The sequence below is a fragment of the Lithobates pipiens genome, unplaced genomic scaffold (assembly GCF_037356315.1).
Source record: "Lithobates pipiens isolate NorthernLeopardFrog02 unplaced genomic scaffold, aLitPip1_a1.2 Scaffold_22, whole genome shotgun sequence".
Taxonomy (NCBI): domain Eukaryota; kingdom Metazoa; phylum Chordata; class Amphibia; order Anura; family Ranidae; genus Lithobates; species Lithobates pipiens.
The window spans coordinates 323,853,399-324,141,756 of record NW_027507784.1 but is presented as its reverse complement, the minus strand read 5'-3'; the positions used below and the strand labels follow the sequence as shown (position 1 = coordinate 324,141,756).

The 288,358-nt window shown below is 45.1% G+C and overlaps 5 protein-coding genes across 9 annotated transcripts in view; 1 reads left to right on the top strand and 4 right to left on the bottom strand.

Moving 5' to 3' along the window:
* The window catches only part of CFAP70 (cilia and flagella associated protein 70), a 77,924-nt gene extending 49,664 nt beyond the window's left edge, over positions 1-28,260 (bottom strand). For 3 of the 4 annotated variants that reach the window (XM_077449534.1, XM_077449537.1, XM_077449535.1), the window contains exons 1-9: positions 28,175-28,260; positions 19,546-19,621; positions 14,314-14,500; positions 12,273-12,371; positions 9,487-9,566; positions 7,108-7,284; positions 4,130-4,312; positions 1,213-1,307; positions 326-425 (exon numbers count right to left, since the gene is read on the bottom strand). In XM_077449534.1, the coding sequence (XP_077305660.1) occupies positions 326-425; positions 1,213-1,307; positions 4,130-4,312; positions 7,108-7,284; positions 9,487-9,566; positions 12,273-12,371; positions 14,314-14,500; positions 19,546-19,611 (987 nt within the window). In that variant the 5' untranslated portion in view covers positions 19,612-19,621; positions 28,175-28,260. Of the gene's footprint in view, positions 1-325; positions 426-1,212; positions 1,308-4,129; positions 4,313-7,107; positions 7,285-9,486; positions 9,567-12,272; positions 12,372-14,313; positions 14,501-19,074; positions 19,489-19,545; positions 19,622-28,174 lie in introns of those variants that run through there. The other variant, XM_077449536.1, reaches the window with a different exon arrangement.
* A 9,175-nt stretch (positions 28,261-37,435) lies between these two features.
* On the bottom strand, positions 37,436-44,920 carry LOC143925537 (E3 ubiquitin/ISG15 ligase TRIM25-like). The gene is made up of 2 exons (XM_077450016.1): positions 44,799-44,920; positions 37,436-39,876 (listed from the first exon to the last, which is right to left on the bottom strand). Exon 2 carries the CDS (start codon positions 39,873-39,875, stop codon positions 38,298-38,300), a length of 1,578 nt encoding a protein of 525 aa, XP_077306142.1. The 5' UTR covers position 39,876; positions 44,799-44,920; the 3' UTR covers positions 37,436-38,297.
* Positions 44,921-74,817: 29,897 nt separating this feature from the next.
* On the top strand, positions 74,818-103,225 carry MSS51 (MSS51 mitochondrial translational activator). 2 transcript variants are annotated; one of them, XM_077449533.1, is made up of 8 exons: positions 74,846-74,922; positions 90,667-90,821; positions 91,283-91,483; positions 91,623-91,778; positions 93,396-93,520; positions 97,200-97,763; positions 100,469-100,562; positions 102,237-103,225. In XM_077449533.1, the coding sequence occupies exons 3-8, from the start codon at positions 91,302-91,304 to the stop codon at positions 102,448-102,450; spliced, it is 1,335 nt and encodes a 444-aa protein (XP_077305659.1). In that variant the 5' UTR covers positions 74,846-74,922; positions 90,667-90,821; positions 91,283-91,301; the 3' UTR covers positions 102,451-103,225. The 2 variants fall into 2 exon arrangements, with proteins under 2 accessions (XP_077305658.1, XP_077305659.1); XM_077449532.1 differs by lacking the exon at positions 90,667-90,821 and having other exon boundaries at positions 74,818-74,922.
* A 27,719-nt stretch (positions 103,226-130,944) lies between these two features.
* LOC143924974 (cytoplasmic phosphatidylinositol transfer protein 1-like) lies at positions 130,945-262,560 on the bottom strand. The gene is made up of 10 exons (XM_077449531.1): positions 262,069-262,560; positions 219,626-219,711; positions 180,111-180,259; positions 153,559-153,647; positions 152,287-152,294; positions 151,809-151,880; positions 149,793-149,888; positions 147,290-147,445; positions 146,095-146,158; positions 130,945-133,760 (listed from the first exon to the last, which is right to left on the bottom strand). Exons 2-10 carry the CDS (start codon positions 219,671-219,673, stop codon positions 133,474-133,476), a joined length of 969 nt encoding a protein of 322 aa, XP_077305657.1. The 5' UTR covers positions 219,674-219,711; positions 262,069-262,560; the 3' UTR covers positions 130,945-133,473.
* A 25,345-nt stretch (positions 262,561-287,905) lies between these two features.
* The window catches only part of LOC143924973 (myeloid-associated differentiation marker-like), a 21,573-nt gene continuing 21,120 nt past the window's right edge, over positions 287,906-288,358 (bottom strand). Inside the window, exon 2 of the mRNA XM_077449530.1 lies at positions 287,906-288,358. This exon is cut by the window's right edge and continues 3,021 nt beyond it. The gene's annotated coding sequence lies outside the window, so the exon portion shown is untranslated.

Here is a 288,358-nt window from a genome sequence, read left to right as displayed (position 1 = left end):
TGCCCCAATCTCTATTGTAGGGGTTTGCCACACAGGCGTTAACTCACCGCACAGAACAGATCTCAGACTCCCCAGTCTATACACACAAAACTGGTTCCAGGATGGAGCATCTCCCTATGCATGCTGGGGTTTTTTGTAGAGGTCTTAATGAGCCCACTTACTACAGCTGGGCTCATTAACTCTTCCCCTCTAATTGTAAAAGTCTGCATAAAGCCTGAATCTAGGACACACATATTTCCCATCCTGAATACAACCAGGTGATTTTACCTGCGTGCTGCCACAATATATATATATATATATATAGTCTTAGATTCAGTGTACTCACCTTTTCTGCCTTGCCTGCTTTAGATTTGCTGGCGGTCGATATTGGTGTTCTCATTATCTCTACAGGCCAGTAACGGCACTCCGCTATCCGCTTCTGTAAGCTATGAACACACCAATGTCATTCATATGAGTTATAATGCATGTGAAGGAGATGGAGTCACATTTAAATCTTGAAGCAATGCCAGAACTTTGGTAAAATCCACAAACAGATAGCCTTTATTTAAGTAGAACAACACATAAAATCCACACAGGGGGCCAATGTGTTTCGGCGCTTAGGCCTTAATCATGGATAGAGATGGTGTCACATTTGAATCTTGAAGAAATTCCACCACTTCCGTAAAATCCACAAACAGAAAGGCTTTAGTTATGTAAAACAACACATAAAACCACACAGGGGGCCAACGCGTTTCGGCGCTTAGGCCTTAATCATGGATGGAGATGGAGTCACATTGGCTTGCACCACATTTAAAAAATATCTATACGTTTTTAAATCCAAGTAACCTAAAATAATACATATGAATATTTTGTCTTTTCTATCTCTTGGCTCCCTTTTTTCACATACTCTAGGTTTTGCCTTTGCTTACAGAGTTCAGTATCTCAAACTGGATGGGTCATAACAATGACTCCTCCCTATTCCTTCCTACCTACTCTGTTCAGACAGAGTTTCAATCACAGAGAGGCAGTCAAAAGCAAGCTAGAAAAACCATAGTGAATCGAGTGTTATGGGTGTGCCCTAAATGAAATGTTTGTATGTATAATAATAATAAAAAAAAACATACATTTTATATTATAGAGCTATAATATCAGTTTATAAAATGCATAAACATGAATAAATAATGAAAAATCATTATAATTCTCAATTATAGAAGACAGGAGTCTACACATTACCTGGTCAGGGCAGGCTTATCGAGGTAGCACCTCCTCTCTGTGTCCCACATCACTCTCTTACGTTGGGTTTCGGCTTCCATGCGGAACTCTTTGTCCTGCAGATGGTGCACAGGAACATTTTTATATCACTTATATTCCCTGATATAGATCACTGATATGTGAACATGTCTGAAGGAAGAACTGAACTTGTCATTAGCAACAAATCAGATTCTACCTTCTATTATCCCAGTGCAGTGTGATTTGATATAGGGTCATGCTTGTTTTTCAAGAACTGAAATGAGTACAGAATATGCAGTCATTTTCAGGGAGGATCCCATAAATTGCGAAGAGTTATGTGGGTGAGAATATTAAAATTAATTGGGATCAGATTCAGCCCACCTGTCTTCTCCCTGTATTGCCTAACTCTGCCCATTGCACACAAAGCTCATCTGGTGACCATGATTACAGTGCTGAGGAATCACAGGACATGTAAATCCACAAAATGCTAGGAAATTATGTGCAGCGTCTGCTCTAGGCATCCTAGTATAGCTGAATATACAAAGGCTCTTTGATGACACCGCAGGCAGGGCTGCTAATAAGGCAGTACAGCCAGCCCTCCTGTACTGGGCCCGGGCCCCATCAGTTCAAAAGGGGGGCCCAGGCACATGTTGAGCAGGAGGGTTGGCTGTACTGCCTTATTGCTGACACTTGGGGCTCTTGTGAATCCCCCTGCAGTGCTGCTGGCTTCTACTCTTCTTTCTCTCTCCACTTCAGGGGGATCGGTTCTAGGATCTGCACCCCCTTCCGCCTGATGTTGGACCTCCCTACATTCTCCCCTTTCCCTGCAGCACTGTCAGCTTCCCTTCTCTCCTGCCAGCTGCTGTGGGCACATAACATGTTGTTTCAGGATGGAGAGCAGGGAGAGTAAATATGTAATATTTATTGTCCCCTTCCTTTCCTGAACGAACACAGTAAGCGTTTAGTATTGATTGCTCCTGTGTTCAATCATTGAAGCATAGTGTTTACTATGTTTCAGTTTGTCATTAAACAAGAAGCCTCAGAGCGCCTACCATTCATTCACTGTAAATTAGGATTCAATTCAAATGTGTTTTGCTCTCTGAAGAGCAGTTAACATTTGGAGCGCTCTTCACAAAACATTTGATAGGTGGTGAGGAGCCATATTACCTCCTTCCTGCCTGCTTTAACCCAGCACTAGTGACCCATAACTGCGTGCTTGGGGCACATGCAGGGCAGAACTTTTCAATTAAATGAGCCTTGATCGATGATGGTGATGTAGCACCCTGGTGTTTAGGTATGGTTGCTCCTAAATTTACCTGCCAGGTATCTTGGCTAATTGATGATCAATTGATTTCACTCTAAGTCTGTAATTGCTGCACTTCTCTCTTTTGGCACTAGGGGGCCGGGTACCTGGTGGCATTAGATATGAGAAGGGCAATGCAAGGTCAGATTATGGGTACAGCAGGTATCAAGTCAGGGACCCAGCCAACAGAGGTGATGCTTACAGAGCAGCTGTGTGTTTTAAGCCAGGGACTGAGCAGGCCAGTGGGGTGAAGCTTGCAAAGTATCTTGAGTGCCAAGCTCGGGATCCAGAAGAGAGGCGGGGGTGACACTTGAGGAAGATACCACCCTGAAGATTGGAGGAGCTCAAGGGATTCAATGTCAGTGAATCAGTGGGTCTAGAGAGAGACCGGAAGCTTAGTGGGCTGAAGAACTACAAGGAGTGATTGTAGTGGAAGTGAAAGAACTGTTAAGCTGTGCGTTAGGAAATGTTAAAGACTGTTGCCATAGGAGACAGCTTCCTGCACATGCAGATGTGGCATCTCGCTGGATGCCTTTCCCTGCATGGCTGTCCTCCTGTTGAAGTCTCAGAATCTGACAATTAAACTTGCAAATGCAAGGGTGTCCTGGCCATAACCATCTCTCCCCTAAAAAGTTTATTAAGAGAAATAAACTCACTTTTTCATTAAGAAGTGTCTGGCGCCCAATAACTTTAACCACCTTGCACCCACTATGCTTCACAACCCACTATATACAGAAGCATGTCAGCTATCTCTGGCCCTGGAGGTTCTCATTAGACCGAAGGAGGCCTGGGACCTTGCCACACACACACATATTATATTATATTATATATATATATATATATATATATATATATATATATATATATGATACAACCATCTTTCACCCCTGGGGCCTGTGGGAACTTAGGAACACCTCAGGTTTCACAAAGCTTACCCCTCTGTCATCCTTCTCCTTGGGCCTTTCTCCATGCGGCTGGGTGCCAGCTTCACATGTGACCATGCCTCACAACCCACCATATACAGAAGGATGTCAGCTATCTCTGGCCCTGGAGATTCTCATTAGATCGAAAGAGGCCTGGGACCTTGCTACAGTATGATTTCTACCATTGATGCAAAGCATAGCATTGGGGCTGTGGCCTTTTAGCAAAAAATATCACTTGATATTTTTTTGGGGGGGTGGGGCCTTGTCAGGTAGGCTGTATGGGGCCCTGTGATTTCTAACAGCAGCCCTGGTCACAGGTACTAATATATTGAATTTATCCTTTCTGCAGCTCATAAACTGAAAATGTTAAATGCATTGGATTTGTGTATAGGTAGAGGAACAATAGTAGGTGAGAAGGCAGGAATCCCGAGATGAGCTATAAAGTGAACCTGTTTCTTTAACTTGAGTTCCCCTGAAAAAATGTATGTATTCGGTTCCATTCATAAAGCTAACATGCCAATAAAGGATACCCTTTTTTCAAAAAAGTGACAGTTCTTTTTAGAGGAATCAGATAAGATTTGAAAATGATTCATCTGGCAAAACTTTGTTAATTGAGCCTATTGTGTTTTCTTTTTCTTAGTTGAACATGATGAATAGGAATCTTTTTTTTATCCCAACTCTGTAACCATCTAACCTCTTTGCGATTCATCTCTCCGTCTTCCTCTTCATATGCTCCCCCTAAAATTAACGATTCTGGGATATGCTGGGCTCCTGGCGCCATGATACCGCTCATTGGCCATCTCTTCTGCCTGGACACAGGCTCACTCTCCCCGCCTGCCTTCAGGGTTCCATTTGAGAAGATCAAATTGAGGTCCTTCTGTGTCAGGAGAAAAACAAGAAGGACCAAGAAAAGTTGAACAACTGGGTTTCCTATTTTATTTTTCTGGGAAAAAAAAGCAAATATGCTTATTGGGTGGTTCAATTTTTTTCCAAATCACCCCTGCCACCAACAAACTTTCTGCTTGCAATAAAACCCAAGCTCGAAGTGATATTAAGGGCTAGTTTTTAAAAAAAATAGCAAACATGGTATACCTTACCTGCTCTGTGTAATGGTTTTGCACAGAGTAGCCCCGATTGTCCTCTTCTCGGGTTTCCTGCCTTAGCTCCTTGCCCCTACCTCCTGCCTAGTGCCCCCATATTAAAGCGGGGTTCCACCCTAAAGTGGAACTTCCGCTGATCGGAACCCTCCCCCCCTCCGGTGTCACAATTGGCACCTTTCAGGGGGGAGGGGGGTGGAGATACCTGTCAAAGACAGGTATTTACACCCACTTCCGGGCATAGACTCCCGTGGGAGTCTATGCCTCTTCCTGTCCTGCCGAGCTGTCTGCTGGGACACACACGGGGCCCAGAGACAGCGTGGACAATTCCTATTGCGCTGCGCGACTCGCGCATCGATGGATTGAGATAGAGCTCAGGTAGGTATTGGGGGGGGGGGCTCGGGGGGCTGCTGCACACAGCTTGAACCTTGAGCCTTTAAAACCACTTTAAAGTGCAGGTAAACACTAAAGCCGGCCATAGATAATGCAGTTTTCTTTCCTGCAACCCGTGCAAATTGTCGGTGCTGATGGGGAATCCCTCCCGTGGTGCTATTGTGTTCTCCCAGCGGGGGCGGGGGGGGGGGGTTGGGGTTGTTTGAGGGAGCATAGTGATTGTTGCTAGAGGCTATAGCCACTGGCAATAATCACATGCCGAGAATCTAACATGCAAAACATATAGAGTTAGCACAAAACAAAGTCATTTAATTATTTTATGCCAAAGCCCATATGAAAAAAAGTTTGCAATAAAAGGATTCCATGTGCTATGGGGTCAACCAGATGGAAACCATAACAATGGAGGGGATAATGGTCCACAGTTCAGGGCCAGCCTTGTGTGGGGGAGCAGAATCCGTCTCCAATCATACAAAGAGAGAATAGTACAGGCAACTCTTAGTGTAGACTGTAAATATGTTATATGATGTCTTCCACAACCCCAGCAATCTCATTCACCCAACCACCGAGGTGAGTGAGAAACTCATGCTATCATCCTTTAGGCACTTGTGTGTATACTCCAGTCTTCACACATGAGCTTTGTCCATACAGATAGCAGGCCCTTGCTGATCTCTCTGGCTAACACTTCTCTCTAGGTGGAGCCTTCCTGACTCCTGGACAGAGAACTCCTTCCACCCTAGTCTTTAGGAAACCTCCAGGCCATCAATCATTAGATGTGGTTGCTGCATTTGTTTCCTTTGTTCAGGCTTTTCCCCTGGTGATCTGCCCAGTAACACACCTTCTGTTTTAGGGTGCCCCCACTCTGGATGAAGAAGCAACAGAGATACCTTTGGACAGCAGCATTGTGAACTTGACTTTTCCTGGGCTCAGTTCATGCTGTGTATGTTCCGCCCACTTCCCCGGTAGTCAGCTGACCAGGTCAGATCAATAATTTATATAAATCTGAATGCAACTCTTTTGTATCCTATGTGCCCATGCATACCAGTTTATATTGGTCCACAGTGTTTAGCTGTGTAGACACAGAGTAGAAAAATCTGCGTCCAGTGTAGGCGTTTGGTCATAATTTTACATTGTATGCATGTAAACAGTAGTGTTAATATTTACATGGGTACAGGGTATTGGACCTTGCTGCTGCTGCTGTTAAAGCACAGCTCCCAACTGTCCCTGATTTGGAGGGCCTGTCCCTAATTTGGAGCAATGTCCCCCTGTCCCTCATTAATCCTCATTTGTCCCTCACTTTGGTCTGATCCATATAGTTGTATATAAAATGCACTTTTTATCTTTTAAAAAGTGTTTCCCAGCACTAAACCTTTCATCCAAATTCTAAATTGCTGCATTTGTAAATTTTAGAAGCCAATATAAACAAAATAGTAGTGGTAAAAAAATAAAGTCCTTGTGGATTTAATTAACCTTTTTTTGGTTAATTCACCTTTAAGGGGGTGTGACAGGGGGCGTGTCCTATGCCTACATACATTTGCCAGTAGGTGTCCCTCATTCCCATCTCAAAATGTTGAGCAGTATGGTTAAAATATGACCTTTAATGAATATTGTGTAATCAGTGGGTACTAATTACAATATTTGCATGTTGGTAGGAATGAGTAATTCCTGCGGCGTTAGTGAGGAAATGTCACTTGCACACCAAGGATTCCTCAAAATGGATTCAAAGCTTTATTTTCATGGTGACGTCACTTGTCAGGCGAAGGGGCCCTGCGCGGCTCTGAAACGTTGCCTTATGTTTACCATGTGACCACGAAAATAAAGCTTTGGACTCATTTTGAGGATTCCTCGGTGTGCTGGTGACATTTCCTCTCTTGGATTGTCTGCGGTCATTATAGCTCCCAGTAATACCGAACAGCCATTATCGGGAATGTGTGTGTAGACAATATTGCATTTAATTCCTGCGGTGTTGTTGGTGCATGTACAGTATAACCTCAACCCTCACTGACTAAAGGACAAGGCATTTTGTCCTTCATGAATGGCTCATTTAGGGTCAAAAAGATATTTCACAAGTGACAGGTCCTCTTTAAACTATGAAGAGACTCACATTCTAGAAATGATCTTTATTTCATTTCCCACCTTTTACATTGATCCTTGTTTGGGTTACCTTGGATGGTTTATTTCTCACCTCTCCCAAAGATGGTAGCTGAAGGCTGGTGACATAGTTGTACTGTGGCCCTTGTGGGTTCCAGGACTCGGGGACACAATAAGCAGCTTCCATGGTCACTCGAATCAGATTCCCATTATTAATTTGTGACTCGGTAAATAAAGGCTCCGGGACAGAAACCGCCACCTCCAGACTCGGCTTAAAAAGAAAACAAAAACAGTGTATGCATATGAAAAAGGAGGATTGAACTTAGTTCCACTAATACCCCGAGTAGAAACTTAAGGATCTCATTTGAATATCTATCAGCTTCGAAGGTCATTTGGTTCAGGTCACGGTTTGTCATTTTGGAGATTTGGGAAGTAAAGGCTCCAGAACAGAAAGCACTATTGCCAGCCTTGGCTAAAACAGAGCACACTGCATGCATAGGAAAAATTAAATCTAAACTCAGCTTCCCCATTACCCTGGATGGAATCGCAAAGCCCTCATTTTAGTTTCTAGCAACTTCCACTTGGATCATATTTATTCTGCAAATTTCTTATTCACTGGCCCAGAACCAGAATGCAGTGAATAAAAGTCTTTATACTTTTTTTCAACAAAACAAACAAAAATTAATGGTGTGTACACACGACCGGACTTTTCAACAGCAACGGATCCGTCTGACAATTCGATTGTGTGTGGGCTGCATAGGACCTTTGGTGTCTAAAAATCAGACAAACTTTAGATTTAAAACATGTTTCAAATCTTTCCGACGGACTCGAGTCCAGTCGAAAAATCCATTTGTCTGTATGCTAGTCCGACGGATGAAAACCGACGCGAGGGCAGCTTTTGGCTACTGGCTATGAACTTCCTTATTCTAGTCCGGTTGTACGTCATCACGTTCGAATCCGTCTGACTTTTGTGTGCTTGTGTGTGGCCAAGTCTGTGCGTTCGGAAAGTCCGTCGGGAAGACCGTTGGACCTAGTCCGTAGAAAAAGTCCGGTGGTGTGTACGTGGCATAAGAGGTTCAAAGGATCTGCCAGACAGCCAAGCAACTCTAATTTTCAAAAATAAGGGTCAACATTCATCCTGCATATTTTGTCATAGCAGGTTTTCTAGTATGCCCAAATACTACAAGTGTCTCTAGATCAGTGGTCTCCAAACTGCAGTTGAGGGCTGGATGTGGCCCTTTGCTTGCTTTTATTCAGCCCTTGGGGCAATATTTCACCCTCTTGAAATATTGAGGGAGCTGGACTGTGGCCTGTGTGAGTAGAAAATGCCCTAAGAGTAAACAATGCCCCATCATTGGTGTCAGTGAGAGAAATAGTGCCCCATCATTGGTGCCAGTGAGAGAAATAGTTTTCCAGCATTGGTATTAGTATTAGGAATAGAGCCCCGGAGGAATAGGGCCTTATCATTGGTATCAGTGGGAGGAATACTGCCCCATTATTGGTATCAGTGGGAGGAATAGGGCCTCATCATTGGTATCAGTGAGAGGAATACCGCCCCATTATTGGTATCAGTGGGAGTAATAGTGTCCCATCATTGGATTTAGTGGGAGGAGTAGTGTCCCATCATTGGTATCAGTGGAAGGATTAGTACCCCATCATTGGATTCAGTGGGAGGAATAGTGCCCCATTATTGGTATCAGTGGAAGTAATAGTGTCCCATCATTAGATTCAGTGGGAGGCATACTGCCCCATTATTGGTATCAGTGGGAGGAATTCTGCCCCATTATTGCTATCAGTGGGAGTAATAGTGTTCCATCATTGGATTCAGTGGGAGGAATAGTGTCCCATCATTGGTATCAGTGGAAGGATTAGTACCCCATCATTGGATTCAGTGGGAGGAAAAGTGCCCCATTATTGGTATCAGTGTCAGGAATTGTATCCCATAGCTGGTGTCAGGAGTGGTGTCCCATCACTGGTGTCAGTGGGAGGAATAGTGCCCTATTGTTGGTGTCATTGGGGGGGATAGTGCCTTGTATCAGTGGCGACAGTGGCTCAAGTAGTGCCTTAATGGATGGATATAAGGAAGCAAAGGGCTACATCCGGGCCCCTGGACCACAGTTTAAATACCACTGCTGTAGATCATGGGCATAAAACCTGCAAGCATTGACTTGTATAAGGGTATTAGCAGGATCTCTACTAACTTCGAGGTACATGTCCTCAGTCTCCCACTGTCTTCTGCAGTATCAAAACTCCAACAAAACCTGTAGCAAGTCCAGAGTCTCTGACAATAATTTCTTTTAGTATGTCTGTAGTCATATTACATACAATATACTGTGCAGCATTATGGGTGATGTCAGGGGCCATAGTTGAGGTCATGAAAGGCCTCAACCAAGGGAAATTAAAATGAAAAGCATTAAAATGAATTCAATGAACACAAAGTACGCCAGTTGAACCTTCAGTGTGGTATAAATACCTTGGCATCTGGGTGAATGTTTTCCAGCGGAGAGCCAGTTGCTGGATGCAGCGGCACCGTCATCTTAAAATTACATTCACCTAAACAAACGGGTTTATGCAATCAAGATTTACAATATAGAAAGATAGGAACGTATCTCTTTTTCTCTTTCGTGTTTCTCTCTCCCTTCATCTATATATTGTAGTTATTTCTCTCTAAAGCTCAGCACGTTACATTTGGAATGTACCATCTCCTTTCGATCTGCAATAACTATATAGTGTGACTGGAAATTAAATTAATACATTTAGTGAATAGTTTAGGACGTTCTTGTTAAAATATACAATATTATAGATTAGACTAAGAGGTCAGATTGTAATATGTGTGTAGGCAGGTGCAGTCTACTTTCTCCACTGCAATCGGTGCTTAACCGCAGCGGCATTGCAGAGAGAGAGAAGGTCGAGAGAAACATTGTTTCTCTATGGCTTCCTGGGTCACTGTGGAAGCTATCTGATTGGATGCTGCCACCCCATGTGACTATGGTGGCCATCTTGGGTCAGGCAGAGTCTATTTAAGACCCTGGCTCCCAGGCTAGCAACGTATTTTATGGGTGGGTAGTGTGCGGTCAGGTCACCCATTTGATAGGGACAGTATTAGCGCTAGGGAGAGGTTACAGATGAGTACAGAAAGAGTAGGGACACTCTAACCTTCCTGGAAGCTTTGCCATTTGGGTACAGACCAGCCAGGCCGCATTCTATCCCTCGAGACAGACGCCATCGGAGCATCCGAGACTTTCTATACACAGTCTTTTGCAACATTCTGTGAATGCGCTAGATTGGGTTGTCTTATCTCAGGGTAATTGTGCTCATTTGGACAATACAATTCTGTTGCTGAATCTGGACTTTGAGTGTTTACTGCCGCTACACCATGCTGCACCTCCCCAAGTGTGTGTATGGCCAATTGGTGCAAATTGTCATGTTAGCCCACTCTCCAGTCATGTAGTGCAGTGGCCATCAACCCTGTCCTCAGGGCCCACTAACAGGCCAGGTTTTATGTATTACCTTGGAGATATGCAGACAAGAATACTGCAATCACTGAGCAGCAAATGATATCACCTGTGATGTATTTCAGTTATCTTGCAAACCTGGCCTGTTAGTGGGCCCCGAGGACAGGGTTGATGACCACTGATGTAGTGCACTTAATCAGCCATACTCCCTTGCCCTCCCTAATAAAATAGGTACTCCGGGTATTAGGGAGCATGTGACCTCCCCTTTTTTCTCAGTACTCAGGTGTGATTGGCCAATTAGCAGGCCTAAACACAGTCACATGCCATGGATAAGTAGCACTGGACCCTAAAATTGTACAAATAGTGTTGCTATCCAATAGTGTTGCAGTGGTGTAGGAACAGGATTTCTGAATTCCGGGCTGGCAGCTTCTACACACCAAGGGATATTTCAGAGTTTTTTTGCTTTGTAATGTAACTAAAAACGATCTAAGACGTGCCAAACCAGGAATTATTAGTTCCAAACATATACAACAATATACAACAAACATATAGAAACAATGCGTTTCAGGCAGAAGTCAATCCTTTACGAAGGCTAAAAAATGCAACAAAAGAATATACACATAATTCAATATAATTTGTGCCATGATGCCATCCCCTGTCTAAGTTGGGGTTGGTCCATAAATATAAAAGTCTGAGGAGGCGGACTATCAGCAGACACTAATTTTTTCGGCAAGTGACAATGTATTTTTTTACTTTTTTTTACTTTAGCCAACCATACATGTATCAAAATTCAACCGGTTCAGCAGGGACTGGCTAAATTTCGATTCATGTATGGGCGGGCTGATTGTACTCAAGTTGATCCATCAATGGACTTGGGAACAGCAATAGCCACCAGCGGTAAACATTGCATTCTGTCAAACAGGAATGCTTCCACGCCCCCTGCTGGCAGAATACAATAGCGCAGTGGGAGGCATTCCCCATCCACCCCCGGTCAGGGCCATCTTTAATATTGATTGGACCCTGGACAAAACTTTCCTTTGGGCCCCCCCCCCATGCAGTTTTGCTCTCCGCCTGCTCTGAGATCTACAATAAATAGCAGTTAGACTCAAAATTAGTTTACGGAATCAGATCAGGCAGCTATTGCGATTGGTTGCCAGAGGTTACAGTGTATCATTACCGCTCACTGACTGGTTGCTAGAGGTTACAGCACATGATTTCTGCTTGTTGATTGGTTGCTAGAGATTACGGTGGATATGACCTCAGAGGGGCATGATATACATATCATGGCCCCCTGAGGGGGGTATGATATCTCCTATTTACATATGAATGCCACCTTTATTTACATATGAATGCCTGTAATTTACATGTAAACACAGGGTCTGCAGGTAAGTCATCTTTACTAAAAAATAGGGCAGAGCTAGGCAGCATTAGTTGCAACACTTCACACTGAGATATTGGGACACAGCACAGGACTAAAACCTCAAGGGATGAGGGAATTTAAACCAGGATAGTTGGCAAGTATGAGGCAGCTGCTTTGAGCCCCACAACAATGACAGCTGCCCCTTTTGCCCTGCCTTAAAAACGGCCATGCCCCCGATGGAAGGAAAGAAAACCATATCATCTATGGCCTCCTTTTTTTCTTTTTGCTCTTTATCGCATTCTCTCTCCTTTTTAATTTTTTCTCTTTCACTTTTTTCAGCAATGTCACTTCAATTTTTATCTTACTGTGGCTAGGTGGAGCTTGTAAGTAATATAAAAAGTCAATAAGAGCCAATTAAAAGGAAGAAGCGTAAACATTCCTCACCTTGTAGCAGAGGAAGCAGATCCACAGCTGCCTGCCCCAGAACAACGGTCTTCTCCTCTTTCTGCTTCTTCTCCTTGGGCAGTATTTCAATGACAGTGACTGCAAGTAGAGGAGGTGAGTATTACCAATCCGAAAGAATTATGTATCAATTGGGCTTGAGCTTTCATCACCTGCCGGTTTTTAGTCAACACTGCAGTTTAAGCATTTGCTGTGCACACCTGTCTTAATCAAGGAAGTCTTTAAGTAGAGTGCTGGACATTCAGCAAGTGCCTGATCTGCTCACCTCCTCGAATCAGGCCTGTCTGACTTCAGCCTATTCAGACCCTGGATAACTACAGTGAAAAGTTTTTTCTCAATAAGTCTGTGCTTATTCAGATCATTGGCCTTTTTTAGTTTGCAATAGGCTAGGGAAGATTTAAAACATTTGCCATTTTATATATTGCTACCAGTGACCACCTGATTACATTTTTGTTTGCTTCCTGTCCTGGAGACACAACAGCAAACGAAAGATAGCTTTCCAACAGAATGGAATTCTGAGAGTTTGCACACAAAAAGTGTTTTAATTGGCAGATTTGAATTTCTTCTAACTTTTTGTCTCTGTTGCAATGCTCACCAGAACAAATGGAGATGGCAAATCTCCCCAGTGTGGACATAAATGGCAATAAGGACCTAGAGGTAGTGGTCGAGGGGTCCTGGACACAAATTTTTACAAGTCATCAAAACCCCATTATTCAGTAGCTCACCCCAAAGACAAGGCTTCCCCAGGAGAGGACATTCATCCAAGTTGAGAAATCCAAGTGTAATAATGTTAAATGGACTCAAAAGTATTTCTAAGCAGACTGATCTGCAGGCAGAGGATGTTATATACAAAAGTCAGTGCTGTTGGTCATAGTAGAAGTAGCCGCTTCTACACTGTAATATAATTTATACTTATATAATTTACAGAGGAACCTCAGATTGCAAGTAACGCAGTTTAAGAACATTTCGCAATATGAGTCGTTTAAAAAAAAAAATCCTGACTCGCTTTGTGAGGATTCAAGTCTCTGGGGTGTGCAGTACCGCATTTAGCGACACTCGGAGCCGACGGGAGACACTTGGAGCCGCTTGAAAACACTCTGAAAAACACTCCGTTCCAGAGTGTCTCCGAGCATCTTCCAGAGTCTCTGGCGCCCTGGTACCTCTGGCCACATGCGGTACTGCATTAACAAGCAGAGGCTATGGAACTGATTATCTGTCAGGGCTGGGGCTCCACCCTTCCTTCTCTGAGCTGGCCGCTCAGCTGTCAGCTAATTGCCAGCTCCTATCTCTCCACAGTTACTCAGCTGTTGATGATATCCTGCTGGTGAGTCCTGCCTACTTAAGCCATCCAGTCCACAGGAGCTCTGCCTTCTTCTTGGTCGACATCACAGAAACTATCTCCTGCGATCCTGTTGAAGACTTGCTTTGCTGACATCCCTTCTGGCTCCAGATACTGCTTGCTGTTCCACTACATTGATCCCTGACTTCTGGCTTAACTGACTATCCGTTCCGGTTACTGAACTTTGGCTATGTTTTGACTACCTTTGTTCTTTTTACTTTATTATATACTTTTTTATTATTAAACAAGTGTGATTTAACTGTCTTGGCCTGATTTCATGGTTTCTGACATTATCTGAGTTTCCATTTTTTTCTATGCGGAAACTTGCTTTGATATTCGAGTGCTTTGGATTACAAGCATTCTTCTGGAACGAATTATGCTCTTAATCCAAGGTATTACTGGATTACATAATTTATATATATTATATAATTTATAATTATTCTGGGTAGTTGACTCAGAAATGAATGGATCCAATATGTAAGCAAGGCAGGCAAGCAACTAACATTTTATAAAGGGTCGGTAATGGTTACATACATATTTCACTCATGACAGGTTTGCTTTAAACTCACCTGTAAAGTTTAACCCTTTACAGTTGCTGAAATCTTTCACACTGGATATGAAAAATGGTTTGGCTCTGACCTCTTTTAGGTAAAATAAACATCATCTCCAAGCTGAGTTACTTACCTATGAAAGGTTTGTGGGCCACATCGTCCAGACTATGGGGGCTTTCACCGCCAAGGTCAAAACTTGTGGTGAAGTTGTACTCAGTCTGGTGGTCGGGGGTGGCTTCCAGTTTAGGGGAGTCACCCAAGAGGACGCTGTTGAACTCTGACCTCAGGTAAGTCACCGGAGAGTCACCTTTAACCCCTTTCTGTAAAAAGCATATTCAGCACATAAGCAGAAGGTGAATACAACAGATGTTTATAATAATAGCCAACAGTTAGCGTAGGACTTGTCTGAGATAGATATTTGGGCAGTCTCCATTTATATGTCAATCAGTGTCTTCAAGAAATAACAACGGACAAAAGGAGCACCAAACTGAGTGGTAAACCATAAGTCCAAATTCTTTTAATGCTTCACACATAAAAGAGGCAACGCGTTTCAAGGGCAAACTCCCCTTTTATCAGGGATTAAGGTTAAGTAAGAACTTGAAAGTACCCAGAAATGTTTCTGCCTAAATCTGTTTACATGTGAAATGACTGGATTCAAAGAGTCAATGGGGTTGATTTACTAAAACTGGAGTGTGCAAAAGCTCTGCATAGAAACCAATCAACTTCTAAGTTTTATTGTCAAAATTGAACTGAACAAGCTGGAGTTAGAAGCGGATTGGCTACCTTCCACAGCTGCATCCGATTTTGCACTCTCCAGTTTTAGTAAATCAGCCCCAATGCATCAATAAGTATCAGCATTATAGGCAATGATAGTTTAGCTGGTTTATTGGTTTGGTGCTCCTTCTGTTGTCTTCTGCTTTAAGTGACCCACTGGAGGGTAGCCATGTTTTTAAGGGAGCTACCTAGCCATAGCCAGTAAGTTGTCTGAATGATCAAATAATTGCCAGCACCTTTTGGATATGTGTTTTTAGAGTCTGTGTCTGCAAGTCTTTGTTCAGTAAAGCGGAACTCCAGGAATGAACTTCTCTGCAAACTTACATTGGGCCAGCTTGGCTCGGTGTAAGTACCCATATCAGATATCCAGAGGGCTGCTGCAAATCACTGTAGCAGCAAACACTATACACAATAAGAACTACAATGTTCTGGGTAAACAGCTTCCCTTCTGCACACTGGACACAGGGGTCACTTGCTTGGCACCGCGGCCATTAATAGGACATATTGTATTTTTTCAGTGAATACAAGACATTCTCTGATTGGACAAGATGGAGATGTCATCTGCCCCTCCTCTCCACCTCATCCAATCAGAAAATGCTTTATATTTATTGGAAAAAAAAATAGGCTTTCTGTGAATGGCAGGAATATTGAGCAAGCAACTCCCCCTTTGTTAAGTTTGCAGAGGGGAAGCTTCTGGAGCAGCACACGGAAGATCACGGATATAACTGTGTACAGTCATATGTAGCTTCCCAGCGGCCTTCCGAATGTGAAAAGTTGGGAGGTATGTATGTGATCCAGGAGGAGGGGAACAAGGAGGAGCAGGGCCGGGACAAGGGGTGGGCAGGAGGGACGGCTGCCCCTGGCGCAATGGTTTATTGCAGGGGCAGAGGGCATCCTGACCCTAACCCTAAGGGAAAGGGAGGTCCAGTTTGGCATCTTTGCCCTGGGTGCTGGATAACCTTGTCTCGGCACTGAGGAGGAGGTACTAGACATGTGCAATTCTATTTGTTATAAATTTGTTTTTGGATGAAATCGGCATATTCGTTCATTCGGGAGCATCTGAATGAACAAAAGACTCTTTTGATGAATGCGTGCAAAAACAAAAAATTGTCTGAAAGAACGAAAACCCGAAAGAACTAAAATCCGAAAATATAAAAATCCAAAAGAACGCAAAATGATTAAACCTATGAGCTTAATGAATCGATTACATTCGAATAATTTTGTTTTTCTTATTTTCGTTCTTTCCAACTATTTGTTATGACTGAATATAAAGAAATAGTTGACGAATGCATTTGTATTTCTTTTGGATAAATTTGGATTCATTTGATTTTCAGATGGGCAGTATAATGCCGCGTACAGAAGATCGGACATTCCGACAACAAAATCCATGGATTTTTGCCAACGGATGTTGGCTCAAACTTGTCTTGCATACACACGGTCGCACAAAGTTGGCCGGAAATTCTGAACATCAAGGGCGCTGTGATGTACGACGAGCCGAGGAAAATTAAGTTCAATAGCCAGTGCTGCTCTTCTGCTTGATTCCGAGCATGCGTGGCACTTTGTGTGTCCGAATTGTCTACACACGATCGGAATTTACTTGAACGGATTTTGTTGACGGAAAATTTGAGAACCAGATCTCAAATTTTGTGTGATGGAAATTTCGATGGAAACTGTCCGATGGAGTCCACACATGATCGGAATTTCTGACAACAAGCTCCGATCGCACATTTGCCGTCGGAAAGTCAGACCGCGTGTACACGGCATTAGTGTGTTATCTCTGGCCAATGAGCTTCCACTTTGTGTTTTTCTGTGTCAGACTGCATTCCATCCAGAGTCCAGAACAGGGTGTGGTGGGCCGGTTAGGAATACAACCACCAATGTCGGAATGAACAAAGGGTCCGAGCCCGAAGTAACGAATGCCGTCTCAATACAAATGGAACGGAATGAATACGAATGTATCCGAAAGTTACGAATGATCCGAAGTAACAAATGATCCAATACACAAAAAACAACTAATGAAACTTAAACAAAGCAAAACAAATTTTTTCGGTAGTGCATATGTCTAGGAGGTACCACCTGCCTACCCTATACGGATATCAGATATGAGTACTTACATTGAACCAAGCTGGACCATGTAAGTTTGCAAAAAAGTGATATTACACCCTCATTTTGTAAAGCACTTTCAGCAGCTGATTCAATCAATTACTTAGTATGTAGCTTTTTTTTTAAATCTTTTCTATGTTCCAGTTTCAGCTGGGGCCACAATTGCTTCCCCAGGATGGAATAGTGACACCATGGATGGGTCACTATTCTATCCACTGACACCATTGATGGATCAATATTCTTTCCACGGTGCAGCATCCTATGGAGCCCACCTTTGCATGCAGGTACTAAAGTTGTGTCTCAGTACACTGCGTACATCAATAGAAACACACAGCCCCATAACTTAGAATTGCAAGGCACCCCTCTTCTCCCCCCTCCTCCTCCTCCCTTCTCCAAGCTAACAGACCAGCTAGAGACTGCACTGTCCACTGTTAACTTTCCTGTGAAGGCCAGACGTTCAGGAAAGCAGCACCAGCAGTTTTGTGGTGAGAATTTTAACAAATGGTTTCATGGGGAATACTTATTTAATTGTGCTCAATGAGTTATGTTAAAAAGTGATGAGGGTTTTATACCATTTTAATTCCTGAAGTTTCGTTTTAATGTTCATCAGTCTATGTTTGTCAATGTGCCAGCCTGTGTAAGTGTTATAAATGCAACTGTCCGGAGGAGGCCCTGTGTGTCTCTATGGCCTTGACACTCTTCACTAACTATACACATTATCTCACAAAGTAAGTACACCCCTCACATTTCTGTAAATATTTTATTCTATCTTTTCATGTGACAACACTGAAGAAATTACACTTTGCTACAATGTAAAGTAGGGAGTGAACAGCTTGTATAACAGTGTAAATTTGCTGTCCCCTTAAAATAACTCAACACACAGCTATTAATGTCTAAACCGCTGGCAACAAAAGAGTGAAAATGTCCAAATTTGGCCCAATTAGCCAATTTCTCTCCCCGGTGTCATGTGACTCGTTACAAGGTCTCAGGTGTGAATGGGGAGCAGGTGTGTTAAATTTGGTGTTATCCCTCTCAGGCTGCTTTTGGTTTTCAAGTGTTTTAGCGATAGAAATAGCCTCTAACTAACGCCTAAAAACCACCTCTCCATTCATTTCAGTGTGATTTTTCACACTGGAGCGGTGTGCTTGCAGGACATTCTGAAAAGTCCTGCAAGCAGCATCTTTGGGGTGGTTTGGGAGCAGTGTATACACCGCTCCTAAAAACACCCTGTCCATTGAAATGAATGGGCCACGCTGCCGAAGCCCCTGCAAAGTGCTTCAGGAGTGCTGCAACACGGTGCTTTTAACCCTTTCTTTGGCCGAAAAGCGCCACTAAAACACTTGTAAAGTGCTGCTAAAACTAAACTGGGCTGCAGGGCAGTATTCCAACATAACGACCCCAAACACACCTTCAAGATGACCACTGCCTTGCTAACAAAGCTGAGGGTAAAGGTGATGGACTGGCCAAGCATATCGCCAGACCTAAACCCTATTGAACATCTGTGGAGCATCCTCAAATGGAAGGTGGAGGAGCGCAAGGTCTCTAACAACCATCAGCTCCGTGATGTCGTCATGGAGGAGGGGAAGAGGACTCCAGTGGCAACCTATGACGCTCTGGTGACCTCCATGTCCAAGAGGGTTAAGGCAGTGCTGGAAAATAATGGTGGCCACACAAAATATTGACACTTTGGGCCCAATTTGGACATTTTCACTTAGGGGTGTACTCACTTTTGTTGCCAGCGGTTTAGACATTAATGGCTGTGTTGAGTTATTTTGAGGGGACAGGAAATTTACACTGTTATACAAGCTGTACACTCACTACTTTACATTGTAGACAAGTGTCATTTCTTCAGTGTTGTCACAAAAGATAGAATAAAATATTTACAAAAATGTGAGGGGTGTACTCACTTTTGTGAGATCCTGTATATATATATATATATCCACATTACACACCGTATATAAACAGGTATTGTAGGCATTCAATGGACATTGGTATGGAAGTCTTTTATCTACTATACCTGCTTTTGTATTCCCCTTTTTGTGTTGAGCCCCAAAGGCATTGGCTGATACTATCCACTGCAGTGATTCTCAACCAGGGATCCATGGAACCCTAGAGTTCCTCCAGAGGTTGCTAGGGGTTCCTTCAGCATTGGGCAATTTCTGCCTCTCAAATAAGTTCCCACCGACACCATTGATCTTTTTAGCCATCTGTAAGGAGGTAATTCTTCCCAATGACCACAACTGTAAGGACCATTCTTCCCACTGACCATCACAATAATGTCTCATGAGTTGCAGATTTCTAATTTTTAGCAGGGGTTCCCCGAGACCGGAGAATTATTTCAAGGGTTCCTCTGTGTTGAAAAGGTTGAGAAAGGCTGATCTACTGAATCTATCAATCAATCATAGAGAAAACCTGTGGTGTGTCAGTGAAGGGTTAACCCAGTTGGTAGCCCCTCCCCCTGCTAAGTGCTATTTATGAAAAGTGTTACCAGATCATGTGCTCGAAGGACCGTGATGTGTACCGGCACAGGGGGGCGAACCAGTGGTGTCTCCATAGCGACAGGTCTGAACGGAGACAAGAAAGCATGAGATTAGGGATGTAGGTCCCATTACAAGTGTCACTTATTAACACACTCCATCTTAGGGGGTCGGGGGGGGGTGACTGCAGAGCCAACATAGCCGCTGACCACCTTTGAGAAACACATAAAATCCGCAACATACAAACTTGACTTAAAGGGATTGTCCATTAGGAGATTTAAAGTGGAACTTTATGTTAAAAATTAAAAATGGCCGAACCGGCTGGATTTTTTAATACATGTTTTGTCTCTTCTGCAGTAAAGTTACTTACCTGCCTGCCCTCCCCTGTACAGCGATCTGCACATGTGTAGCTCAATGCTCAAGTTCGGCAATGCCCAACTCACTGAACTGAGCATGTGTGGGAGTGACCCCACCTCCGCCTGACCAATGAGAGCGGCAGGGATTGATACCTGGAAGCTGGAGACCCGTCAGCAGCTGGCGGGTAGATCAAGGACATTGCATCACTGGACTGCAGGTGAGTCTAGTTCTGCTTTAACCACTTGCATAGCGGGCACTTAAACCCCCCTCCTGCCCAGACCAATTTTCAGCTTTCAGCGCTGATGCACTTTGAATAACAATTACGCGGTCATGCTACACTGTACTCAAATGACATTTTTATCATTTTTTTTCACACAAATGGAGCTTTCTTTTGTTGGTATTTAATCCCCACCTGGGTTTTTATTTTTTTGCTAAACAAACAAAAAACAAAACAAAACACAAAACATTTTTTAAAACAAAAAAACAAAAACACAAACAAGTTTCATAGTTTGTTATAAAATTTTGCAAAAGGGTAATTTTTCTCCTTCATTGATATTTACTGATGAGGCTGCACTGATGGGCACTGATAGGCACAGACAAGGCAACACTAATAGGTAGGCACTGATAAGACAGCACTGATGGGCACTGATAAGGCAGCACTGATGGGACCTGATAAGACAGCACTGATGGGACCTGATAAGGCAGCACTGATGGGACCTGATAAGGCAGCACTGATGGGACCTGATAAGACAGCACTGATGGGCACTGATGGGACCTGATAAGGCAGCACTGATGGGACCTGATAAGACAGCACTGATGGGACCTGATAAGACAGCACTGATGGGCACTGATGGGACCTGATAAGGCAGCACTGATGGGACCTGATAAGACAGCACTGATGGGACCTGATAAGGCAGCACTGATGGGACCTGATAAGACAGCACTGATGGGACCTGATAAGACAGCACTGATGGGACCTGATAAGACAGCACTGATGGGCACTGATGGGACCTGATAAGGCAGCACTGATGGGACCTGATAAGGCAGCACAGATGAGCGGCACTGATGGGCAGTGGTAGGGGGTATTGATAGGCAGCACTGGTTGGTGACATTTATAGGCGACGCTGTGGGCACTGGTAGGAGGCACTGGTGGGCACAGAAGCCTCAGCAGAGGCTCTCCACAATCGCGACTAATGTCCCTCTCACAGCCGCCGGTGATTGGTTTCTTTTTCTCCTCACGTTGCCAGTGTGAGGAGAAAAGATAGCCGATTGCCGGCTCTGTTTACGTCAAATGGTCAGCTGTCATTGGCTGACAGCTGATCACTTGGTAAGGGGTCTGTATCAACCCCTTACTCCGATCTGTGATCAGACGAGTCTCAGACTCCCTGATCACAGAGCACGCCGCGTGCGCCCTGCAGGGGGCGTGCAGGTTGCTCAAGCGCATGAGGACATCTATGGACACCCTCCCGGCAAATTGGGTCTGTGCTGCAGCCGTCTTTCGGCTATAGAGCGGACGGGAGGTGGTTAAAGAAGACCTGTACAGAAAGAAAAATAGAGGCTGGTGTTATAAAAATGCTCAGTGCCTGGCTGTCTCTAGCTTCAAACATTTCTAAGCCACGGACTTGACTGAGCAAAAGCAGCAAGTTAACCTGCGCTGACCTGCCTACTTGTTTCAGGTGCGTACTGTAACTCGGGAAGTATGAAAGCCGTTGGATAAGCATGCATAAACATGCATTTTAAAAACTATAAATAAAAGTAGAACTGGCGTAAGGAGTACTTCTCTCTTTACAAATTCATAATGAGTGGACTACCCTAACACAACGCATGTTAAAGCAAAACTAAACTCAGCTATTTTAATGGTTTCCCAAAACAGCTACTGTACATTCAAGGTGTGCTGTGAATGCTGTCACAGTTGCTTGTGCTCTCAACGCAACCATCAAATGGCTGGTGTTATAACTAAGCAGATAACTTCAGATTTTCCAAAACCATATAATATGCAGTCAAACCTTAGGAGTTTAAATGTGTATGCAATCAGGCAGGCCCTTGCACTACATGGTTTTGGTAAATCTGAAGATAAAAATCAGCAGAAAATCTGATAGTGTGTATGGGGCTTGAGTGTCACTTTTGTCTACTGCTTCTTTCCTGTGCTATCAGCATGAATTATCTCTCACGGGCTTTCCTGACACCAAGAGAAAATGGTGACAGGGGAGGGACCTCCAGCAGATTGACAGCCTCAGCTCTGTTCCTGTGCGAAGGGGGTGTGTCCCTTCCCTCCAATCAACTTCATGCCCTATGAGGATGAGCGACAATGTGAATGAGCCCTGAATAACCATTTCAATCTTTAGTAATAGAACACATTGCAAACAATAAATAAATCTCAACGCTGCTGTTATTTGGGCTCTGTAAAGGTGATGCAGTGCATGCATGTTTTTGCACGATTTTGCTTGTCTTGTTTCGGGCAGCCTATTAATTTCACTGGGTACCCTACAAATGAAAAAATTGCACGGACCTTTTTTTTAAACTGCACCAAACGCACGTCGCACATTAGCAAGGTTGCATTGGGGTGTCATTAACGATTAATGACACTGCCACAAGCCTGCAAAAGGGATGCATGTTAGGGATGTAAATGTTCCTGCAATGCACAAAATGTGACCCTAGCCTTTCCCCCTTTTGTGTCTGCCATTGGTCATACTCCTGTATTGTTTCATTGTGTATTATTATTGATTTTGCTACTTTGTACTTACCAGTAGGTGGAGGCATTGAGCTAAATTACTAATGGAGTGCAACACACAGTGTCTATGTATTCCATTCTAGATCTTATCTATCTATCTATCTATCCCTCATCCCCTTTAAAATAATCACATTTTGTTGCTTTGCAACCTGAAATGAAGACAGACACGGTTTATGTTTTATCCAGCTGTATTTACTAGTGGAACGCCAACATATCCGAAAAAAATTAAATAAAATAAAATGCAAAAATAGAATCACTGAGGGCCAGTTCACACCACAAAAAGGCATTTCATATGCGCTCCGGATGCGTTTCTGCATGCGTGTTTTTAATGTGTGTATCAAGGTCTCCTGGCCTCCTTCAGTCTGATGAGAACCACCAGGGCCAGAGATAGCCGACATCCTTCTGTGAATTCTTGAATGTAAAACAGATGTTTATTTCTCTTACAAACTTTTTGGGGGAAGGAGGGTTAGGGTCAGGACACCCTTAAGTAGTTGCAAGTTCAACTGGCAGACTCCGAGACATCAATGGGAGGATAGCCATGCAGGGAAAGGCCTCCAGTAGGGCGCCTCATATGCACGTGTAGGGATGCTTTCTCCTATGGTAATAGTCTTTAACAGTTCCTAACACAAAGCGTAACAGTTATTTTGCCTTCTCTACAACTTCTCCTTGTAGTTCTTCAGCCCTCTGAGCTCCCGCTCACTCACTAGACCCGCTGATTCACTGCCACTGAATCTCTTGAGCTCCTGCAATCTTCATGGTGGTATCTTTCTCAAGCGTCACCCCTGCCTCTCTGCTGGGTCCATAGCTTGACACTCCAGATATTTCTCAAGCTTCACCCCTGCTAATCGGCGAGGTCCCAGGTCCCTGTCTTGGCACACAAGGCTGCACTGCAAGCGTCACCTGCACTGGGTCTTTGACTTGATCACTGCTTGAAGTTTCCCGATTCTCCACCATGCCGTTCGGTGAGAATACTGCTCCAGTACTTGCTTCAGTTACTCACTGAGGTCCCCGGTAATAAGGCGGATGGTCCCTTAATGGCGACAGCTTCCCCTCTATCTTCGACCACGACAGGTTCTCTGGCCGGCAGAACCGTCATTTCTGGTTAAACTGCAAGCCGCAATCCCAACCCTGCGCTGCTCTCTTGCTTCTGGATAGGTCCTCAGGCAGCCTAGCAGTCAGATCCCCCCCCGGGATAGGCCCTATCTCCGGCCTAGCAGCGCGGGGGGGGGGGGAATACATGTGCACCCAGATAGCCGTCCCGGTGGCACAGAACATAGATCAGTGGTTACCAACCCTGTCCTCAGGGCCCACTAACAGGCCAGGTTTTATTTACACCCCACATAACCGGAACCTTGAGTTGCCCTTCTCATATCTAGTACCACCAAGTACCCAGCCACCCAGTGGTAGAAGAGAAAAGTGCAACAAGACCAAACTTAGGGAGGAATCAATAGAGCTCCAACAATCAACCAGGATAACTACTCCTGGACAGTAAAATCGTGAGGAGCAACCCTGCCTAAACTCCAGGGTGCTACATCCTCCCCCTGCCCAGAAAACTACATCTACATACTTAAAAATAATTTGAGCTCCCAAGCTTGAGAATGAATGTCCTGGCAAAAACTGGGATGGGTGGGGAAAACAGGAAAGGGTTCACAATATAACAGTATAGAAATATAAACATATATGTGTGGTGTACCTCTTGAATAAACATGGTTGTCAAATAGTTATATACAAAAACGATGGGAACCTAGGTGTAGGGCCCACATGACTGGGGGTCGCTGAGCAGGTTGCACGGACCAGTTCCTGTGTATGTCCAGGTCAAGGGGGAAGGGGGTGGCTTACACTGGAGCAATAGAAGGGTAAGGGGTGCGGCCTGGTTACTGGATTGTCCCGGGGGGGCACGGGGGTTGTAGTTTTATTAATTGGGGACAGCAGGACACAGAGATAACAGCACAGAAAGTTTTTTCTTTCTTTCTGTGCTTCTCACACTATGGAGGATCTGGACAGACTGGGGCTTTTGCGTTCTGCTGCCCTGGCTAATGGTCCACAGTGGCTGAATTCCCAGCTGTATGCTGTGCTTCAGGGGTCGGGGCAGGGATCTGCTACTCCTGCTCCCGTGTCACCATGTGCGAGGAGGTCTCGGCCTCCTGCGCGCTTTAGCCCCGATGTGACCCCCAGGGTGAGCCGTCGCACAGGGAGCCTTTCCCTGTTCGTGGTGCGAGCCGGCGTGGACGATCTGCGGGTACTGGTGCAGGCCACGCACCTAGGACGGCCGTGGCCACCGATGGGAGAAGCAAAGGTACCTCGGGTGACAGTCCTGGAGTGGTATCTGCAGGCCGGCAGAGGGCTCGTCGTGGGAGTCAGGCCGCAGGGAAGCCGCGTGGTCCTACGGGCGCCAGATGATGACACCACACCCGGGCGCCTGTTTCTTTCTTCCTCGTCAGCATCCCCTGGTGTACAGGGGGACCCACAATCAGAGGGCGAAGTGTTGGACACAGATTCGGAGGGGCCCGTGGCAGCTGTGGTCTAGCAGGGACCTCGTCAGGGATCTGGAGGTGCGGCTGGACGGTCGGTTTCCCCTGGGAAGCCTGGTAAGTATTTTTCTGTATCTTTGCCTAGGTCTGTTCCTGTGAGGGTGATGTCTGTGTCTGCGCCTGTCCAAATGCTTCAAGAAAGGAAAGAAACTGGCTGATGCTTGAAAGAAGGACGACTCTGGTGAAGGTGGAAAAAAATGGCGCTGTACCTAAGTAGGTATCCGAACAGGGTTGCGGCAAGAATGTTAAGGTTGGGTTTTAAGGAGGGTTTTCCAATTCCGAGTTTCGTTGGTCAGCATCCCTCCTGTTTCAGTGTATGCTCATCCGGATGTAGTTTCTGTTAAACTGCAGAAGGAGGTGGCGTTGGGCAGAATGTCTGGCCTGTTCTTGGTTCTGCTGGTGAGGGACCTGGTGGTTTCACCATTGGGGGTTGTCCCCAAGAGGGAACTGAACCAATACCGGCTGATTCACCACCTTTCCCACCCAAAAGGGGGAGGGGTCGGTTAATGATGCGATCGATCCCTCCCTCTGTACTTTCTCATATGCTCCATTTGATGGGCCCATCAGTGCCCAGCAGTACAGCCTATCAGTTCCCACCAGTGCCACCTATAAGTGTTGTCTTATCAGTGCAGCCTCATCAATGAAGGAGAAAAGCATAAAAAAAAATTGTGGCAGAATCGCAGTTAAAAACCTGCAAAGACACTCAAAAGCAAACTACATAGGTGTGAATGGACCCTTATATTCTTTCCCAGGTAAGCTGGCTGGAGTCGGACCTAGAAGTGGTGCCAAACACATCACTTTCTGGGTTGGCAACAAGGAGGGAAGGAAAGCGGATGCATCTCCACTCTGTTCCCTCCCCTCTACCCAGCGGCACCCGCTATGTCAGCCCCGGGCCTGCAGATGGGCAAGTGGAGCCCAGGATACATGGCAGGGGAGGCGTATGCACTGTTACCTGCAGTGTGTGTGTGTAAGCAATTGTGTGATAGCGCAGCTGCCTGAATGGTTCCAACAGCCAGGAATGTGTGTGACCCCCCCCACTGTCTGGCGGAAAAAGGGTTAAAGGCAAACTCCAACCAAAATAAGTTAAAGTGACACAAAGTCATATCCTTATTTTCCCCAAAATAATGCATCCACTAATTATTAGCCCCGTAGTCAGTTTTTTTTTTTCATTTGTTTATTCTTACTGTGCTTTTCTGCCTCCTTGCAATATCCTCTGCGAACTCCCAAACCTCTCCCTTTCCCCCTTATTTTTGTTTTTAGAACCAGCTGCGTGTATTAGTAGTGCCCTATACACCACACATCCCATGCATTCCTGGAGCAAGCAAAAGAGGATCACTACATTTCTAGATACAACAGGACTATGGAGAACGAATGTAGCCACCCTGTAACAGGAAGCAGGGTTGCCAACCGCCAGTAAATTTACTGTCAGTTTGTAAACAATCTGTGATTTTTTTTTTTTACAATTGCCAATAAATATCAGGGGCTGATAATTTCATGCTGTGTTGACTTTTTAAGTGTAAATGAAGCAAAATACTTTTTTTTTTTTTATAGGTGTTGTCAGTGTTTCCATATCATGTTTATACTGTTCAAATAGTCACTGTTACTTTTCAATTGGAGTTCTGTAATTTCTCTGGTTGCCAGTAAAAAAAATGTGCTCCGCTAGTAAATTTTCCATGTTTTGTCAGTTAAAAATGCTGTGGGAGGTTGACAACCCAGACAGGATGGCAGATCAGAGCAGCAAAAATATACAGTAAAAAGAAAGTTTGGAGGAGGCTGAGAGCAAAACTTTTGAAAAAGTTAAAGTATAACTAAAGGGAAACGTTTTTTTGTTTTGGATAGAGGGGAGATGCATTAGAACCCCTGTCAGGTTTTTATTGATGTCTGTGCACCCTGTCAGGGAAATTCAACCTACTTCTCCTGTTTACCATTATCATCTGTGAACATAAAAGAAAATTCCCAGATTTTGAGTTGACACAGAAAACAGGACTAGAGGGGACATCTTTCAATGGGGACACTAGTTCTGGTGACTACCAGGGATTTCCTCACTTCCTGTTTTGGCTATGGGACAGGAAGTGAAGGGAAATCACTGCAATGGGACACACATGGAAAGAAAATGACAGGGGTTATAATCCTCCCTTATGCAATCTCAAATGAAAAAAAAAAAGTTTTGCCTTTAGTTATACTTTAAGAATGCATACTTGGATCAATTTTTTTTTTAAACCAGGAGTTAGTGTCAGCATAGTGCACAGTGTCTGTGCATATATATTTATTTATTACACTATATATTTTACACACACACACACACACATTATATATATATATGCATGCACACACACGGTAGACGCCACAAAATATGGAACAGCAAGTTTTTAACAGTTATGATAGACATGCAAAAAAAAAGTTATGAAAAATAAATACATTAGAATATATTCATTATTGTTTTTTTAAACACCCTGGGGAGGGTTCTAATTGTCATAGCACATGTGATGACCCTCATTGGGGTTGCTTTACTAAAAGAAAAATATATAAAAAAAAAAATACTAAAAAGAAAAAAAAATATGTACTAAAGTAAAATAAAATATATATAAAAAAAAATTCTGCTTGCACATGATTAGATGATTGAAGTCAACACTACCCCCCCCCCCCCCCCCAATGCACTAAGCCAAGATTTTTATTTTTATTTTTTTAAGTCACAATGAATTTTCACTTAGTGAATCCAGTGATTCTACACTGACTCAATCATTCAATCATGTCCTGTCCAGCAAAAAAAAAAAAAAAAAAGAAGTAGTCTTTTGCTTATTTTTTTTTTATGTTATTTTCCTTGCACATGATTGGCTGTTCTGTGCCTTTTTGCAAAATGAGATTTCAGTTAGCTTAACCTTGAGCTAAGTAAAATGAAAAAAAATGAAAGATGTGTCCCCATTTGTCATAAAGAGCCCATAGTCCTATATAGTCCCCACCCCTCCGTCACCAATTGTGGATCAATCTGGGTAAGTGCTGTTGGGCCCCTGTACCCCATACCTGGACGTCTCCTGCACACAGATCTGCTGCTTCTGCTTCCCAGGCTCAGCGTCCTCGTCGCCTAGCAACAAGCATAAACAATGGAGGCCAGGCCCACAGCCATCCTGCTGGTTGCTAGGCTAAGGGAGAGCCTGTCCATCCAGCTCTGCACTGTGTGCTCTTATTTCCAGGATCAGGTCCTAGGGAATGTGTCTAAAGGATTCCAAGTCAGCTGCTTAAGAATACACCCCCCCCCCCCACTCTGCACAAAAAGATCTCATACACAATGCAGCCATAGATCCTCCAAAACCTTTATATTTTATGGCCTAATTCACATCCACCTGCATCCAGAGCGATCGCAGGTCATCCTTCCATGAGCGCCGCTGGGATCTCGCATGTAATAGTTGTCAGGCCCAGTCACAGGTGTGAGTGTGGGGATAGGGATTATTTCACCTGACTGACACCACTGATAGGAATTATTTTATCAGTGGTGTCAGTTAGATGAAATAATCCCCATAATTGGTGTCAGGGAAAAAAAAACCCTGTCAGTGGTGTCAGTTAGGGATTATTTCCTCTGACACCAATTATGGGGATTATTTCATCTGACACCACCGCTAGATAAAATAATTCCTAACCGACACCAGCGATGCATGAAATAATCCCTGACACCAATCAGTGGTGTCAGTTCGATAAAATAATCCCTATCAGTGGTGTCAGTTAAAACAATTCCCAACTGACACCACCGATGGATGAAATAATCCCTGACACCAACGATAGGCATTATGTCACCTGACACCACTGATCAGAATTATTTTATCCCTTTGGAACCCCAATGGGCCGTATAGCACTCCCACTTTCTCTTCATTGTGTGACTGTGGGCCGTAAGGTTAATTTTATTTCACTGACACAAATGATAACGATTAGTGCCCCGATAGCCCTGGAAATTTTCAACATTTTGTCATGTTACTTAAAATCAAAGACGTAAATGTATTTTATTGGGATTTTATGTGATAGACCAACACAAAGTGGCACATAATTGTAAAGTGGAAGGAAAATAAGAAATGGTTTTCAAAGTTTGTTGTTTTTTTTTTCCTACAAATAAATATGTGAAAAGTGTAGCGTACATTTGTATTCAGCCCCCTTTACTCTGATACCCCTAACTAAAATCTAGTTGAACCAACTGCCTTCAGAAGTCACCTAATTAGTAAATAGAGCCCATCTGTGTGTAATTTAATCTCAGTATAAATACAGCTGTTCTGTGAAGCCCTCAGAGGTTGGTTAGAGAACCTTAGATAAAAAACAGCATCATGAAGGCCAAGGAACACACCAGACAGGTCAGGGATAAAGTTGTGAAGTTTAAGGCTGGGTTCACACTGCTGCTGGATGCAGCTTGCAGCAGGGGGCCGGTGCATCCCTGTTCTCCGTTTCAGGGACAAATTGGGGCCAAATCTTTGCGTGAATTCCGCCCTGAAAAATGGAGCCAAAACAGTGTGAAGCTGCATTTGATGGTTTTGCCTTCCCCCAAAAATTTGGAGCACCAACCCCACTGCCAGCGAATAACTGACTCTGTTCTGTGAATGGAGGTGGTGGACCTTTCAATCATCCATCTGTCCTCCATTCATAGATCATGTTCTATCCTGTAAATTAAGTAGTGGGGTGGAAAGGGCAGGCATTGTCAGGTGCTTTTGAGGAATGCCTCTGACAGCTCTTCAGCTCTATTAATCCGTACCGCACCAGATGATTATGGCAGCGTTGGCATTAACTAGGAGCATAAGGAACACATCACATTGAGGATATACAATGTCCCTTGTGCTGATTTTGTCAGTAAGCTTGGGCTTAATAAAAATAAAAGGGGAGGAGCAGAATGGAAAATTTTCCTCAAAAAACTAAAATTCTACTCGGGTTTCAAGAGCCAGAGAGAAAAAGGGCTTGGGAGCAGAGTCATGGTCATTAGTCTCGTCAGGTTAAAGGATAAGTTCACCTTTTGTAACTAGTTACACCTTGAATATGGGTGTAACATGTTACAAATCCACTGGCCCCCACACCTCACTGACGCGGCAGGCAATCTTCTTCCCCACCTCTTTGTCATACTCTGCAAGGAATGTGGTCAGTCACGTCACTCATTCACAGAGTTGTGTGAATGTGAAAACTACAAGGTCTGGCAGCCTCTGCAGCTGACGGCTTGTAGTTCTCAATGAACTACCATGGCGCAGTCGAGGGTTGTGATAGTTGATTTCTATTCCCTGATGAAGTCACATGATTAGTGACGATACGCATAGGATTGGATGAGGAGGATACCGGAAGTGACGTCCAGGGTACGAACGTGGAGCTCGTTCGTTTCTATGCTGTATATTTACTTTTGATTGTGTGATTAAATGTGAGTACCCAGGATTATGTCCTTTTTATAATAAAGTATATTTGACAGTACATACTTCACTATTGGAGCTCCCTTTCTCTCTTTTATGGATATGATCTGTGGTGTATGGCTGAGAATCTAGAGGGGATTACCTGCAGTACCTATACCAGTTGATAACAACATTGTAACTGCTGGAATTGGGAATTATTTGCGGTTTACCTTACAGCAGGAAGGTAAGGTAGCCATTGTAAACACCCAACTCGGAGGATTCACAAGATCACCGGTGGAATTATTATTACCTTTTCTTTTCACAGAGCTAGTTTACTTCATGGCACAGTGTGGATTCACATACTGCATGTTTTGATATAGATTATCTTGATGTTATAGATAAGAGACATTCTTATTTCGAATGGACTTTTCTTCAACAGTTTTTCAAGATTTTTTTTTTTTTTTTTTCCACTGGATGCACTTTATGAATTGAGACACAGTTTATTGCAATCGTATTCACTGTATGCACCTTATGGACTGAGACACAATCTAGAATTATTATATTTTCAGTAATTTATTCTTTACTGTCTGAATTTATTTACATTTTTAGTATTAATTTATTTTCACTGCATGCACTTTATTTGGAGTATTTGATTATGCACATTGCATTTGATTGAATTTTGTTTGGTTGGCACTAATGCACTTTAGAAGGTGCAGATTTACAGTAATAAGTTTTGAATAGTCATATGTAGCTATTCTTTTGCATTATTTGTTAGTATTTATTCATTTATTTTATTTGATTGATTTATTCTTGTGGAGCGCAACACCATTTATTTACCTGATATCACATTTCTAGGGGAGGGTTTGCACCCCTGTCAGTGTTTTTGCTGCAACCATAGTTTCTTTTTTGCTGTTTGAACCATTGTGGCACGAGGATAACTATTAATCATTAATGATAGTTGATTAATGCTTCCTGCTAGTAACTGTTTGACCGTACAATGTAGAGGCAGACAGATTACAGAGAGTCTGCAAGAGCCCTGCATTGCACCCGCTATCTGCAGATGGTAGGTGCAATGCTTTCCAGGCAGGGCCAGATTAAGAACATCATGGGCCTGGTGCTGAGGATTTTGGTGGGCCCTTTTAGAAACAATAAATAAAAATGCAAACTATTTTTTGTTATAACAAATTAAATAAAAGAGAGAGAGGGAGGATGAGAGCGAGAGAGAAAGGGGATGAAAGACATGTGAGGGGTAAGGGAGGGAGGATGAGATAGAAAGGGGGGGGGATGAGTTAAAGAGGATGCACATGAGCATGTGTGGGAATGACATCAACGCAGCCTGGCCAAGGCAAGTGACCAAGGCACAGAACCCAGAAGGAAGACTGGGTGAAGATGGAAGTGCCCAGGCCCCACCGGATTGATCACAGTACTGGAGGGCTCAGTCTGACAATTTAAGTGTACCCTAATGTGCTAATATGCTGGGCATACTTGTACATTATGGCATAACCTACCCCAGGGCCTCTAAAAAGTAGTAATGTTAGAAAAGTTTACTACCACTTTAATATCACAGGAGCCTCTAATGGGGCTCCCTACTGACCCTGTGGCCCTTGGGCAGTGCCTAGTGCATAGTCAACATTTCAAAAATATTTTCAGGGATGCTTTTTTTTTTTTTTTACAAGTGCTATATTTAGAGTAGCTAACATCCCCGTGTTCCTCTATACATCACAATAGTAATTACAAAATTAAATGACTAATAATGGGGCAGAACAAATATGAGAACTGTGAGATTTCCTTTAGTTGAACTAACAAAGGTGTGCCCATTCTAGAGCTGGTAACATTGAGGATATTCAGTATAATTTTAAAGAACAGTTTTTGTGGGTTAAGAGGCATAGGGGAGGAGTATGGATGGTATAAAAGTGGGAAGCATGTGCAGGTGAGGGAGAGGAATGTGGAGGGTCTAACAGTGGGCACTATGTACATGAGAGGAGAGTGAAGGGTATGACAGTGGGCAGTATGTTTAAGAGAAGAGTGTGGAGGGTATGACAGTGAGCAATATGTACAGGAGTGCGGAGGGTATGACAGTGGGCACTATGTACAGGAGAGAAGTGTGGAGAGTAGGACAGTAGGCACTATGTATAGGAGAGAAGTTTGGAGAGTATGACAGTGGGCACTATGTATAGGAGAGGAGGATGAAGTAATCTGGGAAGGAAAAATGTAAAGGTTTGTGGAAGGATGTTTAGGGACTGCGTAGTGGTTAAGCGGGCCATACATGGATTGAAATTACACCAATTAAGCAGAGACCAGTCATAGTCGATCTATGTATGGGCTAGCTGGTTTTACACAAGTCAACCTATTAACCGACTTGAGTACAACCAGCCTGTCAAGTTTTTCCCAAAACAATCAGTGCTGTCAGCTATAGTTAGCAACACTAATCATTGTATTCACTGGCAGAACACAATAACACTGCGGGAGTGATTGCCCCATTTACAAGTCAGCAGGTGAGAGGGTGTGTGGGGACAGGCTGGGAAGAGATACTAGTCAGTCCCTGGGTAGGCACTGGTTAATATCGTGTAACATAAAAAGTTGCAAAGACCACCATTTTATTCCATCGGGTGTCTACTAAAACAATATATAATGCTTGAGGGTTCTGAGTAATTTTCTAGCATAAAAAAAAATGATGATTTTTAAATGTAGGAGAGAAGTCTCAGAATGGGCCTGGGTGGCAAGGGGTTAATTATCATAAGTAATATACAAATAATTATTATAAGCACTGCGAGTTCATCCTCTCAGTCTGCTGCAGAGTGTTCCAGCTTGTATTTAAACTGGCCGCTCTGTACGTAGCTTCTGATAGCAGCCCCATATTTAAACCAGTGCTGGAGTTGGTCTTTAGCTACCTACCCCCCAAATGTGGGGTCTCTGTGACTCCAGATTGCCGAGCTACAATCCTCGAAGTCGATCTTTTTATTTTGATTTTTTTTGGGCAAATGGGCCTATCTTGAGAAAGGGGCCTGGAGCTGCAGCTCCAATAGCCCCTATGTTAATCCGGCCCGGTTTCCAGGCTTAGGCCTCATGCACACGAGACGCAGATGAAACCTCTGTTAAAAAAAAGCTGAAACGCGCGTTTTGCCGCGTTTGCATGTCGCGTTTAGACGCATTTGCGTTTAGACGCGTTTATAAAGATAACATCATGTAGACCCTCCCCAAGCTCTCAAAGCATTTTTTTTAACTAATTCTGCTATTTTGATCAGAGTGAGTAGCAGCAGCATAGAGAGCAGTTGTACACTTGCATTTGCCGTGTCACTTGCCACGGCACCTGCCACAAGTTGTGGATTGTCCACTTGCCACGTCACTTGCCACAAGTTGGGGATTGTCCACTTGCCACGTCACCTGCCACAAATTGTGGATTGTCCACTTGCCACGCCACTTGCCACATCACCTGCCACGTCACTTGCCACGAGATGTGGATTGTCCACTTTCCACGTCATCTGCCATGCCACCTGCCACAAGCTGTGGATTGTCCACTTGCCACGTCACCAGCCACATCACCTGCCACAAGTTGTGGATTGTCTACTTGCCGCGTCACTTGCCACATCACCTGCCACGTCACTTGCCACGTCACCTGCCACAAGTTGTGGATTGTTCACTTGCCACGTCACCTGCCACGTCACCTGCCACAAGTTGTGGATTGTCCACTTGCCACGTCACTTGCCACAAGCTGTGGATTGTCCACTTGCCACATCACTTGCCACAAGTTTTGGATTGTCCACTTGCCACGTCACTTGCCACGTCAGCTGCCACGTCAGCTGCCACGAGATGTGGATTGTCCACTTTCCACGTCATCTGCCATGCCACCTGCCACAAGCTGTGGATTGTCCACTTGACACGTCACCAGCCACAAGTTGTGGATTGTCCACTTGCCACGTGACTTGCCACATCACCTGCCACGTCACTTGCCACATCACCTGCCACAAGTTGTGGATTGTCTACTTGCCGCGTCACTTGCCACTTCACCTGCCACGTCACCTGCCACGTCACCTGCCACGTCACCTGCCACGTCACCTGCCACGTCACCTGCCACAAGTTGTGGATTGTCCACTTGCCACGTCACTTGCCACAAGCTGTGGATTGTCCACTTGCCACAAGTTTTGGATTGTCCACTTGCCACGTCAGCTGCCACGTCACTTGCCACATCACTTGCCACAAGATGTGGATTGTCCACTTTCCACGTCACCTGCCATGCCATCTGCCACAAGTTGTGGATTGTCCACTTACCACGTCACCAGCCACATCACCTGCCACAAGTTGTGGATTGTCCACTTGCCACGTCCCTTGCCACGTCCCCTGCCACGTCACCTGCCACAAGTGGATTGTCCACTTCCCACATCACTTGCCACATCACCTGCCACAAGTTGTGGATTGTCCACTTGCCACGTCACCTGACACAAGTTGTGGATTGTCCACTCGCCACGTCACTTGCCACATCCCCTGCCACAAGTGGATTGTCCACTTGCCACATCACTTGCCCCATCACCTGCCACAAGTTGTGGATTGTCCACTTGCCACGTCACCTGACACAAGTTGTGGATTGTCCACTCGCCACGTCACTTGCCACATCACCTTCCACAAGTGGATTGTCCACTTGCCACGTCACTTGCCACGTCCCCTGCCACAAGTGGATTGTCCACTTGCCACGTCACTTGCCACGTCACCTGCCACAAGTTATGGATTGTCCACTTGCCACGTCACATGCCAGTCACCTGCCACAAGTTGTTGATTTTCCACTTGCCACGTCACCTGCCAAGTCACTTGCCACGTCACCTGCCAGGTCACTTGCCACGTCACCTACCACAAGTTGTCTATTGTCCACTTGCCACGTCACATGCCAGTCACCTGCCACAAGTTGTTGATTTTCCACTTGCCACGTCACCTGCCAAGTCACTTGCCGCGTCACCTGCCAGGTCACTTGCCACGTCACCTGCCACAAGTTGTCTATTGTCCACTTTCCACGTCACTTGCCACTTCACCTGCCACGTCACTTGCCACAAGTTGTGGATTGTCCACTTGCCACATCACTTGCCACCTGCCATGTCACTTGCCACAAGTTGTGGATTGTCCACTTGCCACAAGTTGTGGATTGTCCACTTGCAATTGCAATTGTTTAAAATATTTTTCTAATGGTTTTTCATCATTTGCAATCATTTTTGAGATTTTTAATGTAAAAAAAAAGGTCACCTTTAAAAAACGCATATAAACGCAAACGCGGCTAAACGCGGTAGCGGCGTTTTGCCGCGTTTTGCGTCTGAAACGCAGAAATTTTTGTTTCTGAACGCATTTTTTTGCTTCTGGAAAAACTAGATTAAACGCAACTGCATATAAACGGAAAAAAACGAGACTGTGTGCATGGACACATAGGATAACATTGAATGAGTTCAGGTGCAGTTGAAAAAACTGTCCAACTGCATCTGAACGCGCGTTTAACTGCGTCTCGTGTGCATGAGGCTTTAAACAAAAAAACAACCCCCCTCACACACACACACACACACACACACACTAAAAGTGGAGGTCCACCCACTGCTGCAAAAAAGAAATTTTTTTTTTTTTTTTTTTTAAACCAGCAGCTGCACATACTGAAGCTGCTGACTTTAAATAATCGGATACACCGGGAACCCTACTGCACATCCGCGAGGCTCCTCTCTCCTACTGGCCAGGTGGCTGGAGAAGGAGGAGGAAGCCCGGGCGGTGACAATACCTGCGACTAAGGCTCCCAGAAGTGGGAACAGGATACCTGTGAAAAACAGGTGTCCTGTCCCCCCTCCCTCTGAAAAAGGTGCCAAGTATGGCATCGGAAGGGGGGCGGGCAAATGGAAACAAAAGTGGAACCTCTGCTGGTTTTACAGGAGTTTTTCATGGAGATACATTTTTGACTATTTGGAAGAAAACCATCCCCCCCCCCCCACACCACAAACACAGCATAATGGAAATTTTATAACGGTTACTATCTGTCAAGTTATATCATGCAGGAGAGGTTTTAAAAACGTCCCGTGTACATGAAGCCCTTGGTAGGAATCTTATTTTAAACCTTACTGTATTCATCGCATTAGGTTTCAAATTCTAATTCTTTCTAATTCAGATCATTTGGTTCGAATTTATTTCAGGATTTGTTGAAATTTGTTACCATTGTGATTCAGATACATCCAAACTCTGAATTAAAAAAAAAAAAAAAAAAAAAATCACACAAGTCTAATAATTGCATTAGTGTTCCAAACAATAGTAGGCACAGGACCGCTATAATTCATCACTGTGACGTGATTGTTGTTAAAATTTGCAAAGGTTTTGCGCGAAAGAGTTGCCATTCTGTACCACCGATAATTTAATCTGGACCAGCGAGTCACTCCCCTGCAACAAATTTGCTGAGGACCAAGGACTTTTCTCATCTGTATGCTTGTTTTGAGTCAGTGACTCAAAGTATTGTAGCCAACGGGACATGATAACAGTCAGAGAAAATAGCATTTTCTAAATTAGGCCAGCAGTAGCAAGCAATTTAATTTCTCCTTACTAAATAACGTGCATTTCTACAACTCACCTGTTTTGTGGTGCTAATGGCACCCCAAATATTTATATATATATATATATATATATATATATATATATATATATATATATATATATATATATATATATATATATATATATATATATATATATATATATATATATATAAAAATACACAAATACACATATATATATATACACACATATATACACACACACACACACACACACACACACACACAGCATTATGAAAAGAGGGTCATGCACGTTTTCTAATCCATCACGATGCGTTGGCAGCCCATAATTTATAGGCTGCTTTACCATCTGTGTCCACATTGGGGATATTTCCCTTCTTGTCCCAGAGATCAAAAAGGAAAGGACTCAGATGTTAGGTGTATACATTCAAATTTTATTCATTAAAATAAAATTCCAGTATTTCAGATTTTACAATAAACCAAAAGAATTAAAAAAACATTCTGGGTTTGCTTTGGGAATGTATTGCAATTATGCAGAATGTCTGAGTTAATATATCTTCATGGTGGACCTTCATCTTGGCAAGTAGGACACTACCACCATGCAATTTACTTTCCTACAGTCCATCTCTGCCTAAAAGGTTAACCCCGCCTAAGACTGACCACTCAATTTAAGGCCGGCTCAAAAAGGGTTCAATTATTTGCCTTCATTTTTAAACCTTCAACACCCTGCCTGGGAAGTTCCTCCACCGATTGAAGGAACATATGGAGAAGCCAGTGTGGAGGCATGGGTGAATTCATAAACTCTCGTGGTAGACTGTCTATTCCACCCAGGAAGTGGAATCCACTCAAAGCCCTCCCAGCACAGTATACTCACCCTCCCTTCACTCAGCTGCTGGCAGTAAAGATAAAACCCAGTACTTCCAGGTACGGGGGAGCATGCAAGTCACTCTCCTTCCTACCATGTGATTTCACTGGTGCTTGGTGAAAAGCCATTGCTGTCACATTGGGCATTGTCAAGTAGCTCATAGGCTTCTTTCATTGCTACCAGTGGTTGAAGAGTGTAATGGGGGGGAGATAAGAGGCGATACGTAATGCTGGGTAAGGGGCATTAAAAGAGAACCTGTAAGGGCAAAGCACAGGTCTGCTTTAAGGTTGCACCCTCTTTGTTACTGTATTTTTAATGTTGAGTAAAACAATAAAATTCGACCCGTTAAAAAAAAAGGAAAGGTTGTACCCCCAAAATGAGAATGCTTAAGTGCGAAAGGCAATTAAGGTTTACTTGTGCTTGAATGTGACCCAGGCCCCATCATCCACATACACTGCAACATGCAACGGTTCAGTGAACGTGGTAGTAAAGCTGTGTATATGTCTGTATAACCCTTTAGATGGGTGGAAGAGCTCATAAAAGGACAGTCTACCAGCCTCGTAATCCAGATAGATTCCAATCACTTGAGAGCATTGTTCATGAAGCAGCGACTGAGCTTTGGAGTTGTGGGCTGCCATGTATTTTTTGGTGTATTTGCGCAGGCACCACGACTTGTTGTTATCGCCAATACCGGACTGTTTCCCATCTCGCTCAATGCTAGGATAGGCTAAGCCAATGTCCCATATACCAGCAACGCTAGCCTCTACTTCCCAGTAGTGCTGTCCTTCTTTAAAGCCATTTACACTCAGCACCTGGTTGTAAACCATAAATCTCAGGGGAGACCCCAGCCGGCCATGGTTTATATCAGAGTCAGCCATGGATTTCAAGTCCACAGATAATGCCATCTTGTTGTGAGCCGTTCTGTCGTCCATTAGCAGCGGCGACATATCACATATGTGGATATTTTTCTTGACGGCATTTGTAATATCCAACAGACCAGTGTGCAAGATATTGGAGACCAAACCTTCGTTCAGGTCACCAATGAGTTGGCTTGTTTTCTCCTCTTCAGGAAAATTTTCAAAAACACCCCTTGCCGAGTTTTGCCTTTGCAAGATGGAAAAGGGATCCTCGTCATTGCAGATGCCCTGAATACGGTTAATACTCCGAGTGAGCCGATCTGATTTTATGTCCAACTGTTTGATCAGATTGGATACTTGCGATCTAATCGCTTTGGTCTGCCTGTTGAGCTCTCCTAAAATTCTCCTCTCCAGACTGTTCAGTTGGTCTCGGATATCCTCAAGCAATCCATTGACTTTCTTGGCGATAGAATCTGCATTCCTCTGCACTTTCTCTACGTGGTTTATGGCCGTTTGAAGACCCTTTTCTGATTCTCTTTTTCCTGACATCAGAGTTTCCAAAATATTCCTCATCTCCTTTGTTTTCTTCTCGGAGACTTCATAGATTGGCTGCACCAAGTGTCCCCGATGCTCTCCCACGGCAAAGCACGATATGCAGACGCAAACTTCGTCTTCGAAACAATAATACTTCAGCATCTTCTTGTGAGTGGAGCACTGCATGTTTTCAAGAGAAGTTGTTGGGTTTATTAAGCAATGGTCAACGGACTTGTTATGGTGACTCAAGTGCTTGCCGCAAAAAGAGGTCTCACACTGAAGACACATCTTAGTAGCCGGTTCTGGAAAATCACAGTAGGTGCACGGCATCTTGGTCTTCTCTTGCTCTGGGTGGGCCAGTAAGTAACACTCCACGAGTTTACAGAGATTTCTGTTCTTCTCTGGCTGAGGGCGCTCTAAATACTCCGCCCTGCACACCGGACACGTATAAGCGGCAGACCTCTCCTGGGTATCCAGCACAGATTTGATGCAACTCTGGCAGAAGTTGTGACCACATTGCAGGGATACTGGGTCCGTGTAGCTTTCCAGACAGATGGAACAGCTCAGCTCCTCCCCCAGATCATCAGATGAAGTCATCCTAGAAGGATCAGAGTTAAAAAGGACATGTTATGTGACATTTTTTTTTTTTTTTTAAAGTGGTTGTAAATCTCAGACATGAAATATCAACAAAGCATATCCCTCTATAGTGTGTACTTGCCTCAAATAACACTTATGCCGCGTACACACGACCGGACTTTTCAACATCAAAAGGTCCGACGGAACAATTCCGGCAGACCATTCGATCGTGTGTGGGCTGCAGCGGACTTTTGATTTGCAAAAGTCTGACAGACTTTAGAAATGGAACAGGTTTCAAATTTTTCCGCTGGAACTCCGCCGGACCCAGTTCCTACCGAGAAATCCGTGTGTATGCTAGTCCGACGGACAAAAACCGACGCGAGGGCAGCTATTGGCTACTGGCTATGAACTTCCTTTTTCTAGTCCGGTCGTACGTCATCACGTTCGAATCTGTCGGACTTTGGTGTGATTGTGTGTGGCCAAGTCCGTTCATTTGGAAAGTCCGTCAGAACTCCGTCGAAAGTCTGTTGGACCTAGTCCCTCGAAAAGTCCGGTCGTGTGTACGCGGCATAAGTGTCATTTCTGTCTGCTGCTTTGTTCCTCTGTTGTCAGAAGCAATTCATGTTGATAAGTTTTCCTGACACCAAGAGAACAATGGTGACAGGGGAGGGACCTTAAGCAGATTGACAGCTTTAGCGCTATTCCTATGTGCTGTGTGGAAGGCTGTGTCTCTTCCCTCCAATCAGCTCTCATCACTGTGCTCTGCAGAGTATAATGTCAGCTTTCCACCCCATTTTTTCTGAACGCTCAGACAAACTTTATAAAATTCAGTACTTTGAACAGATGCAGGAAAAAATAAATAAATAAAAAACTTATTTACGAGGATTTGTTTCATCTCTGTATGTCACCTGAGGTCAGTTAACTGGATTTATAAACACTTAACGACTTCCCGACCATTTGCCAAATGACGGCTACAGCATGATTGCACATTTCCAGGAGGGCATCACGCTTCCCATGAGCCCACTACTGCATGCTCTGATCTCTGTATCCTTAGGACACATCTGATCACAGATCGGGGGTTGAAGGGCCAAATCACAGTGGCCATTTACTTTGTGATCAGCTGTGTCCAATCACAGCTGATCATGATGTAAACACATGCCAGCTATTTGCATTCCTTTCCTCACGCTGACAGCATGAGGAAAGGAGAGATGATAACTGGCTTGTGTAGGGACATCTACACCGATAATCAGGGCCTCCTCATCAGTGCCACCTCGGTGAAGTAGAAAAATTACCCATTTGCAAAATTCTATAATCAACTATAGAAAACTTTTTTCCCCCCAGAATTTTTGGTCTTTTTTGTTTATTTAATAAAAAAATAAAAATAAAAAAAAACAAGTGGTGAATAAAATACTATCAAAAGTTTTGTGTGGAAAAATAAAAAAATAAAAAATCTAAGTCATGTCTACAGTGTTGCACGACCTCGCAAATATCATTCAAACTGTGACAGAGCTGAAAAAATGGCCCGGGCAGGAAGGGGTTGAAAGAGGAATGGTTATAACAAATGCATTGAGGCTGCCAGCTCTGGAACCGTAATTGTCCTTAAAGCGGGAGTCCGCCGGGACTCCACGTTTTTTTATTTTTTTAAAAGCCAGCAGCTACAAATACTGCAGCGGCTGACTTTTAAAATAGTGACACTTACCTGTCCAGCGCGCCCGCGATGCCGGCACCCGAAGCCGATCTTTAGATCGTCACTCGGGTGCTGCCGCCGCCATCTTGGGTATGGGAATCAGGAAATGGAGCCTTTCGGCTTCATTTCCCGGTTCCCTACTGCGCAATAAGGACGGTCCCCGCTGCCTCTGGGATCTGTGTGTTTCCCAGCAGGCAGCGGGGCACTTGCGGAAGGGGGCGAGCACTTGCGGAAAGGGGCGTAATCTACGCCCCTTTCCGCAGAGAGCTATCCCGGAAGTGGGTGCAGTTACCTGGATTATCCAGGTAACTGCACCCCCCTCCCCCCTGAAAGGTGCCAATTGTGGCGCCGGAGGGGGGGGAGGATTCCGATGAGCGGAAGGTCCATTTTAGGGTGGACCTCCGCTTTAAAATCGCAAGGAAAAAAAAAATAATAAAAAAAACAAACACACCTGGAACAATTATGGTGGTCCTTATGCTAGTGGCTTATTCCCGAACATTGACTGACCGGGGGCCCAACTACACGTCATGGGACCCCCATAGCAACATTTTGATGGAGGAAAATTCAACAAGATTTTTAGTAGCAATAATAAGAATGACATCATTTATAATTGGACATACAGTGCATCCGGAAAGTATTTACAGCGCGTCACTTTTTTCCCACATTTTGTTATGTTACAGCCTTATTCCAAAATGGATTAAATTCATTATTTTCCTCAAAACTGTACAAACAATCCGCCATAATGACAACGTGAAAGAAGTTTGTTTGAAATCATTGAATACTTTCCAAAAGCACTGTATACCCCTGTACACAATTAGAAGCTAGGTTCAAACCTATGCAGGTCATGGTTGGTGCGTTTTTTCCAGGTGCATTTTTGAAGTGTTTTAATGCATTTTTGAGGAGGTTTCTTATGTGGGAGAAACCAGCAAAAACGCAGCCGAAATGCATCAAAAGCACAAGCACTGAATTTTTGATGCATTTAAGAAAAAAAAACAAAAAAACAAACACACAATATCACTTAGTAAAAACAGCACACAGTTAACCCCCTATGATCACCTAGATATTAACCCCTTTCCAGCCAGTGTATAAGATCACTGAATTAGTAGCACTGGTGATGTCAGTGCCAGTCAGTTCCCCCAGCCATCGTCAGATTGCCCACCACACTATCACAGTCCTGAGCACCGCCATTACTAGTATAAAAAAAAAAAAAAATAAGAAAAATTCCACTACGTATACACTCACACAATAGTTTGTAAATGGTATAACCTTCACGCAAACAATTTGATTTGCAAAAATGTTTTATGGATTCTAGTTCACACCACAAAAGCATATTCCAATATTTGTTTCGGTTGCATTTCTGCATGCGCTTTTCCAGAGGTGTTGCAGATGCTTTTTTTCTTCCACTGTGGTCCGGTGCATTTTTGATGCATGTAGGTGCTTTCTAGTGTGTGCGTTTTTTCTATGCATTCTGTGTTCCAGTACAGTCCAGGAAAATTGCAGCATGTTTTTTTTTTCCTTCCCCTGGAACAGCAAGCATTGGTGTAAACCAGAGGTGCCCAACCTTTTAAAAGAGTGAGGGCCACTTAAACGACTTAGTAACCAATCACGGGCCACAATGAGCAGATGACAGGTCCACGTCCACTCTGCGTATGCAAAGCGGACACAGACACAGCCCACTCTACTCTATGGGCCCTCTCATCTGATAAAATGGAAGGGAACGCATCCACTTCTGTTTTTTTAGCAGATCGGACTGGAAGTAGGCAGATAGGCAGGTGTAAACGGACATGGAGGTGAATGGAGGATCCAATTTGGGTCAGACAGATCATGTTAAAAAAGGGGCCTAATGCCGCGTACACACGACCAGACTTTTTGACAGCAAAGGTCAGACGGAACGAGTCCGTCGGACAATTTGATCGTGTGTGGGCTCAATTGGACCTTTGCTTGACAAAAATACGGCGGACTTTAGAAATAGAACACATTTTAAATTTTTACCACCGGACCGAGAAATCCGTTCGTGTGTGTGTGCTAGTCCGACGGACAAAAACCGACGCTAGGGCAGCTATTGGCTACTGGCTATGAACTTCCTTATTCTAGTCCGATTGTATGTCATCATGTTCGAATCCGTCGGACTTTGGTGTGATTGTGTGTGGCCAAGTCCGTTCATTTGGAAAGACCGTCGGACCTAGTCCCTTGAAAAGTCCGGTCGTGTGTACGCGGCATAAGGCTACTTTTACACTGATGGTCTGCGGTCTACCCACACTATGGATGCAGCTCAGTGCATTTGTGGCTTTCCTACGGGTTAGCTGTACTTTGCCATAGAATTCTATCATATCCTGCAGGGGCGGTGCACGTTCTGAAAGCGCACCAAACCTACAGGTAAAACCAGAAGTCTACGGCTCAGTGCAGGTAAGCCCCAGGTGCTCTGCACTACACCTGAAGATCAGTTTTAAAAGCAGCCCAGTAACCACTGCAGAACAGATATGCCCATATATACACTGTGATTTTAGTAATGAACTTGCTGTCCCAGGCAGAGTGCATTTGGCATCACTCCACCTATGACAGGAGCCGGCGCTATACAGGAAGCATTGGCTTATGTGGCTCTGCTCCGCAGCTGCTTGCTTCCTCTACCGCTGGCTTCACTCACAACACTGATGCTATGGCATGGCGGGTAGGCAACCTGCAATCTGGGCTTGCCAACCCAGAGCAGGAGGTCGCAGGCCACATCAGAGGGCTCTGCAGGCCACAGGTTGGGCACTCCTGGTGTAAATTATACCATTGGAAACAATGTAACCTACTTTCTATGCACTTTGGATGCAGAAAAAAATAAAATAAAATAATAAAAAAAAAAAGGCACTGGAATACATGTGCTGTGAACTGGCCCTTGGGGGGAACAAAACAAAAAAACTACTAAAAAAAAAAAAAAAAAAAAAAAAAAAAAAAAAAAAATCCACACACGCCATCAGAATACAATGATTATCGCTGCCGGCTAAAGCCGGTGGCACTGATTGAACAGGGAGGAAACCCAACAGGGCAGAAGGCAGTCAGTAGATCAACTTCAGTACAAGCACATATATCTGGCTTGCTCTTGCTGAACCGGTAGAATTTCAATCCATGCATTGGAAAAAGCCAGACAACTAGCACTTCCAGAAGGAAGACACCAAACTTCTCTGGACAGGTTTCTTTTACCTGCTCCCTATATAGACATTTTCTGCTCCCTGTCCATGAAATTAATAAATGACAATGGAAGTTAAATGTACCTTATAGTATACGAAATGTTTGCAAACCGATCAAAGCCCCAACCTCAGAAATTGTGAAAAGCACTCAGGGAGTGTGAGGAGAACCTTCCCTTATCACAATCCTCTGTGCTCAGCTGTGCAGAGACCTAGTTTAACCCCTTTGTGACCCAGAGGACCTGCCATACTAAAAGTGGTATTAACCCCTTGGCTACCAGACACTTTCACCCCCTTCCTGCCCAGGCCAATTTTCAGCGCTGTCACTCTTTCAATGACAATTGCACGGTCATGCAACACTGCACACTGTATCATTGTTATCACACAAATAGAGCTTTCATTTAGTGGTATTTAATCACAACTGGGTTTCTTATTTTTTGCTAAACAAAGGAAAAAAGACAGAACATTTTGAAAAAAAAAAAAATTTCATAAAATTTTGCAAACAGGTAATTTTTTCTCCTTCACTGATGTATGCTGATGGGGCTGCACTGATAAGGCGGCGCTGATAGGTTTCACTGATAAGGCAGCACTGGTGGGCACTGATAAGGTGGCGCTGATAAGTTTCACTGATAAGGCAACACTGGTGGGCACTGATAAGGTGGCGCTGATAGGTTTCACTGATAAGGCAGCACTGATGGGCACTGATGAGGAGGCACTGATGGGCACTGATTTGGCTGCACTAATGGGCACTGATAAGGTGGCACTGATGAGGCTGGACTGGTGGGCACTGATGGGTACTGGTAAGGGGGCACTGATAAGGCGACGCTGATAGGTTTCACTGATGAGGGAGCACTGGCGGGCACTGATAAGGCAGCACTGATAGGTTTCACTGATAAGGCAGCACTGATGAGGAGGCACTGATGAGGCTGCACTAATGGGCACTGCTAAGGTGGCACCGATGGGGCAGCACTGATGGGCACTGCTGCACTAATGGGCACTGATGAGGTGGCACTGATGGGGCTGCACTGAGAGCTGGCACTGATGGGCACTGATAGATGACACTGTATTATCATGCGATATTATCAAACCCATATTTTCAGTAACAAATACACTACAGTTAAAGGAGAAGTATAGCCAAAGTTTGTTTGGCTGGGCTTCTCCTATGGATCACGGGAGAGCAATTTGTTTTGCACTCCTGTGACCTGTTTTCAGCAGAGATTGGTCTACTCTCTGCTGACGTCACTGGAATTGCCAATAAAATAAACTTTGTTACCCAAAATTTACCATAGGCGACGTGGACGTGGAGTCACCCATGTATGAAGGGACTAGAGTTGTGTCTCACTACACAGTGTGCATCAATAGAAACACACAGTCCCATTGCCTATAATGGCAACAGCTTGGAGACTGCATTGGCCATTGTTCTCTCTTTCCTGTGAAGACGTTCGGGGAAGAAGCACCGAGAGAGCAGGAGCCAGCAGCATTTAAAATTGTAAACTGCAAGTGCTGGAGGAAGAATTTTAACAAATAATTTAATAGGGAATGTTTATTTTATTGTGCTCAGTTTTTTTAAGTGATACTATAGGTATTTTTTTTTTAAATAAAGATGTTATATTTACCTGCTCTGTGCATCCATATTGTACAAAACGTTCCTTTACCTCCTTTCTGGAAGTCCCTCATCACTGCTGCCTACTCCTCCTTGCAAACGGATGCTATGGGTGCATTCTCACCTCGTGGAGTTTCAATGATCATGAGAACGGTAAAGAAACAGCCCAGAACTACACCAGGGGGATCATGTCAATGATCTCAAGGCAGCTGGGACCATAGTCACCAAGAAAACAATCGGTAACACACGTGAAGGACTGAAATCCTGCAGCGCCCGCAAGGTCTTCCTGCTCAAGAAAGGACATGTACAGGACCGTCTGAAGTTTGCTAGTGAACATCTGAATGAATCAGGAGAACTGGATGAAAGTGTTGTGGTCAGATGAGACCAAAATCGAGTTCCTTGGCATCAACTCAACTCGCCTTGTTTGGAGGAGGAGGAATGCTGCCTATGACCCAAAGAACACCATCCCCACCGCCAAACATGGAGGTGGAAACGTTATGCTTTGGGGGTGTTTTTCTGCTAAGGGGACAGGAAAACTTCACTGCATCAAAAGGACGATGGACGGGGCCATGTGCCATCAAATCTTGGGTGAGAACCTCCTTCCCTCAGCCCGGGCATTGAAAATGGGTCGTGGATGGGTGTTCCAGCATGACAATGACCCAAAACACACGGCCAAGGCAACCAAAAGAAACGTCGGACCTCTGTGATTGCCAACAAGGGTTTTGCCACCAAGTACCAAGTCATGTTTTGTGAAGGGGTCAAATATTTATTTCACTCATTAAAATTCAAATCAGTTTATAACGTTTTTAGATGTATTTTTCTGGATATGTTTGTTGTTATTTTGTCTCTCACTGTTAAAATAAACCGACCATTAAAATTATAGACTGATCATTTCTTTGTCAGAGGGCAAATGTACAAAATCAGCAGGGGGTCAAATACTTTTTTTCTTCACTGTTTTAATAGCACTTTGTATTAGTTCAGGAAGATTCCCCAGAGGCGGCGCATTTTATTGCCGTTAACTGTGTGGATGTGTACTGCTCTGATCCTTGCCGGCCCTTCAAGACCCACCCACACTGTGCCCTCCTGACCCACCAACACTGCACCATCCAGACCTGCCTACACTGTGCTCTACTGATCCCTGTACTGTGCCCACCTGACCCACCCACACTATACACTACTGACCCTCCCACACTGTGCCCTCTTAACCCACCCACACTGTGCGTTACTGACCCCCGTATCGTGCCCTCCTGACCCACCCCCACTGTGCCCTCCTGACCCACCCCCACTGTGCTCTACTGACCTGTGTACTGTGTCCTCCTGACCCACCCCCACTGTGCCCTCCTAACCCACCCACACTGTGCCTTACTGACCCATGTACTGTGTCCTACTGACCCACCCACGCTATGCCTTACTGATCCCCATACTCTGCCCTCCTGACTTAACCCCCCTGTGCCCTCCTTACCCACCAACACTGTGCTCTACTGACTCCTGTACTGTTCCCTTCTGCCCTACCCACACTGTGCCCTACTGGCCCACCCACGCTGTGCCTTACTGATCCCCGTACTGCCCACCTGACCCACTCACACTGTGCCCTCCTTACCCAACCACACTGTCCTAACTGATCCCCGTACTGTGCCCTCCTGACCCACCCACACTGTGCCCTCCCTACCCAACCACACTGTGCCTTATTGATCCCTGTACTGTGCCCTTCTGACCCACCCACACTGTGCCCTACTGACCCACCCACACTGTGCCTCACCAATCCCTGTACTGGCCACCTGACCCACCCACACTGTGCCCCCCCTTTCCCAGCCACACTGTGCCTTACTGATCCGCCTACTGTGCCCATCTGACCCAGTCACACTGTGCCTTCCTTACCTAACCACACTGTGCCCTCCTGACCCACCCACACTGTGCCTTACTGTTCCCCATAATGTGCCCTCCTGACCTAACCACACCATGCCCTCCTTACCCACCCTCACTGTGCCCTACTGACTCCTGTACTGTGCCCTCCTGACCTACCCACACTGTGCCCTACTGGCCCACCCACACTGTGCCTTACTGGTCCCCATACTGTGCCCTCCTGACCCACCCACATTGTGCCCTCCTTACCCAACCACACTGTGCCTTACTGATCCCTGTACTGTGCCCTCCTGATCCACCCACACTGTGCCTCACCAATCCCCGTACTGCCCACCTGACCCACCCACACTGTGCCCTCCTTACCCAACCACACTGTGCCTTACTGATCCCCGTACTGTGCCCATCTGACCCACCCACACTGTGTCTTCCTTACCTAACCACACTGTGCCTTACTGACCCCCATACTGTGGCCTCCTTTGCTCTGCTTTATTCTATAAACTATATATACTTTAATTCTTGAGAGTAGGTGTGTAAATTGGGGCAGGCTGGTAGGGGCCCCAGTACATTACTTCACCCAGGGGCCCATGATTCTATTAAGAAGTGTGTGGAAGTGATCGGGTAACTTTACAGCCATCCTAATTATTCCACCAGAAAGCTGACAGTAGGCTTGACAGTTTTTAAACACAGAGTATATTTAAAAGCCCTTGCTATCAACCGCCATTTATATACGGCGCTGGAAGACAAAAGGCTAAGCGTTACAAATGTATTATTCTTCCATTTAATGTTACAGTTTTTCCAGCAAACGAAAGGCTCTAATTGGTCCGATGTCAGTGAGAAGATGAAGCCCAAACTTTGAGAATTCGTTTTATTCACTTTCGTCTTCTCTCAAGTTCTCGTTAGCCTCGCCGACTAACCTCACCGAAACCAAATTAGAACGCCGCTGTTTTTACAATCCCGCTAATTACCCGCATTCACAAAGACTCCGCTAGTTCCCTTCAAGATAAATCTGATCCGTATCTTCGCAGCTTGCCTGACCCCGCGCCCCTCACAGCCTCAAAAACGCACCATTGATTTCCCCGTAAGAAAAACTCAGTCTGTCGAGGCTTTTGGCAGCAAAAAATTCTTAAGTACAGCAAAGTGCTAATAGACGCGGCTAAAAATAGCTTTAATGAGATTGAAGCCACCACGCGCGCTGGTCAAGATTTTATGTCCGTTGCTAAAATTAAAAAAATTTTAAAAAAAGTGCTGGAAGCAAAATGCTATCAACTGACGCGCTTCTTGCTCTGTGACATGATTACATTTTGCACAAATCTGTAATATTTTAGGCAACTTTTTTGTTTTTCCTGGAAAAGGCGCTAATTGCCTTCCAGAAAGACTTCAAATACAGTTCTATTAATAGCATTACTGTAATAAAAATGACACTTTTTCACACAGCCTACACAGATTTAAAAAAAAAAAAAAAAAGAACTGTTTGAGTCTAATCCTGCCACTAATAATTTAAAGCGGAACTTCAGTTATTTTTTTTCATCTTTCCATCTATTAAATCTTCTGCCCTTGTTGTTTTAATTTTGGATAGTAAAACATTTTTTTTCTGCCAGTAAATCCCTTATACAGCCCACTTCCCGTTTCTTGTCTAGTCATTAGCCTAGGCTTATGATATCATTCACAGCGCTCTCTCTCACTCTCATGAGAGTTTGCCAGGAAGGGGGGGGGGAGTTATATGAGGGCCAATGAGAGCTGCAGAGCTGGAGGTATGTCTGTGTAAATCCAGGAAGTGAACAGGCAGCAGCTTCAGCTGCCCACAGTTAAAATGGCTGCAGCCAGACTCAGTGGAGAGAGATTTCTGCAGCCTATTGGGCAAGTACAGAATCACAGTATATATAAAATAATATGCAAAGTGGTTGGGGGGAAGCTTCAGAATATCAAAGATGTTTTTATTACAAATTATTGGAATAGACTGCAGTTCCATACCTCCCAACTTTTTTGAGATTGGAATGAGGGACACCTACTATCAAAAGTATGTAGGCAAAGGACACCCCCCGTCACGCCCCCTTAAAGGAGAATTAACCCAAAAATAAAAGATTAGTTAAACCCACAAGTGTTTTTTTTTTTTTACCACTTCTATTCCTTTTATTGGCTTTTGAAATTTACAAATGCAGCCATTTAGAAATCAGATGAAAGGTTTAGCTCTGGGAAACACTTTTTGATAGATAAAAAGTGCATTTTATATACAACTATATAGATCAGACCAAAATGAGGGACAAATGAGGAGGAATGAGGGACAGAGGGACATTGCTCCAAATCAGGGACAGTCCCTCGAAATCAGGGACAGTTGGGAGCTATGCAGTTCCTCTTTAAAGCTAAACTACAAGTACTTTTATTTAAATCTATTGCTTATTAAAGCGGGGTTCCACCCTAAAGTGGAACATCCGCTGATCGGAACCCTCCCCCCCTCCGGTGTCACAATTGGCACCTTACAGGGGGGAGGGGGGTGGAGATACCTGTCAAAGACAGGTATTTACACCCACTTCCGGGCATAGACTCCCGTGGGAGTCTACGCCATTTCCTGTCCTGCCGCGCTGTCTGCTGGGACACACACGGGTCTCAGAGACAGCGCGGACAATTCCTATTGCGCTGCGCGACTCGCGCATGCGCAGTAGGGAACCGGGAAGAGAAGCCGATTCGCTTCACTTCCAGATTCCCTCACCTAGAATGGTGACGGCAGCAGCCAAGAGCCGAGCGATCGATCGGCCTCGGCTGCCGGCATCGCTGGAACCCGGGACAGGTGAGTGTCCATTTATTAAAAGTCAGCAGCTGTAGTATTTATAGCTGCTGGCTTTTAATATTTTTTTTTTAGGTGGAATCCCTCTTTAACAACAAAATGATATAAGTCCACTTTGTGTGCACCAAATGCCTTCGCAATTCCAGTTATTTCTCTGTAAGGGTAGCAGCAACATCATCACTGTGCAAATGAGGGTACCTTTAGATATTTGATGAAATAAACTGATTAGTTCCCATTGCACTGAGATCAATATAACTGCATTAATGTCTTGTAACCCTATCACTACTGGCTGGTTCTGATGAAGTGGAGCTCTCTATGAAACGCGTTGCCCTTATTTTGTGAAATGGGAAAGTCAGTATAGTGCAATATATAAGTGATCTTTGTAGTGGGCCAAAAAAGAATATTGCATTGTGCATAATAATTTATTATTTTAGGTTCCGTTCACACCAATGTAGGTAGGAATGAGCATGTGCGCTTCAAATTGTCATGTGTAGGACAGCCCATTCATTTTAATGGGCTGTCCTACATGTGATAAAATGGACATAAATAGGCCCTGAACCTTTTGCCAAATCTTGCAGTGCCATGTTTTTTGGCACATGCATTAGCATATGCATAGGGGTGCCATTAAGAATTAAAGTGATACTAAACACACACTGTTTAATATACATTACCCCTTCTATTTCTGTATGGGGATGATTGCATTGTAATTATTTTAATAAAAACAAAACATATAAGCACCTTTTTCCTAATCAATATACAGCTGTCACATGACCCGGCTCTTTCCCAGCCTGTCTGCAGGGAAGTATTAGCAGGAGGAGCTTCTAGTCCTCTGCTGCTGGCCACATGTTCAGAAAATAAAACAAAAACAGCTTTTAGCCACTTGCCGCCCGCCATGTAGCAGAATGATGTTGGCAAAGTGGTTTCAATATCCTGACTGGGCGTCACATGATGTCCTCAGGATATTAAGCTGCTGCGTGCCCCCCGGGGGTGCATCCCGGCGATCGTTGTTGGGGGAGTCAGTCTGAAACACCGCAACACTGATTTTGGTAAACAGTCTCTGAAGGAGGCTCTTTACCACGTGATCAGCTGTGTCTAATCACGGTTGATCACGATGTAAACAGGAAGAGCCGGTGATCTGCTTTTCCTCACTCGCATCTGACAGCTGCGAGTAGAGGAGAGCCGATCTGCGGGGGGTCTGTGCTGACCCCCGCCTCAGATCCTGCCCAGGACCACCAGTATACCGCCCAGGACCACCAGTATACCGCTCAGGATCACCAGTATACTGCTCAGGATCACCAGGATGGCCATCCACACTGGACCACCAGGTATTCCCCCCCTAGACCCCCAGGAAAATGCACATCTGTGCCCAGGCAGCTGCTAATCAGTGCCCAATGACAATGCCTACCACTGCCAGTGCCACCAGGGATGCCCATCAGTACCTCATATCAGTGCCCATCAGTGCCACATATCAATGCCCATCAGTGCCCAGCAGTGCCACCCATAAGTACCCATCTTTTCAGCCTTTCAGTGCCCACCTGTGCCACCCATGAGTGCTCACCAGTGCTGCCTATCAATGCCCATCAGTGATGCATATCAGTTCCACCCATCAGTGCAGCCTACCAGTGCCCATCAGTGCCGCCTTATTAGTGTCGCCTTATCAGTGCCCATCAGTGAAAGAGAAAAATTACCGTATTTATTGGCGTATAACACGCTCCGGCGTATAACACGCACCCCAAGTTTAGGAGGGAAGTTTAAGGAAAAAAACTTACATTTAAATGCCCATCAATGCAGCCTTATCATTGTCCATCTGAAGCCTTGTCAGTGTCATTTGCAGCCTTGTCATGCACCCTGTCCATCATTGCAGCCTTGTCCATCATTGCAGCTTGTCTATCATTGCAGCCTGTCTATCATTGCAGCCTTGTCCATCATTGCAGCCTTGTCCATCATTGCAGCCTTGTCCATCATTGCAGCTTGTCCATCATTGCAGCTTGTCCATCATTGCAGCTTGTCCATCATTGCAGCCTTGTCCATCATTGCAGCCTGTCTATCATTGCAGCCTTGTCCATCATTGCAGCCTTGTCCATCATTGCAGCTTGTCCATCATTGCAGCCTTGTCCATCATTGCAGCCTGTCTATCATTGCAGCCTTGTCCATCATTGCAGCCTTGTCCATCATTTCAGCCTGACCATCATTGCAGCGTGTCCATCATTGCAGCCTGACCATCATTGCAGCCTTGTCCATCATTGCAGCCTTGGCCATCATTGCAGCCTTGTCCATCATTGCAGCCTTGGCCATCATTGCAGCCTTGTCCATCATTGCAGCCTTGTCCATCATTGCAGCCTTGTCCATTATTGCAGCCTTGTCCATCATTGCAGCCTTGTAATGCAGCCTTGTCCATCCTTGTCAGTGTTATTTTCAGGTTTTATTTTTAAAAATGGCGCCGCCGAGATGTCCTGTGTATCTCTGCGGCGCTCAGTAATTCTCGGCCGCCATCGGCCCTTCTCAGCGGCTTTCGGCCGCCTTCGGCCCTTCTCAGCGGCTTTCGGCTGCTCTCGCCCATTCTCTGAGGTTTTCGGCTGCCGAGAAGGGCCGAAGGCATGCGAGGTGATGAAATACCACCAAAAGAAGGCTCTATTTGTGGGAACAAAATGATAAAAGTTTTTCCAAATTTTCCATATCCTTGGTAGCCATCTTAGAAAGGCCTTTATTCTGTTGTAGTTATTTGCTGCTTTGGGATGATGGCACTCTAGGGTTTAAAGTGGATGTAAACCCTTACATATACCCAGTGAAGTGACTGGTCTCAGGTGATACACAGAGATGGAAAAAATTCCTCCTACAAAAGTTGTACCTGTTTATCTGCAGCCCTCTCTTCTCTACAGCTGTTTACTGTGCAGAATTTAGAAAGCTTGTCTGAACATTCAGAAAAAAAGAGGATGGAGAGCTAAATTTACACTCCGCAGAGCTCAGTGAGAAGAGCTCTGGAAGTTGATTGGAGGGTAGGCTTGCATACTAAATGGGATATGCTTTGCTTGTATTTTATGCCTGAGGCTTACAAGTACTTTAAGTTCAGTGTCAGCTTGCCTTTCTCTTTTCAGATTAAAAAAACATTTTTTTGGGGCTTTTGCTGAAACCTGTTAAAATTTTACCTGCAGTGCTGACAGCCATTTCTGTAAGTTTAGTAAAGTCAGGATAGCTCAGCTTCGGGGGGGGGGGGGGGGGCAAACAGTCCATCCACAGCCATCCTCCCCCTGGTCGGTAGGGTAACCTGCAACACCCCCCTCCCCCTCAGTCAGGCTTACCCCATCTATGGCAGTCAGCGCTTTCCCCTTGCGACAGTCGGTGGGCATCATGGCGGCTTCCGTCTTTCCCTCCTCCTCAGAAGCCAATCAGAACACTTCCCCTTTCGGCTAATTGGAAAACGGGTCTCAGACCCGCGTCCTGATTGGCCGGAAGGAGAATCAGTATAAAAATAGCGAATGTTCATACGCTATTGTCACACAACTGAGTGGGCTCGGTTCACAAAGTGCTCAGCGCCCCGAGCCCACCCTATTTTGAATCATGTGCTTCAAAAAAACACCCCCATCCCACTGCAATTCATGCACCCCGGCGTCCTGCATGGGACACAAAACTCTCAATACTTTTTGGTATGAAGGAACCTGTGACACACCTCTGCCTCCCTGAAATGCAATGGTCGGGGCAGCAAATTGTAAGCTTGGCTACATGAGGACAGGGGATGACCATTTCCAGTGACTTTAAGAAAGTTGATGGCGGGCATCTGACCAGCAGAGAAGCGGAATAGGAAATGAAGGGTGCCCAGCAGACTATATGGCCTGCATGGAAGTTTTAATTTCCTTACAGGTCCACTTTAAACATTGTGAATCAAACTAAAGTTAAACAAAAAGAAAGTTTAACGTTTCTTCACTTTTTTTTTTTTTTAAATATATCTATTATTGTCAGATAGACTCCGATTCTCCGTAATCTGCAGGATAATTGTCATTGTCACAGCCATCTTCCATGACATCTGTGAGTGCGCTGATTTTCAATGTCACCGACAACTCATAAAGGATGAACATTTCATAACGCTTTATTGCATGCTGCGGCATAATATACAGCCCCCAGAAAATCAACGCTGAACTTTCATAAATTAAAGAGAAACATAAAACCTATTATTCTATAATAAACTGTTCAGACTCTTTCACGTCACCACTACTTTCACATTTGTTTTTGTTTTTTTAGTACGTTAAGTGGTGCTCTTATGCTTTCCATATAGACCTATGTAAATGCAGCTTTGTGAGAAGAAAAGGCTTTAGAAAGGCTAATGCACTGAAGTGCTCAGAAATAGATTGCCATATTGTAGCATTGCATAATGGTGTTCAATGTATATCATTTTATTTCCTCTATTGACTGCTGAAAGGAGAACTATTAACCGTAATTGGCTGAATATATGGAATAATCAGGTACAACCAATAACTACGGTATGTTAAATAACAACCAGAGAACAGCAGTATATTACATCAGAGGACTTTACATCAGAGGACTGGCAAGCAACCAAAATCATATCCGTGCCATAAAGCTGGGGGCCGGAGGTAGCCAACTCTGAAGATGTAGAGATCCTGAACGACATGGAAGAGATCAAAGATTTCTGTTTTAAGATTACAGTTTTTCCAGTGCTCTTTTTTAAGAGAAAATCTAGCAGGGAATTATTATAAAGTAAGGAAGGTTTAAAGAGTTTAGGGGTCAGTAGTATGTAATGCAGAGTCCAGAGGTCAGTAGTATGTAATGCAGAGTTCAGGGTTCAGTTGTATGTAATGCAAAGTTTAGGGGTCAGCAGTATGTAATGCAGAGTTTAGGGGTCAGTTGTATGTAATGTAGAGTTCAGTGGTCAGTTGTATGTAATGCAGAGTTTAGGGGTCAGTAGTATATAACATAGAGTTTAGGGGTCAGTAGTATTTAATGCAGAGAGTTTAGGGGTCAGTAGTATGTAATGCAGAGTTCAGGGGTCAGTAGTATGTAATGCAGGGTTTAGGGGTCAGTTGTATGTAATGTAGAGTTCAGGGGTCAGTAGTATGTAATGCAGGGTTTAGGGGTCAGTTTTATGTAATGTAGAGTTCAGTGGTCAGTTGTATGTAATGCAGAGTTTAGGGGTCTGTTGTATTTAATGCAGAGTTCAGGGGTCAGTAGTATGTAACATAGAGTTTAGGGGTCAGTAGTATGTAATGCAGAGTTTAGAGGTCAGTAGTATGTAATGCATAGTTCAATGGTCAATTGTATGTAATGCATAGTTCAGTGGTCAATTGTATGTAATGCAGAGTTTAGGGGTCATTAGTATGTGTTGCAGAGCTTAGGGGGGTCAGTAGAATGGAATGCAGAGTTCAGTGATCAGTAGAATCGAGTTCAGGAGTCTAGGGGTTAATAGTATATAATGTACATTTCAGGGAACGGTTGTATGCACTGCATAGTTCAAGGGTCAGTAGTATGTATTGCAGAGTTTAGAGGTCAGTAATGCAGATATTAGTATCATGTACTAGGGGTAAGTAAAGCAGAATTGAGGGGTCTTCTTTCCTTTGTAAAATTCACTCTATGCTTCAAATATAGCAGTACCCGAAACATGGTAGCAGTGGTGGGACAAGGACATCTAGTGCCTAGGGCAAACATGCCAAACTGCCAAACATGCCTCCCCAAAAAAAGTCACCCTCCTAGAACAAATCCTCAACCCCTCAAATTTCCCCTCCGAATACACCTCCTCTCCTGCCCTCTATTTAAATCCAGCTCCTAGCACAAATCCACCCCCTAAATTTCCCCTCCTAGAACACATCCCCCAGCCCTGTCCCAAACAAAACTCTCCCCCAACACAATTCTCCTCCCCCCTTCTAGAATACACCCCCAAATCCCCCCTCCTAGCACAAATCCACTTCTCCCACCCCCCTCCATATACCCAAATACCCCTAAATCACCACTCCAGCAATTCGTACCCCCTGCCACCCCCAAATTGTCCCTCCCAACACAAATCCCCCCTCAATCTCCTTGCAGCGCCCCCCTCCTCACATGAAACTACAGTGCCCCCCTCCTGCCCACCCCTTGTCCTGGCCCTACCTGGTAGAGTGGGGGAGGTACTCCCAAGTCTCATACACCATATGACATATTAGAGCCTAAGACTTCCATTGCATTTTCCTGAAAGGCATTGGACAGGATCAGGAGCTGGGTAAATTTTTAGATATTTACCTACACTTTGACAGTGAATACTAGTACAGCCCTTTTGGCCTCTGCAAACAGTAATCTGTGGTTTCCTATTGCCCTGTAAAAGCATTGATGTCTAGCAGTTTCAGGTAATTGGTCTCCAGTCTTTGTCTCCGGAAGCATGTTCCCAGCCTCAAAGAATGAATATAGCATATTTGCAGTAATATGTTAGCAGTCTTCAAATATCCCTTATACCAAGCTTGTAGTCCCTGACCATCTCTTGTAGAAAGCCTATAGTCACTTACCATCACTGGTAGCAAGCCGGATAGTCTCTGGTCTTCTCTAGTAGAAAGCCCTGTAGTCTTTGGCTATCTCTTGTAGGACTGTAGTCTCTTACCATCCCTTGTAGCAAACCCGTAGTCTCTTACCATCTTTTGTAGCAAGCCCATAATCTCTTACCATCTCTTGTAGTTGTAGCATGCTCATAGTCTCTTACCATCTCTTGAAACAAACCCGTAGTCCATAGGCATGTGCCTAGACACACCCTAATCACATCATGTGCATTAAAATTATCCAAGGGTGGCACCAGGTGGGTGGTTGGGGGTTCTAGTGGCCAGTGTAAATGCCTCCATTATATTAAAAGCTAGGTTCAACTTTAGGAACACATTACACCCGAATTTAGGGTGTAACATAATATGCTGCCTATCAACTGTCTCCCACCATCAGAGCATCCTCTCTGTGGCAGCAGGTGGCTTGACTAGTGTAGTCTGAATGTTCCCCTTATACTATTCCTTACCTATTAGAAACGAGACCACACCATAGGTTGGAGTAAACTGGCCACAACAGCCTTTATTAAACATAACTCAAAATTCACTCCAATAACTTGTAAATATGAAAATATATAAATATATATAAATATATAAATATAAATAACTTTATTAACATTAAACCACATTAAATAACATTAACTGCCCATTCTGGTGATCTCTGACGGTGACCCCACTTAAGCCAATACCAAATCACTGCGGTACACCTGACCAACTTCCCAAAGGCCTCCACCTGTGACCGGTCGGAGACAACTTCCGCCAGTGAACATAACCGTATTCCCTCCAACGTTCAGGAATACCCAGAGGGGCCGATCGTTAGATGAGCCCCCCACACCCTCAGATCCCTTTTGAGTACCTGTCTACCGTCAGAAACCACCAGAAAACACACCGCCAACACGAGAAACTTTCAGCTGCCGTGACAACCGACGAAACCTGCAAAAGAAGAAAAGACCAGCAACAAAAGACACAAAAACAAACACATAACATTAGGACGGGAGGGTGGGAAAAACTGCCTCCTCTGTGTCACACTGGGCTCCGAATGATCCCTTAAAGCCACACCCCTCCCTTTTATGTGACCCCTCCCCTACACTGAACTTGTTTCCTGCAAACCTTTTCCTCAACTCCACCCATAAAGCTTAACCCTCTGTGTCCCTCATCCACACTGTCATGTCCAGCACTCCTTATATCATTTCATTCTTAATCCATGCTTCTCTTGACTAGTGTAGTCTGAATGTTCCCCTTATACTATTCCTTACCTATTAGAAACGAGACCACACCATAGGTTGGAGTAAACTGGCCACAACAGCCTTTATTAAACATAACTCAAAATTCACTCCAATAACTTGTAAATATGAAAATATATAAATATATATAAATATATAAATATAAATAACTTTATTAACATTAAACCACATTAAATAACATTAACTGCCCATTCTGGTGATCTCTGACGGTGACCCCACTTAAGCCAATACCAAATCACTGCGGTACACCTGACCAACTTCCCAAAGGCCTCCACCTGTGACCGGTCGGAGACAACTTCCACCAGTGAACATAACCGTATTCCCTCCAACGTTCAGGAATACCCAGAGGGGCCGATCGTTAGATGAGCCCCCCACACCCTCAGATCCCTTCTGAGTACCTGTCTACCGTCAGAAACCACCAGAAAACACACCGCCAACACGAGAAACTTTCAGCTGCCGTGACAACCGATGAAACCTGCAAAAGAAGAAAAGACCAGCAACAAAAGACACAAAAACAAACACATAACATTAGGACGGGAGGGTGGGAAAAACTGCCTCCTCTGTGTCACACTGGGCTCCGAATGATCCCTTAAAGCCACACCCCTCCCTTTTATGTGACCCCCTCCCCTACACTGAACTTGTTTCCTGCAAACCTTTTCCTCAACTCCACCCATAAAGCTTAACCCTCTGTGTCCCTCATCCACACTGTCATGTCCAGCACTCCTTATATCATTTCATTCTTAATCCATGCTTCTCTTGACTAGTGTAGTCTGAATGTTCCCCTTATATTATTCCTTACCTATTAGAAACGAGACCACACCATAGGTTGGAGTAAACTGGCCACAACAGCCTTTATTAAACATAACTCAAAATTCACTCCAATAACTTGTAAATATGAAAATATATAAATATATATAAATATATAAATATAAATAACTTTATTAACATTAAACCACATTAAATAACATTAACTGCCCATTCTGGTGATCTCTGACGGTGACCACACTTAAGCCAATACCAAATCACTGCGGTACACCTGACCAACTTCCCAAAGGCCTCCACCTGTGACCGGTCGGAGACAACTTCCACCAGTGAACATAACCGTATTCCCTCCAACGTTCAGGAATACCCAGAGGGGCCGATTGTTAGATGAGCCCCCCACACCCTCAGATCCCTTCTGAGTACCTGTCTACCGTCAGAAACCACCAGAAAACACACCGCCACAGCCCGAAAGGGTGACCCCCTCAACCTTGAGGGCCACCCCACACCCGAAGAGCTTTCTGTATCCCCTCCTGTAAACCCAAGGACCAGAGGTCAATCCCCACATCCGACAGGTGAACGCCATCCTGTCGAAGATAAAGCCCCACATTCACCTCCAACTCCCGATGTCGAACCACAATGCCCCCGTTCTGCACCACAAACCGCCCAACCACCTTATTCACCCTTATCCTAGTTTTTTCAATGCTGGCTAAAGACCTAGCCCAACGCCACACCGTCCTGGCCACAATGTCCGACCACACCAAAATGGTGCCCGGGAAAAGGACTCGCAGGCGCAACACATCCGCCTTAATATCTGCCAAAATGTCCTTCACCTTCCGAACGCCCAGGCCCCCCACCCCAGAAATCCCAACAACAAACCACAACACCCCCAGCCGCAACCATCTTACTCCAAGACCAACTGCGGCCGGACATAGGACCGGAACCTCCGGGACTCCCACCTACCAATCCGGCGAACCACCGCCTCCTCCAGCCCACATCGTGCCGCTTCCGTTGCCGCCCCAATCCGGAAAGAGTGGGACGCGTACTCCCGCTCATCCAAACCCACCGCTCTCAGGCATTGCCGGAAAACCGACACAAACTGAAACCGGGATAGAAAAGAGCCCTCCGCATGCACCAAAAAGGGGACTGCCCCCGCAGGCCGCACCGCCCGGAAGGCCCGTACCGCCGCCACCGGGCATACTGCCGAGCCCGGAAGGGCGAGCAGCGTAATCGCAACTCCCTTGCCCCGCTGATCAGTCTTGGATCTACGCAACCGTATACTCACCCGATCCGCAACCACCTGCACATCCTGATCCAACAGACCCCCAGCCACCCGTTTCGAGCGACACACCAACTCCCCTATCCTAAACGCCCCATAAAATGCCAACGAAAAAGCTGCCGTAAACAGAACGGTCTCGTAAGCAGACGAGCAAACGTCCACCAGCCGAGAACAAATTGCCACCAAATTGTCAAACGACACCGGCCGGCGCGCATCCCGACCCTTCCGATCTCTCCGGTACCCCTTCAACGTTTGCCGCACCCAAAAATCCTTCGTCCCGTCCGGCTCCCCCCACAGTTTAAACAAAAAGGCCAACCCGCCAGCTTCCGCTCAATAGACGCAGGCGACAGACCCGTCTCAATATTCCGGGCCACCCAATACAATACCACCCAGCGCCGGTCGGAGCCCCGACCAGCCACGCCAACCTCCCGCAGGAACGCCCACCATTCCGCCCACACCCTAGAATAAGCGGACCATGTAACCTCACTCAATGACCTTTTTAACCAACCTGCGGCGATTCCAAGGGCAGCTCCCACATCCACCCGGGGCAGGGCGCCCCCGACTCCTCCGCTCCCGGCGCCAGCTGCCGGAACTTGTCCCACTGAAAACGAGAGAGTGAGTCAGCCAAAGAATTCTCCACCCCAGGTATATGCACTGCATAAACGTAAACATTGAGCCGCAAACAGCGAAAAACCAGCTGTCGCAGCAGCCGGATGACAGGGGGCGAGGAAGCAGTCATCCGATTGAGGACCTGAACCACCCCCATGTTGTCGCAATTGATGCGCAACTTCAAATTACGAAACTCCTCCCCCCACAGCTCCAACGCCAACACTATCGGGAATAATTCTAGCAAAACCAAATTGCCCAACAACCCCGCAACCTCCCAGGAGCACGGCCAAGGTTCAGCACTCCACCGGCCCCGAAAAAATGCCCCATAACCCGTAGACCCAGCCGCGTCAGTAACCAACTCCACATCGAAGTTGCTCACCGGCCCCGACATCCACATGGCCCGCCCGTTATACGACCCCAAGAATTCATGCCATGCCCGCAGGTCCTCCCTGTGTTCCTTCCGCAAACGCACAAAATGATTAGGGGCGGACACCCCGGCGGTGGCCCCCGACAGCCGTCGGCAGAACACACGGCCCATAGGGATGATCCGGCAAGCGAAATTCAGCTTGCCCAACAGGGACTGCAGGGCCCGAAGCTGAACCTTCGGCCGGCCCTGCATCCCTGCCAACTCTGCCTGCAGATCCCGCAATTTATTCTCTGGCAATCGACACTCCATTGCCAGCGAATCAATCACGATCCCCAAAAAACTCAATTCCGTAACCGGGCCTTCCGTCTTATCCCCCGCCAACGGCACCCCGAACCTGCCCGCAATGTGCTGCAACGTGGACAGAAGAATCGCACACACATTGGAGGCAGGCGGGCCCACGCACAGAAAATCATCCAAATAGTGGATGACCGACTCCAGGCCCGAAACATCCCTCACCACCCATTCCAAAAATGAGCTAAAAGCTTCAAAATAGGCGCATGAAATGGAACAACCCATGGGCAGGCACAAATCTACATAAAACTTGCCCCGCCAATGGCATCCCAACAGCCGGAAGCTGTCCGGGTGGACCGGCAGAAGTCGAAACGCCGATTCCACATCCGCCTTGGCCATGAGAGCCCCACGACCATACCGCCTGACCCACCGTACCGCCGCGTCAAAAGACGTGTAGGAAACCGTACACGCCTCCGGGTCAATGAAATCATTGACCGACCCCCCTTTCGGAAAAGACAGATGATGAATCAAGCGAAACTTCCCCGGCTCCTTCTTAGGAACCACACCCAACGGGGAAACCACCAGGTCCCCCAACGGCTGTACTTCGAAAGGCCCGCCCATCCGGCCCAGCGCCACCTCCTTACCCAATTTGTCATCCACCACCCCCGGGTGATCTAAAGCCGAGCGCAAATTCCTGGCTAACGGCGGCATCCCTTCCAAAGAACAGGGAATCCTAAAACCATCCCGAAAGCCCGCAATCAACCCCCGCGCCGCCTCACCATCCGGATACCTATTTAGGAAAGGAAGCATCCTTCCCAGGTTCACCGGCGTCATCCCTTTTGTTACCGGCGTCACCGGCGCGCTTACCCTTTTTGAAACAGCGGGACAGGGGGTGGGTGCCGCCGCACCCGGAGCACTCATGCTTGAAACGGCACGCGCCCCCGAATTTACAAGCCCCTTCATTAAAGGGCCAGCACACCCCCCACTTTTTACCGGCCGGCAGTCCCGAGGACGACGCACTCCCGGCCCCCCCCTGAAGAAACGGAGTGGGCGTCCGCGGGGCAGACATAAGCCTCATCCAGAGGCTTATGTCCTTGTGATCCCAGCGCAGGTCAGCCCGCACCGCCTTCCGCTGGCGAAACTGCTCATCATAGCGCAGCCACGCCAACCCCCCATACACCCGATGAGCCTCACCAATCGCATCCAGGTAACAAAACAACGCCGAGCAATGCTCGGGGTTCTTTTCCCCTATCACGCTAGCCAAGATAGCGAACGCCTGAAGCCAATTCGCAAATGTGCGCGGGATCAGCCGATACCTACGCTTCTCCTCGTCGTCCTTCTTGGAACTGTCCGGCTTGACCCTATCCAAGTTAAACTTCTCCAGGGGGAGCAAAGAGAAAATCTCCACATACTCACCCTTGCCGATCTTGTCCCTCACCTCCTGCTTCAAATGCGCCCCCAACGGGCCCTCGAAGCAAACATAAACTTCGCACCGGGCAGCATCCGCGAGCCTAACCAGATCAGACCGCGCCCCCGGATCCGCGGGCACTGGGGGGACCCCCGAGCCCTCAGCTCCTGCATCCACGCTCCCCGCTGCCACCGCAGGCGGTGCGTCCCGCGCAGGCACAGCCTCCACCCCCCCGGCCCCCCCCCCAGTACTCAGCCAGGGGGCCACCTGAGGCGACCCCGAGCCCCCAGCAAACTTACCAACAAGGGCCTGCAGCCCCTCCAACAGCTCCTGCAGCGGACCCGAGGGCCCCCCCGGGGCTACTGGCCCCGCCCCCCCGATGAACCAGCCGAAACCCCCCCCATGTCAGCCCGGGACCCCGTGGGCCCCGCACTCCCCTGTGACACCCCCATCAGACCACGCAAAGCATCCGCCAGCAAAGTAGACTCGTGCAACTTACCCGGCCCCCCAGGGCCCCTGCGACCTGAACTGGTCCGGGCGCAGAAAAGGCCACCTCCTCCTCCTGGGACAGCTCGCTCTCGGACCCGACCACACCAGCGCGCACCGGGGACGCCGCCATCCCCCTGTGCTCCGAGCGGTCCTTCCGGTCCATGCGATCCGGGACTGCAGGCAATGTCCTCCTCCCCCCGCCGCCCCCGGCATGCCGGCGTCTGAAACCGGCCCTGCCAGGCACCTTGGCGGCCTTCTGCGACCCGCCCTCCCCCCCACCCGCATGTGTCCCCCCCGGAGCGCCCCCCGCCCCCCCGCCGCGCGGATCACCGCTCCTGAGCCAGCAGGCCGCAGATCCACCGCCATGTGCACCCCCCCTGGCACCCAGACCCCGAGCCACCCGCACTCCCCCCCTCCTCCGCCGGGCCCCTTGCAGGCCCGGCGCCATTGCCATGCTGCCGCGAAGCCCCGCCCCCTCCGGTCGGCGGCGCAACGACCGCCCGGACCGGGGAGAGCCGAGAACCGGCCGTTTCGCCAGGGGGACCGATCGGTCCTCCCCCGGGCTCCGGGAGTCACGAGGCGGCCGAGGTGTAGGCCCAGGGGAAAAACGCGCCGGAGGCCGAGACCTCCGCGCGAGCAGCTGCACCTCACCTGTCCCGCCGCTGTCCTCATCGCCGTCCGACAGGTCACCCACGCGGTCCCGCAGCCAGTCCGCTCCGTGCACCTCCGCCGCCCGTCGCAGCCGCGCGAAGAGTCCCTCAAGGTCAGCCATAGCAGAGGAGCAGCGAAAAACTGCCTCCTCTGTGTCACACTGGGCTCCGAATGATCCCTTAAAGCCACACCCCTCCCTTTTATGTGACCCCTCCCCTACACTGAACTTGTTTCCTGCAAACCTTTTCCTCAACTCCACCCATAAAGCTTAACCCTCTGTGTCCCTCATCCACATTGTCATGTCCAGCACTCCTTATATCATTTCATTCTTAATCCGTGCTTCTCTTTCATGTGTGTTTGAGCTTTGGGTTGCACACCCTAATGCAATAGGCCGTATGCCATAGTCTCTTACCATCTCTTGATACAAGCCTGTTGTCTCTGATCATCTCTTGTAGCAAGCCAATAGTCACTTACTAGTAGCAAGCTTGCAGTCTCTAGTCTTACTTGTAGAAAGCCTGTAGTCTTTGGCCATTACTTGTGGAAAGCCTATAGTTTCTTACCATTTCTTAAAGAAAGCCTTTAGTTTCCTGTCATCTCCTGGAGCAAGCCCATAATCTCTTATCGTCTCTTCTAGAAAGCCTATAGTCTCTGATCATCACTTGTACCAAGCTTATAGTCAGTTCCCAGCACTAGTACCAAACCCGTAGTCTCTGGTAATCTCTTGTAGAAAGCCTGTAGTCTCTTAGCATCGCTTGTAGTAAGCCCGTGGTCTCTGACCATCTCTTGTAGCATACTCATAGTCTCGGACCATCTCCTGTTGAATGTCTTCAATCTCTGACAGCTTTCTGTGGCATTACAGTCACTGAATATTATGTGTGGCTAGTGATGGACGAACTTCCGACGGGACGTTTCGCGAACGCGAAACGCGAACGGGCACAAACGTTCGCGAAAACGACCGTTCGCCGCGGGCTCCATTGACTTCAATGGGAGGCGAATTTCGCAAACCTTTAGGTCGAATTTGCGGCCACGGGGTAATTATTAGGGGGTAGCACGTAGTCCCACCACCTGGACAATAGCATAATACATGTATGAGGTGAATTTGGGATCGATAACTACAAGCATTTTTTTTTTATTTGGGAAATTGTTCTGACAATTCAGGACTATGGAGCTAATGAAGGCAATGGAGGAGAGGGAAGGTCAGGGACCAGGGTAGGCAAACAAGAGGGTGCAGGAGATACAGAGCACTGACAGCAGCACCGTAATACAGAGCACTGACATCAGCACCGTGACATACAGCGCTGACAGCAGCTCCGTGACATACAGCGCTGACAGCAGCTCCGTGACATACAGCGCTGACAGCAGCTCCGTGACATACAGCGCTGACAGCAGCTCCGTGACATACAGCGCTGACAGCAGCTCCGTGACATACAGCGCTGACAGCAGCACCGTGACATACAGCGCTGACAGCAGCTCCGTGACATACAGCGCTGACAGCAGCTCCGTGACATACAGCGCTGACAGCAGCTCCGTGACATACAGCGCTGACAGCAGCTCCGTGACATACAGCGCTGACAGCAGCTCCGTGACATACAGCGCTGACAGCAGCACCGTGACATACAGCGCTGACAGCAGCTCCGTGACATACAGCGCTGACAGCAGCTCCGTGACATACAGCGCTGACAGCAGCTCCGTGACATACAGCGCTGACAGCAGCTCCGTGACATACAGCGCTGACAGCAGCTCCGTGACATACAGCGCTGACAGCAGCTCCGTGACATACAGCGCTGACAGCAGCTCCGTGACATACAGCGCTGACAGCAGCTCCGTGACATACAGCGCTGACAGCAGCTCCGTGACATACAGCGCTGACAGCAGCTCCGTGACATACAGCGCTGACAGCAGCACCGTAAGCAGCCCCAGGAGGAAGTCAGCACAGCACAGGGATGGTGTGATCCCCTCATAATAAGAACCCCCAGGAGGAAGTCAGCACAGCACAGGGATGGTGGGAGCCCCTCATAATAAGAACACCCAGGAGGAAGTCAGCACAGCACAGGGATGGTGGGAACCCCTCATAATAAGCAGCCCCAGTAGAAATATGACACCGCTCAACCTCTTCAAAGAGGAGGGTAGGGGCATATAGTACGGTGTGCTTTTTTGGGTCAGGGAAGTGAGCCAAATGAATTAAGAAGGTCTGTGTGCTTGATTCCAAAAATTGTTTATAGACATATACATGGTCTACTGATCACATGTGTTGAATTCCTCCGAGATCCATGCCTCATTCATTTTTAGAAATGTGAGGTAGTTAACACTGTGGTGAGCTAGGCGAGTACGCTTATCGGTCACAATCCCCCCTGCTGCGCTGAACGTCCTTTCGGACAGGACACTGGATGAGGGGCAAGCCAACAGTTCGATTGCAAATTGGGCAAGCTCTGGCCAGAGGTCAAGCCTGCCCACCCAGTAGTCTAGGGGTTCATCACTCCTCAGAGCGTCCACATCGGCCGTTAACCCAATGTAGTCGGACACCTGACGGTCTAGGCGTTCCCTGATGCTGGATCCGGATGACACCTGTCGATGGGTCGGCTGAAAGAATGACCTCATATCCGAAGTCACCAACACATCTTCAAACCGGCCTCTTCTTGCAGGCGCTGTTGGATTGGTACCCGCAAATCCTTCTCTGGGAGTGGGAATTGCTCCTCTGCCAGCGCACGCAAAAGCAGAATGCAGCATTTCTCGAAGCAAGGCCTGGAAGTGCTGCATTCTGACAGCCCTCTGCGACGGCGGTAACATTTCCGCCATTTTGTGTTTGTACCGGGGGTCTAAGTACGTTGCCACCCAGTACTGGTCCTTGACCCTCATGCTTTTTATACGGGGGTCCCTATTAAAACACTGGAGCATGAAGGCCCCCATTTGCACTAAAGTGGAAGCGGTGTGGTGGCCTGGCTCCTGCTCATCATCCAGGATAATGTCGTCCTCTTCATTCTCCTCTCCCCATCCTCGCACAACAGGGATCCCAGAAAGGTTTAAAGCATGCTCTTCTTGCTCCTGCTCATCCGCCCCGGCACCATCCTCCTCTGACTCCTCATCAGACTCCTGTTGTTGACTTGTCTCAGATAGAGTAGCCCCCCCTGGGAATTCATCCAGCATTGCGACTTCCTCATCTTCCCGCTCCTGCTCCTCCACAGCCTGATCAATGACACGACGCAATGCACGCTCCAGAAAGAAGGCATAAGGTACCATGTCACTGATGGCGCCATGGCTGCGACTGACCAGTTTGGTGATCTCCTCAAATGGCCGCAGAAGTCTGCATGTGTCGCGCATGAGCAGCCACTGGCGCGGTGAAAAAAAACCCAGCTCCCCAGAACCGTTTCTTTCGCAGAGTTCATACAGGTAGACGTTAACTGCACGTTTCTGCTGGAGCAGCCTATCAAGCATATAGAAGGTTGAGTTCCATCGCGTCGGGCAATCGCAAATAAGACATCTGACCGGCAGATGGTGTCGCCGCTGAATGTCAGCAAGGCGAGCCATGGCCGTGTAAGATCTTCTGAAATGGGCCGAGATTTTCCTTGCCTGCCGCAAGATGTCCTGGACCCCAGGGTATTTGACAAGGAATCGCTGCACGACCAAGTTTAAGACGTGTGCCATGCACGGCACGTGCGTGATTTTGCCCTGTTTCAATGCGCTAAGCAGATTGGCACCGTTGTCACACACCACTTTACCAACTGTCAAATTGAGCGGTGTTAGCCACTCATCTGCCTGTGAACGCAAAGCTGAAAGGAGTGCCGGGCCAGTGTGGCTCTTTGCTTCCAGGCACAACAGACGCAGCACGGCATGGCAACGTCTCACCTGGCATGTGGAATAGGTTCTGGGGAGCTTGGGCGGTGCAGTGGAAGAGACGCTAGCAGCGGAAAAGGAGGAGGCAGCTGAGGAGGAGAGGGAGGAGGATGGAGTAGGAGGAGGAGAAGAAGAGTCAGGCCTGCATGCAATCCGTGGCGGTAAAACCAAATCTACACGGGTGCCACGGGTTACATGCTTGACGGCCGTCAGAAGGTTCACCCAGTGGGCAGTAAAACTGATATACCTTCCCTGCCCGTGTTTGCTAGACCACGTGTCTGTGGTCAGATGTATCTTGGCACCGACACTGTGTGCCAGAGATACATTCACTTGCCGCTGAACATGGCCATATAGCTCTGGGATGCCCTTCTCTGAGAAATACTTCCTTCCTGGGACCTTCCATTGTGGTGTTCCAATGGCCACAAATTTGCGAAAGGCCTCCGAGTCCACCAGTTTATATGGCAGTAGTTGGCGGGCTATGAGTTCTGACAAGCCAGCCGCCAACCGTTGGGCAAGAGGGTTATCCGGCGTCATCATTTTTTTACGCTCAAACATTAGGCCCACGGAAGCCTGCCTTTTTGCAGAAAAATGTGAGCTTGGCGTGATGGAAGGTGGAGTGGAGGACAATTGTGAGGAGAGAGGAGAAGGAGAAGTAGAAGACGAGGCTGGACGGTGAGAGCCTGCAGTGTGGCTTTGTGTGTTCCGTTGCTCCCACTGGGCTCGGTGATGGCTGCTCATGTGCCTTCTTAAGGCGGTCGTCCCTAGGTGAGTATTGGGCTTACCGCGACTAACGCGTTGACTGCAAAGATTGCAGATGGCAACGCTATTGTCAGCAGCGGACACGTTAAAAAAAGCCCACACTGCGGAGCCATGTGCCGGTGTCCTGGGAGCGCCAGATGTGACCGTACATGGTCGATGACTCGCTCCTGATACATTTGCAGTCTGCTTTGTCCCTGCTGTGCAATGTAAGTCATTGCTGCTTCTCCTCCCTATCTGCTGGTCCATATCTCCCTCTGAACTCCCCTCCTCTTCCTCTCTTGTGGGCACCCACGTGACATCACTAGACACGTCATCATCAACGTCACCTTCCCCACCGCTATAAGTAGAGTAGGCAGCAACACCGGGGACCAACCTCCTCCTTGGGCTGATCTGGGTACTGGCGTCAGACTGCTGAGTAGCGCTTGTTGCTACCTCCTCTTCCTGATCCAATACCAAGAGTGGCTGCGCATCAGAAATGTCCTCTTGATATGGATCGGAAAATAATTCCAGTGACTCAAGCGGAAGGTATGTGGTGGTGGTGGTGGTGGTCGTGTTGTTGGTGGTAGTGTCTTTGGGGGTGCACATAGCAGAGAGTGAAGAAGAGGGTGCAGATCGAGAGGATGAGGAGGGTGCAGAAGAGTAAGGCTGAGCGAGCCACTCAACCAAGTCTGGTGCATCCTTTAAAGTAATTGAACGCACCTTCTGCAACTTCCCACTTTGGCTCAAGCCTGTTGCTCCTGCCCTACCCCTACCACCCCTGCGGAAGGGCCTGCCTCTTCCTCTGCATGTCATTTTTTAAATGACCCTGTGACAAAACTCTTAGTCCCTATACCGCTGAAGGACTGCTGCAGTATAGGTGAGCGGTCAGCAGTGGTGCACGTCAACCCTATCTATTGTGGACCTATAGCGGTCCTTACAGAACAGCAGACTGTACCGCACTCAAGCCTATGTACCGTAGCACCCTATACCAAGTTACCAGTCCTTATAAGAACTTTTGTGGACCAAGCAGGTTGTGTATTAGTGTTTAGCAGACTGTACGTCAGTCCCTATACCGCTGAAGGACTGCTGCAGTATAGGGCAGCGGTCAGCAGTGGTGCACGTCAACCCTATCTATTGTGGACCTATAGCGGTCCTTACAGAACAGCAGACTGTACCGCACTCAAGCCTATGTACCGTAGCACCCTATACCAAGTTACCAGTCCTTATAAGAACTTTTGTGGACCAAGCAGGTTGTGTATTAGTGTTTAGCAGACTGTACGTCAGTCCCTATACCGCTGAAGGACTGCTGCAGTATAGGGCAGCGGTCAGCAGTGGTGCACGTCAACCCTATCTATTGTGGACCGATAGCGGTCCTTACAGAACAGCAGACTGTACCGCACTCAAGCCTATGTACCGTAGCACCCTATACCAAGTTACCAGTCCTTATAAGAACTTTTGTGGAACAAGCAGGTTGTGTGTTAGTGATTAGCAGACTGTACGTCAGTCCCTATACCAATGAAGGACTGCTGCAGTATAGGGCAGCGGTCAGCAGTAGTGCACGGCAACCCTATGTATTGTGGACCGATAGCGGTCCTTACAGAACAGCAGACTGTAACGCACTCAGGCCTATGTACCGTAGCACCCTATACCAAGTTACCAGTCCTTATAAGAACTTTTGTGGAACAAGCAGGTTGTGTGTTAGTGATTAGCAGACTGTACGTCAGTCCCTATACCAATGAAGGACTGCTGCAGTATAGGGCAGCGGTCAGCAGTAGTGCACGGCAACCCTATGTATTGTGGACCGATAGCGGTCCTTACAGAACAGCAGACTGTAACGCACTCAGGCCTATGTACCGTAGCACCCTATACCAAGTTACCAGTCCTTATAAGAACTTTTGTGGACCAAGCAGGTTGTGTGTTAGTGATTAGCAGACTGTACGTCAGTCCCTATACCAATGAAGGACTGCTGCAGTATAGGGCAGCGGTCAGCAGTAGTGCACGGCAACCCTATGTATTGTGGACCGATAGCGGTCCTTACAGAACAGCAGACTGTAACGCACTCAGGCCTATGTACCGTAGCACCCTATACCAAGTTACCAGTCCTTATAAGAACTTTTGTGGACCAAGCAGGTTGTGTGTTAGTGATTAGCAGACTGTACGTCAGTCCCTATACCAATGAAGGACTGCTGCAGTATAGGGCAGCGGTCAGCAGTAGTGCACGGCAACCCTATGTATTGTGGACCGATAGCGGTCCTTACAGAACAGCAGACTGTAACGCACTCAGGCCTATGTACCGTAGCACCCTATACCAAGTTACCAGTCCTTATAAGAACTTTTGTGGACCAAGCAGGTTGTGTGTTAGTGATTAGCAGACTGTACGTCAGTCCCTATACCAATGAAGGACTGCTGCAGTATAGGGCAGCGGTCAGCAGTAGTGCACGGCAACCCTATGTATTGTGGACCGATAGCGGTCCTTACAGAACAGCAGACTGTACTGCACTCAGGCCTATGTACCGTAGCACCCTATACCAAGTTACCAGTCCTTATAAAAACTTTTGTGGACCAAGCAGGTTGTGTGTTAGTGTTTAGCAGACTGTGCGTCAGTCCCTATACCGCTGAAGGACTGCTGCAGTATAGGGCAGCGGTCAGCAGTAGTGCACGGCAACCCTATGTATTGTGGACCGATAGCGGTCCTTACAGAACAGCAGACTGTAACGCACTCAGGCCTATGTACCGTAGCACCCTATACCAAGTTACCAGTCCTTATAAGAACTTTTGTGGACCAAGCAGGTTGTGTGTTAGTGATTAGCAGACTGTACGTCAGTCCCTATACCAATGAAGGACTGCTGCAGTATAGGGCAGCGGTCAGCAGTAGTGCACGGCAACCCTATGTATTGTGGACCGATAGCGGTCCTTACAGAACAGCAGACTGTAACGCACTCAGGCCTATGTACCGTAGCACCCTATACCAAGTTACCAGTCCTTATAAGAACTTTTGTGGACCAAGCAGGTTGTGTGTTAGTGATTAGCAGACTGTACGTCAGTCCCTATACCAATGAAGGACTGCTGCAGTATAGGGCAGCGGTCAGCAGTAGTGCACGGCAACCCTATGTATTGTGGACCGATAGCGGTCCTTACAGAACAGCAGACTGTAACGCACTCAGGCCTATGTACCGTAGCACCCTATACCAAGTTACCAGTCCTTATAAGAACTTTTGTGGACCAAGCAGGTTGTGTGTTAGTGATTAGCAGACTGTACGTCAGTCCCTATACCAATGAAGGACTGCTGCAGTATAGGGCAGCGGTCAGCAGTAGTGCACGGCAACCCTATGTATTGTGGACCGATAGCGGTCCTTACAGAACAGCAGACTGTAACGCACTCAGGCCTATGTACCGTAGCACCCTATACCAAGTTACCAGTCCTTATAAGAACTTTTGTGGACCAAGCAGGTTGTGTGTTAGTGATTAGCAGACTGTACGTCAGTCCCTATACCAATGAAGGACTGCTGCAGTATAGGGCAGCGGTCAGCAGTAGTGCACGGCAACCCTATGTATTGTGGACCGATAGCGGTCCTTACAGAACAGCAGACTGTACTGCACTCAGGCCTATGTACCGTAGCACCCTATACCAAGTTACCAGTCCTTATAAAAACTTTTGTGGACCAAGCAGGTTGTGTGTTAGTGTTTAGCAGACTGTGCGTCAGTCCCTATACCGCTGAAGGACTGCTGCAGTATAGGGCAGCGGTCAGCAGTAGTGCACGGCAACCCTATGTATTGTGGACCGATAGCGGTCCTTACAGAACAGCAGACTGTAACGCACTCAGGCCTATGTACCGTAGCACCCTATACCAAGTTACCAGTCCTTATAAGAACTTTTGTGGACCAAGCAGGTTGTGTGTTAGTGATTAGCAGACTGTACGTCAGTCCCTATACCAATGAAGGACTGCTGCAGTATAGGGCAGCGGTCAGCAGTAGTGCACGGCAACCCTATGTATTGTGGACCGATAGCGGTCCTTACAGAACAGCAGACTGTAACGCACTCAGGCCTATGTACCGTAGCACCCTATACCAAGTTACCAGTCCTTATAAGAACTTTTGTGGACCAAGCAGGTTGTGTGTTAGTGATTAGCAGACTGTACGTCAGTCCCTATACCAATGAAGGACTGCTGCAGTATAGGGCAGCGGTCAGCAGTAGTGCACGGCAACCCTATGTATTGTGGACCGATAGCGGTCCTTACAGAACAGCAGACTGTAACGCACTCAGGCCTATGTACCGTAGCACCCTATACCAAGTTACCAGTCCTTATAAGAACTTTTGTGGACCAAGCAGGTTGTGTGTTAGTGATTAGCAGACTGTACGTCAGTCCCTATACCAATGAAGGACTGCTGCAGTATAGGGCAGCGGTCAGCAGTAGTGCACGGCAACCCTATGTATTGTGGACCGATAGCGGTCCTTACAGAACAGCAGACTGTACCGCACCCAAGCCTATGTACCGTAGCACCCTAGACAGACCAAGTTACCAGTCCTGATAAAGAGCTTTGTGGAACAAGTGAGTTGTGAATGATTAGCAGACTGCAGCAGAAGGGCAGCAGTCAAGTATAATATTCTTTCTATATTTGGAAGAAAGAATATTATACGTGTACAAGCCTATTACCGTACCACTGATACCAGTCCTGAAAAGAACCTTTGTGGAACTAATAGTAACAGCAAGTCTTTAAAATTATCCTCACTGCCTGACACACTGCTTCCTGCCTGTCCCTATACAAATTGGCAAAAAAGAGTAGGCTGGAACGATTAGCTGGAACAGCTCTTTTGTGGACCTGATAGTAACAGCTAATGATGATGATGATGATGATGATGAAGAAAGACTAATCTGGCTGAGCTGTCCCTAAAATAGCAGCATACAGCGCTCTGTCCCTTTATCTAAACTGACAAAAGAAACTCAGGCTGCTGACCTAACACCTATACCAGTCCTGAAAAGAACTTTTGTGTACCAAATAGCTAGCGTTTTCTCTGTCCCTACTCCACACAGGATCCTTTCCCTACAGTGACAGAAGAAAGAATGTAAAATGGCCACCGGATCGGGTGTATTTATAGGTTAGGGGGAATGTCCAAGTGTCCATGAGCTGTCATGTCTCAATTGGTTGTCCTGTAACACATGATAAACGTGTCACGAAAGGTTAAAGTTCTTGTATACATTAAACACGTAAGTCCGCCGGGGCGAACGACGGAAAAAGGCGTTCGAACCCGCGGACGGCGAAAGTCGGAAATTCGCCGCGAAACGACCGCCGGGCGAACCGTTCGGCCATCACTATGTGTGGCCCTTTAGGGATAGAAGGGGCCACATCCGGGGCCCCCTATATGAAGAAAGTTGACCACCATTGCCTTATAATGTCTTCAGAGATCTTGAAATGTTAATATCTCCCCACTGATGTCAAATGAGTACATTATTTGTTAAGCTTTGAATTTTTAAAATTTCGTTTTATGTGATGTCAACATTCTGTGATTTTTTTATTGAACATTTCGGTCGGAGAACTCCTAATTTTGTTCCACAAATGTTTGCTTTTTTCCCAACCTGTCCAGACAGACATGGGGGATATTAATAGGAGACAGGTTGCTAAAACATTCTGGCAGCTGCCACCCCCCCCCAGGGGATGTATTCCTTTCCTATCAACGTGTGCTGGGGGTGGGGGGGGGGGGGCATTTGGAGCCTGCAGGTTCTCACATTCACTCCCAAGACCCAGGACTTTGCACAAGACGTACTAAGGACCGAAACAGCAATTCCACACAGAGGTAAACCTGAAAAAAAAAATTAACTATTTTTATTTTAGGATACGAGCCCCAAAGTGTTATTATGAAATGACGCACGACTCAATTTTAGTCGTTTTTTTTTTTTTTTTTTGCCTTTCTGTGCCGGATAAAAACAGAGAATACAACTCAACTCATTTATATTTATAGATTCCCAGGAGGAGTTTTATTTCTGAAGAATTTTATCTTGCATGCTGGAATGAGATTTTAACACTGAATGGTGATGAAGTTAAATGCATATTGTATATTTTGTAGGATTTTCACTTTGGGAACCAGTTGCAGCTTTTTACTATCTACAAATACTTATTAAATTTGGTTACTTTTTTGTTGGGTTTTTTTTGGTTAAAAAAAAAAAATGCTACGTATTACTGGTTACTTGTAATTAAAGGGGAAGTACAATATATTTTTCTAAAATTATTCTTAAATTCCTTAACATAAAATATTTTTAAATAGCTTTTACAGTTTTACAAACACTTTCCATGTTTTTTCATTGCATTAAATATGGGGATTTGTAGATTAAGCACTAGATGGAGTCCTCACTGGCTGAGTGATATTACTTTGTCTTTCTATTGATATCCTTTCAGATAAAATATGAGGCACAGAGAGAGAGAGCTTTTTATGAGTCCACTGACTTATTAGGCTTAATTTACAAAAGCATAACACACGTTGTAATTTCATTCTTGTGCATTATTTTCTTTTGGTTGAAAGGTAATATACCATTGATTTAATTTTTAATCATTTTTATATAACCCGTGCATGTTATTTTATCAATGGTTGTAATATTTCAACTGATAAAGCCATTCATGTGCCAATTTATGGCACAGTTTATGATTGTATAGACCAGTGGTCTCCCAACTGCAGACCGGGGGCCAGATGTGGCCCTTTGCATGCCTTTATCAGCTAATTGGGACATTCTTTCTGCTGATACAAGGCATCTTTTTCCTCTACACCAACAATAGGGCATGATTCCTGTCACTGATACCAAAATGGCACACTATTCCTGCTACTTAGACCAATGATGAGATCTCATTCCTCCTACGGGCACCAACTGCAGGGCCCTATTCTTCCAACTGACACCAATGATGGGGAACTATTCCTCCCACTGACACCAACAATGGGGCCCTATTCTTCCAACTGACACCAATGACGGGGAACTATTCCTCCCACTGACACCAACAATGGGGCCCTATTCTTCCAACTGACACCAATGATGGGGAATTATTCCTCTCACTGACACCAGCAATGGGGCACTATTCTTCACGCTGACACCAAGGATGGGACACTATTTCTCCTATAAGCACCAGCTGCATGACCCTATTCTTCCCCTGATACCAAAAATGTGGCACTATTCCTTCCAATGATTGGGCACTATTTCTTCCCTTAATACCAACAATGGGACAAAATTCTCCCCACTAATACCAATGATAGAGCATTCTTTTTTTTTTGATTGACACCAAGGCATTTTCTACTCCCACTGGCCACAGTCCTGCCCCCTTAAAGTCTGAAGGACAGTAAACTGGCCCTTTATTCAGAACGTTTGGAGACCCCTGGTATAGACAAAGCTTTTTCGTTCGTTTTGGGTAGAGTAGGAAAGAGTGAAAATCCCTGCTGGGTGCTTCTTTTGTTGTCTGTATCTCATTAGGGAGATTTCACTTCCTTTTCCTGGAAACGCAACAGGAAGTGAGAAGAAGTCTCTTCAAAGTGAGGGGAATCCTCCTCCTCCCCATTACACACAGGGCCACCAAGAAGCAGAGCCATAGAATATGATAGGCTGCCTGAAGTGGGGCTGGGCACTGCATCTGTCCCTCCCAGGAGGAATAAGACACTAGAAGGGACGCCCTGCTTCTAGACTGCAACATGTGAAAGGTGCCTTAGATCGGCCATACACTTTTTTTTTCAGCCAGCGGATTCTTCAATCCACCCAAATGAGGTTGGTGGAGGAATGTCCCCTGCTGGGACATTGTATTCTCATAGCTGTATCTGCCACTGTCAAAATACACTGATCAGTGACTGCAGCTGATTGGCCGCAGCTGAGAAATGTTTTCCAGCATGTCCCTTCAAAAGAAGCCGATCAAACAGGGACGGCCACACACTGATCGTAATTCAGCCAGTCTCTGCTGAACTTTGATCAGTGTAGCCAGCTTTGTACAACTGGTATCATCAGAGTTCTGTTGACAAGTGCAAGATTTTGGATTTCCCACCACCAATAGGAGCTGATCAAATGGTCGAACTGGGATGACCACACACTGATCGGAATTCAGCCAGTCCCTGCTGAAATGTCAGAATTTCGATCAATGAATGGCAGCTTTGGACAGTTGTCACCATTGAAGGGTGGACCCTTTGAAAGATTTGCCTTCAATTCGAGTTGTGGTGACAAGTGTAACATATGGGATGCCCTTTCTCTTCTAATAACAGTGGTCACCAGGATAATTGCAGAGGCAGGTAGACCTAGCGGGGACACAGATAGCAATAGAAACTTTGGTTTTTGCATTGAACTTTATACACAATTTATGTTTGGCATAAACTTTAGGAGTTTTGGACATCCCGGTGTGGTCCTTCAATTCCAGATTATTTTATAGCATTTAAAGCTTAACGGGGATCCAGTCCTTCTGTACTCTATATAATACAAAAAATGTTTTTTGTATTTTTAGGACAGAAATGGATAGTAAATATCTCCATTCAGTGGCTTAACAATAGCCATAACAGCCCAAGTGGCTGCTATGGGGCCTGGGGTAGGAGGAGGGCCCCATTAGGGAGGCAGTTGAGAAGAAACTAAACTGTGAAGTTTCCAGTATAGAAGGTCTGAGGTCAAACCTCAGGATTGCTACTGGTCACTAATTCCTCTTTGTGCAGTAAGAAGTATTTGCTTAGCTGTCTTAGCAGTTTACATTTATTTAGCTCTGAACTTCTGCTGCAGACTGAAAATAACCCTGTCTGCCTAATGCAGTCATAAATCCCAGAGGTTCTCCTCTGCTAAAACATTATACTAGCATTTCAACCTTTTTCAGTTGAGACACCCTTTAAAAGTATGTAAAAACTCAAACCATCTTGGCTTGAAAATTAAACAATATAAATATTACTTATCAATGGAAAACCTAAGCCTGGAGTAATGTACACAACCCCCCTAATGAAATTTAGAGGTTCAAATGCTCAAAGGCTATCAAATCAGAGGGTCCCCCATCGCATCAGAGGTTCCCCATCACATCAAAGGTTCCCCCATCTCATCAAAGGTTCCACCATCACATCAAAGGTTCCACCATCACATCAAAGGTTCCCCCATCTCATCAAAGGTCCCACCATCACATCACAGGTTCTCCCATCACATCACAGGTTCTCCCATCACACCACAGGCTCTCCCATTACATCATATGTTCCACCATTACATCAGAGGTTCCACCATTACATCAGAGGTTCCACCATCACATCAGAGGTTCTCCCATCACATCAAAAGTTCTCCCACCACATCAGAGTTTCCATCATCACATCAGAGGTTTCACCATCAGATCAGAGGTTCTCCCATCACATTAGAGGTTCTCCCATCACATTAGAGATTCTCCCATCACATTAGAGATTCTCCTATCACATCAGAGGTTCCCCGGCACATCACAGGTTCCACCTATCACATCAGAGGTTCCCCCAGCACATCATAGGTTCCCCCATCACATCCTCTTCAGCTGCCTGCCCTTGAATTAGGCATATTTTTATTTTAATATTAATAGTGATTCAGAAAGCTGGGGGGTGCCACTCCAAGCTTCTTCGCCTTTAATCCCATCCGGTGGTGCACGCTATAAGTGCTGGCTGAAGAGGGAGTGTCCCAGCTCAGTGCACTAAATCCAACAAGAAGAAAGTCCCAAGCGCCACACATCAACATGCCAGGCCATGCTCCATGCAGGCCATGCCCCTTATGAGCTTTGTCCCACCCACAGGGTTTAGTCTTGGAGGTCACGACCACGTATTGTCACAGTTGACAATGACAGCTGCTACAGAGTGCTTTAACTCATCAAAATGTTGCCCCATGATTTGTAGTTATACCCCTCGCTCCAATAGGAACACAGACAAACAGTACAGTAGCGTGGGGAATACTCAGAGCTTCTGACAATGTTCTTAAGAGTATCCTTACTTTGCTCTTCCGATGACATAAATTATTGCAGGAAACATGAAGTGAGGGAAAATCTCCCTAATAGCATACCTGCCAACTTTTTGATATGGGGAAACCTATTAGGAAAAGTAGGCATAGGACACACACCCTGCCACACCCTCTTAAAGCAGAATTATACAAAAAAATATATGTAGTGCTGGTATTTTTAATACCAATGCTAGTATTTTTGTAAATTTAAGTTTGTCTGAAGCTGCAGTTTGGCTCAGAATAATTATACTAAAGTTCTGGCTTCTGTACCAGTTTGGCTGGGTTGTGCTAATTTCCACTTGACCATGAGTGTCGCTGTCACCACCGCATTGGGTACCCCTTTTTTTGGCTGGGTTGTGCTAATTTCCACTTGACCATGAGTGTCGCTGTCACCACCGCATTGGGTACCCCTTTTACTCAGAAACAGCCCAGTGGGAGTGGTCTACGCGCTGTGCATTTTGGGTAAGGGTACTTAAGGTACAGGCTCTATATTTTTGAGTTTGTTTTTTTCCAACCTCATGGCCCTCCTGGCCTGAGGTGTTGCCATATTCAATGTCTCGGGGCCGGCTGGCCTGAGGCTCCGTAACGGAAAAGTAGGCTCAGAGGCTTTGGGGCCTACTGATCAAAAGATGATCCTGTGCTGTCTTGCCTGAGGGGAGAAGCCATGCAACTGGAGAATCCAGGGGAGGACTTTTTCGGAAGAGGACCGAGCAACAAGGCTAGTGCCTCATGGAAAAAGGGTTGTCTACCACACAGTATCGCCGGGTCGGCTGAAAGAATCAGGTACTGTGGGGAAACTCTTTAACTTTGCAACCAGAAGCTTATCGTGCCTTCCTCTGGCAGAGGATAGCATAACAAGATCGCTAAACTTATCAAGTCTGTGGCAGAGACTTTGACTGAACATATCATCGGCTGCTATGTCAGTGAGAGAGGCCTATCCAGTGGTTGTTAGATCCAGTCCGTGGAAATTGTTTGTCCTCTGGATCAAGGAAATACCTTTAACCCGCAAAACTACAAAGGTACCTGAATCCTCCCCTATCCCCTACCCCTCTATTGCAAAAGTGTGTGTTTTTGTTAAATAAGCATCCAGAAAAAGTGTCGGAGAACTATTCTTTGACCAACCCTTTTTACGGGGCCCCTAAGATGGACACAGTGGATAGGTGAGGTCAGGGCTGGACTGGGACAGAAATTTGGCCCTGGACTTCATCCAGACCAGCCCACTTACATTTTGAGTGTCCCATCAGCACTCCCTTACATCAGAGTGTCCCATCACCAACCTCCTTACAACAGAGTGTCCCATCACCAGCCTCCTTAAAACAGAGTGTCCCATCAGCACCCCTTACATCAGAGTGTCCCATCAGCACCCCTTACATCAGAGTGTCCCATTACCAGCCCCCTTACATCAGAGTGTCCCATTACCAGCCCCCTTACATCAGAGTGTCCCATTACCAGCCCCCTTACATCAGAGTGTCCCATTACCAGCCCCCTTACATCAGAGTGTCCCATTACCAGCCCCCTTACATCAGAGTGTCCCATTACCAGCCCCCTTACATCAGAGTGTCCCATTACCAGCCCCCTTACATCAGAGTGTCCCATTACCAGCCCCCTTACATCAGAGTGTCCCATCACCAGCCCCCTTACATCAGAGTGTCCCATCACCAGCCCCCTTACATCAGAGTGTCCCATCACCAGCCCCCTTACATCAGAGTGTCCCATCACCAGCCCCCTTGCATCAGAGTGTCCCATCAGCACCCCCTTGCATCAGAGTGTCCCATCAGCACCCCTTACATCAGAGTGTCCCATCAGCACCCCTTACATCAGAGTGTCCCATCAGCACCCCTTACATCAGAGTGTCCCATCAGCACCCCTTACATCAGAGTGTCCCATCAGCACCCCCTTGCATCAGAGTGTCCCATCAGCACCCCCTTACATCAGAGTGTCCCATCAGCACCCCCTTACATCAGAGTGTCCCATCAGCACCCCCTTACATCAGAGTGTCCCATCAGCACCCCCTTACATCAGAGTGTCCCATCAGCACCCCCTTGCATCAGAGTGTCCCATGAGCAGCCCCCTTACATCAGAGTGGCCCACTAAGCCATCGGCCCACCGGGAGACTCCCGGTAGTCCCAATGGCCAGTACATGCCTGGGTGAGGTAATGGTAAGCCCAACAAAAACCAGCAGCTCCTTCGGGGGTCAGTGTGACATATATATTAGTTAAATCCACATTTTTTTTCCCTTTATACTGACTTCTTTTGAAATGTACAAATGCATCAATTAAAAAATGTTAGAAACACTTTTTGAAAGATAAAAAAGTGCATTTTTGAGATGGAAAGAGGGACAGAGGGACATTGCTCCAAATCAGGGACAGTCCCTTGAAATCAGGGACAGTTGGGAGCCATGCCAATGTAGAGTCACAAAGAGAAATAAACACCTAACAGAAAATGTACACCTTTACCAACAAAAACATTGAAAAAAAACCTATATATTCCCTTTAAAGTTTTTTTTTTTTTTTCCTGAAGCTATAATAGATAGCTTGGGTAAAACCTTGCAGTGGTATTAGCATTAGCAGCCAGTACATAGCTGTGAGGCACAATTGTGCAGTGTGTTCTTGTTGGTGGTCTGACTTTGTAACCTTTGCATTTCTGCTAATAGTAACAGTGTAAGCTGTCAGCGCTTAAAGGACATTTCCTCATTGAAGTCGCGTTCACGTTGAGAAGCGGCACTCACTGAACAAAGTCTTGGGACTCCAGCTTTCGAACTTTAAAGTCCAACAGGACCTTCCTATGTTATTACTGTAGAGCAGTCAGGATGCATAAACAGTACAAAAAAATCTAACGTCTATTTTTCTTTGCCTTTTAATACTACTGTTGGTTGCAGAGAGGATTAATATAGACCCTATACTAGCAAAGAGACCCAGGGTCAGTGTTGCTAACCGCCAGAGGAGCCGAGAGGAGCCGAGCGGCGCCGATATACATACATAGCCGAGTGTACTCGGCTAGTCTCGGCTTCACTCAAAATCACGCCCAGTTCCTGTGTTATGTCCATCATAGGGCGGGACTGGGCGGGACTGTGAGAGGAGCCTCTGCTATGTATGTTTATCCGCGCCGCTTGCTCCTCCGCTCAAAATCAGTGGGGGGTCGCCGGGGATTGGCGTATAACACACACCCATGATTTTCCCCTGATTTTAAAGTGGTTGTAAACCCTTACAACCAACTTTGACCTACGGGTAAGCCTAGATTAAGGCTCACCTGTAGGTCCAAGAAATATCTCCTAAACCTACGCGGTTTAGGAGATATTTGCCGAAAGACAGGCACCGCTGTCTACGGCGCATGCGCTGTAAACAGCGGTGCGCAGGCGCACTGAGCGCGCCGCTGTCAACAGCGATATGCCGCGAGTGGCGGCTCCTGCGCGCATGTGCGGGACTGACGTCATCACGGCTTCGCCCAATGACAGCGGCAGGACAGGGAATCAAAGAGGAAGTAAACCCATCAGGGTTTACTTCCTCTTTAAGGGGAAAAAAGTGTGTGCTATACGGTCATTTCCCCTGATGGAGACTAGTATCTCTCGAGCAAGTGCCATCCGAGTTCAGGCTGTTTTGTTCTTTATCGAGCAGGAAAAGATTCAATTTTTTTTTTTTTTAATTAGGTAATTTTTTTTAATGATTTTTCCTCTGAAATTACGTTACAAACATTTTCAACAGAGGAAAAACAAAGCAGGATTAGAGGTTTTTAATTACTGTCCATGTCCCTATTAGGGAAATTCCACTTCTTGTCAGGGAAGAAAGTTAACGGAAATCAGTACATTGCAATGGCAATGGGAACAAAAACAGAAAATTGTATTAAAATACTTACCCTAATTTTCCTTTCCTGATGCCAATCCATGGCAGCACACATGTGATATAGCTCCACCCCTATACCCACCCACAGGACCTGTTTAAATATATAAAATTCTCTTTAAGAATAACAAGGGCAAAAAAGGGAGGGTTCGTATGCTTCCATTTATGACAATGGACATGGAAGCCTGGACCGTCATCCTGTCGAAGTCCATTGACATATGAGCCCCTGGATCTTCCCTCTAGCGCCTGAGACAGGTGCACTGCGGTAACCAGACTGCTTCTTTGCAGAGATGTCCATAGACATTTTGCATGTGTTGCCCCAAACGTAACCACTAGCCGACCAGCCGCCATCGTTATATGGCAAATCGCATAGCTGTACATTGGCTCAAACAGGCGCAATAGTGGGCACGCACCACTGGAGGCACACTCTTGCTCCTGCTGCATACTGCGGGAATGTTCCCGTGAGTCAGGCGGACTCGCTGTCCGTAGGCGACCCCCGATCGTCTAGTACAGAGGCAGAAGGGGGATCTGACTTTGTAAACAAGTTTCAACACTTGATCAGCTGTTGCAACACTGATTCTCCTCCTGGCCAATCAGGAAGCGGGTCTGATACCCGATTGGCAGAAAGGACAGGCGATCCTATTGGCCCGCCTAGGAGGAGGGGAGGAGATGCGAGGCGGAAGCGAGGAGGAGCTGCTGGCCGATGCCTGGATGCCCGATCCTGGCTGCTCCGCGAATGCTTGGTACCCCATCCCTGCCTTTTCTCGGAAGCCCGATCCTTGCCACTGCTTGGTGCCCCAATCCCCACCGCTCCTTGGACGCCCGATTCCCACTGCTGCTTGGTGCCCCTATCCCCACTGCTCCTCAGATGCCCGATAACCACTGCTGTTGGGGCCCCGATCCCCGCCGCTCCTCGGATGCCTGCCGATGCATACCGATGCTAGATGGGGTAAGTGTCGGTGGACCGGCTGGCAGACAGAGGGGGAAATGGGGTGGTTTGAGTTGGGATGGGGGTGGTTTGGTTGTTTGCCACCCAGTGTTCCATCTACTATCGCACGAGCCAGTTTAGGGGGACGGGACCTTGTTACAGCGCCGTCGAACACAGACACAGCTCTGCTATGTGTGACACATAAGAGGAGAGAGGAAAGTGCTGCAGCCAGCCACAGCTCAATGCCGCCCCAGGGCAGGCGGCCTACCGGAAAATTTCCCGGTATCCCGGTAGGCCAATCCAGCCCTGCCACCCCCCCTCCAAACAAAAAACCACCAGCCACCACTGCATATGGCCATTACCTATGGCAGTCTGCATGCAAATGTAGTCTGACTAAGCACACCCACTGCCTCAGACTGGCATCTACCCAACAATTCTTCCAGGAACCAGCCCACCGCTTGCATTAGGGCAAAGGGCTCTTGAGAGGAATACTAAGGCAAGATGCTGTGATGTTATCAGGAAGCTTTGTACAGCAAATAAGATATGTAATGAAAACGGAAAGATTTTATATAAAAATGCCATTTGAATGTTGATGGGGTGAAAGAGGGGAACCAAGGAAGTTAAAATCTAATTGGATTAAACGTCAGCTTTAAATGCTATCAGACAGATCTCCAATCGGGGAAGTACAGTGGTATTAGCATTGCCAGTAAGCCAGTACAGCTGTGAGGCACTATTGTGTTCTTGTTTGGGGTCTGACTTTGCAACCTTGGCATTTCTGCTAAAAGGACCAACAGTGTAAGCTGTCAGCGCTTAAAGGATGTTTCCTGATGAAAGCTGTGTTCATTCCGAGAAACTGGGATTTGGTAACGCCTGCCAGAGACTTTCCTGAATACCGACCGGCACCAAGCTGGAAATGGGCTTACTTTAAATACTTTACTGTCCAATGAATTTTCTGCAAGAAATCGGACCGGTGAAATGGCTAAAAGGCATCTTCCCAGCATGCAAAAAGCGCATGAAAAATAGACCCCTTTTAATCGTTTCTTACAATTGCAAAGTTGAAAAATCCCGCTTGCCGCATCTGTAGACCTCTTTCACACGTGTGCGCTTTTGTTTGCGGTAAAGCACACTTTTCCAGCATAACAAAAGCGCATGAAAACTTTTGATTCATGCCAATCATTGTGTACAACTGTGTTGATCTCTGTGATTGGTCACAGTGATCAAATGGTACAGACAGGGACACTCACAGCCCATCTGTACCATGTGATTAGCTGTGGCCAATCTCAGCTAATCAACAATACACACTGAATAAATCTATTTTATTCAGTAAAAATGCTTGCTTATAACAGTGAGATTCACTGCTATAAGCAATCATAATGTGTAAGAAAGAAATCCTGCTGACTTCCCCAGAGTAGTACATGTTTACTAAGGTAACATTGTATTGCTCCGGTCACAGCATGTAAAAAAGCATATAAAAAAAGAATAAATTAAATAAAAAGGAATATATTATTTTAAAAAAACTTTATTTTATTTTTTTCTACATACTGTCACCAGTCAGTATCCCTGATCACCGCTCCACCAGTTGATCATATGATGACGCTGTTCTGCACTGGTGACAGTATGTAAATTTTTTGGGGAAAAAACACATTTTTTAATTTCTTCATTTTCCAAAAATACAACTTCAGAAAACACGCCATGCCTCTTACTAAATACCTTGGACTGTCTACTTTGCAAAAAGGGCTAATTTTGGAGGGTATTTGTACTGTCCTGGCATTTTTGGGCCTCAAAAAATGAGATAGGGCGTCAGTACATCAGTTTTGATTGATTTCCAGATACAGTATATACCACAGTTTTTGAACTTTATAACTTTCCCACAGACTAAATAATATACACTGATTTGGGTTATTTTCACCAAAGAAATGTAGCAGAATAAGTTTTGGTCTAAATTTATGAAGAAAGATGATTAATTTGCAAAATTGTATAACAGAAACTAAGAAAAAAAACATTTTCAACCTTTTCGGCCTTTTTTAGTTTATTTAGCAAAATAAATAAATAAAAACCCAGCAGTGATTAAATACCACCAAAAGAAAGCTCTATTTTTATGAAAAAAAAATGATAAAAATTAAATTTGGGTACAGTGTTGCATGACTGCGTAATTTTCATTCAAAGCTGGAGACTGGCCTGGGCAGGAAGGGGGTGAAAGTGTCTGGTATTTGCCGAACTCAGCATATCTTCAGTGCTCTGATCTCAGCTCCACCTCACCGCAAACCAGCCACCGCAATGGAAATGCAGCGGCTGGTGTGAACTACCCCTAAGTCAATGAGAACGCATAAAAAGCACATGAAAAAGCACACCAAAAATGCACCTTCCATTGAGGTCTATAGAAACGCACCAAAAACGCAATACACTTTTTTTTTTTTTTTTGAGTCCATTTTTCCTAGGTAAAAAGGGATCAAAATGCATGTAAAATGCATTATGTGTTGCATTCAATTTTAACGCAATGCAATAAAAAAAAGTGATATGTGTTTTCAAAAATGCATATCACATTTTATAATGCACAGGTATGAACAGGCTCTTAGCCAAAAAAATGAGAGCTCCATTTGCCAGTCCATACTTGTATATTTGGGATAATCCCCCTAGCAGGAGTCACTAATGACCATGTCCTATGAGGCTGGTGGGGACCTCTGTGTATTTTAGGATTAGTGGTATGTGCCCAGAGTGAAAGTGTCAATAAGACTGATGTATGGAAAGTGACCCGGGCCTGACCCTTTACATTGCAGCCCCATGGTGTCACTCACACTTGTGCTATGGCTGTCCTATATGTCATTAGTCTCATAGGAGGTGACAGCTCTTTCAGAAGAGATTCCTGGCCTGTGCGGGGAAACCTCTAATTATAGGTCAGACATCTCACCCCCCCTGTCCGCTGCCATAACACGGACTGACAGCGATGAGTGTCAGGTGATGGGCCTGTGTCTGACACTCAGCCAATTTAATCAGATGATGAGCTAATATTAATATACCGGATTAAAGAAATAATGCAAAGAGACAAGCCTGTTAATTTCCTGCAGTGAGGGAAGGAAAAGGCGCACTCCCTCTATCGCGGGGAAGTCGGTGATATAGATCCAGTATAGGTAAATGATAGATAAATATAACCTCTGTTCAATCATCTACAACACGTCTTGTTGGTATTGTATAGTCTGACTGTAACATGTATAGTAAAATATAGACAACGGAGGGGGAGATTTGGGACTTTAAATGAAGTACAGTTAAGTACCTCCATCCCGGTAATTAATACGCATATAAAAGGGAAGTTTGGGACTTTAAATGAAGCACTTGGATAGTAAACGACAAAATTATTTCATTGGACCATATTAATTTATTTAATTGAATGTTCAAAGGAACTACTCATTATAAATAAGTCCAATTGAAGATATATATAAAAATAATGATACAGAAGAAACATAGTATATGACATAATGTATAGTATCCATAAATAATCATACATAACAGTAATAGATAGGTTGGTTAGGTAATATGGCAAAATGATGCCCATGACAGCATATCCGACATCAACACATGTATGCACATGATAGAAAAGCATCCCATAATTGTAAACAAAATTTGTAATAGATGGTCAAGGACTTCTAAATAAGTAATTCGAAGCTTGTAAATGTGGTTTCGTATACAAGTATAACCCGAGCATCAAAATGCAAAGCTCGACGCGTTTCGTGGGTATCTCCCCACTCATCAGGAGCAGATGCTACCACATAGTTTCTATAAAAAAATATAAAATAGAATAAAAATTATACAAATAATATACTGACCAATAAATTAAGATAGTAAGTACATAAAACTATGTTATGGATAGATATTTTGGTTAGGGCAGACTCACCAGTCCAGGCGTCAAATGCAACGCACAGCGATGGGCGCCAGGCGGGCCAGGGACAAAACCCACTATGCGGGCACTGAGGCGGCAAATAAATGGATACGATATCTGGAACAGAAGAAATGTATCAGCATGAGAGAATGTGCTGAAATGGTGTTAATACTAAGAAAAGTAAAAGTGAAAAATAAATAAATCAGTTCACAGCGAACTTCGCAAGATGATGCACACAAGGCAGAGTGAAGATGAGTAGGGGTTATACAAAAAATAGCTGACATATTGGAAACAGAAAAAGTGTGGAAAGGTTAAAAGAATGAGTATGTAGGAGTGTGTGGGAGTGTGAGTGCAGGGGATATGATAAATGTGATAATAAAAAGTAAGGTAAGTGTAGGTAATATTAACCAAAGAGGGATAATTAATAAACAATAAACACAGGATGTGTCAGTAAGGACACATGTCCCTGGCCCGCCTGGCGCCCATCGCTGTGCGTTGCATTTGACGCCTGGACTGGTGAGTCTGCCCTAACCAAAATATCTATCCATAACATAGTTTTATGTACTTACTATCTTAATTTATTGGTCAGTATATTATTTGTATAATTTTTATTCTATTTTATATTTTTTTATAGAAACTATGTGGTAGCATCTGCTCCTGATGAGTGGGGAGATACCCACGAAACGCGTCGAGCTTTGCATTTTGATGCTCGGGTTATACTTGTATACGAAACCACATTTACAAGCTTCGAATTACTTATTTAGAAGTCCTTGACCATCTATTACAAATTTTGTTTACAATTATGGGATGCTTTTCTATCATGTGCATACATGTGTTGATGTCGGATATGCTGTCATGGGCATCATTTTGCCATATTACCTAACCAACCTATCTATTACTGTTATGTATGATTATTTATGGCAGGGGTCTCAAACTGGCGGCCCTCCAGCTGTTGTGAAACTACAAGTCCCATGATGCATTGCAAGGCTGACAGTTAAAAGCAGGACTCCCACAGGCAGAGGCATGATGGGACTTGTAGTTTTGCAACAGCTGGAGGGCCGCCAGTTTGAGACCCCTGATTTATGGATACTATACATTATGTCATATACTATGTTTCTTCTGTATCATTATTTTTATATATATCTTCAATTGGACTTATTTATAATGAGTAGTTCCTTTGAACATTCAATTAAATAAATTAATATGGTCCAATGAAATAATTTTGTCGTTTACTATCCAAGTGCTTCATTTAAAGTCCCAAACTTCCCTTTTATATGCGTATGTATAGTAAACTTCAGAGGACCAACCTAATGGGACATACATTTAAAGGGTTGTAAAGTTGATTTTAAAGCCTACATTAATGCAGCTCTGCCTTCATGATTACATCATCAACCTTTTCACTGCCAAAGATGGTTTTTATTTTTAATATTTTATTTTTTTGCACACGTTTAAAAAATAATTTTAGGCCTCAAGATTATGTCTAACGCCCAAAAGATTATATATTTTCTGAAAGCAGACCCCCTAGAGCAGTGGTTTTCATACTGCAGCCCGGAGGCTGGATATGGCCCTTTGTGCTGCTTTTGTCCGGCCCTTGGGGCATTATCCCCCCCCCTCAATGAGCAACAGTGAGGCATAACCACTAACATCAATGATGGTGCACTATTCCTCAGTTTGACACCAATGATGGCGCACTATTCCTCCCATTGACACCAATGATGGCACACTATTGTTCCCATTGACACCAATGATGGTGCACTATTCCTCAGATTGACACCAATGATGGCGCACTATTATTCCCATTGACACCAATGATGGTGCACTATTCCTCCCATTGACACCAACGATGGAGCACTATTCTTCCCATTGACACCAATGATGGCACGCTATTCCTCCCATTGACATGAATAATGGTGCACTATTCCTCCCATTTACATCAATAATGGCGCGCTATTCCTCCCATTGACACCAATGATGGTGCACTATTCTTCCCATTGACACCAATGATGGCGCGCTATTCCTCCCATTGACATCAATAATGGTGCACTATTCTTCCCATTGACAACAATAATGGTGCACTATTCTTCCCATTGACACCAATGATGGCACGCTATTCCTCTCATTGACATCAATAATGGCGCGCTATTCCTCCCATTTACATCAATAATGGTGCGCTATTCCTCCCATTGACACCAATGATGGTGCACTATTCTTCCCATTGACACCAATAATGGCACGCTATTCCTCCCATTGACATCAATAATGGCGCACTATTCCTCCCATTGACACCAATGATGGGACACTATTCCTCTTATTGACACCAATGATGGGGCACTAATCCTCCCATTGACACCAGTGATGGGGCACTATTCCTCCTATTGACACCAATGATGGCACACAATACCTCCCACTGACAACAGCAATGATGACACATTATTCCTCCCATTGACACCAATAATGGCACACTATTCCTCCCATTGACACCAGTGATGGGGCACTATTCCTTCCATTGACATCAATGACGGGGCACTATTCCTCCCATTGACATCAATGATGGTGCACTATTCCTCCCCCTATTACCAATCATGGGGCATTTTTTACTACTTCAGATGTCAGGACATTTTCTACTCCAGCTGGTCACAGTGCTGCCCCAAGTTTGAAGGACAGTAAACTGGCCCTTTGTTTAGAAAGTTTGGAGACCCCTGATCTAGAGAACAAAATAGCAGTAGTTCCAGACTTCCAGTTTTTCATCACACCATATTAGCACAATGGTTTATGAAACATAATGTAACATTTCAGTAAAAAAAAAAAAACACAAAAATTTATTTTGGGCACATAAACTCAATATATTATCCAATTTTTTGTTTTTTTCTTGGGGTGCTGCAGTTCAAAAAGCATGTTGATAGGAGGGGAGGGCAAAGGGACAAAGATGAGTCCCTCGGTCTACTGCTTCTCCTTTTCTGTCCAGTCACAGGAAAAGGGGCGGGGAGGAGACCTGTAAGTGAAAATGAAACTGCAACAGAAAAAGATCAGCTTTCTTCCCCTGCCAGCCAGGACTGTGCTGTATGGCAGATAGGTGTGAATCTCAGAACTGGATGGACAGAAATACAAATCCTTTGACAGGTAAAACAGCTCCAATGTACTGTATGTATTTCATCTGTAGATTTACATATTTACCTGGAGTTCTGCCTAAAGCATGTTGCCATTTTTCGTATGATATTTTTAAAAAGAAAGGGATATGCTGGTAGAAAGAGAAAGCAAAGTGACAGAAAGACGACTCCATCAGTCTACTGCTTCTCCTTTATTGTCCAATCACAGGCAGGGGCTTGGTAAAGAAAACTGTAAGTGAAACTGAAAAAAAAATAACAGCTCCCTTCCCCAGCCAGACAGGGCTTTGCTGTATGGCAGAGCTGTGTGAATATTAGAACTGGATGGGTATAAATACAAATCCTTTGGCAGATAAAACAGTCCCAATGTATGCATGTCAGCTGTTTGCCTGAGGTTCTACCTGAAGCAAGTTACTGATATTTTGGAAAAACAATATAATACTGATAATGATGATCCACTTTTTGCCTCCAATGCAGCTCTATACCTGCAGACACCATGGCTGAGAAAAAGGTGAGATCTGCAAAGTCGAAATCGGCTGATAAGCCTAAATTGGCCCCAGGAGCCACCAGCGGCTATTATACCGACTCTCTGGGATTCATGGCCATGGATAGCAAAGTACCCGGCTTGTCCAACGTCATCCTGAAGAAACTTAACATGGGGAGCCTAGAGGAGTACAGGTGACTAGAGAGACGCCATATTGTCCCTTGTTCTCCCACATCTTAGTTTTAAGGACCAAATAACAGTAACCCAATATTTATTTTTGCTTAGCCCATCTCAGGGTCCAGTATTTCACATCTGTCTCTCTGCTCCTCACAGGTCTGCGGTGGAAGGTAACAATCTTGCTACAAATTTCGGCATCAGGTCATATTCTGAGATGTTTCAGAAGATGGAGGACACTTACAAATTCTGCGTTCAGTGCAAGAAGCTCCCGTCCAGTGCTCCCGATGCCCGTAGTATGAGGCGTTGTAAAAGGTAGAGTCCGGTGTTACGTTGTGCTACCACATCATGTCATCTTCAGGAACAGAACTTCTGCTAAGTTTAGAGTACCATTATACCATGAGAGACTAGGGATGGCCAGGGGTATGAACCCCCAGGAGAGCAACTACTTGGCTTGGCTATCCCAAATTGTACACTGCCTCAGGATCTGGTAATAAAGTAGTCCTCATAACACCAGGAGAGAGCGGCTGTGCTCTCTCTACAGCTTCCTCCAGGTGCCTTTCCAGTGAGGCTGTGCAGGCTGGATCCTTAAGTGAAGTCTCGGGAGTTAGAGATACTTTCAAGTGTAGGACCTTGTTGACCAGCAGCATGAACCAGTAGGACGTTTTGGGATAGGAGTAGCCACCGCCACATGGGCAGGTGGCATCCCTTCAATAGGAAGCCATGCTGTTCTAAAGCTCAGACTTTTTATGTGCCCAACTCCCCAGGGATGGGTTGCAGCACCATAAATATTTAGGTTGTCAATTTGCTTTGCTGCGCTCCCTATACTCTAGAAATCTCCAGAAGGCAGGGGAAAGCAATCAAACTATTTATGCTCTCCTCTGCTATCTTTAAGGCCCACCTCCCCAGGGATTGGCTGCAGCGCCATAAATATTCATGCTGTCCATTTGACTTTCCTGCACTCCCTATGTTCTAGAAATCTTCAGCAGGCAGGGGAGAGCAATCAACCAGCAGCATGTGAAGCCCAGAACAGCCAAAAGAAATCTGCAACTGCCCACTGATTACAGGACCCAAAAAGTACAAAATCATCCTATCATCCTAGCAACCCAACTAGGAGGGTACTACACAAATATATTCTTAGCTCAGAAAAGTCCCTTCTATCGCTCTCAGCCTCCTCCAAATCTCCAAATTCTTTTTTTCTGCTGCTGTGATCTGACCTCCTGTTAGAGGGTGGCTATGTTCATTCTTCATGGTCCCACTGTATGTAGGAACATAGCCACTCTCTCATGCTTGCTCCTGAGATGGGCTATGGACTGTGGGATGTGTAGAATGCACAGAGAGTGCACATGGGCCACCGAAGTCTAAACTCAATGCACCGCAATGCAATGGCAGTTCCCATACTTTTAGCCCCTGTACACACGGTTGGAGATTCTACCAACCAAATCCATCGGATTTTGTCCGTCGGATTTAGTCTGACGGATTGTGTCCGAAACTGTTGCATACACACGGTCGGACTAAGTTGTCGAAAAATCCGATCATTCAGAACATGATGACGTAATTTCGTTACGATGGGACTACGTTCAGGCTAGTAGCCAATAGCTTTGATGTAGGAATTTGATCTGAGCATGCGTGGCACTTGGTCCGATCAAAATTCGCTACACATGATCCGAGTATGTCCGATCGAACCAGTTGGTCGGGAAATATTTCCAACATGTTGGAAAATTGGGTCCGACGGATATTCGGACGGAATCAGTCCGATGCATACCACACACAGTCAGATTATCCGACGACACGGTCCGATAGGACACATTCCGACGGATTCTCCGACCGTGTGTACAACGGCTTAGACAGGTTCACTTTAAATACACCAAAAGCAAAATGTCAGTTGAAATTTTGAAATGTCGGCAGTTATACATCGGTACTTCCTTGCAGGTGTCAGAACGTTTACTATTGCAGCTCGGAGTGTCACAGGGAGAACTGGCCTATGCACAAGAAGTTCTGCAGGAAACTAAAACTGGCTGCCATTGACAGACTGATGGAGTGGCTGATCTTTACAGGTAGGTGTGAGTTCACTTGAGATTGAGGAAGTTGGGAAATGAAGTGCAGGGACAGTAAAGGAGATCAGAAATGGAAGCAGCAAAAATGGGTATGACCACATGGGCAATGTTCAAATAAGTATGGCAAATAAGTATGGCTTGAAACAGAACAAAACCGTCCTATAGTTTTCAGCCAAGAAAGCTGCCATCTTGGTCTCTGTTTGATCTTCAACTGCCATGATGCTTCACATGTGATCAGTTATGACACCAGTTATTGGATGGTTTGACAGTTTGGTTGAGAGCACAAGCAACTGTGACAGTTGCATTGTAAGTCAATGGGTTTAGTTCTGCTTTAAAGTGAAACTAAACCCATTTATTTCATAAATGTTTAAATAACACTTAAATTCCCAGAATGCAGGTGTCCGTCAGATTAGGCGATCCGTCAGATTTGGTAAAAGGAAGTGACGTACTGTCGCCACCATCTTGGTACACTCCGCACTCGTCCACAGTAAGGATACAGTGAGAAGGCGGCAAGCGGACATCTTGTTTCACCCAGCCGAGTCATGTATTTCACACTTATTTTTAACAGTAAACTGAGCTTATATAGTGAAATTCAGTATTTAAAAATCTGTCTGACTGTTTAGATGATGGATTTTAAAAGCAGCAGCAAGGCTGCTGATCTCACAGGTTTGCAAAACTGACAGAGCAGTGCTGGTTTGAAAAATCAACATCAAAACAGTCTGACGGATTTCAAAATACTGGATTTCACTATATAAGCTGAGTTTACTATTAAAAATAAGCGTGAACTGCATGACTCCAGTGGGTGTAACAAGATGTCTGCTTGCTGCCTTCTCACTGTATCCTTACTGTGGACGAGTGTGGGTGTAGCAAGATAGCGGCGACTGAGCGTCACTTCCTCTACCAAATCTGACAGGACGCCTAATCTGCAGAAACACAGGGAATGCTAACTGTCACATTGGTTGTGCTCTCAACCAAACTGTCAAACCATCAAATGGCTGATATCATAACTGATCACATGTGCAGCATCATGGCAGTTGCAGATCAAACAGAGGCCAAGATGGGAGCTTCCTCAGCTGAAAAGGAGGGTTTAGTTCCACTTTAAAGAGGAACTGCAGGCAAATTGCTAAATACGCCATTTAAATACATATCTGGGAGTTATGCTACCTGCCAAAGGATTTGTAATTCTATCTGGCCAGTCCCTAGATTTGCACAGCTTAGCCAGACAGCACAGCAATTTGGTGACCTAACCTTTCTTTGCTGCGGGTAACAGGTAAGCAATAAAGATTGGTCACCATGATTACATTGGGCTGAGCCAGAATCTTTTACAAGTTCCTTTCACATTATAGGACTACTCTACAGTTGTTACTCAACTACCAAAGACCTGTAGTTGATAGCAGTGACACACATAGACGCGAGGCAGCATCCCATAGAGTACATTCAACCAACCTGAGAGCCCACCCTCACTTCTTCCATCCTTTCATCTTCCATTCTTTACTGACCCACTCTGGAAACTGCCCTACCTGACAGGACGAACCAGAGCAGGACAGCAGTGATGTCTCTGGTGAGGTCGATTGTCTGCAACAATGGGGTAGTCTCTACTGGGTATGGGACTATATGGGTGCTGTCTGCCCAACTTTTTTTTTTATTGCAAGTTGCAACTGTCAGACAGGCATCAGAGGCACTGTAGTTCTAGTACCATAGATCCAGAAGATGAGAGTCAGACTCCAGTATTAACTCATCCTGTTATTCCGTTTTCAACAAAGTAACTGCACGAGCGATGTCTTCACCAAGAAAAAACACATTTCCTTTGGGTAGGTAGAACTTACGCTATCCTCCTAAGCAAGCCCACAGTGGTGAGGTGCCATCATGTATGCAATTGATTTCTTGACAACAGAATAAAATACCAGGATGAGCTAATACTGGAGTGCAACTCTTATCTTCTTAAATCTTTAAATGTTGAGTAGACGTGGGCTGCAGGAGCCAGCAGCCGTTCATGAATAACAGGAGGTGAGGGTCTGGATCGGTGCTGTGGATTTGGGTATGAACTTTTTATAGATTCCAGGTGCAGAAGATGATCGGGGGCACGCACATCATGGAAAGCAAAGGGGTTGGCATAGTTTTATATCGTTGTCCTGGGCACTGGATGACCTCGTCCCAGCACTGACTACAAGAAATCTCACTGCTGCAAGAAAATACGGAAACCACCAATATATACTCAAAGTTAAAATATCAGTTTTGCTGGAGCTGGCCATCAAGAAATGTCTTCCACTTGCCAACCCACTTACAATGATTTTACTGTAAGCAGAGGGCAACTACAGGCTCAGCGACATACGAGTTTGTTGCTGAGCAAATGCACACCGGCATGCCCCCTGACCAATCATAGCGATAACATGATTATATGTAAGCAAAACTGTCATGAATGGCTTCCATTCATTACTGTTTTGCATACTGTTGTGATACTGTGATTGACCCACAGCTATCACATGATACCTGGGCCAATCACACCATAATCGTACCATGAGAACAACTGTAGCCAATCAGATCAAAATAGTAAGCAAGCTGTCATGAATAAAAGCCATTCATGACAGCTAAAACGATTGATTATAACAGTGATTGCATATAACAGTGAGGCCGCGTACACACGCGGGGACTGTTCGCTCAACTTTGTCCGTCAAACAGTTTCAGCGAACAGTCCGCTCAAAATTAGCATGGACGGACTTGCCCACACACGACGAACGAACAGTTTGCTGAAACCGTGCGCGATGACGTGAACGGCACGTACGACGGGACGGAAAATACGACGTCCTATACACTGCATTACAACTTTCGGCGTGTAAATCCTTTCTGAGCATGCGCGGAACTTAGTTTGACGAACAAGCCTACACACGAGGGGACTGTTCGTTGAAACCAAGTTTCAGCGGACAGTTTTTCGGAATTTCCGAAAAACTTTGTTCAGCAGACTGTTAGCTGAAACTGTCCGCTGAAAGCCCACACACGGGCGGACTGTCCGCCGAAACACTGTTCAGCGGACAAAGTTGGGCGAACAGTCCCCGCGTGTGTACGCGGCCTCAGTGTTTAAAATAAATTTCCTGATCATCTTCCCAGAGTAGTGAGCGTATGTAAATAAAAAATCCTAAAAAGGAAAAGAAAATCTTAAAACAAATAAAAATGTTTCAAAATTGAGCAAAAAATTATATATATATTTATTTTTACATACTGTCACCAGTCAGTATCCCTGATCACCACCACACCAGACATATGATGACGCTGTACTGCACTGGTGACAGTATGTGAAAAAAAACAAGTTTTATTTAGTTTCTTCATTTTCCAAAAAATTGTGGCAAAAAATTACAACTTCAAAAAATTTGCCATGCCTCTTACTAAATACCTCAGATTGTCTGCTTTCCAAAACAAGTTTGCCTTGTCTTTTCTCTGATGTTGTCATGGTCACCAACCCAACCTAATTCTCCAAAATATTGAAAAGCACACAAAAATATTTGATATATTATTCAACACAAGTAAATCACCCTAAAAGCAAAGGTCTATTTTTTGCTGCAGTGGTCGAGGTTAGGTAGATCTCCATCCAGGGGGTGCAATGGTGACAAACCATTGGAGGGGAGGTAGTTCAAACTCTATTTGCTCTTTAATAATCCTTGGAGCATACTGTATTTTCTTGTAGGAGATATTCCTTTTACCACCTCCCCTTGGACCAAATCTATTGCTAATGTGAACACCTGGGACGACTGGTTCTCCATGCAGGAGAACCTAGAGGAGAAGATAGCAAACATCATCATGGGACGATACATGGGCATCCTCTGGTCCAACTGTGGAAAGCCAAAACCTGAGAACGCGGAACTGCGAGAGTCCATCAAACGGTTGATCACCGACTTTTTCACAAGGCCGTTGACCATTGGTTTTGCCATGAACGCCTTCCGCGTTGATCCCTACACTGGCCCGATCACTGTGCATGTGGTTGGCGCCTCTCACATTGAGACATTGAACATCCGGGAAACAGACTACGATGAGCTTGCCAAGATGTTTCCAGGGAACCAGGGTCTGGAGGTGGTTATGGTCGGCCCAGAAGTAGTCCATGGCCCGGTGATGAGACCTCCACTGACAGCTTATGGCCCAAGAGGAAAAGTCTACCTGAGTGGTTACAAAGCCCTATACCATATCTTCTGGGAGACGCTGGTGGAGAACCAACGAGCAGCGAGGCCTGATCTCGTGGTGGGCTTCCATCCAGGTATTTATCTCACTTTGCTTTCTCTGTAATCTGTGCAGCGTGATACGTGATCTACCACTAATAAGGATGTGTGGAATCTGGAATTCTCAGAACAGAACTCAGTTGAAATGCAATCCAAAGCTTCTGTAGTCATAAAACATTCTGCTAAAGCAAGTGACAAGGAGGCATCCTGAAGAGCTTTACATTAAACTGCTGACAAAAGAATATGGTCTATAACATATATATATATATATATATATATATATATATATATACTGAGATTGGAATAGCTATATACATTTTTATAGCAGAAAGTAAAAAATACTTATTTACTTTTTTTGTTTATAGCGCACAAAATAAAAAAAAACAGCAAAGGTGATCAAATACCACAAAAAAAAGCTCTATTTGTGGGGGAAAAAAGGACGTCAATGTGTACAGGGTTGCACAACTGTGCAATTTTCAGTTAAAGTAACGCAGTGCCGTATCGCATAAAAATGACCTGGCCATGAAAGGGGGAGGGGTAAAACTTCCAGTGATCAAGTGGTTAATTTGATGGCCATGATTCCGCCTTTTGTTTATATTGAGTGGTGTAGGTCTTCACTTTCCTGGCTGGACAGGTGAAGACTTGCATCATTGATATAAATAAAGCCTCACAACCACAGCCGCCAGTTGTAGTAGGTATGTATCTGTGCAGGGGGAAGGGTGGGTTATGTTGGGTCAGGAGAAGGGGGGGGAGGGGGTAAAAAGGGTAAGTGATCTTTGTTTTAAAATGCACTTATCCATTAAGCCTCGGAATACACTATGACGCGATGAGCTCAGAGGTGCCGGGTTACAGTCCAATGTTAGAAATGTTCTCCATCCATCGTTACATCTTTAGATGGAGCCAAACAATCCTGCGTATTTATGGCCCTTGTAGAGGTTTATCTGAGGATCTCCTGCGAAGCCCCTTTTATCCGACCCCTTGCCTGCCAGAATCGGTAGCCTGAAACCCCAGATCAGCGGGCGAGAGCTCTGAATAATCTCCCAACTACGCCAGAGATACACAGGGACAGCTGTGCATATACCATGGGTCTGGGCCTGGGATAAAGAGGGCCAACCAGACAGGTGGTTAAGTGAAATCAAGCCCAGGATGGATGGATGGAGAGCCAGGAACACTGGGAGAAGGTCTAGAAGCGCAGATTAAATTTAGACTTACAGCGATTTATTGGGCATTTATTGCTTGTTCTAGAGGTTTAGAGGCTAAACAATTATGTAGCATCAACGAGAAACAGAAAAATAGAGAAATGATTAAATAAAACATCTAAACCCATGATTTACCAGTATGTAATCTATTGCAGCCTACTGGTCCTTAGATGCGGTGGCTGCATTTCTTTTCATTTTTGAGGCCCTATTCACATTTGATTTGAAATCAAGGGGCAGGAATCGCACACGATTCTGCCTGCATTTCCAAATCGCTTGGCAATCACTCACATTCGGGTGCCATAAAAACTTGAGGCCCCCATTCACATTTTGCATGGCGAGAACTCGTGCTCAGCTATTTTGTGTAAGTGATTTTTACGCGGTTCTGCATGCCCCCCCCCCTCCCCCCCAGAGGACAGCCCATTCACCTCAGTGGGCTTCCCTATGCGCGTTTGTCACCCCTCAAAACTCACCTTTTAAAAGGAGCAGGGCCTTCTTTTGAGGGGTGACAAGCACGCATAGGGAAGCCCACTGAGGTGAATGGGCTGCCCTCTGGGGGGGCATGCAGAACCGTGTAAAAATCACTTACACAAAATAGCTGAGCACGAGTTCTCGCTATGTAAAGTGTGAATGGGGGCCTCAAGCTTTTATTTCCTGTATTTTAACCTGGCGATCCTGCATACTTTATATCCTAGGGTGACAAAGTTCGCTCTATCTATTAAAAAACAAAAAGCACAGTTATCAACCTTGGACTACAAACACCTCCTCATCTCCAATTCTCCATAACATAAAGGAAGTGGGTCCTATAGTCCGCAGAGAGAGCAGAGAACAATGTAACTGAGAGCAGTCAGAACAGGCAGAGTGTACAGTTATCAGCTCAAGATTTCTGGCAGAATAAACAGGTATTTTTGCATTTATGGAACAAATATAACAAAAGAAAAAAAAAACACCTATCATGGTAGATTTAAAAAGCCGAAAAGGGACCAAATAGGAAAAGCTCATTGTTAGGATTTTCACCATTTAATCATTACATAATATTGACCACTACCTATCAGTGAGAGCTCTGTGATCTTTGGCTTCTATGAGTGTCCTTCTTGATGCTGCAGATTCAGACTTTTTTCTTCTGAGAGTCCAATTATACCTCCAGGTATGTGTGTATATATATATATATATATATATATATATATATATATATATATATATATTGTGACACCTTGAGGTATAATTGGAGTCATGGAATAAATAGGATCTCACACACATTTCTGTATGCTTACTTATGTTTTTTTTATTATTATTACATAGATTTGATTTAATTTTTTTTTTTTTTTTTACTATCACATAGATTTGATTTGATTTTACTAGACTGCCTCCCATTTCTTGCCTGTAGGTGGAGCTGTGCCCATAGGCAGCTTTTTTGTGCCAGTTTTTGGAAATTTTTAGTTCTCCTCCAGTTTATACTTGTACAAATAAGTTTTTTTTTCTTAGGACCATTAGAGAATTCATGGGATAATCACAAATCTCTTCTGCCTTGTTTCTACATTTTGCAGGATTCCACGCCTCGCAGGGTCTTACAGAAGGCTGGCTTCCCACCCTGCTTCTCCTGCGGGATTATAACATCCCTTGTCTGTTTACAATGTACAGGTAAGTGTGCAGCAGCTGTGGGGTGTCATTTGCAGTGGTCCTGTTCTATTTAAATACCAACATAAAAAAGTTGCATGCATTTTAAATGCTTACTTTCAGTGTTTTTGCTTTTCACAAACTCTTTTTTTATGAACTTACATTTTGCCTCTGAATTTGCTAGAAAATTTGAATACTCCAAAAATAAATAAATAATAATAATAATTCCCTGGTGCTTTTGCTACACGTTTCCCTGTGTGTAAATCGACATACATCTAAACCCTACTATTCTGCAATAGGCCGGACTGCATGTAATCTGGAAGCTGTATTAACAAAACAGGGTGGGGTGAAACATTAGGAAAAAACTGATAAGAAATGCATACAAATCATTGTATAAAACATGCAGAAGCACAATAAAATAATCAGGCTGCAGATGGCCATAAGTCCAGTAGGGAATGTAAATTCAGTCCTCAATATGAGCTGCAGATATGATGGCTGGTTTCCCCTTTCCCTCAGTTCTGAGTCTGAGCTCCCAGGATGTACCTGTTTCCTCTTCTTAGACTGAAGGATGATGGGAGCTTTTATTAAAGCTGAACAGTCTTTGGCTCCTACTAATAAAATTTAATCTAGGTTCCATCTAGTGGCCAAAATTAATATTACAGGCTGAATTTCCATCCTGGAAGCAGAACAGGTCTTCCCTCTCTTGCATGTCTGTGCTGTGCCAACTCCTTCACCTCTCCCTTTATGACCCAAATAAACTTTTATATAGCTGCCGAGAGAAGAGAGAAGGGGAATGTCACTCCTCAGTGCAGGTTTGGCTCTAATTGGTGGTTCTGGGGCAACGCACAGACATCTACTGAGCTGTACATAGATGGAATAATTCATAGAAGGTGATGGGCAGAAAGACCTCCAGCTGTCTTCTGTGCTGCAGTGGTCAGACTCACAGCCAATCAAGGACTGACCTGTGTCCGCTCATATGGAGATGTTCAACCAGATTGGACAATCTCTCTGATGAGCGCTCCCCTGTGCCTAGGCACTTGACCATGTGATTGCTGCTGAAGGGGAGGATCAGAGTTCAGTCTGGCTTTGAGTGTGACCACTGAGAGCCTGGGCTTTTGGTCAGGTGGTCAGCTATGGAGGGAGCCAAGAGCAGCTTTTTCTCCATGAAGGTTTATCAGACCCATTACTCTTTGTTTATACATCCCAAGCTAGACCGATAAAGCCAACTAGAATCAAAACCTTTAAAAGGATATGTTTAAGCTGCTTATATCTTGCTTGCCCTGGTTTCCATCTTCCAAACCCTCATGGACATGCTAACAACCCCCCTTTTTTTATATAAAAACTTGTCCCTCTGTCCCTCATTCCTCTTCATGTGTCCCTCATTTTGGTCTGATCTATTTAGTTGTATATAAAATACACTTTTTATCTATCAAAAAATGTTTCCCAGTGCTAAACCTTTCATCTGATTTCTGAATTTCTGCATTTGTGAATTTCAAAAGCCAATATAAAGGAATAGTAGTGGTAAAGAAAGCACTCGTGGGTTTTAACCAATCTTGTTTTTTTGTACAATTCTCCTTTAAGGGGGTGTGACAAGGGGCGTGTCCTATGCCTGCATACGTTTGCTGATAGGTGTCCCTCATTCCCATCTCAAAAAGTTGGGAGGTATGCTAACGCTCGGAATCTTTTCTATGTTGACAGTGATCAAGAGCTGAAATACTCCCTACAGATCTTGGCTGAGTTGGAAACGAAGGTTATTGGAGCCGGGCCCTTCCCGTTCGCCTCTCAAAAACCAGAACAGGTCCAGTCCGACCCTAACAAGCCCCCCGTCACCAGCAACTCCCACTTCCTGATCTTCAAGGGGCCCACCTGGCAGGACGCAGAAACAGACATGGGAGAGCTGGAAGAAAGCTAGATCTGCGTTATACTAGACCTTCAGAACCGGCCATTCCTTTCATGTAATATGTGGATTACCACCAATAGAATCCTCGCAGACCTAGAGGGAACCTATAGTGCATAGTCAGTGAGAACACATTACCAATCATGAGGGCAAGTTACCTTTCTGATGTAACTTTCATAGTTTGCTTGCTTTCTGTTCCATATTTGTAATCGGTACACTATCCCTCTAGTGGCCCTTTGAATGCTAAGCAGTACAGACAGCATCCTTGCTGAACAGTGCTAAGATACAATCAACTAGTCACACAAAGTTGTGTTAGTTTTTGATTGGTGTGAGTCCATGGAAGAAGTCACTTCTGGAATCCTCAGGAGCTATAAGAAGCTGATAAGGGCCACCCAAATCCATCTACAACTGAAACACCACCCTTGCATGGACTGACTCTTCACCCTGATCACATTCAAACGAATATCTGAAAAAGCTATATAAAAAAAAAATTAGGTTCCCTTTGAAGAGAACCTGTTAATCAAGTATAACATTTAACAGTAAAAAAATAACTTTGCCTAAAACAGAAATCTGATAGCATAAGGTTGCCAATCCTAGGCCTCGCCAATTATCCTGATGTCCCAGGGCAGACACCAAAGCTCATCCACTCCCTATTAACGAAAGACTGGTTGGACACAGTCAATAATCCTATTCTTAAACCTGTCAAAAGACGAAACGCGTCAACAGGGAGACCCCCTAGGTCAGGCTTTGATGTCTGTGTCTCTAAACAATAAAGTTGTATTGGATGCTGTGTGCAGCTGGTCTGATATTGCCCTAGGTTGGGTAGACATGTTGGCCATGTTGCGCCACTAAGGGCCTGAGTTCCCGTGATGTGGGGATAAACTATTCTCGGTGGATCCGAGTCCTACCCACAACCATCCCCCTTTCCAATACAAGCACCTCAGTGGTCAAAAGGGTTCAGTCAATGGACAGGAAAATTTATGAATGGGCATTACAAAGTCAGAAAATTTAACCAAACAGAATCATAATGAGATTAGAAAGGCCTACTAAAAGAATTTCTTCTAAATAATGGAGACAGTAGTGGGAATATTGTGGGGTCTACTCATAGGTGGGACTTACTTTTAAAAATCTAAGGTGGCTGACTGGTCGATTTTAAAGCTGAACTATGGTGAGTGTAATGTTTCCATGGGATTGGTTGTTCTGGGGCAATGGGGACTGTTAGCACCTCATACATTTAGATAAGCAAGGAGCAGGTGTGCTGCTTATCAGAAGAGTCATCTAAAGTGGAACTAAACTGAAATATACAGAAACACCTCTACTGGGATTTTAAGGGCAACCAAACAATTTCACCTGCATAGTATTAAAGCGGGAGTCCGCCGGGACTCCGCGTTTTTTTTTTTTTTTTTTAAAAGCCAGCAGCTACAAATACTGCAGCTGCTGACTTTTAAAATAGTGACACTTACCTGTCCAGCGCGCCCGCGATGTCGGCACCCGAAGCCGATCTCTAGATCGTCTCTCGGGTGCTGCCGCCGCCATCTTGGGTATGGGAATCAGGAAATGGAGCCTTTCGGCTTCATTTCCCGGTTCCCTACTGCGCATGCGCGAGTCGCGCTGCGCAATAAGGACGGTCCCCGCTGCCTCTGGGATCTGTGTGTTTCCCAGCAGGCAGCGGGGCACTTGCGGAAAGGGGTGGGCACTTGCGGAAAGGGGCATAATCTACGCCCCTTTCCGCAGAGAGCTATCCCGGAAGTGGGTGCAGATACCTGTACTGTACAGGTATCTGCACCCCCCTCCCCCCTGAAAGGTGCCAATTGTGGCGCCGGAGGGGGGGAGGGTTCCGATGAGCGGAAGGTCCACTTTAGGGTGGACCTCCGCTTTAAGATAAAACATTTTCTTTACTACAAGTATTAAAATACATAAATCTTAATCGTAAGATAAGATCTATTTTTATAAGGCAATAATATCACCATATACAGTTGAGGACTACATCTGAAGTCAATATACACTCACCAGAGGCACGTTATTGGGTACACCTTGCTAGCGGGGCCGCTGTTAAAAATCATGGGGCCCCATACAGTCTACTTGGCGGGGCCCCCCACATAAGCCTGAACCTGAGCACCCCTCCCTCTAACCCGTGGACTGTGTACAATGGAGAAATGCAGGGTTTAATATACATATGCAAGAATCAGAAGTGTGTAATGTTCATGTTTTAGGGGTCAGGAGTGAGTAATGCATATAATGCAGGGGGTTTGGAATATGTAACATACAGGCATACCCCACTTTTAAGTACACAATGGGGTTTATTTACTAAAGCTAGAAAGTGCAAAATCAGGCTCACTTCTACATAGAAACCAATAAGCTTCCAGGTTTTATTACCAAAGCTTAATTGAACAAGCCGAGGTTAGAAGCTCATTGGTTTCTATGCAGAAGTGAGCCTGATTTTTCACTTTCCAGCTTTAGTAAATAAACCCCATTGTGTACTTAAAAGTGGGGTATGCCTGTACAGAATAAAGGGGTCAGGAGTTGGTATTGATTAGTTCAGGGGTCAGGATTGGGTAATACATATAATACAGAGGATCTGGAGTATGTAGCATACAGAGTGCAGGGGTCAGGAGGGGGTAACAGGCAAAGGTAGCAAATAGGGTAGGGTTGCCACCTGTCCAGGATTCACCCGGACAGTTCGGGTTTTGAATCATGTGTCCGGGTTTCAGTCCACTTGAAACCTGGACACAATATTAAGGCTGTAATGCACGCAGAACAATGAGGGTGAGGGGGCACTATGCAAGCCACATTACTATTCTCCTTGGAGCGCCCAAAGGTGTCCTAGGTCTTTTGCAATCCTTTACAGAATCCCCCAAATTTTTTTTTTGCTGTGCGCCACTAAAGTGTTTGGGTTTGGCTTGAAGAACAAGTGGCAACCCTAAAATAGGGGTATACAAGTGTTATCTCCCGTGTGGCATTTGATATCCCAAAATGACCCATACCATTAAAGGGGACCACTTGCAACTGTGTACAATGAATGTAGTTGCAGCCAGGTACAGGTTTTATTGGATTAAATCAGGAGGCAAATTATTGCTTCCCCACCACCTAGCAAAAACCCACTGAAAAGTGATCCACTGTGGATGACTCTTCAGTGGCCAACACAAGCATTCACTAATGCACAGCAATTATGCCCCTGAGATGTGTCACTCCAGCCATGTGGTTACTGTGGCAGCATTAATACTGTATATTAACGCAATAGAAAGTACAGCAGGGAAAAGACTTTCACTCTGGGCACGGTGAATACCCACAATATTTTAGATATGTGGGAGAGCAGTATGGCCAACTTTATGCTCAGAGCCCGGGCCCAGTCTCTACCTCCACCTAACATCCCCCGACTTCACAAGTACCTGGTCCTGCTGGCCTCTTTTATCTGGGGTCCTCATGCAGTGCTTCTCCTGGGGTGGGGGGCTTGGATCCTCTGGATCTGGGAGCGTGGGGACCGGCCAGAAGCTGAGCTCCTCTAAAACCTCTGCTCCTTCCACCTGGGCATGAAGTTGGACAGCCGGAAGCAGAAAGCAAAGTATTTAAACACTTTCGGGAGTAATCTGCAGCCATATGTCCAGACAATTACATTACACAAGTCCCGGCTGGCGTATTGATATAGAAGAGACTGGGACTTGTGTGATGTACTGTATGTAATAGTCTGGACATACGGCAGAAGATTACTCCCAAAAGTGTTTAAATAATTTGCTTTCTGCTTCCTCCCACGCACACTACATGGGACCCTAGCTCAAGATTAGTATAGTCCCTATAATGTGGGAGTCCCCCCTCTGCCTCTGGGCCCCCCTACAGGCAGGGCCCAGTACAGGAGGGCTGGTGGTCCCCCCCTATCAGCGGCCTGCTTGCTAGTACCGAGTTCTGCAAGATAACTGAAATACATCCCAGGTGATATCATTTGCTGCTCAGTGATTGCAGAATTCTAGTCTGCATCTCCCCCAAGGTAATACATAAAACCTGGCCTGTAAGTGGGGCTTGAGGACAGGAGAACCACTGCCCTATTGGATTGAGATGTGGTGACTGTGGAGGCCATTGGAGTACAGGGACCTCATTGTCCAGTGGTGAGATGATTGGAGCTTTGTGACATGGGGAATTATCCTGCTGGAAGGAGCCATCAGAAGATGGGGACACTGTAGTCATAAAGGGATGGACATGGTCAGCAACAATACTCAGGTAGGTGTTTTGGTGTTTAAATGATGCCCAATTGGTACGAAGGAGCCCAAAGTGTGGCAAGAAAATATCCCCCACACCATTACACCTCCACCAGCCCGAAACGTTGATACAAAGCAGGATGGATCCATGTTTTTATGTTGTTTACGCCAAATTCTGACCCCACCATCTGAATATCGCAGCTGAAATCGAGACTCATCAGACCAAGCAACATTTTTCCATCTTCTATTGTCCAATTTTGGTGAGCCTGTGCGAATTGTAGCCTCAGTTTCCTGTTCTTAGCTGACAAGAGTAGCACCCGGTGTCGTCTTCTGCTACTGCAGCCCACCTGCTTTAAGGTTCAATGCGTTGTGTGTTCAGAGAAAGTATTCTGCATACCTTGGTTGTAACAAGCGGTTATTTGAGTTACTGTTGTCTTTCTATCATCTCAAACCATTATGCCCATTCTTCTCTGACATCAACAAGGCATCCACACTGCCGCTCACTGGATATTTTCTCTTTTTCTGACCACTCTCTGTAAACCCGAGAGATGGTTGCGTGTGAAAATCCCAGTAGATCCGCAGTTTTTGAAATACTCAGACTAGCCCGTCTGACTCGAAAAACCATGCTGCGTTCAAAGTCACTTAAATGCCCTTTCTTCCCTATTCTGATGTCCGATTTGAACTTCAGCAAGTCATCTTTACCACGTCTAGATGCCTAAATGCCTTGAGTTGCTGCCATGTGATTGGCTGACTAGCAATGTGTGTTGCCAAGCAATTGAACATGTGCACCTAATAAAGTGGTATACCCAGACATGTTCCTGATGCTTAGCCAAAATTCTGCATATTTCACAGCTGGGCCTTAACACTGAAAGAATCCAACGCGTTTCAAATGAAATGTGTACAAAATTCTTCATCGGGGATAATTTACCACATTCTAGTAAGAAATAGTGATATTGTTAGATATTTGCAAATCAAATCATACAGAAATCAGAGATTTTCACCAAACTCAGTGTGTGTATAGCTTTCTTCCTTGAGGGTGGTGGAGACGCATGTGGTGGCTTATGAGGACGTTTGCTATGCAAATAGCTATACACGAGTTAATAAAGATTTGCCATTTACCAAACAACAATTGTTAAAAGACAGCTTTTATTTACTGGTTGTTGGAGGATAAGAAATCCATAAATATGACAAACAGTATCAGATCCTGTAAACTTGTGGAAGAAGAATGCACTAGATAGAGATGACAAATGATCGGATGGCCAAAAAAGTGGCACTTGATCGCTAAACTAATTGTTTGCCAATTGTGAAACATGTCCCTCTGTGCACAAATTAGTTGACTGTTGCATTTTGCCATATGTCCACTAGGTGGCCCCAGAAGTCTTTCTTTTCCCCAAGAACTCTAAGGTTTGAGCATAGAACCTTGCACCAATCTTAGCTCTTCTGAGCATTTTTGCAACCCCCAAAGACAGGATGCAGGCACCATTTCACCCCAAGGCAAGTGGCTAAAATGGGGGATTGAGTAGAACATTGGGCGCCACTCACATTTGTTTTTTAAAGTTTTATTGGAGAACAGTCAAGGAAGTGAGAGTTCGGGGTGCCGGCAGTGGCGGCCAGTAATGTAGGGCAGAAGAGCGCCGCCCCCCCTATCCATGTGTCTGGCCCTCTAATATACATGTGGGGTGCCGGGCGGATGGATTCCTGTGTTTTTTTATATTTTTTGAAGCACGTGATTAGAACCAGAGGCTCTAATAGGCTTAAAAAACTGGTGGGCTCGGGGTGCAGACCCGACGGACTGGGAAGGGGTGGTTGTTGGTGTGATGTGGGTGACCCAAATGACTGGGAAAGGGGGCTGTGGGTGCATTGATTGCTGCCCCCCACCCAAAACAATATACCACTAGCCGCCTCTGGGTCCCAGGTACCACAGCAGATCACTTACAGCATAGGTTGCCCAACCTTTTGAAGAGTGAGGGCCACTTAAGCAACTTGGTAACCAGTCGCGGCCCACCTGGATGATGGGTCCCGTGTAAGCTCTACTCTATAGGCTCTCCGATCTGCTCCTCCCAGATGGAAGGGAATTGATCGTATTTTAAGTAGGCGGTGTAAATGGACATCTGCCGCTCCATAGAGATGAATGGAGGGTTCGACTGCATTTGTCTGAAAAACCAACAGGCAGACCCGATCGGACCAATCGTGTGAAGGGGGCCTAAGACTGCTTTCACACTGATGCGCTGCAGCTTATCTGCATTGTGAGTGCAGCGCAGTGCACCTGTGGCTTTCCTGTGGGTTACCTGCACTTTTCCATAGAATTTTATTGTATCCTGTAGGCGCGATGCACTTTCTGAAAGTGCAGCAAAATTCCTGCATTCAGGAGTTTTGGTGCGCTTTTAGAAAACGCATCAAACCCACAGGTAATAACTGTAGTCTATGTCTCAGTGAAGGTAACCCCCAGGTGCACTGCTCTGCACATGCGGATCAGTTTGAAAGCAGCCAAGAGTAACCAGTGTACAGAACAGACATGCCAATTGCTTGACTTCAATCTTCACTTCTTCCTCAGGACTTCTGCAGCTATCTGTCCCAGGCTGTTGCTGTCCCAGGTGGGTATCACCAGCTGTTGCTCTCCCAGGTGGGTATCGCCGGCTGTTGCTGTCCCAAGCGGGTATTACCAGCTGTTGCTGTTCCAGGCGGGTATCACCAGCTGTTGCTGTCCCAGGCGGGTATCACCAGCTGTTGCTGTCCCAGGTGGAGTGCATTTGGTATCACTCACCTGTGACAGGAGCCAGCACTATACCGAAAGCATTGGCTCTGCGCTGTACTGCAGCCGCATGCTTCCTCTACTGCCGGCTCCTTTCTTACCACTGATGCTCTGGGATAACGGGTTGGGGACCCATGATCTGGGCTTGCTGACCCACCATCCCAGAGCAGGAGGTCGCGGGCCACATCAGAGGGCACCACGGGCCACAGGGGGCAACGATTGGGCACCCCTGACTAACAGACTCTCCAGATCCAGCTTCACAGTTCCAGAACCTTTAATCTAACCCGGCAACACTGTAAGCACATTTCCTAAACTCAGTGCATCCTCCAAGTGAGTCACCTGGCCAAGGCCATCTTTAATATTGATTGGACCCTGGGAAAACATTTTCTTGGACCCCCCTCCATGCAACTTCGCTCTCCACCTGCCGACACACCATTGACCGGGGTGGTGAGGGGACCCATCAATAGACAGAAAACTACTAGAGATCCTGAAACTCCTGGGATCAGTGGCAGTGCTGGGGGGAAGGGGGGGGGGGTGAGTGGTATCAGTGGCAATGATGATTTTTTTTTAGCAACTGCCAATATAAAGAGGAGTTTCAACACTGGCCACCAATGTAATGGGGGTTTACACTGACCACTAATGTAATAGGAGCATTCAGGCCGCGTACACACGCGGGGACTGTTCGCTCAACTTTGTCCGCTGAACAGTGTTTCGGCGGACAGTCCGCTTGTGTGTGGGCTTCAGCGGACAGTTTCAGCGGACAGTCTGCTGAACAAAGTTTTTCGGAAATTCCGAAAAACTGTCCGCTGAAACTTTGTTTCAGCGAACAGTCCCCTCGTGTGTAGGCTTGTTCGTCAAACTAAGTTCCGCGCATGCTCAGAAAGGATTTACACGCCGAAGTTTGCATTGCAGTGTATAGGACGTCGTTTTCTAGTCCCGTCGTACGTGCCGTTCACGTCATCGCGCACGGTTTCAGCGGACTGTTCGTTCGTCGTGTTTGGGCAAGTCCGTCCATGCTAATTTTGAGCGGACTGTCCGCTGAAACTGTTTGACGGACAAAGTTGAGCGAACAGTCCCCGCGTGTGTACGCGGCCTTACAGTAACCACCGATGTAAGGAGGGGGACCTGCGCACTGGCCACTAGTGTGAATAAAAGGATTTTACACCAAGCCCCAATGTAATGAGGAGATTTACACTGACCACCAATGTAATAGAAGCATTCATAGTAACCACCGATGTAAGGAGGGGGACCTTCGCACTGGCCACTAGTGTGAATAAAAGGATTTTACACCAAGCCCCAATGTAAGGAGGGATTTGCACTGACCACCAATGTAACTGAGACATTTAGCCTCCGTTCACATTAGTGTGTGTCAGGAACGCATGCAAAATCGCTTTCCTGACACCACAGAAATGTGCTGCCCTTTAGCAAATACACAGCAGTGCCATCAATTGTTAATGACACCCTCACACATCTGCTGACGTACGCTGTGCAACCATGTGATTTTTAAAAAGGATTTGGGACTTTCTTCTAGCACATAGAGCAGTCCATTGAAATAGTTGGGCTACCCTACACGTGACCTACATCTTTATCCACCCTGTCAGTACACCTTTGCATCCTAAAACTGCTAACCTCTGCACCCCAAACCTCCCCCAACCTCTCCACTAGAATCCCCCCCCCCAACTATACCTGCCTCCTCTGCACATCTTTGCACCCACCTTTCTTACCAGTCCTTGCTCACCTGTGCACCCAAACTGTAATTCCTTCTCTGCTTACCTCTGCACACACCACCAATTTGCTTACCTTTGCAGAACAGGCTGATGGTAGGCTGAATGGCCACAGTTGGCCACAGTTGCAGGCAGGACTTTCAAGCATGCCTCTTTATCTCCCCAGTGGGCAGCATTCAGTATAGGTGATGGTGGTTATGCCCACAGGGGGGGGGGGCATGAAATACATATGACTGCCGTCTCTATTTACATACAGTCTGTGGCTATTTACATATGAATGCTAGTTATTAACATGTAAACACAGGGTCTGCAGGTCAGTCATCACAACAATAGGGCAGAGCTGGGCAGCATTAGTACCAGCACTTCACACTGAGATATAGGGACACAGCACGGGACTAAAACTTCAAGGGAATTTAAACCGGGATAGTTGGCAAGCATGAGGTAGCTGCTTTGGGCCCCACAACAATGACAGGGCCCAGGGTAGCTGCCCCTTTTGCCCTGCCTTAAAGACGGCCCTGCACCTGGCCCTTCTGAGAGACCAGCCTTCTTCCTGGCTCTCTCCAGTAAGGGGCCTCCCCTGGGTCTCCTCCTTGGCACAGCTTCGTCCAGACTACGCAGGACAGTTTCAGGACCACTTCAAACCAGAGTTCCACAGAGTTTCCCTTTACATCAGGCTTCCTATTTACATCAGGGGCTGCAGAGTTCCCCCTTACATTGTATGGGGGAACCTTGCGGACTGTGATGTAAAGGGGAACTCTGATGTAAGGGAGTACTTTGCGGACTAAAATGTAAAGAAGAACTCTGTGGAGTCAGATGTAAGGGAGAACTTTGTTGACTGTGATGTGAAGAGGGAACTCTGGAGTCTGCTGTAAGGGGGAAACTATGTGGACTGTGATGAAAAGGGGAGCTCTTTGGACTTTTGTGTAAAGAGGGAGCTCTGGTGACCAGAGGCCCCCTTACATCAGCGTTTCCCTTTATGCCAGAGTCTGTTTAAAATAAAGGGGGATTCTGTGTTGGGTTATACTATATAAACCTGACCTTCATGTAAATAAAGAAATGGGTTTTGTGCCTTTTGTTATACCTTAAACACATTGCTACTAGCACTAGCTACGTGCATGTAGAGTAGCTTAAATATTTATATTTGCATGGTTTTGCACTGAAAATGGTCATTTTATATACTTTTTTTTGAAGTATCAGTAAAAATTTGGCTCTGTCAGCAAATCTCATGTGTTGTGTAAGTAAAAAAATTCTTGTCAGTAAATTTTACGTCGGGAGGTTGGCAACACTGGGAGGGAATGGGGGGCAGGGCTGAGCCCCGCTCTATGTGTCTTATAGACATACAAAGACAGCTCGGGAGCGAGCATGCGCGGTTGCCCCCAGAGCAAGCGGCTTGCTCTGGAGGTACTCAGCAAGTAGGAGGAGCCATGGGTGCTGGCAGGGGACCGAAAAGAGGAGGATCGAGGCTGCTCTGAGCAAAACCACTGCACAGAGCATGTAAGTATGGCATGTTTGTTTTGTTTTTTTAAAGCTGAACCTTTAGTACAGGAATACCCCACTTTTAAGTACATAATGGGGTTTATTTACTAAAGCTGGAAAGTGCAAAATCAGGCTTACTTCTGCATAGAAACCAATGAGCTTCTAACCCCAGCTTGTTCAATTAAGCTTGGGTAATAAAACCTGGAAGCTCATTGGTTTCTATGCAGAAGTGAGCCTGATTTTGCACTTTCTAACTTTAGTAAATAAACCCCATTGTGTACTTAAAGCGGAGGTCCACCCTAAAATGGACCTCCGCTCATCGGAATCCCCCCCCCCTCCGGCGCCACAATCGGCACCTTTCAGGGGGGAGGGGGGTGCAGTTACCTGGATAATCCAGGTAAATGCACCCACTTCCGGGCTAGCGCTCTGCGGAATGAGCGTAGGTTACGCCTCCGTTCCGCAAGTGCCCGCCCCCTTCAGCAAGTGCCCCGCTGCCTGCTGGGAAACACACAGCTCCCAGAGGCAGCGGGGACCGTCCGGATTGCGCCGCGCGGCTCGCGCATGCGCAGTAGGGAACCGGGAAATGAAGCCTAAAGGCTCCATTTCCTGATTCCCATACCCAAGATGGCGGCGGGACCCGGCAGCCGAGCGAGCGATCGGCTTCGCTTGCCGACATTGCAGGCGCGCTGGACAGGTAAGTGTCACTATTTAAAAGTCAGCAGCTGCAGTATTTGTAGCTGCTGGCTTTTAAAAAAAAAAAAAAAAAACGCGGAGTCCCGGTGGACTCCCGCTTTAAAAGTGGGGTATGCCTGTAACACTTTAAGAAAACGATACTTCATTTTGGCCAGTAGATGGAGCTAAAGGTATAGGCATTAATCTCTGTTTGCCTCCGTTGGCCTGCCATGACCTGCTTTCACCTCAAGCGCTTTAAAAAAAAAATTATTATTACCTGAAAAAAAAAAATAATTTGAGTCAGACTTTTCAATTAAACTTTGCGTCTTTGTCAGAATGGTACTGATTGTACCTTTTTCAGATGTGTTCTTGGTTGCGTCACAGTACTGATTGAGGGGTAATCCCAATGCTCCGCTGCTGAGTCAAATGCCCACACATTTAGACATAGCACCAGGTGCCAGTTTCCCAGGTGCTTTGCCCCCCTCTCCATAATCAATCACAATCAGAGGAGGGCGTAGCCACGCTCTATAAATAAGTTCATTGCGAGTGAAACGCGTCAGCCGGAGGAGCACTGATGGTCTGCTGTGCATCAGATCCATCCATAAACACAGATTACGGCTTTCTACTTCAGAGCATAACTACTCTCTTCTCTGATTGTGATTGATTGTTGGGGAGTTTAATGAAGTCTAACTGCTGGAGCATTTATCATGTCAAGTCTCTTGAATGTTTGCCATGGCACACTACACACGCCACGACTATGTCACCCTTCTACGCTTCTCGATGGATTAAAATCTCCGTAAGAGGGGGATGCGCATGAAGGGGATGATTGAGGACATTTCGATCTGTCATATATTGTGTCATTGTGGTGTAATTTGATGTTCTTAGTTAAAGAGTATGATAATAGACCGAGTATAACCCTGACAAGGGATGTACTAGGATAACCCTGCCCAAAGGCAAACAATGACTAGGACTAGCAGGTCACAATCATAGCCTATAGCATTAGGTTGTCCATCCCAAAGCTCAAACATAAATGCATGTGTGTATTCTGTATATATATATATATATATATATATATGTAATATATATATATATATATATATATATACATACACATATATATATGTGTGTATATATATATATATATATATGTGTATATATATATATATATATATGTGTGTATGTATTTATGTATATATACATATACAGTATACACACACGCATGTATGTTTGAGCTTTGGGATGGACAACCTAATGCTATAGGCTATGATTGTGACCTGCTAGTCCTAGTTATTGTTTTCCTTTGGGCAGACAATAACTGCCCAAAGGCAAACAATAAAGGGGGCCTGGGGGTCCTATATATATATATTATATTGCCATGCTGAAGTTTTTTTTTTTTTCAGACCTGCAAGGGAAGAGGCATAATGAGCTTCTATGCACCGCATACTAGCTCATTATGAAATAGGTACCTTGGAACGAGGCCCCCGACATCTCGCCTGATCCATGCCGAGGGAGTTGACATGTTCCCGGGTATCGGGTTCCCGGGTATGTCTTCCGGGTATCGCGGCTCCGGCGCTGTGAGTGGCCGGAGCTGCGATATCAGCACTCCCGCTCATGCGCGCAGGAGATTTCTTTCCGGCAAGGTCCGGTGTCTGCCGGGCTTTCAGCCGAGAATCCCCTGTGCGAATGCGCCGCTGCAGTCAGTGGCTCATTGCACGGGGAATATAGATTTTTTTTTACCTACAGGTAAGCCTTATTAGATGGCTTTCACCATAGCGTCGGCTGTAAAATGCCGCATTTTGGCTGCTAGCGGGGCGCTTTTACCCCCCTCTAGCAGCCGAGGAAGGGTTAAAAGTGCCCGCAATACGCCACAATAGCGGCGTTTTGCTGGCGGTATTGCAGCGCTGCCCCATTGATTTCAATGGGGAGCAGCGGTGGAGGAACAGTAAACACACCGCTCCTTCACCGATCCAAAGAAGCTGCTGGCAGGACTTTTCCTGACGTCCTGCCAGCGCACCGCTCTAGTGTGAAAGCCCTCGGGGCTTTCACACTGCAGACAACGGAGCAGCAGTTTAAGGGCAGATTGCAGGCGCTATTTCTAACGCTATAGCACCTGCAAAACGCCCTGGTGTGAAAGGGGTCTTATAGGCTTACCTGTAGGTAAAAGTAAAAAAAAAAAGACTATACAACCACTTTAATGGCATCCCAGTCTTATGCCCTGTACACACAGTTGGACATTCCGACTACAAAATCCGTTGGATTTTTTGCCACAGATTTTGGCCCAAACTTGTCTTGCATACACACGGTCGCACAAAGTTGTTGGAAAATCCGATCGTTCAGAACGCGGTGACGTAGAACACCTACAACGGGACTATAAAGAGGGCAGTAGCCAATACCTTTCGTCTCGTAATTTATTCTGAGCATGCGTGGCACTTTGTCCGTCGGAATTGTCTACACACGATCGGATTTTGTTGTCGGAAAATTTTAGATCCTGCTCTCAAACTTTGGGTGTTGGAAATTCCGACGGAAAAAATCCAATGGAGCCCACACACGATCGGATTTTCCGACAACAACAAGATCCGATCGCACATTTTTCGTCAGGAAGTGCGATCGTGTGTACGGGGCATTAAGTCCGTAGGGTTCAATATTGAGTTGGCTCACCCTTTGCAGCTATAACAGCTTCAACTCTTCTGGGAAGGTCGTCCACAAGGTTTAGGAGTGTGTCTATGGGAATGTTTCACCATTCTCCCAGAAGAACATTTGTGAGGTCAGGCACCGTTTGTCCCATTTTTTTGCTGTGGCTTGTATCTGTTGGACTTTTTACAATTAAAGGCTATATTCCTGGATGCGGCTGTCCAGAACTTCCTTTTTTGCCTTATGTTGATATATGCTTAGCCAGCACCTGGTGTTCCAGTTCCGAGGAGAGTTCTAGAACCCACATTTTCAACTGGAGCGGTGATCCCCTTCCCAGGATCTCGCAGACCGTCGTAACTGTACGTCGGCTCCTTTTAAGCAGGATAGCAGACATGCGCTGCATTGCGGGGGTGCCGATGCACCTGGCTGGCAGTCGCGATGACTACCGGCCACGCGCGTTTCACGGGCACAAGAGGCAGAACTGGGACGCGTCTGTGAGGAGAGGCAGATTGTGTATCCTAATAGCTAGGAATCACCATCTATCATCTCCTATAGTCAGTCCCCTCCCCCTACAGTTAGAACACACAACTAGGGAACAGTTAACCCCTTGATCGCCCCCTAGTGTCAACCCCTTCCCTGCCAGTGACATTTACACAGTAATCAGTGCATTTTGATAGCACTGATCGCTGTATAATTGTCAATGGTTTAAAAAATGTGTCAAAAGTATCCGATGTGTCCACCATAACGTCGCAGTCCCGATAAAAATCGCAGATCGCAGGCATTATAACTTTTGCGCAAACAAATCTATATACGCTCATTGTGATTTTTATTACCAAAAATATGTAGAAGAATACATATCGGCCTAAAATTAGGAAAAAAATGTATTTTTTGTAAAACAAATTGGGGATATTTATTATAGCAAAAAGTACAAAATATTGTGTTTTTTTCAAAATTGTCACTATTTTTTTTATAGCGCAACAAATAAAAACCGCAGGGGTGATCAAATACCACCAAAAGAAATCTCTATTTGTGGGGAAAAAAAGGATATCAATTAAGTTTGGGTACATCGTCGCATGACCGCGCAATTGTCAGTTAAAGCGACGCAGTGCCAAATCGCAAAAAATGTCCCGGTCATTGAGCAGCCAGAAGGGGCTGGCTGTAGGCGGGAATTACGAGCAGGTAATGATAACCAGGTGAGCCGCTGTGGAAACAATGAGTGCTGACAATTATCCACCAGCTGAGCAGCCTGAGCACAGAGAAGAGAGCTGCTAAGGGTCCTTTCACACGGGGCGGATCAGTTCTGATCCGCCCCGTGGATGTCCGTTTGCTCAGCGGGGATCACTCCGCCGATCCCCGCTGAGCAGGGAGATGACAGGTCTGTCTCTGCACACTGTGCAGGGACGGACCTGTCACAGCGCCGCTCTCCCCTATGGGAGATCGGATGACGACGGACCGCAGTGCCCGTCGTCATCCGATCCGATCCGCAGACGGATGGAAAAATAGCTTTTTCCTCCGTCACACTTTTTCGGATCGGAGCGGGTCGGATGTCAGCGGACATGTCACCGCTGACATCCGACGCTCCATAGAGCTCTATGGAGCACCCGTTCAGGTCCGCCTGAAAAACTGACAGGCGGGCCTGAACGGCACGTTGGTGTGAAAGAGGCCTTAGAGCCCAGCCCTGACAAAAAAGGGCATATTTTCTGGCCCTTTTCCCCACTCTCCATCTTCAAACATCCCTGTGTGCCTATAGCAGCAGCCGGCGGGAGAGGAGGGAAGCTGTTAGCGCTGCAGAAAGGGGGGGGGGGAGGGACACAAGAGGGGCCTGGGCAGCAGGGGGAATCTGTACTTCACAAGATGATTAGGGTGTGCCCAGGCACACCAGGCACACCTGTGCAAACCGCTGTGTTCACAATAAAAGCACAGAAAGAAAAGTCAAAAAACCCTTATCCAATGTTCAAGTGCAGTAGTCAAAGCGGAACTTCAGTAATTTTTTCATCTTTCCATCTATTAAATCTTCTGCCCTTGTTGTTTTAACTTTGGATAGTAAAACATTTTTTTTCCTGCCAGTAAATACCTTATACCAGTGTTTCTCAACTCCAGTCCTCAAGGTGCCCCAACAGGTCATGTTTTCAGGCTTTCCATTATTTTGCACAGGTGATTTGATCAGCTTCGCTGCCTTAGTAATAGCCACAGCTGTTTCATCTGTGGAAAATGCTAAAAACATGACCTGTTGCGGCGCCTTGAGGACTGGAGTTGAGAAACACTGCCTTATACAGCCCTCTTCCCGTTTCTTGTCTGGTAAAAAGCCTAGGCGTATGACATCATACACATCTCTCTCTCTCTCTCATGAGAGTTTGCCAGGAAGGGAGGGGGGGTGAGTCATAAGAGGGCCAATGACAGCTGCAGAGCTGGAGATGTGCCTCTGTGTGAGTCTATGTAAATCCAGGAAGTGAACAGGCAGCAGCTTCCTCTGCCCACAGTTAAAATGACTGCAGCCAGATTCAGTGGAGGGAGATTTCTGCAGCATATGTGGCAAGTATAGAATCACAGTATATAAAAAATAATATGCAACGTGGATGGAGGGAAGCTTCAGAATGGCAAAGATGTTTTTAATACAAATTATGTGAGCAGACTACAGTTCCTCTTTAAAGTCCATATGAATTCATGGAAGTACACGTAGGGCTTCACACTTCTTTCAGTGGCAGCAATCTATCTTCCAAATTGGATCTTAGAACTTTCCCATCAATACCATATAAAGAAAAAAAAACGCAGGAGAGCAAGCACCACTGTCTAAGTGTAGCATGTATGGAATATTGTGAAACAATGAACACAATAAGGTAATGCACTCACAAGTACTTGAACAGGGGCGTAGCTACAGGGGGCACAAGGGTCGCACTTGCGACCCAGCCCCATGCTCCATGGGGCCCCGGAGGCCCCCCTGTACAGCTGAATAGGAGGGGTGGCATATAGTGGAATTGATCACTCCCTCATACAGCAGGAGGCAGGAATCTATTCCTCTATATGTTACTGCCCCGTCGCCCCTCTGCGGCTCCCGGGCCCCTATCTTCCAGCTCCACACTGAGCTGCTCGAGAACACACCTTGACATCACGGCACGCCAAGCAACCTGCTGCTCCGAAGAGTGAGACATTGATGAGCTGCCGGGATGGGTGAGAGCTGTGAAGGTGTGATAAGCCGCCCTAGCATTCTGTCACAGTAGGGGGGCCCAGCGGGGTTGCTTGCTACAGGGCTGTGAGCTGAGAGTGTATCTTCTATACAGCTCAGAGCCTGCACTGACCCCCTCTGGCACGGACAGGACAGGAGAGAGCCAATCTGCTCTTTCTTCTCCCTCCCCTCTCCACTCGTGTGCACCGCAGGAACTGTGAATCTAAGCAGATGAGTTTAATCATTCAGCTACCTAGCTTAACACTTTCCGCAGAGCACACAGGAGGAGAAGAATGGGAGGAGAAGGAGCAGATCTGCTGTCCTGTCCATGCGAGGGAGGAAGGAGTGGGAACTGTCAGTGCAGGCTCTGAGCTGTATGAGAGAGATGCTTTCAGCTCAGAGTCCTGCTGATGGGTACTGATAGGCAGCATTGATGAGCACTGATAAGTGGTACTGATTGGCACTGATAGAGGGCATTGATGAGCACTTATAAGTGGCACTGATGACCATTGATAAGGGGCATTGGTAAAAACTGAAAAGTGGTACTGATGGGCACTGATATGTGGCACTGATAGGCAGCACTGATGGGCACTCATAGGTGGCATTGATAAGCACTGATAAGTGGCACTAATAGACAGCACTGAGGGGCATTGATTGACAGCATTGATGAACACTAATAGGTGGCACTGATGGACACTGATAGGCGGCACCAATGAGCACTGATATGCAGCACTGATGGGCACTGATAGACAGCAGAGATTGGCACTGATAAGTGGCATTGATAAGCACTGATAGGTAACTCTGATGTGATGAGCACTGATAGGCAGCAATGATAATCAGTGTAAACAATATACTGACAGTCTTGCTGGTTAACGGCTCTCCTTTCCTTAACCACTTCAGCCCCGGAGGATTTGGATGCTCAATAACCAGCCCATTTTTTGTGATTTGGCACTACGTCGCTTTAACTGACAATTGTGCGGTTGTGTGATGTTGCACCCAAATAAAATTGACGTCCTTTTTTTTACACAAATAGAGCTTTCTTTTGGTGGAATTTGATCATCTCTGCAATTTAAATTTTTTGTGCTATAAACAAAAAAGAGCGACAATTTTGAAAAAAAAGCAATATTTATTACTTTTTGCTGTAATAAATATCCATAAGGCTAGGTTCACATTGCTGCGATGCGGGAACGCCGCGAATCCGCGGCGTTTTCCCGCATTGCACACCTCCCGCCGGCAGTTCACACTGCCCTATGCGGACGGCTGGGGGTGTCAATGTTATGTTAATGACACCCCCAGATCCGTCGGCATATCGCAGTGCGATCTGCCGACTCGCACAGGAATCGGATCGCATGGTGTGAACCCCCATGCGATCCGATTCCGTTGCGGACCCAAAAAAGGGTCCCGTGCGAGTTTGCTGCGGGACCGCTGCGAGTTCAGCCATACTATCTGTATGGCTGAACTCGCAGCGCTACGGAGATCGGATGTGATTTGCTGTGCGAATCCCATCCGGTTCTCCCCCCGCAGCGGTGTGAACCCAGCCTAATAAAAATATATAAAAAGAAAATTTTTTTTCCTCAGTTTAGGCCGATATGTATTTGCAATGGAAATTTGTAGGTTCTGTATATAATTGTATTCTATTTTATATGTATTACACGATGCCCTCACTGTGCACACGGCACTAATAATGTTTTCAGTACATGTTTTGCATTCTTTCGAGTCCTGATTAGAATTAGCCTGCCTATGTAACGCCCCTTGTTACCATAAATGTACAATTGTAATATTAATGTGATACCTACGTAATCATGTGTATAAAAATCTTCACATGCGTCATAATAAAGGAGAACAGTTATTTGAAAAGATGCTGAGCGTATCTTTTGTGTCTGTTCCCTACTGCAGTAGTTATTATTAATTTGGAACCACTAATCAATATGAGGATAGGAGTTGCCTATCTACAAAATATCTATTTCAGTATTCTACATATTTTTGGTTAAAAAAATTGCAATAAGCGTATATTGATTGGCTTGCGTAAATTTTAAAGCGTCTACAAAATAGGGGATAGTTTTATGGCATGTATATTATTATTATTTTTTTTATTAGTAATGGCGGCGATCTGCAATTTTTATCGTGACTGCAACATTATAGCGGACACATCTGACATTTTTTACACTATTTTGGGACCATTGTCATTTATACAGCGATCAGTGCTATAAAAATGCATTGATTACTGTGTAAATGACACTGGCAGTGAAGGAGTTAGCCACTAGGGGGCAATGAAGGGGTTAAATGTGTCCTAGGGAGTGATTCTAACTGGGAGGGGGCTGGGCTTGAACACACAGGGCAGTGATCGCTGCTCTCGATGACAGAGAACAGTGATCTCTGTCCTGTCACTAGGCAGAATGGGAAAATACTTTGTTTACAAAAGCATCTCCCCGTTCTACCTCTCCGTGACTCGATCGCCGGGAGACCAGCAGACATCGAATCTGCGGGACCCGCATGCGCGATCACGGAGCACGTGATGGGGGTGCGCCGGCACGGTGGGAAATTCAAAGGGACGTACAGGTATGCCCATTTGCCCAGCCGTGCCATTCTGCCGACGTAAATGTACATGCGGCGGTCGGCAAGCGGTTAAACAGACACATTGTAAGAAAGAAAGGACTGCCGATAACAGCTGATCACATGGTAAAGGGCCGCTGTGGTTAGCCCTTTATCATGATCTGTGGTCAGCTGCGTCACAGAGCGTGCTGGATGCGCACCCCAGGCGGCACGTGGGAGGCAGGGTTCTGGGAGGATGTCCATGGACACCTTCCCAGAACTGGAAGCCCAGGGCTTGGATGGAAGAGGGGGGAGGCGTTAGGGGGGCCCTTCATGGTTTCTTGCACTGGGGCCCTGAAGGATCTAGTTACTCCTCTGTACTTGGATACCATGCTTCCAGAAGCACTTATCTTTTTACCCTAACTAAGATAGGGGTTTGTTAGTGGAGGCGAGGAGGATGATGGAGTTGGAAGGTGGAAGGCAATGAGGGGAGGTGGGAGCCAAGAGTTCAGCTTTATTATAAATTGAATTTGCAACCTAATATGGTTTTGCTGCATGACATAATGTACTGTCACAGTCTGATATGTTCTTGCTGGATCCTATATTTGCTGTTGCTGGTTGATGAAATTTGCTATTAGAGTGTAATATGTCTTTTACGACCATTAACATAATCTGCTGTAATGGTGGAATACACTTTCCACAGCAGCATCAACAAATGTTATTTTTACTGCTTGCAAACATTTGTTCAAACTTCTAACTACCTGGCCCTTTAAGGGCTTTTAGTCAACTCTTTCAGGACATTAGTGGTCTCTTGTTGTCTCTTTCAGCATATTGATAGTCTATTTATCCTTTAATTGGCCAGCATGAGCCTGCACCTAAGCTAAACATGAATGTTCCTTGTTAAATTAGAGGTCATTGGAAAAAAGCTCCCATACATTGGTGGTCAGTGGCAGAAGGACATATTGGTAGTCAACGGAGAAGGATTCCCTCTCATTGAGGGTCAATGGAAGAAGGGCCCTCTTAAATTGGTGGTCAGTGGGAGAAAGACTGTCTTACATTGGTGGCCAGTTGGTAATGCCCCTTTCATTGGTGGTTAGTGGAGAAAGGTCCCCTTATATTGGTGGTCATGGGAGAAAGGTCACCTTATATTGATGGTCGATGGAGACAGGTCGCCTTACATTGGTAATTAGTGGAGAAAGGTCCCCTTATATTGGTGATCAATGAAGAAAGGCCACCTTATATTGGTTATTGGTGGTCAGTGGGATAAATCCTCTCACTTCTCACTTCAGTGGATAAAGATCTCCTATCATTGATGGTCAGTGGCGAATTGGCCTCCTTGGGTCAGTGGAAAAAGGTTAAGTGGTCCATTATATTGGTGATCAGTGAAATTAGAATTTTCACATTTTGGTGGTCAGAGAGAAGAGGGCTACCCTTACAGACAGCTAAAAAAGATAATTTGTGTCAGAGGTTACTTGAGAGAGTTATTTGAGAGACAAAAAGAGAGGCTCCACTGGACCCAGACTGCTGGCTCTGTTGAGTAACATTGTTCCGGTTCATGTATAGCAGACACTGTATGTAGGAGTTAAGTCTTCCTCTGCTCAGTGATCAAGGATTCCCTACCAACCTCTGGAGAAACCCTGGTTGGGTAAGGTTGCTCTATGATGCTCTATGTGGTTGGTACAAAATACTTTACTCCTTGTCATTTCTCTACCCATCTGATCAGCATCTCCCAGGCTTGGGGACAATGAACTTTTGAGAAGTTTTTGCTTGAAGAAAAACCTTAAAAAAGGGTGTCGGGGGTCCCCTACTTATGTTTTTGTGCATATGACATGGAAACAAGGCTAAGGGAATCAACTATGCAGGAAAACATAAGAACTAGGGGTCAGAACAATGGTAGCAGGTGCTCTGGACTGATGAGTCAAAATTTGAAATACGTGACTGTAGCAAGACGCAGTTTGTTGGTGAAGGACTGGAGAGCGGTGCAATGAGTGTCTAAGAGCGGTACAATGAGTGTCTGCAGGCAACAGTAAAGCATGGTGGACGTTCCTTGCAAGTTTAATGCTGCATTTCTGCAAATGGAGTGGGAGATTTGGTCGGAATCAGTGGTGTCCTCAATGCTGAGAAATACAGGCAGATACTTATACAACATGTCATACCATCAGGGAGACGTGCCCCAAATTTATTCTGCAGCAGGACGATGACCCCAAACATACAGCCAATGTCATTAAGAACTATCTTAAGTGTAAAGAAGAAAAGACAGAAGGATTTGAGGCAGCCGACATCCACAGAAGATCTGTGTTCTTAGTGATCTTAGTTCTCCAAGATGTTTGGAACGACCTACCTGCTGAGTTCCTTCAAAAACTGTGTGCAAGTGTTACCTAGAAGAATTGATGCTGTTTTGAGGGCGGGGGGGGGCAGTCAGACGAATTATTGATATATTTTTTTATTTCTCTTCTGTTCCGTATTTACTTTCTATTTTGGTAACTGATAAAAAATAAACTATTACCACTTCTATTGCTGAAAGCGTTGTTAATTTACAACATTTTTTCACACCTGCTTAAGACTTTTGCACAATAAATAAATAAATAAATATATATATATATATATATATATATATATATATATATATATATATATATATATCATGCCCCCCTGAGGTCATATCCACAGTAATCTCTAGTAACCAATCAACAAGCAGAAATCATGTGCTGTAACCTCTAGCAACTAACCAGTGAGCTGTAATGCGTTCTGTAACCTCTAGCAACCAGTTAGTGAGCGGTAATTATACACTGAAACCTCTGGCAACCAATCGCAATAGGTGCCTGATCTGATTCAGTAATCTGATTTCGAGTCTAGCTGCTATTTATTGTATGTCTCAGAGCAGGTGGAGAGCGAAACTGCATGGGGAGGGGGCCCCCAAGAAAAGTTTTGCCCAGGGTCCAATCAATATTAAAGATGGCCCTGCTAATATATATATAATATATACACAGTATAATCTATCTCCTATCCTATATCCTTTGTATGTGTTCAAATTAAAAAAAGTTTAGAGATGCGATTAATATATGGATAGTTACTGTATATAGGTATCAAATTTATTAAAACATTTTCATTATTCAGAGATTCGGATATACAATATCCAAATACCTGAATTACAGTATAAACAAAGTTTACAGGATGCTCAGAATAACAATCCAAATTTCCGAAATTCTAATTGAAATGCAAATCAAATTTTACATCGAATTCCATTCGAATTCGAACTGTAAACATATATTTCTGAACTCAGAGTCTGTGTGTGTTCTAATGCCGTGTACACGCGGTCGGACTTTCCGTCAGAAAAAGTCAGACGGAATCATTTCATCGGATATTCTGATCATGTGTGGGCTTCGGCTGATTTTTTTTATTTTATTTATTCTGATGGACCTAGAAATAGAACCTGTTTTAAATCTTTCCGACAGAATCAGGTCCTATTGAGAAAACCGTTCGTCTGTATACTGTTCCGACAGATCCAAAACGACGCAAGGGAAGCTATTGAACTTTCTTTTTCTAGTCCCGTCGTACGTGTTGTAAGTCACCGCGTTCTAGGCGATCGGACTTTGGTGTGATTGTGTGTAGGCAAGACCGTTTCATCAGAACTCCGTTTCTTTAGAAGAACGTTTCATCAGAACTCCGTTTCTTTAGAAGAACGTTTCATCAGAACTCCGTTGGAAAAAACGTCAGAGTTTATTCTGAAGGAAAAACGGTTGTGGAGTACCTTTTTGAAATAATGCTTTTTTTTGTTAAGCCAAAGGTGATTTAAAGAGTCATTGTAATTATTTGATGAAGGTTTTTCTTTTGTTTGTTCACTTTGCGCATTCAAATAAAAAAAAAAAATAACATTTTCGATTCTACAGATTCTAAATTTATCGATTTAAGCGTTTTGAACAAAAAAAAAACAGTAAATTAGAAGCAAATTCAAAGGAAGACACAAAAACGAATTACGAATATGAATTCCAAACCTGAATCCGGAATACGAATTGAACAAACCAACTTAATTTAACTAAACTAAATAACTAAATTAACTAACCTAAACAAAATCATTTTTTTTGTCATGCACATGTCTAAAATATATCACATTTCTGGAACATGCAGTCTCTATCATCTATCACTAGGTGGCGCTGTACCCTTTGTGTTGCTGAACAAGCTACAGATCTAAAGGGAAAACAAATCAACAAGATAGCATTCTAAAAGTGTTACTAAACCCAGGAGCCTGCATTTACTATAGCCGGTCTCCCCCCAGTACACAGGACATGGGAATGCAATCGTTTTAGTAAATATAAACTGCTAAATACCTTTTCTCATCAGCAGTATATAGCAGTCTTATGACTTTTATTAGTGTCTGTTTAAACCTTGTAGGAGGAGTTTTCATTCTCCTCTGACTGTCCTATGAGGATGCAGGACCCTAACCCTCTGTCTGGATAGTGCTGATTGGTCCTGTGCTGATCACATGCAACCTCTCAAGAAAGAAAAACTCACTAACAATACACATCAATCTGAGCATGTGTAGAGCTCCCCCCAAGGCTCTGTTGTATCAGGAGGTGGATTGGGAACAGTGGAAAAAGAGGAGGGTCAGAGAATACAGGATCAAACAGCCTTTTTACACAATGCAGAGAATTAACTTTACTGCATATACAGACTGATTTTACTTAACTTTAAGGTGTACCTAATATCAGATGTATTTTTCATGTTAAGATCATCAATACTAAGTAATAGATGTTAACCACTTGCCTACAGGGCACTTTCACCCCCTTCCTGCCCAGGCCATTTTTCAGCTTTCAGGGCTGTCGCACTTTGAATGACAATTGTGCAGTCATGCTACACTGTACACAATTTTTATTAATCTTCTTCACACAAATAGAGCTTCCTGTTGGTGGTATTTAATCACTTCTGTTGTTTTATTTTTTTAGAAAAAAACAAAAAACAAAATTTTTGAAAGAAAATTTAATTTTTCTTAGTTTCTGTCAGTAAATTTTGTAAATAAGTAACTTTTCTCCTTTACTGATGAGCACTGAAGAGGCTGCAATTATTGGCACTGATTAGGTGACACTGATGAGGAAGCCCTAATATGCTGCACTGATGAGCACTAATAGGCAGCACAGATAGGTGCCACAGATAGGCAGCACTGATGGGGACGGATAGGCAGCACCGATGGGCTGGACTGATGGGCAGCACTGATGGGCTGGACTGATGGGCGGCACTGATGGAAGCCACTGATGGGCATTGATGGGCAGCACTGATGAGCAGGCACTGATGGGCACTGAAAGGTAGCAGTGATTGGTGTCACTGATGGGCACCGGTTGGTGGCACTGGTAGGATTTACTGGAATCAAGGCACTGCTGATCAGTGCCTTGATTACATATCCAGGTGTTCCCTGCGAGGAGATGCCGCTGATCGGCTCTCCTTTCCACACACTCTGTCAGTGTGAAGCGATGACAGCCGATCACCGGCACTTATGCATTTACATGTGACACAGCCAATCACATGGTTAAAGAGCCACATGATTGGCTATTTACATGCCCTAGCAACACGGTGCAGCCGCGATCGTGTGACTCCTGTGTTCATAAATGCCTGAGACAGATCAGTCCCTCTCCCCTCCTCATTTGCTACAACGTTAACTTTGCAGTCTGATCACTGGAGGGGGGGGGGGAGAGAAGGAGACGGAGGAAATGCTTCATTTTGCCTGCAGTGTACTGATGACATCATCGCAGCCTAGGCAAAGTCACTGGCCTGGAGCTCTATTTTTGGAAAAATTTTGTTGTTTTGTATGTTGAGGGATCTAATCATGCAGACTTGTAAAGTTACTGAAAGGCAGAGGCGTTGCTAGGGGGTGGCTTTTGGGGCTATAGCCCCGAATCTGGGGGGCTTTCTGGGGACCCTAATTTAAGGGGAGGCTCTCTGGGGACCTTGATTTAAGGGGAGGCTCTCTGGGGACCCGGATTTAGGGGGAAGCTCTTTGGGGACCCTGATTTAAGGGGGGAGGCTCTCTGGGGACCCTGATTTAAGGGGGAGGCTCTCTGGGGACCCTGATTTAAGGGGGAAGCTCTCTGGGGACCCTGATTTAAGGGGGAGGCTCTCTGGGGACCCTGATTTAGGGGAAAGCTCTTTGGGGACCCTGATTTAAGGGGGAGGCTCTCTGGGGACCCTAATTTAAGGGGGAAGCTCTCTGGGGACCCTGATTTAAGGGGGAGGCTCTTTGGGGACCCTGATTTAAGGGGGAGGCTCTCTGGGGACCCTAATTTAAGGGGGAAGCTCTCTGAGGACCCTGATTTAAGGGGGAGGCTCTTTGGGGACCCTGATTTAAGGGGGAGGCTCTCTGGGGACCCCGATTTAAGGGGGAGGCTCTCTGGGGACCCCGATTTAAGGGGGAGGCTCTCTAGGGACCCTGATTTGAGGGGAGGTTCTCTGGGGACCCTGATTTAAGGGGCAGGCTCTCTGGGGACCCTGATTTGAGGGGAGGTTCTCTGGGGACCCTAATGTAAGGGGGCTCTCTGGGGACCCTAATGTAAGGGGGGGCTCTGGGGACCCTAATGTAAGGGGGGGCTCTCTGGGGATATATACACACACACACACATTATATACATGTGTATGCCCGCCTAAGCATATGACTTTCTTTACTACACTGCTATGGGCTCTAGCCCCAGATCTTTTGTAGACCTAGCAACACCCCTGCTGAAAGGTCCACTTTAAGAACAATACACTCTCCATGAGGCCGATATCTTATGTGAACGGTTATTAAAGCATTACATCATTGTAGCAGTCACGCTGCTTAATATAGTTATGCTTTATTTGATACTGAAAGGTCGCCTTTAAATACCACACTGTACTTTTTAGAGAAAGCTACATGTAATCCGATGATTGATTAACTGTTTTATTCAAGAAACTGCCAAATTAAAACCATAAAATGGCTACACAGAAATAAATTACATTAATATGCAATATAAATTATAAACATTGAACAATTTTCTCTTTTTTTATTTCATGATTGTGGTAAAGTGGCGTGGCTCACTAGATAAAAAGTGTCATTCAAGTTTTATGCTTTTATTGTGTAATACATGATAAATGTGGTGACTTTTGGAAAGAAAAATGTTCAACTGACAACCCCCCGCCCCCTGTTTGCCCCCCCCCACCCCCTTCACCACCCCCGCACCACAAGTCCAGCATTTGCAGGATAAAGAAATGAGACATTCTGGAAGGAATTATTGAATGATTGTCAATGATACATTTGAATGATCCGATGAACACTTGGCTGAGTAGTGGAAGCATCGGTAAGTCCAGAGACGTGTGCTTGGACCGTCACGTGATGGAGATCCTATAAACTTGGCATTTTTTGTCCCCCTGATAATATCTGTTAATGTAGTATTCTAGCTAAAGCTTAACTAGTCTTAAAAACACATAAACACCCCAACACATAAACTTACTGGCCAATGTAAAAAACATGTATATACGGGGTGTGACAATTTAATTCCTGAAATGGAACAGGTGTAGCACTATGGTGGAAGTCACACAGCCAATCACACTCACGCCTTCTGTCATGTTCTAACATGCCTCACCTGGGTTGCAGGCCAGGTCACTCAGTCTTTCTGGAGTAGTGGAAAAAAATAACATATGTGCTGTTGGCAAAAAAAATTGTGAGTGGAATCTGGATCAGTGGATTAACATCAAATTTTGCATGAAAATTGGCAAAAGTTGTAAGTGAAACTTTAGAGCTGGTACACCAGGCTTATGGTGAACATTACATGAAGAAATCAAGAGTTTTTGAAAGGCAAGAACATGGTACAATGATCATGGTGCAATGTTCATGGTACAATGGTCAACCAAGATTGTTACCTGGAAATTTTTAAAAAGGTTAAGGGAATCTGTTTAAAAGACTGGAATTCTGGCCTGGAAATTGGATTCTCCACCATAAAAACACTCCTGTACATGATGCGTTAGGTGTTTGTGAGTTGCTGGCCCAGAAATCCATTCCGAAACTTGACCAACCACCTTATTCTCCTGACTTGGCACCCTGCAACTTTTGGCTGTTTCCAAAACTATAAAAATGACTCTAGGCCTACAGTAAAACCTTGGATTGAGAGTAACTTGGTTTGAGAGCGTTTTGCAAGACAAGCAAAATTTTTCGATAAATTTTGACTTGATATACAAGCGATGTCTTGATATACAAGTAGCGTCATGTCACAACTGAGTATACAAGAGAAGAGAGACTCCTCTAAGTGTAGCAATATGGTTACATTTAATGAGGGACTTATGAATAAATGGTTGTGGAACAAATCATCTGAGTTTCCATTATTTCTTATGGGGAAATTCGCTTTGATATACGAGTGCTTTGGATTGCAAGCATGTTCCTGGAACGAATTATGCTCGCAATCCAAGGTTTTACTGTACTTCTTTTTGTTTAAAGTTAAAATCAGTATTTTTTGCTAGTAAATTACTAAGGCCCCTTTCACACTGGGGCGGTGCGGGCGTATTTTTAGCAGCGCTTTACCGTCGTTTTAGCAGCGGTATGCGGCTGCTAGCGGGGCAGTTTTAACCCCCGCTAGTGGCCGAAAAAGGGTTTAAAACTCCCGCAAAGCGCCACATAGCGGCGCTTTGCTGGCGGTATAGCCGTGCTGGCCCATTGATTTCAATGGGTAGGAGCGGTTTAGGACCGTTGAATACACCGCTCCTTCACCGCTCTAAAGATGCGGCTAACAGGACTTTTTTTCACCGTCCTGCCAGCGCACCGCTCCAGTGTGAAAGCCCTCCGGGTTTCACACTGGAGTGAAAGGGGCTGTTTTTTTCAGGCGCTACAAAGGTGCTATTTTTAGCGCTGTAGCGCCTGAAAACCGCCCCAGTGTGAAAGGGGCCTTAGAACCGGGGTTCATTATAAGGAGGGGGAGGGGGTTGAATATAAGTTCACTTTACAGATTTTTTTTGTTGAAATATAATATAATAGCTGATGTTGCACTGAGTAAATAGATACCTAACATGTCACGTTTTGAAATTGTGCACGCGCGTGGAATGACGTCAAAGTACGATACCTAAAAATCTCTTTAGGTTATGTTTAAAAATCTTTACAGGCTAACAGTTTTGAGTTACAGAGGAGGTCTAGTGCTAGAATTATTGCTCTCACTATAACATTTGCGGCAATACCTCACATGTGTGGTACAAACACCATTTACATATGCGTGCGCGACCTACGTATATGTTCGCCTTGGGGGATGGGGGGCTTTAAAAAAATGTTTTAATTATATATTTTATTTAAAATAAAATAAAATGTACACTGTCCCTTTACATTTTTTTTTCCTTATTTTTTTTTTCTTTCACAATAAATGGAAATATCCATTTATTGTGATAACAATAAAGCATAACAGGTCCTCTTTATGGAAACATCTGGGTCTCCTCTACCTTTGAAAGCATCAGATCAAAAAAAAACAAAAAACATTCATCTGACGCTTTCCAAAAAAATTGCGCTTTTAGTGAAAAGAGAATCACCGGCTGAAAATATAATAATATATAATATAATATATATATTATTATATTACAATTATATAATTTATAATAATATTATAGAATATAATTATTGTATAATAATTATAATTATAATATAATTATATAATATAATACCGGGGCTAGGGCTGACAGCTGTAGCCATAGCCCCAGTAAACCGCTTTAAATAAATGTACATTAGGGGGTGCTGAAGTGGTTAATAGGACACAGATTTTGATGACATTCCGGACATCCAGTGCGCCACAGCAAAGATACTGCACAGAATTCCGCAAAACAAATTCCAGGAATGTTTCCAGTCATGTGATCTGGCTCCCCCCTGTCATCCAGTGGCAGCTGTAGGGGAGAGGAGGGACTGCCGACAATGGCTGCACCATAGGAGCCTATGGGTGATGTCATCGCTTCCAGCTTTAACAGCCATTGTCAGGCACACTCTCCCCTGCGCTGGTTGACTCAGGGGATCAGACTCAAAAAATGTTTAAGACTAGCAAGGCTTTAGCTGCAATTCTCCTTTAAATTCATATAACTTAAAGAGAGACAGCCTGCTATCATAAAGCTGAACTCCAAGTAATACTAATTCTAGTTTAAAAATGTAATTTCTTACCTTCCCCAGATATGATCTTTTTTGTAATGTAATGCACTAGATACTATTTAGAGAGCTTCCAAAGGCTCAATTTCCCTTGTTCCCTGTTGTAAGACCGGTGGCTCCTAGTGGGAGGACCTAGGCATCCCATAATCCTGGTCTGTCCCTCCCACCGTGCATCATTTGATTGGCAGACTTGGAGAATCCAGGTCTGTCGAGCCCATTCTTACATCATATGATTGGCCACCAACCTGCCCACATTCACTCTCATTCCCAGCTACAATTCCCATTGAATGACGGGAATCATAGCGTGTACTGTACTAGCCACACCCCTCAATGAGCAAAAGTGACATTGCTTCTTCTCTGGTGCCCATGCAGAGCTAATATGTCTGCATACAACTAATGACATCATAGACTATAGAAAGGTAGTTTTCTCCAAAAATACAATTTTACAAAAAAAAAAAAAAATGTTTTTGTACTGTACATATGGAGAGGAAATTTCAGTCCAAATTTTAAACGATCCTGGTTCAGTTTAAAGCTTTTAAAAATAAAAAAGGGCCCAAAAGCCCTTTTGCTGTGGCCCTTTGATCCTACTTATACTTTGTTACTAAGGGGTCAAATTCCCCAAATTGGCAATAAGTTCCACCCACAAGAAGTAAGCCTAATTCTCTCCCGATCACACTGACCAATAAGACCGTTTGTGAAGCATTCTCATTGGACAGGGAAGGGCCTATAGATGAGGTTTAGCTCCGAGTAGGAGGGGTTAAAATAGAAGGCAGGAAAGCTGGATCTTTGGTAACAAGGTGAAGCCAGGATGAGAGGGGAGCACAGGAAAAGTTTCGGGTTTAGTTAGTAGTGGGCACCTTGTACTACCTGCTCCTAGGCATTACTTCAAAAGCTGGAAAAATGGCTGACAAGTACACTTCAAAGAACAACTCCATGTGCATAAATTTTTCCTTTTTACTTTGAATGGCCAGAAAGTGTATTTCAGTCCATTCAGTGCACTACCAATTACCAGCAAAATTACAAGAAATCTGTCTATATATTAATCAATGGGCCACTGCCTGAGTTCAATTTACTCGCATTCTGCTCCAACTCCTCCCCTTGGAGCCAAACCCCATCCAAACCCCATCCACCTTCCGTTCCCCCCCCGTGCAATGAGAGCATTCAGTGGCCATTCCCATTTTCGCTAATTTGCTGGCTCTGAAAACGTTGGTCACTGTTTTAGTGACCATGTAGGACAGCAAGGTATGGGAGATTGCAAGAATGTGTGTATTATTTTACAAGTTAAAAAAAAGGTTCCTACAGATGTTTTAACTGTATATTTAAATAATTGCCTGGTGTTGCATTTTTTTGTTACAAATTAAAAAAAATAACAGTATATCAATCAGGAATCAAGCATTCCATCAAAGAGCAGATTGACGAGGAATAAGCCATCACACAATTTAGTCCCCTTTTAGGTGGTCTATAGCTTTAAATTTTACAAGTTCTTACTGAATTGACACTAAACATCTTCTTCGTACTTAGTTTTTGGACTCTGCTACATCAAATACATGGCCGGACGGATCAAAGGTTTCACTTTAGTATTTTGGGAGTTCCCCTCCTGCTCATAGGAGAAGAAGCCAACTCTCCTTCTAGCTGAGTCAAGGTAGGTCACCTTTGTGTCAGTGTCTATTCCATCGTAGGGTTGACTTCTTCGTGTCAGAGTCCATGAGAATCTTTTTTCGGGGCTTCCCATGAGTTGGGAACAAGTGGCCCATCCTTTTGGCGTGAAGAAAAGACTCCATCCATTGGTTTCAGCTGTCAGTGTTGTTTGGAGAGAGGTGATTGGAAGGTCCGTTGGCTCGTTCTCTGAGTTCTGGTAGAGTAAGTGTATCTGGGGCAGAGGTCTTGCGCGGTCTGTCTTTGGGCAGTGTGAGAAATTCTGGAGGTTCGCCAGTGATGGGGGTGGCTGGGGCGCTACGGATAGCGGGGCACTGGCTTTCCGCGGTTATGGTAATGGTTGGGGCAACTGGTCCTATTTTCTCATTGGTGGCGGCCTGTGTCTCCTTCTCGTACTCTCGAACCTTTTCCATGGTCATTCCTGTGGGGTGAAAACATAAGAGTCATTTATGATGATAATTATATAGGCATTGCTTCAAAACCATGGAGTCAATTTCAATGTAGCTTCAACATGACTTGTATCCTTTCAGATTTCTGGGGCTCTTTGCAGCTTTTAACCCCAATCCACAATTTATGGGAACACATATAGGTAGATGGAAACATTAAAACCTTACCATTGAAACAACCAAGACAAGGAAGATACTAGAACAGGGTTTCTCAGCCAGGGTTCCGCCATAAGTTGCTAGGGGTTCCTTGGGCAATGAGCAATTTCTACCTCTCAGATAAGTTCCCACTGACACCGATGATCTTTTTTTAGCTATCTGTAAGGCCGCGTACACACGCGGGGACTGTTCGCCCAACTTTGTCCGTCAAACAGTTTCGGCAAACAGTCCGCTCAAACTTAGCATGGACGGACATGGCCACACACGACGGACGAACAGTTTGCTGAAACCGTGCGCGATGACGTGAACGGCACGTACGACGGGACGAAAAATACGACGTCCTATACACTGCATTATAACTTTCGGCGTGAAAATCCTTTCTGAGCATGCGCGCAACTTTGTTTGACGAACAAGCCTACACACGAGCGGACTGTTCGCTGAAACAAGGTTTCAGCGGACAGTTTTTCGGAAATTCCGAAAAACCTTGTCCGTCAAACTGTCCGCTGAAACTGTCCGCTGAAAGCCCACACACGAGCGGACTGTCCGCCCAAACACTGTTCAGCGGACAAAGTTGGGCGAACAGTCCGCCCGTGTGTACGCGGCCTAAGAGGATAGGTCTTCCCAATGACCACAAGTGTAAGGAGCATTATTCCCACTGTCACACTAATGTATCATGGGTTGAAGATATAGTAGTTTTTAGCAGGGCTTCCTTGAGACCTAAAAGTTATTTTAAGGGTCCATCAGTGTTTAAAAGGTTGAGAAAAGCTGTGCTAGAGGCTTCACCAAGTTTCCACCAGCTTGCATTTTGTGGAAAACTGAAGGCCAAGTGTTCCCTCATTCTGAGCAACGCCTACAGTAGTTTTCAAAAGGATGTTTCCCCATATTGAATCCATCACCATACAGAAATTCTGAGTTAAATCAGGCTATGATGGATCTTTGTGTACAAAATGTTATCACATTTCGGTGGACAGACCCTTTAACTTGGCTAGGATTGGATCAAGTATGGGACCCTCTCTCTAGAACAGGCATGTCCAAAGTCAGGCCCATGGGACAAATGCGGCCCTTGCTCCAGTTTAATACGGCCAACCTTGTAATTTGGATATATACATCTTTTGAGGCCCCTAGGGCCACAAAAGATATACACTGTATTTATCGGCGCTGCCTCGGAAGGGACAGGGAGGGGGCGGGATGAGTGCCAGAGTACATATAAGAGAATCTCCTGTTTACTTGGCGGCAACTACAATAGGAAGTGACGTCTCCTGGGCTGGCATTGGACAACTGTTCTGTCTATCATAGAAGGCAGGACCTTCTATTAAAGAGGAAGTAACGCATGCACCGTAGACAGCGGTGCCTGTCTTTTGGCAAATATTTGATATTTCTTGGACCTACAGGTAAGCCTTAATCTAGGCTTACCTGTAGGTCAAAGTGTGTTGTAAGGGTTTACAATCACTTTAAAGAGGCCACTGAGGAGATTCTCCTGTATGTAATCTGTCGGCGCTCATCCAGTTCCTCTCCCTGTCCCCTGCAAATAGGCATGGATCAGTCTGCACTGACTGAAATGGTGAGGCTGCATTCATGGCAATGGTGAGGCTGCAGATGGGCACTGATTAGGCTGCATTGATGGGCACTGACCCTTATTTTGCTTCACAGTTCTTTATTTCAAATTGAAGTTTTTTTCCTGAAACGTCCCTCTAAAAGTGAAGGTGCATGTTATACGCCTGTGCTTCTTACACGCCGATAAATACGGTGAATTCTAAATAACACGCCCAAGCTCATCCTTAGTTGCACTTGGGGTTTCGTTGGGGGCCACAAAAGATATATATATCCAAATACCACGCCCAAGCTCATCTCTTCACCACACACAGCCACAAAGGCAAGATAATTCTTGCTGGGCAATGTATTAGTGCTCGGAGGAACACACTTGGGCTCGGGTCACCTCAAATGCTGATGCTGCTCACAGGGTCCTGTGTGTTCTGGTTCACTGTTTCAGGTACAATTTCAGCCCGACTTTTGGGCGGAATTTGGACCTGAAATGGACCAAAAGACGCAAAGGCTCCTGTGCAAATTCGAAATGGAGCTGCATCAGAGATGTGTGACCTGGCTCCATAGAGAGCCAGTCACAATCTCCTGCTATTGGGATCCCAATAGTGTGAACCCGTCCTTTGACCGAATTTTAATGGTTCAAAGAAGGTCAGGCAAAATGGTCAGCCCTCATGCGTGTTCACGTCATCAAACCTGGCCCTCTTTGAAAAAAGTTTGGACACACCTGCTCTACAATCAACAGACTGTCAGCGCAGCAGTCATTTAGTGAGATTGCTGACTCTACTGCTTGCCATAGAGATAGCCACTAAAGGAAGACTCTACAAACATGGGACAGCAATGTAAAAGCCACATCATAAAAAAATTGTATAAAGCTAAACTCTTGGCAAATATAAAACGACAGTAATGTATTGTGAGTGCTGGGCTCAGCCCTTCCTTCTCAGAGCTGGCGGCTCAGCTGTCGGCTACTTGCCAGCTTCTATCTCTCCACAGTTACTCAGCTGTTGATAATATCCTACTCGTCAGCCTTGCCTACTTAAGCCATTCAGCCCATTGGATCTCTGCCTTCATATAAACAGAAAAAGTGTTTCTCCTGCGCTCGTGCAGGCGATATTGATGTAAAATAGTAGTAATTTCAAATGGAAACTAGTATAGGATGATCATGCGTGTCCTGCTGCCTAAACTGACCATGGGGTGGTTCGAAAGAGGCTGTTGCCCATACAAGTACACGTGATCAACTTAGTTTCTGTTTAAAGGCAGGCTTTGCTGACATTCCTTCTGGCTCCAGATCCTGCTTGCTGTTTCACTACATTGATCCCTGACTTCTGTCTTGGCTGACTATCCGTTCCGGTTACTGAATATTACTTGGATATGTTTTGACTATGTTTGTTCTTTTTACTTTTATTATTAAATAAGCGTGATTTAACTGTACTTCTGTCTCAGTCTGATTTCATGGTTTCTGACATGTATGCACCTATCTATTTATTAAAAATGTATTTGTCCTGGTGACCATAATCATGGCCACTGACACTTGTAAATCCAAGATTTTGAGTTGTTACCAGAGTTAAAAAAGATGGAAATTCTTGCAACACTGATAAAGAAAGTTAAGAGAAAACTCCCCAATGGAGCACATATAGAAAAACTTGTCAAGTGTCATAACCCTCCATGACTCTATCCAAGACTAAAAAAACAAGTTTTGGCTTTAGTTATACTAATGCTGCGTACACACAATCGGAATTCCGGCCAGAAAAAGACAGATGAGAGCTTTTCATAGGAAAATGCGACCGTGTGTATGCTCCATCGGAATTTAGTTGTCCGAATTTCCGCCAGCCAAAAATTGATAGCATGTTCTCAATTTTCCCGACGGAAAAACTTTCTATCGGAAATTCTGATCGTGTGTATGCAATTCCGACACGCCAAAAATCACGCATGCTCAGATTCAACTACAAGACAGAAGCTATTGGCTACTGGCTATTGAACTTCCTTTTTCTAGTCCCGTCATACGTGTTGTACGTCACCGCGTTATAAACTATCAGAATTTGGTGTGACCGTGTGTAGGCAAGACAGCTTGAGCCGAATTCCATTGGAATTCCGTCAGGAAAACCATCAGAGCTTTTTCCGACATGAATTCCGATCGTGTGTACGCGACGTGTATGTCCCAAATACCCCCCCAAAACCTCCATCTCCCCCTGCTTGACTTAAAGTGGTTGTAAACCCTTACAAACCACTTTGACCTACAGGTAAGCCAGGTAAGCCTAGATTAAGGCTTACCTGCAGGTCCAAGAAATATTTCCTAAACCTATACAGTTTAGGAGATATTTACTAAAAGATAGGCACTGCTGTCTACGGCGCACTATTGGCGTTAGCAGCATGCCGCTGCTAACGGCGATATGCCGTTAGTGGCGGCTCCCGTGTGAATGCGCGGGAGTGATGTCATTGCTGCTCCTGCGCTGTGAGTGGCCGGAGCAGCGACACCCAGAAGAAGATGGACGCTCCGTACTACAGGGGACAGCAGTGACATCGCTGACTCCTGTTTCAGGTAAGTGACACACACACGCGATGCATAGTAGCCCATTATGCTTTACCTTTGCAGGGAGACAAAGAGGAAGTAAACCCATCAGGGTTTAATTCCTCTTTAAGCCTGGTACAGCTCAGGTCGCTGAGCCACTATACTAACAATCCGATGTTAGTACATCGATCTCCACTGCTGACTTATTGTGTTCTGACAGGGGGACAGGCAGCCCCCTCCCCCCCCCCCCCCCCACACCCACCAGAAAATTGGCTGAGAGCTCTGATCAGGAGCCGTTCGGCAGACCTTTTTTGGTCATGATGAACCTTTTCAGCAGAAGGCGGAAGGCATACACACGGAACGGTTTCTATTAAACCAGCCGGTGCCAGCCGACATTTAACCCATGTGTACTAGGCTTAACGTTGTTCCTGTATTGAGAAACAATTTATATTACTCCCAGTGACATCACCAAGCTTGTAAAATTCTTGAATTCTTGAAGGGCAGCTGCTTGGAGTGCTAGGTGCGCTCCCAGAATTACATCTCCCAAAAGAGCCCTTTCCCTACACATCTTGTATAGGTGGGCTCCTGGAAGTCAAGGCAATAAGCATTGTTTTGTTGCTAAAGAAATCAATATATGTGTGTGGGGAGCTACAGAGGCAGTGGGTATGGGCTGGGTTTTGTAGTCCAGTAGGCAGCAGAGGTTGGGATTCCAGAGCAACATTCTCAAAGAGGCACTAGAAACGTTTAGGCCTCATGCACACTGCACATTTTAATGCTGCTGTTAAGGGCATCTGGCTTTTTTCCTGCCTCTAAACCCCCCTGAAATTTGGCCTAGGTATCCATGCATTCATAAGTGTTTAGAGGACTTTAGTTGTGGGGCATTTAGAGGCAGAAATAACTCCCTTAGTACTACCACATCCAGGAGCTGCAGCATTTTGAAAAATGTTTGATGCATCTAAAACATACGTTAATGCTAGGCACGCCAAGCACTTACGCGTTTTATTTCAAAGGCCAGAATAAATGATTAGTTTGGCCAATTAAATTAACGCCCAAGCGCTTGATTCACCTAAACGTGCCTAAAACGCATTCAATCTTTTACGAGAATTGCCAAAATGCTGCTGTCAGGAGGAAATGAGCCTAGGGGAGATGGCCAAATGTCCAGTGTGCATGACACACAGGTTAAATATGGCCCGGTATCAGCCGGTTCAATAGAAATCAGAGTGGCATTCAGCCCCAATGTACAGCAGCTGGGGCATGACCAAAAAAGGTCTGCCGATTGGCATCCGATCAGCGCTCTCGGCCAATGGCTGAGAATGTTGACTGGTGTTTTCCGGTGGGAGAGCCTTCCCCCTGTCAGAACACAATTTCTTAGTGGGAAGATCGCTGTATTAACCTCGGATTGTTAGTACAGGATCTCCTCTCAAGCTCTTCAAGCCCACTGGGTTGAACAAAAAAAAAACTGATAGGGTGTATTATCTTAAGACTTGCAAGTGTAGCTAAAGGAACACTTCAAAAAAGCTCAATAGGTCTGGCAAGATGGCTCCCACACAGTAAAGCTTCCCTTGATGGGCACCCAACAGTAGCTGAAACCATAAAAATACAGAGCGAAGCACGAGACCAAAATCGGATAAAGTCCAAGATAATTTTATTTGCTGATAAATAAAAGTCAAATAAAAACAAAAAACTTGTTTCGGGACAGTACCACTCCTCTTTCATCAGGGCACAACACAAGATAAACTTGGATAGACATGGAGGAACCTCTATTGCTGTTCAGCAACTGTTCCTGAGGACAGTTCAGTACGGGTTCTAATATAAACCTGTGAAGTCACTGGCGTCCATCCAAGTTTTATCCTGTGCTGAGCCCTGATAAAGGGGGAGCGGTGTTGCCCCTGAAACTTGTTGGCTGTTTTTATATTACTTTTTTTTATCAACAATTATAATTACCTTGGACTATTTTATCTGGTTTTGGTCTGATAGTTTAAGCTACTAATAGGTTCCCATCTAGAAAGCCTGACTGTGTTGGGATTTCAGCGCCACTGTGTTTTTAATGCAAACAGGAATTTAGGAGCATGTTACATTTCGCACAAATCAATGGGTATATTTCAGTACTTGCAGCATTTTTAAAGGGCTATAGTAGTATATGAGAAGTACATGTATTGCCAAAATGTGCAGAATAGGTTTTCCATTTTTTCTGACAAACATTTTAAATAAGCCTAAAGTGTAAGAAAAGCCTGAGTCTAACTTTTTCTTGAAAATGCCCCCCGCTCCCTTCTTATCTATCCTGCCCAACCATTATAAAAAAATATCTGTATGTTTACATATTTTTAATCCACTCCAGTCATGTGATCCCGCAGCTCTGGCTCCCCTGTGGCAGTGAGCAGCGGCTGCAGGTAAGAGGAGGGAGCTTCGAAAACTGCTGGGTCATGGGAGTCTATGGGTGACGTCACGGCTCCTGAAATTCACAGTAGTTGCTGAGCCAGAGCTGCAGGATCACACAACCAAACAGGATTAAAAATAAATAAGTGCTCCCATCTTTTTTTATACAGGTTAGGCAAGATTGGTAGAAGGAGGAGGAGGAGGACGAGGGAATATTTTTAAGAATAGTTAGACTTAGGCTTTTTTTCATTTTAGGGCTGAAAAGATGTACTGTCCCCTTGCCCCCTGATACCTCCAAACTTAATGCCCGAGCCCCCACTAGCTAAATTTCTGATTTCCTGTCCTTCTTACATGTCCTGTTCCTCACCGCAGTACATTTCACCCTGAGCACAGTCTGCATCCTTTCCTAGAAATAGCCCCGTTGTTTTATTTGTATTTTCTTCCCTTTTATGATCCCTGTATCAAGCCTGCCTTATGTTTTCTCTAAGTTTATTAAGTTACTCTACATTGCTGTGTGTTTTTATTCTGCCTCCAAGGTATCATTGTGGTATTGATTTGCCAGGCCGATCATTCTCTTGGTACCCGCGGGAAGTCGGAATTGTGCTAAATATAAAACATCCTACGTAAAACAGAAGGAGAGATGGGTCTCCGGGGTGCAGGCTCCAGTTTTATTTCCTTCAGCAAAGTATTGTGACGCGGCTTTACACATTCACCGGAAAAGGGTTGCCAGTATCTGAGATGGAGCTTATAATCTGCTTCTACAGAAAAAGTCCTCTATGTCTGGTAGGGGAGGACTGGGCTGGGGGGCAGGTAGGCATTGCAAGCCCCCTAAGCCATTATTAATAAAATATGGTGGGCTGGTGGCCCTTAATAGGGACACTTCACCATTTAGAGATCAATCAGAGCAGGACAAGGACACATGTCGGGCTTTAGATAGTTATTGGCTGTCTGTTCATCCCAGGGTTTCGAGAGATAGAAGTTTTCCAGCACTGACTTTCTTGAAGCTTTGAGATATCATATGACCACAAAGGATGCCAATGTTGGAAGATGTGTCACAATAAACCATGTCCTTTTGGAATTCCCACCTTTCAGAGGCGTAGATAAGGGGGGGTCAGGGGCGTTCAAACCCTCCTAGAGATTTGATTGATGGTTCAGTAGCTAGGCTAGTGTAGCCTTTTGGCTGCTAGACCCTCACATCCTGTCTCCTCCACTATGCTCGCCAATGCATTATAGCACCTCTTGCTTGGTACACCATCTTTAGCCATAGAAATCTGTCCCTTTTGTGAAAATGCCACTTGGTTGTGTTTGCCCATTCCAGGTCAAAGTTCTGCAGTTCTTTCCTGTCCTCCAGTGTCTTTGATCTATCTCCTGCAGCTTTTATGCCTTTTTATTTCAAGAGCAAATGCAAGAACCTGTCCTGGCCAATCAGAAATCAGCCTTTATTATTTTTCTCTGTTCTGATGAAACATTATTGTCTGGCACTGGCAGAACTTTAAACTGAAACTCTAAAGAGAGCACTATGTTAGCTGTTATTGTTGACGTCTTGTAAAGTCACAAGATGTTGCTTGAATCTTGGCTTTACTATCTAGTGCAGCCTTTCTCAACCTTTTTACTCCAGAGGAACCCCAAAAATAATTTTCAGGTCTCTGGGAACCCTAACTGATATCAATTAATCTGGGGGAAATGGAAAATGCTGTATTCATGGGTAGTCAGTGGGAATAATAAAACCCTTACAGTGGTGGTCACCCTTAGCCCTTGTACACACGGTCGGAGATTCTGACGGAATGTTTCCTATCGGACCGTTTTGTTGGATATTCTGACTGTGTGTGGTCTGCATCGGACTGTTTCCATCGGAATATCAGATGGACCAATTTTTCCAACTTGCCGGTAAAATTTTCCGACAAAATGCTCCTATCGGACATACTCCGATCATGTGTAGCCTACTCCGACGGACAAAGTGCCACGCATGTTCAGATCAAATTCCTAGACCAAAGCTATTGGCTACTAGCCTGAACGTAGTCCCGTCGTAACAAAATAACGTCATCACGTTATGTACAACGGATTTTGCGACAACTTAGTCCGAATGTGTGTATGCAACATCACTTCCGGACCTCTTCCGGAATTAATCCGTCGGAATTACTCCGACGGATTTGGTTGTCGGAATCTCCGACCATGTGTACAAGGGCTTACAGACAGCTAAAAAGTAAGGCCCAGAGCAAGAGGAATAAAATGAAAAGGATGACAGGGTGATAAGGGTTAGCAACTCTTGGGTTAAGGAAGTGTAGGTGGTGAAATGGGGAGCGTTTGCATTGGCCAGGAGCAACAGGATGGGGAGGGGTGTGGTAGTTGATTTCAGGAGGAGGTGGGGTCTCGCAGGGATCAGTGGAGGGACAGGTGACAAAGCAGGCAGTTTCCCATCCCGCCCACCCTGTGTTGTTTGTCTGTTTTCTTTCATTACAGGTGCAGGATCTGCGAGGGAAGTCATTGCAGCTGATCGGGTGGTGGTGGTGGTTGGTCTTTTGACGGTGTAAGAAAATATTTTAGAGATGGGGACTCATCTTTGGTATGTGTCCCTCTGGTGTATTCCAGTTAAATAGGTTAGCTGTAATATGGTAATAGCTGCACTGTGGGTAGTGGGTTGTCGCCAAGCTGGTGTGTCACTGCTGGAGGCCTAATATGGTAAAAGGGCCCGCAGTGTATAAGTGGAATAGTTTTGGAATTCTGGGTGGCGTCAAAAGACCAACAGGCTGAATGAAGACTGTTATGTTGTTTTTTCAGATATTGATGTGAAAATAAATGTTAATTTTAACAAGTTGTTTTGTTAATAAAAAAGGCTGCTATGGCCATTTGTACTCCATTTCAGGTGTGGTCTCAATAATTGGAGGTAATATTAAGGGGAAGGCTAATAGTACTTCATCCCGTACTTCATCCCAAGAGTACTAATGGTCGAGCAGATATCAAAGAAGGTTGGGGACATTTGATCTACACTGGTCAAGATAATCGGCATCATGTAGTTGGCTTTGCCAGGTGGCATTGGTCTTGTAACTATACAGGCACCATCCAATGGGAGATTTGAAGTGTGAAGAACATTCCTATGCAGATGCTATAATCTATACATAAGGATAGATGTGATGACATGGACACCTTTCCATGGGATCGCTGACATATTTTTCATCATTTGCTCTGTTTCTACACTGTCCACATGTGTGTTGGTCTTACAATATAATCCATTATAAGGTTTCACCATGGACTCTGAGTGGTCATCTAGCCATATGAAGTGGCCTATCCTTGGATACTAATATAGCAAGGCATTGGTCGTCTTGGAGATGTGTTTGGGGTCATTATCATGTTGGAATACTGCGCTGCGGTCCAGTCTCTGAAGGGAGGGGATCATGCTCTGCTACAGTATGTCACAGTGTTGGCATTCATGGTTCCCTCAATGAACTAAAGCTCCCCAGTGCCGATGGCACTCATGCAGCCTCAGATCATGACACTCCCACCACCATGCTTGACTGTCGGCAAGACACACTTGTCATTGTACTCCTCACCTGGTTGCCCCCACACACGCTTGACACCATCTGAACCAAATAAGTTTATCTTGGTCTCATCAGACCACAGGACATGGTTCTAGTAATGCATGTCCTTTGTCTGCTTGTCTTCAGCAAACTGTTTGTGGGCTTTCTTGTGCATCATCTTTAGAAGAGGCTTCCTTCTGGGACACTAGCCATACAGACCAATTTGATGCAGTGTGCGGCATATGGTCTGAGCACTGGCAGGCTGACCTCCCACCCCTTCAACCTCTGCAGCAATGCTGGCAGCACTCATACATCTATTTCCCAAAGACAACCTCTGGATTTGATGCTGAGCACGTGCACTCAACTTCCTTTGGTCGACCATGGCGAGGCCTGTTCTGAGTGGAACCTGTCCTGTTAAAACTCTATATGGTCTTGGCCACCGTGCTGCAGCTCAGTTTCAGGATCTTGGCAATCTTCTCATAGCCTAGGCCATCTTTATGTAGAGCAACAATTATTTTTTTCAGATCCTCAGAGAGTTCTTTGCCATGAGGTGCCATGTTGAACTTCCAGTGACCAGTATGAGAAAGTGAGAGCGATAACACCAAATTTAACACACCTGCTCCCCATTCACACCTCAGACCTTGTAACTCTAACAGGTCACATGACAACGGAGAGGGAATATGGCTAATTTTGCCCAATTTGGACATTTCACTTAGGAGTGTACTCACTTTTGTTGCCATCGGTTTAAACAATAATAGCTGTGTGTTGAGTTATTTTGAGGGGACGGCAAATTTACACTGTTATACAAGCTGTACACTCACTACTTTATATTGTAGCAAAGTATCATTTCTTCAGTGTTGTCACATGAAGAGATAGAATAAAATATTTACAAAAATGTGAGGGGTGTACTGACTTTTGTGAGATAATGTATACCTGCTAGGATTCCATCCATGAGATTTTGTTGCCTTTTTTGGGGATGATGCTTAATACATAAGTCATTTTCACACACAGCTGCTATGGTTGGGTTTTTTAATAATTGGCCAATTACAGTAGGTTTTTATATGTTCTTGCTTTTTTATTATTTTTTATTTATTTAAAGAATGCTGAATATACAAAGTTTAATAAAGCATTCATTTTGAATCCTTACATGTGTCAAGCGATTTGCTGATTCTAGGCCCTTGTACACACGGTCGGAGATTCCGACGGAATGTGTCCTATCGGACCGTTTTGTCGGATATTCCGAATGTGTGTGGTCTCCATCGGACTGTTTTCCGACGGACCAACTTTTCCAACTTGCCGGTAAAATTTTCCGCCAAAATGCTCAGATCGGACATACTCCGATCATGTGTAGCCTACTCCGACGGACAAAGTGCCACGCATGCTCAGATCAAATTCCTAGACCAAAGCTATTGGCTACTAGCCTGAACGTAGTCCCGTCGTAACGAAATAACGTCATCACGTTATGTACAATCGGATTTTCCGACAACTTTGTCGGACCGTGTGTATGCAACAGTTTCGGACAAAATCCGTCGGACAAAATCCGACGGATTTGGTTGTCGGAATCTCCGACCGTGTGTACAAGGGCTAAGCCCTTGTACACAGGGTCGGACATTCTGACAACCAAATCCGTCTGATTTTGTCCGTCGGATTTTGTCCGTCGGATTTTGTCCGACGGATTTTGTCCGAAACTGTTGCATACACACGGTCGGACAAAGTTGTCGGAAAATCCGATGCGATGACGTTATTTCGTTACGACGGGACTATGTTCACGCTAGTAGCCAATAGCTTTGGTGTAGAAATTTTATCTGAGCATGCGTGGCACTTTGTCCGATCGGAATTCTCTACACATGATCGGAGTATGTCCGATCGGAGCATTTTGTCGGAAAATATTTCCAACAAGTTGGAAAAATTGGTCCGGCGGAAACAGTCCGATGCATACCACACACAGTCGGAATATCCGACAAAATGCTCTGATCGGACACATTCCGACGGAATCTCAGACCGTGTGTACAAGGGCTTACACTCATCCAGAGATAAATTATAGATTTTGATATATTGAGCTTTAGCTTTAGTCTTGCTTTTATAAAAAAAAAATTCAACTGTAATAAGCACAAACAGTGTTTGAATACCAGTACAGACAAAAAGTCAGTACTTAATAAAAAAAAAAAAAGTCCTCGCTCTCACACAGATATCATGATTTACTGAGACACTTACCATACCACTCTTCTACCCAGGCGAAGGCTTGCCGGTGACCGACGATCAGCAGGTCCCGAATAACCTAATAATACAGAGAAGATTTCAGAATCTCAGTTTCACAAGATGCAAATCTGTGTCCATCTACAACTGGCCGTACATGTGTCAATTCAATCATGTGATTGAACTTCCAATTCAAATTTTTTGTTAAAATCAAAAAGCAGTCCAAGACGTAAAATGGTGGTCCTGATCAATGGCAAAAAGATGGGATCAGAATAGTCCAGATTGAATGCTACAAATAAATTGGATCACTTTATATAAAATTGCTGTTGTTTTTCCAATGCTTATTTCATTTCAATTCAATCTTTCAATCAACTGTATTGAAGCTGTCAATATATGGCCCAGTTTTTACCAAATTTTGGTCAAACTCCCCTCTGTTTTGGTGGCAATGCTAACATTTTGTTTTCTCTTATCACTTTCTGTCTCAGTGATAATGGTCACCAGAACAGATCGAGAGAATGGATCTTCCTAGTGGGGACACCGACAGCAATAAACACCTGACGGTGGTTTTAACATTTCACATTATTTGGCCATCATCAAAACTATGGTTTCTATGGAGTTGGGCTTGGGACTCAACGAGACAGTACAACCATACAGGTTATGGTGAGAAGGGAATAAGGTAAACAAAAAGTCCTCCAACTGAATCAGGTCCTTCAACTAAGATGACTTTTTGGTTGCTTTAGTCCCCTCTCACCTTAATCTATATCAGCCATTCCTAAATCAGGTTCTTCCAGAGGTTACTATGGGTCCCTTGAGCCATGACTGTTTTTCCTCCCGTTTGGTGGTTCCTGTAAAGTTTTGAGTTAGCACCACTTAGCAGAGCCAGCTTCATGAACCCAATTATCTTTTTAGCTATCTATAAGGGTGGTATTCTGACCACCACAGTAAGGGGCACATTCTCACTAGTCATCAATGTAAGGAGTATTTTTCTATGCCCCACCAACGAGTTGTTTTTTGCAAGGGTTCCTTCAGAACTGAAAATTATTTTGAATGCTCTTCTGTAATAAAAAGGTTGAGAAAGGCTGATCTATGTTATATTGTCCCATTCTTGGGTTCAGATACTCTTTAATGGCCCACATAAAGGAGTTTTGCAAACGGCCCATTATCACATGTCACGCAACAAGGGATCCACAATGGGAACAAAGCCCTCACCTACCTTGTGCACAAATTGCTCGACTCGTGTCTGAAGGCCCCACACCTCGAACTTGACATTAACTAATTTGTAGGAGCACATAATGGGCTTTGTCTGGCACCTCCAGCCCTCCTTAAGAGGCCCGCGGCCTGTCTTGCTGGAGACAAAATGCCTGAGATCCTGAAATAGAGAGGGAAAGAATGAAGGCGTCCCTTTGTGTCAGCCTGACATTGCAGGCCTCGCTCTTCGAACATTTCCTGAATATGAATTAGAATTAAATTAGAAAAAGATGGAGTGCTGATAGCGGGAAGGAGCACGGTGCCGGGTCTAGTAATGAACTCTTCTCAGAATAAAGCCTTTTTCCCAGAATACTTGTATTATAGTTTTCTGGGTGGTTTAATAAGCTAAAGGGCGACATGAGAACAAGCCACTACAAAACTTAGAAATTTCATTTTACTTCTCTGGCTACAATGCAGTGAGATATGTGACTGACTATCATGGTTACTGCCTTCTGCACAGCACCATTGTACTTCGTCTTTCCCTAACATAAATCCATTGCACTGTGACCTGCCTTACTATGACACCATTGCACTTTGACCTGTCTTACTAAAAACATCATTGCATTGTGTCCTGCTTTACCATAACATCATTGCAGTTTGACCTACATTACTATCCCATAATCGCACCATCATAGCACTTTGAACTATCTCTCTACAACAACATTGCACTTTGACCTGCTTTACTATAACATCATTGCACTTTAACCTGCCTTACCATAACACCATTGGACTTCGGCCTGCCTTACTGAAACACCAATGCACTCCGACCTACCTTACTATAACACCATTGCAATTCAACCTGCCTTATCATAACACCATTGTACTTTGACCTACTCTACCATAACACCATTGCACTGTGACCTGCTAACTATAACACCATTACACTTTAATCTGCCTTACTAAAACATCCTAGCGCTTTGACCTTTCTTACCATAACACCATTGCACTTTGACCTGCCTCACTATAACATTCTAGCACTTTGACCTGCCTTACTAAAACACCATTGCACTTTGACCAACCTTTCTAAAACACTTTGACCTGCCTTATAAAAACACCATTGCAATTCGACCTGCCTTATTATAACACCATTGCACTTTGACCTACCTTATAAAAACACCATTGAAATTAAACACCATTGCACTTTGAACCACCTTACTATAACACCATTGCACTTTGACCCACCTTACTAAAACACCATTGCACCTTGACGCACCTTACTAAAACACCATTGCACTTTGACGCACCTTACTAAAACACCATTGCACTTTAGCCTGCCTTACTAAAAAAAAATTGCACTTTGGGCTGCCTTACCATAACACCATTGCACTTTGACCCACCTTACTATAAAACCATTGCACTTTGAACCACCTTACTAAAACACCATTGCACTTTGACCCACCTTACTATAACACCATTGCACTTTGACCCACCTTACTAAAACACCATTGCACTTTGACGCGCCTTACCATATCACCATTGCACTTTGACCTGCCTTAGCATAACACCATTGCACTTTCACCCACCTTACTATAAAACCATTGCACTTTGACCCTCCTTACTAAAACACCATTGCAATTTGACCTGTCTTATTATAACACCATTGCACTTTGACGCGCCTTACCATATCACCATTGCACTTTGACCTGCCTTAGCATAACACCATTGCACTTTCACCCACCTTACTATAAAACCATTGCCCTTTGACCCTCCTTACTAAAACACCATTGCAAGTTGACCTGTCTTATTATAACACCATTGCACTTTGACCTGTCTTATTATAACAGCATTGCACTTTGACCCACCTTACTATAACAGCATTGCACTTTGGCCTGCCTTACCATAACACCATTGCACTTTGACCCACCTTACTATAAAACCATTGCACTTTGACCCACCTTACTAAAACACCATTGCACTTTGACCCACCTTACTAAAACACCATTGCACTTTGACGCGCCTTACCATAACACCATTGCACTTTGACCTGCCTTACCATAACACCATTGCACTTTCACCCACCTTACTATAAAACCATTGCACTTTGACCCTCCTTACTAAAACACCATTGCAATTTGACCTGTCTTATTATAACACCATTGCCCTTTGACCCACCTTACTATAAAACCATTGCACTTTGACCCACCTTACAATAAAACCATTGCACTTTGACCCTCCTTACTAAAACACCATTGGAATTTGACCTGTCTTATTATAACACCATTGCACTTTGACCTGTCTTATTATAACAGCATTGCACTTTGACCCACCATACTATAACAGCATTGCACTTTGACCTGCCTTACCATAGCACCGTTGCTCTTTGACCCTCTGTACTATAAAACCGATGCCCATTCAGAGCACGGGCTGCTCTACCATAACCTGTGTTAAAGCATGTGCATTTAATGCATTGGAGCAGACCAGACTGGTATGAATGGGCCATAACAGTCTCTTGTTTTGCTGCCACCCACCTCGGTACTCTTGTAATATCTCTCCGGGATCTCGTCATAGGCGATGTCTAGATGTATCACCTCATGGGTGTCCTCTGCCGAGTCCGAATTAAATATCTGCAAGACAACACCTGAGTCAGTGCCATAAGAATTTGTTTTTTTTTCTGCACACAGATAGAATCTTCTAGAACGTGTTTTGGGGAATTTTGGAAGGGGGAATCACAGAAAAGGGGGGGAACAATAATTAAAATTGACCCCCAGACGGGACTAGTTATTAATACTTTTTTTACTTTATTTTTTTCTGCTTTAACCACCTCAATACCAGGCACATACACCCCCTTCCTGCCCAGGACAATTTTCAGCTTTCAGCGCTGTCACACTTTGAAAGACCAAAAATGTTGAAAAATAAAAGTTTTTCTTAGTTTATATCAGTAAATTCATTTTTCTCCTTCACTCATGGGCGCTGATGAGGCAGCACTGATGTGCACTGATAGACTGCACTGATGAGGTGGCACTTATGGGCACTGATGAAGCTTAAATATAGAGCTTTCTTTTGATGGTATTTTACCACTTTTGGGTTTTTTATTTTTTCCTAAAAAAAATTCTTAGTTTATATCAGTAAATAAATTTTTCTCTTTCACTGAAGGGCACTGATGAAGCAGCACTTATGGGCACTGATTAGGTGGCACTTATGGGCTCTGATTAGGTGGAATTGATAGGCGGCACTGATGGGTGGCACTGGGCACAGATAGGTGCCACTGGTGGGCACAGGTAGGTGGCATTGGTGGGCACAGATAGGCGACACTGGTGGGCACAGATGGGTGGCACTGATGGGCACTAATGGGCATAGATGATTGGCATTGATGGGCAGCAGTGATGAGCATTGATGGGCAGCAGTGATGGGCATTAAAGGGCAGCACTGATAGCCACTGATTGCTGGCATTGTGGGCACAGATTGGTGGCAATTGTGGGCACTGGTTGGCACTGATCACTGGCAGTGGTGGGCATACATTGCTGGCTAATTGTAATCAGGGTACTGATGATCAGTGCCCTGATTACATGCCTAGATGTCCTCTGTGAGGAGATGCTGCTGATTGGCTCTCCTCTCCTCACACTCTGTCAGTGTGAGGCGAGGAGCGCTGATTACCGGCATCTCTGTGTTTACATGTGACCAGCTCTGATTGGACAAAGCTGATCACATGGTTAAAGAGCTGCAGCTGTGGCTCTTTACACAGATCGGGGTCGCGCCGTTTTCTAGCAACATTGCTAGGCTGTGATCGTTGCGCTGGATGCCCCCGGGGTCGTTTTAGGGCGGTCATTCTGGGAGGCCGTCATATGACTTCCACCCAGAATGCGAGCCGCACCGCCCAGCCGTCATCTGACGGTGGGCGGGGGCAAGTGGTTAATGTAAGCAATATAAGTACCTACATTTGACTTGCTATCAGACTCTTGCAGTCCCTGTACAACAAAGCTGGAACTGGGGAATGTATCACATAGAAAAAAAAAAAAAAGTGCATTTAATAATTTTTTTCCTCCAGAGTATGGAACGGAATAAATAAATAATAAATAATAATAATAGGAATAATAATAATAAAATGTTTTTATTATTATTATTAATTCATTACGTTCCATACGTTTAGAATGCGGCATCCGTTATTTCGGATAATCTCGTAACTTTGGATAAATTCGTATTCGTTACGTTCAGCCAAATTTGAAAGGAAATTTCAATACCTATAATTTAATAGTTAGTAATATTTATGTTATTATTAGATCAGATTTTAGAATTTTCACATTTTCGAATATTCGAATTTACAAATATTCATAAAAATGTATTAAATGGGATAATTCAGATTTTTCTGAATTAACGAATTGTCGAAATTCGTTAAGAAAATAAATCAGGACTAAACGAATTGCACGTGTCTATGTGAATCAGGCATTAATGAGTACAGAGCTGCATTCATCCGTGTCTTTTATATCTGTCAAAAAAAGTAAGTGAATGTGGACTTTACACACACATCTTAAAGGAGCCCGACTTACACTGTCATTGTCACCGCAGTCATCAGAATATCTCGTCTCAATGTGGATGGAGAATTTTGGGAGGAAGGAGCACTGCATTATGGGAAAAAAATATTTATGTTAGAAGCCATGGCGTAACATGGGACACAGATATCAAAAAATAAACATTTGCAAAGTCGTAATAAAAACTGCAGTTCTTTGTCTAATAAGATAATTTCCTGCAATAATAAGTGCCATCTAGTGGCCATAATATGGTATTTTCCTATGACAGGGGTGGCGAACCTTGGCACCACAGATGTTTTAGAACTACATTTCCCATGATGCTCATGCACTCTGCACTGTAGTTAAGCCTCATGGGAAATGTAGTTCCAAAACATCTGGGGCGCCAAGGTTCGCCATCACTGCTCTATGATATGATAACGTTTTAATTGATTTAGTCTTTCTGATGGTTATATTATCTATTTCGGTTTTGAAACTCTAAAGCAAAAAGGAAACTTACTGTGTATTCTGAGGAGCCAGACATTCCATGTGAAGAGGAGGAGGGTGGGCAGAGAGAGATCGATGTGTAGCAGGATGACCAGTAGTACAGGAGTATTAAAGATGGAGGCATGGAGAGTTCAGACAGAAGTAATGGCAGGAGATGAAAAACAGAGACAAGAAGTGTTGTTAGTGGGTTATATCTGTATTAATAAAAGTGCAAATAAAAATTGATCATGGTTTGTGAAGCTCTTGTAACATATTATGCATTCATATATGTAAGATATAATGACTAGTCACAGAGCTGTCACATAATGGTATGCTGTCCTACTTTATGTACATTATGAGGGGCTCCCACCATCCCTGTGCTGAATTCCCAGGTCTGTACACCTGCTGTGCCCATTATGGGGGGTTCCCACCATCCCTGTACTAAGTTCCGGGTCTGTACACCTGCTGTGCCCATAATGAGGGGTTCCCACCATCCCTGTACTAAGTTCCGGGTCTGTACACCTGCTGTGCCCATTATGATGGGTTCCCACCATCCATGTAGGGAGCTCCTGGGTCTGTATACCTACTGTGTCCATTATGAGGGGTTTCCAGAAGCCCTATGCTAAGTTCCTGGGTCTGTATACCTGCTGTGCCCATTATGAGGGGTTCCCACCATTCCTGTACTGAGTTCCCATGTCTGTACATCTGCTGTGCCCATTATGAAGCATTACCAGCATCCCTGTGCTGAGTTCCCGGGTCTGTATACCTGGTGTGCCCATTATGAGGGGTTCCCACCATATCTGTGCTGAGTTCCTCGGTCTGTACACCTGCTGTGCCCATTATGAGGGGTTCCCACCATCCCTGTGCTGAGTTCCTCGGTCTGTTTACCTGCTGTGCCCATTATGAGGGTTTCCCCCCGTCCCTGTGCTGAGTTCCTGGGTCTCTACACCTGCTGTGCCCCTTATGATGGGTTCCCACCATCCATGTACTGAGTTCTCGAGTCTGTACACCTGCTGTGCCCATTATTGTGGTTTCCCATTTACTTTCTGTAACCAATTAACTTCTTTCAGCACAGCTAAAAGTTTAAATAGCTTAATGTGTAAAAAAAGGAGACTGCAGCACCATCTGCTGGCTGGCCAGAACTTGGCAATGATTGCAATATATAAAGATATGCAATATTTTCATTTTTAGATTTTATTATTTTTCTATATTATTTTCTGTCTGAGCGAACAGGGACTTAGAGAGGAGGTCCTGACTGCATCTTCTCTATAAGCACTACAATATGGCAGACATTGAAGAGGCCTACCTGTCACGGTATAGGGGTAATAATTCCAGGCCTTCTCACAGATGTAAAATATCCTGGGAACCACTGCCCGGGCCCATCCAGGTAGCTTGCTGCAAAAGAGATGGATAAGGTTAGAGTCACATATAGTTAATCAGGTTGAAAAAAGACACAAGTCCATCCAGTTCAGCCACAAAAAAAAGAAAATAATAATATCATACAATCCCATATACCCAATTCTATACCCACAGTTGATCCAGAGGAAGGCGAAAAACCCCAGCAGAGCATGATCCAATTTGCTAAAGCAGGGGAAAAAATTCCTTCCTGATCCCCTGAGAAGCAACTAGATTTTCCCCAGATCAACTTTACCTATAAATGTTAGTACCCAGTTATATTATGTACATTTAGGAAAGTATCCAGGCCTTTCTTAAAACAATCTACTGATCTGGCCAGAACCACCTCTGCAGGGAGTCTATTCCACATTTTCACAGCTCTTACTGTGAAGAAACCTTTCCGTATTTGGAGATGAAATCTCTTTTCCTCTAGACATAAAGAATGCCCCCTTGTCCTCTTTGTTGACTGTAAAGTGAATAACTCAACACCAAGTTCACTATATGGACCCCTTATGTATTTGTACATGTTGATCATATCCCCCCTTAACCACTTGCTTACTGGGCACTTAAACCCCCCTCAGTCCCAGAGCAATTTTCAGCTTTCAGCGCTGATGCACTTTGAATGACAATTGCGCGGGCATACAACACTGTACCCAAATGAAATTTTTATCATTTTTTTCCCACAAATAGAGCTTTCTTTTGGTGGTATTTAATTACAGCTCGGAGTTTTAATTTTGGCTAAACAAACAAAAAAAGATGCAATAAAAAAAATCATGTTTAAAAGTTTGTTATAAAATTTTGCAAACGGGTCATTTTTCTCCTTCATTGAAGTGCGCTGATGAGGCGGCACTGATAGGCTGCACTGGTGGGCACTGATGGGCTGCATTGGTGGGCACTGATAGGCTGCATTGGTGGGCACTGATAGGCTGCACTGGTGGGCACTGATAGGCATAGTTAAAGCGGGAGAACACCGGGACTCCGCGTTTTTTTTTTTTTTTAAAAGCCAGCAGCTACAAATACTGCAGCTGCTGACTTTTAAATAGTGACACTTACCTGTCCAGCGCGCCCGCGATGTCGGCACCCGAAGCCGATCGCTCGCTCGTGCCGCCGCCATCTTGGGTATGGGAATCAGGAAATGGAGCCTTTCAGCTTCATTTCCCGGTTCCCTACTGCGCATGCGCGAGCCGCGCGGCGCAATCCGGACGGTCCCCGCTGCCTCTGGGATCTGTGTGTTTCCCAGCAGGCAGCGGGGCACTTGCTGAAGGGGGCGGGCGCTTGCGGAAAGGGGCGTAACGTACGCCCCTTTCCGCAGAGAGCTAGCCCGGAAGTGGGTGCAGTTACCTGGATTATCCAGGTAACTGCACCCCCCTCCCCCCTGAAAGGTGCCGATTGTGGCGCCGGAGGGGGGGGGATTCCGATGAGCGGAGGTCCATTTTAGGGTGGACCTCCGCTTTAAGGCGGCACAAATAGGCACAGATAAGGCAGCACCGATGGGCACAGATAAGGCGGCACTGATGGGCAAAGATGGGCACATAAGATGGCACGGATGGGTGGCACGGATGGGTGGCACGGATGGGCACTGATAGGTACCACTGATAGATGGGACTGATGGGCACTGATAGGTGGCTCTGATAGGTGGCACTGCTGGGCACTGATGGGCGGCACTGCTGGGCACTGGTAGATGACACTGGTGGGCACGGATATGTGGCACGGGTGCAGCACCTTTGTTAAGGCAGATTGTGGGCACTGCTGGGTGGCACTGTGGGCACTGCTGGGTGGCACTGTGGGCACTGCTGGGTGGCACTGTGGGCACTACTGGGTGGCACTGACGGGGGGCACTTACTTTTTTTATTGTTGCACTGGCAGGGGGCAGGTGGGCACTGACAGGGTTGCAGGTGGGCACTAGCAGTGCTGGTCATGATCGGGACTGATGTCCCGATCACGGCCGCCGGTGATCGGCTTTTTTTTTTCCTCCTCGCGCTGACAGCGCGAGGAGGAATAATAGCCGATTACCGGCTCCGTTATATCACATGATCAGCTGTCATTGGCTGACAGCTGATCACGTGATAAGGGGTCGGGATCAACCCCTTGCACGGATCGGTGATCAGGCGAGTCTCGTAGACTCGCCGATCACAGAGCGCGCCGCTCGTGCAGGCCGCTCGTGCAGGCCGCTCGTGCACGGGACTACATCAATAGACGTAGTCCCAGAAAAGGAGATCCGCGCTGTAGCCGTCAATTGACTATAGCGCGGATCTCAAGTGGTTAATCTCCTCTTATCAAGAGTGAATAAATTCAGTTCCTCTAATCTTTTCTCATAGCTGAGTTCCTCCATGCCTCTTATCAGTTTGGTTTCCCTTCTCTGCACTTTCACCAGTTCCCCGATATCCTTTTTGAGAACTGGTGCCCAAAACTGAACTGCATATTCCAGATGAGGTCTTACTAATGATTTGTACAGGGGGCAAAATTATCTCTCTCTCTTAATACAAGAAAGGACTTTGCTTGCTTTGGAAACCGCAGCTTGGCATTGAATGCTATTATTGAGCTTATGATCTAACAAAACCCCCAGATCCTTCTCCACTATGGATCCCCCCAGTTGTACTCCTGCTAGTATGTATGATGCATATTCTTAGCCCCAAGTACATAACTTTACATTTCTCAACATTAAACCTCATCTGCCACATAGTCACCCAATTAGACAGAGCATTGAGATTGGCTTGTAATATGGAGACATCCAGTAAGGAGGTTATTCCACTGCACAGCTTGGTGTCATCTGCAAAGACGGAAATGTTACTTTTGATCCCAGACCCTATATCATTTATAAAGATATTAAAAAGTAAGGGTCCCAGCACTGAACCTTGGGGTACACCACTGATAACCTTAGACCATTCAGAGAAAGAATCATTAACCATTACTCTCTGAATTCTGTCTTTTAGCCAGTTTTCTATCCATTAAAGCGGAGCTCCACCCTAAAGTGGAGCGTCCGCTCATTGGAACCCCCAAAGCCCCAATTGGCACCTTTCAGGGAGGGGGGTGCAGGTACCTGTACAGTACAGGTACCTGCACCCACTTCCGGCATAGATATCTGCATAATCTACCCCCCTTTCCGCATAATCTACGCCCCTTTCCGCAGGTCCCCCACTGTCTGCAGGGAAACACACGGATCCCAGAGACAGCGGGGACCATCCTTATTGCGCAGCGCGATTTGCGCATGCGCAGTATGGAACCGGGAAATGAAGCCGCAAGGCTCCACTTCCTGATTCCCATAGCCAAGATGGCGGCGGCAGCACCCGAGAGACGATCGAGAGATCGGCTTTGGGTGCCGACATCGCGGGCGCGCTGGGCGGGTAAGTGTCCTTATTTTAAAAGTCAGCAGCTGCAGTATTTGTAGCTGCTGGCTTTTAAAAAAAAAAGGCGGAATTCCCGCTTTAAGTAGTGGAATGTTAGTGTGAGAGATGTGGAGTCATTGTTCTATGACAGACAAACATGGCTATAGGAAGGAAGAGTTCCTTAACTGCTGAAATCTTGAGACACATTAAAAAAAACCCCATTAGAAATGTATTTAAAGACTGCATGACCTGAACTCAGAGGAAGTGGGTTGGATGTTGGTGATCAGACTGAGGACATCTAGTGACAGAAAAAATACTGCATGGAAATCTCCAGATCAAAGCTGAATACTGCAGCATGGGCTGGGGGCTCATCCGGAATGATCTGAGCTCAGAGGAAGTGGGTTGAATTAAGCTGCCAATCAGACTGAAGACATCTAGTGACAGAAAAAATATGGCAGGAAAATCTCCAGATCAAAGCTAAATACTGCACCACAGGTTGGGGGCTCATTCGGGATGACCTGGTTTCAGAGGAAGTGGATTCAATGATGCTGGCCATCAGACTGAGGACATCTAGTGGCAGAAAAAATACTGCGGGGAAATCTCCAGATCGAAGCTTAATACTGCACCACAGGTTGGGGGCTCATCCGGGATGACCTGGTTTCAGAGGAAGTGGGTTGAATGATGCTGGCCATCAGACTGAGGACATCAAGTGGCAGAAAAAATACTACAGGGAAATCTCCAGATCAAAGCTGAATACTGCAGTATGGGCTGGGGGCTCATCCAGGATAACCTGAGCTCAGAGGAAGTGGGTTGAATGATGCTGGCCATCAGACTGAGGATATCTAGTGGAAGAAATAATACTGCAGGGAAATCTCCAGATCGGAGCTGAATACTGCAGCATGGGCTGGGGGCTCATCTGGGATGCCCTGAGCTCAGAGGAAGTGGGTTGAATGATTCTGGCCATCAGACTGAGGACATCTAGTGACAGAAAAAAATATGGCAGGGAAATCTCCATATCAAAGCTGAATACTGCACCACAGGTTGAGGGCCTGATTTCAGAGCAAGTGGGTTGAATTAAGCTGTCAATCAGACTGAGGACATCTAGTGGCAGAAAAAATACTGCAGGGAAATCTCCAGATGGAAGCTGAATACTGCAGCATGGGCTGGGGGCTCATCCGGAATGACCTGAGCTCAGAGGAAGTGGGTTGAATTAAGCTGCCAATCAGACTGAAGACATCTAGTGACAGAAAAAATATGGCAGGGAAATCTCCAGATCAAAGCTGAATACTGCACCACAGGTTGGGGGCTCATCCGGGATGACCTGATTTCAGAGGAAGCGGGTTGACTGATGTTGGCCATCAGACTGAGGACATCTAGTGGAAGAAAAAATGCTGCAGAAAAATGTTTAAATCGATGGTGAATATTTCAGAATAGGCTGGGGCATGTCTGGGATGACCTGAGCTAAAAGGAAGTGGGTTGAATGATGCTGGCCATCAGACTGAGGACATCTAGTGACAGAAAAAATACTGCAGGGAAATCTCCAGATCGAAGCTGAATAACGCACCACAGGTTGGGGGCTCATCCGGGAGGACCTGATTTCAGATGAAGCGGGTTGAATTAAGCTGCCAATCAGACTGAAGACATCTAGTGACAGAAAAAGTACGGCAGGGAAATTTCCAGATCAAAGCTGAACACTGCACCACAGGTTGGGGGCTCATCCGGGATGACCTGATTTCAGAGGAAGTGGGTTGAATGATGCTGCCAATCAGACTGAGGACATCTAGTGGCAGAAAAAATACTGCAGGGAAATCTCCAGACGGAAGCTGAATACTGCAGCATGGGCAGGGGGCTCATTCAGAATGACCTGAGCTCAGAGGAAGTGGGTTGAACGATGCTGTCCATCAGACTGAGGACATCTAGTGGCAGAAAATATACTGCATGGAAATCTCCAGATCAAAGCTGAATACTGCAGCATGGGTTGGGGGCTCATCCGGGATGACCTGAGCTCGGAGGAAGTGGATTGAATGATGCTGCCAATCAGACTGAAGACATCTAGTGGCAGAAAAAAAAATACTGCAGAGGAAATTTCTAGATTGAAGCTGAATATTGCAGCAAAAGCTGGCTTTGTTATTTCTTTCTTTATTTATTGGGCTATTTTTTTTTTTCTCGCTGAAGTTCTGCTCTAATGTCCATGAGTGCACAGATCTCCTGGATACCGGGGACTCGTAGCCGCAAATCTCCTTGATTCAGGTATCACTTCTGCTGGAGGCACATGACACAATGCCTAAGATCTGGTATGAACCCATTGTTAACACATCTGTGTTTTTCCTGGGCTGTCTGTAGCACGTGATTCGGAAACGCTCTGTTACACAAGCCGTAGTTGTTTATGTGGAAAAATCGATAAAAATTGATTTGAAAATGTGACATATAACACCGCCTAACCGCTATAATGGATTCTCTGTATCATTTTCAACACTATCTCAGCGTGAGATCCAATGCTAAGAAAATCCTGCCTGGCAGTTTTATTCCCTAACAAGGCCCGCTCCCAGCTGAGACGTAACGTCTTGTGAAAGGTGTCCTGTACCTTTAAATCGATCAGCGCTGGAAGCTGGATTCTAGGGCATTAGGACACATTGAAGAAATCACTTTTTGGGCTGGTTCGCATACTAAAGCAGCGGTTACGCCTGCTGCGGCAATGCAGGCTACCTTGCGCGGGCGTTATGCGTCATGCTGCAGCCTTGAACCCCAGTCATTAGGAGAATCAGCAAAGAATGCGCCTTGTGTTGGAAAATGCGGCAAAATGCGTCAGCCTGCTCTATATGGCTTTCCTATATATGGCTGGTATTACTGTCCTGTACTGGAACCGCGCTCAGGTGCACGTCCCCCGCCACTGTGACCAAGCTGTCACTTGTGCCCTGACGGAAAATGTGCGATTGGATCGTGTTCTCGGAAAATCCGATTGTGTGTGGGATTCCATCTGACTTTTTCCGTCCAGAATTTCCAACACACAAAGTTTGAATGCAGGATCTAAAATTTTCCGACAACAAAATCCGATCGTTTAAATTCCGATCGTGTGTAGACAATTCCGACGGACAAAGCGCCACGCATGCTCAGAATAAATTACGAGGCGAAAGCTATTGGCTACTGGCCCGTTTATAGTCCTGTCGTACGTGTTCTACGTCACTGCGTTCTGAACGATCGGATTTTCCGACAACTTTGTGGGACCGCATGTATGCAAAACAAGATTGGGCCCAAAAATCAGTCGGAAAAAAATCAGACGGATTTTGTCGTTGGAATGTCCGACCGTGTGTACAGGACATAATAGTTCCTGGTCACTTAGCAATCAGTGATCGGGAGCGGGTAGGACGGGCACGTAGCACCACTTTAAGACCAACCTAACCACTTTAAAGTGGTTGTATGGTCAATTTTTTAACTTTTACCTACAGGAAAGCCTATAATAAGGCTTACATGTAGGTAAAAATAATATCTCCTAAACCTGTACGGTTTAGGAGATATTCCCCTCGGTATGCGCCGCTGACTGCAGCGGCGCATGCGCACAAGGGGGTTCTCGCCGTGAAAATCCGGCAGCGCTCGTCCGGCCGCTCTGAAATCTCCCGCGCACATGCGCGGGAGTGACGATATCGTGGCTCCGGCCACTCACAGTGCCGGAGCCGCGATACCCGGAAGAGACGCCGAGGGAGCATGTCAGCTCCCTCGGCGTGGATCGGGCCAGATGTCGGGGCCTCGTTCTAAGGTAAGTATTTCATAATGAGCTAGTATGCGGTGCATACTAGCTCATTATGCCTTTTGCTTTGCAGGTTTAAAAAAAAATAAAAAAATTTGCGGGTTTACTACCGCTTTAAGACCAGGCTTTTTATGGCACTTTTGGTTACAAGTTTAACCTCTTCTCACCAAGCACATGCAAATATGCGGTCTCTCGGTGGCCGGGCCTTGGTCCCGAGCGATTGGATATTTGCGTGCAATAGTGCCGATAGAGCTGTGCCAGGAACACGCCCTGCACGCTCTTGGCACAGTTACTGGCAGCTAACTGAATGCGCTCATTCGCCGCTTGCGAATGGGAGCTTTCCGATCACGTGACCGCCTTGACAGCCAATCATGACCATAAGCCCCGCCTCCCGGCATTCTAAACCACTTAACGTCCCGGCATGCTCTAATGCAGGGGTCTCAAACTGGCGGCCCTCCAGCTGTTGCCAAACTACAAGTCCCATGAGGCATTGCAAGGCTGACAGTTACAAGCAAGACTCCCTCAGGCATGATGGGACTTGTAGTTTAACAACAGCTGGAGGGCCACCAGCTTGAGACCCCCTGCCCTAATGGGTTAAATTTGTGTTTTTTGCTAGAAATATACTTATTACCCTCAAACATTATATTATTATATTTTTTTTTTTAGCAGAGACCCTAGAGAATAAAATGGTAATTGTTGACATTTTTCATGTCACACGTTATTTGCGCAGCAGTTTTTTAAACAAATTTTTTGGGCAAAAAAACAAAACACTTTAATGAATAAAAAAACAAAACAAAAGACCACATACAGCGCCTTGAAAAAGTATTCATACCCCTTGAAATTTTCCACATTTTATCATGTTACAGCCAAAAATTTAAATGTATTTTATTGGGATTTTATGCGATAGACCAACACAAAGTGGCACATAATTGTGAACTGCAAGGAAAATGATAAATGGTTTTCAAATTTTATTACACATAAATATCTAAAAAGTGTGGCACGCATTTGTATTCAGCCCCCTTTACTCTGATACCCCTAACTAAAATCGAGTGGAACCAATTGCCTTCAGAAGTCACCTAAGTAGTAAATAGAGTCTGCCTGTGTATAATCTCAGTATAAATACAGCTGTTCTGTGGAGCCCTCAGAGGTTTACTGGAGAACCTTGCTGAACAAACAGCATCATGAAGGCCAAGGAACACATCAGACAGGTCAAGGATAAAGTTGTGGAGAAATTTAACCTCCCGCTGGTATTCCTGAGTGTGGTTCGGGGTGAATTCTCATTACCAAAAGCGCTAACCCAGAGCCACACTCGGGATTGTATCGCAGAATCCAGGCAAAGTTACTTACCTTATCCGCAGGATCCTGCGATGTCTCCCCGCTGTGTCCTCCGCTCAATCTATCACAGCGTCGAGCTCCGTTCCCTAAGAGCGTTGTGGCGCACGGGGATGGAGCCAGGCGCCAAATTCAAAAAGTGAAAAAAACATAATACATACAGTACACTGCAATCTTACAGATTACATTACTGGATCAAATCATTTCACATCCCTATTGTCCCTAGTGGTTTATCCAGGGCCCTGCATGCAGTTTTATATTATAAATACTGTTCTCTCTACCTGGAAACTGGAGATTGTCCATGGCAACCAAAAGTGTCAAACAGTGATAGTAAATTAGAATCACTTGCAGAATTGAGCGATAGCGATTCTTGGGGAAATTCGTCATCAAACACTGAAAGTAACGACAGCGACACAGCTCTTTACCCATGTGATCAGCTGTGTCCAATCAAACAAAGAAGTGCCATTTATCGTCTCTCCTCACCTAACACTGATAGAGTGTGAGAAGAGGAGAGCCGATCAGCGGCATCTCCTCACAGGGAAGACTGTACAGATAATCAGGGCACTGGTCATCAGTGCAGCCCCAACAGTGGCCATCAGTGATGCCAATCTGTGCCCATCAGTGATGCCAATTTGTTCCCATCAGTGATGCAAGTCTGGGCCTGCTCATCAGTGCCGTCCATCAGTGCTGCCTATCATTGCCCATAAATGCTGCCTATCAGTGCAGCCTACCAGTGCTCATCAGTGCTGCATATAAGTGCCACCTCATCAGTGCCCATCAGTGCAGCCTTATCAGCGCACATTAGTGAAGGAGAAAAATTACTTACTGTATTTACAAAATTTTCTGACAGAGACTAAGGGCCGGTTCACACAGCGAGCCGCGGCGAGGCGTCTCCGACTTACCTCGCCGCGACTTGCGGGGAGCTCAGCGGCGACTTGCAGAGGACTTCTGCATAGAAGTCAATGCAAGTCGCCCCCGAAGTAGTACAGGAACCTTTTTTCTGAGTCGGAGCGACTCGAGTCGCTCCTCTCAGAACGGTTCCATAGTACTGAATGGGGGCGACTTGCGGGAGCGAGGCGAGGCGAGCCGTGTCGCCTCGCCTCGCCTCGCTGTGTGAACCGGCCCTTAGAAAAACTTTTCTTTTCTTTTCAAAACTCTTTTTGTTTTGTTTTTTTTTGGCAACAAAATAAAAACCCCAGTGGTGATTAAATACCATCAAAAGAAAGCTCTATTTGTGTGAATAAAAAAATTAATTCATTTGGGTACAGTGTAGCATTGTCATTCAATGTGTGACAACGCTGAAAGCTGAAAATTGGCCTGGGCAGGAAGGGGGTAAAAGTGTATTGAATCGGTTAATCTCTGAAAACCAGACAACTCAATAAAAGTGTAATAATTCTTAGATTGTAAGCGCTAAGGAGCAGGGCCCTTTAATTCCTACTGTATTGACCACTTGCCGAGCACTGCACGCCGATATACGTCAGCACAATGGCAGCAGTGGGCAAATGGGTGTACCTGTATGTCCCCTTTAATTTGCGGGGCTGGTGGGCGCGCGCCCGCTGCATACATTGTGACCAGGGGTGGACTGACCATTCAGCCACGCGGGGGGCCCCATAAGGGTTGCCAGCTTCAGTAAAACCAGGGACAGTATGGAAAAATCTGTGTTTTTTTTTTTACATCTGTCTCTGAAATGTCCCTTACCGACATCCTTTTGGTCTAAAAATTCTAAAATTATAGCTGCCCCACCTCTCCAGTACCTTCTCAGCCAATAGAAACATGTCTGTGTATACCGCATGATTGTGTGTGTGTATACTGTGTGGCCCCATAATCTCTGATTGCCTGGGGACCCCATAATCTCCTATTGCCCGGGGGCCCCATGAGTTGTCAGTCCGCCCCTGAGTGTGACTGTGCCCGCCTCGGTGTCAGTCGGTGTCCCACGATCGCGTCATGGAGCGGCAGAACGGGGAGATGCCTGTGTAAACAAGGCATTTCCCTGTTCTGCCTAGTGACATGATAGGGATCTACTGCTCCCTGTCATCGGGAGCAGTGATCGCTGTCATGTGAGACAGTTAGAATCACTCCCTAGGACACACTTAACCCCTTGATCGCCTCCTAGTATTTAACCCCTCCCCTGCCAGTGTCATTTACACAGTAATCAGTGCATATTAATAGCACTGATCGCTGTATAAATGACAATGGTCCTAAAATACAAAGAGTCAAAAGTGTCCGATGTGTTCGCCATAATGTCGCAATCAAGAAAGAAAAATCGCAGAACGCTGCCATTACTAATAAAAAAAAGAATAATAAAAATGCCGTAAATCTATCCTCTATTTTGTAGACGCCATAACTTTTGCGCAAACCAATTAATATACGCTTATTGCAAATTTTTTTTACCAAAAATATGTAAAAGAATACATATCGGCCTAAACTGAGGAAAAAATGTGTTTTTTTTTATATATTTTTGGGGGATATTTATTATAGCAAAAAGTAAAACATTTTTTTTCAAAATTGTCGCTCTTTTATTGTGTATAGCGCAAAAAATTAAAACCGCAGAGGGGATCAAATACCACCAAAAGAAAGCTCTATTTGTGAGAAAAAAAAAGGACGTCAATTTTGTTCACACGACCGCAGAACTGTCAGTTAAAGCGACGCAGTGCTGAATCGCAAAAAGTGCTCTGGTCAGGAAGGGGGTAAAATCTTCCGGGGCTGAAACAGTTAACGTGTATTGTATTTGTACCGTCTACCCTCAAGTTGTAAAGCGCTGCGTAAACTGTTGGCGCTATATAAACCCTGTGTAATAATAATCATAATCCATAAGCCTAAACCTCCCCACCACACACAGGGCTCTGTGAATAAATAGCCCCGCAAATTCAAACGGACGCTCCGTCACGTCTTACATGGAGCGCCAGAATGCGCCGTCCGCACCTTCAAAGGCAATTTAACAAAACCATTGATTATGTTTATGGAAATCCCAATTAAAAAAAAAAAACGTTGACGTTGAATAAAAAGCCATGTAAAGATTGGTCCGGCTGGACTGTCAATGGTGGAGGATTGATCCTTTTCTATTTTTGTTCCCTGCCTTAAAGGAAATCAATGGCAAACAAATGAAATCCCCCCGGCCCCTCTTTAAGGTTTAAGAATGGAGTTGGGAGGCTCTTTGCGAGGAGGTTGTGAATGAGCAATGAGAAGGGAGTAAGATCAACCAAGATGACTTGTCAGCGGGGACCCACTTACTGTTACTATAAATAGAAGGAAAGTGGATTCGTGAGAGATGGAAGGAGCTATAAATAGACTCAGCGCTGTCGGCGCTCCTTCCCCCCCACCCTCACCTCCTGCGTGGGTCTGTGACATCCATCTACCTGGATATCGGCGTTACCTTCGTACGCCAGGGTCCTCTGGGAGCGATTACCAGGGAAGTGTGAGCGCGGCTGGGGCTCGGGGATAGCGCTGCCTGACAGCCAATGTTCCCATCACTAGTCTGAGGAGCCCATGATAAAACCTTATATAACTATGCCACGCAATCTGGACAGACTCTGCTGCGTTTCGAGGATGGAGAAAAACCGCCATGGACGCCATCTATGTCTAAAAAAAAAAAAACAATACTAGCTGCCTGGCTGTTAATCTGATCCCATAGCCTAAGGGCCTACTCAGACCTTGGGCGTCCTGGATTATTGTGTTAATAAACATGCATTCTCGCAATTTATTTTTTATTTTTTTTGCATGTCAACACTCATTGTGTTAAGGTAGCCCACTCAAAAATACATCAAAACAGCAAAAAATAAACATAAATTGGATATGCACCACTTTTGACAACACAGCGCAATGCAGCACACAGTATTGCATCACCATGTGCTGCAACATACACTGCCTTGAAAAAGTATTCATACCCCCTTGACATTTTCCACATTTTGTCATGTTACAACCAAAAACTTAAATGTATTTTATTGGGATTTTATATGATAGACCAACACAAAGTGGCACATAATTGTGAAGTGGAAGGAAAATGATAAATGGTTTTCAAAATGTTTTACAAATAAAAATGTGAAAAGTGTGGCCTGCATTTGTCGTCAGCCTCCCTTTACTCTGATACCTCTATCTAGTGGAACTAATTGCCTTCAGAAGTCACCTAATCAGTAGAATCCCCCTTTGTGTAATTTAATCTCAGTATAAATACAGCTGTTCTGTGAAGCCCTCAGAGGTTTGTTGGAGAAGCTTAGTGAACCAACAGCATCATGAAGGCCAAGAAACACACCAGACGGGTCAGGGATAAAGTTGCGGAGAAGCTTAACCTCGCTGGCGGTATTCCAGAGTGTGGCTTGGGGTGAATTTTCATTACCAAAAGCGGTAACCCCGAGCCACACTCGGGATTGCGTCACAGGATCCAGGCAAAGTTACTTACCTTATCCGCAGGATCCTGTGATGTCTCCCCACTGTGTGTGCAGGCCACGTACGCCGCTCGATCTATCACAGTGCCAGGCTCCGTTCTCTAAGGGGATTGCAACGCACAGGGACAGAGCTCGACTTCAAATTCAAAAAGTGAAGAAACATACTACATACAGTACAACAGCACCATGAAGGCCAAGGAACACACCAGACAGGTCAGGAATAAAGTTGGGGAGAAGTTTAAAGCAGGGTTAGGTTATAAAGAAATATTCCAAGTTTTGAACATCTCACGGAGCTCTGTTCAATCCATCATCTGAAAATGGAAAGAGTATGGCACAACTGCAAACCTACCAAGACATGGCCACCCACCTAAACTGACAGGCCGGGCAAGGAGAGCATTCATCAGAGAAGCAGCCAAGAGGCCCATGGTAACTCTTGAGGAGCTGCAGAGATCCACAGCTCAGGTGGGAGAATCTGTCCACAGGACAACTATTAGTCGTGCTCTCCACAAATCTGCCCTTTATGGAAGAGTGGCAAGAAGAAAGACATTGGTGAAAGAAAGCCATAAGAAGTCCTGTTGCAGTTTGTGAGAAGCCATGTGGGGGAGACAGCAAACATGGTAGAAGGTGCTCTGGTCAGATAAGACCAAAATGTTACTTTTTGGCCTAAAAGCAAAACGCTATGTGTGATGAAAAACACAGCACATCACCCTGAACACACCATCCCCACCGTGAAACATGGTGGTGGCAGCATCATGTTTTGGGGCTGCTTTTCTTCAGCAGGGACAGGGAAGCTGGTCAGAGTTGATGGGAAGATGGATGGAGCCAAATACAGGGCAATCTTAGAAGAAAACATGTTGGAGTCTGCAGAAGACTTGAGACTGGGGCGGAGGTTCACTTTCCAGCAGGACAACGACCCTAAACATACAGCTAGAGCAACAATGGAATGGTTTAGATCAAAGCATATTCATGTGTTAGAATAGCCCAGTCTAAGTCCAGACCTAAATTCAATTGAGAATCTGTGGCAAGACTTGAAAATTGCTCTTCACAGACGTTCTCCATCCAATCTGACAGAGCTTGAGCTATTTTGCAAAGAAGAATGGGCAGAAATGTCACTCTCTAGATGTGCAAAGCTGGTAGAGACATCCCCAAAAGACTTGCAGCTGTAATTGCAGTAAAAGGGGGTTCTACAAAGTATTGACTCAGGGGGGCGCCATACAAATGCACCCCACCCTTTTCACATATTTATTTGTAAAAAAAATTGAAAACCATTTATCATTTTCCTTCCACTTCACAATTATGTGTCACTTTGTGTTGGTCTATCACATAAAATCCCAACAAAATACATTTACGTTTTTGGTTGTAACATCACAAAATGTGGAAAATTTCAAGGGGTATGAATACATTTCAAGGCGCTGTATGCATTGTAGCTGTGTCGCCTAAGGCTAGACAGTGTGCATTGCTGGAATGTTCACAAAATCACACGTTTTCCAGCAACACACAAAAAAATGTGTACCCTTTTGCACATACGCAACAGTGCCATTCATTTTTGAAGGCACCACAAGGTACCTTGGGAACCGAGCAACAAATTACCATGTATTTAATGCAGGACAATTTAAATAAAAAGGTCATGCACGCTTTTTTTTGTGTGATTTTCTTGCAAAGGGCAGCCCGTTAAAATGAATGGGATGCTCTAATTGCGAGGCACAAAATCACGCAAGATAACACAAAAACGCGCATGCACCGTCGCACCTGCATAGGTGTAACTGGAGCCTAAGGCCTGGTTGGGAAGGGGTTAACATCTAGGGCAATTAAGGGGTTAAATGTGTGCCTAACAGTGTTGGGTGCATTCACTGTGAGCTATTTTTACTAAAGGATGTGCCGAATTTCATTCCTTGCTTTGCAGGGAAGCAAAAGCAACACATCCCCACTGACGGGACAGAACTTTGTATTGTTTACATTCACAGAGCTCTGTCCTCTTCACCGATCAGCAGGTGCCGGCTGTCGATCATTAGCTGGCATCCGCTGATTGGCTTGTGCTGTGACTAATTACAGCACAGCCAGCATGCCGGAGGATCGCGTGCTAGATGCTGGATCATGTACTAGACACGTGATCCAGCGCAGAAAAGACGCTCTGCCACCGTACTCCTACATGAGGCTGTCAGCAAGAGGTTAAAGCCTATAGAAAGCACTAAGGGCCTATTCACACCTGTCTGGTGTGGTTAGTCGTAGTACTGTGCACATTACCACAATGCACCTTAAGTACATTAGTGCGTTGTTTTGTAACTCATCTTGAATACTGCGAATCCACTGCGGAGACCACTTTTATTTGAAAGAGGACCGCTCGCTGTTTCAGAAAATACCGGGGTTATGGCAGCTATCTGCTGCCATAACCCCCCCCCCCGTATTCTACATCAAAGTACCTACATATAACAACAGCGGCTGTCCATAGTTGCTTAATTTTCTCTTACATGTACAATTTATTTATAAAAAAATTTTTATTGTATATTTAACGTGTCTTTTTGAAATCATTAAACTTGTTTCCTTGAACGGGCGTTGTGCATTTAAAACAAGAGGCCAACCTTCCTCGCAAGCGCGGAATGTATATTTTCTAAATGTGTCCCTCTGATATTAATTTGTCTTTCGCAGAGTCCCCGGCTTATAAATAGCCTCCATTTATCCTCAAACGTCAGCACGGAGGACACGTGCTGTGCAGACCGGACTGGCAGTGAAAAATCCAAGGACATTGCAGGCGAGAAACAAGGCGATTCGTATCCAACGCAGAATCTGCGCTGGGGGTTTATTTTTCATATGATGGGAGAGGAACAGCTGCAGATTTTTATAATGTATTATTTATTATATGGTAAGTGCTCTGGCGCCTTGGAGAATCAAAGCAGCCTGATATTAGAAGGCTTTAAAGAATTGCAGTCATGGTTAAAAAAATTAACGGCTCGGGGGGCGGTCTACCCAAAATGGACGTTTTGGGTAGACAGGGCCCCCAGTCTCCTTGGTGGCTCTGTTGTTAAGATCTCTGTGTTGAGTTCCAGGTTCTGCAAACCCTTTATGGAGTGTCCCATTCTCAATGCTGGATTATTACATTCCTCTTAAAGTGGTTGTAAACCCTTACAAACCCTTACAACACACTTTGACCTACAGGTAAGCCTAGATTAAGGTTTACCTGTAGGTCCAAGAAATATCTCCTAAACCTATACGGTTTAGGAGATATTTGCCCGAAGACAGGCACCGCTGTCTACGGCGCATGCGCCGTAGACAGCGGCGCGCAGGCGCACTGAGCGTGGCATTTCCAAGAACGGAGCTGCCGCGCGTGTCGGCTCCCGAGCGCATGCGCGGGAGTGACGTCATCGCGGCTTCGCCGAATGACAGCGGCGGTGCTGCGAGACCCCACCGACAACATGGATGTGCCGGACTACAGGGGACAGCGGCGACTTCGCTGGCTCCTGTGTCAGGTAAGTGACACATAATGGACTACTATGCGATGCATAGTAGTCCATTATGCTTTGCCTTTGCAGGGAATGAAAGAGGAAGTAAACTCATCAGGGTTTACTTCCTCTTTAAAAACACCACAAGATGGACCATCTATATAGAAACCTAAAACCTAAGCAGGAGCCTAGGGCCAACTGAATGTCTATGGGGCCAAGCTGCAACTTGGGGGTGGCCAAACTCATCCACTTGTCCATCACAAAGGAAAATACTCTTGTAGACAGATGGTGTGTGATGGGACCATACCAGTATAGACAATGGGTTAGCTCCTTTGAGACTACTGAAGTCTCTATAAATATCACATGAAGGCATGGAGGGCAAAGCTGCTACCTTGTTTAGGGCTCCATTCTGCCATAATCCATCTAGAACACCCAAAAATCTAAGGTTGACAGGAGCAAAACCAGGAATTATAGATGGGAGAAATCCATATACCACGTACACACAATCGGAATTTTGGTTGGAAAAAGCTCTGATGGTTTTCCCGACGGAATTCCGACGGTATTTCGCTCAAGCTGTCTTGCCTACACACGGTCACAGCAAATTCCGACCGTCAAGACCGTGGTGACGTACATCACGTACGACGGGACTAGAAAAAGGAAGTTCAATAGCCAGCAGCCAATAGCTTCCGTCTTGTAGTTGAATCTAAGCATGGGTGAGTTTTTGTGCGTCGGAATTGCATTTGCAAATTGAATTTCCGATAGAAACTTTTTCCGTCTGAAAAATTGAGAACCTGCTTTCAATCTTTTGCTGGCTGAAATTCAGCCAGCAAAATTCTGATGGAGCATACACACGGTCGCATTTTCCGACGAAAAGCTCTCATCGGTCTTTTGCTGGCCGAAATTCCGAGCATGTGTACGCGGCATCAGAATATCCAAGACCTGCAAGATGCCAAGATCTGACACAACCCATCAGTCTCTGTCTAAAAAAATTGGACCGACCCTTTAGGTTTTGTGCCCTTTCAGCTTTTAAAGAGTTCCAAGGAGTTTATGCAAGTGCAGACATCTCCAATCAGGAGTAATATTTCACTAAGGAAGTAACTAGAGTCATCGTAGACCTTGTGACTGCTACCCATAGCCTAGAGGCCCAGCATTGGTTACCCAGAAATGGGTGCAATTAGCAAAAGCATTTTGCAAAAAAATTTGGATAAAAGGGATGTATATATAGTTTGGAATTATAAGGCCGCGTACACACGCGCGGACTGTTCGCCCAACTTTGTCCGCTGAACAGTGTTTGGGCGGACAGTCCGCTCGTGTGTGGGCTTTCAGCGGACAGTTTCAGCGGACAGTCTGACGAACAAGGTTTTTCGGAAATTCCGTAAAACTGTCCGCTGAAACCTTGTTTGAGCGAACAGTCCGCTCGTGTGTAGGCTTGTTCGTCAAACTAAGTTCCGCGCATGCTCAGAAAGGATTTACACGCCGAAAGTTATAATGCAGTGTATAGGACGTCGTATTTTTCGTCCCGTCGTACGTGCCGTTCACGTCATCGCGCACGGTTTCAGCAAACTGTTCGTTCGTCGTGTGTGGGCATGTCCGTCCATGCTAATTTTGAGCGGACTGTTTGCCGAAACTGTTTGACGGACAAAGTTGGGCGAACAGTCCCCGCGTGTGTACGCGGCCTAAGTACAAAAACAATTACTATTCTGTATTACTGGAGGAATCACAAGATTGAGATTAATGAGCCATTCATGGTTTTGCTATGATGACCCATCACATATACTCAGGGCCGTCTTTAATATTGATTGGATCCGAGGCAAGAATTTTCTTGGCCCCCCCCCATGCAATTTCACTCTCCACCTGCTCTGAGACATACAATAAATAGCGGCTAGAGTTAAAATAAGTTTACTGTATCAGATCAGGCAGCGATTGCGATTGGTTGTCATTGGTTACAGCATATCATTACTGCTTAATGCCTGGTTGCTAGAGGTTACAGTACATATTACGGTTCACTGATTAGTTGCTAGAGGTTACAGCAAATGATTTCTGCTTGTTAATTGGTTTCTAGAGATTAATGTGCAGTAATACTGCTCACTGATTGGTTGCTAGAGGTTACAGCACATCATCTCCTCACTGCAGGGGAGCATGATACACATCTGAATGCCACCTTTATTTACATATCAATGCCGCAGACCGCAGCTATTTACTTAGTAATGCCACCACTATTTACATATGAATGCCGGTTATTTACATGTAAACACAGGGTCTGCAGGTGAGTCACCTGTACACAACAATAGGGCTGTGCAGCATTAGTACCAGCACTTTACACTGAGATATCGGGACACAGCACAGGACTAAAACTTCAAGGGACAAGGGAATTTAAACTGGGATAGTTGGCAAGTATGAGGCAGCTGCTTTTGGGCCCCACAACAATGGCAGGGCCCAGGGCAGCTGCCCCTTTTGCCTGCCTTAAAGACGGCCCACATATACTTATGTCCCTGACCAGAGATAAGGAAAATACTCTAAAAGCAGATGGACCAACAGAACAATGGGTACATTCTGTCCTTATTACATAGATCTGAACCACTAGCTGATATACTACATGGGCAAATGTTTGTAGACACCTGACAACTGCATTTACATGTAGCGCTAGCCCCAAAGAAGCCACTAAGGTTCTCCGTATGCAGTACAGTGGCTGCCAGTCACTCAAACAGTCCATCCACTCTGGCTCCAATAAACGGTCTATGCTAGGATTTGTCTTTTTAAAATTTATTGCTTGCAGACCCCCCAGGGATTGTCCAGAACATAGTAAAAATTCAGGCCACTCATTTGAATTTCTTTCCCTAAGTCCAGGAAGCTTCTCCCAGAGGCAGGGGGAAGCAATCAAACTCTCAGCCCGTGAAACCATGAGCAGACCAAGGCAAATGATCACTATACTAGGAGGGTGCTACATATGCTATATTGGTATATGAGCTTGTTAGACATCCCAAACCACAAGCGTTAATATGGAGCTGCCCCCTCCTTTCCCCCACTCCACTTTGTTGCTATAACAGCCTCCAAACTCCTGGGGATTATTTCCATAAGATTTAGGAATCTGTTTGTAGAAATAGGTGCCGATTAAGCCAAAAGGAACATTTGTGAGGTCAGGTACTGATGTTGGCTGTGAAGACCTGACTTGCTATTAGCTCTCCATTCATTCAGTAGGGTTGAGGTCAGGGCTCTGTGCAGGACACGCAAGGTTCTCCACACCAAACTCATCAAGTCATGTTTTAGTGTAGCTGGCTTTGTGCACAGGGGTGTCGTCATGCTGGAACAGAATATGGTCATCAAAGTATTACCTCAAGGTTGAAAGGGCACCATTTTCAGAATTTTTTTCATATGCTGTAACATTAACAGTACCCTTTGCTGGGAACACCTGAACTCAATCATTTGTGGGTGGTCCACAAACGTTTGGTCATATAGATAGGTTAGATAGTCAGCTGTTAGCACTCTTAGCTATTTAACCACTTGCCGCACGCTGATTTACGTTGACAGAATGGCACAGGTGCGCAAAAGGGCGTTCCCGTACGTCCTTTCGTATTTCCCACCTAGCGGGCCCCTCGGACTCGATGTTCACGGAAGGATTGCAAGGAGGAGAGGCAGAACAAGGCATCTCCCTGTTCTGCCTAGCAACATGACAGGGATCTACTGCTTCTAGTGATCGGGAACAGTGACCTCTGTCATGTTCTAGTGAGCCCATCCCCCCTACCGTTAGAACACACTGAGGAAAAACATTTAACTCCTTTCCTGCCAGTGAAGTTTATACAGTAATTTTTAGCTCTGACTGCTGTATAAGTGTCAATGGTCTCAAAATAGTGTCAAAAGTGTCCGATCTCTCCGCCGCAATGTCGCAGTCACGATAAAAATCGCAGATCGCCGTCATTACTAGTAAAACAAAAAAATATATAATAAAAATTCCATAAACCTATCCCGTTTTGTAGAAACTATAACTTTTGCGCAAACCAATCAATATACGCTTATGTAGAAGAATACATATCCACCTAAACTGTGGAATAAATTTATTTTTTTTTTTATATCTTATTTTTGGGAATATTTGTTATAGCAAAAAGTAAAGAATATTGCTTTTTTTTCAAAATGTACGCTCTTTTTTTGTTTATAGCGCAAAAAAAAAAAGAACGCAGAGGTGATCGGATACCACAGAAAGAAAACTCTATTTGTGGGGGAAAAAAAGGACGTCAATTTTGTATTACGTTGCACGACCGCGCACTTGTCAGCTAAGGCGACGCAGTGCCGAACTGAAAAAATGCTCTGGTCAGGAAGGGGGTAAATCCTTTCGGGGCTGAAGTGGTTAATATAACATGGTGCACATATAAAGCCAAGTGCTTCATCATTCATATAAGGGATAGTCATGTAGTCAGTTAGTGAACAAAGGTCAATCGGTATAGCTGAGGAACCGTACTTCAGAAAAGTGCATGGGCCAGATGGCTGCTGTGCAGTCTTCAAAGATAGATGGTTAATGGGCAAATCAATTCCAGGATGTATCTGTTGCTTTATAGTTCAACTGCTGATATATTCATTGCTCCCTTTCATTGATCTCACTTAAGAAAGCTTGTTTTCCACATTACCATTGCATCTCAAAGAAAACCAGTCATGCAAGAAATATTGAGACTGCCCTTGCTAACCTCCTTCTGGAAATGCTAGCCACTTGGCTGTTATACCTTGTACACACGGTCGGACATTCCGAACACAAAATCCGTTGGTTTTTTTCCAGACGGATTTTGGCCGAAACTGGTGTTGTATACACACGGTCGGACAAAGTTGTCAGAAAATCCGGTCGTTCGGAACGAGGTGACGTTCGTTGCGTACGACGGGACTACGTAGAGGCTAGTAACCAATAGCTTTAGTCTCGTAATTCAATCTGAGCATGCATGGCACTTTGTCCGTCGGAATTCTCTACAAATGATCGGAAAAAGTCTGATCGGAAAATTTTAGATCCTGCTCTCAAATTTTTTCAGACGGAAAAGGTCCGAGCCCACACACAATCGGATTTTCCATCAATATAATCCAATTGGACCTTTTCCGTCACAATTTCCGACCGTGTATACAGGGCATCATCCTAATCCTCTGGCTTCAGAGCTTTAAACCTGAACTCCAGCTTCTATGACAAATTCGAAAACGAATAGCTATGGCCAAGTTAAAAAAGAAACAAAGTCCTTGCAGCAAAACTCACTCTTCACATTTGAGAGTTGGCTTCTTTAGGCATTTTGGAAAAATGTTAATACCTGTTTTTATATGTATTTCTGCTAATTTCAGGTGTAAGCATTTTTAATTATGCCAATGGAAAGCAGGATACAGTTGAAATCTGTGGGGTCAAGAATGTGTTATCCTATCCCAAAAGAGGCACCTGTATTTTTTTGGCACAATAAGCAACAGCACATCACTCAGATGTGAACAGGTCCCATAGAATATAATGTAAATCTTATTGTTGAGCATTGTCACACTTCTGGATACTCATGATAAATTGCTCAGGTGTGAACGTAGGCCTAACCCAGTATTATCCTCAGCAAAAGGTCCGCACCATTCTGCCACTGCGGGTCTTCTGGTTTAAGGATGGCCATTAGTGTTAACCTTAGGCATGTTCGGACATGAGTGCCTAAGTTATTCCACCGAGGAGCCTTCAAAACTGACTGTTAATCATAGGCAGCAGAGACATTCCCTACCCCACAGCTGCAAATATATGCACCCCTTGCATATGTGTGGCTGCAGTGCAGGGAATGCATCTGCCACCTATGACTGGCTGTCAGCTTTGACAGTTCCCCGGTTGGATAACTCAGGTAGGTTCGGACTTGTCTCTGATCCCACCTGAGCTCTTCCCTCTTGTATCATTCAACCAGAAGACCCAAGCTCATCCTTAATTGTGTCACGCAAACCATTTACTGTAGGCCCAGGCTGTCGAAGATCTGCCCCTTGTGGACTTGTCATCTTGTAGTATGGGCTCCCTTATGTTAATGTTGGTTTTTAAAGATTGGAGTGGGGCTTAGGGGGTAGGGATTGGTGGTTATGAAAGCTGGAGTGATTCATGTCCAAACCAGCCTGTGCTCAGCCTTGCTGGCCATCATTCAACCAGAAGACCTGAGCTCATCCTTACCAGCCCTATCATCCCTACCCAACCAGCATCATCCAACCCACTTCCTATTGGCCCAGTCTGTCATGAACCTGCCCGGGCCCTGGGAGCTTCTCATCATGTAGCTTGGGTTCACAATACTTCTAGACTGAGCGATGCTTAAATGTCATTGTGTTAGCTCCATTAAGTTCAAGAAGAGGGATCACCACCTTCTGCTAAGTCGAGGAAGGACCTGTGACATCAACGATCAAAGATAATGGTATATAAGTTTTTTTTTTTGGTGTTTAAAGATTCAGGGGATGCTTAGCGGGTAGGGGTTGTTGGTTATGAAGAAAGTTGGAATTGGCTCATAGCAAAACCAGCCTGAGCTCATCTCTGCTGGCCAGTATTCAACCAGTAGACATGAGCTCATCCTTAATGGCCGGCATCATCCAACCCACTTCTGGTGGGCCAAGGCTGTCATATACCTGCCCCCTTAGAACTTTTCATCATGTAGCCAAGGCTCACAATAGTTCTGGACTGAGAAGTGCTTAAACGTCATTATAAAATCTCTACTAAGACCAGGAGGAGAGGCCGCCACCGCCAAAGAAGTAATGGAAGGACCTGTGGCACCTACAGACAAGGAAAGGGGTGTATAGGGATTTGGGGGATTTTACAGATTTCAAGGGTGGCTTAGGGAATGGCGTTTTGTAGGGTATGAAGAAAGCTGGATGTGGCTGACTCACTAACTGCATAGTAGTTCAGGGACAATGACTCAAACTATTTGAGAAAGTGGATCATCATGACAGACTGGCCATCAGCATTTTCCGGGGGAGCGGTCAGCATTGGCAGGCCTACGTGTTCTCTCACATGTCATAACTCACGCTAAAACCTAATTAAGCCGCTGCCTGCCTGTTTGGCAATACGGCCGTAACAACATTATTTTTCTTTAGCCTCAGGAAGGGTTAACCGCGAGCTTGGCAATGCATCAGATCACATTCTGCTTCAATTAACCTTAATAGAGCAATTTGGGCAACTGCCTGACTAGGAATATAAATGGGCGCTGTCATCTTACGCTCCGGCTCGCTCTGTAATTAGCTGCTGAGTGACTGCAAACAGTCCATGAGATAAACATACAGGTTTGCTTATGGGCTCAGCTACATGGCAAATTTGAACTGCCTGTGAGCGCCGGGGGGCTCATTTCCGAGGAATGACTGGCTTGATGGCCATAAATTCTGTTTAGATGAGGAAACTTGTCAACAAGGGGTTAAGTTTTGCGCCTACGGCCCGTTATTAGGGGCAAGGTCTTGGTGTATCTTGATGCCCAATGAGCGAGTCGGCAATTATAGCGTTGCAGCTTGTGTTGTAGTTGCTAGGCATCAACGGCCACCTGTACCAGACCCAAATAGATCTCAGTGGAACAAAATGGCTACCAAGGGCCCAAGTATTGGTTGTGAACCAATGTAGCGTTTTGGATTTATGCTGCTGGTTACAGTCCATCTGCTTGCTGACGTCAATATCTTTATGTGAGGCGAAAAGCCTAGTTTAAAGAGATCAGTCATTTCAACAACCATCTCCCTATCAGATTATATGTGCATGTAATGTATTTTATGCATGTTTGTTACATATAATGCCACGTACACACAATCGGAATTTCGGCCAACAAAAGACCGATGAGAGCTTTTCATCGGAAAATGCGACCATGTGTAGGCTCCATCGGAATTTAGCTGGCTGAATTCCCGACAGCAAAAATTTGATAGCATGTTCTCAATTTTCCAGATGGAAAAACTTACTATTGGAAATCCCGATCGTGTGTATGCAATTCCGATGCGCAAAAACTCACGCATGCTCAGATTCAACTACGAGATGGAAGCTATTGGCTACTAGGTATTGAACTTCCTTTTTCTAGTCCCGTCGTACGTGTTGTACGTCACCGCGTTCTTGGCAGTCTGAATTTAGTGTGACCGTGTGTAGGCAAGACAGTTTGAGTGGAATTCCGACAGGAAAAACATGAGAGCTTTTTCCGACGAGAATTGCGATCGTGTGTACGCGGCATAAAAGTGTCCCCTGTATAGGCGTCCAAAAGCGTAGAGCAGCCTTTCTCAATCTTTTCAACACAGAGGAACCCTTGAAATAGTTCTCCGGTCTCGAGGAATCCCTGCTAAAAATTAGAACTCTAAGGCTCCATGCACACTGAAGCTCAAAAAAGCTATTTCTGGACGCCAGATTTCTGGCAGAAAACGCTGGTTGAAAAACCTGCTTTTAACAGCGTTTTATACCAGCGTTAATGAGCGTTAATGAGCGTTTTACAGCGTTAGCGTTAATGGGCGTTTTTTATAAAAATACACAGAGGACACTCCAAAAATCCCACAATGCATTGAAAAATAGAATGCCGAACACTAATGAACGAGCGTTAATGAGCGTTAATGAGCGTTAATGAGCGTTTGTCGTTTTTTGCCGCTGAAAAACGGCACTTTGAACGCGAATTTCTGGCGTTCAGAAAAAAGCCCATAAACTCCACTGCTCATTAAAGCTGAAAAACGTCCATGTGTGCATGGACACATAGGCTAACATAGAGTGGAGTTTATGGGCTTTTACAAAAAACGCCCAAACGCCAATAAACTGCAGTTTATCAGCTTCAGTGTGCATGGAGCCTTAAACTCATGATACATTAGTGTGGTGGTCAGTGGGAGGAATGATCCTTACACTTGTGGTGATTGGGAAGAATTACCTCCTTACAGATGGCTAAAAAGATCAATGGTGTCAGAGGGAACTTATCTGAGAGGCAGAAATTGCCCAATGCTGACGGAACCCCTAACAACCTCTGGAGGAACCCTGGTTGAGAATCACTGGCCTAGAGACTGCAGCTGGGTGTCACCATCTTGGATGGGATGTCAGCAGCCCCCAGCAGACTCAAGTGAAACTCTACAGTATTCCCCTTCACTTCTTCCTCGACTGCTACATAGAAGGTCATGTAGGGCCATGAGGGGGAGGGAGGAAGGAGCTGGGTCAACACAGACAGTAATTAGCCACTTGCAGAAAAGAAGACTATGAAGTGTAGAGAGGGGGCTGACCCAGGAAATGGACTCTTATCTGAATACTCAAATGTGCTAGCAAGTCCGAAGAAACAAGTTAATAAAAATAAATTGACCCCCTTTGTGACCACAATACTTCTTTTTAAAGAGGAACTTCATTCCCCTGTAATGCTGGCTCTAGCCGTCCCTCTTTGGTACGGCCATCTTTGAAAAACGGTCCCATGCTGGATGTGCCCCCAAGTGTCAGACTATCCAAAAAAAAATCAGTTTTATAAATGAATAGGATGTGCTACCTCAGAATCCCCCTTTACTTAAGGATCCCCCTCAGAGTCCCACTTTTATCAGTGTTCCCTCCTTACTTACATCAGGATCCCCAATAGAGTCTGTTAGGGTCCCTATTGGAGTTCCCATTACCAATGTAGTAGCAGGGTGTGAGCTGGCCTTGGAGGCCCAGCAGGCCTGGATGGAGGAAATCCTATCATCCAACAATGGGGAACAAAGCAGTGGGAGAGGAATCTGTGCTACAGACTACGGGGTGGGGGATATCCAAAAGCAGAGACCATAGTCACCCTCCGTGCACACTGAAGATGTGCTACTGACCCTAGCTGTGGGCCAGATACAATTTTGCAGCGGGTCAGATGTGACCCACCGTCCATAGTTTGAAGACCCCAGGCCTAGAACACACACACAACTCAGGACAATTATAGTGAAGTCCAAATGCCTAATCTGCACACTTGTCAGTGACCCAAAAAGTGTTGGAGCCAATGGATCAAGATGATAGCCAATATTTTTAGAAGGGGTGCAGCCTCCATAGATCCTCAGTACAGAATTTTTGAGTAAATCAGACTGCACAGGATGCTTTCTCACCAGGATAACCGACTAAAGCAATTTTCACATGTTATAGAAGGAACGCAGTAAAGTGTAAATCATTTCACAATTAGCAGGTTCTGCCCAAGTTTAAAGCAGGTTGTCAGTTCTTTTCTTTTTTTTTTTTTTTCTTTTTTTTTTTGTTGCTTCTAGCAAATTCCCTAACTCAGGCGGATTGGCTGTGGCTTCTTCCATGTCTGCAATCTGCATCTTAATTTTCTTCTTGCTTAATGTAGACCTACCTGGAGAGGTGGACCCGTTTCTCTGTGTACTGGCCCGATCCATAGACCGGATCGTGATGCGCTCTGTTCTCCATGACCTCTACGCCCTCTCCTCGATCGCTCTCCTGGTGGCTGTGCTTGCTGATAGTATACAGCTGTCCGATTCTGTACTGTTAATGAGAAAGACAAAGAGAGGGCTAAAAATAACCACAACTGGCAGACATTAATTATAATACAAAAACAGCACTAACCACAGCAGAGACCTCTCCAGTAAAATAAAGGACAGTGATGATACCTTTTCGTTTTTGATTGGAAAGAGCATGAAGCAATCAAAGCAATGCCCTAACCTAATACCCCCCTCTGTCACCCTCCCCCATAACGCTAATCTCACACTAACCCTTACAATAACCCTCCCTATAACGCTAACCCTCCCTGCAACCCATCACTAACCCTCCCTGTAATCCCAACACTCACACTAACCTGTGTATTAAGCCGCCTATAACGCTAACCCTCCCTACAACCTATCACTAACATTCCCTGTAATCCTAACACTCACACTAACCTGTGTATTAACCCGCCTATTACGCTAACCCTCCCTGCAACCTAAGGCCGCGTACACACGCGGGGACTGTTCGCCCAACTTTGTCCGTCAAACAGTTTCGGCAAACAGTCCGCTCAAAATTAGCATGGACGGACATGGCCACACACGACGAACGAACAGTTTGCTGAAACCGTGCACGATGACGTGAACGGCACGTACGACGGGACGAAAAATACGACGTCCTATACACTGCATTATAGCTTTCGGCGTGTAAATCCTTTCTGAGCATGCGCGGAACTTAGTTTGACGAACAAGCCTACACACGGGCGGACTGTTCGCTCAAACAAGGTTTCAGCGGACAGTTTTACGGAATTTCCGAAAAACCTTGTTCGTCAAACTGTCCGCTGAAACTGTCCGCTGAAAGCCCACACACGAGCGGACTGTCCGCCCAAACACTGTTCAGCGGACAAAGTTGGGCGAACAGTCCGCGCGTGTGTACGCGGCCTAACACTAACCCTCCCTGTAATCCTAACACTCACACTAACCCTTGCATTAACCCTCCCTATAATGCTAACCCTCACTGCAACCTATCACTAACATTCCCCGTAATCCTCAGCCCTTGTACACACGGTCGGAGATTCTGCCAACCAAATCCGTCAGATTTTGTCCGTCAGATTTAGTCTGACGGATTGTGTCCGAAACTGTTGCATACACACGGTCGGACTAAGTTGTCGAAAAATCCGATCTTTCAGAACGTGATGACGTAATTTGGTTAAGATGGGACTACATTCAGGCTAGTAGCCAATAGCTTTGATGTAGGAATTTGATCTGAGCATGCGTGGCACTTGGTCCGATCAAAATTCTCTACACATGATCGGATTATGTCCGACCGGCCCAGTTGGTCGGGAAATATTTCCAACATGTTGGAAAATTGGGTCCGACGGAGATTTGGACGGAATCAGTCCGATGCATACCACACACAGTCAGATTATCTGACGACACGGTCCGATAAGACGCATTCCGACGGATTCTCCGACCGTGTGTACAAGGGCTTACACTCACACTAACCTGTGTATTAACCCTCCCTATAACGCTAACCCTCCCTGCAACCTATCACCATCCTTCCCTGTAATCCTAACACTCACACTAACCCTTGCATTAAACCGCCTATAACACTAACTAAGTGTATTAACTTGCTTACAACACTAAGGCCGCGTACACACGGGCGGACTGTCTGACGGACTTGGTCCGCTGAAACGTGTTTCAGCGGACAATCCGCTCGTGTATGGGCTTCAGCGGACTTTTTCAGTGGACAGTCTGGCGGACTAAGTCTTTCGGAATTTCCGTAATATTGTCCGTCCAACTTTGGTTTCAGCGGACAATCCGCTCGTGTGTAGGCAAGTTGGACGGACTAAGTATGGCGCATGCTCAGAAAGGATTTACACGGCCGAAGGTTGCATTGCAGTGTATTGGACGTCGTATTTCTAGTCCCGTCGTACGTGCTGTACACGTCATCGCGCAAGCTTTCAGCGGACTGTCTGTTCATCGTGTGTGGTCAAGTCCGTTCATTCAAAAGTAGGACGGACTGTCTGTCGGATTGTCTGACAGACTTAATTGGCCAGACAGTCCGCGCGTGTGTACGCGGCCTAACCCTCCCTGTTATCCTAACACTCACACTAAGCAGTGTATTAACCCGCCTACAACACTAACCCTCCCTGTAATCCTAACACTCCCATTAACCCTTGCATTAACCCGCCTATAACGCTAACCCTCCCTGCAACCTATCACTAACATTCCCTGTAATCCTAACACTCACACTAACCCTTGCATTAGCCCTCACTATAACGGTAACCCTTCCTGCATCCTATCACTAACCCTCCCTGTAATCCTAACACTCACATTAACCCTTGCATTAAACCGCCTATAACTCTAACCCTCAATACAGCCGCCTATCACTAACCCTACGTGTAATCCTAACACTCACTCTAACCCATGCATTAACCTGCCTATAACACTAACCCTCCTTACAACCTATCACTAACATTCCCTGTAAGACTCACACTAACGCGTATTAATCTTCCCTCTAACACTAACCCTTCCTGTAATCCTAAGACTCACACTAACCCTTGCATTAGCCCTCTCTATACTGCTAACCCTCCCTACAACCTAACATGAACCCTCCCTGTAATCCTAACACTCAAACTTATCCTCTCTATTATCCTAACACATCACTACACCCCATCCCCCACCCAACTTTTTTTCACTGCTTGCTAATCCCTCTTATAACCAATCTAACTAACGAATAAACGACGCCATGTTATGTATAACTTAATTTTTCTATAATATGAATCCATCAATGACCAAGTAACAACCAGCCTACAGCTGCCAAGCACTTCTATACACCCCCCCCCAACATTATCCAATGACAACTCACAAAAAGTCTTTGCATGTCCATCTGCAGGTGTTTTACCCCCCATCCTCCTCTCTGGGTCCCAGAACGTGGCCCTGCAAGCTCGGTGGACTATGCACCCACCCGGAGGACACCGGGGGGGGGGGGGGGGGGGGGATGTGCAGCAGTGACAGCGATGGGATTATTGGACAACTACAATCCTGCAATGCCGGTTTGTGCGATACATCCTCATGTCTTCATCCCCCCATTAGTAACTATACCTCTATGTGTATGGAGATATAATTTTGCTCAATTTGAAATGCTATAGCTATACAATTTTTATATTGTCCAAAGTCTTTAATTAGAAATTTTGACATTTTCTTAGAATATAAATCCCCCTGAAGAGACCGGAAATCGCAAGGGTCGAAATGCATCGGGGGTTTTCATGTGGATACATGTTACAAATACAATTGGCAAACCATGCTTGTACATAGAGTGTTGTTTGCTATGAGTGATCTTCCATGTTTGTTTTTGTGTCGCACCACCTATATGGATGATTCATCATTGTACATTTGAAATTAATACTGTCTGTTAAATAAATTATATTTTTACATCAACCATTTTTATACAAATTCTCTGCTGCTAAAAACCCCTGGGGAAACTTCCTGTTTTTTGTATACTTTTGGGTTATGCAGCTTTGGGGGCTCCCTTATTTTGTTTTCCTTTCTATATCGTCCTAACACTAACCCATAGCCGCAGCACCCATGGCGGTCTGGATACCAGAGCAATCACTGCATATGAGTCTACCTGTTTTGTTTTTTTTCCAGTCAACTTTTGTGGAGCTGGTTGTTGCCAATAGGGCCACCCACAGCTTGAATTTCATCCGATTCAGCGGGAATCAACCAAAATTTGAGACATGCATGACCAGCTAAAGTCTGACACTTGTGCTCCCTGTAAACACCCCTACAACACTAAGGCCGCGTACACACGGGCGGATTGTCTGTCCAACTTAGTCCGCTGAACCGTGTTTCAGCGGACAATCCGCTCGTGTGTGGGCTTCAGCAGACTTTTTCAGCGGACAATCTGACGAACAAAGTCTTACGGAATTTCCGTAAGACAGTCCGTTCAAACTTGGTTTTGTCCGTCCAAACTTGGTTTCAGCGGACAGTCCGCTCGTGTGTAGGCAAGTTGAACGGACTAAGTATGGCGTATGCTCAGAAAGGATTTACACGGCCGAAGGTTGCTTTGCAGTGTATAGGACGTCGTTTTTCTAGTCCCGTCGTACGTGCTGTACACGTCATCGCGCACGCTTTCAGCGGACTGTCTGCTCATCGTGTGTGGTCAAGTCCGTTCATTCAAATTTTGAACGGATTGTCTGTCGGATTGTCTGACGAACTTAGTTGGGCAGACAATTCGCCTGTGTGTACGCGGCCTAATGCTAACAATAACCTTCCCTGTAATCCTAAAGCAAATCTCATTGCAACCCTAACACCAACCCTCTCTGTAACCCTAACATTATCCGTCCATGCAACCCCAACACTAGCCCTCCCTGTAACCCTAACACCAACCCTCTCTGTAACCCTAACATTATCCGTCAATGTAACCCTAACATTATCAGTCCATGCAACCCCAACACTAGCCCTCCCTGTAACCCTAACACCAACCCTCTCTGTAACCCTAACATTATCCGTCAATGTAACCCTAACATTATCAGTCCATGCAACCCCAACACTAGCCCTCCCTGTAACCCTAACACCAACCCTCTATGTAACCCTAACATTATTAGTCAATGTAACCCTAACATTATCCGTCCATGCAACCCCAAACACTAGCCCTCCCTGTAACCCTAACACCAACCCTCTATGTAACCCTAACATTATTAGTCAATGTAACCCTAACATTATCCGTCCATACAACCCCAACACTAACTCTCCCTGTAACCCTGACACCAACCCTCTATGTAACCCTAACATTATCCGTCAATCCAACCCCAACAACCCTCCCTGTAACCTTAAACACCAACCCTACCTGTAACCCTAACATTATCCATCCATGCAACCCCAACAACAACCCTCCCTGTAACCCTAGCATTATCCATCCATGCAACCCCAACACCAACCCTCCCTGTAACCCTAGCATTATCCATCCATGCAACCCCAACAATAACCCTCCCTGTAACCCTAACATTATTCATCCATGCAACCCCAACAATAACCCTCCCTGTAACCTTAAACACCAACCCGCTATGAAACCCTAACATTACCCATCCATGCAACCCCAACAACAACCCTCCCTGTAACCTTAAACACCAACCCGCTATGTAACCCTAGCATTATCCGTCCATGCAACCCCAACATTATCCATCCATGCAACCCCAACACCAACCCTCTATGTAACCTTAACATTATCCGTCAATGCAACCCTAACACCAACCCTCCCTGTAACCTTAAACACCAACCCGCTATGTAACCCTAACATTATCCTTCCATGCAACCCCAACACTAACCCCCCCTGTAACCTTAACATTATCTGTCCATGCAAACCTAACACTAACCCTCCCTGTAACCCTAACACCAACCCTCTATGCAACCCTAACATTATCCTTCCATGCAACCCTAACACTAACCCTAAACACCAACCCTCTATGTAACCCTAATACTAACCCTCCCTGTAATCCTAACACCAACCCTCTGTGTAACCCTAACATTATCCTTCCATGCAACCCTAACACTGACCCTCCCTGTAACCTTAACACCAACCCACTATGTAACCCTAACATTATCCTTCCATGCAAACCTAATACTAACCCTCCATGTAACCCTATACACCAACCCTCTATGTAACTCTAAAACTAACCCTCCCTGGAACCCTAACACCAACCCTCTATGCAACCCTAACATTATCCTTCCATGAAAACCTAACACTAACCCTCCCTGTAACCCTAACACCATCCTTCTATGCAACCCTAACATTATCCTTCCATGCAACCCTAACACTACCCCCCCCCCCCCGTAACCCTAAACACTAACCCTCCCTTTAACTCTAAACACCAACCCTCTATGTAACCCTAACATTATCAATCCATGCAACCCTAACCCAACCCTACACTAGTACTTTACATGCCTGTGATCTCACCACTAACACTCCCTGTAACCCCAACACTATTTAATTCTATAATCCTAACACTAAAACCCCTGTAAGCCTAAGGCCTATCCCACACTAGCAACTGACAACACGCAAGCAACCAAAAAGACCTCCGTTGCAGCTGGAATCTGTGAGTTGTGCCCCCTCACTGGTGACCCTTCCCCTATAACATTCCCCTTAATACTGCAAGCTTACTTTTATATTAATAAGCAAGAACAAGACAGAGGCCTTGAATTTTGATTAGCCTCGTGTGTAACTTAAGTAGTCCCAGTATTGCAGAATAGCGCCATAGGGTATGGCCTGTACTGGCATTGTTTCCAGGGAAGGGGAAGACGATGGCTTGATTCTCATTTTGTGCCTTTAACACAATGTGTTGCTTTAATCCCACTGTGACAGGTTCATAGGTGTGTGCACAGGGTGTGCTGGGTGTGCCTGGGCACACCCTAATCACCCTGTGCCATGCCGATTCTCCCTGCTTCCTGGCCCCCCTTGTCTCCCCCCTGCAGTGCTGCCAGCTACCCCCTCTCTTCTCCCACTAGCTGCTGTGGGGGATGTTTCAGAATGGACAATTGATTGAACACAGTGAGCGATTTGTACAGATTACTAATGTGTTCATTCTTAATTAAAGCATAGTAAATCATGTTTACTATGCTTTAGTTTGTGAATGAACAGGAAGCGGCTCATCACAGAGCACTTCTCAGATGTTCACTGTCCAGTGCAGCTGAGGCTGCAGGAAAAGGGACTGGGGGAGCTCTGCCCCTTTATCTCTGTTTAGACCCTTGATGTTTCACCAAAGCCCTCAATGGGCTCCTAAAAAAAAATTGTAAAAATTACATCTTTTGTAAAAAATAATAAAAAAATGATAATAATAAATACTGATGCCGTCCACTGCCCAATTTTATTGGCTTGTCTACTCTTGTGGTGGTCATTGCCGCCCCTCAGAAAAGGGATATGTGGTGGTCTTGGACACGTGTTTTGACCTTTGAAAGCCATGTCGCCCCCACATGCAGTTGCAGTGGCCCCTTATTTACTTGAACATGTCGTGTTTGGTGGCTGTGGTAAATGTTTTACTGCGACCTCGGTAGTGTGTACTATGTTAAATTGCGCCTAGGTGTTTGGTAAAACCGTGGCTCAACAGCCTATTTTTACTGCCCCCCCGTCCACCTGTGTAAATGAGGCCTACATTTTGATGATGGTCATCACACAAGAGGGTGACCCCCTCACTGCTCTACCCAGTGATGGGATGAATTAACCCTTTCACCTCCAGAAACCCCTGTCTGCTATGCCAGTTGCAGATCTCTTGCTGTTCGCTCTTTTCTAGAAAGGTTTCACTGAGGATATAGCAGGCTTGTCCTGGGGGGGGGGATGGGGGGTGGCAACCACACTGATATCCTGCCTTTTGTTAACCAGCAATATCCCACAGATCCCCCACACCGTATCCAGGCTCCTACTTGGAAGATCATTTAACCCTTGAATAAAAGCCAGCTCTGCCCTCCACAAGGAGTTAAGGAGTCTTAAGCCTGCGTCATGTAATGATGTCACATGTGCGTTAATAGTGGCCCGGTCACCCCACGCTAACGACCCCCCCTCCTTCCGAGGGACGGCGGATCGCAGCAGCGGGCTCTATCGGTACCTGTGACTCGCACAATTAGCGCTCACATCGTCTGTAGTGACAGCGCAGAAAGCGTCCATCACCTTTGTTACCATAGCAACACCATCCAGCCCAGTGCGATTACACTGCCGCTCGCTTCTTCTTCTTCTCACTTTTTCTTCTTTTTTCTTCCTCTCTCATTGCTCACTCGCTCTCTTCTTCTCACTCCCAACATCACTCTTCTCGCTTTTCTCTCACGCTCCCTATCCCTATCTCTTCTCTAATCCTTCCCTCTAATGGTCCTTTTTCTCCATCTCTCACTTTTTCTTTTTTTTGTGTAAACTTTTATTTTTTCCTTCTTTTTCATCCCCCCTCTCTCTCTCCTAATTATATAAAATATCTCTCTCCTCCCCTCCCCCCATTTTCTCTCTCCTTTTTTCTCAGCCTTCCCCTTGCTCTGTCTCCCCTTTTTCTTCTCTTCCCCTCTCCCCCTTTCTGTCTCCCTCTCTTTCCTTCTATTTTACTCATCTCTCTTTTCTTTTTTCCTTCTCCTCTTTCTTTTTTTCTTCTTCCCCCCTCTCTTCTCTCTCTCTCCCCTCTTCTCTCTCTCTCCCTCTCTCTTCTCTCACTTCTCTCTCCCCCTCTCTTCTCTATCTCTCCCCCCTCTCTCTTCTCTTTCTCTCACTTCCCCCTCTCTCTCTCTCTCCCCTTCCCTACCTTTCTCTCCCTTTCCTCTCTCGCCCTCCCCTACCTCTCCTCTCTCCCCCTTCTCTCCCCCCCTCTCTTCTCTTTCTCTCACTTCTCTCCCCCCCTCTCTTCTCTTTCTCTCACTTCTCTCTCCCCTCTCTCCTCTCTCTCCCTTTCCTCTCTCTCTCTCCTCCCTCTCTTCTCTTTCCCCCCTCTCTTCTCTCTACCCCCCTCTCTCTCTCTCCCCTTCCCTCTCCCCCTCTCTCTCTCTCTCTCTCTCCCCCTCCTTCTCCTCTCTCTCCCTCCCCCCTCTCCCCCTCACCCTCCCTCTCCTCACTTTTCTCTCCGCCCCTCCCTCTCCCTCCCCCCTCTCTATTCCCCTCTTTCTCTCTCCCCCCTCTTTCACCTCCCCCCTCCTCTCTCTCTCCTCTCCCCCTCTGTTTTCTCTCTCTCCCCTTCCTCTCCCCCCTCTCTTCTCTTTCTTCTCTCCCCCCTCTCTCTTCCCTTTCTCTCACTTCTCTCCCCCTCTCTTCTCTCGTTCCCCCTCTCTTCTCCCCCCTCTCCTCTCTCTCTCCCCCTCTCTTCTCCCCCTTTCTCTCCCCTCGCTCTCCCCCTCTCCCTCCCCCTCTCTCTCCTCCCCCTCTCTCTCTCCCCCTCCCCTCTCTCTTCCCTTTCTCTCACTTCTCTCCCCCTCTCTTCTCTCTCTCCCCCCTCCTCTCTCTCCCCCCTCTCTCTCTTCTACCTCAACCTTTCTCTCTCCTCCCCCTCTCTCCCCCTCCCCTCTCTCTCCCTTTCTCTCGCACTGCAGAAGAACTGATTGGCTTCTAATGCTGCTTCTCCCACTCCCAGTCTGAGCTGTGCTGTATAGGGATTTTACAGGTTAAATTCAGGTACTTACACTTGTTGCATTAATAAAAAAAAAAAAAACTATTAATGATGTATTACTGAATACAGAGGTGTCGTTTATATCTGCCCGGAGTTCAGCTTTAACAAACCGTTGTGCTTTCAGCATGAATTTGTTTTTCATTCTGAATAATTATTGAATACTAATTTACATTTTCAGTTTGCTGGTGTTTTGCTGAGTTTGTAGCTGGTATTCAGTGGGAAGTAATGCAGAGACACAAGAAGAAAGACTTACAAAAATATACAAATATTACAAAAACGTATTGAATTCATTTCACAGAGCTGCATTATGGGAAAGGTGGTGAAGATTGATCCGCTTATATTTTGGTTCCTCCCCACCTCATTGCCACTTACACCAGAAGATTTCCCCCTTAATGACCGGTAATTTTTTTGCGATTCTGCGCCAATTTAGCTGACAATTGCCCGGTCATGCAGCGCTGTACCCAAACAAAATTGATGTCCTTTTTTTCCAACAAATAGAGCTTTCTTTTGGTGGTATTTGACCACCTCTGTGTTTTTTATTTCTTGCGCTATAAACAATAAAATGCGAACATTTTGGAAAAAACTCAATATTTTTTAACTTTTTGCTATAATAAATATCCCCCAAAAAATTAAAAAAAATTTTTTTTTTTTGCTTTTAACCACTTTAAGGCCGAGCCTCTTTTTTAGATGTGGTGTTTACAAGTTAAAAATTGTTGTTTTTTTTTTTTTGTAAAAAAATGACTTAGAACCTCTCCAAACATTATAATTTTTTTTTAACATCCTACAGAATAAAATGGCGGTTGTTGCAATACTTTCTGTCACACCGTATTTGCGCAGTGGTCTTACAAGCGCACTTTTTTAAAAAACAAAATACACTTTTTTGAATTAAAAAATAAGACAAGTTAGCCCATTTTTTTAATATTGTGAAAGATAATGTTACGCTGAGTAAATTGATACCCAACATGTCATGAGTTTGTAGCTGGTATTCAGTGGGAAGTAATGCAGAGACACAAGAAGAAAGACTTACAAAAATATACAAATATTACAAAAACGTATTGAATTCATTTCACAGAGCTGCATTACGGTTGCTATGGAGGAGGTTTAGGGCTACAATTATTGCTCTCGTTCTACCGATTGCGGCGATACCTCACATGTGTGGTTTGAACACCGTTTTCATATGCGGACACTACTCACGTATGCGCGCAAGCTCGGCGGGACGGGGGCGCGTTTAAAAAATAATATATATTATTTATTTTACCTTTTGCTTTTCATTTTTACACTGTTTAAAAAAATAAAAAATCTGTCACTTTTATTCCTATTACAAGGAATGTAAACACCCCCTGTAATAGAAAAAATAGCATGACAGGACCTCTTAAATATGAGATCTGGGGGTCAAAAAGACCTCACATCTCATATTTACACTAAAATGCAATAAAAAATAAAAAAATTGGTATTTAAAAAAATTTTAAAAAATAAAATGCCCCTTTAAGAGCTATGGGCGGAAGTGACAGTATGACGTCACTTCCACCCTGCAGTGTCATGGAGACGGGTGGGGACCATCTTGCCCTCACTCATCTCCATGTCAGCACAGGGGACAGATGCGATCGCCTCTGTTGACAGCTCCGGTAAGTGGAGGGGGGCACCGGATCGTGGAGGAAGAGGGGGGCCCCTCTCCCGCCATAGATAACAGTGATCTCACAGCGAATCCGCCGCAGAGACCACTTTTATCTTGTACCGGACTGTCAGCCAAACATTGGGATACCGGGTTTATGGCAGCTAGCTGCTGCCACAACGATATCTGTCCCCAAAGTAGGGACGTACATCAGCGTGCGGCGATCTGGAAGCGGTCAAGGGTAACAAAGAGATTTTTTTTACCCCAGAGCTCTCCATAAAGAGGGCCTGTCATCCTTATCCATGTGCAGAAAAAGGGGGGAAGCTTGGGACTTTGAATGAGGTGTGTGCGGTGGAGCCATACAAATCCACATACGTATAAACATCTGTTTATTTATTAGTAAACCAAATGGTCGAAGGGAGATTAAAAAAAAAACTTTTCACACCATTTTGGGGCCACTATCATTTATACAGAGATCAGTGCTATAAAAATGCACTGATTTCAGTATAAATGACACCGGCGGGGAAGGGGTTAAGTGTGTCCTAGGGAGTGATTCTAACTGTGACTCAAAAGTGTCCGATGTGTCCGCCATAATGTCGCAGTCCTGATAAAAATTGCAGATCGCCGCCATTACTAGTAAAAAAAATTATAATAATAATAATAAAATGTCATAAATCTATCCCCTATTTTGTAGACGCTATAACCTTTGTGCAAACCAATCAATATACGCTTATTTTACCAAATATATGTAGAAGAATACGTATCGGCCTAAACTGAGAAAGAAATTAGTTTTTTATATAATTTTTGGGGATATTTATTATAGCAAAAAGTAAAAAATATTGCTTTTTTTTTTTCAAAATTTACAGCGTTTTTTTGTTTATAGAACAAAAAAGAAATATCGCAAAGGTGATCAAATACCACCAAAAGAAATCTCTATTTATGGGAAAAAAAGGACGCAAATTTCGTTTGGGTGCAACGTCGCACGACTGCGCAAATGTCATCTAAAGCGACACAGTGCTGAATTGCAAAAAATGCTCCGGTCAGGAAGGCAGTAAAATCTTCTGGGGCTGAAGTGATTAAACAGATAATGTAAAAAATACAAATAAAAAAAAAAAAAGTGCTCCCATCCTGCACAGAAGCGAACGCATACGTAGGTTGCACACACATACGTGAACTGCGTTCGCACCACGCGTGAGGTATCGCTGCAAACGTTAGAATGAGAGCATTCATTCTAGCGCTAGACCTCCTCTGTAATGCTAAACAGAGTTGCCTGTGGAGATTTTTTAAGTATTTTGTCGCTATTCCACGAGCGTGCGCAATTTTGAAGTGTGACATGTTAGGTATCTCTTTACTCTGCATCATATTTTACAAAAAAATAGGGTCTGTATTGTGTTTTATTTTTTTAACATTCGTTAAAGTGTATTTTTTCCAAAAAAATTGCGTTTGAAAAACCGCTTCATAAAAACTGTGTGACATTAAAAATATTGCAACAATTGCCATTTTATTCCCTAGGGTGTCTGCTAAAAACAATGTATATCTATATCTATCTATCTATATCTATCTATCTATCTATCTATCTATCTATCTATCTATCTATCTATATATATATATATATATATATATATATATATATATATATATATATATATATATATATATATAAATGTTTGGGGGTTATAAATAATTTTCTAGCAAAAAATACTGATTTGTAAAAAATAAGTGCCAGAAAAGGCATAGACTTTAAGTGGTTAAGGGAGGGGGGGTTCATGTAGGAGGGTGTTAAAAATGCAGCTCAGCTGCACTTTTTTTTACCTCCCCCACCCTTGACCACACATCTAAATAAGAGCAGCCATCAATGGTGATTTCAATTTAAAAAAAGCAACGGCATTCATATGACTGAAGCCAGACCAACTAAGATGTATTGGGTACTGCAAATTGCAGATAACAGTTTGCTTGTTGCATTGCCTTGCATTGTCATGTAGTGAAGTCAGGCAGGATGTGACAGTTATATGCTTTCTAAAAGGGTGTCGTCCGGGTTTTGGCTTTCAGTTCCTGTGCTCGCCGTTCTAGGTGTCCACTGTAAGATACTGACACAACTTATGTTAACAAAAATATCTCACATGTCACGCCTGGCCTGTGTGAGAAGCCTCAGATGTAAAGCTACCAACATCCGACACCTGGATTGTCCCCCAACTGTGACATCACCCACAAGACAGCCAATTAGGTTCATCTTCACCACCCTCAGACCCCATACACACTAATAGAGTTTCTGCAGATTTTTGTCTTCAGATTTACCAAAAAATATATAATGCAGACATCTCAAGTCTCCCGCGACTCGTGGGATACTCCCGCATTTGACGACGGGCTCATGGACACCCGCGAGTGCAGCATGATCTCCCGGCTGAGCCTGCACTGCCACTCAGCCTGGAGTAATCACAAACAGCGGGTGTCTCCCGCTGTGTCATGCAGCTGCAGTCTTAACTGTTGGGCGGCCGTCCACTGTAACAAAGCCCCGCCTCCTCATTCATGAGAGACGGAACACTGATTCAATTTCCAAGCTTTGTGTCAGTGTTCAGTTGACCGTCTATCATGGATGAGGAGGTGGGGCTTTGTTACAGTGGACGGCCACCAAACAGTTAAAGCGGAGGTCCACCCTAAAGTGGACCTTCCGCTCATTGGAATCTTCCCCCCCTCCGGCGCCACAATTGGCACCTTTCAGGGGGGAGGGGGTGCAGGTACCTGTACAGTACAGGTATCTGCACCCACTTCCTGGATAGCTCTCTGCGGAAAGGGGCGTAGATTACGCCCCTTTCCGAAAGTCCCCCGCTGCCTGCTGGGAAACACACAGATCCCAGAGGCAGCGGGTCCATCCTCATTGCGCAGCGCGACTCGCGCATGCGCAGTAGGGAACCGGGAAATGAAGCCGAAAGGCTCCACTTCCTGATTCCTATACCTAAGATGGCGGCGGCAGCACCCGAGAGACGATCAAGAGATCGGCTTCGGGTGCCGACATCGCGGGCGCGCTGGACAGGTAAGTGTCACTATTTTAAAAGTCAGCAGCTGCAGTATTTGTAGCTGCTGGCTTTTAAAAAAAAAAAAAAAATGCGCACTCCCGGCGGACTCCCGCTTTAAGACTGCAGTTGCATGACACAGCGCGAAACACCCGCTGTGTGTAATCAAGGTACTGGCGAGGCTGCAGATGGGCACTGAGGATGATACAGATGGGCACAGTGAGGCTGCACAGTGAGGCTACAGATGGGTACAGTGAGGCTGCAGATGGGCACTCATGAGGATACAGATGGGCACAGTGAGGCTGCATTGTTGACACGAATAAGGCTGCAGATGGGCACAGTGAGGCTGCTTTGCACTCAAGAGCTGAAGTTCCTCGTAGTACATCACTACGTTCGTGTTTATTGGCCAACAATTGTGTGCCATTAGTATGCAAGACAGACATCAGACGCTGGCCAACAATCGGACTGTGTGTACGAGGCTTAAGACTGCAGTATTCTTTCTCTACCACTAGATGTGGCAGTCTCATGGTTAGCATCATTCAACCTACTGCATCCTAGCTCAGGTAATCCGGTACTTGAATCTAACCTGTGACTGGACAGTGAAAGGAGAAGCAGCGCAGTGATGAGCTCATCTCTCTGTCACTCTGCTCTCTCCTCCTATCAGGCATGCTTCTTGTCAGCACATGAACTGATGGACAGACAACTTGTGCAACTACTTCCTCTCCCTGTCTGAGCTCTGCTTTACAGGGAGTGCAAGTGGCTGATACCAAGTCACATTCAGGTATTTTTATTCAAAAAATGTATTATTTAAAAAAAAACACATTTAACAATGTATTATGGATTATTATTCCCCTTCAGTATTCTTTCCCTACCACTAGATGTCCTCAGTCTCATGGTCAGCATCATTCGACCCACTTCCTGTGAGCTCAGGTCACCCCGTACGTGCCCCCAACCTGTGACTGGACAGTGAAATGAGAAGCAGCGCACGGATGAGCTCATCTCTCCGTCACTCTGCTCTCCCCATTCTATAATGGCGCTTACACACGATCATAATTTTTTTCGGAAAAAGCTCTGATGGTTTTCCCGACGGAATTCCGACGGGATTTCGCTCAAGCTGTCTTGCGTACACACGGTCACACCAAATTCCAAGCGCCAAGAACGCGATGACGTACAACACGTACGACGGGACTAGAAAAAGGAAGTTCAATACCCAGTAGCCAATAGCTTCCATCTCGTAGTTGAATCTGTGCATTCATGAGTTTTTGCACGTCGGAAATTGCATACACAACAATCGGAATTTCCGATCTTTTTCTGTCAGAAAAATTGAGAACCTGCCCTTAATCTTTTGCTGGTGGAAATTTGGCCAGCAAAATTCTGATGGAGCATTCTGACGAAAAGCTCTCATCAGTCTTTTGCTGGCCGAAATTCTGACCGTGTGTACGCGGCATAAAGCATGTTTCTTGTCAGCGCATGAACTGACTGGTAACTTTTGCAGCGTCTTCCCCTTCCAGTCTGAGCTCTGCTTTGCAGGTACTGCAAGTGGCTGATATTTTTTCGTTTGTATCTGGAGTTCATTTTTACCAACTGGGTGACACGGTGGAAGGGTAAAAAGTCAATGCAACAAAAATTGTGGGTGATTTGACCCGTTGCAGTTCCTGGACACGGTGGTGTGAAATTATAAAGACTGTCTGGTTGGTTGTACAGACAATGCAGTGAAGACGTCTTGTGGTTCTGTGGCTCTCTCGCCATCTTCTACACACATAAAAACCTTCAGCTAAATGATAGACCCCGAGGAAGGCGGTTAATTGTTAAAACCAGCAATCAACATGGAAGGTTCCATGACGCCCGACCGTTTCCACAGCAACGTGAGTGACAGGAAGTCAGCTTGGAGGCCTCTTCCTGTCTCAGGTGGCTGAAAAGATAACACCGCTGTAACCCTTCATAGGAAAGTCTTTTTGAAGAAATTAAAATTTCAATTCGTAGTTATCGTTATTTATTTCTTGCGGCACTGCTGCCCATCATATTAAAGAGGACCTGTCATCAGATATAATGGATGCATTCTAGGTATTATATAAGTGTAACACTTCCAGGTATTTATTACTTCTCACAGAGATCACTTTACTTCCCGGCCAGCATTATTAACTACCCGCGGACCGCCCGCTGTCATTATACAGCGGCTGTTTAACAGTCAAATACCGTTGTTATGGCAGCAGATAAGTGCCAAAGCCCCGGTATTGTTTTAAACAGCGGGCGGTCCGCATTCAGATAAAAGTGGTCTCTGTGGCAAGATCACTTTTATCGGTGTCAGGAGAGGTGCCCCCCCCCCCCTCGCCCACCGATCCCCGGTGGTCTCCGCCACTTACTGGAGCTGTCGGTAGCGGCGGAGACGATCAGGTCCTTTCCCCTCTGAGGCATGGAGTCGAGTGAGGGAAAGATGGCCCCCGCTCGGCTCCATACCATTGGATGACGGAAGCGACGTCAAACGTCACTTCCGCCCAATGGTCTTAAAGGGGAAATTTAAATGAATGAATGAATTAATTAATTAATTACATTTATTTTTTTATTGCATTTAACTTGTAAGTACCCCCCCCATTGTTTTCAGCCAAGGAAGCTGCCATCTTTGACTTTGTTTTTTCTACAACTGCCATAGTGCTGCACATGTGATCTGTTATGACACCAGCCATTGGATGGTTTCATACCTCCCAACATTTTGAGATGGGAATGGGGGAATGAGGGACACCTACTAGCAAATGTATGTAGGCACGCCCCCTGCCACACCCTCTTAAAGGAGAATTAACCAAAACAAAAGGTTAATTAAATCCACAACAGCTTTATTTTTACCACTACTATTCCTTTATATTGGCTTTTAAAATTTACAAATGCAGCACTTTAGAATTTGGATGAAAAATTTACCACTGCGAAACACTTTTTGAAAGAAAAAGTGCATTTTATATATGGATCAGACCAAAATGAGGGGGAACGAGGGACAGAGGGACATTGCTCCAAATCAGGGACAGTCCCTCAAAATCAGGGACAGTTGGGAGCTATGTGGTTTGACAGTTTGGTTTAGAGCAGTGGTCATCAACCCTGTTCTCAGGGCCCACTAACAGGCCAGGTTTTATGTATTACCTTGGGGGAGATGCAGACTAGAATACTGCAATCACTGAGCAGCAAATGATATCACCTGTGATGTATTTCAGTTATCTTGCAAACCTGGCCTGTTAGTGGGCCCTGAGAACAGGGTTGATGACCACTGGTTTAGAGCACAACCAATGGGAGTGTTACATTTCCGGCACCTGCCAGAAATGAAACTGTTTTATGGATGGGTTTACTTCCGCTTTAAAGAGGAAGTAAACCCTGATGAGTTTACTTCCTTTTTCATTCCCTGCAAAGGCAAAGCATAATGGACTACTATGCATCGCATAGTAGCCCATTATGTGTCACTTACCTGACACAGGAGCCAGCAAAGTCACCGCTGTCCCCTGTAGTTCGGCGCATCCATCTTCTCGGTGGGGTCTCGCAGCTCAGCTCATTCGGCGAAGCCGCGATGACGTCACTCCCGCGCATGTGCGCGGGAGCCGAGACGCGCTCAGTGCGCCTGCGCGCCGCTGTCTACGGCGCATGCGCCGTAGACAGCGGTGCCCATCTTTGGGCAAATATCTCCTAAACCGTATAGGTTTGGGAGATATTTCTTGGACCTACAGGTAAGCCTTAATCTAGGCTTACCTGTAGGTCAAAGTGGTTTGTAAGGGTTTACAACCACTTTAAGCGTAAATATGAGATCTGAGGTCTTTTTGACCCAAGATCTCACATTTAAGAGGTCCTGTCATGCTTTTTTTCTATTATAATGGATGTTTATATTTCCTTGTAATAGGAATAAAAGTGACCCAATTTTTTTTTTTATTTCAATTTTTTTATTGACTTACTGTTTTTTTATCATCACCGCTATGTGATGCTAAGCCTCAAGCAAAGGGTGTCATTCCAACTCCCTCCCCCCCTTCACCCCATATGGGAGCAGACTGTGACGGAGGCAGAATGGCTCCAGGCTAAATGGTTTAATGTCATACATTTTTTCCCCTAGTTTACACCGTTGAGAATTTCTGGACAGTGGTTCAGTGAGGCAAGTACTGAAACCAGTATAAATAGAACTAACGATGAGGTGATATCAAGTCATAGAGACAGAGCTCACTAACTCTTTAGAGGAACTAACAAGTGTAGTGAATAACAGAACCAGGAAGGTAAATTTCTCTTATCAATCTTAACTTAGCATTTATCTATCACCTACTATAATTCCACCTTAAGTCTCACAACTGAACCTCGAGAGAGAGACTTTCTCTGCATTGTAAAGGAAAAGGAGAAAAGGATAGACACAAAATAAAGAGAAAGGGAGAGGAGAGGGGAAAAGAAGGAATTGTTTTATGATCTTTGAGTTAGGGAGAGAACTAGGATGGAGATGTAGAAGAATTAGGGGCAAAGGAGCTCGTTGTCTGCACCATACCTATGGTCAGGACAAAGGTACATGAATATATGATGCCCAAGGTTCCCACGTTCGTTCAAAAAAAGCACTTCGGTCATTGATGATACTAGCAATATTTCCATGTATCATAATCCATGATATTTTGTGTTTAAATCGACTGTAGGATATTAGGGGTGTCTTCCATGCTGTCTTCCATGCTCCCGCAATAGTCAGTGTCACCTTAACTGCCAGCAGTATAAAGTAAATCAGCCATTTCAACGGACGCGGCCACTCATTAAGTGTCAAAACATTAAGCAAAGCCAAGCTTGGTTGTTGCTCAATAGAGAGCCCTGTCACCCCACGGAGAACACACTATTCCAGAATGCTCTAATTTTAGGGCATTCCGATTATACGTGCAGCACCGACCCTGCAATAAACAGCCCCTGAAACATTCCGAAGTTGCCGTGGCATACATCCTGGCCAGGCGAGTCGGGACCAAGTACCATCTGATGAGTACCTTAAGACTGGCCTTCACCAGTGATACATTGATTATTCCCTTATAGGCGTCCTGAAGTCTGGCCAACCAGGATTCCAGGTCCTCCTCATGGTTGAGAGCCCTTTCCCAGGCCAGCATGTATGGCTGTTTCTGAGGTGGGGTGAGCAACGATTCATACATCATGGAGATGCCCCCCTAGTGCCCTGATCGCTAGTGCACCATTGTTCATATGTAGTCAGTGAAGGGGGTTCTCCTGCCGGCCAAATTGAATGTAGAAAGTGAGAAATTTGGAAAACAAATGAACTTTTCAGAAACTGGCATTTTTAGGACCGAGGAACATTGAGGAAGGGTGAACGGGCCTCTATGAGTAAAGAAATGGCCGATACGATATAAGACCTTGTCTGTCCACCACTTCCCCTATATTCATACCGGGTGGGAAGGCAGGATTATGGAATATGTGTGCCAATGAGGTGAATGCAGAAGTCAGTAAAGGGTTAGGTCGCAAACAATCCCATAAAGCAATTGAATGATATAAGGTAGGAGCTCTTATTAAGGGGTGATCATTAAAACGGCGCCATAGTAAATAATCTATTGTGAATGAGGGGATGGCTTGACGTTCCATCTGAACACATTCCGGCCTCTCGTGGCGAGAGTACACCACTGACAGTTGCATCAGTTGGGCTGCCTTATAATATACATGAAAGTCGGGTACACCAAGACCTCGCTTTGCTCTAGGAGCAAACAAAGTTGACCAAGCTAATCTATGATTCTTTGTGCCCCAAATAAACTTTCAAAGTTTGTCCTGAAAAGAGACTGACACAGAGACACTGGTAAGGATCTAAATAGATAGAAAAGTTTAGGCAGGAGAGTCATTTTGACTGCGTTTATCTCCACGAATGACCGTATAGGGCCCAGCTACAAAGTAGTAGTTCTAAACATTGAGAGCAAGCAGGATAATTGACCGCATACAATGTCGAGTATGTGGGGGGAGGTTAATTACCAAATATGGGAGAGCTGTATCCATCCACTGAAATGGAAAGGAATCCCGTAAACGAGAAAACATTGATTCAGGGATGTTGATGTTCATGGCGGAGGATTTTGTCTCGTTCACTCTGAGCCCAGACACCTGACCAAACACATATAAGTATATTTGGAAGGGAGGAAATGGGGGAGGTGATGAACAACAACATATCCTCCGCAAATAATGTGCACTTATGTATAGAAGAACCACATTTCACACCCTGTATGTTTGTATCTTCTCGTGGCTATAGCCACCGTCTCAATTGCAATGGCCAAGAGCAACGGGGATAGTGGGCACCCTTGCTTTGTGCCCTTTTCAATTGGGATGGTGGCAGAATGATAGACCATCAGTTTCACCCTAGCTTGTGGGCAAGAATAAAGTGTTCCCAAGATTTGCAAAAAAAAAGGGACCAAAACCCCAATTTTCCAAAACCTGAAACAGATAATTCCAGGACACCAAATCGAAGGCCTTCTGCCAGTCTATTGACAGGAGAAGTCCCTCTTGCGTGGGATCTGACCAACCAGAGTGTAGCAATGAGATAACGTCCACTGCCCTGCGGATCTAATCTGGTCCTTGACACCCTGGGATAAAGCCCACCTGATCCCTATGGACATATGTATTTATGAAGGAGGACAGTCTATTAGCGATAAGTGAGATGGGCCAATAGTTCCCAACTTCCCCAGGGCCCTTATTAGGCTTCGGTACCACTGAAATGTAGGCCATTTGGGAGAGAGGATCCAGAGGGGCCCCATCCTGGAGAGCATTATAGTATCGGAAATGTCAAAATACCAAATGCGGGACCAGCGCGTCTTGAAATTTGCAATAATAGAGAGCGGGAAATCCATCTGGTTCCAGGGCAGAACCTGACCTAGTAGACTTAATAGCCTCTAATATCTCTAAGCCGTGAAAGGGGCTTCCATAGGTGATCTATGTAGTGCTGAAATTTTGGATAACGAGACACCTTGCATGTATTGGGTACATAAATGCGGGTCCTTCCCACCCTGATTTTTATAAAGAGATGAGTAAAAGTTACTAAATGTCTCCAATACCTTATGGGGATTCTGGCAATATGAACCATCAGAACATCATACCCTGGGAACAGTTCTCGCACGTTGGTTAAGCTTATCAGCTAGCAAGGACCCTATCTTATCGTATCTTATCCTTATGCATGTAAAATTTAGTGGAGGACCAACGGACACTCTTCTCTGCCCTAGTTGTCAATGCTAAATTTAGCTCTACCCTGAGCTCATCAATTCGCTGAAGCAGCGAACCGTCAGGGGAGCGCTTATGACGTTTGAGCATAGATTGCAGCTCAGTGTCCAAAGCTTGGATCTGTGCCTTCCGTGTTTGGTGGATTTGAGATGATAGCTGGATTAGTTTCCCGTGTACTACTGCCTTGTGGGCTCCCCATATAGTAACAGGGGATATACTCTCCATCGTAGTCTCACTAAATTACTGGTTCAAACTGATCCGTATGTCCTCACACCAACATGGATCCAATAGGAGGGATTCATTGAGCCTCCACTGGTTAGAACGAAGAGGACCCGATAACGCTGACAAAGACACAGAGACCATTGAGTGATTTGACCATGCTATTTCTACGATAGTGGCTTTACAAATACTGGGTACTGCACGAGACAAATATATGGTCAATTCAGGAGTATATTGCATGGGGTGCAGAGAAAAAGGTGTAATCTCTCATTACAGGGTGGGACTCACGCCATGCATCAGCTAGGTTAAGAGAATGTAACATCTTTGCCACCCGTAAACCTGACTTTGGGGCTCGCTTAAGGCAAGCACGCGTGGGATTGGATTTATTTAAAGTTGGATCTAAAGCAAGGTTAGTGTCGCCCCCCCACATATAACCTCTCCCTCTAAGAATCTTGGTAACAAATGAGGCCTGACCGACATTAGGAGCAAAATAAGTGAAAAAAGAGCAAAGTTGCTCTCCCCCTTCACCAAAAGAAACCTACCAGCAGGGTCTCTAATTTCCTGTGTAAGAGTGAAAGAGACACGTTTTGTTTTATCAGTGGCATTAGCCATAACATAGCGGGTATTGTTTGTGGAGAAAGGACGGTCAGTAAGACTTAGAAAAGTGGATTTCCTCTAGGAGAAGAATATCAGCCTTACAAGAATGGTAATATTGAAACACCTTCTGATGGTTAATAGGGGAATTCAGGCCTTGAGTGTTGTGAGATATCACCCTACAAGTGGGCCTTGCCTTGGATGCCTAAGGGTACTCATGGTGCACAAGGGTAGCAAGAACACTTAGATCTAAATCGCCACTCATCCCATCCCAAAGTATAGGTTCCTGCTTGAGATAGACACAGAGGCACCTCATCACGAAACATCCAGGATGTGACCTAGTTCTCCAAATGGAAAGGCAAAGAAAGGAGATAAAGGAAATTAAAATGAGGGGAAGGGAGAAAGAAGAAGAGACCAACAAGGACCTAAGAAAGGGGGGAAAAAGATGTCCCCAGGCTAGGGCAAAAAGGATTCCGGTGTGGCACGAAAGTCAGGCCAAAACCTGAAACATCAGGGAATCAGCTCGATGAGTGCACATATGTACCCGGCCAGGTCTAAGCATCTTAAACATATGCAACAAAGACGGCCTACATTGCGATGAGATCTAGGAGCAAGCCTGTGACCCCCCAGAGTGAAAAAAGGGAGGTTAACTGGACCTAAACTTTCAAGGTTCCCTATATCCGGATAAGCTCCACCAATCACAATAAGGTCGCAACACTCCGTCTGAGGCATCTAGGCATCATAATGCAAACTGCCTCCAAGTATATAACAATAAAAACTGCGTGGAAGCACCAATAGGAGGTGCAAACACGTGAGGGTTCCTAAACCTAAAGAACTAAACCCATAAAATGCATAGAAGTTCCATGTAAGTTCCAAGGGGTAACCCATAAGGATGTTAAAGTTCCCGGCTATCCAGGTTGTAGTAAGAAAAGGTGACCTGCTTAACAGCAGGAGTTAACATAGTCTTCAGGGAGGCTTGGCAGTTCCATGACGACCAGAAGACACTTGCTGCCACAACGGTGAGAGTGGGCGAGTTGAGCTCCCAGAACAATCCAGGTCGGTGGAAGGAAGTTTTCCCAGATCAGGGCCGTCATGAAAGATGATTCCCAACCTCAGTAGAAGGGCTTCTCCCTCTGCATATGATACAAAGGAGTGCTGTCTGTTAGAGTAGGTTAAGGAAAAGAGGAATGGGAATGCCCCTCTGTATTTGCTTTGCGCGCGAGAGCCCCTAGGAGGGGTTTCAGGGTCCTACGCTTCTGGGCTGTAAAAGAAGAAATGTCCCCAAACACTTGGATGTTGTGACCCAAGAGGGACAAAGAAGAAGCCTTCTGCAACACCAATTCCTTAGTCACATAGTAATGAGGCTTGACTATTATGTCCCTTGGTGGACCCTCAGGTCATGGGGGTTGTAAGGCACGATGAGCCCTATCCAAGTCCAAAAGAAGAAGAGGCAAGTCAGGGAGTAGGTCCCGGAGAAAGGTATGTACCGCAGAATCCACATCCTTTACAGATTCAGGGAAACCTCTTATATGAAAGTTATACCTCCGAGATCTATTTTCTAAATCATCAATTTTCACTAGGGCTTGCTTTAATTGTTGTTGGAGGCTCTCAATGCATGTGGTGTTCTGACTGGTGCGGGCAATCGTCTCATCAACTTTATGTTCGACAGTATCAATCCGTACCCATAGTCCCTGTAGATATGCCTTAATAGTGGTGGTGATTTGCTGTACTGTTCTGGCTAAACCCTGTTCCAAGTGTGGAGAATCTTGCAAACAGTGTCTGTTGGGCCATGTCCACCACCGGGGAGCCAGGGCAGGGGTCTGATGCATGTGCACTATCCAATTTTTTTTTTTAAATGGACAGTGAAAAAAAAAGTGAAATAAATAATAATAAAAAAATTTAAAGTGCCCCGTCCCGCAGAACTCGCGCGTAGTAGCGAACGCGTGCGCATATGACAACAGTGTTTAAACCACATGTGAGGTATCGTCGCGATCGTTGGAGCAAGAGCAATAATTCTAGCAAAAGACCTCCTCTGTAACTCAAAACTGGTAACCTGTACAATTTTTTTAAGGGTCAAATTTTGACGCCATTCCATGAGCGGGCGCAATTTTGAAGTGTGACATGTTAGATATCAATTTACTCAATGTAACATTATCTTTCACAATATAAAGAAAATTGGGCTAGCTTTACTGTTTTCTCCTTCTTTCATTCAAAAAAGTATATTTTTCCCCCAAAAAATTGCGATTGTAAATACGGTGTGACATGAAGTATAGGAAAAAAAATGGTTGGGGGTTCTAAGTAATTTTCTAGCAAAGAAAAACTGATTTTAACTTGTAAACAACAGATCTAAAAAAGAGGCTTGGTCCTTAAGTAGTTAACATACCGGATTTATTGAGCGCCAATAGTTTGCACAATGTTAGGGTAAACAGTACAGTTACAATGCAATTCAATACAGGAGGAATCAGAGGGGCCTGCTGGTTAGGGTTGCCACCTGTCTGGGATTCACCCGGACAGTCCCGGTTTTAGATCCTGTGTCCAGGTTTTAGTCCACCTGAAACCCAGACACATCAGTGGCAACCCTGTATCACCAGTCCTCCTATCCCCTTCTCCCCTGCCATCGGCTTCCAGTGTTTTTAATTATATTGGTGGGGGGGGTGCTTTAACTGGGGTACCGACTGGCCTGGGGGGATTATACTTGGGGACAGATGTACCTGGTGGGATGTACTGGGGGATAGACTGACCAAGGGGGGATTATACTGGAAGACAGACTTACCTGGGGAGGATGTACTGGGGGGACAGACTGACTGTGGGTGGGGGGGGATGTGCTGGGGTACAGACTGACTATGGGTGGGGGGATGTACTGGGGGGACAGACTGACCGTGGGGGGGTGCTCAGGCATCATCCAGGATCTACTTCCTGGACTGTGATGCCGGCTCAGAGTTAATAAAGTAATGTAAATCCTGCTTGAGGTGTTTACAAATGTCTGACACAGATCAGCACCTTGCTGCAGCCTCTCACCCTGTGACTTGTTATAAAGTTACAATATCGCTGATCACTGGGGGGGCGGAGAGGAGACTGGGAAAATGCTTCCTCCTGCCTGGGGGTAGGAGTGGAGGATCACGTAAGTAAATCTTTTTTTTGTGTGTGTGAATCCACTCTGTGTGCACCAAAGGCCTTGGCCTTTGCAAACCCAGATAGTACCTTGTAATAGTAGCAGTGACATCATCACTGTGCTGTACATAGCCTGTCCAGAGAGTAGGGCTGTGGGAGAGGCCCTGCAGACCCTGTCTATTAGAGGTTGTCTGTAGAAAACTACAGGAGGGGGCGGAGACAAGACCTGTCCCCCTGCACAAGGAGAGCGGGCAGCAGTGATCTGTCTTTATTACAGGAAGGAAAAGTCTCACACTAGGTTACTGCACAGACCTGGAAGAAATATACAAAGTACACCGAGATTCAAGAAGAATACACATGACTAATGGATTTAGACAATATTTGCCTTTCCCGGAGTTCAGTGTTAAATTTGAGGGTTAATGTGGAGGTTGAGGTTAGGCGTTAGACAATTTCCCCATCTGCAGAGTTGTATTGTTGCAGCCCAGCCATAGCAGGTCACCATTTGGCTTTCATTGAAATGGCCATTGTCAGTGTCCGGGTCGAAGTACAATCCGGGATTACAGGTCGGGGTCAATATTTTACACACTTTCATTTTTATTTCTTTCCATCACCAAAAGACCCCCCCCCCCCCCATGCTAACATTGCCGGGCTGACAGATACATTTCTGAAATGATGAAGACTGTCTGGAACAGAATATCTAAAGAAGGTTTGCGGCGTTTATGAGCGTCACTATAGCAACGCAGAAATTTCTCGCAATTTCCCCAAACTGGTCTGTTTCACAATCTGTTTTCTGAGCCTCTTTGTTGCCATTAATGTAATTTTTTTTTTCTTTCTTTTATAAAGCCGCTTTATCTTCCCGGTATTGTGCACACAGAGCGCTGACATTCTATACTGACAGTCCGCCGTATTCGCAGACGGCAACAATAGATTTCACAGCTCCTGACATAAACAATCAGTGTGCGAGTTAACGATCGCAGGATAACAAGCCCAGAGAGGCTCCAGAAAACACGAGCGTGGGATGTGGAAATCGTCCAGTACGCTGGAGAATGTGTTCAAAGAGACTCAGAAAAATAATGTTCAGAATGAGACTCGTTCCAGGCGGCAGACCAACTCACCAACTCAATGACTGCAGTGAGAATTTATATGGAATTAACAATTTAACCACTTCAGCCCTGGGAGATTTGGCTGCTGAATGACCGGGCCATTTTTTTGCGATCTGGCACTGCTTCACTTTAACTGACAATTGCGCGGTCGTGCGACGTTGCACCCAACTAAACTTGACATCCTTTTTTTCCCAGAAATAGAGCTTTCTTTTGGTGGTATTTGATCGCTTCTGCGCTTTTTATTTTTTGCGCTATAAACAAAAAAAGAGCAACAATTTTGTTCACTGCTGCCCACTCTCCTTGTGCAGGGGGACAGGTCTTGTCTCCGCCCCCTCCTGTAGTTTTCTGCTGGCAAGCTGGAGTAGGTGGAGCTCCTGGCCACCTGCAACCCCCTCCCCTTTTCTGCCCTTCTTCTCACTCTTTCCCTTCCATGCCACTTTCCCCCCTCCCCCCTCTCTCTTTTAGTCTCTCCCATCCTCTCACACTCTGCCCCCAACCTATTCAACACTGCCCCCCTCCCTTGCTCTCTCCCACCCTCCCCCACCTTCATATCTACTTCTCCCACTTTGCCCCTCTCCTTTTCTCTCGCCCACTCTGAACCCCATCTCTCTCCCCTCCTCTGCCACGCTTTCCCTCCTTCTCCCATTCTGAACCCTATCTTTTTCTTTCTCCCTCCCTCTTCAATCCTGCTCCTTCTCTCTTCCGCTCTGCCCTCTCTCTCTCTTTTTCTATCTCCATTGCTTTCCTTATCTCTCTTCCTTTCTGCCCCCCCCCCCCCCCCCACCTACTCTGCCCCCTCTCCCTCTTGCACTTGCTGCTTCCTCCCTCTCCCTCTCTGCCCTCCCCACCTTGCCCTCCCCTTCCCTAATTTTCCCACTCTGCCCCCCCACCCCTCTCTGCCCCCATCCCCCTCTTACTCTGCCCCCCCATATTTCTCTCTCCCTCCCTTTTCAACTCTGCTCCCCGCTCTCCTACACTGACCTCCACTTTGCCCCTCTCTGCTCTTGTCCTTCCCCCATACTGCCTCCCACTCTGCCCTCTCTCTCTCTTTCTATCTACTGTATCTAGATTGCTCTCCCTTTCTGCCCTCCCACTTGCACTCTCACCCCCCATACGTTGACCCCCCACCCTCCTTCTCCCACACTGCCCCGCCCACCCTCCCTCTCCCACTCTGCCCCCTTCTCTTTCTCTCTTCCACTCTGCCCCCCCTCGCACTTCGACTCTAACCCCGTCTTTCTCTCTTCCACTCTGCCCCCTTCTCTTTCTCTCTTCCACTCTGCCCCCCCCCCCCCCCGTCTTTCTCTCTTCGTCCCTTTTTGACTCTGCTTCCCTCTCTCCTACACTGACCTCCCCTCTACTTTGCCCCCTCTCTCTCTCTCTCCCCCTCTGCTCTCGCCCCCCCCCCCCCTCATACTGCCACCCCATACCCTTCTCTCTCCCACTCTGCTCTCTCTCTCTTTCTGTCTATCTCCCTATCTGACCCTCCACCCTTCCTCTTGCACTCTGCCCCACCCACACTTTTCTGCCCATCCCTCCCTTTCCCACTCTGCCCCCCTATCCCTCCCTTTCCCACTCTGCCCCCCTATCCCTCCCTTTCCCACTTTGCCTCCATTTTCTCTCTTGCTCCCCCTCCTAATCTACCTCTTCCCCAACTCTCTCTTCCAGTCTGCCCCACTTCCACTCTTCTCCCCTCTCTCGCTTTCTCCCCCTGCCTCTTTGACTGTGCTCACCCTCTCTCTGACTGTGACCCCCACTCTCTTTCTCCCTATGTTCCCCTTTGCCCCCTCTACCCCCTTCTTCTTCTCTACCCCCTCTCTCCTCCTCTCTATCCCCAACACTATGACCCCCCACACTGCCCCCCCCACTCTGCCCTTCTTCCTCCTCCCCCCACTCTGCTCCATCTCTTTCTCCCCCCACTCTGCCCCCCTCTCTTTCCCCCCACTCTGCCCTACCCCTCTATCTTCATTGCTCTCCCTCCCTCTCTCCTTATCTCCGGCCCAGTCCCGATCTTTCTCCATCTCTTCCTCTCTTGAACATCTGTTGCTGCTTGAGAGTCAATTATTCCGGAGAAGTGCTGGGCACGGATGGGCTCTGTTATTGGCAGATTACTCACTTCCCGGCCCCTGATATTAGGGGGTTTCATCTGTCGTGACTCTGGCTAATGGTGGCCTTGTCTGGGAGGCAGCTTCATCACGAAATGCCTCCAATTATCCCCGGATAAACAATGTCATTAATACTGGAGTCTGATTCACAGACAAAGTCACTGGAAACAAAAGGAGAAAGTCTGCAAGAAAAACAGAAGTCTCCCAAAAGTACAAAATCCCATACTTAAAGGGGTCGTGCACAACATTCAAAAACACCTCCAGTGGACTGGTATGGTCCAGAGCTAGGTTCTTTGATCAGCATGGTCTCTGCAATCATTATTAATTGCATAATCATGACGGTCGATCCTGGCCTTAGGTCCTTCCACCAATGATCACAGACTGGTAGAATCATGGGGAGAAATGATTGGGTGCTTACAGCTCAATGCTAGAGGTCTGCCAATGAGAATTGAATAGACAAAAATCCATACAATAAAAAAAAAACACAGAGGGGTGCCCTTTTTATAATGCGACGCAAAAGCATAAAAAATGCATCGTTAACACATCTTAATGCAATATGTGCATTCATGGGCACTCTCTAAATGAGTCCTTAGTGATGTACAAGGGTCAAATCACATGTTTGCAGTGCGTTTTTAGCTCTGCTCCCATTCAACCCTATTAGAACACGCGTTTCAATGAAAGAGCATCAAAGCTACAGCATGCAGGATTTTGGTGCGTTTTCATCAGAACACTCTGTAGCACCCTCTATCTAGGTAGGTGCTAGAATAGTTTTTTTTTTTTTGTAAATGTAGGCCTAGCTGGAAGGGAAGTGTTTGTTTTGGTTTGTGTGGGCTGGTAGTGGCTAATAGTAGTAGCTATGACTCACAGACAGCATCATCTCACTGTTACCGCCCTCTTTCTTCTAGAGGAGCTGTCTGGGGTGTCTCAGGGAGCCCTGACCAATCCCCAACTAGAATTGGCAGGAGGCAGGCCTCCTTGAAATGCCCAGGGTCAACCCAGCTGGGGAGGAGTTTTTCGGGTGGAAGAACTGAGGATGGAGTGGCCTTTGAGGGAGCTCTCCAGTCTGGGGGGGGTGACCATGGGCCTGGAAACCGGGTGCGGTATGGAGTCCTTCAAGAACTCAGGAAGGATCCTACCAGAGGCACAGGAGGAGTCACAGAGGACAGAAGGAGCTAATACTGCCGGGCAAGTCTTCAGGAGGGAACCACCGGTTGCAGCCAGGAGGGTTGATGAGTGAAGTGCAGTCCGGAGGACTGGAGAGGCATGCCAGAGAGGACTGAGAGGAAACAGTCTGAGCTGGGTGTGGAGCCAGTAGGGAGGATTGCAATGTCAGGGGCAGTGAAGTCGGGCAGGTGCAGCCAGGAAGGCTGGCAGGGCGTGAAGAGGACTGACTGAGAGCAGTAGTCCACCAGAAGGACAGCTAGCACTAACAAGGTTTTCCATATTTTCTCCTACACTATAGGGGCCCGAGGTCCCTGCCTGTAAAGGGCAATTGCTAAGGCCTGACTGAGCCAGTGTAAGCCCCTGTACACACGGTCGGAGATTCTGCCAACCAAATCCGTCGGATTTTGCCCGTCGGATTTAGTCCGACGGATTGTGTCCGAAACTGTTGCATACACACGGTCGGGCCAAGTTGGCGAAAAATCCGATCTTTCAGAACGTGATGACGTAATTTTGTTACGATGGGACTACATTCAGGCTAGTAGCCAATGGCTTTGATGTAGGAATTTGATCTGAGCATGTGTGGCACTTGGTCCGATGAAAATGCTCTACACATGATCGGATTAGGTCCGTCCGGCCCAGTTGGTCGGGAAATATTTCCAACATGTTGGAAAATTGGGTCGGACGGAGATTCGGACGGAATCAGTCTGATGCATACCACACACAGTCGGATTATCTGACGACACGGTCCGATAAGACTCATTCCGACGGATTCTCCGACCGTGTGTACAAGGCTTAAGGCCCAACCACCATGTGCTAGCTGTTCCTGGAAAAACTAAATAGGAAGCGCCATTCAGGAGGAATGGATCGAACCACTAGAATAGGAAGCAATGTGCAGGAGGAGGTGAATGGAGTAAATCTTCTGGACTGTACATAGTTTTGTCCCAACCAAATTTCTATGATCTTTACTTGGCATCCCGTATATTGCTTTACCCCATCCAAGTTAAATTCCCTCAATAAAACAACAAAACAAAGCCAACGGCCTGTTCATTGTCTTGGACTGTCTGAGAAGTGACAGGTGGGCCACAACACTTAGGGGTATCACTACAACTTTAATAGAGTTCAATGGTAGTGCTGCTAAAAAATTGTGTACAGCGTGCATAAAAAGGTTCTGCACCCAAAAAATGCACCGTACGCATATGAACTAGGCCTAATGATTACAGAATTACACTACTTTGTTTCTTTTTATCTCCCTGGAGCTCAGATTTTGTTCGCTGGCGGCTGTTCGTTTTACACTTGCCATTGAGTTGTATTGTTCTAATAAACTGCCCAATGTAAGATTGTGTCCTTAGAAAGCTCCGAGTCCAGACCTCTCTACGTCTCGGAGGCAACGCGGGGGACCACGTGAATAATGAGACCTTAAAGCAAAGCTGCGGTAGTGAAAGCGATAGCAGATGGAGGCCAATATGCTGTGGCTTTCTCACATCTGCGGCAAATAATATCCACTTACAGATTCTCAATTAGTCCGAAAATGTTAATTAGTCATTACAATGCCGGCCGCACGGGTGTCCTGTGTCTAAAGAGCGCACATTGACAAAAATGGCTGCCCATCTGCCGCACCATAGGCTGAATGTGACCTCTCAACATACCTTTTATTTGGTGACCATAAGCATCTGTTGTTAAATTAGGTCCCCCTCTTTGGGGAAGGTTCACACTGTTCTTATTTAGGAAATAATTAGGAATGTCACTCAAATAAAAAACTTTCCATCATTTGGGATGGCTGTTGTTCTGTCACTACCCCCCACCCTATGCTATACAGCAAGACTCCCTTTTTCTGAGCATCACCTTTCTGCATCACCAAACTTTTGGAATGTCCACCCCTCCCATCATTTGGAATGTACACCCACCCATTAGAGTGTACCTCCACCCAACCTTTGTAGTGTAACCCTACCCATTAGAATGTACATCTCTAAAATATCTCTAGAACACTGAAGTGGCAAGATTTCCTTGTCCTGCCATAAGGCTTGGTGTCTAGATTCTTCCAAGAAGCCATAACAAAGGTGTTGGTGTTTCCTTGCTGGGCTCCACTGATTACTCTCTTTTTTGACATTATGGCGAGCCCATCAGGAGAGCGTGAAGGAGACCATCAGGATAGTGTGAATGAGCCCATCAGGAAAGTGTGACCAAGCCCATCGGGCTCGTCCTCAGAAATCCCTTTCTGCATCACCAAACTTTTGGAATGTCCACCCCTCCCATCATTTGGAATGTACACCCACCCATTAGAGTGTACCTCCACCCAACCTTTGTAGTGTAACCCTACCCATTCGAATGTACATCTCTAAAACATCTCTAGAACACTGAAGTGGCAAGATTTCCTTGTCCTGCCATAAGGCTTGGTGCCTAGGTTCTTCCAAGAAGCCATAACGAATGTGTCAGTGTTCCCTTGCTGGGCTCCACTGATTACGCTCTTTTATAACATTTTGCCGAGCCCATCAGGAGAGTGTGAAGGAGCCCATCAGGAGAGTGTGAAGGAGCCCATCAGGATAGTGTGAACGAGCCCAACACGAAAGTGTGAACAAGCCCATCAGACTCGTCCTCAGAAATCCCTTTCTGCATCACCAAACTTTTGAAATGTACTCCCAAATATCATTTTGAATGTACCGCCACCCATTAGAATGTACCTCCACCCAGCATTTGGAATGTACCCCTACCCATTAGAATGTACATCTCTAGAACATCTCTAGAACACTGAAGTGGCAAGATTTCCTTGTCCTGCCATAAGGCTTGGTGCTTAGGTTCTTCCAAGAAGTCATAATGAAGGTGTCAGTGTTTCCTTGCTGGGCTCCACTGATTACTTTCTTTTTTTACATTATGGCGAGCCCATCAGGAGAGTGTGAACAAGCCCATCAGGAGAATGTGAAGGAGTCCATTAGGCCCATCCTCAGAAATTCCTTTCTGCATCACCAAACTTTTGGAATGTACCCCATCCATCATTTGGAATGTACCCCTACTTTTTAGAATGTGCATCTCTAGAACACTGAAGTAGCAAGATTTCCTTGTCCTGCCATAAGGCTTGGTGCCTAGGTTCTTCCAAGAAGTCATAACGAAGGTGTCGGTGTTTCCTTGCTGGGCTCCACTGATTACTCTCTTTTTTTACATTTTGGCGAGCCCATCAGGAGAGTATTAACAAGCCATTAAAATGGTAATAAACACCCTTTATTTATTTTTACCTACAGGTATGCTTATAATATGGCCTACCTGTAGGTAAAATGAATATCTTCTAAACGTGCATATTTAGGCGATATTCTAGTGAGCAGAAGCCGCTGATGTCACTGGTGCATGCGCTCTGAAGGAACGGTATACCCATGCTATTCCTTTAGAGCTGGCTGCCCTGCCCAAGACTTTTTTTTACATGAGTTTACACCAGCTTTAAACTGTATATCTCCAGAATACTGCAGTGGCAAGATTTTCTCGTCCTGCCATAAGGCTCGGTGCTTAGACTCTTCCAAGAAGTCATAGCGAAGGTGTCAGTGTCTCTCTGCTGGACTCCACAGATTACTCGCTTCTTTTTACATTTTGGAGAGCCCATCAGGAAAGTGTGACAACATCAGTTAGCTGTGTAATGCCCATGGCAGTAACAGAGACTACTGAAGACTCCAAAAAAGCCAGCATGGAGTCCAATTTGGAGGCATTGATAAAACGCTGATTCAGGCAGCTCTGGGAGTTAAAGCTTAACTCCAGGCAGATATAAAAGACACAAATGAATGCAGCTCTGTATGTATTTATTAATCAGTAAGGCTAGGTTCACACATTTGTGCTTCGGGAACGTGCACAAAATCGCCCACTTTCCCGATATGTACCTTTAGCAGACACGTGGTGGTGCCATTAATTATTAATGACAACCCCACTCATCTGCTAATGAGTGGGCCAATAAGCATAGTGTCATGGTACCATGCGATTGGGTGCGGCAGGGTTTTGGAAAAGGGTCAGGGACTTCTTTTCCATGTTTTTTCACACGTAGGGCAGCCCATTGAAATGACGCGCGGGAAATCGTGGAAAGTGCACAAAAATGCATGTGCGCTCAGTCGCACCTATAGGCGCGAGCCTAGTCTAAATGTACTTTACTTTTTAAATTAAAGCAGTGTAAGTACTGGAACTTGACTTGCCACCTGTACTTGAACACTGCACAGTAGAGGTGAGACTGCGGGAGTGAAAAAGCAACACAGGGAGACAGTCAGTTGTGCTGCAGTGTTCTAACAAAAGGCACACTGATAGTAGGAGAGAGCAGAGTGGTGGAGAAATTAGCTGATAACTCGCTTCTCCCTTCACTATTGTTACTCGTTGGGGGCACGTCCGGGATGACCTGAGCAGTCCAGTCACAGGCCAGGGAAGGGACAAGACATTTAAGCATTACTGAACGGCCTCTTCCTCTACCAGATTTGCCAGACCATGCCTGGTTTACCTGGAGTTCAGCTTTAACTATCTAAAGCTCCACTTTTTCTCCTTTATCCACATGCTATAGTAAATCCTCGTTCTTGTAAACCAACCTAGAATTTATTTCTAGTGTTTGTTTACTGATAATAAATCCTCTCCGCAGTGCACATTCTGTTTTTCACCCAATCGCGCCAAACATCGTCTAAACAAGCTAAAAGTGTGCAGCAGCCGTAGCTGTACAGCGAGGCGATTAGCGCAGAAGTGCCTGATGGGAAAATAATAAACAGGTCAGGGCCAGTTACCGCCCAGCGTGAGGCTGATTCTCGGGAGACAGCGCTGGGTAAATGTTTGCAGTGGGGACTGTTTTGAGGCTTTACATCGATTGGCAGAGAGGTGATAAAAGCCGGACAGGCAACCAGGGACATCCACAGCGAGCGAAAAGATTCATTACAGCAAAGACAGCCGGAAATCAAAGACGCAAAGTTCCGAAGGCGAACGCTTTCCCTTGTGGCTTTCATTTTAATGTCTTCGGTTTGTCAGGTTTACTTTTCCGCAATCCCTTAATCCCTGAATTCAAAGTACCATCCCTTTTAATACCTACTTACCAACTGGCCAAGGCTAAAGTACCTTTCCCATCATCCCTTTCTGCATCACCAAACTTTTGGAATGTACTCCCCACCCATCATTTAGAATGTACCCCCCCACCCATCATTTAGAATGTATCCCCACCCATTAGAATGTATCCCCACCCATCATTTGGAATGTACCCCCCCACCCATCATTTGGAATGTATCCCCCACCCATCATTTGGAATGTACCCCCCACCCATCATTTGAAATGTACCCCCACCTATTATTTGGAATGTACCCCCAACCATCATTTGGAATGTACCCCTGCCCATTAGACTGTACCCCCATCCATTATTTGGAATGTACCCTCACCCATCATTTGGAATTTACCCCCCACCCATTATTTGAATGTACCCCTACCCATTAGAATGTACTCCCACCCATAATTTGGAATGTACCCCCACCCATCATTTGGAATGCATCCCCTCCCATCATTTGGAATGAACCCCCTACCTATCATTTGGAATGTACCCCCACCCATCATTTGGAATGTATCCCTACCCATTAGAATGTACCCCCACCCATTATTTGGAATGTACCCCCACCCACCATTTGGAATGTACCCCCACCCACCATTTGGAATGTATTCCCACCCATCATTTGAAATGTACCCCCACCCATTATTTGGAATGTATGCCCACCCATTATTTGGAATGTATGCCCACCCATTATTTGGAATGTATTCCCACCCATTATTTGGAATGTATCCCCACTCATCATTTGGAATGTACCCCCACCCATTATTTGGCATGTACCCCCATCCATTATTTAGAATGTATCCCCACCCATCATTTGAAATGTACCCCCATCCATTATTTAGAATGTATCCCCACCCATTATTTGGAATGTCCCCCCAACCATTATTTGAAATGTATCCCCACCCTTCATTTGGAATGTAACCCCATCAATTATTTGGAATGTACCCCCACCCATTATTTGGAATGTATCCCCACCCATCATTTGGAATGTACCCCCACCCATCATTTGGAATGTACCCCTACCCAGTGACCCATCCTTGAAAGGAAGACCCAAAAAAGGAAGAAAGAAAGAAAGAGAATAGAAAAAGAGAGAAGAAGGAGGGATAGAAAGTTGAAGACTGAAGGAAGTAATGAAGGAAGGAAGGAAGGAGGGAGGGAAGGAAGGAAGGAAGGAAGGAAGGAAGGAAGGAAGGAAGGAAGGAAGGAAGGAAGGAAGGAAGGAAGGAAGGAAGGAAGGAGAATAGTATGAAGGAAAGATGAAAAACAGCAAGAAACAAGAAAGGAAGAAGAAAAGAAAAGGGATAGAAAGGAAGGAAAAAGTAAAGGAAGAAATGTAGGAAAAGAAAGAAAAGGGTAAGAAGAAAAAAGGTAGGACAGAAGAAGTAAACTAAGGCAGAAGGAAAAAAGAGAAGAAGGAAGAAAGGGGAGAAGAAAAGAAGAAAGGTGAGAAGGATGGCAGGAATGAAAGGAAGGAAGAAGGAAAGAAAGAAAGAAGGAAAGGAAAAAAAAGGGAAAAGAAGGAAGGAAGGAGAAAAGGAGGAATGAAAGGAAGGACAGGAGAAAGGAAGAAGAAAGTCTTGAGTGTTTTGCAGAGACTCTCTGTATAAATATGAGATGTGGGGCGCACAGACCAATATTATCATATCTTGTAGTGAACACTGAGAATTGTCCTCTCCCCTCCCGGTCCCTCACCTCTCCTCTAAACTCCTCAATCTGTGCAGTTTACCTGCTAATGGCAATTCCTATTTAGACAATGCAGATCTGTCAGTGTTACTACGGTAACACATGGGGACCTGTCATGCTGTCACGAACATTAATGTCTCGTCATACCCCCCTCCACCCCCCATCTTGCAGCTTAACTCTGTCAGTGCTGAGGGGTTAGGCTGTAAACATACCATGGTCCTTGGGGCCGGAGTACATAGTAGTGTGGTTGTTCACACCTGTACATTTTGTGTGCATTTCAGGTACCGTGCAATAAAAATGTCCCTCATGCTTAATTTTTGATGCGCTTTCATCAAAACATATGTTCTATAGAGTTCAATGGTTACATGCCTAAAATGCATGTAAAATGCACCTAAAATGCAACGCCCCACAAAATACAGCACACAGATGTGAATTAGCCCGTAGTCAGTTAACACATCCAGGTGAGGGATCTGCGGTGAGCCCCATGGCAGTTCTGGCTGCAATGCTCCTCAGTAGACACGACACATAAATGAGGCCTCCTCGGGTTCGGGGCCTAATTGCTGCGTTCTCACGGCGCGTGTCGTTTCCCAGTTCTCAGCGAGCACTTTGGCAGAAAACAGGAGCTGACCGCGGGTCTATAAATATCTCATTGGCAGTAATGAGGAGATGGAGCTGAAGTGTGATCAAAAGGAAGACGAGTGATACTCGGGGTGTGATGAGAAAAGCGCTTAACCTACACGATGGGCGCTGTGACCACCGCACTGATGTCACTTCATCAGGAGACTGATTAGTAGATGAATCCTGCCACTGACGCTTGTTATGCACAGGTGATTACTTTAAGATGCGCTCAAATCAAACATATTCTGGCATATAAATGCACTCTGACCCTGAGTATTCTCTAGTACAGTCACTGCCTCTTCTCTAAAATATTTCCTGGTTCAGACCTTACCATGATCCCAGGGTTAGGTACCACTCTCCCCCTAGAGTGCCCCCTGGTTCAGGCACCATCCCTTCTCTAGAGTGCCCCCCCCCCCCCGGTGTAGGCATCACTCCCTCTCTAAAGTGTTCCCTGCTTCAGGTACCGGCTCCTCTCTAGAGTTTTCCCTGGTTCATGCACCACCCTTCTCTAGCATGTCCCCTGGTTCAAGTGAGGCCCCCTCTGTAGAATGCTCCCTGGTTTAGGCACCACCCTTTCTCTAGAGTGCTTCTTTGGTCCAGGCACTGTGCTCTGGTTCAGGCACCGCTCCCTTTGTAGAATGTACTCTGGTTTAGACATCGCCCCTGTTCTAGAGTGTTTCATGGTTCAGGCAATGCCCCCTCTGCAGAGTGCTCCCTGATTCATGCACCGCCCCCTCTGTAGAGTGCTCCCTGGTTCATGCACCACCCCCACTGTAGAGTACTCCCTGGTTCATGCACCACCCCATCTGTAGAGTGCTTCTTGGTTTATTTGCCGCCACTTCTCTAGAGTGTTTCATGCTTCAGGCACTTCCCCATCTGTAGAGTGCTCCCTGGTTCATGCACCGCTCCCTCTGTAGAGTGCTTCCTGGTTTATTCACTGCCACTTCTCTAGAGTGTTCCATAGTTCAGGCACTGCCCCCTCTGATGCTCCCTGGTTCATGCACTGCCCCCTCTGTAGAGTGTTCCCTGGTTTAGGCACCGCCCCCTCTTTAGAGTGCTTCCTTGTTTATTCACCGCCAATTCTCTAGAGTGTTCCATAGTTCAGGCACTGCCCCCTCTGATGCTCCCTGGTTCATGCACTGCCCCCTCTGTAGAGTGTTCCCTGGTTTAGGCACTGCCCCCTCTTTAGAGTGCTTCCTTGTTTATTCACCGCCACTTCTCTAGAGTGTTCCATAGTTCAGGCACTGCCCCCTCTGTAGAGTGCTCCCTAATTCATGCACTGCCCCCTCTGTAGAGTGCTCCCTGATTCATGCACTGCCCCCTCTGTAGAGTGCTCCCTGATTCATGCACCGCCCCCTCTGTAGAGTGTTCCATAGTTCAAGCACCACCCCCCTCTGTACAGCTTTCCATAGTTCAGGCACTACCCCCCTCTGCAGAGTGCTCCCTGGTTCATGCACTGCCCCCTCTATAGATTGCCTCCTGGCTTAGGCACTGCCACTTCTCTAGAGTGTTCCATGGTTCAGGCACTGCCCCCTCTGTAGAGTGCTCCCTGGTTCATGCACTGTCCCTTCTGTAGTGTGCTGCCTGGATCAGGTACCACCCCCTATGTAGAGTGTCACCTGGGTAAGCCACCACCTCTTCCCTAGAGTGTTCCTGCAATCAAGCACTGCCCCCTCTAGTGTTTTCTGGTTCAGGTACACCACGTCTCTAGAGGGTTCTTTGGTTAAGGCACAACACCTTGAGTAGAATGTTCCCTGGTTTAAACACTGGTTCAGGCATCACCCACTTTGCTGAATGTTCCCCAGTTCAGGCACTGCACCCTCTGTAGAGTGCTCCCTGGTTCAGGCACTACTCCTCTGGTTTATCCTAATTCAGGCACTGCCCAATCTGGTTCTGGCACCATCCCTTCTTTAAGTGTTTCCTGTATCAGACTCTGCTTCCTGTCTAGAGTGCTCCTGGTTTAGGAACTACCACCTCCATGTAGTGGTGCTTAGTTCAGGAACCACTCCCCTCTAGAGTACTGTCTAAATCAGGCACTGCCTCTATGATCCTTCTACTGTCAGAGGATGATTAGAAAAGGTTAACAAAGCATGGAATCACATAACAAGAGGCCCCAGCCCTTTGAGAAGCCATATCTGGCTCTACCAGATTATATAAAAGGTGAATTGATTACCCCTAAGTAATCTCTGAGCTGGAGCTCCCAGCTATGGGCTCACTAAAGATGTCACCACTGCACCCACTGAGCAGGGGGGTGATTCACTCATAACTGATATCTAGCAGTATCGTCATTTGGCCCTTTTATTATTACCGAGAGTACACAGACAGTCCACTAGAATTCACTTATTACTAGGTGACATGAGGAAATATAACTGCTGTGTGCTATAACTTAATCAGAATTAATTTTCTTTTGCTCGACTTGCACTGAGCTGCTGAAAGCTGAATTCTGATTGGTTGATATAAGTTATATATATAAGCACTGTTGGTCTTTGAAACAAGGGTTCTTTTTTCCCGAAGCAGCCAAATTTTTTTGTGATTGGCCGGAGCCACAATGACATCACTCCCACGCATGCGTGCGGGAGTCGCTGGTCACGACACAGCTCCTGAAAAACCGGCACGAGCTGGCAGTTTCTTCGGTGCACATGCGCCAATGACGTTGGTGCATGCGTATATGGCAAATATCTCCTAAAGTGTGTAGGTTTAGGAGATATTTCCAGTACCTACAGGTAAGCCTATAATAAGGCTTACCTGTAGGTAGTGGAAATATCTCCTACAAGTGGTGGAACTAGGTTTACAACCACTTTAATGAATAAGAACCACTTTAATCCTAATATTTTCATGTACCATAAAGCCATGACTTACCTCGTCTGTGGTGAGGGGCATGCAGATCCGGTATTCCTTCACCAGCATGCTGATTTCTTGACCAAAGTGGACCGCTTGGGGGAAGTCTAGAAGAGAACAGAAATAGCAATGACAAAGTGATAAGGGAGCTTATTTAAAATACGGGTCACAAAATGGTATGTTGTCCTTAAAGTGACATTAAACAATATCTTTATTCTCCAAAAAATAATCCATACACATCCACTACTTAAAGTAAAGGCAAAACTCTATTTTTCATTTCGGATATAGTAATATAGGTTATAACCCCTGTCAGTTTTTTTTGCCATCTGTGACCTTTTGGGGAGATTTCCCTTCACTTCCTGCCCCAAAGCCAAAACAGGAAGTGAGAGGAAATCTCACCCCCACTCCAAAGTGAGGGAATCGTGGAGTTACACCAGGGTCACCAGTACTAGTGTCCCCATTGGAAGATTTCCCCTCTGTTACTGTTCTGACGTCAACCCAAACTTTGGTGTTTTTCTTTACTTTCACTTTTGATGATAATGGTAAATGGGATATATAGAGAGGGTGAATCTCCCTAACAGGGGCACAAATAGCAATTAAAACTGAGAGGTTATCTAATCCCTCTCCACTCTGTCCAAAACTAAATTTTGCCTTTAGTTACACTAACCTATTTTTCGTGCATTTGTTTCTTACTATGTGTTCTGCCTCCTTGTAAAGCCCTCCGTGAGCTCCCAAACATCTCCTTTTTTGCACCGTTTCTTCTTTTTGTTTGGAATGAGCAGTGCGGTCACATACACTACTCTATGCGCAATACAAATTCCATAGTCAAGGAGTCTCCAAACTTTCTAAGCAAAGGGCCAGTTTACTGTCCTTCAGATTTCAGGGGTAGGATTGTGGCCAGTGGGAGTAATGCCCCACTGTCAGTGGGAGTAAACAATGCCTCATGCTTAGTGGTCAGTGGGAATAAAAACAATTGCATAGCGCCTGCAGTCAGTAGGGGGACGAATAGTTCCCCATCATCGGTATTAGTGGGAGGAGTAATGGCCCATTGTTGGTGTCAATGGGAGGAATGATGCCCCATGGTTGGTGTCAATGGGAGGGATTAAGCCCCATGGTTGATGTCAATGGGAGGAATAATGCCCCATGGTTGGTGTCAATGGGAGGAATAATGCCCCATGGTTGGTGTCAATGGGAAGAATAATGCCCCATGGTTGGTGTCAATGGGAAGAATAATGCCCCATGGTAGGTGGCAATGGGAGGAATAATGGCCCATGGCGTTGTCAATGGGAAGAATGATGCCCCATGGTTGGTTTCAATGGGAGGGATAATGCCCCATGGTTGATGTCAATGGGAGGAATAATGCCCCATGGTTGGTTTCAATGGGAGGAATAATGCCCCATGGTTGGTGGCAATGGGTGGAATAATTCCCCATGGTTCGTGGCAATGGGAGGAATAATGGCCCATGGTTGGTGGCAATGGGAGGAATAATGGCCCATGGCTGGTGGCTATGGGAGAAATAATGGCCCATGGTATGTGCAATGGGAGGAATATTGCCCCATGGGTGGTGTCAGCAAAAGAAATGGAGCCTTGCTGTTGGTATCAGTGTCTCGTAACAGTGTGAGGAATATCTCTCCAAATGGTCGGATATAGGCAAGTTAAGAACTAAGCTTGTCCATGGGGCAGAATTCACAGACCACTGCACTAGTCCCAAGTCCATAGTTTATCTCGAGAGCAAGAGGGTGGCTATATTCCTACATACAGTGAGGCCATGAAGAACAAATATAACCACCCTCTAATAGGAAGTTGGATCACAGGAGTTAAAAAAAGAAATTTGGATCTTTGTAGCTGAGAGCAACAGAAGGGACTTTTTTTCAGTTAAGAATACATTCTTGAATAATTAGCTTTTTCTAAACCAGAGTCTAGTGTCCATTTTCAGGCAGCAACAATTCTTTTACCCAGCTATGGCTCGCTAATAGGATTAAAAGTAATTAAAAGAACGAAGACAGCTACTGTTAATGAACTTGATTTGATCAAACTTCCAACAAGACTATGGATTTAAAGAGTTTTAATCCATTAAAAGCAATCTGAAAGCTATTGGACTTTCCATTGGGTTCGTTGTGGGGTTTCTTCAATTGGACTGCCTATCGGTCCATTAAAGACAGTAGATTTTCCATTTGATTCTCTTCTGATCTCAATGGAAAGTTGAACTGAGATTGAATGAAGGTATTCCCATGTGCTTAGTGTAGGACTGAGCTAAGTAATAGGGCTCCTAGTCAGTATAGATTAGATATGATGGGCTGGTGACCCCTGAATGAAAATACATCACCATTTTTACATCAATCAGAGGGGGTCAATGACACTTGATGGGCATTATATTGCTGTTGGCTCCAAGTTTAGACCTGATCACAACATTTTCCACTATCAACTCGTGTCTGAATGCCAAGAGCTGCAAGGAAGCCATTGCATGAGCCTTTATTTTAGCCATAGGAAATCTTTCCCTGCTATGAAAGGGCCGCTTGGTTGTATTTGCCTCGCAAGTCAAAGGTTCCTAGTAACTGAAAGGTCCACTTACCCATACATTTAGAGCTTGTGTGATGGTCTTGTATCAATGGCATCAGTTTGAGATGCTTCTGAGATCGTTCAGAATTCTTTGGCAGGTACATTTGACGTGTAAGCTGACCTCCTACTGACCTGCAATTGACCTGCTTTAAACAGATTTTACATTTACATAGACCTCTATGGGTATGTAAACCCACTTGAAGCGGATCAAAGCATAAGCGGACTTACTCTACTGTGAAGATTAGAATGGACCAACTGTGCTCTACAGAGGAAAACATTTTACATGTGTATACCATCTGGCACTTTATGGCGCTTAAAATCAAAGACGTAGGTAAGTAGGAGAACAGTGACCCCATGGCCACTCATGGACACTCCTTCAGCTTATCAAAACTGTTCCTAAAGCTGGTCCGTCCATCAGGGATTCTTATGCCCAACAACCAGTCAGGCAGACAACTTGCCCCATCTATAAAATATCAGAAGGCTCAATGTAACATATATGTACCTTCTATGCTGTTGAGCTGGTTGGCAACCAAAGTATGAAAAGTGCCAGCTCCAATACTACCCAATCAAGCAATGCTGCCCAACCAGTCAGATATATCCCTCGTAAATCTTCAATCTCATTGTCCAATGCACCATTGCCATTAAAAGGCAGCTAATGCTGACCACAATCATTACAATCTGATTGTACATATAGAGTATATTATGTGTGGGGGTGGGATGCTAGGATCATTTCAACCCTTGGAGCTATCATCCCTTCCGTGATATAGAAATAGAAATGCAAAGAAGTGGCAATTTGTGTACACCTCCAGGGGTATAATACAGACAACCAATAAAGATATAAAATATTAACACTTTATTCAGCATATGACAAACATATCCATTAAAAAAGATTTAAAACCATGTATGCAAGTTTATTTGTAAAAAAAAAACAAAATAAAATGTATGCAAGTTTATTTGTAAAACAAAAAACAAAAAAACAAAACAAACAGCCAGGTATGCAAGTTTATTTGTAAAAAAACAAACAAACATGTATGCAAGTTTATTTGTAAAAAAATAAAATAAAATGTATGCAAGTTTATTTGTAAAACAAAAAACAAAAAAACAAAACAAACAAACATGTATGCAAGTTTATTTGTAAAAAAAAAAAAAAAAACATGTATGCAAGTTTATTTGTAAAAAAAATAAAATAAAATATATGCAAGTTTATTTGTAAAACAAAAAACAAACAAACAAACATGTATGCAAGTTTATTTGTAAAAAAAAAAAAAAAAAAAAAAGTATGCAAGTTTATTTGTAAAAAAATAAAATAAAATGTATGCAAGTTTATTTGTAAAAAAAAAAAAAAAAAAAAAAAACATGTATGCAAGTTTATATTTGTAAAAAAATAAAATAAAATGTATGCAAGTTTATTTGTAAAACAAAAAACAAAAAAACAAAACAAACAAACATGTATGCAAGTTTATTTGTAAAGAAAAAAAAAAAAAAAAACATTTATGCAAGTTAGTCTTCCGAAGTAACTGTTCATATAGCCTTGAGATCCACTTGTAAAGATCGATGCGTTTCGCGGGATACCCTGCTTCATCAAGACCTCGGCTATCAATATAAAAGTGTAGTAAATTGTCATTACAAGATTTTATACAAAATCTTAAAAGTACATGTCATATATCACATGGCTTGCCTTTTCACCCCCTTCCCCTTCTTCGTTGCCCCCGCGGTTGCCACGGTCCTTCATCCTCTTTCCTTTTCCTCTTCCAGTTACTTCAGATGGCTAATTTGCATACATGTTTTTTTTTTTTACAAATGAACTTGCATACATGGTTTTAATTCTTTTTTAATGGATATGTTTGTCATATGCTGAATAAAGTTTAAATATTTTTATATATTTATTGTTTGTCTGAATTATACCCCTGGAGGAATATACAGAGCCCCACTTCTTTGCATTTCTCCATTAGATCTGCCAATAACTATGTAGACCAGAGTTTGGTCACCAGAACAAAAAAGAAGGGGACATTTTTCATTGAGGACACTTGTACCAGTGATATCTGTTTAAGGCTGGCCATACATTATACAATTCTCTTGTTCAATATCCTTTAGATTTACCTTCAACTATGTAGTGATCGCATACAAATTCAAAATGTTTAGGTTTGACCTCATATTATCTGGTTTTGGTAAAATTGTACAAGAAAGTTGGTATGTATGGCCAGCCTTAGAGGACATTTTCTTTACTTTGGGGAAATTTCTTCTCAGCTCCCCGTGGTGTCCCCAAAACAGGAAGTGAATGGAAAATCTCTTCCATAGGAAAAAGATGGCAATAAAAGGACTGGCAGAAGTTTTAACACTGTATCCAAAATATAAAAAAAAAGTTCAGATATAGTTTTAAGTTTGTCTCTGATTAAGGAAGACTGATATTTTGTAGGAGCTTTCTTGGCCGCATACTGAACAGTGACTGAAATATCTCTGAAAAGACAGGTCCACTTTAGGAAAATGTTTTATTAGAAATGAAATCAACACACAAACATCTGTTAAAAAAAAAAAAAAAAAAAAAAAAACGTGAGTGCGTGAAGGCTCGTTGCTATACCGACTGGTATCTAGAAATATCCCTTACGCCGCATCCCTGACAACCTCTAGACAAGATGCATCTATTTATGAGACAGACAAAAATAACATATTTCTTATTCCCTGGATTCTGTAGCAGGTCACAAAATGCTTTAAAGGGATAGTACAATCTTTTTCCTGAAATCTAAGGCTGGGTTCTCAAGGAAGTTCCAGTTCACGTTAGATTAGTCACTTGTCAGATGCCTATAGTTCTAGGTGTTCATCTGAGTTAGGGGTTCCCAAATGTATCAGTAAGAGAGCCACATACCCTGTTTCCCCTAAAATAAGACCTAGCGTGATTGTCGACGATGGCTGCAATATAATTCCTACCTCCCAAATAAGCCCTAGTTAAAGTCCTTCTATGTCTTATTCTCAGGGTAGGGCTTATTTTTGGGGAAAGAGGGTGGGGTTTATTTGGGGGGTAGGGCTTATATTGCAGCCATCGCCGACACTCATGCTAGGTCTTATTTTAGGGGAAACAGGGTAGTATATTCTACAAATACCTGAAAAATAATATTTTATAAATCAGGGTCCCCATCAGAGTCCTCTATAAACCTGAGTCTCCCCTTACATTAGGGTCCCCATCTGAGTCCCCCTTTACATCATGGTCCTCATCAGAGTTCCCCTTACATCATGATCTGCATCAGAGAACCCCTTTATATTGGGCACCCCATCTTAGTCTTCAATTATATCAGGGTCCCCATCTGTGTCTACCCTTACATCAGGGTCCCTATCTGAGTCTTCCTTTACATCAGGGTCCCCATCTGATCCTCCCCTTAAATCAGGGTCCCCATCTGAATCTCCCCTTACATCAGGGTCCCCATCTGAGTCTCTCCTTACAACAGGGTCCCCATCTGAGTCTCCCCTTAAATCAGGGTCCCCATCTGAATCTCCCCTTACATCAGGGTCCCCATCTGAGTCTCTCCTTACAACAGGGTCCCCATCTGAGTCTCCCCTTACATCGGGGTCCCCATCTTAGTCTCCCCTTACATCAGGGTCCTTATCTGAGTCTCCCCTTACATCAGGGTCCCCATCTGAGTCTCCCCTTACACCCGGGTCCCCATCTGAGTCTCCAATTATATCAGGGTCCTCATCTGAGTCTCTCCTTACAACAGGGTTCCCATCTGAGTCTCCCCTTACATCAGGGTCCCCATTTGAGAGTCCCCTTAAATCAGGGTCCCCATCTAAGTCTCCCCTTACATCAGTGTCCCCATCTGAGTCTCCAATTGCATCCCCATCTTAGTCTCCAAGTATCTCAGGGTCCCCATCTGAGTCTCCCCTTACCTTAGGGTCGCCATCTGAGTCTCCCCTTATATCAGGGTCCCCATCTGAGTCTACCCTTACATCAGGGTCCCCATCTGAGTTTCCCCTTACATCAGCGTCCCCATCTGAGTCTCCCCTTACATCAGGGTCCCCATCTGAGTCTACCCTTACATCAGGGTCCCCATCTGAGTCTTCCCTTACATCAGGGTCCCCATTTGAGTCCCCTTAAATCAGGGTCCCCATCTAAGTCTCCCCTTATATCAGGGTCCCCATCTAAGTCTCTCCTTACATCAGGGTCCCCATCTGAGTCTCCAATTGCATCAGGGTCCCCATCTTAGTCTGCAATTATATCAGGGTCCCCATCTGAGTCTCCCCTTATATCAGGGTCCCCATCTGAGTCTCCCCTAAATCAGGGTCCCCATCTGAGTCTCCCCTTACATCAGGGTCCCCATCTTAGACTCCAATTATATCAGGGTCCCCATCTTAATCACCCCTTACATCATGGTCCCCAGCTTAGTCTCCAATTATATCAGGGTCCCCATCTGTGTCTACCCTTACATTAGGTCCCCATCTGTGTCTAACCTTACATAATGGTCTCCTTATCAGAGTCGCCTGTTACATGGTGAGGGGGTGGGGGTGGGGGAGTGAAACTGAGATTATAAGCAGCCTCTGTTGACCTTTATTTTCAGTCTGTGCACATTAAGGGCACACCAATGATCCCAGCTGGGGGTCAGAAGGAATCTTGTATCAGGAAAGATGTGACCCAGGGGCTGTAGCTTGTGACCCCTGATCTAGGGCTACCAAAGCTTCTCCAGAGCAATTAAAAATATTTTTAATCTAGTTTTGCTAAGCTTTGCTCAGAAACTAGTGTCATACGGATTCAATGCTTCAGAGGTTTGCATAGACTCTGGATTTTCCGGGACAGTCCCGCATTCATGTGGTTTTTCCTAGTGATGCCATGTCCAGGGCTGTGTCCTGGGATCACAGCGCCACCCTTATTTAAGTTACTGAACATGTGAATTGTATTCATGAGTGCACATTTCCATCATTTGTGTGACCATGAAGTAAATAAGTCAAGTGTGGACATGGTCTCGGGACTAGAGCTAATATATTGGTAAGTATGGGCAGACAGGCCCCCATATATAAAGGTCACACCATTGGCTGTGCATACCATGACTGCAAGGCTTTTTTAAGGTATGATGGTGGAATGTTCATTCACACAATAAAGCTTTTTCATAACCGCCTAACCGCTCAATCCACATACAAATCAGTCTTTCCTGAGATACCTCGTCTTCAAAAACCAGGCTTATGGGTAGCAGAAGGTTCTCTATTTTACATTTTATGACTCACAAGGACAGCTGGGGGAAAATACTGAAAATACTGAATCAACATTAAAAAACGTCTTTACCAGGGGCTCCTCTTAATTTGCTATTATGGTCATTTATCAGTATTGGATGCCTAGAGAGCAATATGCATTGTCTGATTTACTGCAGCCAGGAGAGGCGCTATTTCATTTTTTACTATATATATATTCTTGTTTCATCCTGTGCTGCATCTCTGTGCCGATCTAAACACAAGCTGGCTATCTGCTTTTCTGACAACGTGAGGCGAGAAGAAGAAGAAAGCTGATAACCGGCCTGTGTTAAAGGGACACCGGCACTGATTATCAGTGTTCTGATTATTAGCGCAGTCCCAACAGTGTCCACCAGTGCTGCCAAACAGCGCTCATCAGTGCTACCTATCAGTGCCCATCAGTGTCACATATCGGTGCCACCTATCAGTGCCCATCAGTGCCCCCTCAGTGTCAAATATCAGTGCTGCCTATCAATGCCATCAACCAGTGCCAATCAGTGCCCAGTGCTGCCTATTAGTGCCCATCAGTGTCACCTATCAGTGCCCATCAGTGCCCCCTCATTAGTGTCACATATCAGTGCTGCCTATCAGTTCCCATCAGTGCCGCCAACCAGTGCCAATCAGTGCTGCCTATCAGTGCCCATCAGTGCCACCTATCAGTGTTTATCAGTGCTGCCTATCGGTGCCACCTCTCGATGTCCTTCAGTGCCTCCTTATCCGTGTCACATATCAGTGCTGCCTAGCAGTACCAATCAGAGCTGCCTATCAGTGCCCATCAGTTCCGCCTATCAGTGCTCATTAGTGCCACCTCTCAGTGCCCTTTAGTGCCATCTATCAGTACAGCCTCATCAGTGCCTCTTCATCAGTGCCCACCAGTGCTGCCTCATTAGTGCCCATCAGTGCAGCCTATCAGTGCACATCAGTGCTCATTAGTGCCACCTCTCAGTGCCCTTTAGTCCCATCTATCAGTACAGCCTCATCAGTGCCTCCTCATCAGTGCCCACCAGTGCTGCCTTATCAGTGCCCATCAGTGCAGCCTATCAGTGCCTATTAGTGAAGCCTATCACCGCTCTTCAGTGAAAGAGAAAAATTACCTCTTTGCTAAACAAACTATGAAAAATGGTTGTTGTTTTTTTTGCAACATTTTTGGTCTTTTTATGTTTGTTTGGCAAAAAATAAAAAAATCCAAGTGGTGATTACCATCAAAAGGAAGCTATATTTGTGTGAAAATGATAAAAATGCCATATGTGTACAGTGCTGCATGACCGCGCAATTGTCATTCAAAGTGTGAGAGCGCTGAAAACTGAAAATTGGCCTGGGCAGGAAGGGGGTGAAAGTGCCCGGTATGCAAGTGGTTAAGCATCAGGGACAGGGCGTGGTCACCCTATAACAGGAAGTGCCTGAACAAGAACCTTAATGGCAGGATCACTAGGGATTCGTTTTAATAAAAGTAGCAGATTTAAAAAGATTGGAAATGATTTTTGCAATTACACTGACATGTTGAAGCTTCTGTGAGATTTTGGTAATTGGCTTTACACACAATTGAAAGTGATGACAAAGAAGAAGTGACTGCAGAAATGACCGAGCTGCGCCACTTTTACGTATGGAGAGTCGGCGAGCTCCGCCGCTATTTGCACTCTTTTGTCCTTGGAAGACATGACATAACATTTCGGAAAAGATAAATCTTCTGGATCATACCAGTAAAATAAATCAATTATGTGTAAGTAGTAGATGAGTCACATTTTCAAGCTCGGCTTTCTATTTATAGAGCAGACATGAGGAATATAGATTACAATCTCAATGTCCAGCAATGATGGACCAATCAGCTCGCGCCCGATGATTGACGTCACAAGGACGGAGTCATCCAGTAGACCCCCACGCCGCAAGAGTTCACATGCTGACATATCCTTACTCCGACTTCCATTCGGGTGGATTTTGATAAAATAGATGACTTGAAATTTTAGTCTCTTCTCTCTGCTGTCCCTTTTTTGTTCGGCCCCAACGCCCCTGTCCCCTCATTTTACCATTTTCATGGTCAGATGCTTAAAGACCCTCAACATAGGCTCAGCAGATGGGCAGAGCTGGGAACTCACGGCAGAAATCTCCATTGCCATTGTTTTTAAAGGACAAACAAGTCCTTTGGTTTTCATTATAGGCATATATCTATATATATATATATATATATCTATATATATATATATATATATATATATATATTGTAGACATGTCACTGGAGAAGTGATCGAGGGGGTGTACATCTCACCTAGGTTGCTACACAGTGTGAGATGGTAAATCCAGGATGGATCAGTTTCTCAGCAGCGATATGCTGCTGAGTTGTTATTTAATTTTGCCGGGCCTGGGTTTATATGGAATGGCAGGTAGGTTTGGTAGAGGGACCTGTCATTCCACATCCCCCGATCCAGTTCTGGGTTTGGGATCAGGTGAGCTTTGATCCTAATTAGCCTGGGAAGCTAAAGGCTCTGTAGGGTCTGCAGGTAATGGCTTCTCAGCCAGGGAATGAACAATCTGTGTGTTGAAGGAAGCTGCAAGCACAGCCACTGCTGGAGCTAAAACTCACCCTGCGATATCCAGGCGAAAGACGCTGTGTTTGTAAGTGTCAGATAGGTGAGCAGAACCTGTTAGTAAGCGCCCAGCCGGGCTAGGACTTTTATTTTTGTTGTACTTAGAAAGCACGGTGTTGCTGTATATTTTGTTTGCTGGACTGTTTGTACCACGAATAAACGCCAAGATCTGCTTTATCAAATTCCAAGTCTGCTGTGAACTGTGTCCAAACACACCCTACCCCGGGAAGATCCCTTACAATTGGTGGAGGTAGCGGGCAACGCGGTTGCTAGGGGCAACGGTGTGGACAGACTTGGCTACAGCTGCTGATGTCCTGGGTGAAAGCTGCAACTACACTCCAAAAACAGTCCAGCAACATGGAGGAGATGCTGAAGCAGTTTATGCAAGTGAGTTTGCAACAACAGCAGGCGCAGACAGAGGCCAATAGACGACATGAACAGTCCATGGCTGCACAACAGCAGATGATGGCTACACAACAGCGGATGCATAAGGAAGAGTTGCAAGCTTTGCGCCAAAGCCAACAACAACTTATCGAGCACCTGATAGTAAATCGAAAGGCGCCTGTGGTTGCTAATCCACCCACAATGGAGGGAGCCGCTCCAGAGATTTTTTCTGGGAGAAGGACTGTGCAGAAAGCGCTGCAAAAGATGACTGCTGAGGACGATGTTGAGGCCTATCTAACAGTATTTGAGCGCGTGGCTGAGCGAGAGAAGTTACCAGCCGCTGAGTGGGCAGAGGTAATTGCGCCCTATTTAACAGGTGAACCTCAAAAGGCCTACTATGACCTCAGTGAGCAAGAGGTTAAGGACTATACTCGGCTAAAAGAGGAGATGCTTGCCCGACTAGGAGTTACTACTGCAGTCCGTGCCCGGAGGGTACGCAACTGGAGCTACAGTCTGGACAAATCAGCGAGGTCCCAGATGTATGACCTAATCCATTTGGCAAGAAAGTGGTTGGAGCCAGACACTTCTACTCCTGCACAAATCCTAGAGAAGGTCGTGATGGATCGCTACCTCCGAGCCCTTCCTACTGACTTGCAACGCTGGGTGGGACAAGGTGATCCTAAGAATGCAAACGAACTTGTCAACCTTGTGGAGAGGTTCCAGGCGACTGAGGACTACCTCCGTGATGTTCCTGCAGCATCTTCACCTCCCCGGAGCGCCAGATCTGTGCCGTCAGCTGGTAAGAGACTTCCATCTATTGGGGGAGTGTGGAGGGGTGCTGATGGGGGGAAAAGGGCTCAAGTGGTGTCTCAGGGACAAAAGACTGGTGATGGTCCCGGGTGGCTAAGGGGCTCTGAAAAGGACTCCTTGCCAAAGAGACCAGGCCCTATCCAGTGTTGGAGATGCCATGAGGCGGGACACGTGTCGGCCCATTGCCCTCTTACCTCTGAACCCATGGAATGTGACGCTAGCAGGCGTCAGTCGCTATTTGCGGAACCATCTTGTGCTGCAGTTCCTGGACTAGAGACTGAACCGCAAATCTGCAACATCACAATCAATGACTTTCCTGTTAAAGCGTTAATGGACTCAGGAAGCCTTGTAACCTTGGTGCATGCTAGCCTGGTGACTGGGGACTTAGAGTCTAAAAAGCATATGAGTGTTGTGTGCATACATGGTGATACAAAAGTGTACCCTATAGTGCTGGCTAAAGTCGGGACTGAACAAGGCACCGTACAATATGAAGTGGGTGTGGTTAAAAACCTCATGCATAATGTAATATTGGGGCGCGATTTTCCATTATTCTGGGCTCTTTGGGAAAAAAGAAAAATCCCCAAAAGGAGTGAGGATACCTCTAAGGGGGTTGCCTTGTCCACTGTGAATGATAAAAATGTGCAGGATGAAAATGATTGTTTTCCTTTGCAGGTCCTGGCTGGGGAGGAGGAGGCTCCTCCCACTGAGCAAAATATACTAGACTTAGAGGTGTCTAGCGATAATTTTGGGACTGCACAATTACAGGACCCCACTCTCAAAAATGCGAGAGAGCAGGTTGCTGTTATGAACGGGGTACCTCAGGAACCAGATGCTGAAAAAAGATTTCCACATTTTTCGGTGACTAATGATCTTTTCTATAGAGTCAATAAGATTAAAGATGAGATTGTGGAACAGCTTCTGGTACCTAAGCCGTACCGGCGTCAGGTGCTTGACATGGCACATAACCATGTTCTTGGGGGACACTTGGGGACTGACAAAACGCGAGAGAGGGTTCTCCAGAGGTTTTTTTGGCCGGCCATATATGATGACATTAAAAAATACTGTGAGTCGTGCCCCACATGTCAGGTTAGTGCCCCAGTGTCACATTTTCGCAGTCCTTTGGTTTCGCTCCCTATTATAGAGGTGCCTTTTGAGCGTATTGCCATGGATTTAGTGGGTCCCATTGTAAAGTCAGCTAGAGGACACCAGTATATTTTGGTAGTCCTGGATTATGCGACCCGCTATCCTGAGGCTGTACCCTTAAGAAACACTGCATCTAAAACAATTGCACGTGAGTTGTTTTATATGTTCTCTAGGACTGGGATCCCCAAAGAAATCCTAACTGACCAAGGTACGCCATTTATGTCGAAAGTAATGAAGGAATTATGCAGACTATTTAAAATCTCACACATCCGTACCTCTGTGTACCACCCCCAGACGGACGGATTGGTGGAGAGATTTAATAAAACTTTGAAACATATGTTGAAGAAAGTGGTGGCAAAAGATGGTCGTGACTGGGATCATTTATTACCCTACCTCATGTTTGCTATTAGGGAGGTGCCCCAAGCGTCCACAGGGTTCTCACCATTCGAGTTGGTCTATGGTCATCACCCTAGGGGTCTACTAGACATTGCAAAAGAGACATGGGAGAATGAGTCCACCCCATACAAGAGTGTTATTGAGCATGTAGCACAAATGCAGGACCGTATAGCCACTGTAATGCCCCTGGTAAGGGAACACCTCCAGAGAGCTCAAGAGGCCCAAAGTAGAATTTACAACCGGTCCGCAAGAATCAGGACATTCAACCCAGGCGATAGGGTCCTTATACTAGTCCCCACTGTTGAGAGTAAATTCTTGGCGAAGTGGCAAGGTCCTTATGAAATTGTTGAAAAGATCAGTGAGGTGAACTACAAGGTGCACCAACCAGGTAGAAGGAAGCCTTTCCAAGTTTATCACATAAACTTGATCAAGCCCTGGAAAGACAGGGAATCCTTGGGGGCGACAAATACTGTTAATAATTTGTCACAACCAATCCCTCCAGTCAAGGTAGGTGATACTCTATCAGTGTCACAGAAACAGGAGGCTCAGGAATTTTTACAGAAAAACAAAAACAAGTTCTCTGACCTCCCAGGGCGTACACACCTCATCCATCATCACATTGAAACTGAGCCTAGAAGCAGAGTAAACCTTAAGCCCTATAGGATACCCGAGGCACGTAGGGAAGCCGTATCTGCCGAGGTAAAACGTATGCTTGCTCTGGGGGTAATTGAGGTGTCACAGAGTGAATGGTCCAGCCCAATTGTGCTAATCCCAAAGCCCAATGGAACTTGGAGGTTCTGTAACGATTTCAGAAAGTTGAATGAGATCTCCAAGTTCGATGCGTATCCTATGCCCAGGGTAGATGAGTTGATTGAGAAGTTGGGTAACGCCAGGTACATAACCACCCTCGATCTCACAAAGGGCTATTGGCAGATTCCACTTTCTGACGAGGCTAAAGAGAAAACTGCTTTCTCCACCCCTGATGGGCTATTCCAGTATGTAGTGATGCCGTTCGGGTTACATGGAGCGCCTGCAACTTTCCAGAGGTTGATGGACTTGATTCTGCGACCACATCGTGATTACTCAGCCGCCTACCTCGATGATGTGGTCATTTTTAGCCCTGATTGGGAAAGTCACCTCTGTAAGGTACAGGCCGTGTTGGATGCCATAAGTGATGCAGGGTTGACCATAAATGCCGAGAAGTGTGCTCTAGCCCTAGAAGAGGCCAAATATCTGGGCTACATTGTTGGAAGAGGATTGGTTAGGCCACAGCTAAATAAAATTGAGGCAATACAGAATTGGCCTAGACCCCTGACAAGGAAACAGGTTAGAGCTTTCCTGGGTATTACGGGTTATTACCGTAGATTTGTGCCGAACTTTGCCTCAGTTGCTGCTCCGCTAACTGACTTGACAAAGGGCGGAAAGACAGCAATGGTCACGTGGACCCCAGAGGCCGAGGAGGCTTTCCAAAGCCTTAAGTCTGCCTTGTGCCAACCACCTGTGTTAGTCACCCCCGATTTCAGGCGAGAATTTCTGGTCCAGACAGATGCCTCTAGCACAGGCTTAGGTGCAGTACTCTCACAAGTAGTGAATGGTGAGGAGCATCCGGTGACGTACTTGAGTAGAAAACTAACCCCGGCCGAGAAAAATTATGCCATTGTGGAGCGAGAATGTTTGGCAGTGAAGTGGGCCCTAGAATCTTTAAAGTATTACTTGCTAGGCAGGAAATTCAAGTTGGTGACAGACCATGCCCCCCTAACATGGATGAAGTTAAACAAGGAGAGAAATGCAAGAGTGACTAGATGGTTTCTCTCCCTACAAAACTTTAATTTCACTGTGGAACACAGGCCAGGGAAATTACAGGCAAATGCTGACGCATTGTCAAGGGTAAGTTGTCTGTGGGGACAAAAGGCTCAGCCCTCCGGTCTGAAAAAGAGGGGGAGGATATGTAGACATGTCACTGGAGAAGTGATCGAGGGGGTGTACATCTCACCTAGGTTGCTACACAGTGTGAGATGGTAAATCCAGGATGGATCAGTTTCTCAGCAGCGATATGCTGCTGAGTTGTTATTTAATTTTGCCGGGCCTGGGTTTATATGGAATGGCAGGTAGGTTTGGTAGAGGGACCTGTCATTCCACATCCCCCAATCCAGTTCTGGGTTTGGGATCAGGTGAGCTTGGATCCTAATTAGCCTGGGAAGCTAAAGGCTCTGTAGGGTCTGCAGGTAATGGCTTCTCAGCCAGGGAATGAACAATCTGTGTGTTGAAGGAAGCTGCAAGCACAGCCACTGCTGGAGCTAAAACTCACCCTGCGATATCCAGGCGAAAGACGCTGTGTTTGTAAGTGTCAGATAGGTGAGCAGAACCTGTTAGTAAGCGCCCAGCCGGGCTAGGACTTTTATTTTTGTTGTACTTAGAAAGCACGGTGTTGCTGTATATTTTGTTTGCTGGACTGTTTGTACCACGAATAAACGCCAAGATCTGCTTTATCAAATTCCAAGTCTGCTGTGAACTGTGTCCAAACACACCCTACCCCGGGAAGATCCCTTACAATATATATATATATATATATATATATATATATATATATATATATATATATATATATATATATATATATATATACACATTTTTTTCTCTTTTTTTCATAACTTTTATATCATTTTAAAAAGTGTATACCCTGTTTCCCCTGAAAATAAGACCTAACGTGATTGTCGTGATGGCTGCAATATAAGCCCTACTTCTCAAATAAGCCCTACCCTGTTTCCCAAAAAATAAGCCCTACCTTGAAAATAAGATCAACAAGGACTTTAACTAGGGCTTATATTAGGGCTGCAACTAACGATTATTTTCATAATCGATTAGTTGGCCGATTATTGTTTCGATTAATCAATTAATCGGTTAATAGATTCTTTAATTTAGCGAATGTACAAAGATTTTTCACATGAATGTTCTCATCTGAAAATTGATCTGTGTGGCCAGCATAAGGCTCGGTACCCACCTATGCGGTTTGCTTTTGATCAATTTATGCAGTGCTTTTTGCTGTGCATGTTGATTTTTGCGCACATGATTTGGCTGCAATTTGCTTTTTCTTTTTTCTTTTTTTTACCTTTTTTTTGGCCAATTTGTTGTTGGGATGATTTAAAAAAAACACAAATTGCTGCAAAAACGCACTACATGCTTTTCTTTTCTTTGCAACTCCATTGAAGTATATTGAACCAAACAAGCACCGTTTTGCGTTGAAAAAGGTCCTGGACCCTTTCCAGCAGCTGAAAAAAGAAGATTTGAATGTTAAATGAACTGTAGTGCGTTTCTGTAAAAAGCATTAAAAAACACATGGGTGAAAACCAGAGACGTTTAGTAGCATAATGTAGTAGCATGTGGTTAAAAAATAAAAAATAAATAAAATTAGCCCTTCATAGTACAAAAAAAAAAGCTAATAATCGCTACTATAAGGGGTTCATGTTTTTACTGTGCAACAGTGAATGTAATATTTACAGTAGCGATTATTTGCTGTTTTTGTACTATAAAGGGGTGATTTCAGTTTTTTTAACCCCATTATGTTACTGGCCGATTAACCAATTATGAAAATAGTAATCGATTAAATTCATAATCGATTAGTTGTCGATTAAACGATTAGTTGTTTCAGCCCTAGCTTATATTGCAGCCAGCACCGACAATCACGTTAGGTGTTATTTTTGGGGAAACAGGGTATGTGTATACATATAAGATACATGTAGAAATATAAAAATAAATGTATTAAATAAATAGAATAGAAATATATAAATAAGAAAATTAGAAATTTACCACGCTAAAGAAACCAAGAAACCTAAATAAAAAAATATATACATAAAGTGAAGCAGCTATCAAAATTGCAAGATACACAGATAACAAAATACAATATGACAGCGCTAAGATAAATAAAGAAACAAAAAAGTCCCAGCAGTAAAGGTGAGTGAACTAAACCACAAAAACAACATGTGAAAAATTGGTCAACAGTCCATAAAGACATCAATGTAGGTTCTTGTTAAATTCGGGCTGTGGAAAGATTAATTCCTTGATTAATCGATTCATTTTTTTGATCGATCAAAATTCTTTTGATCGGTACTCACCTCTCCGCCGGCTTCCAGGTCTTCAGGGAGTTCCGTTGGAGATCCGGTGACGTCACGGACATCGAAGTCACCGGACTCCGGTGACGTCAAAGTTCTGATTGAACGTAACGCGTATATGGGGGAGGAGCTACGCATGACGACACCCGCTGCTGCCCTACGGAACTAACATGATTGTCGGCTTTACATGCTGTGTTTTTATCATCTTTATGTGAGTAGTTTGTGTTTGAACACAAAAATGAAATCTTATACTTAAGGGGTGAGCACTTAGATCTTTTCTTTCTACCCAAGACCTGGCGTCCTTGCTGAGATCTGAGACGTGAGAGAAGTTTATGGCCCGTGTTAACCCTTTTGATACCCGCTTGCATGACCGCCTGTGTGCACAGGGGTCCATGCCATAAGGTGAGAGTGATTGGTTAGACCGGAGGTGGAGGGATTGTCACGCTACTGTGGAAAAAAAATGACTTAAGTCAGTGCTACAGTTTGAATTTGAAAAAGTATTTGTGTGAACTGTGAAGTAAAGTCATGGATTGTGGAAACTAACTAGTGTCGGGTGATTGTATATAGTGTATACCACATTTACCACTGATTAATGCAGAGTTCCACTGCAAGGAGATCAGCTAAAAGTAGTTGGATCTGTATGTGCGTTATAATTAATCGAAATGAGTCAATTAATCGAATAAAAAAACAAAAACGATTAATCGAACATGAAAATTTTAATCAGTAACAGCCCTATGTGAAAAACACCTCTCAAGGACAGTGCACCTCCACCACATAGAATGCGCGCTTACCAAAAGACAAGCTTTGATAAGCCTGCGGCTAATAACCCAGCCGGGGCCTCTGTTCGGGGGGATGTGGGAAATCCACAGGGAGGGCAACTTGCATAGGACACCAATAATGACCAGGGAGACTCGAGTATCAACCACCAGGACGGTGGGTCAGACGTTACCCAGAAAAGCAAGAAGACTTTCCATAGTGTAAAAATGTAACAAAGATTTATTTAAAACAAATAAAATGCACTTACAAGAAAGTGAAAACAATGATCATAGAAACACAGCCGGCCGGCTTGTGAACACCTATCCACCAGATAGGCGCGATGACGTAAGCGCGTCAACCTCAATCAGCGCGTCAATGCTGGTAGGTAGTTAGGTAGGTGCTAGAGTGAGGTAGGCCTAGCTGGTGGCTAGGTCTGTTTGTATTCATTCTGGGCTGGGAGTAGGGTTGCCACCAGTCCAGGATTCACCCGGACAGTCCAGGGTTTGAATCGTGTGCCACAAGCTAGGCCTGCCTCACTCTAGCACCTCTACCTAACTAGAGGGTGCTACACACGCACATACACTTATATATATATATATATATATGTATATTTATGTATATATTAGAGCTGCACAATTCTGGCCAAAATGAAAATCACAATTTTTTTGCTTAGAATAAAAATTCTCTGACGTAACATCTTTCACATTATACAAAAAAATAATTGGGCTAACTTTGCTGTTTTTTTTTTAAATTCATTCAAATTTTTCCCAAAAAATTGCATTTGAATGACTGCTGCGCAAATACAGTGTGACATAAAATATTGCCACAAACACCATTTTATTCTCTAGGGTCTCGACTAAAAAAAAAATATATATATGTTTGGGGGTTCTAAGTAATTTTCTAGCAAAAAAATAAATAAAATATTTTAACATGAAACCATCAAATTAAAATAAAAAGGTTTAGTGTTTAAAGAGGAGCTGCACCTTTAAAAAAAAATATTAAAAGTCAGCAGCTACAAATATTGCAGCTCCTGACTTTTAATAAATTGACACTTACCTGTCCCAGGGTCCAGCCTCTGTCAGGGAATCGGGAAGTGAAGCATTGCGGCTTCACTGCCCAGTTCCCTACTGCGCATGCGCGAGTCGTGCTGCGCGTCTCCACTGGTCCCTGCTGTGTCCTGGGAACTGTGTGTTTCCCAGAACACAACGGGGGGAAGTGGGTGCAGATACCAGGATTATACAGGTATCTGCACCCCCCTCCCCCCTGAAAGGTGCCAATTGTGGCACCGGAGGGGGGGTGGGTTCCAATGAGCGGGCCTTTCACTTTAGGGTGGAGGTCCGCTTTAAGTGGTTAAACTTCCCTCATTTACACACCAAAGTGTATTCCTTTGATTTAAAGGACAAATCTTCACAATGTTTATACATTTATACTTAGGGCCGGTTCACACAGGGGGCGATGCGAGGCGACACCGACTTGCCTCGCCACGACCTGCCGCGACCTCAGCGGCGACTTGCAAATGACTTCTGTATAGAAGTCAATGCAAGTCGCCCCGAGGTCGCCCAAAAGTAGTACAGGAACCTTTTTTCTGAGTCGGAGCGACTCGAGTCGCTCCTCTCAGAACGGTTCCATTGTACAGAACGGGGGCGACTTGTCAGGTCGCGGCGAGGCAAGTCGTGTCGCCTCGCATCGCCCGCAGTGTGAACCGGCCCTTAAGTTCCAATGTTGTGATTCTTGGCAGACTGCCCGTTTATTTTTTATTTTTTTTTGACAGCTGTCGGCTTTAACAGAGCAGAGAGAATTCTCTGTATAGAAAGAATCGGGAAATACTTTGTCAAGATCGTAACTGGCCGCGCAATCATCTGGGACCGGTCACGTGTCCCAGATGATTGACAAGAGGGAGGAGGGGAGAGGCGATCTCTCTTCCTGCGCCGAGGGGAAGTGACGTCAGGAGCCCAGGCGCCGAAGGAGGCAGATTACGAGGGATCCCCTAGCAACAGGCATTTAGAGGTGAGTAAAAAAAAAACATTTTCTTCAAATGTTTTCTTTTAATTCTTTTTAAGCACGTTAATAATTATTTTATTTATTTTGGGGTGGAACACCACTTTAATGAGAAAAATCAGAATTAAAGACTGCGCATGATCAGAAACAATCAACAAAACAAGCCCTCTTTCTAGGGAGAGAAGAGGGGAAGGATTTCTTGCTTTATCTTTATAATTTTTTTATTTTTTGGGGTTTTTTTTTTTTTTTTTTGTATGGGAATGAGTTCTTGAATGTTGAATATTGTATAAATGTTAATACAATGTATGTTTTAAAAATAAATAAAAAGTAATTTGAAACAAAACAAGCCTTTTTCATATGAGGATTTTTGGACATTATTTCCTTCCTTGGTTTTGACTTCCTGTGACTTCCTGTGAAACGAAGAGGAAGATCGCACAAACGTTTTTTCTTATATCGTGTACCCCACTCATCTCTCAGCATGGGGAACTCTACTTTAGACCATGAATCCACAATTTGCAGATGTGAAGGAGTTAAACACGTTTTTTTTTTTTATTAATTTAATTAAATAATGAATTAATTATCAATTCATTCATTATTAGTAATCAGGGTACATATAGCCATGATTGTGAGCCACTAAAATAGATCCTTTTCCCTCCCTCCCTCCCTTTTTGGATAGGTGACCAATATTATTATTATCAATAATATTACAGAACAGGAAGCCTGCTTAGCTCATAATAATATTATTTCATAAATCAGTGGCCGTGTGTTGTGACAATACCTCCTGGGAGGTGACAGCCCAGAATCCTTCTGTTTTTACACAACAAGGGCTATAACACACAAAATAAGCTGGACTCAGATATATACACTTCTATGGGAGCTGCTTTACCCGCAAAAGTTTTTCTGTTCAGCCAGTTTTGTGAATTACAAAGCCCTGCCAAACAGCACAGCCAGGTCGGGGGCCTCACTTTTCCCTACTGCAGATATACAAAAAAAATTGGTCACCTCCCCCCCAGCCAGTGATTGGACAGTGAAAGAGATGGGTGGGCTCTTAGCGTTCTCCTCCCATCAACGTCTAGGTTAGCACATATGCATGCCTCAGCTGTATGGAATTAAGTATTGCCCCTCCCTCTCCTAAACTAAGGTGATCAGATTTGCGGACACCGTACTGACCATGACTACTTTTATTGGAGGTGGAGAAAGGAGCAGAGGGTGGGGATAATGGTAGCATTGTATTGGGTGTGGCCAAATTGTGCTAACAGTGGGAGGGGCTTAAAAGGGGTGTGGTTTAATAACATCTGAGCCTAGTTTGCTCCTGGTCAAGAGCACAGGTCTAGGAGTGCACTGCAGGTGACTGTCACAAGCAAGGGCAAGGCAGCATATGATACATATTCTTACCTTACTACAACAAAGTCCTCAATGCAATGTCCATAAAGGCACATTTCCCTAACAGTTGCCACTCCATCTGTAATAATGACACAGTGCCACCTACTGGAAGGAGGGAAACCTACACCTGCCTACACTGCCCCCTCTTAACGGATGTCGTCCTCAACAAGTTTACACAGGAAGAACATGTGACATAACATATGATTAGCAAAAGCACATAGAGGAGGGAATGGGAAGGCCACGTAATATCGGCATGTGACATCATCAATAACTCCAGACACGGGCAGGCATACCTCCCAACTTTTTGAGATGGGAATGAGTGACACCTATCAGCAAAAGTATGCAGGCATAGGGCACACCCCTTGACACGCCCCCTTAAAGGAGAATTGTACAAAAAAAAACAAGATTGGTTAAACCCACAAGTGCTTTTTTTTACCACTACTATTCCTTTATATTGGCTTTTGGAATTGACAAATGCAGCAATTTAGAAATCAGATGAAAGGTTTAGCACTGGGAAACACTTTAAGATAGATAAAAAGTGCATTTTATATACATCTATATAGATCAGACCAAAACGAGGGACAAATAAGGAGGAAAGAGGGACAGAGGGACATTTCTCCAAATCAGGGACAGTTAGAAGGCATGGTCAGGGGCAGACACACCCCTCCCCTCCCCAGTCCTTCTCCAGGCCAATCACAGAAAACTAGTTAAGATGGATTACCCCACAGTCTCCCAGACCAGGGAGGCCTTTATTAAAGTGTTACTAACCCCCCAACAGTTAAATCAGTCTGTATATGCAGCATAGCATGCTTGTTATACTCACTGTGGAACTTGTGTAAAAAGGCTGTTTGATCCTGTATGCACAGATCCCCCCCCCCCCCGCAATGTCTATCTGGGGAAAGCCAGCTAACACAGGCAGAGATGCCGACCTGCACACGCTCAGTTGTCTCTTTTATGCTGGAGAGAACAGTAACTTGTTGATCAGAGCAAGCCAGGTCACACGATATTGACATCACACATGTAGGCCTGTATACAGGCTGAAGTGAAAACCTCCTCCTTCCTGAACTCTCAGCACTGTGCAGTTTATCATGTAACCATGGTATACCGATCATCCAAAAAGATATATAGTAGCAATATTTTAATGTAACAAAGATGATTTATGAGCTGTGGGCACTGTGGGGGGGGGGGGGGTGAACTATTTTCATATTACTGTGTTTAGAAACACTTTAAAGCTTTAAAAAAATTGGGGACACATTCTTTTAACTGGGTTGAAATTGGGGACTTTTTTCCCCTAAAACCAGGGATGTCCCGGAAGCCGGGGATATCTGCTCCCTCCTATCCTACACTGTGTGCTGCAATAGAGGGGGGCCAACAAGAATTTGCAAACCAAGTCCAAATCAGGTACTTGCATTTAAAAAATACTTTTCAGAATCAGCTAAAACAATAAGGCCCCTTTCACACTGGGTCGTCGGCGGTAAAGCGCCACTATTTTTAGCGGCGCTTTACCATTATATTTGCGGGAGTATTAGGCGGCTAGCGGGGTGCTTTAAATCCCCACTAGCGACCGAAAAAGCGTTACAAACCACCCGCAAAGCCCTTTGCCGGCGGTATAGACGCGCTGCCCCATTGATTTCAATGGGCAGGAGGGGTTGAGGAGCAGAATACACACCGCTCCTTCACCTCTCCAAAGATGCTGCTAGCAGGACTTTTATTACCGTCCTGCCAGCGCACCGCTCCAGTGTGAGAGCCCTCTGACTTTCACAATGGAGAGACAGGAGAGGCTCTTTCAGGGCGCTTAGCAGGCACTATTTTTAGAGCTGTAGCGCCTGCAAAGTGCCCCAGTGTGAAAGGGGTCTTATTAATATAACAAAAACATAGTGAAAACATAAATAGTCCAAAAAGTATTTTTTGTGCACAAATTAATCTCTCTTAAAGTGCCGGTGCTCAATAAAAGTACTGGTGCAATAATGTTGTCTGCTGCAATGCTAAACTTTTCACCATCAACGTTCTGTTTTGTACAAAAACTGTGCCTTTCTTTGATTGGGTGAGGGCAGGGCACCGTGAGCGCGGCTTCAATTTTGATTAATGTCAGTACACTAAAGCATCTGAAGCTACAGGTACAGTAAAAGCTTGGTTTGAGAGTAATTTGGTTTGAGAACAAGACAAGCAAAGTTTTTTAATAAATTTTGACTTGATATACAAGCGATGTCTTGATATACAAGTAGCATCATGTCACAACTGAGTATAAAAGAGAGGCGCCTCTAAGCGCCCTTGTACACACGGTCGGACATTCCAACAACCAAATCCATCGGATTTTGTCCGATGGATTTTGTCCGAAACTGGTGTTGCATACACACGGTCTGACAAAGTTGTCGGAAAATCCGATCGTTCGTAACGTGATGACGTAATTTAGTTACAATGGGACTACATTCAGGCTAGTAGCCAATAGCTTTGGTCTAGGAATTTGATCTGAGCATGTCCGATCGGAATTATCTACAAATGATCGAACCAAGTCCGATCGGATCATGCTGTCGGAAAATTTTATAGCCCAGCTCTAAAACTTTGTCGGTCGGAATATCCGACAACAGGGGGTCTGATCGGACATTTTCCGTCGGAATGTCCGACCGTGTGTATAAGGGCTTAGTGTAGCAATATGATTACATTTAAAGTGGATGTAAACCCACTCTCCTCCTTTCTAAACTACTGCAATATTGGTTATCTAGAAGGATATAAATGCCTCCTTCATGTATACTTATTTGTCAAATGTCTCCCCTCTGTCTGCTATGAGACCTGAAAAACTGTAGATTCTGTGGGTGGGTCTGTTTTCCAGGGCTCAGTGGGTGGAGTCGTGATGTCAGTAGACTCCCCGCCCACCTCTACACTCCCCTTATCAACATGCATTTTCTCCTGTGTATTTCTTACACTGAACTTCTGCTATAAACACTAATATCCAGTCAAAACCCAGAAAAGTCCCCACATGACTTCAGAATGCAAAATCATGCTGAGGTGGGGAACAGCCAATCCTTGCAGAGCAGAAGAAGAAAGGAGTGGGGGTGGGAATGAAAAAATAATGCATGTTTCTTAGGCTATGTGCACGAGATATGTAAATCACCTGTCACTCACAGCAAGGGGGAGGATTTGACAAAGTTTTTCTCTATTTGACAAGATTTATCTCACTGACCAATAATAGAGGATTGCTCAGAGCTGGATTAACTCTTTGTGGCAAGACTGGGCTCAAATTATAGGAAATCTTATACTCTACATTATGACATAAAAAAAAAAAATAATAATAATAATAATATATGGACTATAAACAGAAGGATTTTTGGATAAATAGTTGAGGAACGAATCATCTGCATTTTCATTATTTCTTATGGGGAAATTTGCTTTGATAAACAAGTGTTTTGGATTACAAGCATGTTTCCAGAAGGAAATATGTTCGCAATCCAAGGTCTTACTGTATTTGAATTACCGGTATTATAATTATATATATTATAATTATGCGCAGGTTTTTTTTTATATTATATTCATTTTTTTTAAATACATTTATTTTATGTTTTTTTTTTTTTTATTTGTTAATACATTCCTGCATGCCTTGATGTGTGCCTGTGTGTTTTTATTCTCCGGGGATGAAACTTTTAGGTTGGAGATTCTGTAGACATTTCATAAAAGGTCAGATTGAAATTTAATGGAAAAGATCAATTTCCACATTCCCGTCTCAATCTAAAAAGCTGCGTAGGTTATTTCTGGTCTCATTTTTCCGCAGTTCAGCTGAGGTCTAAATAACCCGGCAAGGTCTATTGTGTACAAAGTTTCCACCTATTTATAATAACTCTATTCTTTTTTTTTTGCTCAAAAATGTCTCCAATTATTTACAGCACCTTCATTGAAAGCTGAACTCCAGGCAGATAGAAAAGACAAATGAATGCAGTTCTATATTTGCTACCTCCCCAGTAGGTGGCGTGGTTCTGTATGTGGCTGCTGTGATTGGCTCTTGATTAGAAGTTCTGTCGGTGACAGCTCGATCCGCGCGATGGGACTGAGCGTGCTTTCAACACACAAACCTCATAGGTATGTGTGGCGGCTGGGCATTGAAGCCCACTTTTCTTCCGTTGCATATACATGCTTTACATGGCTGGCAAGCGGTAAATAAATCATTAAATGTATTTTTTCATGCAAGCAGTGTACCTGAATTTTACAGCCAGTCTCCTGATCCCGAAGCTTTGTATAAGAGAGCGCGTGACAGTGACAGCCGTGGCATCACCCGGCCCAGCCAGTGTCAGTGCTCCCTCCTCTCCCATGCAGCAGCCGCTTACCGACATAGGGAAGCTGGAGCTGCGGGATCATGTGACCAGAACAGACTAAAGATAGGTAAGTACTCACATATTTATTTATTTTTTTACACAGATTAGGCATTATAGGTAGGAGGAGGAGGGGGGAGGGAACATTTTAAATAAAAGGTATAGTTAGGCTTTTCTTCAACTTTAAGGGCTCACACTATGTGCGGCCTATCAGCGTTTTATTGCAGATTAAAACCAATGGACACACAGAATCCAATTGTTCTCTTGGTGTCCTATTCACACTGCAATGCAGCCTAGAGGTGTGCTGTAGTGAGATGCAATGAAATGCAGACATACAGATATATATTCTGTATGTATATATGTATATATACATACACACACACGCGCGCGCGCGCGCACACACACACACATATATATATATGTCGATATATATACAGAATATATATTATAAGTATATATTTATAATAATATTTATAAAATAATCCTAATCTTAAACCTATCTTGAGTTCAAGATAAAATAAGGGTTAAGGGTTAAACTAAGTTTTTAGTGGGATAGGTTTTAAGGGGTTGGGTTTGAGGAGTTTAGGTTTTAGGTTTAAGATTAGCATTATTTTATAAATATTATTATAAATATATATTTATAATATATATTCTGTATGTATGTATGTATGTATGTATATATATATACAGTGCATTGCGTAAGTATTCGGCCCCCTTGAACTTTTCAACCTTTTGCCACATTTCAGGCTTCAAACATAAAGATATAACATTTTTATTTTTTGTGAAGAATCACCAACAAGTGGGACACAATTGTGAAGTGGAACGAAATCTATTGGATTTTTGAAACTTTTTTAACTAATAAAAAAATGAAAAGTGGGGCGTGCAAAATTATTTGGCCCCCTTGCGTTAATACTTTGTAGAGCCACCTTTTGCTGCGATTACAGCTGCAAGTCGCTTGGGGTATGTCTCTATCAGTTTTGCACATCGAGAGACTGAAATTCTTGCCCATTCTTCCTTGCAAAACAGCTCGAGCTCAGTGAGGTTGGATGGAGAGCGTTTGTGAACAGCAGTTTTCAGCTCTTTCCACAGATTCTCGATTGGATTCAGGTCTGGACTTTGACTTGGCCATTCTAACACCTGGATACGTTTATTTGTGAACCATTCCTTTGTAGATTTTGCTGTATGTTTGGGATCATTGTCTTGTTGGAAGATAAATCTCCGTCCCAGTTTCAGGTCTTTTGCAGACTCCAACAGGTTTTCATCCAGAATGGTCCTGTATTTGGCTACATCCATCTTCCCCTCAATTTTAACCATCTTCCCTGTCCCTGCTGAAGAAAAGCAGGCCCAAACCATGATGCTGCCACCACCATGTGTGACAGTGGGGATGGTGTGTTGAGGGTGATGAGCTGTGTTGCTTTTACGCCAAACATATCGTTTTGCATTGTGGGCAAAAAGTTGGATTTTGGTTTCATCTGACCAGAGCACCTTCTTCCACATGTTTGGTGTGTCTCCCAGGTGGCTTGTGGCAAACTTTAGACGAGACTTTTTATGGATATCTTTGAGAAATGGCTTTCTTCTTGCCACTCTTCCATAAAGGCCAGATTTGTGCAGTGTACGACTGATTGTTGTCCTATGGACAGACTCTCCCACCTCAGCTGTAGTTCTCTGCAGTTCATCCAGAGTGATCATGGGCCTCTTGGCTGCATCTCTGATCAGTCTTCTTCTTGTCTGAGCTGAAAGTTTAGAGGGACGGCCAGGTCTTGGTAGATTTGCAGTGGTCTGATACTCCTTCCATTTCAAAATGATCGCTTGCACAGTGCTCCTTGGGATGTTTAAAGCTTGGGAATTTTTTTTTTGTATCCAAATCCGGCTTTAAACTTCTCCACAACAGTATTACGGACCTGCCTGGTGTGTTCCTTGGTCTTCATGATGCTCTCTGCGCTTTCAACAGAACACTGAGACTATCACAGAGCAGGTGCATTTATACAGAGACTTGATTACACACAGGTGGATTCTATTTATCACCATCAGTCATTTAGGACAACATTGGATCATTCAGAGATCCTCGCTGAACTTCTGGAGTGAGTTTGCTGCACTGAAAGTAAAGGGGCTGAATAATTTTGCACGCACCACTTTTCAGTTTTTTATTTGCTAAAAAGTTTAAAATATCCAATAGATTTCGTTCCACTTCACAATTGTGTCCCACTTGTTGGTGATTCTTCACAAAAAATTAAAATGTTATATCTTTATGTTTGAAGCCTGAAATGTGGCAAAAGGTTGAAAAGTTCAAGGGGGCCGAATACTTTCGCAAGGCACTGTATATATGTATGTATATATATATATATATATATATATATATATATATTATATATATATATTATATTGCATTATATATATATATATATATATATATATATATATATATATATATAATATATATATATATATATAATATACTGTATATTTATAATATATAATATTATAAATATTATTATAAATACATTTTATTATATTTTAGGGTCATATTAAGTAGTAAGGTTTAAATTTCTGTCCAGTGGCAGCCTCCAAAATTCCATGAAAGGTGCACTACCTACCCCGTTATCACCAATATCCACCCCGTGTTTGGATCAGTGCTGAGATTCCAGTGGCAGTTAAAACTAATTTATTCCAAGAAGTGGCAGATTTTTTTTTTTTTTTTAATTGCTCTCCATTTTAAAGGATTTTTTTTTTTTTTTTACATTTCATCTACCAATCTGTCATCATCATTTATTTTCGAATCTGAAAATCACAATCTACAGCTCCTATAAATTGGAGGAGATCGGAGTGAGACGATGAGTAGACGCAGGCAGATTGCCGTGATAAGACGCCGTCTCCCGCTCTGATGTCACTTAAACACACACATTACACATGGATACACATTTAATCACACAAGAGTTACAATGTAACTGATCGCCGCGTGTCATCACCATCAAACAAGCGCCTGCTTCTTGACCCGTCGCTATGTACATAGGTCGGAGTGGATTTTTTTTCTTCAGGCTTATGTTCTAGAAATCCAATAAAATGTTACCATTCTAAGCCAACAAAGGAAGAGATTTAATGGCCTGTTCTCTAAGGCCCGAGTCACACCTAGGCATTTTTAGTAATTTTTGCATTTTGCAGATTTGCACTACAGTCCATTTAACATGGTTTCCTATGGAACACGTTCTGTAGTGCAAATCTGCAAAATGTAAAAAGCACTAAAAATGCCTAGGTGTGAATCAGGCCTAAGAGAGCTTTCCGGCCCCCCAACACAACACCTGCTTGCCGTTTTCTACTGTGTTTTCATGGATAGTCCTTATAATCCTTGTAGTCTGTCTTTAAACTCTTCCCATACCGCATATAGTCAAATGACGGCCGCAGGGTGGCTCTCTCATCCGTCATATGACGTCCTCAGCTTCCAGGCCGCTAGGGGGGCGCGTGCCCTCTGCATCTCTAAGGGGCCAATGCGCGTGCCTGGTGGCCGCGATGTATGCCAGGGTCCCGCAATTGCCAGTCACAGAGCAGGGACGTGGATCTATCTGTCAGGGAAGAGGAGACCGATCGTGTGTTCCCTGTACAGAGGAACACCGATCAGTCACCTCCCCCAGTCAGTCCCCTCCCCGAACAGTTAGAATCACTTCCTAGGTAACACATTTAACCCCTTGATCGCCCCTAGTGTTAACCCTTTCCCTGCTAGTGACATTTATACAGTAATCAGTGCATTTTTATAGCACTGTTTGCTGTATAAATGTGAATGGTCCCAAAATAGTGTCAAAATTGTCCGATCTGTCTGCCACAATATCGCAGTCCTGCCAAAAATCGCTGATCACCGCCATTACTAGTAAAAAAAAAAAAAAAAAAATACCATAAATCTATCCCCTATTTTGTAGACGCTATAACTTTTGCAAAAACCAATCAATATACGCTTATTGCAATTTTGTTTTACCAAAAATATGTAGAAGAATACATATCGACCTAAACTGAATAAGAAATATGTGTTTTTTTTTTGTTTGTTTTTTTAAATTGGGACATTTATTATAGCAAAAATGTAAAAATATTGTGTTTTTTTCAAATTTGTCAGTCTTTTTTGTTTATAGCGCAAAAAATAAAAACCACAGGGGTGATCAAATACCACCAAAAGAAAGCTCTATTTGTGGGGAAAAAAAAGACGTCAATTTTGTTTGGGTGCAACATCACATGACCGCACTGGGCATGAAGGGGGTGAAAATGCCCGATATTGAAGTGGTTAAAATCCTACAAGCAGCATCTGTTGTTTCCCATAGGTGTACTGGATGTAAAGCACATGTACAAGTGGTTTGATGCTCACAGCTGCAAGTAAATCATTCCCTCTGTCTTGTTCACAAAATGAAAACTAAAACACAAGACAAACCTCCAATACACTCAAAACGCAAAACGACATATTTTAAAAAAAAAGAGTAAATTCGTGTTTAAGGCTGGGTTCACACTGCTGCGGGGGGAGATCCGGATGTGATTCGCACAGCAAATCACATCCGATCTCCGTAGCACTGCGAGTTCAGCCATACAGATAGTATGGCTGAACTCGCAGCTGTCCCGCAGCAAACTCGCACAGGACCCTTTTTTGGGTCCGCAACGGAATCGGATCGCATGGGGGTTCACACCATGCGATCCGATTCCTGTGCGAGTCGGCAGATCGCACTGCGATATGCCGACGGATCTGGGGGTGTCATTAACATAACATTGACACCCCCAGCCGTCCGCATAGGGCAGTGTGAACTGCCGGCGGGAGGTATGCGATGCGGGAAAACGCCGCGGATTCGCAATAGTGTGAACCTAGCCTAAAAATTCATATATTATAAGCTTGGAAAAGTCAAAAGAAACGAATTAAAGTATTACTAAACCCGGGACCCTGCATTCACTATATCTGATCTCCCACAGTACACAGAACATGGAAATCCAATTATTTTAGTAAATATAAACTGCTAAATAGCTTTTCTCATCAGCAGTATATAGCAGTCTTGTGACTTCTATCAGTGCCTGGTTAAAGCTTGTAGGAGGAGTTTTCATTCTCCTCTGATTGTCCTATGAGGCTGCAGGATCCCTGTCCCTCAGTTTGGACAGTGCTGATTGACACTTTAAGCTTATAAACCAGGATTCTCCAAACTTTCCAAACAAAGGACAAGTTTACTGTACTTTAGGCTTCAGGGGGCCTTGACTGTGGTCAATGGGAGTAGAAAATGTCCTAGTGTGGGAGAAAACAATACCTCATCATTGGTGTCAGTGGGATGAATTATTCCCAATTGTTGGTGTCAGTGGGAGGAATAGTACCCCATTATTGGTGTCAATGGATGGAATAGTGAATGGAATAATGCCCCATTGTTGGTGTCAGTGGCTGTAATTATGACCCATTGTTGGTGTCAGTTGGAGGATCAGTTCCTTGTTTTGTTGGTGTAAGTAATAGTAATTATGGACAGTCCTTGGTTTCAGTAGTGAGAATAGTTCCCTGTATAAGTGGGAGGAACAGTTCTTCATATAAATGGGGAAAAATTACTCCAAGGGTCGGATAAAGGCAAGCCAAGGGCCGCTTCTGGCCCCTGGGCCTCAGCTTGGAGACCACTGTTATATAGTAAACTAACAAGAAGAACAGATTTATGCTTCACTACAAGTTATCCACTTGAGATACCTACCTCCTGTTGTCTGAATCTTTTCTCTGTCCAACATTTCGAAACCCTGATGAAGTGCTACGGAGTCCTGGAAATGTGTTGGATTTTTACACTAATAATTTTAATGGAGATTAGCTAGTTTCTTTTGATCCTGAGTTTAGTTTACTGTAAAGTACAGAAACATAAATGAAGCTTATCTTTGATAAAACTGACACTAAAAGAAACCAGCAAAACAAACAAATAAAACAAATTTCTGCTCTGCCATAAATTGTCTGCTTGAGATACCTTACCTCCTGGTGTCTGAATCTTTCCCTGTCCAGCATTCTGAAGCCTTGATGAAGCCCTGAAAAGTGTTGGATTTTTAAGTAGATACTGATAAATAAAGACGAGCAAACTTCTTTTCATTGGTTTTGGTTTGGCCATATTTTTTATTTTTGTGAACCTCCAAATTTTTGACCATGATTTTAGTTTATTGCAGGGGTCTGAATTTAGTTTATTGCAGGGGTCTCCAAACTTTCTAAACAATAGGTCTGATTACTGCTCTTTAGACCTCAGGGGGGTGGACTGTGGCCTGTGGGAGTAAAAAAGGGTATCAGTGAAAAAAATTGTGCCCCATTGATAGTGTCAGTGGGAAGAATAAAGTCCCATCTTTGGTATCGGTGGAGGAATAGTTCTTCATCATTGGTGTCAGTGGTGCCCCATCATTTGTGTCAGGGGGGGAATAATGCCTCATCATTTGTGTCAGCAGAGAAATAGTTCCTCATCAATAACATTAGTGGTAGGAATAGTGCCCCATCATTGGTCTCAGTGGGGGAATAGTACCACATCTTTGGTGTCAGTGGAAGGAATAGTACCCTAACATTGGCGTGAATGGTGGAATAGTGCTCTATCGTTTGTGTCAGTGGGAGAAATAGTGCCTCATTACTGGTGTCAGTGGGAGGAATGGTGCCTCATTACTGGTGTCAGTGGGTGGAATAGTGCCTCATTACTGGTTTCAGTGGGTGGAATAGTGCCTCATTACTGGTGTCAATGGGAGTAGATCCCCATCATTGGTGTCAGTGGGAGGACTAGTATCACATATTTAGTGTCAGTGGGAGGAATTGTGTCCTAAGGGTCAGATAAAGCCAAGCAAATGGCCATATTCGGCCTCTGGGCCACAGTTTGAAGACCACTGCTTTATTGCATTGTACAGAATTTTAATCGACGCTTATAATGAAGGTGCTGACATTATGAAACCAGCTAAGTCAACAAGTAGAATACACTTCTGCTCCACCGCAAATTGTCTACATACTTCCTTCCTGTTGTCTGGATCTTTCTCTGTTCAACATTCTGAAACCCTGATGAAGTACTGCAGAGTCTTTGAACAATGTTGTATATTTAAGTGGGTGCTGTTAATAAGCATTAGAAAATTTATTTTGGTCAGTTTTGGGCTCGGTCATACATTTGGTAATTTTATTTTTTTGGCCGACCAGCGAAATTCTGAACCTGAGTTTAGTTTACTGTAAATTACAGAAATGTACATAAATTAAACAAATCTAATAACTGAAGCTCTGACACTACACCAGTGACCATCGAACTACGGCCTTCGGGCTGGATGTTGCCCTTTGCTCTCATTTATCCAGCCCTTGAGAAACTGTTCTTGCCACTAATATGAGGTACCATTCCTCCCACTGACACCAAAGATGGGGCACTACTCCTCCCACTGACACCAAAGATGGGGCACTACTCCTCCCACTGACACCAAAGATGGGGCACTACTCCTCCTACTGACACCAAAGATGGGGCACTACTCCTCCCACTGACACCAATAGTGGGACACTACTCCTCCCACTGACACCAATAGTGGGACACTGTTCCTCCTCCTATTGACCACAGATACTATGCACTTTTTTCTACTCCCACTAACCATCAAGCCTGAACATTGTCAACTTGTTTGGATTCTGGGTCATTTTCTACTACAACTGGCCAAAGTCCAGCCCCCATAATGTCTAAAGAACAACTGGACCTTTGTTTAGAAATTTCGGAGACCCCTGGACTAAACCACCAAACAGAACATATTTTTGCTTTTCAATAAGGCTTTATGCACTGTTCAGACCCATTTATGACAGACTGAAAACCGTGGTGGCTGTACGTTGTACCTAGACTTACTCGCATTTAGGGCTATATGAGTTAAGGGGAATCATTTCTAATTTTAAGTCCCTGAATGCATACAGCCCTAAACGTGAATACTGCTTTGTACAGGACCCAGCTGCCACATTTTTAAGACTGTTAAAGGACAGATGGATACAGGGATTTGCCGATGACGATCCAAACTGCCCGTATCCATGAGGTCTAAATTGCCCTCTTGAGATACTTACCTGCTGTTGTCCAAGTCTTTCAAGGGTTCAATATTTTAAAGCCCTGATGCAGGGCATCAGAACCCCTCAAACGTGTTGGCTTTTTAAGCAGATCCTGTTAACTCCGATTGAAGGTCTAACTTTTTTTTTTTTTTCGCTCCCCTTCACCGTTTACAACCCCTAATGTTCTGACGTTGAAGTGCATAGTTCCTCTGACCAATCAATATTTATCCAGTTGATTAAAAACTCTTGAAAATCTACTTTTGCCTCTGCTTTACATACAGTAGACGTTGACAAATTTTAGTTTCCCAATTTCTGCAAAACTGTAAGTCCCAGCAGGCCACGGGGCTATGAGTTCCCCAAGCACAGCTGTCCACATTTTATAAGTAATTACCAGCTACATTTGGTACTGAGGAGGGTGTAACGAAATTCATCTTGCAGAACGCTGTCTCAGGAGACCACAAATTATTATGTATCTAATTATGGCTTGCTTCATATCTCACAACTTTCTGAGACGGGAAAGAGAACCAACTTTTAATGTCAATATTTTTAGGGAAACACGCCTCTTGTCCCCACAGAACCAGCTGCACCATCCATACCTCATGAGCCCAAGATACATCAACAGACATCTACAGCCATCACCAGCAGCAAAACACAGACATAAAAAAAAGTCTCCAATGCTAGCTGCCAAATAAGATATTCTCCTAAAGAGATAAAATGGACATTCCTATAAAAGTTTTCTAGTGGTTAGAGCAGGGGCCTACAAACTGCAGCCCAAGGGTTGGATTGGGCCCTTTGCTAGCCTTTATTCAGCCCTTGGGGCACTATTTCTCCCACTGACACCAATGATGGGGCACTATTTCTCCCACTGACACCAATGATGAGGCACTGTTTCTCCCACTGACACCATTGATGGGGCACTATTTCTCCCACTGACACCAATGATGAGGCACTGTTTCTCCCACTGACACCATTGATGGGGCACTATTTCTCCCACTCACACCAATGATGGGGCACTGTTTCTTCCACTGATAACAATGGTGGGGCACTACTCCTTGTCCCGCTGACCACCAACCATGAGAACATGTTTATTCTCACTGATGCTGGGCCCGGGACGTTTTCTACCCCTACTGGCCAAAATCCGGCCACCCTAAAGTCTGAAGGACCGTAAACTGGCCTTTTGTTTGAAAATATTGGAGACCGCTGGGTTAGAGGACAAGCCTAGAATTTTTTGGTTCCACAATGAGCGAGACAACTGTTTGCATAACAGAGACGGTCTAGGTCTATCAAGAGGCCGAGACCTTCACTGGAACAGTTTTAGGTGACAGGATGATGCCTGGTCACCGGAAAAAAATGCTTATGCAAAGTACAATGACTGCATGCAAGGCATCCAACCAGGCTTCATTCAATCTCCTAATTCACATGTGTTAAAAACAAGGCTTCAGGCCATTTCATGTGGCCCTCACTCTTCTCCTGCAGCTGCAGCAACCCCCTCATCTCTGCCCCCACCTTGTCTCAGCAGTCAGTAGCAGAGAGGAGGACAGAACTCCTCCACCAGATCCTGCGCTTTCCTGTGCAGCCACAAAGAGGCTCATCTCTGCCCCCGTCTCAGCAGTCGGCAGCAGAGAGGAGGACATAACTCCTCCTGCAGATCCTGCACCTCTCTGTGCAGGCAGAGCGCCCCCTCATCTCTGCCGCTCCTGGTCTCAGCATTCAGCAGACTCAAGGTCTCCTCTGGTCCTCATCCAGACCATGCACTTTACGATTCCCAGCAGCTTTTTCCTGGGAGCAGGACAAGGTAAGGGGGGTAGACTGTGATTGAAGAGAGTGTGGGGGATTCTTGAGACTTCTAAAGATGGGGGGGCTCTTGACATCCGATGTAGGGGCAGGTGGGGGGGGGGGGGTGGACATCTAGTCTGGCAGATACAACTGGCCATTTGAGGGCAACAATAATGCTGATGCAGCCCACAATGAAATTGAGTTTGACATCCCTGTCCTAACCGATCTTCCTTCGCTTAAAGGAAACACAATTTCTTTCAAGGGGTCACTGCACTTAGCAATTGGGGTTTGCACTTTACATTTTTGCTTGCTGTGTATTTCTACACTTTACTGGTAGGTCATTGCACTTTATACTTTTTTTTTCTTCAAACAAGATTTCCCAGTGCCTAAAGGAAAACCACAAATCATATCAGGTTCTTCAATAGGTGAGCCAACAACCATTTCTATAGTGTTGATGGTCCAGATCTACCAAGTGGCTGAGGCCATCAAGGGGACAGTTTTGGGTGACAAAATAATGCTTGGCAACCATAGAAGGATTTTTAGGTACAACAATGCAAAGTGCAAACGACTGCATGCAGAGTACTGCAATCTATAGCATCCAATCAGATCTCATCCGATCGCTTAACCAACAATAAAAGGCAATAAATACTAAAGGGCTACAAACTTTGCATATAGGATTTGCACTTTGTACTTTTTGCTTGCTGTGTATTCCTGCACTTTACCTTTACATCATCTCTTAACCTACAATAAAAGGAAGCTTTATGCTAAGGGGTCACTGTACTTTGCACTGTTTAAGACAACACCAATTCCTATACTTAAGATGGTCTAGATCTATCTAGAGCAGCCTTTCTCAACCTTTTCAACACAGAGGAACCCTTGAAATAGTTCTCCGGTCTCGGTGAACCCCTGCTAAAAATTAGAGATCTACAACTCATGATACATTCGTGTGATGGTCAGTGGGAAGAATGATCCTTACACTTGTGATCATTGGGAAAAATTATCCCCTTATAGATAGCTAAAAAGATCAATGGTGTTGGTGGGAACTTATCCGAGAGGCACAAATGGCCCAATGCTGAAGGAACCCCTAGCAACCTTTGGAGGAACCCTAGTTGAGAATCACTGATCTAGAGGTTGAGACAATCACTGGGACCGTTTTAGGTGATAGAATGTTGCTTGGTGACCTGTAATTTACCCATACCTCCCAACTTTTTGAGATGGGAATGAGGGACACCTATCAGCGAAAGTATGCAGGCATATGTGTATGTTGTATGTGTATGTGGTTGTAAGCGCGCCAGGACCCAACGGGGTAAAGGACTGTGCTATACTGCAGATGGCGGTAAAAAGCGCCCTGAGGCGATTCAGTTCGCATAGGTAGCGCTATACAGGTCACTCATTCATTCAGGACACACCCCTTGCCACTCCCCGTTAAAGGAGAATTTTACAAAAAAAAAAAAAAAAGAGTGGTTAAACTCACAACTGCTTTTTTTTTACCACTACTATTCCTTCATACTGGCTTTTAAAATTTACAAATGCCGCAATTTAGAAATCAGATGAAAGGTTTGAAAAGTGGGAAACACTTTTTGAAAGATAAAAGGTGCATTTTAAATAAAACTATATGGATCAGACCAAAATGAAGGACAAATGAGGGGGAATGAGGGACATAGGGACATTGCTCCAAATCAGGGACAGTCCCTCGAAATCAGGGACAGTTGGGAGCTATGGTTTATTAGATAAAGCAATTGAAAGTGCAAAGTCGGCATGCAAAGCACAGTAAGCCATAGCACCAATCAGACTTCACCAGTCTCTTAACGGATTTGCCTTCAATTAATTTATTGATTAAAGAAAAGGAAAGGAAACATGATTTTTTTGTTAAGAGGTCACTGCGCTGTGCACTCAGGATTTGCATTTTACATTTTGCAATGAGAGCATGCAATGAACAGCAATCCACAGCATAGAATCGGACTTCACCTGGTCTCTTAACCCTCAATAAAGGGCAAACCAATTTCTTAATAAGACGTTATTCCACTTTGAACATATGGTTTGTACTTAGCATTTCTGCCTTCTGCACATTCCTGCACTTTACCTGGAAGTCATGGCACTTTACCTCTAATATTACTATTATTAGTAGTATTATTAATAATAATAAACATTATGTTCTAGTGTTTAAAGGACAACCCCGGATCTTTTAGGTCCCTTCATTTGCGAGCCAATAACTATTTCTATAATAATGATCCAGGTGTATCCAGCAGGTGAGACCATTATGGGAACAGTTTTAAGTTACAAGGTGATGCCTGATGACCAGACAAGGCTTATTAGGTAACGCAATGCAAATTGCAATGACTGAATGCAAGGAACAGCAATCCATAGGCTCCAATCAGATCTCATCTTTTCGCTTAAATTACAGAAAAAAGGCAATACATACTAAAGGGCTATTGCACTTTGCGCATAGAATTTGTACTTTTGCTTTGCTGTGCATTTCTACACTTTACCTGGAAGCAGGGGCGTTGCTAGGTCTACAAAAGATCTGGGGCTAGAGCCCATAGCAGCGTAGTAGAGAAAGTCATACGCTTGGGTGGGCATGCACATGTATATAATATGCGTGTGTGTGTATGTGCGTGTATATATGTATATATATATATATATATATATATATATATATATATATATATATATATATATATATATATATCCCTAGAGAGCCCCCCCACTTACATCAGGCTCCCCAGAGAGCCCCCCCCTTACATCATGGTTCCCAGAGACCCCCCCTTACATCAGGGTCCCTAGAGAGCCCCCCTTACATCAGGGTCCCTAGAGAGCCCCCCTTACATCAGGGTCCCCAGAGAGCCCCACTTACATCAGGGTCCCTAGAGAGCCCCCCTTACATCAGGGTCCCTAGAGAGCCCCCCTTACATCAGGGTCTCCAGAGAGCCCCACTTACATCAGGGTCCCTAGAGAGCCCCCCTTACATCAGGCTCCCCAGAGAGCCCCACTTACATCAGGGTCTCCAGAGAGCCCCACTTACATCAGGGTCCCCAGAGAGCCCCCCTTACATCATGGTCCCCAGAGACCCCCCCCTTACATCAGGGTCCCTAGAGAGCCCCCCTTACATCAGGGTCCTCAGAGACCCCCCCCCTTACATCAGGGTCCCTAGAGAGCCCCCCTTACATCATGGTCCCCAGAGACCCCCCCTTACATCAGGGTCCCTAGAGAGCCCCCCTTACATCAGGGTCCCCAGAGAGCCCCCCTTACATCAGGGTCCCCAGAGAGCCCCCCTCCCCTTGGGGATCCCTGCAGAGACTCAGGTCTATGGGCCCCAGATTCGGGGCTATGGCCCTGAAAGCCACCCCCTAGCGACGCCACTGCCTGGAAGTCATGGTACTTTACACTGTTCTATCAATTCATCTGTTCTAGTGCCTAAAGGACAGCCCCAGATCTTTTCAGGCTCCTCAATGTGTGAGCCAACAGCCATTTCTATAATAATGATGATCCTGGTTTATCCAGAGGCCGAGATCATTACGGGGACAGTTTTACGTCACAGGATGATGCTTGGTGACCAGACAAGGCTTTTTAGGTAAAGTAATACAAAGTGCAATGACTTCAATGCAAAGAACAGCGATCCATAACCTCCAGTCAGACCCTTATCTCTTAACCTACAAAAAAAATGAATGAATACTAAAGGGCTATTGTACTTTGCACATAGGATTTGCACTTTCCACGTTTGCTTGCTGTGCATTTCTGCACTTTACCTGGAAGTCAAGGCACTTTACACTGTTCTATCAAACAATATTTTCTAGTGCCTAAGGGCCGGTTCACACAGCGAGGCGCGGCGAGGCGTCTCCGACTTACCTCGCCGCGACCTGCGGGGAGCTCAGCGGCGACTTGCAGAGGACTTCTGTATAGAAGTCAATGCAAGTCGCCCCCGAAGTCGCCCCGAAGTAGTACAGGAACCTTTTTTCTGAGTCGGAGCGACTCGAGTCGCTCCTCTCAGAACGGTTCCATAGTACAGAACGGGGGCGACTTGCGGGAGCGAGGCGAGGCGAGCCGTGTCGCCTCGCCTCGCCTCGCTGTGTGAACCGGCCCTAAAGGACAACCCCAGATCTTCCAGGTTCTTCAAATACGTGAGCCAACAGCCATTTCTATAATGATGATCCAGGTCTATCCAGGGGCTGAGACCATCATGGGAACAGTTTTAGTTATAAGGTGATGCTTGGTGACCAGACAAGACTTATTAAAAGCAATGCAAAGTGCAATGACTGCATGGAATGAACATCAATCCAAAGGCACCAATCAGGCCTCACCCATTCTCTAAACATGTCTACTATCAATTTAATTAAAAGAGAGGAAACATGATTTCTCGATAAGGGGTCACCGCACTGTGCATACAGGATTTGCAATTTACAGTTTGCAATGACTGCATGCAAATAAAATCCATCCAATCCATAACCCCCTATCAGACCTCAACCTTTCTCTTAACCTACTATAAAAAGAAATCTTATTTCTTACTAAGGGGTCATTGCACTTTGCACATGTGTTTGCACTCTGCACTTTTGCTTGCTGTGTATTCCTGTTCTTTATCTAGAATTAATGGCATGAAGAGACCATCATGGGGACAATTTTAAGTTAGAAGGTGATGCTTGGTGACCAGACAAGGCTTATTAGTTAAAGCAATGCAAAGTGCAATCACTGCATGCAAAGCACAGCAATCCATAGCCTCCAATCAGATCCCACCTGATCTCTTAACCTACAATAAAAGGCAATAAATACTAAAGGACTATTGCACTTTGCACATAGGATTTGCACTTTGCATGTTTGCTTGCTGTGCATTCCTGCACTTTACCTGGAAGTCATGGCACTTTACACTGTTCTATCAACTAATCTTTTCTAGTGCCTAAAGGACAACCCCGGATCTTTTCAGGTTCATCAATGTGTGAGCCGATTACTATATCTATAATAATGATGATCCTGAACTATTCAGAGACAGAGACCATCATAGGAAGAGTTTTAAGTCATAGGATGAGGCTTGGTGACCAGACAAGCCTTATTAGGTAAAGTAATACAAAGTGCAATGACTGCATGCAAAGAACAGCGACCCATAGCCTCCAATCAGACCTCGCCTGATCTCTTAACCTACAATAAAAGGCAATAAATACTAAAGGACTAGTGCACTATGCACATAGGATTTTCCCTTTGCACTTTTGCTTGTTGTGTATTCCTGCACTTTACCTGAAAGTCGTGGCACTTTACATTGTTCTATCAAACAAAATTTTCTAGTGCCTAAAGGACAACGCCAGATCTTTTCAGGTTCCTCAATGTGTGAGCCGATTACTATATCTATAATAATGTTGATTCTGATCTATTCAGAGGCAGAGACCATCATAGGTTTTAAGTCATAGGATGATGCTTGGTGACCAGACAAGGCTTATTATGTAAAGCAATGCAAATCATTGCAAAGTGCAATGACTCAATGCAAAGAACAGCAATCCACAGCCTCCAATCAGACCTCATTCAATCTCTTAACCTACAAAACAGGCAATATATACTAAAGGGCTATTGCACTTCACACATAGGATTTGCACTTTGCACGTTTGCTTGCTGTGAATTGCTGTACTTTGCCTAGGAGTCATGGAACTTTAGACTGTCCTATCAACTAATCTTTTCTAGTGCCTAATAGAAAGTCCCAGATCTTTTCAGGTTCCCCAATGTGCGAGCCAACAGCCATTTTTTATAATAATGATGATCCTGGTTTATCCAGAGGCCGAGATCATTATGGGGACAGTTTTATTTCACAGAATGATGCTTAGTGACCAGACAAGGCTTTTTAGGTAAAGCAATGCAAAGTGCAATGACTTCATGTAAAAAACAGCAATCCATAGCCTCCAATCAGACCTCATCCGATCTTTTAACATACAAAAAAAAGGAATAAATACTAAAGGGCTATTGCACTTTGCACATTTGCTTGCTGTGCATTGCTGCACTTTGCCTAGGAGTCATAGCACTTTACACTGTTCTATCAACTAATCTTTTCTAGTGCCTAATAGAAAGCCCCAGATCTTTTCAGGTTCCCCAATGTGCGAGCCAACAGCCATTTCTATAATAATGAGGATCCTGGTCTATACAGAGACCATCATGGGGACAGTTTTAGCTGACAGGATGATGCCTGTTGACTAGAGAAGACTTATTAGGTAAGTACAATGACTGCATACAAAGAAAAGCAATCTATAGCATCCAATCAAGCTTCATCTGATTTCTTAACTTCCAATAAAAGAAAATCCGATTTCTTGCCAAGGGGCTATTGCACTTTGCATATAGGGTTTGCACTTTATATTTTTGCAATGACTGCATGCAAATAACAGCAATCAGACCTCATCCGATCTTTTAATCTGCAATAAAAGGAAATCGGATTTCTTTCAAAGGGGCTATTGCACTTTGCACATAGCTTTTGCACTTTATATTTTTGCAATGACTGCATGCAAAGATCAGCAATCAGACCTCATCAGATCTTTTAACCTGCAATAAAAGGCAATCGGATTTTATTCCAAGGGGCTATTTCACTTTGCACATAGGGTGTGCACTTTATATTTTTGCAATGACTGCATGCAAAGATCAGCAATCAGACCTCATCCGATTCTTTTAAGCTATGATAAAAAGCAATCGGAATTCTTTCCAAGGGGCTATTGCACTTTGTACATAGCTTTTGCACTTTATATTTTTGCAATGACTGCATGCAAAGATCAGCAATCAGACCTCATCTGATTCTTTTAACCTATGATAAAAGGCAATCGGATTTCTTTCCAAGGGACTATTGCACTTTGCGCATAGCTTTTGCACTTTGCACTTAGGCTTGCTGTGCATTCCTGCACTTTCCCCCGTAAGTCATGGCACTTTGAAGTCTTCTCCCACCCCAGCTTTTGTCGTGCCATTGTTCTGGGAGCCCAGGAAATGCCCTTTCTCCGTACAACGGTCTACGACAAGCTTAATCCACACTGCAGGAGCCAAGTTTTGGTCCCCGAGCCCGCACGCCTCTTCCATGGGATGTGACGGTCCCGGCACGGCTTACCTACAAAGATGCTGCTTCTCGTCCTCCGTCCTCTCCTCCCGTTACATGTGCGAGGTGTATCTTTCCTTCTTTTTTTTCCTCTCTCTCTCTCCGGCTTTCCACTTCTTTATTGCGTTGCCAGGGTTATCCAACCACCCACCCCTCCTCTGCTGCTTGGAAGCTGCTGTAATGTTTGTACAGGCAAGATGTGATGCTGGGAACGGGCGCAATCTGGTCCCTTGTCTGCGTTCTTCTTTTGTTATTTTTTTGTGTTTTTTTTTGTTTTATAATTTGGGGCGGCTTATTTCCTTTACTTCAGCATCCGTCAGTCTTTTGTCTTCTTCTGTGGCCGGGTGGGTGTGTCGGATTTATTGGTCTTTGTGTGCTCTTCTAGTCTTTGCTGACTTCTTCCATCCACGTTGCCTCTTCTTCTTCTTCTCTCTCTCTCTGTGTCTCACTATTCTTGTGTCAGGGTGTGTCAAGCATCATGCTCATTAGAATTTTCTCACACTCCCCCCCATTTGTCGCTCCGGGTGTGCTACTGTGCGCAACCTACTTTTAACCCTCTATCAGCCTCCTTCTCCAAAAAAAGAGCCTGTCCCTTTTCTTTCTATTAAGGGGGGGGGGGGGGGGGGGGGTGTGGCCCCCTCCATGATGATCTTAGAAGGGCCAGCGTTGGCGGCCTAATAAAGTGTGAAGTAGGGAGCGCTGGTCTGTGTCTCACTTTTTCCGGCCGTTCACACCTATGCATGATTTACTTTGAATGGGGCTTTGGTCTCGTCATTCACACTTGTGCAATTTTATGCAGTAAGAGTTTTTCTACATTTTATCACAGGTATCAAGAAATTACTCAGCGCTTTACATACTGTGCATTCACACCAGTCCCTACCCCCCAAGGAGCCCCCTGTATTATGTCCACAGTCTCTGACCATCTCCTGTATTATGTCCTCAGTCTCTGACCATCTCCTGTATTATGTTCTCAGTCTCTGACCATCTCCTGTATTATGTCCTCAGTCTCTGACCATCTCCTGTATTATGTCTATTATGTCCTCAGTCTCTGACCATTTCCAGTATTATGTCTACAGTCTCTGACCATCTCCTGTATTATGTTATGTCCTCAGTCTCTGACCATCTCCTGTATTATGTCTATTATGTCCTCAGTCTCTGACTATCTCCTGTATTATGTATGTTACATCCTCAGTCTCTGACCATCTCCTGTATTATATCCTCAGTCACTGACTATCTCCTGTAATATGTCCTCAGTCTCTGACCATCTGCTGTATTATGTCCTCAGTCTCTGACCATCTCCTGTATTATGTCCTCAGTCTCTGACCATCTCCTGTATTATGTCCTCAGTCTCTGACCATCTCCTGTATTATGTCTATTATGTCTTCAGTCTCTGACCATCTCCTGTATTATGTTCTCAGTCTCTGACCATCTCCTGTATTATGTCCTCAGTCTCTGACCATCTCCTGTATTATGTCCTCAGTCTCTGACCATCTCCTGTATTATGTCATCAGTCTCTGACCATCTCCTGTATTATGTCTATTATGTTCTCAGTCTCTGACCATCTCCTGTATTATGTCTATTATGTCCTCAGTCTCTGACTATCTCCTGTATTATGTATGTTACATCCTCAGTCTCTGACCATCTCCTGTATTATATCCTCAGTCACTGACTATCTCCTGTAATATGTCCTCAGTCTGACCATCTGCTGTATTATGTCCTCAGTCTCTGACCATCTCCTGTATTATGTCCTCAGTCTCTGACCATCTCCTGTATTATGTCCTCAGTCTCTGACCATCTCCTGTATTATATTCTCAGTCTCTGACCATCCACTGTATCACGTCCACAGTCTCTGACCATCCCTTATTTTATGTTCACAGTCTCTGACTATCCCCTATATTATGTCCACAGACTCTAACCATCTTTTGTATCATGTCTGCAGTCTCTGACCATCCCTTGTATTATGTCCACCGACTCTGACCATCTTTTGTATCATATTTGCAGTCCCTGGCCATCTCTTGTATCGTGTCTGCAGTCTCTGACCCTCTCCTGTATCATGTCTGCAGTCTCTGCCCATCTCTGTATCATGTCTGCAGTCTCTGTCCATCTCTGTATCATGTCTGCAGTCTCTGTCCATCTCTTGTATCATGTCTGCAGTCCCTGACCAGCTCTTGTATCATGTCCACAGTCTCTGAAAATCTCTTGTATTACTTGTTCACTTGTAAATATATGAACTTATTGTTATTATTAATTTTATACTTGCATGTGTGCCATGAGTATATACTTTGTTACATGGAATAAATACATTGTTATCCAGTACATAGTGTCCTTGTTGCTTTCCTGCTGCATGCTTCATTCAAAGTCCCAACCTTTCTGTTTTTGCTAATCTCTTGTATTGTGTCCGCAGTCCCTGACCATCTCTTGTGCCATGTCCGCAGTCCCTGACCATCTCTTGTATTGTGTCCACAGTCTCTGACCATCTCTTGTGCCATGTCCGCAGTCCCTGACCATCTCTTGTATCGAGTATGCACTTTTTGACCATCTCCACTATCATATCCACAATCTCTGACCATCTCCTGTATCATATCCACAGCCTCTGACCATCTCCTGCACCCTGTCTGCAGTCTCTGACCATCTCCTGTATCATATCCACAGCCTCTGACCATCTCCTGCACCCTGTCTGCAGTCTCTGACCATCTCTTGTATCATGCCCATAGTCTCTGACTATTTCATGTTGTGTGTCTGCTATCTCCAAGACTGAATATTCACCTCATTTTACGTATGGCCCTTTGGTGATGTTGGGGGCCACACTTGAGTCCCCCAATAGCATGAAAGTTGACCACCACTAGTTTTCGACTGTAGGAGGAACCTGGAGTACCTGGATGAAACACTCGCAAGCACAGGGAGAACATGCAAAGTCCAAGCTGGTATTGCCCCACTTGGGATTGTGACTGGGGACCCTAGTCCTGCAAGGCAGAAATGCTAATCACTAAGCCACTGTCTGCGTTGCCCTTACCATTATTTTCTATGGGGCACCTTCACTCCTGTGCATTTCAATTCCATGTATCTTGAAAAAAGTAAAAGTGCTTTTTCTAGGATGACAATGAACATTTTTGCTCCATAGACTTCAATTAGAGTGCATGAAAAGGCATAAGTAAGAATCAATGAAAAAAATCACAAAATTGCATACACACCCTGCCTTAGCAAGCCTTTAAGTTGTTGTAATTCATAAAATATACTGTACCCATTGAAGTTACTGGCCTCAGGTGATAGAGATGAAACAAATCATCCTACATAAGTTGTACCCATTTATCTGCAGTCCTCTCTTCTTTACATCTGTTCAAAGTTGAAAATGTATAAAGCTTGTCTGAGCTGTCAACAAAAAAAGGGGGCGGAGAGCTGAAATTACATTTTTCAAAGCTCAGTGAGAGCTCTGACAGCTGATTGGAGGGAAGAGACACCCCCACCCCCCAGCACACAAGAACAGAGCTAAATCTGCTGGAGGTCCCCCCCCTGTCACCATTTTTCTCTTGGTGCCAGGAAAACTTGTCAGAAATGATTCATGCTGATTGCAGGGGAATGAAGCAGCAGACAGAAATTACGCTTAGTGCTCTGGATTGAGACTCTAGACTGAAACAAGTACACACTATAGAGGGATATGCTTTGTTCATGTTACATTTCTGAGGTTTACAACCCTTTCGTAGCCCGGGGCACCTACACATGAAAGCATTGATTGGGATACACGTGTTACATATCGGAGCGTACGCCGGAGTGAGAGCAATAATTCTAGCACAAGATCTCCTCTGTAACACTAAACTGATAACCTATAGGATGCTTTTGAAACATTAACTATATCTTTTATAGGGTACTAAAGTTTGTCCCCATTTTACGAATGCACACACATTCAAAGTTTGACATGTAGGGTATGTATTTACTCGGTGGCACTTCATCTTTTATATTTTACCAGAAATGTGGGTAGTTTATTGCATTTGTTTGCCCTGAAATTCCCTTTATTGTGTTTGTTACTGAAACGGGCATTTTCTAGCCCTCTGCTGTAATATCATGTGAAATAAAAAATTTGAACTACCAATATTGTATTCTCTAGGGTGTCTGCTTTCAGAAAATGTATAATGGTTGGGGGTTGTATGTCATTTTCAGGCCTAACATTATTTTGTATTCATGTGTGAAAAAACGGCTCTGGCAGTGAAAGGGGTAATGTATAAAAAAAAACATAACTACATGCTTTGTGCAATGGTGGGCCGTCATGCTGGAACAGGAAGGGGCCACATCCCCAAACTGTTCCCATCAAATTGTCCAAAATGTCTTGGTATGCTGACGCCTTAAGAGTTCCTTCACTGGAACTAAGGGGCCAAACCCAACCCCTGAAAAACAACCCCACACCATAACCCCCCCTCCACCAAATGATTTGGACCATTGCACAAAGCAAAGTCCATAAAGACATAGATGAGCAGGTTTGGAGTGGAGGAACTTGTCTGTCCTCAACACAACACCTTTGGGATGAATTAAAGTGTAGACTGTGAGCCAGGCCTTCTCGTCCAACATCAGTCCCTGACCTCACATATGCGCTTCTGGAAGAATGGTGAAACATTCCCATAGACACACTCCTAAACCTTGTGGACATCCTTCCCAGAAGAGGTGAAGCTGTTATAGCTGCAAAGTGTGGGCCAACCCAATATTGAACCCTACAGACTAAGACTGGGGTGCCAATAAAGTTCATGTGGGTGTAAAGGCAGGCGTCCCAATACTTTTGGTAATATAGTGTATATTAAAAAAAATACTACATGTACATTTTTTCCTGCAAATAATATGTTCATTTATTTTTTTTTTGTTTTGCAGAAGGTGGACTCAGCCTTTAAAAGAATCTGTCTGCCCCGAAAGTGACATTTCAATTTTCAGTAGACGCTTTCCAGAATTAGAGACAGCTGGAAAAAAATAAAAAGGAAAAAAGAATAGAAAAAACAGCCAACAGCACAAGAAGAGTAATAATGTTGCCGGTCGTATGACTCTGAACTCGGCTTTCTTGCAGACCTACACTGGCCAAAGAATGCTCAGCACCCAACACTTCTGGGTGTGTCATACGCCTGCATAGCCCTCATGTTTAGGCAGGATTGGACTATAGATAAGGGGTAGGGCAGCAGATCACTGCAGAAGACCTTCATGGACTTGGAAACTCTTCTGCTCTCTGAGCTTATTCAAAGGCAGTCCAAAGAAGTTTACATATACAGTATCTCACAAAAGTGAGTACACCCCTCACATTTTTGTAAATATTTTATTCTATCTTTTCATGTGACAACACTGAAGAAATGACACTTTGCTACAATGTAAAGTAGTGAGTGTACAGCTTGTATAACAGTGTAAATTTGCTGTCCCCTCAAAATAACTCAACACACAACCATTAATGTCTAAACCTCTGGCAACAAAAGTGAGTACACCCCTAAGTGAAAATGTCCAAAATGGCAATATTTTGTGTGGCCACCAGGGGCGGACTGACCATTCAGCCACTCGGGCACTGCCCGAGGGCCCCAGGCCACTAGGGGGCCCCATCAGGGTTGCCAGCCTCAGTATAACCAGGGACGGTATGTAAAAATCTGTGTTTTTTTTTTCCTCTGTCTCTGAAATGTCCCTTACCGACATTCTTTTGGTCTAAAAATTCTGAGATTATAGCTGCCCCACCTCTCCAGTACCTTCTCAGCCAATGGAAAAATGCCTGTGTATACCTTGTGATTGTGTGTGTGTATACTGTGTGGCCCCATAATCTCCTATTGCCCGGGGGCCCCATGAGTTGTCAGTCCACCCCTGGTGGCCACCATTATTCTCCAGCTCTGCCTTAACCCTCTTGGGCATGGAGTTCACCAGAACTTCACAGGTCACCACTGGAGTCCTCTTCCACTCCTCCATGACGACATCATGGAGCTGGTGGATGTTGGAGACCTTGCGCTCCTCCACCTTCCATTTGAGGATGCCCCACAGATGCTCAATAGGGTTTAGGTCTGGGGACATGCTTGGCCAGTCCATCACCTTTACCCTCAGCTTCTTTAGCAAGGCAGTGGTGATCTTGGAGGTGTGTTTGGGGTCGTTATCATGCTGGAATACTGCCCTGCGGCCCAGTCTCCGAAGGGAGGGGATCATGCTCTGTTTCAGTATGTCACAGTACATGTTGGCATTCATGGTTCCCTCAATGAACTATAGCTCCCCAGTGCTGGAAACACTCATGCAGCCCCAGACCATGACACTCCCACCACCATGCTTGACTGTAAGCAATAGTGATGGACGAACTTCCGACGGGACGTTTCGCGAACGCGAAACGCGAACGGACACAAACGTTCGCGAAAACGACCGTTCGCCGCGGGCTCCATTGACTTCAATGGGAGGCGAATTTCGCAAACCTTTAGGTCGAATTTGCGGCCACGGGGTAATTATTAGGGGGTAGCACGTAGTCCCACCACCTGGACAATAGCATAATACATGTATGAGGTGAATTTGGGATCGATAACTACAAGCATTTTTTTTTTATTTGGGAAATTGTTCTGACAATTCAGGACTATGGAGCTAATGAAGGCAATGGAGGAGAGGGAAGGTCAGGGACCAGGGTAGGCAAACAAGAGGGTGCAGGAGATACAGAGCACTGACAGCAGCACCGTAATACAGAGCACTGACATCAGCACCGTGACATACAGCGCTGACAGCAGCTCCGTGACATACAGCGCTGACAGCAGCTCCGTGACATACAGCGCTGACAGCAGCTCCGTGACATACAGCGCTGACAGCAGCTCCGTGACATACAGCGCTGACAGCAGCTCCGTGACATACAGCGCTGACAGCAGCACCGTGACATACAGCGCTGACAGCAGCTCCGTGACATACAGCGCTGACAGCAGCTCCGTGACATACAGCGCTGACAGCAGCTCCGTGACATACAGCACTGACAGCAGCTCCGTGACATACAGCGCTGACAGCAGCTCCGTGACATACAGCGCTGACAGCAGCACCGTGACATACAGCGCTGACAGCAGCTCCGTGACATACAGCGCTGACAGCAGCTCCGTGACATACAGCGCTGACAGCAGCTCCGTGACATACAGCGCTGACAGCAGCTCCGTGACATACAGCGCTGACAGCAGCTCCGTGACATACAGCGCTGACAGCAGCTCCGTGACATACAGCGCTGACAGCAGCTCCGTGACATACAGCGCTGACAGCAGCTCCGTGACATACAGCGCTGACAGCAGCTCCGTGACATACAGCGCTGACAGCAGCTCCGTGACATACAGCGCTGACAGCAGCACCGTAAGCAGCCCCAGGAGGAAGTCAGCACAGCACAGGGATGGTGTGATCCCCTCATAATAAGAACCCCCAGGAGGAAGTCAGCACAGCACAGGGATGGTGGGAGCCCCTCATAATAAGAACACCCAGGAGGAAGTCAGCACAGCACAGGGATGGTGGGAACCCCTCATAATAAGCAGCCCCAGTAGAAATATGACACCGCTCAACCTCTTCAAAGAGGAGGGTAGGGGCATATAGTACGGTGTGCTTTTTTGGGTCAGGGAAGTGAGCCAAATGAATTAAGAAGGTCTGTGTGCTTGATTCCAAAAATTGTTTATAGACATATACATGGTCTACTGATCACATGTGTTGAATTCCTCCGAGATCCATGCCTCATTCATTTTTAGAAATGTGAGGTAGTTAACACTGTGGTGAGCTAGGCGAGTACGCTTATCGGTCACAATCCCCCCTGCTGCGCTGAACGTCCTTTCGGACAGGACACTGGATGAGGGGCAAGCCAACAGTTCGATTGCAAATTGGGCAAGCTCTGGCCAGAGGTCAAGCCTGCCCACCCAGTAGTCTAGGGGTTCATCACTCCTCAGAGCGTCCACATCGGCCGTTAACCCAATGTAGTCGGACACCTGACGGTCTAGGCGTTCCCTGATGCTGGATCCGGATGACACCTGTCGATGGGTCGGCTGAAAGAATGACCTCATATCCGAAGTCACCAACACATCTTCAAACCGGCCTCTTCTTGCAGGCGCTGTTGGATTGGTACCCGCAAATCCTTCTCTGGGAGTGGGAATTGCTCCTCTGCCAGCGCACGCAAAAGCAGAATGCAGCATTTCTCGAAGCAAGGCCTGGAAGTGCTGCATTCTGACAGCCCTCTGCGACGGCGGTAACATTTCCGCCATTTTGTGTTTGTACCGGGGGTCTAAGTACGTTGCCACCCAGTACTGGTCCTTGACCCTCATGCTTTTTATACGGGGGTCCCTATTAAAACACTGGAGCATGAAGGCCCCCATTTGCACTAAAGTGGAAGCGGTGTGGTGGCCTGGCTCCTGCTCATCATCCAGGATAATGTCGTCCTCTTCATTCTCCTCTCCCCATCCTCGCACAACAGGGATCCCAGAAAGGTTTAAAGCATGCTCTTCTTGCTCCTGCTCATCCGCCCCGGCACCATCCTCCTCTGACTCCTCATCAGACTCCTGTTGTTGACTTGTCTCAGATAGAGTAGCCCCCCCTGGGAATTCATCCAGCATTGCGACTTCCTCATCTTCCCGCTCCTGCTCCTCCACAGCCTGATCAATGACACGACGCAATGCACGCTCCAGAAAGAAGGCATAAGGTACCATGTCACTGATGGCGCCATGGCTGCGACTGACCAGTTTGGTGATCTCCTCAAATGGCCGCAGAAGTCTGCATGTGTCGCGCATGAGCAGCCACTGGCGCGGTGAAAAAAAACCCAGCTCCCCAGAACCGTTTCTTTCGCAGAGTTCATACAGGTAGACGTTAACTGCACGTTTCTGCTGGAGCAGCCTATCAAGCATATAGAAGGTTGAGTTCCATCGCGTCGGGCAATCGCAAATAAGACGTCTGACCGGCAGATGGTGTCGCCGCTGAATGTCAGCAAGGCGAGCCATGGCCGTGTAAGATCTTCTGAAATGGGCCGAGATTTTCCTTGCCTGCCGCAAGATGTCCTGGACCCCAGGGTATTTGACAAGGAATCGCTGCACGACCAAGTTTAAGACGTGTGCCATGCACGGCACGTGCGTGATTTTGCCCTGTTTCAATGCGCTAAGCAGATTGGCACCGTTGTCACACACCACTTTACCAACTGTCAAATTGAGCGGTGTTAGCCACTCATCTGCCTGTGAACGCAAAGCTGAAAGGAGTGCCGGGCCAGTGTGGCTCTTTGCTTCCAGGCACAACAGACGCAGCACGGCATGGCAACGTCTCACCTGGCATGTGGAATAGGTTCTGGGGAGCTTGGGCGGTGCAGTGGAAGAGACGCTAGCAGCGGAAAAGGAGGAGGCAGCTGAGGAGGAGAGGGAGGAGGATGGAGTAGGAGGAGGAGAAGAAGAGTCAGGCCTGCATGCAATCCGTGGCGGTAAAACCAAATCTACACGGGTGCCACGGGTTACATGCTTGACGGCCGTCAGAAGGTTCACCCAGTGGGCAGTAAAACTGATATACCTTCCCTGCCCGTGTTTGCTAGACCACGTGTCTGTGGTCAGATGTATCTTGGCACCGACACTGTGTGCCAGAGATACATTCACTTGCCGCTGAACATGGCCATATAGCTCTGGGATGCCCTTCTCTGAGAAATACTTCCTTCCTGGGACCTTCCATTGTGGTGTTCCAATGGCCACAAATTTGCGAAAGGCCTCCGAGTCCACCAGTTTATATGGCAGTAGTTGGCGGGCTATGAGTTCTGACAAGCCAGCCGCCAACCGTTGGGCAAGAGGGTTATCCGGCGTCATCATTTTTTTACGCTCAAACATTAGGCCCACGGAAGCCTGCCTTTTTGCAGAAAAATGTGAGCTTGGCGTGATGGAAGGTGGAGTGGAGGACAATTGTGAGGAGAGAGGAGAAGGAGAAGTAGAAGACGAGGCTGGACGGTGAGAGCCTGCAGTGTGGCTTTGTGTGTTCCGTTGCTCCCACTGGGCTCGGTGATGGCTGCTCATGTGCCTTCTTAAGGCGGTCGTCCCTAGGTGAGTATTGGGCTTACCGCGACTAACGCGTTGACTGCAAAGATTGCAGATGGCAACGCTATTGTCAGCAGCGGACACGTTAAAAAAAGCCCACACTGCGGAGCCATGTGCCGGTGTCCTGGGAGCGCCAGATGTGACCGTACATGGTCGATGACTCGCTCCTGATACATTTGCAGTCTGCTTTGTCCCTGCTGTGCAATGTAAGTCATTGCTGCTTCTCCTCCCTATCTGCTGGTCCATATCTCCCTCTGAACTCCCCTCCTCTTCCTCTCTTGTGGGCACCCACGTGACATCACTAGACACGTCATCATCAACGTCACCTTCCCCACCGCTATAAGTAGAGTAGGCAGCAACACCGGGGACCAACCTCCTCCTTGGGCTGATCTGGGTACTGGCGTCAGACTGCTGAGTAGCGCTTGTTGCTACCTCCTCTTCCTGATCCAATACCAAGAGTGGCTGCGCATCAGAAATGTCCTCTTGATATGGATCGGAAAATAATTCCAGTGACTCAAGCGGAAGGTATGTGGTGGTGGTGGTGGTGGTCGTGTTGTTGGTGGTAGTGTCTTTGGGGGTGCACATAGCAGAGAGTGAAGAAGAGGGTGCAGATCGAGAGGATGAGGAGGGTGCAGAAGAGTAAGGCTGAGCGAGCCACTCAACCAAGTCTGGTGCATCCTTTAAAGTAATTGAACGCACCTTCTGCAACTTCCCACTTTGGCTCAAGCCTGTTGCTCCTGCCCTACCCCTACCACCCCTGCGGAAGGGCCTGCCTCTTCCTCTGCATGTCATTTTTTAAATGACCCTGTGACAAAACTCTTAGTCCCTATACCGCTGAAGGACTGCTGCAGTATAGGTGAGCGGTCAGCAGTGGTGCACGTCAACCCTATCTATTGTGGACCTATAGCGGTCCTTACAGAACAGCAGACTGTACCGCACTCAAGCCTATGTACCGTAGCACCCTATACCAAGTTACCAGTCCTTATAAGAACTTTTGTGGACCAAGCAGGTTGTGTGTTAGTGTTTAGCAGACTGTGCGTCAGTCCCTATACCGCTGAAGGACTGCTGCAGTATAGGGCAGCGGTCAGCAGTAGTGCACGGCAACCCTATGTATTGTGGACCGATAGCGGTCCTTACAGAACAGCAGACTGTAACGCACTCAGGCCTATGTACCGTAGCACCCTATACCAAGTTACCAGTCCTTATAAGAACTTTTGTGGACCAAGCAGGTTGTGTGTTAGTGATTAGCAGACTGTACGTCAGTCCCTATACCAATGAAGGACTGCTGCAGTATAGGGCAGCGGTCAGCAGTAGTGCACGGCAACCCTATGTATTGTGGACCGATAGCGGTCCTTACAGAACAGCAGACTGTAACGCACTCAGGCCTATGTACCGTAGCACCCTATACCAAGTTACCAGTCCTTATAAAAACTTTTGTGGACCAAGCAGGTTGTGTGTTAGTGTTTAGCAGACTGTGCGTCAGTCCCTATACCGCTGAAGGACTGCTGCAGTATAGGGCAGCGGTCAGCAGTGGTGCACGTCAACCCTATCTATTGTGGACCGATAGCGGTCCTTACAGAACAGCAGACTGTACCGCACTCAAGCCTATGTACCGTAGCACCCTATACCAAGTTACCAGTCCTTATAAGAACTTTTGTGGACCAAGCAGGTTGTGTATTAGTGTTTAGCAGACTGTACGTCAGTCCCTATACCGCTGAAGGACTGCTGCAGTATAGGGCAGCGGTCAGCAGTGGTGCACGTCAACCCTATCTATTGTGGACCGATAGCGGTCCTTACAGAACAGCAGACTGTACCGCACTCAAGCCTATGTACCGTAGCACCCTATACCAAGTTACCAGTCCTTATAAGAACTTTTGTGGAACAAGCAGGTTGTGTGTTAGTGATTAGCAGACTGTACGTCAGTCCCTATACCAATGAAGGACTGCTGCAGTATAGGGCAGCGGTCAGCAGTAGTGCACGGCAACCCTATGTATTGTGGACCGATAGCGGTCCTTACAGAACAGCAGACTGTACTGCACTCAGGCCTATGTACCGTAGCACCCTATACCAAGTTACCAGTCCTTATAAAAACTTTTGTGGACCAAGCAGGTTGTGTGTTAGTGTTTAGCAGACTGTGCGTCAGTCCCTATACCGCTGAAGGACTGCTGCAGTATAGGGCAGCGGTCAGCAGTAGTGCACGGCAACCCTATGTATTGTGGACCGATAGCGGTCCTTACAGAACAGCAGACTGTAACGCACTCAGGCCTATGTACCGTAGCACCCTATACCAAGTTACCAGTCCTTATAAGAACTTTTGTGGACCAAGCAGGTTGTGTGTTAGTGATTAGCAGACTGTACGTCAGTCCCTATACCAATGAAGGACTGCTGCAGTATAGGGCAGCGGTCAGCAGTAGTGCACGGCAACCCTATGTATTGTGGACCGATAGCGGTCCTTACAGAACAGCAGACTGTAACGCACTCAGGCCTATGTACCGTAGCACCCTATACCAAGTTACCAGTCCTTATAAAAACTTTTGTGGACCAAGCAGGTTGTGTGTTAGTGTTTAGCAGACTGTGCGTCAGTCCCTATACCGCTGAAGGACTGCTGCAGTATAGGGCAGCGGTCAGCAGTGGTGCACGTCAACCCTATCTATTGTGGACCGATAGCGGTCCTTACAGAACAGCAGACTGTACCGCACTCAAGCCTATGTACCGTAGCACCCTATACCAAGTTACCAGTCCTTATAAGAACTTTTGTGGACCAAGCAGGTTGTGTATTAGTGTTTAGCAGACTGTACGTCAGTCCCTATACCGCTGAAGGACTGCTGCAGTATAGGGCAGCGGTCAGCAGTGGTGCACGTCAACCCTATCTATTGTGGACCGATAGCGGTCCTTACAGAACAGCAGACTGTACCGCACTCAAGCCTATGTACCGTAGCACCCTATACCAAGTTACCAGTCCTTATAAGAACTTTTGTGGAACAAGCAGGTTGTGTGTTAGTGATTAGCAGACTGTACGTCAGTCCCTATACCAATGAAGGACTGCTGCAGTATAGGGCAGCGGTCAGCAGTAGTGCACGGCAACCCTATGTATTGTGGACCGATAGCGGTCCTTACAGAACAGCAGACTGTAACGCACTCAGGCCTATGTACCGTAGCACCCTATACCAAGTTACCAGTCCTTATAAGAACTTTTGTGGAACAAGCAGGTTGTGTGTTAGTGATTAGCAGACTGTACGTCAGTCCCTATACCAATGAAGGACTGCTGCAGTATAGGGCAGCGGTCAGCAGTAGTGCACGGCAACCCTATGTATTGTGGACCGATAGCGGTCCTTACAGAACAGCAGACTGTAACGCACTCAGGCCTATGTACCGTAGCACCCTATACCAAGTTACCAGTCCTTATAAAAACTTTTGTGGACCAAGCAGGTTGTGTGTTAGTGTTTAGCAGACTGTGCGTCAGTCCCTATACCGCTGAAGGACTGCTGCAGTATAGGGCAGCGGTCAGCAGTAGTGCACGGCAACCCTATGTATTGTGGACCGATAGCGGTCCTTACAGAACAGCAGACTGTAACGCACTCAGGCCTATGTACCGTAGCACCCTATACCAAGTTACCAGTCCTTATAAGAACTTTTGTGGACCAAGCAGGTTGTGTGTTAGTGATTAGCAGACTGTACGTCAGTCCCTATACCAATGAAGGACTGCTGCAGTATAGGGCAGCGGTCAGCAGTAGTGCACGGCAACCCTATGTATTGTGGACCGATAGCGGTCCTTACAGAACAGCAGACTGTAACGCACTCAGGCCTATGTACCGTAGCACCCTATACCAAGTTACCAGTCCTTATAAGAACTTTTGTGGAACAAGCAGGTTGTGTGTTAGTGATTAGCAGACTGTACGTCAGTCCCTATACCAATGAAGGACTGCTGCAGTATAGGGCAGCGGTCAGCAGTAGTGCACGGCAACCCTATGTATTGTGGACCGATAGCGGTCCTTACAGAACAGCAGACTGTAACGCACTCAGGCCTATGTACCGTAGCACCCTATACCAAGTTACCAGTCCTTATAAGAACTTTTGTGGACCAAGCAGGTTGTGTGTTAGTGATTAGCAGACTGTACGTCAGTCCCTATACCAATGAAGGACTGCTGCAGTATAGGGCAGCGGTCAGCAGTAGTGCACGGCAACCCTATGTATTGTGGACCGATAGCGGTCCTTACAGAACAGCAGACTGTACTGCACTCAGGCCTATGTACCGTAGCACCCTATACCAAGTTACCAGTCCTTATAAAAACTTTTGTGGACCAAGCAGGTTGTGTGTTAGTGTTTAGCAGACTGTGCGTCAGTCCCTATACCGCTGAAGGACTGCTGCAGTATAGGGCAGCGGTCAGCAGTAGTGCACGGCAACCCTATGTATTGTGGACCGATAGCGGTCCTTACAGAACAGCAGACTGTAACGCACTCAGGCCTATGTACCGTAGCACCCTATACCAAGTTACCAGTCCTTATAAGAACTTTTGTGGACCAAGCAGGTTGTGTGTTAGTGATTAGCAGACTGTACGTCAGTCCCTATACCAATGAAGGACTGCTGCAGTATAGGGCAGCGGTCAGCAGTAGTGCACGGCAACCCTATGTATTGTGGACCGATAGCGGTCCTTACAGAACAGCAGACTGTACCGCACCCAAGCCTATGTACCGTAGCACCCTAGACAGACCAAGTTACCAGTCCTGATAAAGAGCTTTGTGGAACAAGTGAGTTGTGAATGATTAGCAGACTGCAGCAGAAGGGCAGCAGTCAAGTATAATATTCTTTCTATATTTGGAAGAAAGAATATTATACGTGTACAAGCCTATTACCGTACCACTGATACCAGTCCTGAAAAGAACCTTTGTGGAACTAATAGTAACAGCAAGTCTTTAAAATTATCCTCACTGCCTGACACACTGCTTCCTGCCTGTCCCTATACAAATTGGCAAAAAAGAGTAGGCTGGAACGATTAGCTGGAACAGCTCTTTTGTGGACCTGATAGTAACAGCTAATGATGATGATGATGATGATGATGAAGAAAGACTAATCTGGCTGAGCTGTCCCTAAAATAGCAGCATACAGCGCTCTGTCCCTTTATCTAAACTGACAAAAGAAACTCAGGCTGCTGACCTAACACCTATACCAGTCCTGAAAAGAACTTTTGTGTACCAAATAGCTAGCGTTTTCTCTGTCCCTACTCCACACAGGATCCTTTCCCTACAGTGACAGAAGAAAGAATGTAAAATGGCCACCGGATCGGGTGTATTTATAGGTTAGGGGGAATGTCCAAGTGTCCATGAGCTGTCATGTCTCAATTGGTTGTCCTGTAACACATGATAAACGTGTCACGAAAGGTTAAAGTTCTTGTATACATTAAACACGTAAGTCCGCCGGGGCGAACGACGGAAAAAGGCGTTCGAACCCGCGGACGGCGAAAGTCGGAAATTCGCCGCGAAACGACCGCCGGGCGAACCGTTCGGCCATCACTAGTAAGCAAGACACACTTGTCTTTGTACTCCTCACCTGGTTGCCACCACACACGCTTGTCACCATCTGAACCAAATAAGTTTATCTTGGTCTCATCAGATCACAGGGCATGGTTCTAGTAATCCATATCCTTAGTCTGCTTGTCTTCAGCAAACTGTTTGCAAGCTTTCTTGTGCATCATCTTTAGAAGAGGCTCACTTCTAGGATAACAGCCATGCAGATCAATTTGATGCAGTGTGCAGCGTATGGTCTGAGCACTGACAGGCTGACCCCCCCCCCCCCCCCACCCCTTCAACCTCTGCAGCAATGCTGGCAGCACTCATATATCTATTTCCCAAAGAAAACCTCTGGATATGATGCTGAGCACATGCACTCAACTTCTCTGGTCAACCATGGCGAGGCCTGTTCTGAGGGGAACCTGTCCTGTTAAACCGCTGTATGGTTTTGGCCACCATGCTGCAGCTCAGTTTCAGGATCTTGGGAATCTTCTTATAGCCTAGGCCATCTTTATGTAGAGCAACAATTCTTTTTCTCAGATCCTCAGAGAGTTCTTTGCCATGAGGGCCATGATCAACTTCCAGTGAACAGTATGAGAGTGTGAGAGCGAAAATTTAACACACCTGCTCCCCATTCACACCTGAGACCTTGTAACACTAACAAGTCACATGACACCTGGGAGGGAAAATGGCTAATTGGGCCCAATTTGGAATTTTCACTTAGGGGTGTACTCACTTTTGTTGCTAGTGGTTTAGACATTAATGGCTGTGTGTTGAGTTATTTTGAAGGGACAGCAAATTTACACTGTTATACAAGCTGTACACTCACTACTTTACATTGGAGCAAAGTGTCATTTCTTCAGTGTTGTCACATGAAAAGATATAATAAAATATTTACAAAAATGTGAGGGGTGTACTCACTTTTGTGAGATACTGTATGTACATGCTGTCCGTGTCCTTGAGGATCAAGAGAGAAAACCATCTAGATTCCATAATGGCATCTGCTTGCTACAAGCTAAGAGTAACCTTCAATATCCTTTAGATTTACCATCAGCTATGTAGTATAAAGGCCTGCCTGATTATGATCACAAACATAGTTTCTGTGAAGCTAGAGGAGATCATACATAGTCTGTACAATCAGACTGTATGGTGTATGGCCAGCAAAGAATGTAGATGGAATAGTCTTCTCATCTTCTCAAGCTGAACTTTGATAGACTGATTTGTGGAAGGGTCTTGACATATGCAGTGATGGCCAAAATTTCAAGATCTGGTGTTAACGGTTCAGCTTTGCATTTAGAATGATTGGGGGATGGGGAAAAAGCATTGCAAGATGATGCCATACACCAACAGAGTTCATAATAGCAATTCAATCAAAAATTACGATTGAAAACCAAAATATGGGAGAAGGGGAACATCCTAGTTCAATGGAGGATTGCTAATTCTTGGTATTCATTCAGAGGTACAAATCGACACTGGGATCCGCTGCCCTCTATGCTCAGCTGCTAGTATCACACTGTAGTGTATAATTATGTATGTCACTTCCTGACTCTGGGGTTGTTGGTAAAACATCCTGGAAGGAGGATAGTGGACAGAGAAAAATGTCCTGTCCATCGACTCCAGAGCTCATTTATCCTCCCTTATCAGCGGTCTCTGCTACCTATTATCTATGCACTGCCCGGGTTTCTGGTTGATGACCACAGGGCTTATGAAATGCGGTTTTTATTCTACTACATGTAAGTGTTTTTTTGGCTTTTTATGAATAAATTGATCTTACATACTGCACTTAAAAGCACCCTCTTGTATTTCTTTTCCTGCCCATGCTATAAAGTTATTGTAAAGGTCCCCCACCGGCGCTCTTAGGCCCTCCTCCCAGTGCCCCCATGGGAAGCCACTTTCCATGGGGGTACTCCTACATGCAAGCTTCCAAACCCTGCTGCCGCGTCCATTGACACAGACAGCGGGAGTTGGCCTTGCCCCCCGCTCCCTCGTCACTGCTGTTGATTGACAGCACTAGGAGCCCAGCAATGCCAGTGAGACCAGGTGGCGAGGGAAGCTAAGAGCTGCAGGCATGCACCACACTGGATCAAATGAGGGGTCAGATAAGTAAATGGGGGGGGGGGGGAGGTCGATGCTGATACCTAAACATATTTTACCTTAATACAAGGAATGCATTAAGGTAAAACATATTTAGGCTTTAGAACCACTTTAATCCTTGTGACAAACAGGGTATCTCTGTCCTATTACTATCTCACATGTGCCAGATAACTAGGACTGCATTCCTGGCTGGTTGGGTAATGGCTGGATGATCTCCTTATCACCGCAGATCATCTTCAGCTCTCCAACACAAAGACGGGCACTGCATCATCCTCAGGGGACCCTTCAATGGGATTTTGCTGCAACATTTATCTGGAGGTATTCCTATTAATACAACATTGTAGCTATATATACCCGGGTATATGTGCACAATTCTTCCAGGACTCTTGTTGGGCCCTTTGCTGATAATACCTGTTTGTATGTTGGATGTATGTACAGTTATTGATCTCTTCTTAAATAAACCTTCTATTATTTCTATACTGGTGTGCACAGGGCTGGTGCAAGGATTTCTGACATCCTAGACGAAACCTCATTATGCTGCCCCCTGGCTCCACCCCTGACTCCACCCCCTTTGCCCAGCAGATGTATACCCCACCTTTTTAATGAAGCGCCCATAGAATGCAGCCTCCCCAGTGCCCATCAATGCAGCCTACCAGCATGCATTATTGCAGCCTCCCCCGCGCCCATCAAATGCAGCCTATTAGTGGCCATCAATGAATGTTTGCTTGCTTCCATTCATTCGAGAGTCAGGACACAGACACAGTCCTTTGCCACCACTGCGCCTCTGACACTATGTGCGAACGGAGTGACAGCTGCCTGCCGATGCTGAGACTTAGTTGCTTGCTGCAGAGAGAAGAGAGTAGGAACACCAGTGGCTGGGCACCCTAGGCGGCTGCCTAGTGGTAGCACTGGTCCTGGGTGTGCATATATATGCTATATGCTAGTTGCAATAGTACCAATCCCAGCCCATTCACAATTGAGGAAGGGGAGCATGGAATGTTTGTAACAACAGGCAGGGAGAAGGATTGCAGCAGATCGGTGGTGAAGGTGGTGGCGGGGGGGGGGGGGGGGGTCTAAAAGTGAAACTGATCACCAATGTTCCATTGATCACCAATGATTGTGGGATTCTTTTTTTTAAAGGTGGGGTATAAAGTGTTACTAATCACCAATGACTGTAGGATTTTTTTTTTTTAACATAAAGAAATGAAAGGTAAATGTAATTAGTCTCAAATTTAATTAAATTGTAATTTTACACTTTACTTAATAGACAATATTTGGGAAAATCTTACATTTACTGCCCTTAAAATGTATCACTTCAGCAATGCTGCTATAATAAAACGATATAACTGTGCATGTCTGCCACCTGCTGGATAAATTGAAGAATGCAGCTTTGTTATTAAAAATATAAATAAGTGATCTGTACATCTGTCTTTTTTCCCCTTAAATTGTGAACTGCAACAAAAGTTAGGCTGAAGAGTAAAAATAGGGGGAAAAACATTTATAATTAGAATATTGCTTGCAGAGAGGACCCTACTAAATCAAACATTGTTCAACTAATCACACATCATATGGGGTTACACACTGCTCGCAATAGGTCACAAAGAGGTTTTGTGATCTGTATTTAATACAATTTGCTCACAGAACTCCCCAATTTCTCCTGATATTTAAAAAAATAAAAATAAAATACATAGAATTCTTGCACCTCAGTGGCTTTGAACACATTGGGGGTTATTTACGTAAGGCAAATCCACTTTGCACTACGAGAGCAAACTACAAGTGCAAAGTACGCTTGAAATTCCACTGAAAGTGCAGTCGCTGTAAAATCCGAGAGGTAGATCTATAATGAGGAGAAGTTCTGCAGATTTTATCATCCAATCATATGCAAGCTAAAATGCTGTTTTTTTATTTTCCTTGCATGTCCCCCTCGGATCTACAGTGACTTTACTTCCAAGTGCACTTGTAGTGCAAAGTGAATTTGCTTTTCGTAAATAATCCCCATTGTTTGATATTTCAGTTCAGCATTGTCAGATCATTGCAGGGATCTCAATGAATTTCTAGTAGGATCAACTGGTATTTTTTTTAACTTACTGAACAGATTAAATGCTTTCAATTGTATATTCAAATTGTACATAGAACTAAAATGATTAAGCCCACTAGGGGGCGAGACATACCTGAGGAACGTCTCCGGCAGGTAGACAGCAGAGCTAAAGCATTCTTACAATACCGGCTTTAGTTTTGGTCACAGCAGGCTCGGCATCCTCTGTACAATTGGTTGCCATTTTTCTGTAGAACATAAATGTAATATATTGCAGCTTACTAGTGTTTAGATGTGGTGGCTGCATTTGTTTTCTGTTTTTGGGCTTTTTTTCTCGCTTTATACTCACCTGATGATCCTGCTAGTATGCCAGGATCACACTTCCTGCCCTGGGTTGACAACACTTACTCACTGCACTGTATCTATGGAGGAGCAGTTTTGCCATCCTATAATAAAAATTGTTTAGGCTAATTAATGTTATTTAATGCTATTTCTACAAAAAAAATTTGGGATGAGCAGCGAGCTGTTAAAAACAATGCTCTGTGTACTGTAGATGTGAACATTATTTCAGGGGTTCCTCGAGATCTTAACATTTTTGTCAGGGGTTCCTCCAAGGTAAAAAGATTGAGAATCACTGGTTTAGGGGGCTAGAGAACACCCCCCTCCTGGTCAATATATAACATAGGGGAGGTGTTCTGTATTCACAGTGGTGACCTGGGAATAATAATATCTGATAACAGGTAGAAGACAGCACAGGAAGTTATCAGCTCTCTGGATTTCTGAACAAATAACAGCAGGCAGTGTGGAACAATTCATCCTCAAAGTTCAGAGCAGAAGCAGTGAAGTCCTTTTAGCCTGTTCCCAGTCCTCTGCTCTCCCCCTACTTAGCTTATGTCATATCCATAGGCGTGTGCAAGGGGTGTGCCAGGGCACACCCTAATCCTGAAGTTGGCAACCCGTGAGCATGTGACAGGTAAGCCACAATCCTTACTTTCCGACACCCCAGAACCTGGACAGGATAGGCGGTGCGGGTGGAAATTAATGGAACCGATCTGTATCTTCTTCTGGAGCAGCAGCTGAAAGAAGGCTTCTCCTCCTCTTCCTCTCACCGACATTCAGCTGCCACAGGAGGAAAATACAGGGGATTAGTACCAATGTATGCCACCCCCCCATGTCCCAGTTCCTCTTCTTTCTGCTGCCCATGTACCCATATTTCCCCCCTCCCCCCATTGTTTTAAGGATGACAAGCAGGGAAGGGACCGGTTAAAATGTCACAAACGCATATGTGTTGGAGCTTTGAGGTGCACACCCTAATGCAATAGGCTGCGCACCCCTATGGTCATATCTGCAATTTGGTATCGGCAATTTTATGCCTTTTCTTTAAGAAATTGCCTAGGAAACCTAAAAAGATTTACTCATTAAAGCGGTTGTAAAATTTAGAAAACAAATCATTTTTTTCCTTCTGCAAGTGAATATAATAATGTGCTAGTATGCATTGCATACTAGTACAGTATGAAACACTTACCTTGAAACAAAGCCCTCCAGTGGGGTGTTGTCACCGTTGACAGGGCTTACATCTTCACCCGGTCTTCCTTCTTGGTTCCTAGGCTCCGGCCGCTTGGATGGCCGAGCCACAATGACGTCACTCCCACACATGCATGAGGAAGCCACACCTGCCGCGCAGGGCTTTGAAGGAACGGCACGAGTATGATGTTCCTTCAAAGCACATGCGCCTGTGATGTCAGCAGCTGCCAAACAAGAAAAATCTCCTAAGCGATGCATGTTTAAGAGATAATAAAGCTTACTTGTAGGTAAACATACGAGTGGAGTTTACTACCGCTTTAGAGAGATATGTTCACCAGCGACAATCGCTCTTCATTCACCTCCTAGTGCTCGGGTACTAATCACTGAAGGAGAGAGTGTAAAGGCACCAGTAATTTCTGTATATAATTGTATTCTATTTTGTATGTATTACACTACACTAATAATGCTTTCATTGCATTCTTTCAAGTTCTGATTAGAATTAGCCTGCCTATGTTACGCCCCTTGTTCTCATACAAGTACAATTGCAATATTAATGTGATATCTACGTAAACATGTGTATAAAAACCTTCAATTGTGTCAAAATAAATCATAACAGTTATTTAAAAAGGTGCTGAGCGTATCTTTTGTGTCTGCTCCCTACTGCAGTAGTTATTTATTAGGAACTACTAATAAATACGAGGATAGGAGTTGCCGATCTATAAAATTTCCAGAACAGAGAGCGACAGAGCAATTTGTAGCAACAAACACCTATGTACAATGTAAGCATAAGCCCTCATGCACACGGACGTTTTAAAAAACTGGCTGCAAAGCTAGCTCCGATGCCTGGAAAAATCGTCATTAAAAAACGTGATTTTTACCGCGTTTTGCATTTGCGCGTTTTTTAGCGTTAGCGTTAAGTAGCGTTTTTTAAGAAACACATCTCTTGGCTATAGCACTCAGAAAACAAAGAAAATATGTTGCACGTTTATGCGCGTTTATGCGCGTTTATGCGCGTTTTTGCACGATTCGCGTTTTTACAGCTCTAGCTCCAAGAAACTGAACCCACTGGTCCTGGGTTTTTTTTACAGCTTAAAAACGCCTATGCCATTTGCAGCTCAAAAACGCCTAGGTGGGCATGAAGCCATAGACTAACATGGACAGGCCTTTTTAAGCTGCAAAAAAAGCTCAAAAAAGCGGCTGTAAAAACGTCCGTGTGCATGAGGCCTCAGTGTGAGCGGTAGCTGCAGAAAATTACTGGTTTACAACAAATTTCCAGTACTGGCTAAATATCATTTATCGCTGGTGTAAGGCTGCATTCACACCTCAGCATTTTGAATCTGAGGCAGATTTGCTGCAATTCTACCCACGATTTCAAAGCGCTGAGGTGTGAATGACAAATCGCAGAACGCACATTTGAGATGCCATTGATTTGAATGGCACCTGAACTCACGGTGCAGTTATGCCACGATAAATTGCGCTGTAATTGCAGCAACCCGCATCGCGTGAAGCTTGTCGCCTGAAAAAAGTGAAGGAGCTACTCTTGGGCGACATGCTACATGCGATGCGGGTTGTCGCAATTGCAGCATGATTTATTGTGCGACAGAACCACACTGCGATTTTAGGTGGCATTCAACCAAATGCCACCTCAAATGCACAGCAGAATCGTGGCAAATGTGCCCACGATTCAAAATGCTGAGCTGTAAATGTAGCCTTAGCGATTTGTAGTTGTGAGGAGTAGCCCGATGAAATTGCCTGTGCGAGATCATTCTTCCTATGCTCCTGATCTGTGTTTACGTTACAGATTAGAAGGTTGGCAGGCAGCCAACTTACTGTGGGGAGGAAAAACATTTACTCCAAGAAAACAAAAGTGAAAGGGTTTTCTGCAGAACGTGGAGGATGAATTTCTCCACAGTGTCTGCAGCTACAGGGGTCAGTAATAAAGTAGTGAGTGTGCAGCTTGTATAACAGTATAAATTTGCTGTCCCCTCAAAATAACTCAACACACAGCCATTCATGTCTAAACCGCTGGCAACAAAAGTGAGTACACACCTAAGTGAAAATGTCCAAATTGGGCCCAATTAGCCATTTTCCTTCCCCAGTGTCATGTGACTTGTTAGTGTTACAAGTTCTCAGGTGGGAATGGGGAGCAAGTGTGTTAAATTTGGTGTTATCGCTCTCACTCTCTCATACTGGTCACTGGAAGTTTAGCATGGCACCTCATGGCAAAGAACTCTGAGGATCTGAAAAAAAGAATTGTTGCTCTACATCATGGATGCTCAACCTGTGGCCCTCCAGCTGTTGCAGGACTACAAGCCCCATGATGCATTGCAAGCTTCTGACGGTTACAAGCTTGACTCCCAAAGTCAGAGGCATGATGGGAGTTGTAGTTCCATAACAGCTGGAGGGCCACAGGTTGAGCACCCATGCTCTACATAAAGATGGCTTAGGCTATGAGAAGATTCCCAAGATACTGAAACTGAGCTGCAGCCCGGTGGCCAAGACCATACAGCTGTTTAACAGGAAAGTTTCCACTCAGAACAGGCCTTACCATGTTTGACCAAAAAAGTTGAGTGCATGTCCTCTGCGTCATACCCAGAGGTTGTCTTTGGGAAATAGACGTATGAGTGCTGCCAGCATTGCTGCAGGGGTTGAAGGGGTTAAGGGGGGGGGGGTCAGCCTGTCAGTGCTCAGACCATACACTGCCCACTGCATTAAATTGGTCTGCATGGCTGTCATCCCAGAAGGGAGCCTCTTCTAGAGATGATGCGCAAGAAAGCCTGAAAACAGTTTGCTGAAGACAAGCAGACTAAGGACATGGATTACTAGAACCATGTCCTGTGATCTGATGAGACCAAGATAAACGTATTTAGTTCAGATGGTGTCAAGCGTGTGTGGTGGCAACCAGGTGAGGAGTACAAAGACAAGTGTGTCTTGCCTACAGTCAAGCATGGTGGTGGGAGTGTCATGGTCTGGGGCTGCATGAGTGCTGCCAGCACTGGGGAGCTACAATTCATTGAGGGAACCATGAATGCCAACATGTACTGTGACATACGGAAGCAAAGCACAATACCCTCTCTTCGGAGACTGGACCGCAGGGCAGTATTCCAACACAGCGACTCCAAACACACCTCCAAGACCACTGGCTTGCTAAAGGAGCTGAAGGTAAAGATTATGGATTGGGCAAGCATGTCTCCAGCCCTAATACCTATTGAGCATCTATGGGGCATCCTCAAATGGAAGGTGGAGGAGCACAAGGTCTCTAACATCCACCAGCTCTGTGATGTCGCAATGGAGGAATGGAAGAGGACTCCAGTGACAACCTGTGACGCTCTGGTGAACTCCATGCCAAAGAGGGTTAAAGCAGTGCTGTAAAATAATGGTGGCCACACAAAATATTGACCCTTTGGGCCCAAGTTGGACATTTTCATTTAGAGTCATTAAACCGCTGGCAGCCAAAGTGAGTACACCCCTAAGTATCAATATTTTTGTGTGGCCACCATTATTTTCCAGCACTGCCTTAACCCTCTTGTATGTATGAGAAAGTCTCCTGTTAGTATTGCTTCCTTTGTGTGAAATCCCTGGTGTTCCTGTCAGCCCCTCCACTTTCCTATTAAAAACTGATCACACTAACCAGGAGAGCACACTGTGGTCAGTTCTCTAGCTGTGCTGGGAACTTTGTGTTCTCTCTTCCAATGGTCAGACTTGTGCTGAAATGTCCCCCTTTGCACAGCCATTCACTGGGAAGCTCAGTGTGCTGCTTCTCCTCCTCCCCCAGCAGCTTCCCTCTGTTCTCAGCTGTAGCTGAGAACAGAGTGTATGTGGGCGCTTAAAAAATAAAAATAAAAAAAATAGGGGAAAAATGGAGATATAAATACACACACAACGTTTTGCCTTTTGTTTTAACTGAAATGGGTTGTTTTACAATGTAGGTTTTCTATTGTGTTGCATTAATACATACCACCTAATGTGTGCTATAAAACAAATGAATGTGTGTTGTATTAAGGCATCCAATTCATTAATTACCTTCAGTCTTGCACAGTTGTACAGGTTCCACTCCTATACTGAACTTCCTTACCGATACCACTGCACACTGTGAGCTTCTCACAATGTGCATTGAAAGCTACAGCAAGTCAAATAGAACCCGTCTCATCCTGGCTGGAGGACATTCAGCCTCATCTAGTCCTTTCCAACCCCCCAGCCCCACTGTCCCTGATCTACCCGTTCATTCCCTGGTTTTTAATCATGGAAGATCAGCATCCCACGTGGTTGTTTCCTACAGCGATCTGCATGCAAGTGAAGCCTGCTGAGGAATGCCGGCTCCTCCAGACCGCAATCCACCCATCAAGGCATTTTGATATTTACTCCACCTAAGACCCAGCCCACTGCTTGCATCAGGACTGAGGACTTGAGAGAAGGACTGAGGCAAAGTCCTGTAATGTTTACAGGAAACTATGTACAGCCCCTCCCATTAGCCATGATATGACCGCATTGCATAGAGAAGCACAGAGACCAGGTCGTGATGTCACTGGCTCTAAAATGATGTACAATATTAATATGTTGATGAGAAGGTAAACGTGAAATCAAAGAAGGCAAAACGTAAGCACAATAGACCTTCCATATTCTATTTAGAGAGAAAATAATTATAGCTAAAAGATTCACTTTAAATATAAGCAATGCAACAAAAAAAACAAAGCCAAGATTTTACAAACAGATACAAATGGTTCACTTTAATGAGCATTGAAGTGATCAGAAATAGAAAGAGGCTGCATTCATCCATACTGTTAATGCTGTCATAGCAACTCTACATTCCCGTCATGAAACCGCACACGTGTGTGAGTCCAGTGAAATGTGAAATCTTGTTGAAAAAAAAAAAAATACAAATATATGGTAATTATTAGGTAACAGGCTCTTTTAAGTGGTTGATCGAATAAAATAACGATGATCGTCTCACAGCTGTCCGGATTTATGGGGGGGGGGGGGATGGTCAAGATCACAAAGTAGGCTTTGGCATGGTCTGTGGCTCTTGGTAAGACCAGGACGACAGAGAGAGGTCCCAAAACGTGTCACATTGTGGAATCTAGACATTTGAGAGCTGGCAGCTCAACATTTGGTTCCGTTACCACAGTTTTGGTGAATCCTGACCGGGTCTCCT

Coding starts and splice junctions, on each gene's coding strand:
- LOC143925537 (XM_077450016.1), bottom strand. CDS start 39,875: ATGACTTCATCTGATGATCTGGGGGAGGAGCTGAGCTGTTCCATCTGT.
- MSS51 (XM_077449532.1), top strand. CDS start 91,302: ATGGCTGAGAAAAAGGTGAGATCTGCAAAGTCGAAATCGGCTGATAAG. Junction 91,779..93,395: donor AGTATGAGGCGTTGTAAAAG/GTAGAGTCCGGT, acceptor ACTTCCTTGCAG/GTGTCAGAACGTTTACTATT. Junction 97,764..100,468: donor CGTGGTGGGCTTCCATCCAG/GTATTTATCTCA, acceptor TACATTTTGCAG/GATTCCACGCCTCGCAGGGT.
- LOC143924974 (XM_077449531.1), bottom strand. CDS start 219,673: ATGCTGGTGAAGGAATACCGGATCTGCATGCCCCTCACCACAGACGAG. Junction 149,889..151,808: donor ACTGCGGTGACAATGACAGT/GTAAGTCGGGCT, acceptor GTTGTCTTGCAG/ATATTTAATTCGGACTCGGC. Junction 147,446..149,792: donor GATATTACAAGAGTACCGAG/GTGGGTGGCAGC, acceptor TCTCTATTTCAG/GATCTCAGGCATTTTGTCTC.